Below are 288358 nucleotides of genomic sequence, written 5' to 3' on the forward strand. Positions count from 1 at the left end.
CCACCTTGGCCTCCCAAAGTGCTGGGAGTACAGGCGAGAGCCATTGCACTCACCCCAAACAAAATCATTTAAATCACAATGCACTGAAGGCCGACTAGATGTCAGGCGCCGCGCGGTCCCCTGTCCCCTGTCCCCATCTCCCTGGACAGACGCATGCTCTAGATTAGGGGACTCAGCCTCGAGGCTTTCCTGAAGGTATCAGCCGAGCACACATGCCCAGTTGCAGGGCTTCGTGGTCCAGGTTCCCAGTTCACCTGTCGGGGAGGGCGAGGTGTGTCCACCCCTTCCAGCACCTGGGCAACCAGCTCCCTTTGCTGTCCTCTTCTACTGCCTTCCCTCGCCCTGATTTTCCATTCCTTGTGAGTGGTGGTTTCGGCTGGGGGGGAGGGGGCGGGGAAGGGGCCCGGCGAGGAGGGGCGTCGGAGTGCTGTCACCCGGTGTCGCGCCGCCCTCCCCGCCCCTCCGCCGGGCGTGTGGGGACGCCGGAGGGCGGGAGTCTCCGCGAGCAGCGCGGCGCACGGAGCACGGCGGCCGCTTGAGCTCGGCGCGGAGCCGGGAGCCCGGAGCCTGCAGCCGGCCGTCGCCTGCTCCTGTGCGCTGGGCGCCAGCCCCTGCCGCCCTGCCCGGCAGCCGGAGAGCGCGCCCCGCCATGGAACCCTCGCACAAAGACGCCGAGACGGCGGCGGCGGCCGCAGCGGTGGCGGCAGCGGACCCCCGGGGGGCGTCCTCGTCCAGCGGGGTGGTGGTGCAGGTCCGCGAAAAGAAGGGCCCCCTGCGCGCAGCCATCCCCTACATGCCCTTCCCCGTGGCCGTCATCTGCCTCTTCCTCAACACTTTCGTGCCAGGACTGGGTAAGACGCTGCGGCCGCGAGCCCCGGGACCCCCGCGATCCCGGTCCCGAGGAGGGAGGGCGTGGGGGGAGGGACGGGCGCGGCGGGAGACCTCCTGGCGGTGCCGCGCGCTCCAAGTGCTGCGACCACGCGCGCCCGGCCGCTCCCGGCGTCCCCTGGCAGGTGGCAGAAGCGCGTGGAGTGGGCACCCCGGAGGGGAGGGACTGCGCTGGAGGCTCCGACCCGCAGGCGTGGTGGCGGGGCCCCAAAGAGCCAGAAACTTTGCGGCCAATGTTAGAGCCCGGGGCGGGGGCGGGAATGGCCCTCCAGGCTCCGGAGAAGGGCTCCCGTCTGGAAGCCCCGATTTCTGCTCCTTCTTTCTGTCGGGCGCATCCGTCCGTGAGCCCATTTCTCCGAGAGGAATGGGTCGGGTCAGAAGGAGCTTTAGGGCCTCGGTGGCGGGGATCAAACTCCCGGGCGTCGAAGTCAGCTGTGCGGGGGAAAGAGGGGACAAGGTGGGCTAGAGACACCTGCAGCCCCCTCTGGTTCGCTGGGTGTGGACCGTGTGGGGACAAGAACTCTAGCCAGAGTCTCCTCCGCCTCCTTCAGGGGTGCCTGCACTTCCTCCAGCACCCCGCAGGGCTCCAGGGGGATGGGGGATGATTTCATTAGTTTGGATGCATGTGGGTTTGGACTGCATCTGGCCAGAGATGAACCCATAGCCCCATCAGATCCCTTCCGTTCCTGAGAAGTAGAGTGCGCCGATGTAATTCTGTGCCGGACTCTGGCAGCCGGCGGGGGTTCTGGTGGGATCGATGTCCCACATTTTAAAGCAGAGGCCCCTTACAGAGATGGTGCTGGAGGGTGAGTGGAGGTAGGGAATGAGAAGTTTTCCTGACCCTCCCTCCCTTAACTCCACCCCCAGGTCTCTGCCTGCACGCCCCTCCCCTCCTCCAGCTTGGCACCGGCTGCTCCTGCGTGCTGGGAGGTGCCCCCTTCTTCCGTGCTCGGCCGAAGAGGCAGGCGCCCCCTTGCCCTCTCCGGGAGAAAGCCTGCTCCTGTCGGCGAGCCCGTTGCCAACGGATGGCTCCAAGTTCCCAAGAGCAGAGGCCAGCTGGAAGGGGTTTTCAGTTTGACTTTGGCCTTTCTCACGGTCTCCTTGCTCTTAGCCTGCTTAGCAGAGGCCTCTGCTGCGGTGATAGCCAAGGCCATGGCCACCCACGCAAGGACCCGTTCACTTTCCTCTTCAAGCTTGCTTGTCTTTCTACCCCAAGGGGCTGCTGCGGGCCGCAGCCTATCTGAGCAGTAAGTTAGGTGGTCTTCAGTTGGGCTTCTTCCTTCTGGGATGCCTCCAGCAGCCTGTGCCCCTGGTTGGTGTCATCAGATCAGCTCTCTTTGCACATTTAGACACTACCAGGAGGCAAGCTGTTGTTAATTTAGTTCTATCAGAGATTCCCACCTGCTGGAGTAAAAAGAGACTGCCTGCCCCTCCCTCTGGTGGCTGTGAAGATCCTCCTGAGCCGGCATGCATGCATCTTGCTTCACCTATTTTTTTTTTCTTTAAATGGCGAGGTAAATGCCACCCTATGGTCTTTTGAGGAAACAAATGCATTGGTGCCAGATGAGAGGGGCTGCACCAAGTCACTGCTGCACGAAGAAACCACCTCGTGGGAGACCAGCCCCAGGAGACAGCAGCTGCCCACCCATGCACCTGTGTGTGCTCTCCTGGGTCTCCCCTCACTAGGTGCCTTTCCCAGCCTTGGCCCTCCTGCACTGACAGCATCGGCTGCACAGCGTCCATTCTGCTGACCCCTGGCTTCTTGCCCTAGGGATCCAGCTTTTCCCTTTGTGAGATCAGAATCCTACGGGATTTTTGTAAAACAACCAACCAAAGAAATCATTATAAGAAACCAGGAGAAAATAAAGGGAAGATATGCAAACTACAAAAGTAATATAACAGGTGAGCTCTAGGTGCACAGATTCCTGAATTTTCAGTGACATAATCCTGGCTTCTTTTTTTTCCATTTTGCTTTGATTGCTATTGTACAGTTTACTGAGTGAACAGGCTCCTGCTCCTCTCCACACAGAATGAGGGATTCTTGATCCTTGGTAGTGGTTTTCATCTATAAGTCAGGCACACCTATCTCTTGGTGTTGCTGAGAGGACGAAACATGATGACGTAAAGCCCAGTGTCTGGTGCATAGGAAGCTCTCGGCGGATGGTGGGTCCGTCTTGCTCTTCTGCAGAGCTGAGCACTGCTCTCTTCTCTGGGTGGGGGTTGCTGCAGCCGGGGCAGCACTGCCCTCTGGACCACTCAGGAGCAAAGGCTCTCTGCTCCCCTCTCTACCTGCAGTGGAGTTCCAGGCAATGAAATAGCTCAGGCCAACCTTGCAGGTGGTTTTATTGCCCCCTTCTCTAGGAGTGGGTTAAATGGCCCTGGCTCTTGGAAATCCCCCACTTGGCCCAGATCCACTTCTCCAAGGCCTCCTGGCTTATCTGAAGCTCCTGGGACAACCGAATATTCATGATTGGTTCTGCCCTTTGATGAAATGCAGCTTCTTTCAATTCACTCATTCATTTGACCAACACAGGCACCTACCACATGCCAGGCACTGACTGGGGTTGTGATGATGAATAAATCAGTCAGGATATCATAGGCTGTTGAGGAAAATTGAAGCCAACTTGGTCTGAATTTGATAAGTGCTCAGATGGCAGCAGGAACAGAGTGTTGTAGCAGAAATTGATTCTTCCTGGGGGTGAGGGAAGGGGGGCGGTCAGAGAAAGCCTCCCGGAGGGAGTAGTGTTAGGTTAGACCTTGCCGAGAAAATCTATCACGTGGCCTAAGCACTTGCCATCCACACTATACTCCCACTCTGGAAACTGCTCAGACCACTGGCCCAAAGATCTCTTTTTTTCTGGAAATTTCCTTCCCTGCAAGTCCTCTTCTTGATTGCAGATTGGATGAGAGGGCAGTCCTTGCTGAATGAAGGCTGTTTTTTATTTTTTCCTCTCCGATGTAGGTGCCTCAGGTCCATCCAGTTTGCAGGACCTGCCGTGGAGAAGCTGCATCCTTAAAATTGTCGAGTGCCTTCTCCACCCAAGCAACAGTGCTCTCAGGATAACACTCATATCATGAACGGGATGTGCCCTCTCCTGGGGAGTGGCTAGAAAGGAGAAGTGACTTACGATCACTGCGACTCCTCACTGAAACAATGAAAAACAATTTTTACAAATGGACTTTAGTAAAGAGAGTCACCTCTAGTCCCATTCAGTGAAACTCTACTAATAAAGACCACCACTGGCACCTTTGTGTTCCAGCGAGTAGGGTGTTTATAAGTACATACACAATTATTCATACATGTAATGAAAGTTCATTGTTATGCCCCCAAATGGCCAGAGAGTTTGTCTAGTGTTCAGGGGTATCATTATACTTTTATATTTAAAAATTATATCTATCTTGATTTGGTGAAACAAAAATGTTGATATCTCAGTGACAGGTCAAGTTGAATGGAGGAGGGCCTCCATTGACCTTTAGCCACTCCTTTGGACTCAGGACATCAGACAGGGACAATCTATCCCTAACACACTGCCTACCCTCTGATGCTGCTAAAGTCTTGCTTCCCCGGTAAGAGCACCACAGGCTGGCTCAGCTTCTTCTCTCTCTCTTTACTCGAGACCCCAGACTCGAACGGATGATTAATCACGTCCTACCTCCTGGCTTCTTCTGTATCATAGATTTTTTGTTGCTGTTTTGAGACTTTATTCTTTGTCTGTCTAAGTAGATCTTAAATTCCTTGGGAGCAGCAACTATCTTAAATGTCTTTTTGAAAGAGTATGCTATCCATGAACACATATAGACTAGAATTATACTCCTGGAATAGGCATTAGAGATCATCTGGTCCAGTGCCTTTATTCAATATAAAAGCGAAGTAGGTCTGAGGATGCAAGGACCAAGGAAGTTTACATCCCACTAAATCTTTTGAAGGAAGTTGCTGAAGATGTTTTTCAACAGAGTAAGGGAGAAAACCAAGAAAGGAGATTTGAGATTCAGGAAACAATGCATCCTCTACAGAGTAGCCATGAAAAACAAATGAAATGTTCAGCAGGACAAGAGAGTAATCACTTTTCATTAGAGTGGAAAGAAAGAGGTGTCTGAAGGTGACATGGGAGAAGGACATTCTACAAAGTAGACAGTATTATTAGGACACTGCAAAAAAAAAAAAAAAGGTTGTAATGAAAAGCAGAAAGCAAGCCAAAAAACCACACAAACAAAGCAGAAGGCAATTAGTAATTGCAGTAAAGACAAAAGCCATGCAAAAACATTAAGATCCAAAAATGAAGCAGCTTGCCCAATCAGGTCGGAAGGTCATCAGGCTTCAAAAGAAGAAAAGAGTCTACACAATAAATGAAGTGGGAAGGAATTTGGAGGATATGAGGGATATGATGTAGAAGGCAAATGTTTCTTCTATCAAAAAGAAAAAAGAAACATAATCGGAAACTTCTGGAAAAACAAAACATTTCTTGTAAAAGAGATAGACTAAATATGAAGCAGTCCAAAAATGTGGCCTGGTTTTGAGCATGTGGTGGAATGTAAGAAAGGCTCTAAGCACACGGGGTCTGTCGTTGGAACAGTGGTGCATGATATGGGCTCTTTGGCTCTGCAGTAAAGAATATTTGTTTAGTCATAATAATGTAAGTGCTGCTTAGTGGCTTTCAGCTTCTAAAATCAACAATGAAGCACTGAAGACTACTCGTAGCTCTAAAGGAGTATGTAAAGAGTTTCTGGCTTGACAACATAAAAGAAGTTGGAGAGTAGAAGAAGAGAGAAGAGGAACTGTGATAGATTGAATTATTGTTCCCAATTATTCACTGTTCTCTCTGAAAGAGGATTTCACACCCCCACCTGATGCCATATGGCTTGTCTGCCTGCCCTTGTAGGAGAATCTTCCTCCCCTGCCCACTGATATCCGGTTTGGCCACATGACTCACTTTGGCCAATTGAATGTGATTGGAAGTGACATATGCCAAGCCGAACAGACACGTTAAGAGGCGGTGTGAGGTTCTGCCATTGTTCTTTTTCCTCTCTCATGAAAACGGCAGGTCTCAGATAGGGGATGTCCTTCAACTAGTTCTCAGAATAAACGGCACATCAGAAGAAGCCCATGGCACGGCATGTGAACGAGAAATAAGCCTGAGTTGCTGAGATTTTGTGATCGTTGGTCTTGTTATTGTCCCAGCATGACATATGCAAAGTTGACTAACAAGCAGATGGTAGGGTAGAAGCATGAATATCCTCATCATAGAAAATGGGGAGTCAAGAGATACTGTCTGTAGTTAATAGACCAAGAAATAAAAGGTGACCAATAGATGAACTGAAATGGTGACACGTTGGGACAGTGAGATGATAGTGATCTGCTGGAATAATGTGGGAACAAGAGTCCAGTGCAATGAGGAGTGATATAAGCAAGCTGGCTTGTATGTATTACAGCAGAAAGCGGACAGGTGATGTCTAAAGTTGATAACACATGAAAAAGCCACATAAGCGTACTCTTTGGAGATTGGGAAAACATCAGAATTCCCAGTCTTTCTGGCATCATCAATTTTTCTGTCTACTGGCTCATTCTCAGCAGCACTCATCCATGCTGAAATTGCCTTCGTCTACTGGCTCATTCTCAGCAGCACTCATCCATGCTGAAATTGCCTTCATCTTTTAAAAATAGCCTCTCCTGATTCAACATCCCCTCTGACCTGTGCCTGTTCCTTTGCTCCCTTTTACAGCAAAATTCCCTGAAAGAGCTGTCTGTATTTGTTGTCTCCAATCCCGCCTCTCTCGTTTTCTTGTGAACTCACTTGAATCATGTTTTTGTCTCTGTCACTCACTCACACTGCACTTGTCAGGGTCACCGGTCACCTCCGGGTTGCTAAATCCAGTGTCTTCCTCTTCCTGGGCCTATCTATCAGCAGCGCGGCCACAGTGGCTCACTCCCTCCTCCTGAAATGCTTTCCTTACTTGACTTCTAAAGCACCACTCCCTCCTAGTCTTCTTTGTACCTCGAGGCTCCTTCTCTGCTTCCTTTGCTCCCGTGGCAGCCTCTAAACTGTAGCGCTCCCCAGTGCACTTGGTCTTCTTGACCTTGATCTTCTCTTCCTGCCTGTATTCACTCCCTCGGTGATCTTGCCCAGTCTCTGCTTTCAGCAGCATCTTTCTGATGATGACGCCCCAGTTTAGATCGCCAGCTCAGGCCTCTGCCCTGAACTCCAGAGTCATATATCCACTGCCTTCTCAGTGTCACCACTTGGACACCAAAAGGCATCCTAGACATAACGTATCCAAAACCAAACTCCTGGTCTTCTTCCTCAAACCTGCTTCTCCCTCCTCTTTCCCCATCTCGGCAAATGGCGGCCTCCCAGTGGCCCCAGCCAAAACCTGAGACAACCTTGACTCCTTTTTTTTTTTAACACCCTGTTCTCAATCTGTCAGGAAGTCCTCTTGGTCTGCTTTCTAAGCCTGATCAGTATCTGACCACCTCTTACCGCTCTCTGGTCCAAGCCTCCGCCTTCTCCTGTGTTACCACAGTAGCTTCCTACATGGTGTGCTTGTTACACTCAAGTCCTTTACAGTCTGTCCACAACATGGAAACCAGAGCGGTACTTTCTAAACACAAGTGAGTCACATTGTGTCACTTTTGAGCTCAGAACCTTCTAATGGCTCCCGTATCACTCAGAGTAAAGGCTCGAGTCCTTATTATGACCTGTGAGGACCTAAGCTAGAACTTTCCAACAGAAATAGGAGTCACATATAGAATTTAAAATTTTTCTAGTACATTATAAAGAGTAAAAAGGAATAGATAAAGCTAGCCTTCATAATATGTTGCATTTAACCCAGTATATTCAAAATATTATCAACCTATAATCAATATATACATTATTCATAAGATATATTTTCCTTTTTGCGTACTAAGTTTTCAAATCTAGTGTGTATTTCACACCTATAACGCATCTCAATTTGGACCTGTCCCATTTCAAGGGTCATTTCAAGTGGCTGTGTTAACAGCATCCACGTTCCTTCTGGGAAATGGCAAGGAACCTACCTGCCATGGGAGAGGAAGTGATCAGTTAACAGATGATACAGAGGAAGTGTGTGGTGTAGATAGCTTGCCAAGCAGAGGAGGGCTTACCCCTGACTGCCTTCAGCAACATTTTACTCTTAACATGCTCCCACTGTGTGCCAGGTCTATGCTCAGAGCTGAGGCACAAAGTCAAAGAAGATGCGGTCCCTGCCCTCAAGGAGCTGACAGTCTAATGGGAAGGCAGACGCTAATGAATGCAGACAGTAGTGTGTGCTTTAATGGAGGAAAGGATGGGCCACTGGGGCCCATCTCATCCAGACTGCAGTGGCGAGGCAATGCTTTCCTGGCAAACTTGGCCATCTGGGAGATGAGCAACAGGCTAAACAGAATGACCTGGACGGTCTAAATTAAGTGCCTTTTCGAGTTCAACATTAGGTTCGTGATGCCAGAGTATGAAAAGGGGGGTGAACCAGAAGCCAGGAGGCCTCAGACCTAGTTCTGGCTCCTTAGTAGCATGGAACCTTGAGCGGGTTGCTTAGCCTCTCTGCGTCTGTTTTCTCACTTGTAAAATGAAAGTAATGATCTCTGCTTGGGCATCTCACGGTCATTATGTTAACTGTAAAGCACTCCATGGTCAGAAAAGGTTATTGTTATCAATGAATATTAGCAAAATCCCCTTTGCGCTTTTAAAGTGTAAATTGGCAATTTCTAATTATATAAATTCGTGGGGTAAAAAGTGATGCTATAATTTATCAGTACAATGTAAAATAATTACGTCTAGCTAGTTAATGTATCCATCATCTCAAATACTGAACACTTTTTGTGGTGAGAACATTTGAAATTTACTCCCTTAGCAACTTTCAAATGTACAATACTCTATTATTAGCTATATTTACCACACCATGCAATAGAACTTAAGAAAGGAAAAAAGTTATACTTCTCCTGAGATTTTGTACCTTTTGACCATCATCTCCCCATTTCCTTCGCTCACCTCAGTCCCTGGCTACCGATCTACTCTCTGCTTCTATGAGTTCGATTCTTTTCGATTCCCCATGTAAGTGAGAATATGCAGTATTTGTCTTTCTGTGGCTGACTTATTTCACTTAGCATAATGTTTTCCAATTCCATTCATATTGTTGCAAATGATAAACCTTCCTTTTTTAAGGCTGAATTGACTCTATTGTGCATATATACCCCCCTTTTCTGTAACCATTCATCTGCTGGACACTTAGGTTGATTGCATAACTTAACGATTTTAAATAGTGCTACAGTAAACACAGGATGCGGACATTTCTTAGACAAACACATTTCAAATTTTTTGGATAAATACCCAGAAGTAGGATTGTGGGTCATATGGTCACTCTATTTTTAGCTTTTTGAGGAACTTTCATACTGTTTTCCATAAAGATTCCATAATTTGCATTCTCACCAATAGTGTACAAGGGTTTCCCTTTTCTTCACATCCTCACCAAAACTTGTTATTTTTCATCTTTTTAATAAAAGCCATCCTGACTTGTCCAAGAAGAGAAAATTATAGGCCCATATCCGTCATGAACATAGATGCAAAAATCCTCAACAAAATACCAGTGAGCCAAATTCTACAGTGCATTAGAAAGGTCACCATGATTAAGATTTATCCCTAGGATGCAAGAAAGGTTCCACATGTGCAAATCAAATGTGATACATCACATTAACAGAATGAAGGACAAAAACCATGTGATCATCTCATTAGATGCAGAAAAAGCATTTGACAAAATTCAACATTCTTTCATGATAAAAACGCTCATCAAATTAGGTATAGAAAAGTCATACCTCAATACAATAAAGACCATGTATGAGAAGCCCTCAGCTAACATTATACTCAGCATGAAAAGTTGAAAGCCTTTCCTCTAAGGTCTGGAACAAGACAAGGATGCCCACTTTTGCCACTTCTATTCAACATAATGGAAGTCCTTGCCAGAGCAATTGGGTGAGAGAAGGAAAGAAAAGGCATCCGAATAGGAAAGGAAGAAGTGAAATTGCCATTGCTGATGACATGATCCTATATATAGAAAACCTTACAGATTCCACCAAAAAACTGTTAGAACACGTTAGAACATGAATACAATTAAGTTGTGGAATATAAAATCAACACACAAAAATCATTAGCAAAATCCCCTTTGTTCCCAGAATCACTCTCGGGGTATTTCTCAGAGTGGCGCCTGGGGATGGAGAGGGTGACCGACAGGCACTTCCACCTTTTTTCAGCATCTCAGTTCCATGCAGCACACGGAGCTGAGACCCAGGAATTCCCACTGGGCTCCCAACCAAACCTCCCACACCTGACGTGCTGGGTTGAAGAGGAAGAGCGCACATTCTCCAGGGCTTAGTTCAACACACCAGGCAGAAGCTTTCTCCACGGTACTCCCCAAACCCTGGGCCTGTGCAAGAGATGTGTCTCTGAGGCTAACTTTACAGTTTGGGAAAAGGCTGTGGGGGACATCAAAGCGGTGACTGAGTGTGTGTGCACGCACACGTGCACCTGTATGTTTGTGTGTGCAAATGTCCCACAGACTTTACCTATAGTTATTTTATTATAAAAATTAGAGCATAGTTTAGTTTCTAGGTCTGGGTTTGAAAATCTCTGTCTGTATATCCTTGAGGCAAACACGTGGTGGTTCATAGCACACTTGAAGCCCCATAATCTGGGGTGGGGACGGGGTGGCAGGTGTGTCTTCAGCATGGGAACGTCCCAGTGGGAACTGGGTGCTGGGTCTCATTGGCCAGGCTGAGCACAAGCTAGAAGTGACATTCCTAGGGGAAAGCAGAGGCGATGGGAAGGAGACCAAATTTTTCTAATTGAAAGGCAGGACATAGGGATTCATCATACATTTATTTTATGACAGACCATAAATTACATTGATGAAGTCACTTTTCTTCAAAAGATGAAATGAGGCCAGGGCTGCCCTTGAACCTGGTATGTGTAGGGGCCATGACCAGAGCCCCCTGTTGAGCGGGGCACTCAGTCCAGGTCTGGTCTTTGTTGCCTGAGAATTTTGACCCTGAGGCCAAGAGCAATTTGCTGTTTGTGGAGAAGAACCTGTCCTGAAACTTCAACAATAAAAATGGTTCAATTTTCCTAGGGCCAAGGAATCTTAGGGCAGCTGCAACCCCTTCAATTTATAGACAAGGGAAGAAAGGAGGCCTCCTACCATGTCCAAGGCTCTGATGCACAATCTCACCATCAGTTACCCCGGCTTCGGGGCCTCCCAGCCTGTCACAGTGCCTGGCTTGTTCTGGAAGGTTAATTCATGTTTGGCCAGTTAACTGAAAACACCGTTATGAAGACTTGGTGAGGACTGCAGAGGGCAACTGCACAGCCACATGACCTGTCAGTGACCACGTCAACACCTGCCACCAGGACCCTTCTCCGCACTGCTGCACGCTTGCCCCTCCAAAACAGCGTTATTGAGATATATTTCTAAACTACACAAGTCACTTTTTCAAAGTGTATGATTCAGGCCAGGCGTGATGGCTCATGCCTGTAATCCTAGCACTTTGGGAGGCCGAGGCAGGTGGATCACTTGAGGTCAGGAGTTCAAAACCAGCCTGGCCAACATGGTGAAACCCCATCTCTACTAAAAATACAAAACAATTAGCTGGACGTAATGGTGGGCACCTGTAATCCCAGCTACTCAGGAGGCTGAGGCAGAAGAATCACTTGAACCCAGGAGGTGGAGGTTGCAGTGAGCTGAGATCACGCCACCGCACTCCAGCCTGGGCAACAGAGTGAGACCCTTTCTCAAACAAACAAAAAGCAAAACAAAGAAACACACAAAGTGTTACGATTCGATGGCTTTTAGGAACTCTATAGTCTTTTCTTCCTTCCTCAGCCTGTCTTCCAACCTCACTACTTGACCGCTTTTCTTCCAGAACCTTGGAAGCTTAATGCAACAAGAACACCTTAATCCAGGTGCTTTGAGGAGGGCGATTGTGTGGAACCTTTCTGCTGTTGCTGTCTCTGATTTCTGCCAGTGCAGGAATCTGTGTCTCAGAAGACAAAGCTCATATTAGCGTTCCGGGTTGACAAGATGCAAGCAGCCTCGAGGCTATGGCACATTGTTTGGGAGGTTGTCATCTTTTATTTTCTGTTTTGTTTGACAAAGAAGCAAGTCACCAAGCAGAAAACATCCGCAGTGAAAATGGAATAGCACAGAGCCAGTGGCACAGGCTGAAATGTGGGGCATGTTTGTGATGGAGTGAGCCCCTCTCTCTGGGACAGATGTGTCCTGGCCCTGGTTGGGGGTGTTGCATTGGTCTCAGAAATGTCACTCTTAGGCCAAGCTGCAGAAAGGAGCACTGACAGCAGATCAGATGGAAATGGGTCCCCTGGGTCACATTTCAGAGTGGCTGTGGTATAATGCTCCCATTTCAATTTTCTCTGTTAGCAGATTAAGCACATTTCTAATTCAGCTCTGATCATTGCATTCTCCTCCCCTGAAATTCTTCAGGAGCCTCCATTATCCATGGAACCCCGTTTACATTCCACATTGGACCCACAAGGGTCTAGTGAGTTTCATCCATTCTTTCCCTCACTTTATGTAGTCCTTTATTTGGGAGCATCATTGCTTCTGCTGTACCCTCTGCCTGGTACACCTTCCTCCATCATCACTGTCTAACTCCCACCCAGACTTCAAAACCCATTTCAAATGCCCTCCTCCAAAAATCTTTCCTGACCATGCCAGTGAGGTGGGCTCTTCCTTCTTCAGACCGGTCAGGTCACTTAGAACATTCCTCTTGCTCTCCTTGAGGTTCTGTTTCTTTGGTTGTTGTCTTAATCTTTTTCTGTGAAATCATCTCCTGAGAATAGGGACTATGCTTTACTTACCTTCTATTTCCAATCGCAACTAGCACCTTTCTAGTAGGTGCTTGCTGAAGTGAACGTATGTTTGCATATTAACTACTCATTGGAAAGGTGGAACCAAGAGCAGGTCCTTGTTCTTTTAACCTAGTGGACCCCTCTCCAAGGGACGCGGGCTTTCCTGTCACTTCTTGGCCTTCCTAGCTCAGAGTTCTCAGGGCTTCATGCAGGATGAGGGCAGACGTGTTGTCCAGCATGTGTGTCCCCGAGGAGTCCTTGGTCCCCGACCGCTCGGGGAGGAACTGGAGCAGAGGAGAAATGTTCCTGGGACAGATGGCCTGGTCTGTGGGGACTCGTTGGAGCAGTTATGACGTTACTGAGAAGAGCGGGGCCACCATCTCTAATTACCCCGTGAACTTTCAAGTTGTGTAGCTAACCACTGACAAGTGTCGCAGGAGTAGTGGAAGGGATCGGTCTTAGTAAGCCTTGTTAGTAAAGATTGGTTTGGTCAATAACCATCGAATCTAAACCTAGGGGATGCTGGATGAGGAGCAGGATATTTCTTTGCATGATTGTGAAGTGTCTCCCCTCGGAATGCTTCTAACTTACACGGGGGAACATCACAGCATGGAGAAAACAGACAGCATCTTGACTGTGTGACCGCAATTAACATCATCTGAACCCTGAAAAGGTTGTGCTAGGGAAAGACTCCAGTCACAAAAGGCCACGCATTGTGTGATACGACTGATATGAAATTTCCACAGTGGGCAAATCCATAGAAACAGACAGTATGTGGGGTGGGGGACGAGGTTGGGGGGAAATGGAGAGTGACTGCTAATGGGTACGAGGTTTCTTTTGGGGGTGATGAAAATGTTCTAAATGTTCTAAAATTGATTGTGGTGATGGTTCTACAAAGCTGTGAATACACTAAAAGCCACTGAATTATTAAGTGGGTAAATTTTATGATATGAAAATTGTATCTCTGGCCTGGTGCAGTGGCTCACTCCTGTAATCCCAGCACTTTGGGAGGCCAAGGTGTGCGGATCACGTGAGGTCAGGAGTTTGAGACCAGCCTGGCCAACATGATGAAACCCCGTCTCTATTAAAAATACAAAAATTAACCAGGCATGGTGGTGCATGTATGTAATCCCAGCTACTCGGGAGGCTGAGGCAGGAGAATTGCTTGAACCCAGGAGGAAGAGGTTGCAATGAACCGGGATTGCACCACTGCACACCCTCCAGCCTTGGCGACAGAGCAAGACTCCGCCTCAAAAAAAGAAAATAAGAAAATAAAATTGTATCTCAATAGAGCTGTTAAAAATGAACATCATCAAGGGACAGACATCATGCACCTCCTGAGGGAAACACAATATCACTTTTGTAGTCTTCTAGCCAGGGATTCACAAACTGGATCTGCTACTGGAGAAACATCAGACAAACCCAAATTGAGGGGTGTCTATCAGCTACTGGCCTGTATTCGTCAAAAGAATCATTGTCATAAAATATTAAGGGAGTCTGAAATGACAGCTACATACAAAATATAATTTTGGATTGTATCCTGTACTGGAAGAAAAAAAGAATCGTAATAGGACATTATTGAGACAATTGACACAAATTGGAATACAGATTGCGGATTAGATGAAATATTGTATCGATATTAAGCTTCCTAACTTTATGCTATGAATATATAAGAGAATATCTTTGTTCTTTGGAAACACACTGGACCAGTAAGAAATAAAGAGCCATGATGTTGTCAACTTATTCACAAACAGTTCAGAAAGAAAGAAAGGAGAATGTGGAGACAGAGAGAGAATGGCAAGACAAATGGAGTGAAATGTTAAAAGTTGGGAATCTGGGTAAATGCTAGACTAGAGTTCTTTGTATTATTCTTGCAACTTTCCTGCCAGTTTGAAACTATTTTAAAACAAAAAGTTAAAATATTTGGCAAAAAGCCAAACACACTCATTCAGTTCAGACGTAGCAATTGCACTGAAATCCAAACCATTCTTCTCTAAGTCGGTGACGGCCCCTCTCTTATCACTTCCGTAAGGTCTACCAGCCATAAGTAAGTGGGGGGGCTATCGGGGGACCACGCGAAAAAAGTCAGGGCACAAGGTGGCATTGATTTGCAAGGCCCCCAAAGGAGATTTTTCCAGATACCCCTACCATTAAAATCCTAAGGGCACACAAAAGTTTATTGCAGCCGTTTGGGAGTACGAGGTGTTCCTCCGCTCCATCAGCATAGGCTTGATTCACAGCTCAGTTAAAGTGAGTTTCCCAGGAGGCTGGGGTCACTGTGCACAACCCGATTCCCTTCAGTGGCCCATGGATCTAAACAGGCTGCCTTTGCAGGCTTCCTTTGGGGCTGATCAGGAATCTGAATGCTTCAGCCAGAGCTGGAGTAGATCCCAATACCGCAGAGCTATTTTGGAGAAGTCTTCATTTTCCTCCTTATTCCTCTTTTTGCCTTCTCAGTGTGGAGTCCAGGAGTTGTCCATGGACCTCAAAGAAACCACCTCAAATCAACAACCAGGGAATGGCCCAAGAGAACATGGGAGAACTGCCCCTTTGCCTTGGCTGCTCTGAGAGGTTACGTGGGTTGACTGTGCAAGTGGAATCCTTCCAGGAATTGTCCTGTGGCCTGACTCAGAAGGGAAAAAAGTAAACATTACCATCTTAGGCCCAAACAGCTGGGGTTCCGAGGCTCAAGGCAGAAAGGGTGGGGAGCTCTGATGCACCCTCGCTCACAGGTCGGGCTTGGCCAAAAGGCTCGGGTGGTCTTGGGTCTGACTGCCTAGGGCTGGACTCTGAGTCTGATACATCCTGAGAACAAGGGCCTCAGTGCTTGGGAACTGATTTGGCCTAAAGGGAAAGAACTCAGGAAAGTCTTGAGTCTGGCGAGATACCCAATTACTTGGCCCACTCTTGGGTGGGACCACTGTGTGGTTTATTTTTCCTTCTACTTTCCCTTCTGAGCCCCGTACAATTCATGCCCCAGGATGCCCTAGCTCTCTCTGTGTGAGTTTCCCCAAGGACTTAGGAGCTAGGTCTACCCTGTTTCAAGATGTAGGTCCTCAGGAAATGCTTGGAGGTCAAGCAAAGCACTTCTTGAAGGAGAACTCCGGGAAGGGAAGTGGGTGAGTGGCTGTGTCTCCCAGGCCTGTTTCTATTCCATTGTTTTCTGTCTTCCTGGGGTTCCCTGCCCAGCATCATGGAACTGGCACTGCCACCACTCATGGGGGGAAATGAGTGTGATTCTTAACGTGCATCCGAAGAGTCAGCACTGCCTGGGGTTGGTGGTTGGGTGCTGGGTAGAATATGCATTAGAACCAGGCGTCTAGTAGCTGTGGATTATCTGGTCTGCCTGCCACCCTAATTTTGAGTTTTCCAACTTAGCATGTGGGTTAGTCTTATCTCTTTGACCATACCTTTTTTGTGTGACTTCCTCTAGTGGGGAGCCCACTGCAGGGCACCCAGCACCCAATAGAATTCCAGCCCTACTTGCTGAGTGACAATGAGCTGGGAAATGTGCCCCTTCCTCCAGGAGAGAGTGGCTTCTGCTGGGCTGAGATCTGGAATCCCTGCTCCTCATTCCAGCTCGTGCTGTTGATGGGGAGCCTCGGCGCTCAGCCTGTTGCATCTCATGTTTTCAGGTTCTGAATGAATAAGAAGTCTTGCCCTTGCAGAGGTGAGCAGGGGAGGAGGCTTGACAGGTGGGCCGGTGGCTCCCACTCCCCTGCCCTCCCCCATGCTTTCTCTATCCTGCTTTGGACCCGAGGAGGCCGACCTTTATGGCCTGCATCACCAGGTAGGGACAGAGGAAGGGAGGGAGAGTTCGGGGTATTAGTTTCCCATTACGATTTCCATTCCACAGCCCCTTCCACTACCCCAGCCTCTCCACTCAACAATACCTTCCCTCTCCCTGTCCCCCAGGCCCAAGGGTGGGATCGGCCCCTACTGCTGCTGGGCACCAGCATTTCAGCCTCCTGTCCTGCCCAGACCTGTCTATAGTCCCTTCATGAAGACCCTGGGGGTGAGAGCCTTTGATTCCTACTGGTACACACAGATGTTTGCTTTTAGCACCCCTGACTAGATTGTGGGGTCCTGAACCGCCAGCCTTGGCACTACCACTGCTCCCCTACCCTCACTCCCCGTCCCCACCCACCTCCACCTGGTATTCCTAACAATGTTGGTTTCTAACACAATCTTCCTCCTAGAAGCTCTTGAGCAGCCAGTACATGGAGCCAGAGCTTCCTGCTGTCTGTAAAGTGTGGGTGTCCAGCTTGCAAATGGCTCTGGTGCTAGGAGATGCCTCAGTGTGGGGAGGGGTGGAGGCTTGAGAAGGTGCTAGGCGTGACTCCCTGCCTGGCTCCTGCTTGGGTAGTTCTGCATACCCCCATCTTCCCCCCTCCCCACCCACGCTTGGCTCAGAGATCTCTGGGCTGCACCTCCTGCCCAGAGGATTCCCCAGCAGCAGAATCCAGGCTCTGCCTGCTCTCCTCCCAGGAAACCCAGATGGCTGGAAGCACCGCCGCCTTCCCGGAGTGTCATTTCCCTCTTTCACCTGGAGCCTTCGTTTCGAAAGGTGCAACGTCTGCCCAGCCTATTGTTTGTGCCTGGTCTTACCAGCCATTCCTCCTTACTCTTCCTGTAATAAACAGAAGATACTGAAAACAAATCACTACTCAGTCCCGTGTACTCCCCTCTCCCTGGACCCATCGTTTTGCATTTTTGTCCCCATCACCCTTTCTTCTGTTCCTGTTCCCTTGGAGAACGACACCTGCTTAGGAATGGAATCATCAGTTGCACGGGTTGATTTGTTTTCCTCCACTCACAGAAAGAACCTCCACTGTTTGAATCGTTAAAGCCCCCAATGATTCCTTGTTATGAGAAGTCATCAAAATACGCCTATTATGTTTTAAGTCTTTACAAAAGACACCAAAAATTAGTGCATCATCTACTTAAAATAATCTCTTTTGATAGCCATGCCAATTACATTTGTAAAAGGCATAAAGGTTCTAGTAAGGTACTTCTGATTTTCCCCCCTCTTGCGTGATTTATTTGCAGACTTCTGAGAAGTAGGTTTTATAATAGAGATTCAGCTGGGCTAAATCACAGCAGCAGAAGCTTATGCAACTGCTAAAAACCTATGAGTTAAAAATGGAATAGTCTTGCAAAGTGGGGAAGGTAATAATATCAGTGATGAGACAATAGTAATAAATTAGTATTTCAGCAATTCAGGTCTCTTACCCATGTTTTTTTTTTCTTGTACCAGAAGGTCTTGGTGTCATTTTTCCAGAATAAATCCCAAGTGATTTTTTTCTTAATAGAAAAAAATCAAACTTTGCTTTCACTAATTCAACCCTCTGTCCCAAAAATCCAGGATCAAGAGCCCTTTTATCTGACTTTTTGCCACCATGTCACAAAACACGTCTTGTATTTGCTGGACTCTGTTATGCTCACTAATTCCTATAAAGGAACAGATTTTAGATTTTTATAAGTGGGTTTTGTTAATTTGCTATTTTAAAAATACTTGTGAGACCTTTACAGTTGCCATGGCAATATAATTTCCATAAACATGATTTTTGTGGGGATTTTTGCACATTGAAGGCTGAGGTTGATATGCAGTGTTGGGGGAAGGTAGGTGGTGAATTTGGCAGCAACACTATTGCTGCTTCCCGCAAATGCTGCAAGTAAGATTCCAAGAACCCATGTTCTGACAGAGACCTGGATCTATAAACAACACAATTGACATTGACACAAGGGGCTTCTTGGAAGTAGATCTGGTTGAGGAGAAGGAGACCAGCCTGTTCCTAGGATGAAGCCAGTAGGGTGGTGAGTCCGGGGCACCTGCTCTGCTAATCAGTGGTCCTGTCCAAGCCAGACTGACCTGAAATCTCTTCCCAAACCTTGCTTTCAAAAAGCCTTTGAGGACCGTCCATCCTGGAGCTATCCAAGGGGTGGTGAGGGGCTTGAGGGCTCTTTTCTGGAACCAGATTGGTTCAAAAATCCCATTTACTGCACCACACTGCTGAAATGCTGAACATTTGCAGTGGAAAATAACAGAAAGTAAAAACACAACAATATTAGCTATTAAACAAAATAAGAAAACATTGAATAAGAAATAGTTTTATCTTCATCCTGAATGCCAGCGGTTGAGGGAAAGCAGATTTAATGAGAAGAGGTAGGTGGTCCCAATGGCCCCAAAGCGTCATTTTTATCGGTGACGCCAGACATTTATGATGGCTCACAAATAGGGGCTTGCCAGTACATTTTATTTCCCAGAGAATGAGCTGTGCAAAGAGATCGAGGGAGAAGTTGAACAAGTAAGACAGAGAATTTTCTGATAGCCAAACACACGTTGGAGGAGGAATGACAAGGAAAAGCCATTAAAAGTGCAACCGTGTCCGCGCGAGAGGACTCTGCCCAGGGGTCTCTAGTGAGCAGGTTGGGCACGTGGCGCCAGGCGTTGCCTAATTGAGCACCGAACACAGCCAAGGGGCTTGAATCATACAGAATTATGAATCATAAAGAATTATGAATTACTAGAAAGTCATTGTGTTGACATTATTATATATGTATTGTCTGAAATTCGAGCAGGGACACCCCAGGAGGAGGTACGAGACTGCCTGTGTGGCGGAGCACTGATCTCCATTTCTTGGAAGCCAAACCTGAGACGCCAGGGAGAGGTCATGTGCGTGCCCGGGAGCCTGCACACCGCCTCCCACGCGTGCGTAAGACAAGTGCACATCCAGGAGTTTGCACACGTCAGAAAAACTCTACCAGCCCCACTATGCACAATCTCACGCTTCACACCAGTGGGAAAGGCCAGGGAATAGTCCAGTCTGCAGACTGCGGCGACGGCCAGCAGCTGCAGCTGACTTGCGATTTGTCAAGTGCGTTTATTGAAAACGAAAACGATTTGATTTGGAGTAACGAGGCTGGGGCGGGCCTCATTCCGAGGGTGCTGTGGGCTGTGAGTCCCGCTGCGGGTTCGGGGCTGCAGTCAACCGTAGGCGGGGAGGCTTGCTCAGGGCCTATCAGCGCTGCTCCAAGGGCTTCCCAGGCGTTTTTTCTTTGCCCTGAAATAGCTCAGAGGAATTTGGCAGGACAGCTTCAGGAATGTGGTTCATCGCCCCATCCAGAGTGGGAATTGGAACCAGAACGCTGCCTGCAGCGCAGCTCCAGCCTCTTCCCTCAACACACATTTAATTTAAAAAAAAAAAAAAAAAAAAAAACTTTAAGGCATCCGTAGCAGGCAGCTTGGCTGAGGCTGGTGGGCTGCCAGGAGGAGAGGAAAGGAGCCCTCTGAGCAAAGAACGGCCGGGTCTGTTGCCTGGCTGCCTGCTGCCCCCTGTGGCAGCCACTGTCCCAGCTGTGGGGAGGAGCGGGCATGTCCCTTGTCCCTTGACTTTGGCTCTGAAAGGAGGCTCAAGGCATGAAATGCAGTGAGGAGCTTCGCCCCTTGGACGTTGCTCAGTAATGAGGGTGGCCTCTCTCATTCTCTCCAAGCAAGGATAAGCAGAAGCAGAACCGCCGCCACACTGCCCAGAGGAGGAGGGGTGGGAGGCAGAGGTCCCCGTGGGGTCCCCAGCAAAAAGGGCATTTGAAGGTGGGCAGTCAGGTCCCAGAATGCTGGCGTACTGTGTGTGTGCACATGCATGCTTCCCAAGTTTTAGTGTCCATTTTCTGCATATAACTTTTTTTTAGTTTTTTATTTTATTTATTTATTTTTTTGCTAAGAGAATATCTCCTGGATCCCATGCTATCACATGATGGCTGTATGACCTTAGGCAGGTGACTTAACCTCTCTGTGCCTCAGTTTCTTCATCTGTAAAATGGGATAATAATCGTACCCATCTCATAGAGCTCTCTTGAAGATTAAATGTTATTTCATATAAAGTCTTAGAATAGCACTTTGCACATAGTGAGGCTTACATATTGTCTTTATTATTTTTATCCTTAGAATTTGTCCTGGGCTGAAGCCAGCCCTCCCATTCCATCTGTGAGAGGCCCGGTGCTCTGTGACCCAGCAGGACCACCAGACTGTGGGCCTACTGAGCACAGGGCGAGTCTTCACTCAGCTCTGCACCTCCGAGGCTGGTTCAATACCCAGCTTGTAGCAGGTGCTCACCCTCAAATAGCCCGTCAGGGACATGGCTGATGTGTGGTCCCACACTGCAGGTCTCAGGCCTCAGATGCCCTGGGAAGCTTGGCCAAAATGGAAAACCCAAGCTTCTACCTTCAGAGATTCTGACTTGATATTAGCAGAAGTGGGGTGGGGCCAGATAACTTGCATTGTTTGAAAAGCACCCCATTTAAGAAACACTCCTGGGGAACTTCAGTGTAATGTACCCCCAAAGCCTGGGATTGGGGGACAAGAAGAAGAACCGGGAGTGGCTCCTCCCAGCCGCGGCCTGCCTGCATGGCCCTCTTCTGCCTTCAGGACTGGGAGGGGATGGCAGGATCTGCCCTGTCTGGTAGAAATACTGAAGCTGGTTAGAGCCTTGCAGGGAGAGAAGTTGGGGTTGGATTTGGTTTGAAGCATTTTTAATCTGGAGCTGCTCTGCAGGGAATGGTGAGGCCAGTGGTCCTTAGAAATACTAAAAAGGAGCCCCCAAGACAGGCCCACAGCTCACTGGTCCCCTGGAATATCTGCCACACATCAGGGTTCCTCTTGTCCTCAGCGGTGCCCCCTACCTGAGCCCCGCTCCTCCCTGGAGGCCCTCCTTCACAAGAGCCCTGCTTGATGTTTGCAAGCAGCTTGGCTGGAGTGATACCCTCCTTTCTGCTCAGGGCTGTCACCTGGAGTTCTGGTGGCTCCTCTGGTAAGCAGAACGGTCAGTGAGATTTCCTTGAGGTTCAAAATGTGGCCTTGAAAAGCAGCTGTTAGTGTAGCCCAGCAGTCCAAGAAAAGACGTCAGGAGGCATGTGCTTTTATGGGGCTGTGTGTTTAAAGATACATCTGGGCTTTGTTTCTTAGCAACAGGGATCATCCAAAGCACATTGGCAGTGTCGGAGCAGCCAGGGATGCCCGAAACGACCCTGTAAAATACAATAGAAATCTACAAAGTAGGAGGGAAGAATCTAAGCACAGTTCCTCCAACAGGTGGAGAAACTCAGAACACCGAACAGATGCAGTCGCCATTGTTTTAGACTAGAGAATATCAGGGTGAGAGAAGTTTCTATCCTGTGGAGGCCAAGCCACCTCCCTCCACCTGGCTTCCTTCTGGCCAGAGCAGCCTTTCCCTTCAACGAGCATCACACCGAGAGCTCTTCCCTCCTTGGGGTCCCCCCTTCCCCAGCACCTAGAGCACCAGCATCCAAACAAATGATCATTTATCCTTCGTATGTGAAGGGGTGAGGGCCGAACCTGGGAGGAGATATTACAGTTCTACATGCAGAGGTTCTTAACCTTGTTTTTTTTCAACTGGACCCTCAGAGTAATGTTTTGCTTTGTTTTAAGGCATTTTTTATTTTATTTTTGAAATGGAGTCTCACTCTGTTACCCAGGCTGGAGTGCCGTGGTGCTGTCTCAGCTCACTGCAAACTCCACCTCTCTGGTTCAAACAATTCCCCTGCCTCAGCCTCCTGAGTAACTGGGATTACAGGTGCACGCCACCATGCCCGGCTAATTTTTTTGTATTTCAGTAGAGACGGTGTTTCACCATGTTGGCCAGACTGGTCTCAAACTCCTGACCTCAGGCAATCTGCCTGCCTCAGCCTCCCAAAGTGCTGGGATTACAGGTGTGAGCCACCACAGCTGGCCTTAAATGCATTTTTAATGCATTTAATACATAGACTTTAAAAGTCCCAATGATGTTGAAAAAAATTTTTTAAATATTTAAAGGCAAATTTGTAGGCTGGGCGCTGTGGCTTACACCTGTAATCCCAGCACTTGTGGAGGCTGAGGTGGGAGGATCACTTGAGGCCAGGAATTTGAGACCAGCTTGGTCAATATGGTGAAACCCTGTCTCTACTAAAACTACAGAGATTAACTGGGCATGGTGGTGGGCACCTGTAATCCTAGCTACTCGGGAAGCTGAGGCAGGAGAATTGCTTCAACCTGGGAGGCAAAAGTTGTGGTGAGCTGAGATCACACCACTGCACTCCAGCCTGGGAGACAGAGTGAATAAGACTCTGTCTCAAAAGCAAAACAAAACAAAACAAAAACTATAGAAAACAATTGTATATAGAAATACTGTGCTTCTGTATTGATGTATTAAATAAGAAGATCCAAAAGAGGGTCTAAGAAGTACCGTAACTTCGTAACAGTATAAGTGCCAACGATATTTTGAGAAATCAACTTCTTGACTGCAGCAGGAGTATCTGTGGTTTCTAATTGGTGATGAAGACCAGATTGTGTTAATATTACCGTGGTTATTGTCTGCATTCATAATGAGAGGGAATGCTAAAATTTAGTTTAAGGTTAGTGAAAATTAACGCAAATTTTTTTTTCAGTTACAGTTCACGGATGCCCCAGGGTGTTTGTGGACCCCAGGGTTACCCCTTAGGCCCTTCTCCTTTTTTTATTCTCTTATTTTGTGCTTCTGAGTGTCTGGAGGCCTCCTAAGCAAAGTTGCTATAAAACCCGTGTTGTCAGAGCTGCTACACCGGCGTGGATGGGCGGTCAGAGCAGAGAGGCAGCAAGGCACTGTTGAACAAACACAGTCAATAAATAAGAATTCAAGGACATGACGATGATATAGGCTGCTGTGAGAACCTGTCACCCTTGTCATCACCTTGCCATCACCGTCCTCTACCAAGGGGCATTCACAGCACAGGTGTCCTGGGTCAAGATCATTGAACTGTAACTTGACCTTGGAAAGATGAGAGCCCTTGACTCTCATCTCAGGGCTTTTTTTTCAGTCTGTTTTTCTAATACCTACTATGTTCGTTTAACAACTTTCAACAAGTATGCATTGTTGAAAGTAGGCACTTGGCCAAATCCTGGGTCTGTGGTGGTACTGTCGTGAAGCTGGGCTTCAGTGGAAATCAGGAAACCTGAGGTGGGAGGGGCTCGCAGTCCTGTGCAGCTAGATGCCTGGGGAGATGAAAGGTAGAAAGTGGAGCTGGTCGTGTTTAACCACGAGCAGACCTGCCGGAGGTGAGCGTGCCCCCAGAGGGCAGGGCCTCCTGGTGGATTAGGCAGGCCTGGGAAGCCTCTTGAGTTCCCCAAGTTTCTGAGTTGGCCTCTGGGCAGCATTCCTGGGACTCAGGCACCTGGCTGCTCTGCCTCAGAGAAAGTGCCCCCACCTCTGGGGAAATGCCTGGATGCCCCTCAACTGGTCCTGCCCTGGTATTGAGCAAGAAAGTTGAGCTGGAATTGAATTGGGCCTGGAATGGAATCTCATTGGCCCAGCTTGAAATCTACTCTCCTAGTGAATTTCCCGTGTACTCGTTCTGCTGGAATGGCTTCCTTCTGTTTCACAGGACCAGGCTCACAAAAAGTTAGAGCTGGAAGGGTCCTTGAAGAACACACACTCCAAGCCTCTCATTTTACAGACATGGTCACGGAGGCTCAGAGGCAAGAGGGACTCTCCCAGGTCACATGGTGGCAGAGCCAGAGCTAGAACCTAAGCCTCCTGACCTCGAACCCCAGATGAAGGTCACATGGGAAGCAGCAGGACGAAGATCATGTCTGAGTCCTGGGCCTGTTGCATGTTTGGGGTTTGGCTTTAATCCAACTTTCTGGAGCTAGTCCAGCACCGGCAGTAGTGTTATCTGAGCACCTGGATCGCTGCACAGATTGGTTACCACATACAGCAGATTTTCCAAAGTGGTGCATCAGTCCCGCCATTCCTGACTGGCCCTTTCTGACCTTCACCAGGTCAATTAAGCATTTTGTGCTTCATCTTTGATGAACCTGATGTTAGTAATACCTATTTCACAGCCTTGTTGCTGTAAGTGAGTTAATGCACATAAAGATTTTGTAACAGATGGTGGCGGGTTAGTCACGACTCTTTCAGTTAAAAGTGTTAGAAAACCAACTCAAGCTGGTTCAAACAGAAGATGGGATTTATCAGTTCACAGAATAGTCAAGTCCAAGGGATAGTGGATTTCAGGCTTTGCTGGATCCAGGTGCTCAAAGATGTCCTCAAGCCTCCGTTTTTCTTTCCAACTCTTGGCCCAACTTCCATTCCTCTATATTGTTTGATTTTTAAGCATTTTTACATGGTGACTCATAGTGATCCACAGTGACAATGTCTTTTAAACTAGTAATTCTAGTAAAAACAGGGGTTTTGTATATTTTTAACTTTTAGAATAAAAATTGTTTATACTGAAGGTATACAGCATGATGTTTTGATATAGTAGTGAAATGACTACAGTCAAGCGAATGAACATATCCATCTCCTCACCTAGTTCCCTTTTTGTGTATGTGTGTGGTAAGAGCACATGAAATATACTCTCTTAGTACATTTCCAGTGTACAATACACTTTTTATTTATTTTTTTTTGAGACAGAGTCTTACTCAGTAACCAGGCTGGAGTACAGTGGTGTGATCTCAGCTCACTGCAACCTCCACCTCCTGGGTTCAAGCAATTCTCCTACCTCAGCCTCCTGAGTAGCTGGAATTACATCCATGCACCACCATGCACCAGTAATATTTTGTATTTTTAGTAGAGATGGGATTTTACTATGTTGGTCAGGCTGGTCTCAAACTCCTGACCTCAAATGTTCCTCCAGCCTCGGCCTCCCAAAGTGCTGGGATTACAGGCGTGAGCCACGGCCCCAAGCCTACGATACACCTTTAATTATAGTCTGGATGCCATGTATTAGATCTCTAGGTTTGTTCATGCTGTGTAACTGCAACTGTGTACCCTTTGACCTCTGCCCGCTGATTTCACCACCTCCCTGACCCTGGTATCCACTGTTCTACTCTGTTTCTGTGTATTCAACTTTTTTAGATTCCACATATAAGTGAGATCATGCAGTTTTTATTCTGTATCAGGCTTATTTCACTTAGCATAATGTTTTCCAGTTTCATGCATGTAGTTGAAAATGACAGGATTTCCTTCAAAAAGAGGTCTGTTTCTCCCTAATTGTCCTGTAAAGCTCCCGGAATTGAATCTCGTTGGTCCGGCTTGAGTCACGTGCCCTTCCCTGCATAAGCACTGTGACCGGGGCAATGGGACGCTTGGATCTGCCGGGCTGGTATCATGTGCTCATCTTGGGAATTGAGGGCTAGGGTCAGTCCCACCCAAATTTCATGGGCTGAGCATGGGGAAGAGGAGGACCCCAAAGGAAGCTATGGGAACTGTTTCCAGAAGAAGAGGAACTGATGTGAAGTTGGCCAAAATAACGGGTGACCAGGCCTGTGAGAGATGTGGTGACCTCACGTCAACATGTGCACCAAAAGGCACCCAAGTGGGGGACGTTACCGTTGCCACTCTCAGAGTAGAGAGAGTTTTGCAAGAGAAGTGACAGGACTCCTGAAGCCCAGAGGGTGTGTCTCGAGGTCAGCTGGGCCCCAGGGCTGTGGGACTCACAACCCTTCAGGGAAAGGCCCATCCCAACTCTTGGGGAACAAGCAAACCGCAGGTGTGGTCCGCAGTCAGTTCCAAGCAATGCTAGGTCACATGCCTGGGCTCCCCACTGGCAGGGCTGCTGGCTCCATCCGGAGCTCTGCATGTGTGGACTCACTCGCTGCTCACAGCAGGCCTGTGAAGAGGTGCTAGCACAGCGGGAGGAGAGCCCTGGGCACAGAGAGCTTGCTGGACCTGCCCAAGTTAGGAAGGGGCAGAGCCGATGGGCTCAGGCAGCCAGGCACCAGGAGCAGTTATTTGACCACTGCCCTGCACCTCACAGGGATCTGTGAGGACCAAATCAGGCCTATCCAGACAGGCCGGCACAGCAGAAGCCCTTGATAAAGGTGAGTGCTGTCGTGCTGCCCTATTGCACAGATAGACAGTGTGGTGGGAATGCAGAAAAGTGAATTCTCAACAGAAGAGCTGAGAGTCAGCCCCCGCTGGAGGCTGAAGGTTTCCAGAAAGACAGCTTGGCCTGGCCTGACCCTCTAGCAGGCTGCTCTCCAATCCCTGCCAGCAGGCACCCAGGGTGGGTGAGGCAGGAGGCAGGTGATGTTGGCCGCCCAGGTCCCCGGACTGGAGTGCAAAGCCTGGCTGGGCTCTGGGTTGTGGAGAACAGAGTGGGGGGTGGCTAAGCGGCAACGGGGACTCTCTGGGCAGGGTTGGGAAGAAGATGGGGCAAAGGCCCAGGCCAGGGAAAATGTGAGGGCACTTCTTGGTGTTCAACAGGACACGATTTCCTAAAGTGCTGTTTCTGGGAGGACGAACATAAGCAACACCATGTCATATCTGGGCACCCATTTTTCAGCTCCTGTTAGGCGTGTGGAAGCCTGCAGTGGATAGACTGAACCATCAAAATATCGAAGGCAACTGCACTCCAATAGATATTTGGCCTTTCACATCCGCAGAGCCTTCTTGCCCTAATAGGAAATGTCTGCTGGTGACTTTCTCCCCAGAGCCTGCGTTGGCATCAGGCCAAGGGCTAAGTCCTGCCCTCCCTTTCTCAGGGGCTGCCACCCCTGTCCTTTTCCTGCTTGTTTAGACTGCTGGAAAGAGAACGTACTGCCCTAGGTGGCAAAGCCTCAGTTAAATCTCCCTGCACCTAATGAGTTCTGCTTGGAAAATCCATCAGCCTCAGATGCGGCTCTGTCTGACCCTGTGATTCTCTCCCTGGCTCAGTAATAGGACGGAGCATGACTCCTCTTCCGGCTGCTCCCTGGCAGGTGGACTGATGGTCTGTTCTTACTCCAGGTTGCAGGAGCAGCTCATTAGAGGGAGTGACACACAGTGTCCTGGAGCTGCTGGCTGGGGGGGCTGTTGGGCAAGGGGATAGGGGGACAGATCTGGTATTAGGGGCCCCGGATGGCCAGGTATTCTAGGGTTCCCAGCCAAAAGTCTCCTGCAAGGCCAGTAGCCCTAATTCATATCAGAAAAGAAAAAGAAATTCTCCCCATTCTCCAAAAGCCATGATGAAATGAAATTCATTCGTGGAGAGATTACATGATCGAGACCCCTGAGTGACTGCCGCGTGGCGTGTACGTGTCCCAGGTAAAGACCCATCTCTTGCCAAGGTTGCTGCAGTAGTGAGTTAGCGGACATCCAAAGGGCGTTATTTTTATTGTGGTAAAATGTGCATAACGTAACGTTTACCATTTCTGCCATTTTGAAGCATATGTTCCTATGGCAGTAAGTACATTCACAGTGCTGTGCAGCCACCACCAGCATCCATCTGCAGAACAGTTTCCTCTTCCCAGCGGAAGCTCTGTGCCCATTAAACACGAGCTGCCCACTCCCCTCCCCCAGCCCTGGCAACTACCAGAGTACAGGGCAGCAGGAACCCACAAACACAGCTTGTCTAGTTCCGTGGACACACAGCTATTCAGACCTTGGCTGATGCCTCTCTGGAGATCTATTTATTTAATAAATCCTTATGAAAGGCTTGCCATGTGCCAGGCATTGCATTAGTGCCTAGAATATAAAGGGGAGTAGATGCAACTCTGTTTTCTACAGCAGTAATAGCTCCGCACACGCTTTCCTGGTGACCACTGGTGCTGCCTCCTGTTCTAAGCACCTGTTACCCCCTCTAATACTCACAGCCACACACAGAGAGAGGCATTACTGCTCTCATTTTCAGGTGAAGAAACCAAGGCACAGAGAGGTCAAGTGACTGGTCCAACGTCACACAGGTAGGAAGTGGCAGAGCTGAGGCTCAAACCCAAGCAGGCTGGCTTCAGCATCAGTGTTGGTCTTAGCCTCTCAGCTGTATTACCTTGAAGGGCTCACAGCCCATGCAGGGAAGAGTGTCCCTTCTTGGGACTGCTCTCCCTCCAGGAATTGTCCCTATTGTGTCTGGGTGACATGATTCTAGTAAATAGGAAAGCAAAAAGCAAAGCAAACAAACCCAGTAAAAAAAAAAAAAAAAAAAAAAAAGCGAAGCTCTACTCAGAAATCTAGTATAGCTCGAGAGCATGGAGAAGACCGGGAATGAAGCCCTCGGGAGTCTCCAGGGCTGCGGGAGGCTAGCTGCTATCTCCCTCACCCCGCCGGCTCTTCACACGAAACGGCATCACACACACAAATACACACACACACACACACACACACACGCTTCACGCACACACACACGCCAGGGACTGATGATGAAGGTTGAAAGTCTTACCCATGGTGCCCTTAGCTGCCGGAGGGGAAACTGAGAGCCCCTCGAGCCCCAGGGCCATTGTCGTCATGGGAGTAAGGGTTGGAGGCTTTTGTCAGATTCCCACTCGGGGCTGCCCTGCAGTCTTCTCCCCAGACAGATGGGTTGTTCTGTGGGGGATGGTTGCTCTATGGGCTGAAGGAGACAGAGGCTGCACAGAGGAGACAGCAGGGTGGGGAGAGCGAGTGCAAAAACCCAAAGTGACTGCCTTGCTTCCACCACCAGCCCCGGAGGAGGGAGGGCCTGGCCTACCCTTTCCTTTGGGGGAGGTCTGCCTCTCAGACTCTTCCCCCACACGCAGCCTTCCTTTTTCATTGCAGTGAGATAGACTGCCCTCCCCATGGGCCCAGGGCGCTGGAGCTTGTTGCTGGAGGACGATGCCATCAAAAAGGCATTGCTGCTTGCCACCTTCTCAACATGTCACCATCTTGCTTCCACGTGCTTTCTCAAAATGTCCTTACACATCATCATAGTCAGGTAGTCTCTTTTAATTTTTTTCTTTACTTTTAATTTTAAAGATTTTTTTAAAAAACAAGCTAAGATCTCACTATGTTGCCCAGGCTGGTCTCCAACTCTTGGCCTCAAGTGATCGCCCTGCATTTAGTCCCTCACACCCACCTCCCCACCCCCCGGTTTTTTTTTTTTTTGAGAAAGGGCCTTGCTTTGTCACCCAGGCTGGAGTGCAGCGACTCAATCACAGGTCCCTTGCAGCCTCGATAGTCTGGGCTCAAGTGATCCTCCTCCCCCAGAGTAACTGGGACCACAGGCACTCACCACCATGCCTGGCTAAATTTTGAATAACTTGTAGAGACAAAGTCTCATGTTGCCCAGGATGGTCTTGAACTCCTGGGCTCAAGTAATCCTCCCACCTCGGACTCCCAAAGTGCTGGGATTATACGCATGAGCCACTGAGCCACTGCATCCAGCCCCAATCCCTTTTTAAAAAGGCAGCTGTGGCTGGCTTGAGTCTGACTCAGTGAAGGCCAAGTTTAAAGCCCACAGCCACCCCTACAGCAGCTGCTTCCCTGGGCAGAGACAGTGAATGCAGCCGGGCTTTGGAAGGCTCTCCCCTCCCATTCCTGAGTCTTACTCAGCTGCCCCTCATACCTCAGGGTTTTCTCTTGCTGATTTCTCTCTCAAGCAATGAAATTTTAAAAAGTCACACTGAAGTATTAGGGACTTAATGAAGATACATTTGCATTTTGAAGGAGAATCTTGGGGAACTAAAACTTCATAATGGCGAGAAGTGAGAGCTGCAGCTGGAATTCCTGTTGCAGTGGGGCCCACACCTCGGTGTGAGGAATCTTCTGGGCATCCCTAAGTTTGATCAGGCTTGTGATGCACTTTCCCTTTATGGATGGTGGGTTCTCACCTGGCCCATACCAATGCCTTTTCTTAGGCTCTGCAGCTGTGAAGCCTGCTATGAGCATTCATTCTTTGAGAGAAGCGTGGTGTCCTAATCTCACACTGTCCCTTTGGCAAATGGTAGAAAGAAACCATCTTATCTTGGCAGCATGGTAGAGAGAAGCCATGTGAGGCATGAGCTTAGTGATGGGGGAGGGATGGGGTATGGGGATGCCAGGCCATCACAATAAGGAATGCCAGCTCCCAACACGTGAGTGCAGCCTTCATTCAGTTCTGTGCCAGGCGCTGGGCTGCGTGCTGGGAATACAGTGGTATCAGCAAATGTACTTGGTCCCCATCCATGTGGTGCTTCCTGTCTCTTAGAGGAGACAGACATTACATCAGATAATCCCACCCGCAAGTGTAAGATGAGGAGGTCTGTGAAGGAGAGGCATTCAGAGCTAGGAGAGTGATGGGCCATGGGGGCCTCCCAAGGAAGCCTCACTGGCCAAGAGAGAGTGCAGCGAAAGGCAAGGCTGGGGCAGGGTAGATCAGGGAGACCAACTTGGGAAGACCATATATATATATATATATATATATATATTTTTTTTTTTGAGGCAGGGTCTTTGCCGCCCAGGCTGGTGTACAGTGGTGACATCATAGTTCACTGCAGCCTCAAACTCCTGGGCTCAAGCCATCCTCCCATCCATCCTCCCTAGTAGGTGGAACTACAGGCACATGCCACTGCGCCCAGATGATTTAAAAAAATTTTTATAGAGATGGAGTCTGCCTGTGTTGCCTGGGCGAGCCTCCAGCCTTGGCCTCCCAAAGTGTTGGGATTACAGGTGTGAGCCACCGGGTCCTGCTCCTTGTTTTTATTCTATGAACAATCAGAGCTGCTGAAGGATAATGATATCTGCATGTGAAAACATCCCTGCAGCTGCTGTAGGCAGCACAGCTGTGGGAGACCTGTTAGGAGGCGGCAGTCCAGGCAAGAGTTGATGGGAACTTGAACTAGGAGGCAGCATTAGCAGAGACAAAGTGGGTGGATGTAAGAGACATTTAGAAGTAAAAACGGCAGATTTGGTCTCAGATGGGCTGTGGGGGAGGAGGAGCCCTGGTGAATCCTGGGTTCTGGCTGGTGCAGGTGATGGGCAGGGTGTAGATCTCTGAGATAGGGAGGGCCAGGCTCAGTGCGGGACAGGTCAGGAATTTGTTCTGGTACTCGTTTTTGAGAGGGTTTTGAAGTATCCCAGAAGAGGTGTCAAGTAAGCCGTTGTCAGTGGTCTGGAGCTCAGAGGCCAGGTCTGTCCTGCAGAATGAAGTCTTCAGTCAGGTGCCGTGGGTGGAGGGGAGAGGATCTTAGGAGAAGCTGTGTGCTGCGGAGAGGAGAGGTCTAGGGCTGAGCCTGAGGGCTTCGACATTTCATGGTTGATGAGGGGGAGGGCAGAGGGGAACAAGTCACACCTTGAGTGTGCCCCACTTTCCCTGGCATATACCCCATCTTTTCTACTTGGAACATTCTTCCCCCTTCCTAGACTCCCCACTCACCTGAGCCCTCTCCTTCGTCTCGGAAGCCCTCCTGTCCTCTTACGTCTGGGTCAAGGGCTGCTCTTGCCCCACTGCTCCCCATGCTGCCCCCTCACAGCCTTTATCACATTGACCAGAAATACCCAGCTGTGTGTCTGGATCCACCACTAATCTAAGCATTCTATGTCTGGGTCACCATTGTGCCCCCAGCACCAAGTATGGTGTCTGGTTGGTCTGTAGTTAGAGGCTCAGCTGCTATAACAAAGAGACCAGAAACACAGTGGCTTAAACCATCAGAAGCCCTTTCTTTCAGATCAAGCTATCAGGCTGTGCCAACCTGGCAGGGAAGCTCTTCTAAGAGGTCATTCATTGGAATCATCTTGGTGAATAGTCTTCTGCCAAGGCCCAGGATGCAGCTCTGTGCGGCTCTAGTTCTCAAGGTTGAAGTTGGGTTACCGCCATGTCTTCTTTCCAGCCTGTAGGAAGGAAAAGGGCAAAGTCTGGAGAAAGCAGCTGGAATTAATTTGGGGATGACCCAGAAGTTTCACACATGTATCACTTTTGCTCATAGCTCATTGTCCCAAACTTAGTCTCATGTCCCCTCCAGGTTGTGGAGGAGGCTTGGACACGAAGACTTTAGATGAATGGCTAAGTGCCCAAGAGTCAAAGAGAAGGGATTTGGGGGACAGCTAGCAATCTTCCTACTCAGTTGGTTTGTTGCTGTCTTAGTCCATTTTCTGCTGCTATAACGGAATACCACCGACTGGAAAATTCATAACAGAAAGAAGTTTGTTTAGCTCACAGTTCTGGAGGCTGAAAAGTCCAAGCGTATGGTGCCAGCATCTGGCGAGGGCCTTCTTGCTGCGTCATTCATGGCAGAGGGCGTCACGTGAGAGGGTGAGAGTGGATGAGCTTAGCTCTGTCTTCCTCTTCTTACGGAGTCAGCAGTCTTATCTGGTCCTAGTAATGGCTGTCTAGTAGAGGCTTGGAGGGTGCTCAGAGGTGAACACATGTGAAGTGTCTCTTAAGGTTGCCTGGTTGTCTGCAAATAAACAGTTAAATTTGTATTTCAGATAAACAAATGCAAATATTGAATGAAATTTGAACTTGACTTTCAAATAAGGCTCTTTTTGTGTGTTTTCTTCTTGTTGTTTGCTTGCTCGTTTTAGTATAAGTATGTCCCATACACTATTTGGGACATACTTATACTAAAAAATTATTTCCCTGTCTGTCTGAATTGAAATTCAACTGGTTGTCCTGTATTTTATGTGCCATCCTACTCATTCTATGCCTGGTATTTATTAGGTGCTCAGTAAATCTCGATTTTCTTTTCTTCCCCAAACGAGCCTCTCTCTGGTTGCAAAGAGCTATATACAGTATACTCATATATCTATTCGTGTACTTCATGAGAGAAGCACCTAAGATGTGCGTTCACATTTATTTTCCTTCTTTGTGATGATTTCTCTGTATTATTGGAAAAATGCATGCTGCTTCTCTGTACCTTGGTTAGGGATGAAAATAATGTCGCATTTAGCAACACAATGTCTTGTGAAAGGTCATGTTGGGAGCCAGTGCTTTGGCTTTTCTGACCAACATGACCCATTTGGTATTCTGTCAGCATTCCCCAGACCACGTCATGCTGACAGCTTTTTTTGTTTTTCCTGAAGATACTTATTCTTCACCAGGTAGTGACCAGTGCATGATCAAAAACTAGGAGATGCATTTGTTCATCTAATATCTATTAAGACTTACTATTCAGGTTCATTAGATAGCTGTACTCCATGAGTACCTTCTATGTGCCCATCATACTTCTAGGTGCTGTAGGGGCTTCAAAGATGAATCAGACAAGGCCAGGACCCCCAAAGGCATTGCACTGTGGTGAGAGCAGATATAAGTGCAGATAATAAAAAAGGGGGCCCCCTAAGGTGTTTGGGGAGCTCTAGGTGCAGTGGGGGCTGCATGTGGAGCTCAGTGGGCAGGAGTGCACACGGAGATGATGGTGGGGGAGGACAGACAGCCAGGTAGTGGGTGGGGACAAGAACTGGAAACCAGCAAAATGAGCTGAAAAGAGGCAGTGGATGGGAAGATGGGCCCATCTGGGAGGCACCGGTGCTGAGGGACCCACCACTTGCTTAGTGGGTTTCTTCCTGAGCCAGGCCTGGTGTAGCCAGCTGGTGTCACTCAGATGCTCTCATCCTTCAGGCAGACCCATTCTAGGGACTTCCTGCGCCTGTCCCTGTGGAGCGTTGGAAGTCCTCTCTGCAGCTGCTACAGTCTCTCTGGGATTTGATGAAAATCTTCCTTTCTTCTGTTTCTTAACTGCAGCCTCTGCCCCGACCCTCGTTCACATATCTGCCAGTCAGATATCACAGCTTATGCGTCCCCTCCTCCCAGATCCCACTCACTTAGTCACACTGCAGCCTTGTTCCCAGTCTCCTCCTGGAAGCACTGGTCCCAGGGGTCCTGCCCACAACTCCACTTATGTGGAGGCAGACACTCCCGCTGCTGTGCCAGCCCCCACCCCAGGAAAGGTCAACACCATCCTTCACTATTGGGATGACTTGTTTTAATCCTTGGTTCTTTCCTGAAATCAGTTTCCTCTTAAAAAGTAGGTTTCTCAAATCCATTTGGCTCTTTGTTCTTTTAAGACATCAGTATAGGCCAGGTGCGGTGGCTCAAGCCTGTAACTCCAGCTACTGGGGAGGCTGAGGCAGAAGTGTTTGAATCCGGGAGGCAGAGGTTGCAGTGAGCCAAGATCGCACCCTTGTACTCCACCCTGGGCAACAAGAGAGAAACTCCATCTCACACACACACACACACACACACACACACACGCACACACACAATTCAGTATGAGGATCCTGAAGGGTCGCCCCAAAGTCAGTCTCGTCTGAGAGCCCATGCACGGGAAGCCAGGCCACTTTTGTTTGGCTCTCATATCCTGAAAAGGTTTTCCACAGTCCCAGGGTAGGCTGTCTCCTGAAGCCCCAGTACCTCCTACCCCTCTTGATCTCTGATGGAGCTGAGGGGCCACAGACCTCAGGCCTCTCCCTCTTCTTTCCTGGTAGCCAACAGGTTTGTGAAAACAGGCACGGGGTGTCTCAGTTAGCTTTTGCTGCATAACAAACCTCCCCAAAACTTAGTGACTTAAAACAACAGCTGTTTAAGGAGTTCACAGTTCTGTGGGCTGGGCTCAGGAGGCCATTTCTTTGGTCAAGCTGGGCTTGGCTATTCTTAGCTGGGATGGCTAGATGGCTGGGGCCATCCCCATGTGGTATCTCATTGTCCAACAGGCTAACCAAGGCTTCTCCATGGAGTGACTGTGCAGAGCTCTGTGCATGTGGCCTCAGCTCGGGACTGACACAATGCCAGTTCTTCCCACATTACATTGGCCAAGGAAAGTCCCAGGGCCAGGCTGGATTCAAAGGATGGGGAAGGAGATTCTACTTCTTAATGGGAGGAGCAGCAAGGTCACATTGCAAAGACCATGGATACAGGAAGTGGAGAATTGGGGCCATTTCTGAAATCTGCTGCAGTTGGTTAATGTACCACTCATTCTAGGCCTGTTCTTGTCATTAAATGAGAATAAAGACTTGAGATTGTTGTAGAAATCAAGAGAGGTAATGTGGTGAAATGCTAATCTCTAATGAGTGCGTTACAGGTTGATTATAATGATAATGGTTATACCTTTGCCATTTGGAAGGCCAGGAAGGTACCTTTTGCTAGTCAAGCAGGCACACATGTCTATCCTATAGGACAGCATAAAGCAATTGTTTTTCCTCCCCAGTGGCTTATTAGTCTATTCCTGTCCACCTAGAAAGGTCCTGAGGGAGCTCTTCCTCACTCTTCCTTTTTCTTTCCCCACAGCTGAGTGTTCACTAGAGTCCTCCTCTTCGTCTCTGGCTCAGCCTCTCATCTTCTGATGGAATGGGGGGTTGGGAGAAGAGGTAAGAGAGCATCAGGTTCTGTGCAGAGGGGGCGCAGAAGTCAGAGCAACCCAGCTACAGGACATTGAGCCTCTCTTTTCCCAGGCCTGCTGCCTCCAGTTGTGTGGACCCCAGGTCGTGTCGGACAAGGCCCAGCAGTCCAGTCTTTTGATCATCTTACAGACTTCCTATAGCATGGCTGCAGTGCGGTGTTATTTTAACAGACTCTCTGACTCTTGTCAGTTGTCCTGGCGTGGTGGGGCAGGGCTCTGGGAGGGGGGATGGGAGTAAGTGCCTTTCTGCCCAAAAGCCAAGCAGTATAGGCCTTTAGGGGTCTAGAGGCTAAATGATTGCTGTAAGAATCCTGGCCCACTTCTTCTACCCTTCTTCCCCCTCCATTAACATGTTGCCCAGTGACACTCCTGTTCTAACTATCTATTGTTGTATAGAAAACAATCTCAAAATTTAGTGGTGTAAAAAAACACACTGTATTATGCTCATCATTTCTGTGGGTAGGAATTTAGACAGGAGGGCACATTAGGGAATCTTGTCTGTGCTCCATGATGTGTGGGGCCTCAGCTAGCAAGACTCCAAACCGGCGTGACTTGCTGGTTGGGGACTGGAATCATCTGGAGGCATCTTTACTCGCGTGTCTGGTAGCTGAAACTGGCCGTCAGCTGGAATCTCACCTGAGCTGGTGGCTGGACCATCTACACAAGGTTTCTCCATGGAGTTTGTCATGTGAGCTAGTTTGGACTTTTTTACAGCATGGTGGCTGGGTTCGAGAGTATACAGCTGAAGATGCAGGAAGTGAAATCCATCAGTTTGTTAAGGCCTGAGCCTGGCACAGTGCCGCTTCTGTTGTATGATGTTAGTTCTTAGAGAGCTCGGTTTTAAGAGGAAAGTATATGGGTCTACCTCTTGATGACAGTGTCAAAGAATTTGGATGCCATGTTTTAAAGCCACCACACCCCCATTTGGAAAAAGATGGTTCAGTTTATCATTTCTCTGGTTGATTTAGTAATGCAGTTATCCCATTAGTGAACATTACTGATCACTTACCCAGTATCATTTTACCTTCTTCCTACTTCCCAATGAAATCCGGGCTTATACTCAGGAGTTCATGTCTCCTTTATGCCACCTGGGCTTTGTAGGGAAAGCTACCTCTATTTCCTTTGCCAAATCATTGATTCAAGAGTGGGCCAGTGAACTAAATAGTCCTATCTGGAATTCTGAGACAGGAATGTTCTGTTTCCTCTGAAAATGTGGTATATGAATGTGAAACCTGGAACTGCTGCAATTATTTTGTCAGCATGGGAGAAATTGGCCTTGTGATGAAGCTCACACCATGAAAGACAGAGCAGAGAGATGGAAGACATTGGGTCCCTGATGAATTATTGAGCCAAAGAATTAAACCAACCCTGAATTCCTGTTAATAATAAAAATAGCAAACAGATATTAGATACTTTTTATGTTCTAGGCATTTTAAACACAAAATCGCTATGAGGCCTCACACAAAGCCCTGGATATGGATACTAGTATAACCCACATTTTACAGATGAGGAAATTGGGCTGAAAAGGTTTGATGAGATAGACCTCCAGAGGTAGAATAACTTGCCTAATTTTCACTCAACCAGTAAATGGTAAAGTCACGAATAACAATGAGCAGTCTGGCCCTAGAGCCCATCTTCCTAACATGATCCCACAGTGCTCTTCTAGTATTTTTGCTTGTTTGTTTTCTCGTTTGTGAACCAATAAATCCCTTTGTTTTTGTTTTTTGTTTTTTTCTGGGTTTTTTTAGACAGAGTCTTGCTCCGTCACCTAGGCTATAGTGCAGTGGCACAATCTCAGCTCACTGCAACCTCCGCCTCCCGGGTTCAAGTGGTTCCCCTGCCTCAACCTCCCAAGTAGCTGGGATTACAGGGGCATACCACCACGCCCAGCTATTTTTTTTTTTTATTTTTAGTAGAAATGGGGTTTTATCATGTTGGCCAGGCTGGTCTCAAACTTCTGACCTCAGGTGATCTGACCACCTCAGCCTCCCAAAATGCTGGGATTACAGGTGTCAATAAATCCTTTGTAATTTAAGGCTGTTTGAGTTGGTTACTTCCAGATTAAAGACCACAAGGGACAACCCCTCCCTGCAAGTATGGTGTGTCCCCATGGCATGAGCAGCAACGTCACCCCCCCATGGAGAAAGCCATCTTGAGCTGATTTCATGTGCCCCAGGCAAAGTTGTCTCTAGCACCAGGGCATACACATGGGCCACCAGGCAGGGCACAGTTCCAGGAAGGGGCAGGTGTGTCTGCCAGGCCCGTGGGGGTCACCAGTCAGACCGGGAGCACCTGAGCAAGAGCCCCACACAGGGCTCCCTCCCCCTCCTCTCCTTCCTCCCTGGTCCTCCTAGAGCCTGGGTGCCAGCTCAGTCAAGCCACTTCCTTTTCTGCTGTTGTGTTGTGGCGCCTGAGTCCACAGTGGCTCCGGAAGCTCTCTTGGGACTGGAGTCCTTTCCTGGCTTCCAACTCTCATCTCATCTCTAGCCGGTGAGCCCAAGCCTGCTGAGAGCCCCACTCTGCCTGGTTAACTGGGAACAACACCGTAGGATTGGGAGCTGCATTCCAGGGGCGTTCCTGGAAATTCAGGGTCTTCTGTCACAGCCCTGCAGAGTCCCATGGCATCATTTAATGTCCCGTGTTAGATGGCTGTGTGCATCTGTCCCTTCTCTGTAGCCAACGAGGAGCTATCTGGTGGACATCCTTGAAGAGTTAGACCTCAACACGTCGCCTAAAACTTTGTTTTAACTGAAATGAGAATTTGTTTTTGAAAAAAGAGAAAAAGGCACCTATAATTCTGCCATGGCAAAATCATAACATTTTAATACACTCCAGTCTTTGTCCATGTACATGAATAATTTAAAATAGTCCCCCCCCCCACAATATACATTCTATTCGTGTAATGTCACTCGAAGCACCTGCCCATCTTGCTGTGTAGTCATCTCAATTATAGTTTTTACAGGCTGTGTCACACTGGCGTAGGGATGAGTGCCTAGCCTCAGGCTTCAGGAGGCTGACATGGTGAACTTAACAATTATAATAATTTTTTTAAAAGGTGGAGTGAATACTAGTGCCCATGGCCACAAGTCAATGTGAGAGCAGGATTCATTGAGATCTTCAGTTTCGTTTTCCTTTTCATAATTAATAACTCCTTTTCTGCCAATATTCTGCTCCAGCCCCGCCTCCTCAGAGGGCAGTCCCCATCATCCTTCCTACTCTGTGGGGGGCCCTCCTCACACCCCAGCTAGGCCTTATTGGTTTCATGCTGTGTTCTAAGTACTTTACATGCATTAATTTAATCCTCACGTCTACCCTTGGCTACTATCATTATGTGCATTTCATAGATGGGAAAATGAGAAGTGCTGTCATCTAGAGATGAGGTCTTGAGATGTGCCATCACGTCAAGGTCGCACAGCTTATCTGCGATGTGGCCAGGATTCGGACCCTGGCGTTCTGATGCCAGAGCCCACCTCCGTATACACAGTGTTATTCTGCCTGCCCTGCCTCAGCCCCCACTCAGAGGACTGGCCACACGGCGTTGTGTTCTGTGGGTTACTTGTCTCTCTCATCACCCCGTGGGATTCTTGAGGGCCAGGACACTGAAACACTCAGCAGCTGCTTCATAAATGCTTGCTGAACACATGGAAAACTGAATGGATGAAATGAACTGGGTATGATTTTAAAGGGGTGGCGTGTCTTAGTTCAGGCTGCTTTAACAAGAATACCATAGACAGGGTGGCTTAAACAGCAGATATTTATTTCTTGCAGTTTTGGAAGCTAGGGAAACTGGGACGAGTGTGCCAGCGTGGCTGGGTTCTGGGAAGGGCCCTCTTCCTGGTTTTCTCACATGACAGAGAGGGAGAGAGAGAAAGCGCTTGGGTTTCTTCATTCCTTTATAAGGGCATCAGTTGCATCACGGAGATTCCAACTCCGTGACTTTATCCAAACCTGTTACCTCCCAAAGGCCCCACATCCAAATACCATACATTGGGAACCAAGGCTTCAACATACGAATTGGGCTGGGGGTACTTGCATGATGGAATGCAGTCCTCAGGCCTGTGATTGGAGATGCTGCTACCCGTTATGTCAGAGTCCCACTGAGGGCTCAGGGGGCACTGTTCTCCTGTATGCCCAGTGTGTGTGGTCACAGCTCAGTGCACCTGGGCAGCTCTCCCTAGCACTCCCAGGGGTCACCCATGCCTGGCTATGAGCTCCCACTGGTGCCTGGCACACTTGCGCTTACACTCACTGGGCTGCTGAGCACCCAGGGCAGTCTTGCTCCCAGGCTTGCGTTTGGTAAGGAGCTTTAACCAGCTCCATGCTGGGCACTCGGAAGGCACTACATCCATGTTATTTGTTATTTGGGCAATCAGATGAGGTCTGGGCATGAGCCTGGATGTCTTAGCCTAGGGCCTGTGGTTTAATGGCACCATCATGGCAAGGAGTCAGCTCGGGGATCCCTGTTCTCAGAGTCTGCGGCATCCACAAATGAGCTGCCTTCGGGTCTCATCATGTTGTAGGCTCTAACTGCCTGTGATCTCAGAGAGGCTGCCTGGCCACTGCAGCCTTGGGCAGAACCCCTCTCTGTTTTTAATCTTTGTGTCTACCCATCCATGGAAATGTCATCTTGTCAGGTTGCAAATTCTCAGGAGATGGGAGCTGTATCGTCTCCCATAACAAATGTCACCACTGCTGCCTTCATCCTTCTTTCCACCAGACTGGCCACCTTTAACACCAACCTGCTGGAAGATAGGAAGGACGAGGCTAAGCCCTCAAGGGCCTCTGCATGGTCCTAGGCTCCCCTGCCCTGGCCATTACACAACCACCCTTCCCCGTCCTATCCATGTCTCCTCAGCTCAGCCTCTGGCACTGAAGCCTAGAATCTGTCATGGCAAGGCTCAGCGTTAGGTAACTGAGAAATTCCATGTGGTAAAATTTCTGCTGCAGCTTAACATCCTAGGAAGACCCCGGAAGAGACCTAAGGTGTCCAGTCCTGTAGCGCAGCTCCCCAGCACCCCACAGTCTGCCCAGGCTGGGAGCACATCAGAGGTCTAGGAGGGGGCAGGCTGAGGGCAGAGGAGGTTTGCTAATAAGCACAGAGAAGCTGATGCAATGCCCGGCACCACTAAAATGAATGATTAGCTCCAGCCACCCTCCCCCCAGCAGGATGAGAACTGATGTCACGGTGGGGGCACCGAGGGGGATGGAGGAGGGAGCTGGTCTCATTTTCCTTCTGTCCTCGGAAGGAAGGACACCAGATGGATGTGTGGCAGCCAGGAAGGCTCCTGTCTTCTTTCCTTCATGCCAGTTGGAAAATCAAAGGCACACACTAACAGCTGCAGCCCACCTGGTGCTGCAATACACCTGGAGACTGTGACTTACCAGGGTCTCATCTGCACAGCCCTTGTCTGCCTGAAGACTCTCACCCCACCGTGTTCCCCCGACCTCCTCAATTCTCACAATCCTAACACCTCAATCCTCACAATCCCGACACCTCAATCCTCACAATCCCAATGCATTTACCCAAGACCCCTGAGTATTTACCCGAGCCCCTGGGGGGAATGAAGAGGATTTGTCCCAAGCTGGCACTTTCTGACCGGGGAGAGAACAGAGGGGCTCTGGATGTGGGGTAGCAGCTGAGGCTAAGGGAGAAGTGGTTCAAGATGCCATACACCTTCTCTCTGCGGGGGACAGAAGGTCACCTGTCCACTCTTCCTCATTCTCTTCCATGAAACCCATGCATGGAAACCCTTAGGTCATAATAAATTCACTGTCCCATCTCTAGTTGATCAAAGGTGAGTTATTGGCCACTGGGAGCTGCTGATGCAGGAAAGCACCCCCGCCCCCGTTACTGCACGAAGATGACAGGATCCCAACCAAATGCTGGCAAGGTAGGCTTTCTGGTGGGTGGTGTGACCTCACTAGGGTATCTGTGCTTTCTCTAATGTTGAAAGCCACTCATGGACCCTTTACTGCTCCAGAACGGAGGCATCAAAGACACTGGCAGATTCATTCGGAAAAAGTGTGTGGATGGTCAGGATGATGAGCGTGCTAGAACTGTTCATGTTTACCCTGCACTATTCTAGCTCGGCTTTATGTTCTGAGTCCTCCTTGCAAGTTCCTTGCTGGCCAGGACATGAGACTACAGACAGTGCTGGGTCTACAACACAGTTTCTAGGTGAATGACTTGGTGCAATTCCAGGGGAAGACACGGCCCCTCCACAGATCCGAGCAGCCTCGAACCCGCGCAGATGTGCCCTTTGGTTGACACCTTCCTCTCCCACCTAGTGTGGCCTTCTTGTGCTCTGTTCTGGAGTGACTGAGCTGAAAGGATGACACTTCTTCCCTTAGCACATATGAGCACATGATATCTCAAATCTTCTGCTCCATTTCTTGAGAAAACAGAACCCAGAAGAGTTGGCACAAAGAGCTTCTGAGTGCCCCAGGACCCTGGGCTTGCTTTCTGCAGCCTCGTCTGGTTTACTTAGGCCATGGCCGTTAGGCCACCTTCACGTTCAAGGCTACGCTGATCTGTGTTCCTGAGACTTTTATCCAGAAGTATTTGTGAACTCTTAGTCAGGTCTCTTTCCTTTCCTTTTCTTTTTGGTTGAAATAATTGCACAACGAGGCAAAGACGATGGCTAGACCTCCTGAATCAGAATCTTGGGGTGGTGGGGCCCAGGAAGACATATTTTCAGCAGTCTCTGATCTTGACCCTGAACAGAATCTCCCATTTAGCTTATTCTGGCCCTGAACTGGGCAGCCCTTGGCAATGGGTCCTATTTTTTAGGGTGCGAAGAACCTGTTTCTTTGGCTTTCAAAATCAGCTGTGCATTTCCTTCCTGACCCCCAAAGCTCATATTCAGGGTAAGGCCTGGAACAAGGCCATGCTCAGCCAGCCCTCCCTGGAGGAGTGAGGCAGGGTGTCCAGGTGTAAGTCACAGCCACTGACGAGCAGCACATCTTAATGACTGCAGAGCCAGCTGCAGGTGACATCTGGGATCAGACGACTTGCTGGCCTAGGTCCCGGGGGCACTTTTTACTCTGAAGCCGCTGCTTCAGAAGACAGCACTGCCCTTCTCCACCAAGTTCCAAGAGGCTTTAAGATCCCCTCTCCAAACCCAGTGCCTCCCAAAGCTCCCATGTGAGTCATGAGAAAAGCTGAACCCAGTGAGAAATCAAAGGACATTTCCAGCTCCCAGGCTCTATCTCATGGGAGCAAAGCCGCCCGTCTCCTGGTGGGAGGCTGTACCAGCCCACTTCTGGCTGCTTCTCTTTTCGTGTCTGACAGCCAAGCTCCAGGAACTCTCCCCTGAGGACAAGCCCAGAGAAGCTCTTTGGGGCTTCTAGGACGGAAGTGGAGGGACCCTTTCCCTCCCCATTGCCTTGTCTCGGGGCCTGAGCCCTGAGCTCCTCGGGGAAGTTGCAAGCACAGAGACCCCAGCGAAGGCAGCTGGTCGGGGGTGGGGAGGGCTGTGCTTACAAAGCTCGGCTCTACTTGTGTTTTTGCTGCAACTCTCCATGGGAGGACTTCCCCAGGTCTCTGCTGCCTGCCTTTCTTCCCAGGATCACGGTAGGACGTGCAAAACACATGTCTGTACCCAGGTTCTGGGTGTCATACAACACATTGATTTGGGTGGTTGACAATACAGTCCATTACCATCATTTTCCCCGGGGCCAGTTAGTGTTGGCTGGGACCTCTGGGAACAGCATGACCAGGGCCAGCCTCAGCCTCCCTGTCCCTGCTGCAGAGGACCGTCTCCCCCTCCAGCCCTGAGTCATGTGGGGGAAGCCATTGGACAGAGTGAAAGGCCAGAATCGTGGACTCGTTTCTGACGAGGTTGTGTGATTTTCTCTTTCTATATCTGCGAGGCTAATTCCTCCATCCATCAGAGCAAGGATTGGTATCAGCTGGGGGAATGTTTATTTTTTTTAACAAGCAACTCTAGACCCATCCCTATGTCTGTGGAAGTCTAGAGGTGGGGCCTTAGAATCTGTGTTTTTATGAACCTCAGTCTGAGGCGTTTGATGCACAAACTGGTTTGGAAAACTTTGCTTTGGATCACCTCCCCCGACCATCCACTTCGCATTTTGCCGAGAACCTTGATGTCCACTTATACCTACCTGGTTATGTCTTCACCTGTCCCCCGCCCCCTCCTGGCAGCTTCTCCTCAGCAGATAAACAAGCTTAAGTTTCTCCCACTTAAGGAAGAGTGGGCCTCACCCACGCCCTGGAATCCACACCTCCGTTCTCTCCAAGCCCCTGACCTCCTGCTCTGAGCCCTGACATTCTCCCAACTCCCTGTGGAGCCACTCTTGGCCTAAGCGAGTCTGTGATTGCACGTGTCCCTCTCATTGAACCTTGCTGAAGCAGGTGACCTGCCCCAGCACCTCTTCCTCCAGACACTTCTCTCCTGTTTCTGGGACGTCCTCTCCCAGCCACTCTGACTGGGCCTCCCCTGTCCCCTTTGTGGTCTTCCTTTCCCTTGCTTATCCCTAAAATCTTGGTGTCCCCAAGGGTCTTTCCTGGAATTTCATGCCCTTCTGGGGTGACCTCTTTTACTTCCAACCACTACTTGAAATTGATGCCTCCAAAGTCCTTGTCTCCGACTCGGCTCTTTTCCATCGGTGGGCACGAAGTGCTCTGGGTTTCCCACCCTGGTCAATGGCTCCATCCTCACCCTGTAGTGTAGAAAACCAGAACCCCGACCCCATCTCGTGCTCCGGTTCCTCCTCTACCCCAACATCCAGCAGGCCATGACCCCATCCTGTGCTCCGGTTCCTCCTCTACCCCAACATCCAGCAGGCCACGACCCCATCCCGTGCTCCGGTTCCTCCTCTACCCCAACATCCAGCAGGCCACGACCCCATCCCGTGCTCCGGTTCCTCCCCTACCCCAACATCCAGCAGGCCACTCAGTTGAGGATGCTGCCTCCCTGTCCTCTGCAGGTCCTGTCTCTCCCACTGCTCTCCCCTCCCTTCTCACTGGGGATTTCACCAGGCCTCCTCTCCCTGCCTTCCACCTCACCACTTCCGACCCGTCCTTCCTTAGGGGTCACGTGTTTGTTCTCAAATTCAAACTGGACCCAATAGTCCCCTGTTCAACCCCTTCCCAGGGCTGCCCATTGCCTGGAAGAGGAAGGTGGATTCCAGAGCCAGGCCCTCAGGCCCTCTCCGGTCTGATCCCTGCCCGCTCCAGCCTCACTTGTTTAATTTCTGAAATTTTTACAGAAGTCTGAGCCAGCTTCGTTTTTCATCACTCCCCTATACACGCGTCCTGAGTCCAGCCTGTGCACTGCTGAGCTCCGGACCGCCAGGCCAGCCTGTCTGCAGATGCTCTTCCCCTTCTCCTTCCCTCCGTGAGTCCCCATCAGCTTCCCAGCTCCTTGCTCCATTGCCTGCTCTCCTGTGAAGTCTTTCCTGCTATGGTCAAACAGAATTGAATTCATCACTGTTCCTGGTGTGACCCAGTGTCCCTGCCAGAGTGTGAGCTCTCGGGCGGGGGTGGCAACTTCCCATCACCTGTCTGGGTTCCCATTCCCAGGGCTCAACACTGGCATATGGCTGGCGCTCAATAGAATAAATTAGAACCAACACATTGCTGTTGGGTAGAGCGTTTTATTTAACTGGTAAGACTCATTTAAAACAATTAACACCTCTTCATAGGAAAATGTGCTAAAATCATTTTTTTAATTTACTGCTGAAGAGATTAAAACAATGTTTTTATATCATAAATCCATTCACTTAATCTCTACCTTTTATGGCATACACTACCTTATACGACAAAAGGGACCTGTTATAATTTCCCAACTAGTGAAATCTGAGTTAACGCAGCTGGACAACGTGCGTGCATGTGGTTGAAGTCAGGATGTGTAAAATGTTATATTCTTACGTGTCTTAGAGTTATGAGTGTGTCAACGTGAGTAAAGGAGGAGCAGAGACCAGAATCCCTCCCACACCATGCACATGCAAAGGTCGTCTCCTCCATTAAATAGTGTGGGCCAGCCCAGCTTTTCCTAACACAGACGAAGCCTTTGCTAAGGATCATCATGTTGCACAGCCCTGCTCATCTGCAGATCACTGGGCTCCAGGCCTTCCCCGCTCCACAGGGAGCAGGTAGCTGCTCAGCCCACTGGCCTCTAATCACTTTGGCAATTCCAGTGAGATTCCCTCTTTTGACAGGATGAACTAGACAACCTTCCTACGAATCTGAGTTCAAGGACAAAGTTTCCTTATGTTCAAAACTTTCATATACACATTAGACTTTTATTATTCAGCTGTTCTTAACCTGCAGAAGTGCCAGTTTCATATGGTTCAACCTAAGAAAAACAGGAAAGAACATGGACCACTGTTCCCATTTTCTAGGCCGGAAGAGTGAGGTGGGGCCACAGAGTCTCACAGAGAGGGTCACTGGGTTTCAGTCAGCTCCCACTGAGTTAGGGAATCAGGGCATCGCTGCAGCCCTGAGATCAGAACACCGTCTAATTTAGGGCCTCCCATAAAGGACATGGGGAGGGGAAGAAGTGGGTTCAAGGATATTTGAAAACCATTAAGGATGAAGGTTCTTTCTTTATTATTATTATTTTTTTTAGATGGAGTCTTGCTCTGTCACCCAGGCTGGAGTGCAGGGGAGTGTTCTCATCTCACTGCAACCTCCATCTCCCAGGTTCAAGCAATCCTCCTGCCTCAGCCTCCTGAGTAGCTGGGACTATAGGCATGTGCCACCATGCCCAGCTAATTTTTGTATTTTTGGTAGAGATAGGGTTTCATTATGTTGGCCAGGCTGGTCTCGAACTTCTAACCTCAGGTGATCCACCAGCCTCAGCCTCCGGGAGTGTTGGGATTACAGGCCTGAGCTGCCACGCCTGGCCTCTTTCCTTATTTTTTAATGTAAAGATGTAGCACCCTAGACTGAAAAGAACTCAGTCTTCTACACTAGACAGATTGGCTTTAAGTCTGGGCTCTGCTGTGTGATGCACTGGCAGAAGCAAAGGATGGTGGCACACACTTCCTAATAATCCCTAAGTCCCCTGCGTCCTCCTGTGTCCACTACCAAGCCCTGAGCCCACATCCCCCCCATTTCTCAGCTGCTGCCTTCTCCTCCCAGTTCATCTTTCCCATCTCAGACATCTTAAATCCACCTGCCAGCCAGGCACAGTGGCTCATGCCTGTAATCCCAGCACTTTGGGAGGCCGAGGCAGGTGGATCAATTGAGGTCAGGAGTTCAAGACCAACCTGGCCAACATGGGAAAACCCTGTCTCTACTAAAAATGCAAAAATTAGCCGGGCCTGTTGGCGCATTCCTGTAATCCCAGCTACTTGGGAGGCTAAAGCAGGAGAATCGCTTGAACCTGGGAGGTGAAAGTTGCAATGAGCTGAGATTGCGCCACTGCACTCTAGCCTGGGGGATAGAGCAAGACTCTGTCTCAAAAAAAAAGAAAAAAAAAAATCCACCCTGCCGATGAATTAATTTTCTTAAATCCCTGCTTCCATTACATCGTTCGTTCTCCTGCTCAAAACTCTTTGTGAGAGCTCCATTTCCTGCAGGTGGGGGACAAACTCATACCCAGGCATTCAAAGCCTTCTACTAATGGCCAGAGTCAGTCCTCCCTCTTCATCCCCATCACCTTCCCCTTGTCACCACCCTGCCCCCTGCACCATCCTCTCCCTTCTCCTTCCAGCAGGAAGAGTCTGGATGTGCAGTCCCAGCCCCATCACTTTTACCCCTACAAACCTGGCCAGCCCTCAGCCTCCTTCTCCTCTGTCAGGTGCGGTGATGAGTTTGTCCAGTACACTGTGAGCTCTTGAGGGCAAGGGTCCAGTTAGGTTCCTGAATGAATCTCTACAGAGACTCCAGAGTTGCACCCCAGCCTCATCCCCGAGAAAGGAGGCTCCAGCCCACACTCTGTGCCCCTGGCTGGCTGTCCACCTGGCGAGAGCAGAGCAGCTTTGCCTCTCGGGTCTCCCACAGGGCCTCTGGGGCTGTGGCAGGAACACAGAGAGGGTAGTTATCGAGTTGCCTGATCCGAATCCCTGGTTTTCACTTTCGTGAGCATTATCATTCCTTGGAGGGCAGCAGGGGAAGCTTGTGGAGAAATGCAGATGTGGGGTCTCTTAGATATTCGGTAGATCAGGTGAGATCCGGGCACTTGCGTTTTTAACAAATGCCACAGGTGATGAGGCAGGTGGTCGGAAGAGACATTTGGTGTTGGGTGTACTTCTTTGAATGCCACAGGCCACCTACTGTGTACAAGGCACTGTGCAAGGGGCTGGAGGGATGAAGGTGAATGAAATGCGTCTGGGACCTCATATCGGTGGCAGTGGTTACGATGAGGAGGAGGAAAACTAGGCAGGGTCAGTTTCAGAAATCAGCACGTGGACTCAGGCTTCAGCCTTGGATCTGAAGCACAAAGGTGTGAGCGAGAGCAAAGGCCACACCTGGAAACTGCAGGAGCCAGTGAGTTGGGCAGGGAAGGGCCAGAATGAGATGCGCCTGGGATCTCACGTCGGTGGCAGTGGTTACGATCAGGAGGAGGAAAGCGAGACAGGGTAGGTTCAGAAATCAGCACGTGGACTTAGTTCAGAGGGGGAGGCAAAATAAAAAACAAGGCAGCCTCAAAGAGCGGGAACTGAGAGAATGAGGAACGTGAGAATGGTCACCAGTCTTTTGGCCAATTTCCCAAATGCCCTGCTTACTGGTCTGGGCCTGCTTTTAACAAACCATCTACACCTGGGAGGCAGTGCAGAGGGGCGTGGTGTTGGCATCAGACTCTGCTGGGTTCAATGCCGGCCTGTAATTGTGACCTTGGACAAGATGCTTAGTTCCTGGGAGTATCATTCAGGGTTATCCTGAGAGACAGAACAAGTAGGATATATAGAAGGGTTTTTTTTTGTTTGTTTGTTTTTTGTTTTTTTTTTTTTTGAGATGGAGTTTCACTCTTGTTGCCCAGGCTGGAGTGCAATGGCACGATCTTGGCTCACTGCAACCTCCACCTCCTGGGTTCAAGTGATTCTCCTGCCTCAGCCTCCTAAGAAGCTAGGATTACAGGCGCCCACCACCACATCCTGCTAATTGTTGTATTTTTTAGTAGAGACAGGGTTTCACCATGTTGGCCAGGCTGGTCTCGAACATTAACCTCAGATGATCTGTCTGCCTCTGCCTCCCAAAGTGCTGGGATTACGGCGTGAGCCACTGCACCCAGCCCGGGAATGGGATTTATGAGGGAAGTTGGCTTACATGATCACAGAGATGGAGAAGTCCCACGATAGGCTGACTGCGAGCTGCAGAGCCAGAGAAGCTGGTAGCTGGCTCAGCCCATGTCTGAAACCTCAGAACCAGGACAGTGCAGCCCCAGTCAGTCCCGAGAGGCCCCCAAGAGGCCGCTGGTGCAAGTTCCGGAGTTCAAAAGCTGAAGAACCTGCAGTGTGATGTCTAAAGGCAGAAGAAGAAAAAGCGTCTCGCTCTGCAAGGGGGAAAGGAGGCAGAGAGGACATTCCCCTTCCACTGTCTGTTTATTCCAGCTTAGCCCCCGGCTGATTGGATGGCACACACCCGCATTGAGGGCAAGTCTTCCTCTCTCAGTCCACGGGCTCACATGCAGTCTCCTCTGGAAACAGTCTCACAGATACACTCAGAAACAGTGCTCCACCAGCCATCTAGAAACCCCTCAATCTAGCCAAGTTGACACCTAAAATTAACCATCACACCGAGTCTCTCTCTCCCTCTGTGTAAGAGTGTGGTAAGCCAAACAGTGGCCCCTAAAGATGTCCACATCCATATTCCCAAGCCTTCGAATATGCTACTTGATGTAGTAAAATGCACTTTGCAGATGTGATTAAATTAAATGAGATGGGGAAAGCATCCTGGATCACCCAGGTGGGTCCTGAATGCCATCACAGGGTCCTTGCCGATGGAGGCAGTAAGAATATATGAAGACAGAAGCAGAGGTCAGGGAGAAGGTGCTGCATTGCTGCCGGTGGTGATGGAGGAAGGGGTCACGAGCCAAGGAATGTAGGTGGCCTCTAGAAGCTGGAAAAAGCAAGGAAGTGGATTTTCGCCTGGTGCCTCCAGAAGGACTCATCCCTGAGGACCCACTGCAGACTCTTCTCACCTCCAGAACTATAAAAGAATAAATTTGTGTTGCTTTAAACCATGAGGTTTGGGTAACTTGTTCCAAAGCCATAAGAAACTACAACAGATATGGAGAATGCTAATTCTCTGCACGATTGTTGTCAGGAGGGCTCAGAGCCCATGTAGGAAAGGGGCCTGACTTGGTAAAGGTAGTGATGTTACCCGTAGGGGCCGTGTCTTAGACAAGGTGAAGGATGTGACCGCACCCACCACATTGCCTGGCACCCTGTGGATGCTCAACAGAGCTTAGACTTCTGGTCCCTTCCCTTACAGGTTGGGGTGCCTGTGGGAACCCTGTCAGGGAGAGGCTCTAGAACACCTGTCCTGGTCTGTGACTGTGCAGGCACCCAGGCTGTTGGCTCCTGTCCCCTAGCCAGCAGCGTGTGTGCTGGGCGGTCGTTTCATGGCCCTTCACCTCTCCTGAGTTTCCCTCTGAGGTTGCTTCTGTGTTAACTCAGACACACCAGCTCCCACCTTGGGACTCTTTGGCTCTTGGAATCTTTGCCACATACAGTCACCCTTTCCAGCTGCCTATTGTCACTGCAGGTGGCTTCCCCGTTGCTCCTTCCCAGAAGGGACTGCTTGTCATGTGACTTCCTTGTCTCTCCCAAAAGTTCCAAGACTGTGTGAGGCCCCTGGAAGCCCCATGCCATACCTCCTCCAAGTGGCCCACTGACCTCTCCAGTATGGAGATGCGAGGTGGCAAGGGTCTGGGCAGGGGTGCCACTCAGAGGACAGGGTGCCAGATACTGGGGGCTCCTCTCTGGGCTCTCGGAGGGTAGACAGCTGGGCCCCAGGCCAGCGGTGAGCACTCAGAGCCCTTTGTCTCCCAGCACCCTCAGAAGGCTGTCCCCTCTGCCTTCTCACAGGGACATTCGTCTCGGCCTTCACCGTGCTGTGCGGGGCCCGCACCGACCTCCCGGACAGGCATGTGTGCTGCGTCTTCTGGCTGAACATCGCGGCAGCCCTCATCCAAGTGCTCACGGCCATCGTCATGGTGGGCTGGGTCATGAGCATCTTCTGGGGCATGGACATGGTCATCCTCGCCAGTGAGTAGCTGCTGGTGCTGCACCTCCTGATGGGGGCGGGGGGCAGGGACAGGATGGACTTGGGAGGCCCTCATGGCTGGCCAAGGTCCTACTCACCCGCTAAGGACAGGCTCTGGAGAGGGCCTGCCTGTGCCCTCTTCAGTACTGCCCGGGCTGCTTGGCACAGGGGGCCTTCCCCACCGGGCCTGGCCCAACACCTGCAGGTAGTTATGAGCGCATGGCAGGCAGGGTTCCATCATTTAGTGCAAACTTGATTCAGACACAGAATAGCTTTGTGAAAGGGTTTAGAGTTACAAAATCAAGTTTACCAAAAACAACTCAGTTACCCTTTCTAAAATAACCTAGCAAAATCTTAAAACAGGCACCACCCATTTTAAGCAGCTGTGCATGTCTCTCTTACCACCACGCATGTTTCCTGCATTTTTGCACACCCATCTACCTGTGAGGCCACAGTTCCTCGGTAATTGGCCTCATCTCTGAGGCACTTTGCCTTCATTCCATACCCCATGCCCCTCATTGTGTCCTATATCCTCCAAAACCATTCAGAGCTCAGATCATCAGTGCTGGAGGTCAGCTGAGCCAGGTAAGGGTGGCAGAGGCAAGAGGGGAAACGCAGGGTTCTAGGGCCCTAGATTGATGTAGTGATCTATCGTCGACTCAGCCTGAATTCAGGATCCTGTGACTATCCAAGACCCAGGGCACACACAAATGCCAGGACCAGGGTCAGTGACCAGTTAGGCCGCCAGGCCAGAGAAAATGAAGGTAGCAGAGCCCGAGGGAGGTCCAGTGGAGTGTGGTCAGACAGGCTGCCCAGAAGCGGCTTTTCCAGCAGCAGAGATCAGGGGAGGAAGTGGGTCAGCTGCATGCCCAGGGTCTCCCAGCATCAGAGCAAACCAGGCCGACACTGGCAACCAGGGGCAGCCAGAGCCAGGCCAGCGGCTGAGCAGCGAGCTGCCCCAGGGAGGGATGAGTGGGAAGCAGTAGGGAAGCTGCTCCTTCCTCCTGAGCGGGGTGTGCTCAGGGCAGGGCTGCCCCATCAGAGGAATATTGTGAGGTAAGCCCAGCAGGCAGGCCCTTGGGTCTCCTTCAAGGGATCTCGCCCCCTGGGGCCACTTTCATTTGTCTGGCGAGGTGAAGAGCATGACGGATAGAGGTGCTGCCAGCTCTTGGGTGACTCCTAAAAAGTAGTCCGACAATCCCACAGAGGAGATTTGCTGCTTCCCCAGGGCCTGTGGGATGCATGCTCCCGACCCTGTTCCCAGCTGGAACCTGGGAGGTCCTTCTGCCCTGGGAAGGTTGAAGGCTGCCCAGTTTGTGCCAGATGAGCCTCTCTTACTGGCTCATCTTCTCTCAAACCAAGCATCTGTCCAGGCACTGGGGACCTGAGTAAGGAGCCTCTGCATTAAAGCGGAACATGACTGTATCACAGGGTAGGTCTCAGTCATGTGTGTTGATGCCTCATCTGATCTCTAGAGCTTTCTGGTACACGTGTCTTTGATCTCCTTAATACCTAGGAGCCAAGAGGTAGGAACCTTAGAGACGACTTAAAGAGCTCCCTTCATCGTGCCCTAGATGCAGCATTGAGGCTCCAGGAAGTGCAGATGGGACCCAGTCACTTCCTCACTCTCCATTGCCCCAGGCTGTTGACTTGGCCAGAAACTCCTCTGCTGCGGCTGGTGTGGGGTGGTAACTTGGCTGCAGGATAAACCAGTGCAAGAAGCTGCAGCCCCCACCTTCACCACGTAGCCTTCACTGGGCGTCAGCGTCGGCCCCTTGGAGGTCTGCACGCTGTTTCCAGGGATCTTTGCATCAAACTTTTGCATCAAAACTTTTGAGAATGCTTTTTTTGCATCAAACTTTTGAGAATGCTATCTTTGCATCAAACGTTTGAGAATGCTTTTAGGGGGTGTGTTTTCACACTGCTAATAAAGACATACCCAAGATTGGGGGAAAAAAGAGGTTTAATGCACTTACAGTTCCACCTGGCTGGGGAGGCCTCACCATCATGGTGGAAGGCAAGGAGGAGCAAGTCACGGCTTCTGTACGTGGCAGCAGGCAAAGAGAGAGAGTTTGTGCAGGGAAACTCCCATTTTTAAAACCATCAGATCTCATGAGACTCATCCACTATCAAGAGAACGGTGCAGGAAAGACCCATCCCCATAATTCAATTATCTCCCACCAGGTTCCTCCCATGATACAGGGGAATTGTGGAGTTTCAGTTCAAGATGAGGTTTGGATGGGGATATAACCAAACCATATGGGGGATAGACTTGCGGGCTGCATACAAAGACCAGCCACGCTTCACTCTTACCACGGCCTGGCTGCCAGGCTCATTCACCTGTCTCAGCAAGGGATGCCTTTGCATTTTTTTTCCCACCGCTAAACCCACCCCCAAAGGGTGAATAGTTGCCACTCATGAGATGAGATGGTGCTGCAGTGGGATTACTCCCAGCAACCACGGAACGTGTGTGTCCCAGAGTGACTCCTTTAGAAGACAGCTGGATAAGGGACTGTTCTTTCTGGTGTCACTCCAGCCTTTTGCTGTAAAAATGGGGGAAACTTTCCCGTTGTTAACAATACACTTTAGTTTTTCACATGGCATTGCCTGTGGTGTCATCAGCAAACACACCATCATGAAAAACTCCTAAGAGGGGAGTCAGAGAAATCTGGATAAAAGTGGGAGTTACAATCAGGAGATTGCAAGCACGTTGCCTGATTTATGCGAATGACGACGAATAACAACCAACAATAGCCTGTCTTGGTCATGGGTCAGTAAATACGTGGCAGCTCTATGGTGGGCTCTTTACCACCATCCCCATGGCAGACATTGCTAATCAACCATGACACTTTCTGCTGAACAGTCTCACACGTTCTCAGCACAGGGCTTCAGGCAGTCACTACTGATTGATCCAAGAGGTCTGCAAGATAAAACCTGTTTGCCTCCCTCTGGCTTGGATCTTCCCCAAAGAATTTTTTTTATATGTGGCTCCTCTCCATAGAAACAGACATAGCTCAGATAGAGCCAGGCTGGGGCCAGGATGGGGCACATCAGCATCTTTAGATTGCTGTAGTCAAAGCTCTAGCTGTCCAGGAGCTGCCGCTCCTCAGGTTCATCTGGAATTTATCTTGAGGAAGGCATGAGGTGAGGATGAAAAAAAGGGGGGGATCTGGGTGCTGTGGCTCATGCCTGTATCTCAGCATGTTGGGAGGCTGAGGCAGGAGGATCACTTGAGTCCAGGAGATCACTTGAGGCAGTGAGACATGATCACACCACTGTACTCCAATCTGGGCAACAGAGTGAGATTCTGCCTCAAAAGAAGACAAGAATAAAGAATGACGGGCAGCAGTGTGGGCATGGCCAGGATATAGAGGGCTGGGAAGGCAGTGGGCAGAACTCCCTGGCAGAGTGAGACCCCCTCGCTGTGTCCCCAGCCACGCCCACACACCGGGTGGGCAGACCGCTGGCCACAGTGGCTGTCACCATGAGCACTGAGCACCCGCTGCCTGGGGACTGGCATCTGAGAAGCCGCTGGCATGGCCCCTGTCCCATCCCCCAGGCCTCACCATCGATTCGCTTTGCTTCATGTCCCAAGCACTCCCTGCGGCTCTGTTTTCAGTCTGTGTTTTCTCTTCTCTCTCTCCTCTTCCTCCTGCTGCCTCCCGCTCTGTGCTGCTGCAGTTTCCCAAGGTGAGTCTGCAGACGGATGCGCAGGCCTTGTGCTGCAGCTGGGGCCCTCTCCTCCCCTGAGACCCCCACTCCTGAACACGAACACCCCTCCCAGTCTCCCCATTGCTCAATGGGCTTTTATGTTTAGCTTTAGCTTTTTGTTTGGAAAATGCTTAAACACAGACAAAAAGAGAGGTCCTAGTAGAATGAGGTCCTAAATGCCCATACCAGCTTCAACTGCTGTCCATTCACAGCCAGCCTCCTTTCTCTGCCATTCCCGACATCCCCCTGACCCCCAGCATGGGTTTACTGGCACCCAAAATTGAGAAATACTCTGCTGAATGAAGAGAAAAAGCAGCTCAATCCACCGAAGCTCCTCTTCAGACTAAGTTCACTGGCTAATAGAATAAGTGCTTAGCAAATTTCACTCATGTAATAGAGCTGGGAATATTTCAGTAGGTATCTTTTTATTTTTTTGAGACGGAGTCTCACTCTATCATCCATGCTGAAGTGCAGTGGTGTGATCTTGGCTCACTGCAGCCTCCACCTCCCGAGTTCAAGTGATTCTCCTGCCTCAGCCTCCCAAGTAGCTGGGACTACAGGCACTATTTTTTTTTGTATTTTTAGTAGAGACAGGGTTTCACTGTGTTAGCCAGGATGGTCTCACTCTGCTGACATGGTGATCCACATGCCTCAGCCACCCAAAGGGTATCTTCTTAAAAAAACAAAAAAACACAGTACCCTTTCGCACCCAAATAAAGCAGTGACGATTCCTTACTTTTTCCCGAAGGACTCATGATGATCAACATTTTAAAGGTTCAGCCTTCAGGCGCCTTTTCCTGCCGTAACCGTCCAGCAGGCTGGACACACACAGGGATGGCTGCTCCCCTCTGTATGCCATCTTCCTCCTTTCTTCCTCCTCTCTATCCACCCATACCAGATGCCCAACCCTTGGGGAAGCCTGCCTGGCACCTGCTCCCAAGGCTCTGCATTAGGAAATGACACCAAGCCAGCCTGTGAGTGGCTTCCAGGTGTGGGTTCAGGAGCACATCGATAGCCTTTTAGCCCCCACCCCAAATGCCCACCTGTCATACATTCCCAGTAAACCCAGCACTCCACACTTCCTGATTCATTCTTTTGTTTCCCATTAAAAAGCCAAAGCCCTAGGGAAAAGTTGTGCTCTGATGGTAGCAGTCATTTACACTTTAGTATAAAAAAGGTCTCCTGCGTGTATTCTGGGTTAGGGGCACCTCCTGGAGAAATCCTGAAAAAAGCAGGTGTCTAACGATCTCTTCTTTGCTTCTTCTCCACAGGCTACAAGGAGCAGGGCATCCCACAGCAGCTGTGAGCCCACGGGAACTGCTGGGGAGATCCAGGGGGCCCAGTGAGGGCTGCACAAAGCAGCTTTGGGCACACGGACCATTACATGTTCTCTTCTGCCATTTTCTGGACTGGGGGTGGAAAGGGGGTATTTTTAAAAATATTATTTATTTTGAAAACGCATCTGCTTTTCTCAGCAGGTTGTGAGGGCTGCCAGTCCCTCCTGCTCCAGAAAGCACTGTGGGCGCAGGCACCAGAGCACCAGAGAGTGGGGTGGAGATGAGAACGCCCACAGGGAAGCTGGATGCTCCAGCAGGCTCCAACCCGCCTTGCCATGCCCACTGTCCACTGCAAGGGCATGCCACAGCTGCTGGGCCGGGCCACACCGGGCCCTGTCTCACAAAGGGCTCAGGACTGTGGTAGACCCGTCCTCTGGAACCCCACCCACCTCAAAATCTAGCGCCTCAAGTATTTACTGTGTGGCCTCCTGAGGGCAGCACCAGGGTGGGGGTGAGGATGGCCAGGCTCCACCCTAGTGTGGAAAGGCCCACTATGCCCACAGCTGGCCTGAGGCCTTGGGGAGAGGACCAGTCTCACAGATGTCTCCTCGGCCTGCCTCCCTGACCGCACCCCCGCCTCCTTGCCACTGAAATCGAAGGGCTAGGTGTGTTGTGACCTGTGTTTTCCTGGGAAGGTGAGGAGTGGATCCTTCCCTGGGGTGAAACTGCCAGAATTGCCAGACGTTTATACACGAAATTATTAGACTGAAGTGGGAGTGGGCAGACTAGCAGCCTTTTACCCTATACTTAACTGCATTTCTGGCCCACACTCCTTTTTCTGAAGTCGTTGGGGCCAGATGTGCCTCCGAGTTGAGAAATTTTAGATTTGAGAAAGGCAATGTGATCTGTTTATCGTAACACTTTCTAACCTTCCAGCAGAGTGTGGATCATCCCGCCTACCATCAGGCACGTGACTATTTCTGCAGAGAAACATGTGACTAATCCCATCAATTGGGACCTATACAAACTGTAAATAGCCTCAGCTCAGTTCAGTCTAATTTTGCTGCTAAGTAACTTAGGGAAAACTTACCATTCGAGAGCTTTTGGGGTTTCAGAATCGCAAAAAACAGTGGTATGGGGTTGTGGACCTGGATTGAAAATCCTACTTGCCGACGGCTGCATTAGAGGGTGACGTTGTCAGCATTACACCGGGACTCCTTCAGTTGCTGAGGGACCCCGGGCCTCTTTAAGAAGCCCCTCTGGAAGTGACTGAAACAGGGCTAGATGCCTGATGGGGAGGGGGTTGGGGAGGGGGGTGGGAAGAATCGAGCAGAAGTTGTCTGGGCTACTGTGGATCAAGTATCACTCTGAAGTTAAGAGAAAGGAGAACCCAAAATTATACCAAGAGGATGGAAATTTACACATCTGTTTCATTCCATTTTCATTCGAACACAGGAAACGCTAACAAGTGGAGCTGGCCCAAAGTCCAGCTTCTGACTCCACTTGACGTGAGGGCCATTGGGCATGTCCATCTTTGAAGGGCTTGTTTGTCTATCAGAGACTCCATCAGAACTCCATGAGGGTAGGATAAGGGATTTTGCTGAATGGAAGTGCTTGGGAAGTAGTGGCCACCGTGCTGGGGGTCCCAGCCCACCTACCCCATCCACTGGCTTTCTAATCACAGTCCTGCCTGAGCAGCAGGGCTGGAGCACCCTGCAGACTGGACAGCTCCCGACATCCCTAGAGAAAGAGAACCCCCTGCAGCTACTCACCCACCCCGTCCCGACTTGACTCTCGGCCTGTCCTGCCCTGCGGCTCACCCCTTAGCATGGATCCCTCTTCCATCGCTGCCTGGGGCTCGGCTGCCGTGTTTGAACACCTGACAGTGTCTGTCGCATCCTGTCCTTTCTTCTTACCAACCCAAATCCAGGCCTTTTGCCTTCCTCTTTCCTGTCTGGAAGTCTGTGTCTTCAAGGTGTGGGATCAGATTTGGTTTTCTCTAAAAGGCTAGAACCTTCTGCTGTGTGCAGCAGGCATCCTCCAGGCTGGCTGCTTGCTGCTCTCGAGGAAGCTGCATGAGAGCGGAGCCGCCCCTCTACTCAGATAAAATAGCTTCAGCTGCAGGAAGCCGCCCCCTCCCATGCCCGCCAGCCCACAGCCCTTCACCCTACACAGCCCCCAGAGTTTGCCCGACTCCCCCTGAGTGATGACAGGTCTCGGGGGGGCCGCCCCCACACATAGGAAGGAGAAGCTTAGTTTCCCCGGCTTGGGCTGGGGGTGGCTGCTGAGGGGGTGGAGCAGAGATAGCAATTTATGTTGCATGTTTAGTGACACAATCCAGACGCAGGTGGGACTTTCTTGAGTGGCAGGTGTCACCCTGAGTCCTGTGTGGGATGGCTTAATAGAGGGGTTTGTGTGTTTGTGTGCACGGAGGGCCACTGCAGCCCCAGATCCTCCTCTCCCCTGAGGGCTGCGTCTCTAAACCTGGGAACACATCAGCCTCAGGAGGAGGCCCTTTTCCGGGTGACTGATGTGTGGGAGAAGCCAAGAGTCCCCTGCCTGTCTCCTGAATGAGGCTGTGAGGGTTGCCACGTGGGTGGGACCAGTTCAAAATATCGCCCCCACCCCTCTAAATTAGACCGCGGTCTCAGCACGACCATCTTCAGTAGATAAGGGACGGTGGCTGATTTACTCCAAGTAGTTCCAGCTGACTCCTCAGACCAGGGCCAGAGTTAGTGTCTCAAACAGCAGCCGGCTGAAAATTGGGGTTCTCGTGCTGGCAAGTGCTTGGCTGATGCACAACCGTTTGGTGACGAAGCTGGGCTTTGCCTCAGTAGTGTAGACAAGGCCGTTGACTCAGAGGTTGCAGGGCAGGTTCGCCATTGGAATTCATTAGGATGCGCCCTGGCTGTGTGTATTTTGGGCAGGAATCCCAGGTGTGCAGAGAACGTCAGAGGCAATGAGATGCTCCCAGGACCCAACTGTGACACTGGGATCAGGGTGGCCATTCCCTTGGGCCAGAGTGAGCCGTGGGTGTCCTGGGCATGTCCCACGGATGGCGGGAGACTGTCGATTTGATTGTTGAGCTCCGAGTCAGTTTTAGAACCGAGGACCTCAGGCGGGGAGGGCTAGGGCCCCATGGGAGCAGCAGGAGTCTGATGGCTCCTGGCTGTGGCCCCCGCCTGCCTGCCTGCCTAGCCTAGTACCGGGGCTGCAGGGCAGAAGCTCTGCTGCTGGGGTGCTCCCCAATCTGCCATGCCGCTGGCCTTCCCAAGGTAAGGAGGAGGCAGGCAGCATGGTCCCCACCCTCCGCTGCCCCAGTCCCACACATCCAGCCCTGGGGCTTTTTAGCTCCTGGGAGGGGAGATACCTTTGTGAGTTTCAGATGTCAGACCTGAAGCTCAGAGAGAGAGTAAGCCATGTGCCCCTAAACACTCTGCTCCTAAGTGGCAGGATGGGCAAGTGGCCAGGTTGGGGCACCCCTACAGCCTGTGCCATCGACACACTCATTACAGCACCTCCAGAAGAAGGGGACTTGCAGGCACCCCAGAGCACGCCCTGGGGAGGGGACCTCACCCCTCAGGAGTAAGAGGGTGATTATGTCACATGTTTAGTGACACAATCCCACCTGCGTCTGGATTGTGTCACTAAACATGTGACATTGATTGCCATCTCTCTCCAACCCCTCAGCAGTCACCCCCAGCCCAAGTCGGGAAAATAAGCTTCTCCCTCCCATGTGTGGGGGCGGTCCCCTCCTGAGACCTGTCATCACTCAGGGGGTGTCTGGCAAAGCCGCCTGGGAAGGACCTGGATGCCTCCACCCTGCCCCACAAGGCTCTGGGCTCCCACCTGCCTGGGCAGCCCTTACATCCATGCTCCCTCCTTTAGGCAGGCCCAGAAGAGTACCCCTTCCTGAGGGTGTCAGGGGATGGTGGCAGAGAGATAGCAGGAATTAGGAGAGCCGGGACTGGCGCTTCCCCATCCTGATGTGCAGGACCAAGTCACTGCCCTCCCAGCCCAGGGCTCCAGCCATGCTGAGAGCAGTAATGAGGACGCTGCAGAAAGAAAAAGAGCCACATGATTAACTTTTCTCCTGGAGGGCAAAGGTCCCGATTCTCAAAAAGAAAAGCCAGGCACAGACCCCAACACCACGTGTAAGGCAGCGCAAAGCGGGGCTGAAACCCCAGGACCGGGGCAAAGGCCTTCCGAAGGCCCAAGGCTCTCGAGGGGGAAGGGAAGCTGAGAGGCCCCCGGTCCTTCCCCTTCCCTGCCCAGACGCCTGCGATTCCGAGAATTCCTTTCAGTTTTGCCAGGACCCAGCCACTCTCGGAGAGTGGAAAGCTGGGCCCCTCAGGGTCCCATCCAGGCTCCCGGGCCCACTTTAGGCTTTAATTGCATTGGCTGTTTCCTATGGTGAAAGTGATTTAGGCAAAGAAAGCCCGGAGCATTGCATAAATGCTTGGGGGCGTGTCATTTAAATGGAAGTTCTCCAGTTAGTGGCTGAAGGCAGAGAACTGTTATTATTCCTCCCTCTTTCTGGATTTGTTGGAGGGCTTTTATCAGAGGGACTGGAGGTGGGAGAGCACTTTTAGAGCCCACCCGTCCCCCACCCCACCCCGTGCCCCAGCTGCACCTAAGCTCCACAGAGACCGGGACCTTGCATGCGGCTGGTGGCCTCAGGCTTGGGGAGCAGCCTGAAGCCTTCAAGGCTAACTCCCCCAGGACAGAAGCTGGGCCCCAGGCTGAGGAGACAGGGCTTCCTCTCAGGAGGGCTCACTGAGCAGCTAGGTAGTGGCCTCGGGCAGTCCTCACCAGGGGACAGCTCCCTGTTTTGCATTCATTCACACAGTCAGCACTCAGGGAGAGCTGAAGTGGGCCCAGAGGTCCTGTGCTTGGAAACGGATGCTCTCACCTCCACACTCCTGCCGTCCCAGCCTCCACAGGTGAAGCTGCAGGGTGAGCAGAGGCAGGCGTGGGGTGCACTCTTCAAGGATGGGGCTGGCCCTTCTTCCTCCATAGAGCTCGGTGCACTGGGTTTGGGGATGAGGTGCTAGCCTGGTCAGGGGAGGTGACTGTGGTCCTTCTGACCGGCTTGGATCTTTAAAATAATCACAGAAAAGCTCAGCCTGAGCAGGAGGGTGCGAGGCTCAGGGGCCTGTGTTTTTCATGTTTTCTTCCCGCAAGATTCTTAGAGCTGGATGTTCACAGGATCACAGGGGCATGGAAATGGTTAGGCTCAGTCATGCACCCACTCTAAATTACAGGCCAGGCAGAGATAGGAAGAATCCCAACCAGAGGGACCCCAAATGTTCCCCTGTGGCCTGGGAGTGAGTTCCGGCCCAAGTGCTGTGATGACTGCCGGTATCTCTCTGACTGCCTCTGCCTCAGTTTAAGCATCTCTAGGTTGGGAGCAAAGGCGGGCTTAGGCAGCCATTGCTTCCCCACGTTTGCCCAGGGCTTGCAGGGCCAGCACCATCTGGGCAAGGACTGTCCTCTCCTACCCAGGCCTTGCCTCCTTGCTGTGGGTGGCGATCCTGGAGCCAAGATTCTTTCTAGTAGAACAGAAACACCGGCCCCAATTCCCCTCTCCCTTCCTGATGCTACTGCCGAGGGCAGAGAGGTACCCTGTAGCCCACCCTTGTGTGTTCTGAATTTCCAGTGCAAGTCATCTGGATTTGCATTTGGCTGGGGAATCTTGGCCCCTAACCCCTCTCCCTCCCTGTCTGAATTTGTCAAAATGCCAACTATCCAGGCAGGTGTGGATGCCACAGTCCATCCCCCTACGTGGACAGAGACACACACTCACAGCCCACAACCCCTTTGGCTGCTGGGGGAAGCGGGCCTGGGTCTGCCTGGAGCCTCAGGATTGGGACTTATCTCCAAAGGAGCCCACACCCACTCTTCCGGGATGGGCACTGGCTGGCTGTGAGCACCTTTTGCCCTCACCACACCCCACCCCTGCCCAGCCCACATGCACCTGTTTCCTCTGTCTCCAGGGCCCCTGCCCTGTGGATCTCTTCCATGCATTCCTAGGGTGCATGGGCTCAGCACCAAACCCGGCTGTGCCCATTCTCCACGGCCCCAGCTTGGCGTCCTGTGGGAAGGGGAAGGTGGACCTGCCCAGAGGAGAGGGGGTAGTGTGCCCACCCATCTGCCCCAGCACAGGAACCAGGGAGGAAAGAATGGGGAGGGAGGTCCCCATTCACCGTTTTCTGGATTAGCACTTGATTGGATGCTTCAAGCAGGGGACAAGGTGATGGTGGCTGTAGTAGGCTCCTCGTGGGCACTGTCACCCTGGAAGGCCTGAGCACCCATGAGAACCTGTGGCCAGCCCTTTTCATTGGCTAAGTTCCCTGCTGTTGGGTGTGGTGACAGTTTTATAAAAAACAACATATATACATACATAAAAACAAAACAACTGGTTCTGTATCAACTGAATTTACATACGAACGAGTGTTGTGTTGTGATTTGCAGTGTTTTGACACCGTGATTGGCTTGTTTGGGTCTCTCTTCTTTCGTTAAATTAATTGCTGTGCGTTTCCACTGTTCCTTTTTTTTGAGATGGCGTTTCACTCTGTCACCCAGGCTGGAGTGCAATGGTGCAATCTCAGCTCACTGCAATCTCCACCTCCCCGGTTCAAGCGATTCTCTCGCCTCAGCCTCTAGAGTAGCTGGGATTGCAGGCATGCACCACCACGCCCAGCTAATTTTGTATTTTTAGTAAAGACAGAGTTTCTCCATATTTGTCAGGCTGGTCTCAAACTCCTGACCTCAGGTGATCCACCCCCTCAGCCTTCCAAAGTGCTGGGATTACAGGCGAGAGCCACCACGCCCGGCCTCACTGCTCTTAAAGAAGACTCTTAGCTCCTGGGTATTTCTTGTCTCACTTCTACCCAGACCTGCTGAGAGCCCACCCCACTGCAGTCCAGCCAAGAGAGTATTTCCAGGCTATTCCAATGACTGGAACCCTTCTTGGAAGAAAATGTCTAATGTCGGGGACCTAGGGACAAAATATCTAATGTTGGGGACCTAGGGATGCTTCCAGACTTGCCCTGGCCAGAATCCTGCAGCCTAGGCCCAGTCCCGTCCACAGCTCAGCTTTCCCCGGCAGCCTCAGGACCCAGCCCCGCAGATCTTCCCTGGGAGCTGCTCAGGGGTCTCCACTGCGCCCTCTAGTGGCAGAGCAGGGTTCCAGTTTCTCCAGCCTTCTGCCAGCTTTAAAACCATTCAAGCAGCATTACTGTACATGCAATGAAAAATACCATATGTGACAATCGAAACCTGTGTACATATCTCCATGTACATATTTATACATACACACACCCTCCTATTATAAATATATAAAGCATGGCATCTCTTTGGCATTCCAAGTTCGTGTTTTTTTTAATCCTTGGAAATACAGCTTTAGAAACCTTTTTCTTCCTTTCCCTCTTTTCTATGTTGTAATAAACATTCATGTGACCTTTCTGGTAGTTTCTCAAATCCCTGTGTCCTCCCATGTTCCTAATCGGACGGATCTCTGACTGGGACAACACGCCTTCCTCCCCAGCTCTGCAGCCTTTGCTATTGGTTTGCTCTCTGTTGTAAGGCTGCCCTCCTCCAAGGCAGGTCTTGCCCTCTTTTAGACCTTCTTTCTGAATTCCCCTTCGTCTGAAAGGCACAGCCTCATCTTTGATAATCCGGTCCCTTTGCAACCAGGAATTCGCTTGCTAAATCAAGCATCAGGCCCCAGATTGGGTTTACCAAGAATAAGTGTACAGATGCAGCTCATTTCCTTCTCTTAATTGTTAGACTAGCTGATGAGGGAAATGCGGGCAACATACATATTTGACAAAGGCTTCTGAATAAATGAGAGTCTGGGTAAGAGTGGTTAGGAGAATGTTTATACCTGTTCAGCTATAACTAAGGACGGGATGCACCTTGGAGAGAATTGCATCTGCAACGCAGCCAACACCTTCACTCATAGTGGGATGAAGACCTAGAGAACTTATCAAATTTGTGGATAAGGAGAAATAAGTGTATTAGATGAATAAATCAGAATCCCAAAAGCTCCTGACAATCTAACAGGATGAAATCTAATAGCGTTCAGTGAAAGAGTTGTGCTGGGCATTGAGAAAGCTCCGTGCTTTCCTTCATCCCTGGGGAGATACTCAACAGGCAGCTCAGTATTCATCACAGCATGCCGGGGCTGACAACACAGGCCGTCTGGTTTCAGATGCCTGAGCAGCCGCAGGCTGGGATCTGGAATGAAACCGCATCTGCAGTGTCACATTCAGTGCTGGGTGCCATGGTGGGTGGGGGGCAAGTCCTCTGATGAGTGTCCAGGCATCATTCCTGTCACTTACGCCCAAGGGAAAGGCCCCGTCTCCTGCCATTTCTTCAGGCCCGCCCAGCACCCTAGGGGTCCACTTACCTGGGGAGAGGCTGCAGTCTCGATGGTCTCAATGCTGCTGTTGTCTAAATGAGTGAATCAGCGTCAAGGCACAACCTTTGGTGAGACTTCAAGCTCTACTGCAACGGCCCCTCCAAAGCCCCAGAAATGGCATCTGTGCCTAAGGTTGACTTCAGTCCCTGCCAAGTCCAACACCTAAAGCCCACGGCAGCACAATGAAGGCACTCAGGGTCCCCCAGATGCTCTAGGGAGCATTTCGTGATCATCTGCATTGTCCAAATACTCAACGTGCTCAGATTAAGCCAAAGGCTCCTGGCTGGAGGATTCTTCTGCAGTCATTCAGCTTCAGAGGGGCCCATCGGAAGGCACAATGGGAGATAAAGTTAGCTCCCCTTGCAGGTGAAGGGAAGAAACCCCTCGAATGTACTAACATCCCCTCTCTTCTCCCAGCACCAAGTGACCAGTCACAGGAAGGGACGCATGAGGCTGTTCAGGGACAAAGGGCTGGAGGAGGTGGGAGGGCAGTGCCGGGGTTTGAGGATGGGGTTGCCGATGCCTTCCTCAGAGGAGGAGTGGAGCCCAAACCTGGTGAAGTGAAAGTCCCAGGTGGGGGACCCGGGGGGCAGATCAGTGCAGGCTGTGTGTTGCGCCACTGAACCTAGAATACGGGTCTTCATTCCCAAAAAACATGTCAGGAACAACTTGGGGTGATAATGTTGCAGGACTTTGATAGTTCTGCTAAAGATGGGGTTCTTTGTCCCATGGCTACGAAAATTCAGGCTTGTGGACAATTTAAATGGTGAGTGAGACAGGGTTTTATTGGGTGAAAAGGAAGAAAAGGGGGAAACAGGAAGTTTCGCTGGCCAGAGTCCCTGCTAGAGTGCTTCCCCCGACAGCTGGAATCTCAGGATCCACCCAGGAAGGGGAGGGCCAGGCTCCTCCCTGCTGCAAACGTTCTGATCTTCCCGAGGCTCCACCTCACTGTGCAGGCCAGTTGGAGTTTCTGCGGGAACCCCCTCCCACCTAGCTGTCTCATTGCCCCATCTAAAGAAGTACGTCTAACTGCTGTTAGATTAAGGGTAAGGACAAAAACCGATCTTAACTGCTTCCTGCTGACAGGGGGTCCTCTTTTGGGGAAATGGCAGCCAGAGCTCCCTCAGAGGCCTGTCTAAGGGTTCTCAGCAGAAGGGGCCATCATCCGAGGTTCCAGCTGCATGACTGGAGTCTGATGGCCTGAAGGCAAGAACAGACAAACAGCGTTATCATAAAACATGTAGCAAAACGAAACAGGCCGGGCGCCGTGGCTCACACCCATAATCCCAGCACTTTGGGAGGCCGAGGCGGGTGGATTACCTGAGGTCAGGAGTTCCAGATCAGCCTGACCAACATGGCAAAACCCCGTCTGTACTAAAAAATACAAAAGTTAGCTGGATGTGGTGGCGGGTGGCGGGTGCCTGTAGTCCCAGCTACTCGGGAGACTGAGGCAGGAGACTCCCTTGAACCTGGAGGCAGAGGTTGCAGTGAGCCGAGACTGTGCCACTGCACTCCAGCCTGGACAAATAAGAGCAAAACTCCATCTCAAAAACCACAAAAGACAAAACGAAACAAGGGGAGGGGTAAGGACATCTAGACAATTCTGAGGCCTTTTACCAGTTTGCACAGGGAGAGAGAGGCCAAAGGCCCCACTGGCAAGAAACTTCACCCTCTTGCCAGCATGTTGGGCTTCTGGGTTCCCTTCCCCTGGTCCAGATCTGAAGCCAACCAGCTTAAGGTTTGGGAAATTAACTCTTTCCAGTTTGGAGGATGCATCTGAGGGAGCGTCCCATAGTACAAGGACGATTACCTGTCAGTGAAGAGAGAACAGAGGAGAAGAAAGGAAAACAAGAGAACACCTTTTAAAGGCATCCCAAGGGTTCAGGATGCATTTGAAAGGGGTTTCAGACTGCAGATGAATGGCTACCCATCTGGAAAGAGGGGAGCAGGTGTCCCTGGTTCCCTTCTCTTCTCTTCCTAGCGGATACCTCGGGGTATCTGAGGGAGAGAGGAAAGAGCGCCCCCTTTCCTTCTTCCGTCTTTGCATCCCTGAGACCCGGTGATCTTGGCAGGTGCCGCCATGAAGCAGGGAGGGCCTAGAGAACAGAAATTATCTGCTCTCACCTATGCCTCTATCCCCACTACCGTCAGTAGCCTTGGAGTTCTCTAGACCTCATTTATGCCATGGATACTAACATGCCCTTTATCCATGAAACAGGAAGCTTGGGGTTGGCTTAATTGGCAGGAAGCAGCCGCGCTCATCTGCGCTGTGCCTTTTAACCTCTGTTGTCATTTGCCTCGGGATTCCTCAGATCCAGTTTTCCTTCCTAGGGCTTTGATCCAAAGCTTGGAATTGAGTTTGGGACAAAAATGTGTCTCGGGGGGTTGCATGGACTCCTTATCATAGCTGAATGCTGAGGCAAAGCTGTGGAATTCAGTCCTCCTCCAACAAGGCAGAGAAAAGGATGCCTTGTGACACAACCAGATAACTGGTGGTTATAGTTATGCTTGCAAGGGTTGGGGTGCATAGTGCTTGGCTTTGGTTAGCTTTCTCGGTCTTACTTTTCCAAAAAGGAAACCTCCAGTAGATGGGCATCTGATTTATCCCATCACCTGGCAGGACATGCAGGGTAATTGCTCAGAACCAGAATATTGATCCAGATTTTTACATGACCCATTCCTTTTTTTCTCTCTGAACTGCAGCTGGAGATTGCTGGTTGGTTCACAGCAGCAAGCAGGGTCAGTCTAAAACGTAGGTGAAAACTTAAAAACAACGAATGAGTTTAGAATTTAATGACAAATGTGTAAGTGCTGAAACATGATTTCTCTCTCTCCAGTCCTCATTTTTGTTAAAGGAAAAAAAATCATCATAGGACTGAATGGTTTGCAAGTAGACTTTAGTCTTACCCTTGGGCTGATTAATTGCATGAAGTGCAGCAAGAATAGTTATTTCTACATAGGCCTTTTGCATTGGCTTTGATGGAAGTTTGTTTCATAAGTAATTTCAGATAAGACCTTTTAAAGCTGAGCCCAACCATGGGTTTGTATCCTCAAATGCCTGTGAGTTTATCTTAAGGTCCCAAGATAAACTTGGAGCTCCTGGACCTGTTAGAAAGTGACATTCGTTACCTGTACACTGTAAAGAACCCTGCACAGGGACTGCATAGGCAAGGGTGTGAGACCAGTTTCTCCCACAGGGCTTTTATTGGCTCTGCAAGTCAAGATTGACTCCCTAAAGGGAAGCATACCCTTCCAGTCAAAACCTTGGTTAACTAACTACTTTCTCCAATTGTGTTCTGTTGGAAAAGAAAAATGATTCTTAATGCACTGATGAAAACAACTATATTACCATAAGAATACTCACAGATAGTTTCCAACTTCTAGAGGAACCAGGCAGAGAGAAACAAACATGCTCCAAGATTTTGTTCATGGAAGTAAATCTTAATTATTAAAGGCTGTAAATCATTCAAAATACATTTCCTTAACTATGAAAAACAAAACAAGGAACAGCAATATTCTGACCAAAAGTCTAAAATGTTGCTTCAGCTTTCTGAGCTCGGTCCATTTAGTTAATTCTTCTGTTTGATATTTGTGAACATTTCAGCTCTTCATGAGTCCTGTCCTGTACATTTTCCTTTATTCTAATCTACAATCTCCAAAGTTGTCAGAAGTTTGTATTTGAGAGTATCTGTTAAAGTTGTATAGTTTATTATAAACCATCTTCTGAAAAGGATCAAAACAAGACAACAATTGTCTGTGAATAAAAAATGTCCAGGGTACTTACAGTAAGAAACACAACTGACAAAAAAGTTTGCTTATCTCTGTCAGGTCTCCATGTGCAAGCCCAGACCCAGAAAGTCTGAGTCCTGTCTGCCTCGGCTGATCACCCCCCAACCATGCATCCCCATCCCCACCCTGCCCCCAGTTCACCATTATCCCTGAGCTTCCCACGGTTAAGATGGCTCACCCCACCCTGCCATCTTAACTGTTATTACAATAATGTGAATACTTCTCACCCCACCCTGCCATCTTAACTACTCTTTTTTTTTTTTTTTTTTTTTTGAGACAGAGTCTCGCTCAGTCACCAGGTGCCAGGCTGGAGTGCAGTGGCACGATCTCAGCTCACTGCAACCTCTGCCTCCCGGATTCAAGCAATTCTCCTGCCTCAGCCTCCTGAGTAGCTGGGACTATAGGCGCACACCACCACGCCTGGCTAATTTTTGTAATTTTAGTAGAGAGTGGGTTTCACCATGTTGACCAGGATGGTCTCGATCTCTCGACCTCATGATCCACCTGCCTCGGCCTTCCAAAGTGCTGGGATTACAGGCGTGAGCCACTGTGCCCGGCCCCATCTTAACTACTCTTAACCCACCCGCCATTGTAACTAAACTTATGGTAACGTATACTCCTTGCCCCTACCCCCCACCACGGTAACTGATCTTACTTTGTAACTTTCCATTGCCCACCCCAAACCTATAAAACCAACTCCTAACCCACCGCCCTTCACTAACACCCTTTTTGGCCTTAGCCCACCTGCACCGAGGTAAATAAATAGCCATGTTGCTCACACAAAGCCTGTTTGTGGGGGGTCTCTTTTTTCAAAGCTGCGTTTTAACAGTCTCCATGGTTTACAATAACTTAACATACCAAACTTGATTATGATTGATAGCATATACTCAGACATTGGAATTTTAGAAATTCCATACAATTTTGGAACTTATATTAGTATTCACAAAAGGACAACGTAAAGAAGACTGCAGATCATTTTGGCAATTCTGTGTACCTAAAGGTGCCAAATAATCCCGTTTACCTCTTTTTTCTGGATATTTCAGGGGCCTTCTAAAACATCTGAAAAGCCAGATGTCAGGAAAGACAATTTGGAAACTTGTTTGATTTTGAGAATTTTGATTTTTAAAATATGTTTCAAGCACCTGATGCTATGAAATAGCGTTCCAGGTTACCACAAACTTTATTTTCTCAAAATGATGACTCATAAATTTTGAAGAAGTAAAAACCTTTTATAACCTTTTTAAATTTAGTTAATATGTTCACAGAGAACCTCTTCTGCAAGATTAATTTCCACAACTTTTCCACCACTTGTTTGAAGCTTCAGCTTCCCCTATCTAACTCAAAAGTATCCTTCAACCCTAGGCAAAAGTTTACAGTTTCATGCCTTCTTATAACCTTTTACATAAAAACACATTTTACTTTTACACCCCTTGCATGTAAATCTATTTTCCATAGTTTCAATTACATGTTATAGTCATAACTCCCAGCAGTTTGTAACTTTAAGGTAAAACTTGGTAAGTTGCTTTCATTGTGTGCTAACTGCAGCCCAGGTTTGCCTTCTTAGTTAAGGGCCTGTTTAGTTCCGTATGTCCCCAAGCCTTCCCAGTAGTGAAGCCAGCAAGTCAAACAGTTCTCAAAACCCAAAAGCAATTTGTAACCTGAAAACACTTAGCAAACTCTGCATCTGACCTGCATTTTACCTATAATCTTTAAGGCTGTTTTTATTTCTCAAAGATTGAAGTCACATGAACTGAAAGGTACCACGGATTTTATATTCCCTTTAAAAAATATTTGATCCAAGCACTTGTTTTTCTTTAGGCCAAATTAATTAGATCTCTTTTTACTGACATCACATACAGTACATATAAAAAGAGGCAAAAGAAAACCCAGTTCCTGGATAGGGCCCTTTAAGAGGCAGGGCTAGGAAAACATGCAGATATCCAACCAGATAGGGCTCATCCCCTAAGGCAGGATTGCTAAACGAAGCCTTGCCAAGCAGATACTGGCCACGCCAAGCAGATACTGGCCACGCCCCCAGGACGTAAAACAAGATGGAGGCTTGCAGCTCCCACGACGCAGACACGCAAAGCATACCAGATTGGCCACAGCCCAAGACTAGCTCTACAAATCCTTTTTCACAATTAAAGCTTTACAGAGACTACAAACAGGGATTCTTATCATTCCTAGCCTGGCAAAACGTCTTCTAGAAAGAAAGAAAAAAAAAAAAGTGCTTAAACCTAACTGCTGACGGGGTGGAGAAGAGGAAAGAAAAAAAAAGTTTAAAAATCTCTGGAGAAGAAGCCCTTATTCTTATTCTTATGCAAGTGGTTCCTCCACCAGGGAGAAAAGTTCACTGTCGGCTGAAGCTGAACCCCTTGTCTGGGGGAGGGACAGGCTGCTGTGGTGGTGCGTGGCTGGGAACAAGCCAGCCGGCTGTGCGGGAGCCTTGGCCCATGCATCCCAGCTGCCACATGGAGGGATTGAATGGGGAGCAAGGAGCCCCCGCTGGCGTGTCCTTCCCCGAAAAGGAAGGAAAGGACCTTTCTCTCTACCCCAGGGAGCCCCCAGGTTTGGGGACATGTTTTGCCCACCCTCAAAAGTTTGAAGATTAAAATGCTTAGGAGCGACAGTGAGAGGTTTTGAGACCCCATTTCACTCACCATTTCTTGAGCCACCAGCTGGAGTGCCAGAAATTTTGCAGGACTTTTGCTTAGTTCAGCTAACGATGGGGTTCTTTGTCCCGTGGCTGGGAACATTCAGGCTCACAGACAATTCGAATGGTGAGTGAGACAGGGTTTTATTGGGTGAAAAGGAAGAAAAGGGTTTCCCCCTTTTCTTAAGAGTCTCACTGGGCCACAGTCCCTGCTAGAGTGCTTCCCACCGCAGCTGGAATCTCAGCTTCCACCCAGGAAGGTGGGGGACAGGCTCCTCCCTGATGCAAACGTCCTGAACTTCCCAAGGCCCCACCTCACTGTGCAGTCTGGTTGGAGTTTCTGCAGAGACGCCCTCCTACATGGCCGTCTCAATAATAATAATGCCCATTGCCATTTGTGTCATGGCATATGTTTACAAAACACTTTCCTCCTTAAGAAGAGATTCCAACTGAGCCTGCATTTATTGTCTATCATATGCCAGGAATGTTCACCTGTGCTATTTTATCTTCACGAATAGGCAAGATGGTTGAGATTTGTTTCATTAATATCTGAAGACACAAGCTAAGAGAAGTTAAGCAACTTGTCCAGAGACTCGCAGCTGGGTAGTGGTGGAGCCGCAACTCCAAAGCCACGCCTGAGCCTTGGCAGCCTGTCTCTTAACGTCCCATGGGGCCTCAGACAGGGACTCTTCCTCCCCTCCTTTCTTGAAAGACACCTTGAATCCCTGACCAAAGATGCTTCCAGAAATGGTAGTTGAGGTTTGTTGACCCCCCGCGAGGATAGGATTAGGCGGCCCTTTCACCTGGAGCATCCCCTGCTGCCCTGAGTACCTGCTCTGGGCAGTAGACGGAACTGCTGGGGTGATAGGGTGATGGCAGGAGTGAAAACCACCCACATTCGCTGAGCCATGGAGCCTGGCTATTCCCTCAGGCCCATGATCAAGGACCAGAGAAGGGACAAGAGGAGCTGGACTCTCTCCACGCAGGCACAGCTGGGGACCTAGGACAGGAGTGCCACCCCAGCCCAGCCCTCTCACTTCCTCACTGCCTGCTAGAGAAACACAGAGCCGAAAGTGTCCATTCAGACACCGCAGTGCCACTCAACCAAAAGCAATGGTGAGCTTTTGCCGAGGAAGCAGCAGGCTGGGCTGTTCCTTGGGCAGGGTGGGTGTGTTTCCTGCCTGGGGCTCCCCTCCCCAGGCCCCAGGACCCAGCCCAAAGCCCCCAGCCAGCAGGCAACCCCTGAGGTGCTGGGATGGAACACCGCCCAGGGGAGGGTGGCTGTCAGCTGGGCCACGCTCATCTTCTCACACAGTAGCTGCTGGGGGCTGAATTCTGCCCCCTCCCCAAATTCATATGTTGAAGTCCTAATTCCCAGGACTTCAGAATGTGGCTATATTTGTAGACTGGCTCTCTAAAGAGATAATTTAGTTAAAATAAGTTCATTAGGATATGGCCCTAATCCAGCATGACTGGTCCTTATAGGAAGAGGAGACGATACTTGAGAGGCTGAAGCAGGAGAATCACTTGAGTCCAGGAGTTTGAGTCCAGGCTGGTCAACATAACAAGATGCTGTCTCTGAAAAAAAAGAAAGAAAAGGATATTGGGACACAGACATACACAGTGCACAGATAAAAGACCAGGCCAGGTGCAGTGGCTCACACCTATAATTCTAGCACTTTGGGAGACTGAGGCAGGAAGATTGCTTGAGGCCAGGAGTTTGAGACCAGCCTGGGCAACATAGCAAGATGCCATCTCTAAAATTTTTTTTAAAAATTAGTCAGGCGTGATGGCACACACCTGTAAGTTCCCAACTACTTGGGAGGCTGAGGTGGGAGGATCTCTTGAGCCCAGGAGTTCGAGGCTGCAGTGAGCCATGATCACACCATTGCACTCCAGCCTGGGTGTCAGAGAGAGTGAGACTCTGTCTTTAAAAACAAACAAACAAAAACAAAAAAAACAGAGAAACACAAAACCATGCGGAGACAGAGAGAGAAGCAGCCATCTACAAGCCAAGGAGAGAGGCTTCAGAAGGAACCAACTCTGCCTACAGCTTGATCTCGGACTTTGGCCTCCAGAGCTGTGACAAGATAAACTGCTATTGTTTAAGCCACCCGGCCTGTGATTCCATGATGCGGCAGCCCCGGCTAACTCACGCAATGACGTGAAACAGGGATTGCTGAGACGGTCACTTGGCAGGCAGCAGGAGGAGAGAGGATCCCAAAGCAAGAAAATACACAGCATGGCAGGTCACCTGAACGTGGTGGCGCTTTCATGGCTCGGGGCAACAGCATCTCCTGTGCCCAGGGCTGCCTCAGGTACTTCTGGTGCCCATCTGCTTCCCTGTTTCTCTGAGGCATGGCTGGGCAGCTGCTCCTGGGACCTCACCCCCGCCAGAGTCCTTGGGATAACCTGGAGACCCAGGTGGCCAGGGGAGGCGTCGTCCTCACTGGGATGTGACTGGCTTGTGAATAGCCCCTGGGGCTAGTGCCTCCTGTGCCTGCTGGACCTGGAGTTCAGGGCCCCCAAAAGGGACTCGGTCTGGGAGAGTTCTCAGAGGAGGAGGAGGAGGAGGAGGCCTGTCTGTGCACAGAGCAGGAGCCTACAGCTGTCTCGCAGTCAGAGGGATGGATATTTATATTTTCATCAAAAATAGCTGTGCTAAAACAAACAAAAAAAAACTCTAGAAAGCAAAGAAATTTCTCAAACTAAGAATGCCATTAGTAGAGGAAATAAGCACTTTTCAAACTCCCAGAAGCTTCCCCATCTTCTGAGGTTCCAAACCAGGAGGGCAGCCCTGGCAGGCAGGGCACAGGGGATCCTCCTCTGCTGTTGGGCTCTGGGAAATCTCCAAACACATCCAGAATCCTTTGAAAAAGCTGAGGTGGTGACGTATGGAATGTATCACAAAGAAATCCGTGTTGTTGCTTTGCGCACCTGGCCCTCAAGTGTGACGGTGTCCCCACAGTCTGCACCTGCTGTCCCTGCGTGGGACACAGCCCTTCACACTTCCCCACCCAAAACTTGCCCGGCTTCCAGGCCCAGCCCGAGAACCACGTCCACCGGCCTGAGACAAGGCTAGTCTCTGCCCTCCACCCCATGATCCAGGAGCCAGTCCCTCCCTCATGAGCCCCACAGGGTTCTTGGGGAGGCTGCCGATCTCAGAGCCCACCCTTCCCTGAGCACCCTGAAGGAGGGAGCCCCCTGCACCTTCTGGGTCGGCAGCCCTGGAATCCCGCAGGGCCTCCCCACACAGCCACAAAAGCCTTCCTGTGCACGGCCGCCCCTGGAGCCCGCAGCCTCGGCCTCTGGGTCTCACTCCTCAGCCTGGATCACCCCAGGAACCACCTGGAGCATCCAGGCCGTGGCCCAGGGGCGAGCTAAGGGAACACACAGGACCTGGGTCCCCGGGAAGCGAGAGGCCAGTATCCGCGAACCGATCGGAGGCGAGAGGGACTGAAAACAGAGGAGTGCGGAGGGCAGGGAGGGGTGAGGGGTTCTGGGGCCTGCAGGCTGAGGGCTGGCCCTGGAAGGCGAGGGAGGGCCCAGCCGCTCGACGGGAATTCTTTTGGAGCCCCTAAACAGAGCGAGGGACACTCCTTCACATTCTCCGAAAGCTGCCTGGAACACCCCCCCACCCATGCCCTTCCCACTCAGGCTTCCTGCACCTGCTGGGCCCGGGGGCTTGCAGCTCTCCTGCTGCTGGTGTGGGGCCTCGCGGTTCCCAGGCCCAGCTCACTCGGACTTGTGCCACCAAACCCTGGTGTCACTGAGAACAGCATTTGTAATTTGAGATTGTGGGGTCTACTTAGGTGTTAGTTTCCAAGGCCTGCGCCTCAGTCGGGGCTGGGGCTCAGGCCTGGGGTGGCCTGGGTGGTGGAGGAGGGGATCAGGTAGGCACTCATACGCTCAGAGGACCGGTGAAACCACAGCACACTGTCACAGATGCGTGTGTCGCTGAGTCACTTCACTCCTTGCTGGGGAAGGTCCCTGTGCCCCCTGGGAGCCTTGTCAATGATCCTGAGTGACCTCTCTGTGCTTTCTTTGCATCCAAATCCCTTCCCCTCTCCCCTCCCCCATGAGATAAACATCCCAGTACTGGGGTTGGGGAGGGTGGGGAGAGCTTGGATGTTGCCTGTTTTTGCACCCTGCTTGCCAGGAAGGGGTTGAGGGAGAGACAATAATCGAACCCCTGATCTGAGGGTGGGGGACCCCAAAGACAACGGGTCCATCGTGACTGCTGCCAGCTGGAGTGCCAGTCACCAGTGGCCCCACTGATGTCTGCTGTATGGCTGGGATAAAGAAATAGAGCAGGCAGGGCATTGGGGGCATGGGGCAGTCCCAGGTCCACCTGGGGCTGAGGAGTCGCCAGCCCTACTCAGGTCTATGAAAAAACTCCAGAAGGAAAGAACAGGAGCAAAGGTGAGAATGAGCCACGGGTCCTATGGTCTGGATGAGGGGTCACTCCACAGAGGGTGCTGGGTGGACCCTCTTGACTAGAACAGACCATTATGGGCCCAAGGACTGCAGAGGTCAGTTCCTTCTTGCAGGAGGCAAGTGTTTCCTCCTTTTGTATTTGTAGGAAGAATTTGTGATGAAATTGTGTTAATTATTCTTTAAATGAAGCTGTTAGGACTAAATATAACAAAAGGAGTGCAAAACTTACCTTTGAAAACTATACAACATTATTGAAAGAAAGTAAGGAAGACCTAAATAATGAAAAGATATCCCATGTTCATGGATTGGAAGACATAATATTGTTAGAAAATGGCAATATATGTCAAATAGACTTACAAATCTGATATAATCTCTATCAAAATCCCAGATGGCTTCACTGTAGAAATTGACAAACTGTTTCTAAAATTCACATGGAAACAAAAAGACCCAGAATGGCCAAGACAATCTTGAAAGGAGAACAAAATTGGAGGGCTTACATTTCCTGAGTTCAAAACTTCCTACGAAGCTGCAGTAATCAACTGGTACTGGCATAAGAATGTACATATAGACCAATGTCTATCCTTATGGGATAGAATTGAGGATCCAGAAATAATTCCTCACATTTATGTTCAATTGATTTTTGACAAGGATACCAAGATAATTCAATGTGTTGGCCAGGATGTGGAATACTTGGAACTATTTACACTGCTGGTGGGAATATGAAGTGGTGCAGTCACTTTGGAAAACAGTCTTGCAGTTCCTCAACAGGTTAAACACAGAATTACCATGTGATCCAGCAAGTCTACTGTTAGATATATACCCAAGAGAAATGAAAATGTATGTTCACAGAAAAACTTGTATACAAATGTTCCTAGCAGCATTATTCATAATAGCCAAAAAGTAAAAACAACCCAAATATCTGACAGTTAATGAATGGATAGATGAAACTGGTATATGCATACAATTGAACATTGCCTGGGAATTATAAGAAATGAAATGTTGATACATCCCACAATATGGATGACTTAGAACACATTTTGCTAGAGAAAGAAGCCAGACACAACAGACCACATGTTTTATGATTCCATTTGTATTAAATGTCCAGAATAAGCAAATCCATAGAGGCAGAAAGCAGATTAGTGGTTGCCTAGGCCTGGAGCATTGATTACGGTGACTATCAATAAGAATAGCAGTGCAACCCTAAAAAGGATGATAAAGATATGTTAGACACAATTTTATGCTCACAAGTTTAACAATTCAGATAAAATGGACACCTGTAATCCCAACATTTTGAGAGGCTAAGGGGAGAGGATCACTTGAAGCCAGGACTTGGACACCAGCCTGGGCAACATAGTGACACCCCATCTCAACAGAAAATAATTTTTAAAAAATAGCCGGGCATGGTGGCTCACACCTATAGTACCAGCTATTGTGAGGCTGAAGTTGGAGAACAGTTTGAGCCTGGGAGGTTGAGGCTGCAGTGAGCCGTGATTGCACCAGTACACTCCAGCCTGGACAGAAACAAACAAACAAACAAACAAACAAACACAACAGACAGTTGTGCTGCTGCTAGAGAAGGAGAGAGAGGTTACTTCTTTTTTTTTTTGAGACAGAGTCTCTCTGTTGCCCAGTCCGGGGTGCAGTGGCACAATCATGGCTCACTGCAGCCTCGACCTCCCAGTTCAAGCAATCCCCTCACCTCAGCCTCCCAGGTAGCTAGGACTACAGGCTCACCACTGAGCTCAGATATTTTTAATTTCTTTAGAGATAAGGCTCTCACTACTTGTCCTGGCTGGTCTTGAACTACTGACTTCAAATTATCTTCCACCTTGGCCTGCTTTGGCCTCCCAAAGGTTACTCCTTCCAAGCAGAACTGTGTTTGAAAGGGGAAAACATACTGTTGGTATTCAGTGGCTTACTATACATCTTTGGCTATAGCCTGTGATAAATTGTGTCTCACTAATATTTATCTTACTCTTTTAATTTTTTCATATAGTCAGTACCTAGAGGTTTGGTACAAAGCTAAAAGTAACCAAAGGACCCGCTGTGGTGGGAGGAACTACACCTCCCTCCTCCCCAATTCACTGACGAGTCTCCTTTCAGAAGCAAGGATCCTTACTAGAGAATTCCATGCCATCACAAATGTTACCAGCCTAGCTTTTTTCCAGTTAACAGTACAACCTGGGGTGTGCTCCTTCTCAGTACTGACAGCTGCTTCATTCATTTGAAAGAGCTGCACAACGTGGATATGTTTAACCAGCCCCCACAATGACGCAGAGGTCATCTTCAATCTTTGACTGTCCCAGAAAGAAACATTCTTGTACCAATGTCGTTTGACATGTGGGCCATAGTATCTGTAAATAAAAACCTAGAGAGTTTTGCTGGGCTAACGAGTATGTGCTTAATAAATTTGGGATGCTGGCCGGGAGCAGTGGCTCATGCCTGTAATCCCAGCGCTTTTGGAGGTTGAGGCGAGTATATCACCTGAGGTCAGGAGTTTGAGACCAGCCTGACCAACATGGTGAAACCCCGTCTCCACTAAAAATACAAAAAAATTAGCCAGGCGCGGTGGCGAGTGCCTGTAGTCCCAGCTACTCCGGAGGCTGAGTCAGGAGACTCGCTTGAACCCAAGAGGCAGAGGTTTCAGTGAGCTGAGATCGCCCCACTGCACTCCAGCCTGGGCAACAAGAGTGAAATTCTGTCTCAAAAAAAAAAAAAAAAAATTGAATGCTTCTTGCCAAATTGTCTCTTACAAAAGTAGCATAGCTTTTGAACAAGCTCATTGATGTATGTGTTGCTATGTTCTTCATTATTGCTCCTTATTTCATGAGTTTTGGCATTTACAAATAGTTAGATTTACTTTTTTATAAGCAGATTTTACTAAGAATTTGTGAGCTCCATAAACAGCAAGTCACTGTCGCTGCCCAAGCCCAGATGCTGTTCTTATCCTGACGAGGGCACTGTCATGGATCCTGGGTGGTGGGGCATGGGGGTGGTCCCAAGGTCTCACCTGCTCACTGCCATACATAGACTGTGGTAGGCCCTCCAAGTTCTATTTCTCTATTCATTCGACGAACGTTTTCCAAGCTGCTGCTATGTGACAGGCCCCAGGCTGCAGCTGCGGATAAGACAACTCACAGTGTGGAATAAGGGCTGAAAGAGAAGGGTTCGGGGACACGGAAGGGGAACTCACTTCTGTCAGGAGGATTCCAGATGATTTAGTCACAGAGCAGTAACTAGAACAAAATCCTTATACACGTACATACTTCTGATTATGCTTGCTGGGAAATTTCTGACTAAGCAAAAAACTGCACTGTAGAAAAGAAAACCCTTTGGGAGGCCGAGGCAGGTGGATCACGGGAGATCAGGAGTTCAAGACCAGCCTGACCAACATGATGAAACTCCGTCTCTAATAAAAATACAAGAAATTAGCTGGGAGTGGTGGCGAGGGCCTTAATCCCAGCTATTTGGGAGGCTGAGGAAGGAGAATCGCTTGAACCTACAAGGTGGAGGTTGCATTGAGCCAAGATTGCGCCACTGCACTCCAGCATGAGTGACAAGAGCAAAACTCTGTCTCCAAAAAAAAAAAAAAAAAAAAAAAAAAGAAAAGAAAAGAAGAAGAGAAATGCTCATGGTCCCATCACTCAAACAATTCTCTGTTATTAATCTGATTTTTTCTTTTAACTCTAAAACTTTGGGACTCACTGGCACATCCACTTCTGAACTCTGCGTTTCTCACTGGGCATAGGAGTATGAGTATTTGCCTGCCTCCTGCACCGCAGCAAGCCTCTGATCCTATCTCCACGACTCCTGCCCAGGTCGAACTCCTGAACCCCATGTTCACCTGTAACTGGATGTGTCCAAACTAAATCATTCCCCACTCTGCTGCCCCCCAATCCTGTCTCTCCTCCCATGCTCCCGGCTTGGAGAGGGCCATCCGCATGCTCCCAGTGTACCAGTTAGTCATTCTCAGGCACCCAGGGCTGCCCGATCACAGCCACAGTGGAAGGGCATCCAAGTGACCTCATCGGCATCTGTCCTGCTCATGGCCTTGATCTCACTTCAGGACCCAACATCTCTCCTCTGCTTCACCTGACCTCCTCCAAATGAATCTCCTGGTATTGTCTTCCTTTCTTCTAAGCCACAGGCAGCCAGAGTGACCCCATCACATGCCAAATGTGATCTAATCATGCCCCTGCTTGATAGCCTCCAAGGACACCTGCTTGTCACTGCAGGAAAGTCCACGCACCTCACTCTGGCTCCCCAGGGCGGTGATCCAACCCTGACCCCTTCACCAGCCCCACAAGGGTCCTCTGCTTCCACTGCCTGGAGTGACTCCAGACAAAGCACGCTCTGGAGGTGTCTCCGTGACTTTTGTGTTCTGTTCCAACCCCCAACCTCCTGGCTAATTCTCACTCAGCCTCTAAACTGACCTTGGTGCCACATCCTCTACAAAGCCTCTCTTGAGTGACCCTCCTGTCCCTCTCCTGGGTCAGGCCTCCTGTGTGCTCTGTGGAGCCCCAGGACCACTATCAGGCCATACCCTACACCTGGGTTCTGATCCTGGCTCTGGCATTCACTAGCCATGCAACCTTGGTCAAATCATTCCATCTCTCTGAGCATGTTTCCTGATTTATACACCTGTTGATGATAACACTAACAGCACTACCCTTAACTGGCTGTTGCACGGATGAAGCAAAGCAACTTGTGTACGGTGTGCACCACGCTGCCCAGCACACAGGACGCCCTCCCTAACCCTTGGTTTTGGTGATTCCTTCATCATTGCCATGGTCACTGCCTTTCTGCCAGGACAAAGATGTAGGCTGGGAGAAGCCGTGAATGAAAGAGAACTGTCTCTTCCCAGGGCATTCCTGCGGGGACAGGATTGGACGTCGCTGACCCGTCTTCCTTTTCTTCTGGCACCTTGTAATGCACGCGATCGTCCAGAAGGGGGCAGCCTCCGCTGGCGGCGCCAGGGTACTTCAGCCGCCTCTGTAGGCAGCCACCTTGATCTCACTCCAGCACGTGTTTGCAGAAAGCATGACTAAAATTGGGGCATTTTTTTCCATTGAAATAAAAAGAAGGCTGCTGTCGACAGCAAACTGCCTCTGTCAGATACTGTTTGTCCATAATTTGCAGAAGCTATTTTTAAAATAACCCAAACACGTGTTGCCACATTGAAAGCCACAGAAATTAGCATTTCACTTTTTCCCAAAAAACTGCTTTACTCATTCACAAGTTTGAAAAGGTACAGGTTGGAAGTTCGAAACCATCCAGGATGTTAGCTAGCAACAGATGCAGTGTTATGGACCGAATGTTTGTGTCTGCCCCCAACCCCACATTCAAATGTTGAAGCCCTAACTCCTCCTGTGGATTTGGATACAGGCCTGTGAGGAGGTGGTAGAGGTTGAATGGGTCGTGAGGGTGAGGCCCTAACCCAACAGGACTAGTTGCCTTACAAACAGAGGAGTGTGCTCTCTGCAGTGTGAGGACACAGTGAGAAGGTGGCTGTCTGCAAGCCAGGAAAAGAGCCCTCAGAAACTGAACCAGCCGGGCTTTGAGCCTGGACTTTCCACCCTCCAGAACTGTGAGAAAATACATTTCAGTTAAGCCAGGCAGCGTGTGCTGTGTTGTTATGGCAGTCCACGCAGACTGAGACAGGTGTCTATTCAGGGACAGCACTTTGGGCCTCTCTTATGTTATTGTTGTCATTATTACATCAACTAGCTATTTTTTTTGTTTTAAAAATGCCTGCAAGCCCTCACATCTTGCTAGAGCATAAAATCCATCTTCTCACTCCTGATTTGCCATTCCCTTTCTCACTCATCTGTTGTATTTGTCATCTCAGGCCTGTGTGTGGTACTGGAAATGCCAAGAGCGGGCCACAGTTGTCGCAGTAAAACAGCGAGAAAAATGCCTCACCCACTGTTTCAAGGTGTTTGTGGGAACTAGGATGCATATTCTGTGTTTCTGTGGGAGGGCATGGAGCCAGCCTGTGAGCTAAAGAGTACACTTGGTTCTGCAAAGTCAGTCTGCTGCCAGGAGAGAGAACTGGGGTGTTGGGGGTGCCGAGGCTGTGCTCCCTGAAGGGTTACAGAGAGCCCAGAACAAACAGTGCCTCCTTAGAGAGACCCAGGGTCCCGACCTGCATTAGTTCATTTCACACTGCTGTAAAGAACTACCTGAGACTGGGTAATTTATGAAGAAAAAAAGATTTCATTGACTCATAGTTCTGCATGGCTGGGGAGGCCTCAGGAAACTTACAATCATGGTAGAAGGCAAAGAGGAAGCAAGGCACATCTTACATGGTTGCAGGAGAGAGCGAGGGGGAAGCTGCCAGACACTTTCAAACCATCCGAACTTGGGGGAACTCACTTATTATCATGAGCACAGCATGGAGGAGACCACACCTATGATCCAATCACCTCCCACCAAGTCCCTCCCTTGACATGTGGTGATTACAATTTGAGATGAGATTGGGGTGAGGACACAGAGCCAGACCATACCCTCCCCCCCACTCCCCCTGCCACTCCCCCAGTCGTGCTGGAGAGCAGGGCCTGCCAGTTGACCTTGGGGGCTAGCGCCAAGGATTGCTGCAGCTCAGCTGTGCATACGCCGCAGGGCCTGGCCAGGTTGGTAGCTCCCCAACCCGGGACTCAGCCAGACAACGGCTGTCCCAGTAATTCCAGGTTAGTGCCGGGTGCCGGGCAAGCCCTGCTGCTGGGGAGACCTGCTGGACTGCTCATGAATAGGGTGCAGAGTCATGGAAAGATTTCGAACTTTGTTTCAAATCCTACATCTGTTGCCTACCAGCTGTGTGACCTTAGACGAGTTACTCATCTTCTCTGTGTCTCTGCTTCTTACATACAAAATGGGGTCGACAAAGCTCATCTCATAGAATTTTTTATAAGGATTCAACTACTTAGCCTTAATCACCTGGTGTGGTGCCTGGCACAAAGCAATGCTTAATTGCTACTGGTCGCCATCATTCTCAGGCAGGAGTTGGCAAGTTTTCTCTGCGTAGAGCCGGATAGTAAGTATTTTAGGCTCTGCAGCCGCGCGGTGTCTGTGACAACTACTCAGCTCTGCTCTGCTATTATAGTAGTAAAGCAGCTGCGGGCCAAGCATGAACTCACAGCATGGGTGCTCTCAATAGGCTATTCAGGAAATCGGGTGGGCCATATTTCTAAGGTGACACCTGTTCAGAAGGCTGGACGGTTAAGGGAGTGGAAAAGAGGGGGCTGGGGCCAGGCAGGTCTCTGATGCACCGAGATGTCACACACTAGAGGGAGCAGGGGAAGTCTATGGTGTTTCACTGGGCAGGTTTATTACGAGCCGTGGCCCATACATCATAGGGCATTTACCAATGGGCTTTGCAGTGGGGGGTGTCCGTGGGCCCCTGAATTTGCATATCATTTGTGTATATGCATATGGGCATTTTTCTGAAGAGAAGGTTTACAGCTTCCTCTAAATTATCTAAGGGGTATGTGACCCGAAAGGTGAAGAACCACCATATTAACACAAGCGACTGTCTGGACCTCAGTGAAGACCTCCCAGCGACTGTGGTGCCCTGGCAGATATGGGAGGCGGGGTCACAGGGCTGACCCAGCCCACAGCTGCTTAGAAGCAGGCATCTCTCGGTGCCTCTCCCAGGGTCTTCCCCTAATCGCCAGTTCTCAGATGGGTTGGAGGAGTGTTGTTCTGGGGGGCCTGGTGCGGAGGCGGCCTCGGGTCGCCACCCCGCTGAGCACCCCTGGCCAACCGACTACGGCGCCCCTGCGGCTCCTTCATTCTCAGTTTCCCCTTCCCAGGCCCGAATTGGGGGGCAGTCCCATGTGACCTCAGCCTCCTGCCCAATCAAGTAAAAGGGTGGAACCCTCAGCCAAAGACATACAAGGGGCAGAGAGGACTGGCAGGGGCTGGGGGCTGGATGGACGCTGCCCTCCTGGTGTTTGCTGGAAAGGTCCCATCCAAACTTGGTTTACACAACGGGCCAGACTACAGCCACCTAGCCGTGGCTGGAACGGTGTCTGGAGTCTTGGAACTACATTGCCAATGCCGCCACCCCCACACGGATACACTAAGGGGATGCGGCACCTGTGCACAGGCTCGGGGGCCCCGTGGTTACTGGAGAGGCTGGCGGTCCCACCCCAGAAAGCACACCCTCCAGAAAGACTAACCAGTGGGAGACAGAGCCAGCGGGAGCTGGCACAGATATTTCTATCCCTGACGCCCCCAGGAGGACTGTCCCCAGACATGGCAGTTCATCCAGGAAAACATCCCATGAGACTAAGAAGTCTGTCACACTTGCTGCCAAGCACTGGCCACGGTGACCTGTTTCTAGGGGTCCCAGGCTAAGGCAGTTGGTGCCAGCAGCAGTCCTGGAAAGCAACTGGTGACTGACCACCAGGTTTGCAAGGACACAAACTGACAGCTGGTCTCCTTAGAAAGCAGATCGCAGGGTGGAATTCTGCAGTGGATGGACCGCCCATCTGAAGGCAATAAAGGGCTCCATGGCTGGACGTTGCTTGGAACCTGCAGAGCTGGTTACTGTGGCACCACCAACAATACAGGTGAAGGCACAAAAGTCTGAAAGGAGCATAGTCACTGCAGGTCAACCTGGGGACAGCAGGTGCAAGGGCCCTGTGGCTTTCATCGTCTGTACTCCCAGCCTATTGCTTCTCAAAGTGATGATAAAGAAAGGATGCAGCTGGGCACGGTGGCTCACACCTATAATCCTGGCACTTTGGGAGGCTGATGTGGGAGGACTGCTTGAGGCCAGGAGTTTGAGGCCAGCTTAGGCAACATGGTGAAACCCCATCTCTACAAAAAATACAAAAAAATTAGCTGGGTGTGGTGGTGCGTGCCTGTGGTCCCAGCTACTCAGGAGGCTGAGGTGGGAGGGTCACATGAGCCCAGGCGGTGGAGGCTGTAGCGAGCTGTGATCATGCCACTGTACTCCAGCCTGGGTAACAGAGGAAGACTCTGTTAAAAAAAAAAAGAAAAGAAAAGAAAAGAAAGAAGAGAGAGAGGAAAGAAAGAAAGAAACGAAGGAAGGAAGGAAGGAGAAAGAAAAAGAAAGGGAGGGAGGGGAGGAGGAAGGAAGGAAGGAAGGAAAAAAAGGAAAGGAGAAAAAGGAAGGACACTTACCTCCAAACAAAGAATTCTGAGTTCTGCAAATGGAGCCCCCAGCGATCCAGAGCTAGGGAGCGGCCTGAGGGGACGTGCATGGTAGCCAGTGGTGAAGCCATGACGTGTGGGAGGGCTTCGTTCCCAAGGGTCAGCTCTGGATGCCCCAGCCAAGCAGCCGTGAACTAGCTCTCCAGACCCTCCCTGGGCTGCTATTGTGTGCCAAGTCAGGGGCTTAGAGCCTGAGCTTTGGGACAAAGATAAGACATGCTCTCCGCCCTCCAGACATCCCCCCCGGTTAGGAGGACGACAGAATTGGTTTTGAATCCAGACACATTCTAGATTCCCTGCTCCCCACTCAGGTCAAGTTGCTTGATCTAAACCTCAGTTTCCTCATCTGTAAAACAGAGGCTATAAATCTTTGTTCAGGAAATGGATCTGGGTAAAACGGCAACTCCGATGGGCACGTTCAGCCCCAGTCTAGCATAGAGTAAGGCTCCAGAAGCAACTGCTGCACAGAGACCCCCTGCTTCCCACTTGGGGACAGTGCTTCTGGTTGATGCTCTAGTCTCTGAGCTACTATTTCAAAGTTTCGTGAGGGTTGAAAAGACGCACTTCGAAGAGTGGTTTATATTCTTTACCACTTAAAATGTTACCCAATCTGATACTCACTCTCCTAACAGCCCCCGTGTGGGTCCTCTAGCTTCCTCAGACCCCCAGCCTGCCCCTCAAGTCAAGTCTCGAGGGCTCGTGGCCGGAAGGATCACACCACAGACAGCGCTGGTCTCCAAGGCTTTATTCAGGAAGGTTTGCATCTGTTTGACAGGCACTGTGCAGGGGGTTTGTAACAGTTCAGTTTTCTAGAAGGTCCCTTGGGGAGAGGGGTGAAGAAGAGAGCCTCTCTGGGGGATCTTCTCCTCCAGAACAAAAGGCACTGACGGGGTCCACACCCCAGAGCCAGCAGCTGGGTTATATACACACGGGGTGGACGGATGCAGAGAAACTCAAAGCCAAATGCGACCGGAGGAGGAAAGAGTCCATCTGATGGGCCCAGGCCTGCTTCTGGGCTCTTTCCACCAAGTGCAAAAGAAGCTCAAAACAAAGGCAAAGCTTTCACGGAGAAACAGGAGTCCAGCCTTTCGGTCTTAGTGTTCTGTGCAATTTTAAAACCCAACAAAATAAATATAACTTAAAAATGTCTTACATGACACTAAAGGCAAGCCTGGGAAAAGCAAGCAGTTGAGGGAACCTTCCAAAAATGCTGAGCAGTGCTGGACGCCGAGAACTCCCAGGAGGCCCTGGGAGGACAGGGCAAGAGGGCCCAGTGCCCACTCACCTGGGCACAGGTACACAGAGCTTGTCCTGCCTGCTGGCACCTGTGCTGCCAGGACCCAAGGAATCCCTGCGGGGATGAGTGCTGGGCAGGCACGGTCTTCCAGGCTGCCAGGGCAGGAGTTCTGGCCATTCCAGGATCCATCTATCCCACTGAGACAAGGGGAAGGGCCGGATGGCAGGGAAGTGGGTGGCAGAATGGCTTGAGAGGCAGAGTAGGTGCGGAAGAGGAGAAATAGCAAGGTAAATACAAACAAAAAACAAAAAACCAAAACCCAGAACAAAACAAAAACCCTAAGTAACAGAATAACCCTACAATGATGCTATTTTATACTACTTTCACATATTTAATGTAACCCACAGCAAAGTACTGCCAATAAGAGGCCCACAGGCCTCCTTTAATAAGCACGTCGTTTGCATATTAGCACATTGTTTGCAAACAACTGGTGTCTGCCTAAAGTGCTTGGAACGTTTTGTTCTCTTAAAACAAGTCCCCCGTAATTTTCGTTCATATCATGAATTTGCTTTAGCAAACTTATTTCACAGATGGAACGAGGATAACTTTTGGCCAGTCCATAGTCATAGAATCTTTACGTCTGAATCGATGTCCCTGCCCTGCAAATGGCTGAAACACAGACCAGCAGGGTCCCGTCTAGCCCAAAAGTCACTAGAGCTCCAGAGACCCGGAGCTAACTTTGGCTCCCTGACACCCCCAGCCTGCCTGCCTTCCAGATCACATGCTGTCACGAGGTCTCTCGTGCTCCACCGGGCGCAGTGTGACCTTTAGCAAGTCGGCCCACACAGAAGCTCACCACTGTTTCCAACAAGAGCCAGGAAGCTTAAGTGATTTCCTTTTTAAAAATCTGTACTTATACATCCCCATGTGTCCCACCCTCCGCCCCCGCCAAGTGTCACTCACACTTCCAGCACAAAAGGGGAAATGTAGTCCCGTGGGCAGGTTGGCAGTTCCCCCAGAGACCCCAGGGTGGCGGGGTGGGCAGTGGCTCCTCCAAAGACACACACCTGGGTCCACACTGTCTCCCGCTGTGTCCCGCCTCTCCCAGCTCCTGTACCTCTGACGGCAAAGGAGCGGGTGGCAAGCCCCAAGGAGCCTGGGGTCACAGCTCCATAGAGCTGGGGGTTTTGTTCTTAGGAAGTCATAAAAATTTTACATTCCCCTCAAAAACAAAATCACTGGCTTTCAGTTAAAATTGGGCTTAAATAGGATCTCCATGAATCTTGAAATGCAGAGACTTCAGGAAGAGATGCCTGGAGCATGCCCTGGCATCCACCACATACCCTGCAAATGCCCACACGACACTGGAGAAGCAGGAATCTAAGCCCTTCAGGCAGTAAGACTTATTTCAGAGGCAGCAACAAGTGATGCCAGGAGGCCACACGCATCTCTGGAAGCCAGAAGCCTGCCTTCTTCCTGCCTGGTGCAGGCCTGAGCTCTGCCCCTGTCTCTGTATCTGCAAGGGACTGTGGGCCTCATGACAGAAGCCCATGTATGCAGGCAGGGTTGACCAACTAGCACCAGGTAGGTGAGGGTCAAGAAAAGCATGTCCCTCCCTGGGACCAGGGACCAGAGACTCTGTAGGTCCCGCCTTCCCTGGTAGCACCCCTGGAGCTCAGAATGGCAGAGTGTAGCTTCTCAACTCGGATTGCGATTCCAAATGTAAGAGCACAGCCTCTGCTCACCTCCTCTGGGAAGGCCTCGTTCAAAGAACACAGCCAAGCTGGCTTCAGCCTTCTCCTGGCTGCTGGGTCTGGCCTGGAGCCGGCAGGTTTCCTTACCAGATGGGTGGGGGACCTTGCCTGAGCAGCCCCGGGGAGGCCACCAAGGCATCCCTGGGGCTGCTAATAGGAAGGTATTTTGCTCACAGTCAACATGTGGCTCCCCAATGTTTTTTTTGCCCCAACTACCAGAAAGCCCTGCTTCCCAGCCAGGCACTAGGGACCCAACCGGCCCCCTGGGCTCTCCGTTGGGGAGGCCCTGGCAGAAACAAGGCTGTGCTTGACAGTGCGCTAACAGCACTGGCCTCCAGGGGGCAGCAGGCATCTGCAGGTGGTCGGCCCAGGCCAGCGCTTCCTAGGGGACTCCCAGAGGCAGGGCTCATCTGGTAGGGTCCCCTCAGCAGTCAGGGACCCCCTCCAGCTCTACACCTGACCCGCCTCTCAGACTGGGCATTTCTCTTCTAGTAGGTGACCCTCTCTACAAAGAGCAGTGCAAATGCCACCTCCAAGCCCTGAAGTTAGGAAAATGACTAGAAACTCTCCTCTTCTACAAAGTGTCTTGTAGTGCAGCTCGGGAGGGTCAGTTCCGGGCTTGAGCCCAGGTGGAAGTGAAGGAAAAGTCAGGAACAAGAAAGGAAACACAGAGGGAGGAAAGAAGGCCCAGGCGGGGGCCAGGGAGGGCGCGGGCCGCTCAGGCGAGGGGGGCGTCCTGGGACATTTCGGTCAGGATGTCGATGAGGTTGTTCAGCCCCGAGAGGTAGCCATCCTCCCGGTTCCCCTCCTGCCAGGGCACGTCGTGCTGCAGGGTCTGGCCCTCGGGCAGGGGCGTGGTTTTCCCAAAGTCGATCATCCACACTTTGGCCTGTTCCTTCTTGTCGTGGATGAAGAGGAGGGAGCTGCCAATGACCTGAGGGGAACAGGGGGGTGAGGGGTGAGCTGGAGCCCCCGCCCTGCCCTCCCCACTGTGGTCTGGGTAACCCAGGGGGAGGCTCGCTCAGGCCAGGCAGCCTGGAGCCTGCAATTCCAATCCCCATTCTCAGACAGGCAGCAGAGTCTGCCCAAGAGTGGCCATGCTGGGGCAGAGGGCATTGGGTTCTGGGATCGGTGACCACCGTTCTGTGTGGGCAGCAGCAGGCACCCCTTCACCCCCTGACTCTGGCCTGCTCCCCTGCCCTCCCCTCCCCTTCCCTTCCCTTCCTCTCCGTGATGTAGGATTGATGATTGTGTGATCTGTGAATGTGTGTGTGAATGTGTGTGGTGTAAGGTTGAGTCATCTGTGAATGTGTGTGAATGTGTGTGGTGTAGAGTTGAGTGTATGATCTGTGAGTGTGTGTGTGAATGTGTCATGTGGCTGGGGACCTAGATTCCCCCTCCAGGGAACCTGCCGACACCTCCCAGAGCCTCTCTCAGGTGTCTCAGTTCCCTGCCTGCTGCCAGCTGCCCCTGCCAACCAACGTCTGCAGAGGTGGGAGCAGGTGAGGGGTTCCAGCTGTGCCCGAGTGGCACCTGAAGACCTGCTTGCCCTCCTGAGTCTCATCTGAAGATGTAGGTGATGGTCAGGGGGTGCCCAGCTACTCTAGCACCTCAGAGAGCTTCTGCCCTGAGACCATGGGGCATGGGGGATAGAAATCCTGCCACCACCGCCCAGAATGGACAAGACTCTGGAGCTGGAGGGACGAGGGAGGAGAAAGGGGGTGATAGCCAGGGCTCCCAGGCAGGACAGCCTGTGTGGTCACCCCAGGGAGCATTAAGACAAAGGGGGCTGGTCCCTGATGGCCTGCCTCTGGCTGCTCCACCCTAAAAACAGCCGACCCCCCAGGCTTCTGGAAGAAGAAGGCCTGACAGCACGTGCAGCTCTCTGCTCAAGAGGGCAAAAACCCGGTATCTACCTCGTGGCACTTGAAGAAGGGAGAAACTTCTAGAGTGGTTCGAATGGCCTTCAGCCGGTCCCGATAGGCGATCTGAGAACAGAAAGATGAACAGATTTTCAGCACTGCGTGGGGAAGGGTGGATTTCAGCCCATTTAGCTCATTGGCGTCACTGACTGTAGAAGTGGCAGTGCCCTTACCCCTGATCACTATTTCAACCTCTTTATCTACAGTGAAGAAACTGCAGCCCAGAGGAGGCGGTGCGGCTGGGCTCCGCTCCCGCCCCTTCTCCTGCCACCCTTTCTCCAGGCGCAGGAGGCGCAGGAAGCGCAGGAAGCGCAGCTCCAGAACAGCCCCGCGGCCTCTAGCGGTTCCTCCTGGGAGTGCAGTTGACCCTGAATGCCGGACATCCAGAGGCAGTTTCCTGAGAGCAGGGCTGCCACGGCGTCTTTCTCAGCATAAATGTCAGCGCCCTTGACTTTTGAAAGGACAAAGAGGGAGAACCACAAATATCTCTGCCAGTGGCCTCTCCATGGAGCCCTGTAAACTCGTGTCAAGCTCTCTCCTGGCCTTGGGGGTACCCCGTGCTCCCCAGAAGCCAGCTCTGTGGGTCTCACCCCCCAGGCTGCCTTGGGAAGCCCATCATACACAAATACACAGAGTTCCTCAATGCCTGCTGGAAAGCAGTGACAGCCGGCAGAGCCAGCCGACCGGCTCCCTGGAGAGTGCAGTAGCAGGAACAAACCCCTCTCAGTCCCAGGCCTAGAAGGCACGTTCCGTGACACCACTGCTCAGGGGCTGAGACCCTCCCTTGAGGGGGACTCAGGAATGGAGGGCATGGGATATAAAAAATCAGGTGCATCCCCCATGCCTGCAGCCTCAGAGCTTGCCAGGGGCCCAGGTAACCCTCCCCAGCTCAAAAAGGAAGGTTTCCCAGCTCCAGCCAGTACTGAGTCACCTTGCAGAAAAGGCTGCCTGGTCCGTCCCTACTTGCTCTGCAGCTGCTGTGGCCTGTTCAAAAGGTGCCTCTCACGGGGCCTCCAGGGCCCATGTCCCAGATGTGCCTGGATCTCTGACTGTCCCAGGGAGCGGTGCACTTGGGGCGCCGTGGCACCACACTCCCTAACTCAGCAGGGAGGGTCAGCACTCTGGTCCCAGCGGGCAGGGCATCTATCCAGCCTGCCAGCCACTACAGCAGCAACACACAAGACATCAGTTTGTCATGAACTTGTACGAGCCACACCCCCGGACTCAGAGACAGCTGGCCAGCTCTGGCTGGCAGGGGGCAGTGTGACCCTGGACACACAAGATGGGGACAAGCAGGTCCACCCACACCAGAGGGCTGCTGTGAGGATTTGCCGTGCACTTGCCGTGACACCTGGCAGGCGGCGGGCTCTGTGGAAACCCAGCGGTTCTCTCTCTCAGGGGATGGAAATTGCTCTCTGGAGCCGTGGGGCTGATGGCTAAGGGAGAGTCGGTGAGTGTCCACCACACTTCCCCACCTACCCGGCGCATGTCAGAGACAAGCACATTGCCTTCCTCTTCACCTTCCAAGCAGAAGCTTGGCACCAGGGTGGATAGAAACTTTCCTGGGCACAGACTTCAGTGCCCTTGACTTTTTATTTTTATTTTTATTTTTTGAGACAGAGTTTCACTCTTGCTGCCCAAGCTGGAGAGCAGTCATGCAATCTCAGCTCACTGCAACTGCCGCCTCCCAGGTAAAGCGATTCTCCTGCCTCAATCTCCCAAGTACCTGGAATTACAGGTATGTGCCACCATGTCCGGCTAATTTTTGTGTTTTTAGTAGAGATGAGATTTCACTATGTTGGCTAGGATGGTCTCGAATTCCTGATCTCAAGTGATCTGCCTGCCTCAGCCTCCCAAAGTGCTGGGATTACAGGTGTGAGCCATCGTGCCTGGCATGCTCTCGACTTTTGAAAGGGCAGAGTGACAGAGTCACAAAAGTCTCTGCCAGCGGCCTCTCCACAGAGCCCTACAAACTGGGGCTGAGGTGCGCTGTCCCTGGCGGTGCCTTGTCCTCCCCATAGGCACCTCCAGAGCAGACTCGGTTGTCCCTCCCTGGCTGGCTGGAGAGACCCTCTCTGGAGGCACCAGACTCACCAGGATGTTACAGTTTCCTTTAGTGAACTCTCTGAAGGCCTCGGTGACCTGCTCCCGCGTTTTGGTCTTCTTGAAGTCCCGGTTCACGGTGCCATCTTCTTTCTGAGAAAGAGAACGACACCCCACCAAGGAGGGGGTCAGCAGGGACCCTCGGGCAGACTGTTCTCATCCACCCAACGCCACAGAGCAGGCCAGCCCCCTCCGGACCCAGGGCAGGGCCAGCAGAGGCACCCAGGTGTCCGGGTAGGGGGCAGGGAGGCGGCGTGCACAGTAGAGGGGAGTCACCCTGGGCGCAGACACAGGAGAACACAGATGGTGGCACTGGCATCCCTGGCAGAGTGAACAGTGGTGGGAACAGCCCGGAGGTATGAGGGGCGTCTGGGCTGAGGATGGAGGAGCATGGGGGGGCGCTGGCCAGTCCTGAGAGCAACAGCAGGGCCAAGAGAGAGGGTCGGCCTCGACTTCCTGCTCCGGGGTCGGCGGGTCCCTGTCCTCCAGAGGCACCTTTGCCAGCACAGGCAGGAGAGAAGCGCTCCCACCCCGAGCTCAGCTCAACTTCCTTCATTATAATCTACAGTCTCTTCTTTCAAGTTTTCCGAAAGCCGGGATCTGACGCAGCCTGCCCGCCTCTGCTCCCTCCCCACCCCACTCCATTTTCTTGGCCCAGGCAATGTCTCTGCTCAGGCTGCCCTGGTCCCACCTGGGGGGCTTTGCTGACCTATGAGGAAATCTGTTCTTTAGGGACAAAGGATGGGAAGGAGTGCCCCCAGGAGTCCCAGCAGTGGGCTGTGCCTGCCCTCAGGCTGGAGACTGCTTCAGCTGCGTCCTCACTGTGGCTGCCTTCCACAGGACCGGCGGGACCGGGCTGAGGGAGCAGCCCTGGGTGCTGAGAGCCGGGCAGAGGGAGGCGCACCCCAGGCAGAGCCTCTCGGCTGACACCGAGGTGGGCTGGTGACGGTGAAGACAGCTGGCTTCTCTCAGAGCGGGAAGACAGGCTGTCGGCTGTTCTGACTGCTGGACAATACACAGAGACCAGGAGCACATCCTGCTTGAGAGGGAGAGGTGAAGGGAAAGTGCATTGTTTCCAACAAATAAAAAGAAAGTGAATGTTAAGAGAAGGAGGAGGGGCACAGAATTTTCATCCAGTCTCAGAGCTGGATGCAAAAAAGACGGAAGGGCTGGTTTCAAAAGACAAAGAAGGGGGCAAAAGTCTTTCTCAGTCCAGAGCTCGCAAAGCAGCTGTCCTGAGGGAAGGTAGAAACTTGTCCCACACGCCAGCGTGGGCAGCGAGCCATCAGCAACCGCGGAAGCGTACATGTAAATGCCATCTGAAAGGAGGCTGAGGGGAGCCTCCCGTCAGGACCATCGGCTGCCAACCTGACTCCAGGCTGGACACCACAGTTGACGCAGGCCACTGGACAGAGAATGGGACACCCAATAACCGCACAGGGACCGCCACCTGCTCGAGAAGGACGGTTGTCTGAGACCCTGTGGGGCCCGCACCCCAAAGCCCTGCTTTTGCAAATTTAACGGCAAAGATGTACGCAGGGGCCCAGGGACAGGGTGGTCACTGTAGGCAGTGCCGTGATCAGTCCAGACAGTCGGCAATCCAGACAGGGCCAATCCCCCAATTTATTCTGGGGAAAGTAAATAAACATTTGAACATAATCATGTATACGAAGTTTCTGTGTGTCCATAGCCAGAGCTAAGAACTTTTCTGCCGGATACACACAGGCACAAAGGGACAGAAGGGACAGAGCCGTCGTTTTGTAAACACGCACACAAATATATCAATTAGGGGAAAATTACATTTTACTTACAAAATTTGTCATGTTGTTTCTTTGGGGCTTATGTTGCTATTTCTGTTCCAATAAATATTTTGAACTTTCAAAGAAAAAAAAGGCGATCGAAGAGCAAAGAGGAGATAATGCGGTTTCTGGGGGACCCTGGCTCCAACACCAAAGGTGGCCAGCGTGCTCCTCCCTTCCCCGAATTGTCTGCCAGTCCCGGTGTGCAGCCGGAGCAGAACGAACCAGCTCCCCTGTGGACGTCTGGCAGGCGGCTCTCGCCTGGCTCTCGGTGCCAGGCACCGTCTGGGCTAAGTGGAGAGTCCTCAGCAGAGGGCTGACAGCTGGCAGGGCTAGAAGCCACTCTGCTCCGAGGCCGAGCCCGCTACACAGCCACCCCGCCTGTATCTCAGACTGAGGACAGGCTGATGTCTGCAGAGTGGGGTGGCCTCCCACACTCTGAGCCTGTGCCTGGAGAAGCTGACAGCTTCCAAAGGGCCCTGAGAGTAGCCAGGCCCCTGAGGTGGGCACGGGTGGGGCCCGAGGCCACCCTCACTCCAGCACGCGGAGGCCGCTGCACCTCGCCAGCCTCACCTTGATTCCCTCGATCCTGAACCCCAGGGTGGCGGTGGAGCTGATGGTCTCCCGCCACTGCATGTACCGCGGCTTGGTCACAGCACGCTGTGCTTTCTCCTCCTCGGTGGGGGCCTCGGGGTCCACCTCGATCATCTTCTGGTACATGTCCTTCCGCAGGCTGGGCTTCTTCCGAGCCTTCGTGAGCTCCTCCTCCAGGTAGGTCCTGCGTGGGACGGGAGGCGACATGAGGGCCACGGGCTGGGGTAGGGCTCAGCAGCAGCTCCTCTCCCGCCTGGTGGATAAAGGTTCGGGGTGTGCCTTGCCCAACGGCCGCAGTCAGCTTAGCGCCCCGAGTCAAGGCACGTCCTTCCAAGGAGGTGGCACACTCTGCTCCAGCTGGGGCTGGCTCTAATTTTTTTTTCTTTTTTTTAAAAACAATTTTTTTTAGTAGATAGGGAAGTCTCATTATGTTGCCCAGGTTAGTCTCAAACTTCTAGCCTCAAACGATCCTCCCACCTCGGCCTCCCAAAGTGCTGGGGTTACAGGTGTGCACCACCACCCAGCCTGGGGCAGGCTCTTGATCCAAGAGAAAAGGGGTGGCCTTGCTAAATCAGAAGGCCTTCACTCCAAGCCCATCGGATGGCCTCACAAAGCCCAAGGAGCTCCTCCTGGGGAGACCCCACAGGAACTGGCAGAAGAAGGAAGATGGAGGCAGGGCAGCTGGGGGCTTATCCTGCTCCTACTGCTACGGTGGAGCTGAGAGAGGGGACTGGGGGCAAGGCAGGGCCTGCTCAGGGCCCACTGTACCCCCTTTGGCTGCCTGGACTCTTCCATAAAGCCAGGGCTTCCAAAGCCAGAACCTGCCTTGGTGGGAGAAGCCGTTCTGCCCTCCTCAAGCCTCCATCTATCTCCGCTGTTCTCAGGCAGCCTGAAGGCTGAGCCTGCCCATCAATGTCCCTGGCTCTTTCCAAAGAGGAGGAACCTGGAGCACAAGGTTCAGGTCGGAAGGTGGCCTTGGAAGGGGCCCCACTGCGGATGGAGAAGTGTGGGAGGAGGACGGTAGGGGGCTCCTCAGCCTCTGCTCGTCCCGGAGACATGCCTGGCACCCCCCGCCCCATCAATACCAGGTCTCCTCATACCTGGGCCCCCAGCCCCAAGCGCCTGAGAAAATGCTTCCAACTCAGTTGCCTCATGGCTCTGGCCTCCACACCAGCAGTTCCAGCTGAACTGGCGGGGACCACCTAGACACTGGGGGAGGTAACCGGGCCAAGGGCCGCAGGGGACTTGAGCAGCCCGGGCTGAATCACTGGCCCTGAGCTGCCGGGATACACCCCGTTCCCCAGCACACATCTCTGTGCTTCTGCCTTCTGCAGACCAGAGGTGGGTGAGTCATCCCACCCCTCTCCCCTGCTCTCCTTTTAAAGCCCCAGTCTCCCTACACAACAGGCTCAGAGGCTGCCCGCAGCCCTTGAGGAGGCAGAAATCAGCAGTGTCAGTGGCAGGATGGGGAAGTGTTCTCCCCTTTGCCCTGTGTGGGCGGGAGCTGCCCACAGAGGCCCCGCCCACTTGCCCTCCACTCTCCCGCATCTGTCTCCCGGCCTTGCTCCGACACTGCCCACCACGCCTTCTCCAAGTTGCCGGTTTGGGACCCAGAACAGACTAAACAAAAATCACAGCGTCTTAAAAATGACAGGCTCTCAGAAACCAGTGTATTAATTGAAATTTGCACTGAAAAAAAAGAGAAGAAAAAAATAAATCCTTGGGTATGAACTTAGGCCTGGCTGGTTAGGACCTGCCAGGAGGTGATGAGGGCTGGAGGGGGAGGTCAGTAGCTCTGGGTTGGGCCCTTGTGTGCACACACACACACGTGCTCATGCACACACATGCATATACACATGTACTCCGGTGCACCACTGCACACACACAGGTGCACACATGCCGGACGTGCACACAGCACACCCTTCACATGCAGAGCCAGGTCAGTGGGGACCAGAGCGCCGAGGCAGGGGCTGCGTGTGCATCTGTGTGTGTACTGTGGAGAAAAGGGGCAGCCAGCCTGGGCAAGGGACTTCAGAGTGTGCTGTAGGGCCCACACGGTGGGTGGGTGGTTGGCTGCGCTTCTGCAAAGAGCTCTCAGTAACTCCTTAAACAGGAAGCAGACCTCAATGTCAAATCCCTTTTCACATGGCCTTTCTCCAAACAGGGCCACCACGGCTCAAAGCGGGCAGTCACTCAATGCCCAGGAGAGGGAAGGGGTTGGGGGGAGATGCCCACGGGGCTGCCAGCTGGATGGTGGTGCAGGAGGCCCACAGGGAGGTGAGGCTGAGCATCTCCCCACACTCCCCTGCCTGCCTGAGGCAAAGTCAAAGCTCTAAGCCATGCAAGGAAGCAGAGACCTGCTCGCCCACTCACAGGACGCTGGGGGAGGAGGAGATCAAGGCCGGGTGGAGGAAGTGCTCCTTTGAGAAAGGCCAGCCTGGGGAGTCAACAAGAGGCGGGCGAAAGCCACCCAGAGCTCCTAAAGGGCAGAGGTGCTAGGGACGGGCTTTTGTCTGCAGTCCCCAGGTTGCTGGTCCCGATGTCAGGAAGACAGTCAGTGCTGACTCTCCAGGACAAGTCACATGCCTCAGAGCATGCCCCAGAGCCACTGAGCACGTGTCCATGGGAGCCAGGATCCCAAGAAGCTCCGAGGTGCAGACACTACCAGCAACTGCACCACATTCTCCTTAGTACCACCCCTCTGCCCCCGCCAGAGCCAGTGCTGTTTGGTGACCAGCTCTTCCCTTTCTCTGTGACATATCTCACCCCCTTTTGCCCTGGGACTCGGCATTTGAGATAACCCTGGGCTCCAGCCTCCTCCCTCTGCCATGAAGAGGCCACACTCCGGAGGTGACCATGGGCAGCCAGTCTTGGGAGAGGCTCTGTGGCCAAGCGTTCTGGATGAACGCACTTGGGAGAAGGTCACAGTCCACAGCCCGGATGGAGCTAGCTCGGCACACCAGGTAAACACCATGGATGCTGAGTCCCATACAGCCCCCTTTGGAAGGACTGGGCTGCAACCGGGGGCCTGATTTGCAGTCAGGCAAGCCTGGTGCAGAACTGTACCAAGCTGCTGCCTGGCTGGGTGGCCCCGATGAGCCACAGAATCCTCCTGCTCACACTGGAACATGACCCATCTCCCAGAATGGCGGTGAGAACACAACGGGATAAATAATGGAAGCAGCTGGCGCAGCCCTTGGAACAAGAAGGGTCCTTAGGATTGTGTGCAGAAAAGATGGGGCTGGGTGCATCCTGGTTCTGGGGAGACCTCCCTCTTCTCTTCCACACATACCCATCTCTCATCCTGCTCCCCTGCCTGCCAAGATGGGGTTACATGTGCTCCAGGCTTGGTCACTCTAGGTCTCTCCTGAGAGCGATAGGGTGCAGAGAGAAGCCGCAGAAGTCAAGGGGCTGCGTGGGGGCAGCCCGGAGGCAGGAGTGGGGCTCCTGTCCCCAGCAGGAGCAGGCAGGTTCTGGGGCAGCCTGGCCCTGCACTTGGCTGGCTGTGTCCTTCAAACAGCCAGCTTCCAGAAATGCCCAGCCAGATGTTCTTCACACAGGGCGTATTTTTTGGCCAGATCTGAGTGGACACCAGTTGGATTACTCTCCATGTGGTTGTCTGTGACCTGTGCCTGCTCCCCTGCTGGCAGGCAGGCCTGCTGCCGTCTGGGTTGGAAGGAAGGGCCGGGTCTCCCCTGAGGGGACACATTCTGGTGCGCCAGGGGATACCATCCTGGGACAGAAATCAGACTCGGGAAAAGCAATGGCCTCGGGCTGGCTGGGGGCATGTTCTGCCTCCTCCCTGCCCTATCCCAGGTCCCTGTGAGCTAGAGTCAGTAAGGACCTTGGCTGGTGGGAGGGAGGCAGCCACGGATGGTGTGAGAACAGAGCTGGGCTGTGCTTCTCCACCCTCCATGCCTTCCCTGCGGGCGAGGTCGAGAGAACACAACAGTCAGGGGCAGGGTCCAATCTTAGGACAGAACTCCCAGGAGGAGAGAGAAGGAAGGAAAGAAAAACTGGCTGGCTTAGCCCACTTCTCTCCTGGTCTCTGTCTCTCTTTCTCTCACACCCATCTTTCCCAGTCTCCTCTTAGGAGAAATAAACCGGTTAAACCATTCGCAGCGGACACAGCCTTCTGCTCTGAGCTGTGTCTCCGTGCCTGGCCTCCCAGCGAGCCCTGCAAGGCAGCATGGAGGAGCCCAGCCTCTGGCCGTCCAGTCTGAGTGCTACAGCCAGGGCTAGCCCCACAGCCTGAGCACCGCACGCTGGACACTGTGTGGACTGAGGGCCTTAGGGAGGCTCACCAAACCCGCACTGGGGAAAAGGAGCCGTGCTGTGGATGACTTGGGGTGGAAAGGCTGCAGTTTGAGAGGTCATGAGAAAACCCAGTGGCAAAACCAACCCCAAGATCAGGGCGGCCAGCCTCAGGCATCCCCGTCTGCTCTCTGCCCAGCCTCCTCATGCCCACTCTTCCTTTCTCCTCTTCCCTGGAGTCCTCTCCAGGCTTATCCCCTGGGCAGGTGTCAGTGAGCCTGAGCCCCCATCAGGAACCTGGGGGTGGGAGCCAGTCCTGCACACATGCCCAGTGACCACTCCAGGCCCACCTTGGGCCCCTGCAGCACCCTGCCATGCAGGCTTCTTGAGCTCCGTCGGGCGCTTCCTCCTGCTCTGAGGCAGGCGCAGGTCTTTTATCGTAAGCCAACATGTTCCACTAGCCACTCTTCCCATTCACAAGGGCTGGGGAGACGGAAAGACCTTGATTTCCATCTCCGTCGGCAACTCACACAGCAGGAAGTCACCATCCTGCTACGTCCCTACCTGGTGCTCTCCCTACCCCCAGCGATCCCACCTGAACCAAGGGCGGCTCTCTCTTCCCTCTCTGGGGGGCTCAGAACCCAGCCAGGGCCCCTCTTCTGAATCCTCCAGCCCCTGGCTTCTGCTCACTGAAGGAAAGGGGCCATCATGGGCAAAGCCTAGGTCCCTGCACCCTCTGCACATAATGGGAGATGCCTGGGGATGAGGAGGCTCTAATTGGTCAAACAGCCTCCTCAGCCTGCCCTTGCACCTGTGAGGCCTCCTGGAAGCCCTGAGTGCCGTGCTGTGCACCTGCCATGTGGCTTGGCACGGAGGCAGGCATGTGGAGCCTGGCTCACCTGATGCCCATCTTGCAGTCCATCACACAGGGAGAGTCGAAGTCGGCCAGCAGGTCATCCATCTGGTTGTAGCGCTCCCCGTCCTTCACCACGTCCCCATGATAGGCAGGCACGAAGGGCCTCAGCACATCCGCCATCAGCCGGTCCAGGCAGCGCTGCTCGGACTCACAGTGCTTCTTCAGGATCCTGCCGTTGGCGGCCGCCTTGAAACTCCCTGCAGAGCAAGTGTAGAAGGCCCTTGGTCCCCGGCTGCAGGCAGCTGGCAGAGGCGCCCTCCCTGGCACAGGGCCTGGGCCTCCCTGGGGATGGCTAAGCCTGGGGCTGAAGATGTGCCTATGTACTGGTGTGGACTGAGCACCTTAAGGAAAGGGGGTTCAAGACCCAGTCCCCCACTTACTGACTGTAATTCTGGGCTGGTTCCCCAGCTTCCTTGACCCCCGACTCCTCCTCACCAGTGTTGCCTGCTGTAGGGGTACAGAGCTAGGTGAGAGACTGAGGCAACAAGACCTAGCCCCTCCCCTACTTTCAATCTCAGCCTCCTTCATCAACCCTGCTTCTCAGGGTTGATGAGATCCTGGCCTCAGTAGAGAAACCCTGATAGGACAGGATTCAGAGCCAGAATGGGGAGCTGCGCAGGCTGACAAGTGGGGGTCTACGGCCCGGCCCACCTGGGTCGCGCTTCTGAGCCAGACCCAGCTAAGCATTCACACAGCTGTCCATCATGTGCCTTGGGCTGGGCCAATGTGGTCCAGGAGGTAAGAGAAATGCTGGACCCTGTGCTGGCCCAAAAAGGACCCACAGGCTGGTGAAGTCATGAAGGCCAAGTGACCGCACTGCCTGCGGTCCCTGAAATGTCCCCAGATGACAGTGCGTCCAGAGGCCCCATGTATGGGCTAGATGGCTCTGGGGGCCTTGGCTCCAGATGTCCTCCCTCCCCGGCACTGCCTGGACTCAGCTTCTGGCCACCTCCCACCCCAGCACTGCACACCGCCCTGCGGCTATGGGGTGACTTGGCCGCATCTTCCACCACCAGCAGGCTCTCTTGGGGCAGACACTACAACTCCATTAATGCTGCAACCCCCAGGACCATGGCGATTCAGGCACACAGTGGGTGTTCAATTAAAGCGTTAGCTTTGCCTCTGTGTCCAGGGTGACAAATGGCAGATACACTATAAAGATTGATGGCTTCATCTGTCTTATTGAGCACAATTGGAAGAGAGACAGAGAGAGACTGGAAGAGCCAGAGGGAGGGGAGGATTCGTGTTTTGGCGGAAGGGGGTGACACAGACTCCAGAGAGGTCGGTTGTCTATGGCATTTACAAGGTATTGTTAAGGCCGCAGCCTGCAAGTGCGGCTTCGATTTCAGACTAGAAAGTCTCTCGGAGGGAACCCGCACCGGAGCTTTGATCCCAGAGCACAGCGCCCAGGGCTGGGCTCTCCCCTCCCAGAGTTGCCGGGCACCTCCCAGAGGGCTGAGCATCCTGCCGGGACGTCCGGGAGAGCTGCGTCTACCTGCGTGTCCTGCCAGCTGGATCCAGGGGTACTTCTTCTTGAAGGACATGACAAAGGGAGACCAGTGCACCATGTTTTTTATTTTCCTCCATGATTTGCTCTAGAAACAAGCAAACAAAAAGCTCTACATTAGAAAGACAACCACTGATTTCTAGTTAAGACAAATTCAAAGCAAGGGCCCTCACTGCCTGTGGCCACAGGATGGGAAGGGCCCTTGGTGGGCTCCGAGGACCTTGCCACCACCATCATCTATGTGGCACATGGTGGGAGGTGGCTTTACCCATTTAACAACAGCCTGAGCAAAATGCTCAGGGGACCTCCCCTCGTCCCAAGAGCAACGATCCCTCCAAGGAAGGCTGGAGAGGTCACTACCACACAGCCGCACCACGTTAGTTCACATTCCATGCGGCGGCAATAGAGGCAGCTCTTGCCTGTGAGTGGTTTGAAGAGAGACTTGAAAGGAATTCCTCAGAACAGAACCTGCACCGATGGCTTCAGGTCACACAGGAGGGAGCAGCTCTCTCCTCTGCACCGCGCTCCTCCCTCTCAGGAGGTTTCTTCAGTGAAAACAGCCAGGACTGGCGGTGTGCATGCGTGTGCATGTACATATGTGCGTATGTGTGCACATGTGCACATACGTGTGCACACGTGTGCATGTGCATGAGGGTGCACATGTATGTGCATGAGTATGTGTGCACATGTGTGTGCACATGTGTGTGTGTGTGCGTGTGTGTGCGTGCGTGTGTATGTGTTCGGGGAGAACAGGCCCTTTGGGCAGAAAGGAGGACTAAGGTATATTGAGCACCTTCTTATTTTATTTCCTCAATGAGCATGCAAGTCAATTCTTTCTATTTCCATCTGGTGGAGCCTGTGCTTCAAAGAGGTAAAGGGTAAAGCTGGGATTTAAACATTCTCTATACAACTATTTGAAGATAAACAAAATTTTTTCCTTCCCAGAAAAAAAAATATGTATTTTTAGAAAAAAATACCCTTCAGTGAACTTCAGTAAGAACAAGCTGCGGAGATAAAGATCAAGTGTCCCCAAAACACACCGGCCCTGAAGGGAGCTGTGAGAGCCTGAATGCAAAGCATTCTGAGTTCCTGAGAAAGTGGGTCCCGCACCAGCAGAACCACGAGAGCAGAAGCCATGAGGCTTGCAGAGGAGACAAGGGTGGTCCCGCCTGACAGGGGGACACACTAGAGATGAGGTTCCCACTCCTTGCCCCGAAGTGCCCAGCTGCAGCCCTCAGGGGACAGTGGCAGCTACTAGGTCCCCTAGGTGAAGTCAAGGTGAAATCAGCCTCTCTTGTTTTTTCTCTCTTTGCTGAGACTCAGCTGCTTCTGTCATCACGTTTTCAAGTTAAAATCTATTTAAGGAGAGGAATTCTTCCTTACTAAACCTGGTAATTTTTATCCCCGTCCCAGAAACCCTCACTCCACCGCCAAGGCAAATTCTATTCTTAAGAGAGGGCAGTACCCCACGAGGCCATGTGACAAATCGGCCGAGGCTTTACTGAGAAGCGTGTTTTTCCTAGATCCTTCTGATGGAGATGGCCAAAGAAGGCTAAAGGCAGTGGAGGCATTTCTTATCTAAGCACCCAGAAGCCTGCATAAACAATCAGGGCACACAATGCATGAGGGCAACAATGGAAAAACCGCATTACACAAGATGAGCCCAGCAGCGGCTCGTGAGGACGCCCCTGCTCACGGGGAAGCCATTAAGGTGGGTCCAGAGAGAACGTGCACAGCCGGTCACCACCTGCGGGTCACATCCCCGCAGCAGAGCTCAGAGAGGACAGGAGCTGACAGGCTTCGGGGGTGGCGTGGGAGGAGGGGAGACCAGAGTGGTCTCAATCCAGGGCTTGCCCCATCCCATGCCACGTCCCCATCAGGGGAGAACCCACACCGCACTGCTTCACAGCCCCTCTTGGGGCCTCAGTTTCCTGTGTCCAGTGAGGGACAGACCGCTGGTATACCAGGCTCCTTGGACGGATGGACACTCTAGGGCCCTGGAAAGTGACCTTCCCTCATCCCAGCAGCAGTGGCCCCTCCGAGGAAGACTAGAGAGGCCACTCTCCCAGCTGCAGGGTGTCAGTTCATATTTTATACATACAGGCGAAGGCAAATAAGCACGCCTGAAGGAAGGGTCCCGGGACCCTGGAGGGGCCATGCAGAGACAGCTCACTGCCGGAAAGTGGGGAGCTTATGGAGACTGCAGCCACCAGAGACAGTTGGGGGCCAGACTCAACAGAGAGAAAGAGATGACTACAGCTGGCAGCAGGGGTGTGAGGACAAAGGCCTGGGGCTGGGACCTGGACCAGTTGGGAACCAAACCTGCTGGCATGGGGGCTGCAGGCAGAGGGGCCCGGCGAGCAGGCAGGGCTGGCTGTGGCTTCGGGGCAGTGAGGCCTGGACCTGGGAGAGTATGGGGCAGGGAGGCAGGCCAACCTGGGCCCGAGTCCCGGCTCCCCTTTTTCTCCCCAGTGACTGATCTTGAACAAGTTCCTAGTCCTGTTTGGGGCCCCATTTTCTTGTTTGTAAAATGAGAGTAACACATGGATTCCGTTCTCCCAGGAGAGCAGGAGAGAAAGCTGTCAGATATGGGTACAGGGTTGTCTGTGGAAGGGTCTTTAGCCTTCTGTGTTCAAGGCGGGGACCCAGGTGTCTCTAAAGTTACTCCATGAATGGTCATTCTGGTGCCAGGCAGAGTTGCCGCCTAGGTTCTGAACAATAAAGACCTCGGAGCCTGGGGTGCAGCTCCCTGGAGACCCACCAGACACAGTGAGCAGGGGGCCTGTGACCCAGGAAGGTGAACGGATGCTGGGCAGGACAGTGTGGTTTAGCTTTTGCAAGGCCATTTGAAGCTAAGAAACTTCTAGTTCTTGGACTTCTCCCAGAGGCTAAAGACCCGGGGCCCAGAAAGGAGGGTCTTCTGACAGTTCCTGGTATCCACAAGCCTCCCGCAGCGCTGAGCTCTGACACAGCCGGGCACTTCGCGTTTGACTCCCCTTTGCCACACCTCCTCCGTTTCTTCACCATGAAAATGGTTCCCACATGGCCACAGCCCTGAGAGTCCCCCATCCCAAGGCTACCCTGCCCGGATGAGGGCCGTGGAGCATTCCACTTGTGAGAATGCCATGCACTTGCACGAGAGCCTTCTTTTCTCTCTGCCAGTAGCAGCACATGGGGTTTCCCTGTGGTTTTTAAATAGCAGCACCCAGGGAGTGCCTCATGTCACTGCCAAGCAGTAAACAGAAAAAGCTCTTTCCAGGTCCAGGTCGGGGGAAGGGAGGCTGCAGGGTGACCCCAGCCGCCCCATCCCAGCCCCTAGGAGCAGAGATAAAACTAAAAGATGGGAGGAGATTCCAGAGAATCAATGACCTGTGATGGCTGGGGAGGCCACAGCGGCTGCCTCAGGAACCAAACCCACTCCAGGCACACGCCGCTTTCCAGGAGCATCAGTCCTCGTCCCCCAGCTAAGACAGGTAACAAGACAAGAAAGGAGGATAATCCAGAAGAATCTCACCCAGAGGGGTTTATCCCCCGCCACCACGCCCCTCCTCTGGGGACATATTTAAGAGTGAGAGCTCAATGGAGCTTCTGTCTCTTCTCTGTCTGAAATCAGACCCTGCCCCAGGCCCCAGCCTCTCAAGCTGAGCTCTAGGAAATACAAAAGCAACCTTCAAATGTCTTGAACGTGGTGTGGCAAAGGGTACCTGGACCCCTGCCCAGGGCAGAGCTGGCCACCTGCTCCTGTGTCACCTCAGGGGAATCGGGACATCCCTTGTGGACCCCTCCGGAGTGTTCCCAAAGCTCCCTATGTGTGGCAGGTCCCTGCTGGCCTCCCAGGGCTGTGGGCTGCTCCTTGGTGGACCCGGGGCAGGTGGCCAGCTGACTGCGGGCCGCTCTGCTGTGACCCTTACTTCCTCACACGCAGATGTGGGGCCGGCCTAGCCGGTGGATGTGCTGGGTTTCTTCCTGAGCTGACTGAGTACTACAGTGCAGGGGGACTTGCTGCTGGCTGGCACTGCTTTTGTCATCTCTCGGGGAAATGGAAGGGCCCATTTCTGCAGACACGCCCCAGCACCACGGCATGGCGTGCGCACTCAACCCGTTACCTCTGATGGGGCTGTTGCTCTGTGACAGGCCCTGGGCTAGTGCATTATGGCCTTGTTCCTATGTTCCAGTTAGGAGTGTTTTCTCCATTTTACAGATCAAAGAGCCTGAGACTCAGCAAGTTACTTCCCCAAAGTCATCCGATTCTATGCCCTGCCTGTAGGTACCTTGCACATGGGGAGCCTCCAGCCAGTTTTTTCCATGCCTATCAGAGAGCGAGGGCCCACCCCCAGTGCCTCTTCAGCATCGAGACAGCAGGATGAAGGGACAGGAGGCAGAAGACTGGGCAGGGGGGGTCCCCTGGGCAGCCAGGGTGCCAGCCCGGGAGAGTTTTCTCTCTGCTCCTTTAGCAGAGGAGCCCAGGGCCTCTGGTGCCCCTAAAGCTGCCACCAAAACCCCAGATACGTCCATATCTGGGGCTGCTCAGGTGCCACCTCTGGTGCAGCTGTCAGATGACACAAGGTTTAAGCTCTCCCACGTGTCAGATCAGAGCAGCCAGACACTTTAGACTCTGTGGATGGGATTCTGCACTTGTGATGTTCTTGGGGGCACTCTGGTGGAAAAGAAAGCACCAGGATGCTGGGGTGCCCCGGGGCAGGTCAAGGGCACCCGCACTCCAGGGCTGGAGACACACAGCTTTTACTTTGATTCTGGGCGGGGTGGTTAAACCCAGTGAGGCCAGGCCTGAGGTCTTTCGGGTAACCCCCGGCTTCACAGGCTTGGATGTGAACTGGGGGCACTCCCTGGGTGGCTGCGTCCCGGGTTAAAGGAGCACTGGACTGGGCTTGGCTTCGTTGCTCCTCTGCAGGCAGGGCGGGCAGTGCCTTCTGCTGATATTCGTCACCCCTGCCTGCTGCAACCTGGACCTCGCTCTGTAAGAGGGTCTTGTGCTAAACTCCAGAAGCACAGGGAGAGACAGAGCTTCAGTTTTCTCAGAGGAATTTGGAAGGAATGGATCAGAAAACAGCCAGACCAGGGTGAGGGAGGGGTGGTGGAGAGGGAAGCGGGAGAGATTCTTTAATATTCAGAGAGGCCTGGAGACCTCTGGTGTGGTCTTGTCCCTTGCACCTGACTTGAAGGAGCCAAAATATTCAGAGAATGTGGAGAGAGATTTGTAGTGGGAGGGAAAAAATCTGACAACAAAATCCTAACCCTTTTCACACTGGAGGAGACAGAAGTCAGATGAAGGGAGCTTGAGGCGTGGCAGCCGCATTCCCCGCAACAGAGAGAGGCCTGGCCCAGGGCTCCGACTGACTCCGCTCCCCACATTACCTGGGAGTTGGAAGCCCTCGCCTTTGGGAAGCTCAGGGCATGCCACGTCCTGTCTCCCTTTTCCTCTTTCCCTTTTCCCAGAAGTTCCTGGTCTGAAGAGCAGATGGGAGTCTGCTCCCTGGAGGCAAGGCCTACACAGAATGAGCTCCTCCTGCTCAACACACAGAGCGTAAAACAGGCCCAGCATTCTGTGCCGGGTGCGGAGTGGAGCCTTCCTGGGCAAGCGGTTCCTCCTCCCCACCTCTGGCCCATCCTTGGAGGTGCCCTGAGCCAGCAGGGCTGCCTGGGCAGGGTCTCTGATTCTGAGTGTTTTTCTGGATCAAGTTCCAAGTCTCCCGTAATGCTAACGGTTCCTGGGGGACACCATCCTCCCCGGATCCTCCCCATCAGGCATTCTCAGTCAGGCTGCAGGGAAACACTGCCTTCAACAAATCAAAGGGCAAAGGGGCATAACCTCCAGGTCTAGCCTTTGTCATTCATAAGGCAGGGGAAAAAGGACTGCTGGGGGCGGGGGAGGAGGAGGAACAGGAGGAAGAGAAGAGGAGGAGAGTGAAGACTGAAGACGGGGAGAAGAAAGAGGAGGGAGGAGGGAGGAAGAAGAGGAGGGAGGAGGAAGAGGAGGGAGGAGGGAGGAAGAAGAGGAGGGAGGAGAGAGGAAGGAAGAAGAGGAGGGAGGAAGAAGAGGAGGGAGGAGGGAGGAAGAAGAGGAGGGAGGAGGAAGAGGAGGGAGGAGGAAGAGGAGGGAGGAGGGAGGAAGAAGAGGAGGGAGGAGGAAGAGGAGGGAGGAGGGAGGAAGAAGAGGAGGAGGAAGAGGAGGGAGGAGGGAGGAAGAAGAGGAGGGAGGAGGGAGGAAGAAGAGGAGGGAGGAGGAAGAGGAGGGAGGGAGGAAGAAGAGGAGGGAGGAGGGAGAGGAGGGAGGAGGGAGAGGAGGGAGGAGGGAGAGGAGGGAGGAGGGAGGAAGAAAAAGAGGGAGGAGGGAGGAAGAAGAGGAGGGAGGAAGAAGAGGAGGGAGGAAGAAGAGGAAGGAGAAGGGAGGAAGAAGAGGAGGGAGGAGGGGAGAGGAGGAGGTGGATGGAGGAAGAAGAGGTAGGGAGGAGGGAGGATGAAGAGGAGGGAGGATGAAGAGGAGGGAGGATGAAGAGGAGGGAGAAGGGAGGAAGAAGAGGAGGCAGGAGGGAGAGGAGGAGGTGGGGTGGAGGAAGAAGAGGTAGGGAGAAGGAGGGGAGGAGGAAAAGGAGGAAGAGAGAGGAATAGGAGGAGGTGGGGAGAAGGGGAAGAGGAGGGGAGGAGGAGAGGAAAGAGAAGGAACGAGGGACACAGGTTTCCCCGACTCTAGGCTGTGAGGATGTGTGGGCCTCTGGCCACCCTCCTTACAAAATGCTTTAGCTCTCATCAGAATCAGCTGCATAACACGCGAAATGAAAGTGAGAGGCCCCTTGTCCAAAACTCAGTAAGAATGTCATGATGGGGAAGGTAAAGCTTCACCAAGCTCGAGGCCCTTCTCGGGCCCTGCGACTGCTCAGCCGGGAAATGGGCCCTGCCTCCTGCGGAGGAAATGGCCCCGCGATTGGGAGACAGCAAGTGACCCCAGGCCTGCAGGCTTCTCTGGCAGGCTCACGGCCAATGACCAGAGGCTCCTCAATCCTAGGGCAGGGGAGGGCTCAAGGCTGCAGGCACCTGGGACTCTCCTTTTGGGGCTCAGAGAAGACCCCTGGAAAGGCCTGTCAGGAGAGGTGAGGATGGCAACCAGACCTCAGCCTTCTGCATGTTTTTCAGAATCTGGCCTTGCTCCCTGTCCCCGCAGTGCTGTCTGAGCCGGTCAGCGGCCACTTGCCCAGCCCAGCCTTCCCCACAGGAGGCCAAGCCACCCAGGGCCAGCACCATCCGATCCCCAGCTCAGCCCACATGCCCCCTGGGGTCTGCTTCCTGTCTTCCTTCCAGCCACTTCCTGCCCCTCCAAACCAATGTTATGTTTCTCAATGCAATTTAGGGTGGGTGGGAGAAGAAAGGGTTGTGACGCTGGGGGCAAACGCTTCTGTGTCATGAGGACCGAAGGTCACTGGCAGCCCTGGTGACCCCTACCCCCCACCGCAGCCCACCTGGGCTCACATTCTCTCGGGCCTGTGGAGTTCTGCAGGCAACTTCTTGCTCCACACACCTGTCCCCATGCCATCTTAGACACGCAAGGGTGTCAGCTTCTGCTATTAGGGACTTTGCAGAAGAATGGCTGTGGATGCACGGGACTTAGCTAACTCCTGTGTGGATTTTCAAATGCAACCCAGATAGCCTCTTCCCAGGAAGCCTTCCCACTGCCCTCCTGGGTGCTTCCAAAGAGCCCTGGGTATGCCTCCATCCCAGATCATCTCTGTGTTTGCTGGTTTCTGGGTGACACAAGAAAGGGATGCTAGTTTACCCTGGTGGGCCCTCAGGGACCCCCAGCAGGTTTGCTGAGTGCCTGGCTGGGCAGGTGCCAAGCCTCACAGCATCCAGGAGGAGGGAGATAAACTCAGCAGGTGTGGGGGCTGCACTTGCTCCTCGGAAGCAGAGGCTCCTGAAGAAAGTTCACATTCTGGGCAGGTGTGGGCTCCACTCCATTTTCTTATCAGGACCCTGACGTTCCTCTCCCGGAAGCCACAGCTGTGCTGGGACAACTTCAGAAAAGCAGGGAGGACTTCAGGAAGGCAGCTCCTTCCAGTCCCAGCGTACCCCTTCCTCCAGCCACCCTTCCTCCAGCTGCCGTTCTTGCTGATTTTGCCAGGCCCACAGTGGTTTCACCACCTTGCAAATTAAGGGCTGAAGCAACATACATACTCCTCTCTCCCTCCATCAGGATCCTACAGCCTCCACCTCTGAGGTGGAAAGGCAGCTCATCAAGCTGGATGTTGTTCCCAAGGGCAGGACGATGACACAGAGCGCAATTCAGGCTTCGAGGTTGGAACAAGTCTTTGTTCTGCCACCTTCCAGCTGGGGCATGGGCAAACCTCAGTGTACACTGGGCACGGCAGGTATCAATGCACACACCCTGCCCTCCCCATGTAGTCACCGTGAGAGCCTACGCAGGTGACGGGCACAAACAGCTGCTCTGTAGACTGTCATGGCCAGGCAAACCTTCCAGGCTCACTTTGGTTTTTTGCTTCTATTTTCTTAAATTGGAGTAATTTTTTCCTTCAAGGCACAGCAGACTGGCAAGCATCCAACCAGGCACTTTCAGAGGGCCTGACCGTGGCTGGTGGCGATCAGATGAGCTAACTGTGTGATTAATTGCTTACAAAGCTTCCCGTCCCATGCCCACAGCAGCTCTGGGAACTCATGGGGCAGTTCCGCAGGCCCCCATGAGTCCTCATGTATGACTTGGAAAGAGTCAGAGCCCAGGTGAGTCAATATCAGTTTCTGGTTCAAGTCACTGACATTGCAAAAAGAAGAAAGAATGATTTCCCAAACCATCTTATTTCACATATGTGGAATTCTGCTAGCCACCGCCAAAGAAGGATATTTTCGAGGTGAATAATAAGATTAAAAATGTCATTTTCTAAAGGGGGTTTACATCCTCTTCTTAGCCTCCTTCGCACCCGACTTGTTCCCCCAATTCGGTACGTTTTCCTCCAGCACTTCGCTTTTTATTTAAATAGTTTGATCACTTGGCTATTATTTTTAGATATCATAAAGAGTATCCATGTGTCGTTTTTGGTTTGTTTGTTTGTTTGTTTTTTGTAAAAGAGATGAGGAGAAATCTCTAAAATATCAGAAATGGGAAGTGTTCTCTGGACTCTCTAACACTCCCAAGGCAGTATTGCCAGTCTAACTCTGCTGCATGTGTGCAAAGAGATCACATTACACGTCTAACATATTCTTAGATACTGTGCCAATAGCTCAGGCAACTCTCACAACACTGATATAGTTGTCTCCATTTGGCAAATGATGAAACATGTTCAGAGAGGTTTAGTAACTTGCAAAAGGTCACACAGCTTCCAGGTTTGTGCCACTTAATTCCAAGGATTTTGTTTTAGCCAACAGGATTACTGGGCCCCCATCATCCTGCTTGGACCTGGGACTATCTGCTTCTCCCCTAGTTATAAAATAGCCTCACATAAACAGCAAGGGCTTTGTCAGAAGAGTGACCTTTCAGATGCGGGAGGCCTGAACAAAGGCCTACTCTCCCCTCCCTCCTTCTGTTCCCAGAACGTCCTCACTAACACACACTCAGGGAAGACGCATTTGGTGCTGAAAGTGGATGAAGAACGCCCCTGCCCAGGGAGAATTCTTTCTGTGTCAAAGCCTTGGTTCTGCTCTTGCAAAAGTCTGAGTGAGAGTCATTGAGTTTTCCATGTTTGGAAAAAATGGTTTTTTTCTTCCTTCTTCATTTGGTCTTTCTAAAAAAGCAGTTAGGGTTTCCCTAGTGATCATTATTTCCTTCACTGGGGAAAAGCCTGGTGCTTCTCCTAGGCTGCAGAGTCGGGGCGGCGGCCAACTTTGTTCATTGTATTCCCCCTGGCAGGGCCCAGCTGGGTTGACGGCAGCTGGGTACAAGCCCAGGCAGGTAGGGGCCCCTGGCTCAATAGCTCCCTCCTGTAGCCCTGGTTAGAAACCTGACTGGGGCCAAAAGCGAAACCCGCCCCTGCCAAAAAGGAGCTGGGAGGGGAGGAGGGGAAGGGTTTTCAAAACCAAGACACCAAGGATCGGAAAAATTAAGCCCAAGGACTTGGCAGGACAGGTAGCTCCAGCTAAAAATAAAAGTCTGGATTTAAGACTAACTGCCTTTCCCCCTTTCACAAACAAGAAAATCCCCCTAAATGCCAAGTGCAAAAGCACTTTCAGAAAAGAGCCGAGTAAGGCTTTATTTCATCCCCCGCCCCCACCCCTGGTGTGATGTTCCCAAATGCTGGACGGGACAGAACATCCTCCGCGGGCACGAGCTTCTCCCCTGCCCTTTACGGAACCCGTGAGTGCAGGGTGGGGATCAGCCTGAGGGCTGTCGGGTGGGTGAAGGGCCTCCTTCAGAAGCAATTGCTGGGTCTGGAAAGGAGACCGAGGATGGTGGGTCCTTACCAGCCCCTGCAGGCAGGAGCAGCACGACCGGGCTCAGTGTGTTCTCCAGGTGAGCGCTCTGTCCTCCCCACTCCCAATCAGGCTGCAAGGGCTGCCGGGCCCCTGGCTTGCAGCGTGTAGAGCTGCTCAGTCTGAAGGCTGGAGCTTGCAGGCAACGTTCAAGCCCTGGCTGACCCTTTCTGAGGGACGCCGCCATGCTCCATCGACCCCTAGCAGCACATTCTGGCCAAAACCAGGAAAACCCTGAGTGACTGCCCAGCTGTCTCCTCCTGATTAGCTGCCTTCTTCCTGTTGCAACTAGAGGCCCAGTTTCTAGGCCAAGGGCAGCACCCAGACTGGCACCCAGGGGGCCTCCATCGCGGCCACTCTTCCTCTTCCACCATAAGCCCTCTGCCGAAAGGCCCAGCCGGCAAGGACAGGGCTCCAGGAGCAGCCCAGGGCCTCACCAAGGCTCCCTGACCATGCTTAAGAGGGAGCAGGGTCCCCCTGGGATACAGAGCCACCACCATATACTGCCCCACACTCACTCTCTGGCGTGCCCACTCCAATCCATCAGGGCAAGCCATCCCATACCTGCCCCACATCCAGGTCTGCTGTGCAGGAGCTCTGCCCAGAAAGCTCTCCCTCCTCCCTTCTGTGTATCCACATCCTACCTCCCTGTCCCTGGAACTTGCTAGCTGGCCCTACCTTCTCCCTGAAGTTCTCGGGCCACTTCAGCCCCACGCCCCTCCTGGAATCCTCCCTGAAGCTGGAGGGAGATGCAGGATGTGGATACGCAGAAGGGCAGAGGGAGAGCTTCCTGGCAGGGCACCTGCACAGCAGACCTGCAGGTGGGGCAGGGAAGTGACAGGAAGCTGGAGTGTTTCATGATTCTTGTGTGCCGTAACATGTCTCCCAGTGGCAGGAAGGCTCCGGGGAACTGGGGATCTGTCCTAACTCTCTGTATGTCCCCCTAGGCTGGATATCCAGTGGGGGTCCAATACTCCCAGCACCTGGCTGATAAGAGGATCCTGTGGGCCCAGCACATGGTAGGGGCCAGGCCTGGAGGATAAAGCACATCTACACCAAGGCTCACACTGCCTTCCATTCATGCTCACACCTGGACTTTTCAGACTTCTCCAAGTAGCAGGAGGGGGCATATTTGTGGGAATTTCCTATTTGGTCTGCCTGGGTTTCTCTCCAGGACCCCACAGCTGGCAGCCTGGCTGGTCCCGGGCCCCCGAGGCCTTTTCACTTAGCACTCGAGCGTTTGGAGGGCCACCGTTCACTCAGGTTAGCCACTGTTTGCTCACTCTCCCATCCCTCAATCTGGGATGCCTTTGCTGGCAGGCAGGGGACACCTCTTCATGGGTGTCCCCAGTGTCCTGCAGGAGCCAGGGACACTGGAGACATCAGCAAAGAATGCTCTTCCATTAGCGACTCTGTCTCAGGTCCGCACTCCTTCCCTCATCCACACTGTACAGGAGCTGGCATCAAAGGGGCCCGCAAACTTGCCAAAGCAGTCTTTTTTTGGTTACTCAAGAATCGAGGTGTCCTTCACCCAAAATGGAAATGTTCCTAACCCTCCCTCTTGGTCAGGGCCCAGCAAATGCTCCATCTCTGGTGAGAAGGTCATTAACTTCTCTCCTCCTCCCTCCTGGATTCTAACCTCTTAAGAACTAAAAATAATGAAGGGCTAGAGGAGAGAGGCGAGAGAGGAAGAAGGCATAGGAAACACTGTGCTGAACACGGAGGCCTTGCAGAGCTCACACCAGGGGCCTCTCCAGGCCTTAAAGGCTGCTGGGCCCGGAGGTCAGGAGGCGAGCAACAATAGGAGGAAACAGGGAGTGGCCAAGGGGGGGCTGGGGAAGAGACTGAGGCGGGTGGGCAGCCTTTCGAGGCTGACTTCCTCATGGATAAAGCTCAGAGGACAGAAGGGCTCAGCCTGTCCTCTGGGAAAGGGCGCCCGGGCTCTGCCCAGCCGGTTAAGGGCCGCGGCTGCAACACGCAGCACATCCCCTCCCACCCTGCGCTCATCCACTCCTCCCCAGAGATTTTATTTTTACTTTGGTAAATGCAAAACAAGGCCAAGTTAGGGTGGAAATTTACCAAAGGGCTTCACTGATCGGCAGACAACTGGCACTGAAGTTCTGGAACCTCCGAGCACCCAGAGTCCATCTTGGGCCACTCTCTCAGAGGGGCCAGCCAGGGGACTCAGCCCCATCTCCACCCCCAACACACCTCCTCAGGAACAGCTCCCCGGTCTGGGGAGCTAGAGTTGCTTAATCCTTCCTTTATAGCCCACAGAGAGGTACGGCAGGGCGGAGTGGCTTGGAGCCCACAGAATGCCAGCTGTTCTAGTGTCGGTAAGAAACAGCTCATGTGCTTACTGGAGCCAGACACAGGGCTGAGTATTTGCTATGTGTGTGTGTAAAAGTCTCTCAACCTGTCACAGAGGTGCTGTCACTGTCCCACCTTACAGGTGGGAACACTGAGGCACAGAGTGATGAGACAACTTGCCCAGGGTTCTGTAGACGTGTAGTGAGGCAGGCTGGCTGCAGGCTCCAAGCTCTTCATCGCTCTGCTGGGTGGCCTCATTTCCTGTCACGCACAACAGGTAACATTATAGCCAGATAAATTCAGGTTTAGCTTCTGCCACTCCTGGCTGGTGGCATCAGCAAGTTACCAAACTGAGCTTCAGTTTCCTCATCTGTAAAACAGGAATACCAAGTATCCTAAAGGGTTGTTTTCAGGATTCAATTCAATTCTCTGTGTGCAGTGCCTGGTACATACACAGAGCACTCAACAGAGGCAGACACACATGGCATACCTCTCACATACACTGTCTGGTCTGAGCCCCTCAAGGTCAAGAGCCTGAGAATCAGATGAACTGTATGGCAGGCAGCTCTGTATGGGCCTGGCAGATGTTAGCGGTAGGGTCTGACCACCTCCTCCTCTATCCCTTATCCCAGCCTTGATTCCCACTTTTCCACAAGGCAAGGGCGAAGGCAAAGGTCAGAGTCAGTAGTAAGTGGATCCCCAACGAAAAGTCCTATTCCCTGCCAGAAATGGAGTCTTTCTGGAACTCCAAAATGCCCAGGAGCCACTTTCTAGGCAGGTGTGAGAGGAAGTGTGTGAACGATGAGGCAGCCTGGCACAGTAGCCACCAGAGGCGCTCATATTTCCTGAAAATCCCCCCACCCAAACCTCCCCCAGGGACCTGGGATCTAAACTAAGTAACTCTGCTTGTTCCCCAGGAGACTGAGCCGGGCAACAGGGACGCAGGCAGCTCTGCCAGGTGGCCACACGTGGAAACAGACTTCATCCCATGCCAGGGGATGACATTTACAATGCCAGGAATCTGAAAGGAAGTTTTCTGCAGAAAGTTCAAGAATCTAAAATGCCATCTTCTCTACCCCAAGCTCTCCCAGGCACAGCCCTGCTGAAGGAAACACACTTCTGGGTGAGCAGCTCTTCAGTCACCCCTGGTATTTTTTCAGAGATTCCTGAGATTGAAAAATCTTCAGGTTATGCATTTAAAAACCTTAGAATACTACTGGATGCAGTAGAAGGGACAAGGTTTCCTCAACCTCCAATCGCTAAATGTTTACCTCTCTAGGCTAAGAACTTAAATGGACAGAAACTGCCTTTTAGGTAGTTTCAGGGAAGGCAAAAAAAAAAAAAAAGTCTTGTAAGAGATTTGGTTAAGGGGGTAACCCTGCTCTAACTCCAAAGCCAGATTTTTGAGGAATTCCCATTTAAGTTATTAAGGAAACTTTTGAGGAAGGACCTGAATACCACATAGTGGCTTGTAAGCAGTTATCAAAAATTTAGCTATATTTAGAAAATATTTTCAAGCAAGATACGTTGGTCCAATTCATATTTCTGACCAATTATGCTGATTTGCCTGTGGCTACACGGCACTCAGCGAGCGAGAATGCAGACTTACAGAGACAGCCAGAAACCCCAAGCTGCTTTCCGAAGAATCGTGTGCAGCCCTGCCCCGGCCGCGGCCAATGTGCAGCTCTGAATTCTGCTATGAGTCACCCAGCTTCCCTCTCCTGACCAGAGCTGTTCAGGGCAGAGGTCCCTTCTCAGTTCAGCAGTCATGCATCTGTTCACGTGCAGACCTCTGGAAGCACAGGAAACGGGGTGCCAAAAAGGGACACCAGTGAACCCCCAAGTATGAGCAAGACCCATCAGCTCTCAGAGCTCAGCTGTCCCCCGGGTCATCTTGACGGTATGTGTGACGACATACGCGTGATTTTCATGAACAGATTGACTCATCGCCCTTCCCGGTGCATCACTGTCAACCAGCTCTGCTAGTGGCAGTGGGTGCTTACTTAGCATTTTCCCCATGTGGCAGGTGCCTCCCAGGGCCCCTGAGGGGCAGGTACCAGTCTCGACTCCCATTCCCAGAGCAGCAAACAGGGGCAAAGGCGTGCCCCAGGTTTGTGTCCCAATCCGGGCAGACCTGGGGTCTTGCTCAAACTCCGACCCTGGAAGCCTTCACGCCCTACTGCGGCCAGGTTCTCCCACCCGCCAAGAGCAGAAATACTCCGAGACTGCTTCCTTTACTTCTCACTTTAGGCTATAATTACTCAATATTTCTTTTCTTTTTCTTTCTTTCTTTTCCTTTTTTTTGAAACAGGGTCTCATTCTGTCACCCAGGCTGCAGTGAAGTGCAGTGGCACAATCATGGCTCCGTACAACCTTAACTTCCTGGCTCAAGCAAACCAGCAATCCTCCTGCCTCAGCCTCCCTAGTGGCTTGGACTGTATGTATATACTACCATGCCTGGCAAATTTTTTAGAGATGGAGTTTTGCCATGTTGCCCAGGCTGGTCTTAAACTCCTGCACTCAAGCGATCCACCCGCCTCGGCCTCCCACAGTGCTGGGATTACAGGTGTGAGCCACCACAACCAGGTTAACATTTATTTTATATTGAGATCTTTTGCAGCAGCTTTTGGGATCATCACAGACAGCATGGGTTTTCACAAAACTGAGGTGAGGATCTCCTACAAGAGAGGGGCAAAGAAGGGCTGCAGCCCAGATCCTCCCTGTCTTCTCCCCCAGATTTACAGAGAAGCAAAACCAAGAAACAGAGCCTCAACATCCGTAGAGGCTCATACAGTTTTTCTCCTAAGGGATCTGAAAGCCTGCCCTACAAAGTCTCTCCTGCCTGCACAGCTTACAGAAGGCTCCTGGTTCTCTTGTACTTGTTTCATCTCCTTCCTACTGAGTTAGAGGAAATGAAACATTATTGAGGGAATGCAAGTGGCTTATCTGAAAAATGTATTCTGGAATGACAGAGGCTGAAGAACGGGCTTAAAACAACCCCTGGGAGTCCTTCCAGTCAGTGAGCCCAAACACGGGAATGAGAGAGGCACTTGGAGGAATGGTCTGCTTTGTGCAGTCAGGGTTTAGGTCTCATCAAGCTTGAGGCCTCCAGGCTCAGGAGGCAGGAGCTGAACGAGAGCCTCTGACCATCTCCAAAGACAGCAAACCTCCATTGAGACATCCATCTGCCGCGTGCCAGGCAGTACACGTGTGCTGGTGGGATGAGGGGAGAGCCTCGGGGACTCTGTCCCAGGGAGAAGGACTCCAGACCCTCACGGTGACCATGGCCCTCTTGCAGGCTCAGCCCCTCCAAGGTCTCCAGGGAGAGCTCACATTTAGGAACTGTAACCTCATTTCTAGGGAACAGAACCAGCCGGCTAACTTACTCCCCTTAACTTTCAATGCTATTATTAGGGCACATCTGTCTTGGAGTGAAGTCACCAAGGAAAAACCCAACTGAAGAAAATATTTTCAGGCAGTCGTCATTTGAATCTTCGGAAAAGGAAGCAAGCCGATAAACTGCCAAAGAGCCCTGGGATTTAAGGCGACTGAAGAGGTGCATGGAAAGTATTTGCCTTGGGAATGTGGGCAGCTGAGCGATTTACACAGTGTGTGGCCAGCACGACACGAATGGACCAGAGGCTCCTTGAACTATTTCCTCTTCCCTTTCCTCTTCTCCTTTCCCTCAACAGGAAAGCCAGCCAGCAGAGGCTCCCCGTAAGCCCGAGTCAGGAGGAAAGGCTGTGGGTGAGTGACCAGCAGCCAGGTGATGTAGGGCAGAGGCCAGCAGACTTACTTTGTTCGGCTACATGTTTTTTCTAAATTAGCTGCCAACATTTAGAAATCAGATTGGACACAAAAATCCAAATTTCCAACTTCTCTTTGAAATCCTGTGTGTGCAATCCTGGACAGTGTCCCCCGCCTGGGGCTGAGCAGCAGCCGTTTGAGATGGAGCCTGCTCTTCCCCTGTCACTGGGCCCTGCTGACACATGTCACCTGCCCGGCCCCTGGTGGCATTTGAGTTTGAGCAGCTGGATTTAGAGACAAAGGGGAAAGTGCTGAGGAAAGCCGACCTCAGCTGTAGTCTACTCACTGGCCATGTCGACGCAGGCAAGTCACCTACTTTGCTGAGCTGCTGTTTCTCCCTCTGCAAACAGAGATGAAAATGCACAGCAAGGCCTCATCTCCAAAACTGTAGGAGGACTATGTAGGAAAACAAGGGATGTGCTTGAAAACCTGAACACACACCATGCAAGGTAAGATGTGGCCCTTCAGGTCTGAAAGACAAAATAGAACAGCAAGACCAAACGGGCCTCTCTGATGAGGACACATAAGAGCTACCTCGGTGGTCACCTGCGGGGGCCAAGATTGGGGCCAGGATTTCTAAACCACCCAGCCCCACCAACCTGGCCCCGCCTGCTGTATCACCTCCTCCCCCGGAGAACATCGCTGGGGTCATGGTTGAGCAGTACCTGACTCTGACCAACCTCCACTTCTGATTAGTTAGAACACAATGTAGAACCAGGGGTGGCTGGCGTCTGGGGCTTCCAGTCATGGCCCAGCCCAGGTGAGGTGAGGAGACACTCATGGAAGCATCTGCGGTGGGGCCAGGAGGAAGCCTAGCATCTTGGCAATGAAGCTCAACACTCAAAATGCTAGGAGCACATCACAAGGCACTGTGGCCTCTGATGATTCCACAGTGTGGTGGCCAACTGCATTTTGAGGGGTGACCCAAAAGCTCCTGGCCATCTGCAGTTCTTCCCCATGAGCCTGCCTAAAACAGAAAGAAACAACAGACATGACCGCAGAGGGCTAGCTACCAGTGGGCTTCTCAGAGGATAAGGAGAGGCTTAATGATAAAGGCATCAGTCCCATAATTGCCCCAAAGCCCTCCCTAAAGCCACATGTGGAGAGTAAGCAACTGTGATACCAGAAGGGAACACAGGGCACAGTGGGATCTGGTGCCCGTGGCAGCAGTGACTCAGACCACCCAATCAGGGCATGACTCGGCCAGCTCTGCCAGCTCCCATCAAGCCAGAGGAGCTGAGAGGGAGAAGCTGTAAGTGCTTGCTGCTCTCAGGAGCATGAGGTCATCTTGCTTCTTACCAGCTCTCTACCAAAGCATCATACATGATGGACATGGTTCCCTGGTGGCCAGGGGCTCCAGGGTTTCTGGGCAGATAGAGCATGTGCGGAGTCGTGCCCCAGTACCCAGACCCCGCGGGTCTAATGGGACCATGCTGAGCATATGAGGATCACAAATTCGATGGGAGACCCTAAGATGTCCTCTCAGGGACAGCTAAGGAGACCCTGGAACAGGGCTGCCAAAACATCTCATCAATCACCAAAATCCCTAATTTACCACCCTGACAACTCTGTGTGGCCAGCACCCCTTGCTCTTCCTATCTCTCCAGGACCACAACAGCCTGCCCTGCCTTGGATGTGCCTTCCTGCAACCCACCCTCTACTCGTCAGCCTTGCAGATCTTTCTAGAACATCAATCTGACCATCCCAATTCCATCATGTCCCTCCCCTGCTTTAAACCTTCCATGGCTTCCCTAAAGCCTGCAGGACAAAGACCAAACTCCCGCACATGGACTCCCAAGGGCTCTCACTCTCTCCCACCACCGCGCCCCTTCACTCCCTGGGCTGCTGCAAAACTGACCTGGTTGTGTTTGCGGACACACAACACACTGCTTCATGCTCCTGATCTTTTTGTGCTGGCCCCTCTGGCTGGAAGACCCTTCCCCTAACCTACCACCCAGAGAACTCTTCTTCATCCTTTACCGTGCGCAATTATCACCTCCTATTTGCACTCTTTGCCCAACGCACTCGAAAAGGCTAATCACTTCTCCCCTATGCCTCACACATGCATCTGCTGCTCTGCTGAGAGCACATTCACATGAGCTGGTGACACCACGAATGTCACCCCCACTAGAGTGAGCATTCTCGGAGGGCTGGAAATGGCCAGTTCATTGCTGAACCCCACGCCCTACCTGGCACACTGCTTTCCCAGGGTTGGGAATCAATAAACGTAGGTTAACATAAATGTGTGGGACCTCTGCCAAGACCCAAGAGTCTGGCTGAGAAGGTGGAAGAATGCTCAGAATGCCCAGCCCTTATTGCGGGGTCTGGCATAAGGCTGGGGTTTCTGAAGCAGAAAGGTAAGGTAAGAAAGGGTTGCCTCATACCCAGAGGCCGAGAACCAGAGGCAGCAGCCTCCAGGCTCAGCAAGGTCCCATCACCAGGGCCAGCCCATCAGGGAGAGAGGCGAACGAGGAGAGCTCCGGAACCAGCACCCAGGCAGGTAACCTGGGCTGGCTCCCAGGCTCCCTCGCCCAATCAGACCACCCACACTTTCTGACATCGGTGCTATCCCTGGATGCACTGGACATGGCTGGGAGCTCTTTCTCCTGCAGATCTGGGATAGGGCTACAGGAATTCAGAAGAGGAAGCTATTACTTTGAGAGAAGAGGGGAATAAATTAAGGAAGCTTCATGGAAAAGGTGACATTTAAGCTAAGTCTTAAAAGATGAGGAAAATGAGGGGAGAGAGAGAGAGTGTGTGTATGTGTGTGTGAAGTGGAGGTTGGTATTTCAGGATTGAAAAAAGCATGAGCAAAAGCCTAGAAGCAAAAAAGCACCAACAGCACAGCCAACAGCTCGTCTCAGCTCAGCACCAAGGGCCTGGCACAGAGCAGTTTGCCTCAGAGGGAGGCAATAAGAGGGAAAATTGCTGTAGGGAATTTTAAAACAATACCCAAACTGATGGCCTTTTTATCATCACCATGAGTTGGCAATTCTGATTTAAACATAATCCAGCACCCACCCCCAACAACCTTTTGTCTAATTCTAAACAATTGCTGCATTATTCTTGACTTTTAATAATATATGTAAGCTTCCAATTCACACAGATTTATTAACTACCTTTTAATAAATATTACATTCTCTATGGAAGTTAATTCAAATACCTCATATTAATAGTTGCAAAGCCAGCCCGACACCCCTTGACTCAGCTACCCATGTTTCAAGAGCAAGTTCACAGGATTCGGTATCATTGGCACTCATCACTTTGGGGTGGCGTGTCCCCCAAGTCCTGTGGTACAATGTGTACCTAAGCTTGAAGACCAGACCAAAAATAAAGGCTGGAAGCACGGTCATTGCAAAAACAAATAAATAGAACCTGGGCTATTCCACCCTCTCATTCTACCAGATCACGTGGGAGTTTTCGTTTATGTTTCTAACTTTTCAACAAGGAGATCTTAATCAATCCTGAAGAATTGAAGAAGAGGACTTTGTTGCAATGTCTAGAATTTACTGTGAAATGGAATTGTTGTGAATTTCTGCCAAATTTTATGTTTAAGGTTTATCCTATTTGTATCTCTGCTGTTTTAACCAAAAGAAACATCAAAATTAACAGGAATAAAAAGTGCTCTGCGACCAGCTTTGAGGGAAGATAGACCAACAAATTTGGCTTCGTCTATTGATCATGATGAATAGGCAAAGGTGAGTTTTTACGAAGTCCGATCAATTTACAGAAGACTCAAAACCAGAAACTATAGGGTTTTTATTCATAACTGCTACTGACCACTATGAAAGTGTAACATTTCTTTTTTTTTTTTCAAAATAAGCATTAGCATCATTAAATTCATTACTCCCCACCACCCCCCCCAACTTTTTTTATTGCTGGCATGATCATATACACAAAATTCAATAATAGAAATGTTTAAATGTCTGAAATTCTTTTCTGGCCATCATCATCATTATTACTTATTGCTTAATTAATTACTGAAATAATTCTGTTATTATAGAAGAGAAGAGTATTTTTAAAAATCTACTCCTGGGCCGGTCATGGTGGCTCATGCCTGTAATTCCAGAACTTTGGGAGGCAGATGCGGGCAGATCACCTGAGGTCAATCAGGAGTTCAAGACCAGCCTGGCCAACATAACAAAACCTCATCTCTACTAAAAAATACAAAAATTAGCTGGGTGTGGTGGTGGGCGCCTGTTATCCCAACTACTTGGGAAGCTAAAGCTAGAGAATCGCTTGAACCCAGGAGGTGGAGGTTCCAGTGAGCAGAGATTGCGCCATTGCACTGGGCGACAAGAGTGAAACTCCATCTCAAAAAAAAAATCTACTCCTAGTGTCAAATATGCTAGATGCACCACTGACTCAGCTTCCTAACAAGAAGGTCTTAAGCGAACAGAAGGTGAGAATTCTGGAATGACAAAGCCAGCGTCACCACAGGCCTCAACTGCCAGGCTAATGAACTTGGACTACAGTCTCTAGGTAAATAACAGAGAAAATTACCAAGAACTTTGACTATCCAAAACATAAAACCTCGAAGTATCAAAAGCAAAGACACCTGCAAACCAAAGCAAAAGTCAAAAAAACTGGAGAAAATATTTTACAAAATAAAGTATGATTGAAGGGTTAAGTTTTATATACAAAGAACTCAAACAAATGGGTAAAAACAATCTCAGGTGCCAATAGATAACCTGGCAACATACATATAATGAAAATAACAATATACTGTTTGCCTATAGCAAAACAAAAATATATATGTATTTTTTGAGATGGAGTCTTGCTCTGTCGCCCAGGCTGGAATGCAGTGACACGATCCCGGCTCACTGCAACCTCTGCTTCCCAGGGTCAAGCGATTCTCCTGCCTCAATCTCCTTGAGTAGCTGGGACTAGAAGATGTATGCCACCACACCTGGCTAATTTTTGTATTTTTAGTAGAGAGGGGGTTTCACTATTTGGTCCAGCTGGTCTCGAACCTCTGACCTCAAGTGATCTCCCCACCTCGGTCTAGCAAAATGCTGGGATTATAGGCATGAGCCACCAGGCTCAGCCACACAAAAAAATTTCTCTTTTTTTAAATAGTGAATCCTGGTGCTGGTAAGGAGGACAATAAGGTGTGACACACTCCAACTCACCGCTGGGAGGCATCCCCAAGACACATGACCTTTTGGGAAAGCAGCCCAGGAATATGCTGCAAGGGCCATAAAAATGTTTCAACCTTCCAGTTAGTTATTTTACCTCTGGAAATCTACTTAAGGAAATACTCCAAAATACGGAAAAAGTTACATACACAAAGATGTTAATTATACCATTGTTTTTAATAACAATAGTAGTGAAAATAGCCCAACTTCCAACAATAGAGAAATGATTAAATAAATTAGGGGCACATCCTTGGGATTGATCATTCAGTCCTTAACTGCAAGGGTTAAGAAAGAAGGATGGAAAATTTTGCTATAATATTGTGTGTGTGGGGGAGGAAACAGAACACCCACTTAAGCTAAGAAGAAACATACCAATTTATAAGAGTAGTTGTATTTGTATGCATTTCTGCACGTTAACTTTATACTGGCTGGGATAAACAATCTGACCCTTTGCTCTAATTTCTCAGTTATTATATTCTATTGCACTATATGCATATTTGTAAGTATTCACAATCTTTTGAATAAGGTAGAATAAAAATTAACCAATTAATAATTTACAGAATCAAGCTGCTTCATTATGATGATAGGATTATGATGATATGCTTTCTTTTTCTTTATTTTTGAAATTTCTGTAGCCTGGTTAATTTGCTTTTACAATGTAAAAAATATACAACCACCAAATAAACAAATACCATAAAGAAACTGCTGCCATATCTTACACCTTCAGTGCTCCTTCCTATATTTGATCTGAGAACACAGCACTCTCCAAAATGTCACTTCAGCAAAGGGAGAAATAGGGCTTTCTTTCTCTCTGTGTGGGTTCTGTGAGGTCAGGACTGAAAACTGTTCCCTGAATGGGGTGACTGTTCCGTGAAGACCCCAGGCAACTCTAGAAGCCAAGGAACATTAGTGAAGGACCATTTTGATGACAGACAGCAACTAGACTCCTATGGTGAAGGGGCCTTCCCAATATTCAAACAGCATGGGTAAAACAGGATTAGAAAGGAGACTGATGTGGGAAACCCTTCCACAAAGAACAGATCAAAGGAGTGAGCCCCCTGAGAGCAGGGGCCATGGTATCCATCTTTGTACTCTTTGCTACAAACGTGATGCCTAATAAAGGAACCCAATGAATGCTGTTGCTAATGGATTCATGCATATGTGCACACATGCATTCATTGCTGGACAAATATTTACAGATGTGCCACTGTTCTAGCTGCAGGTGATTTAGTAGTGAACACAAGGAAGCCCCTACCCTTAAAGCAGCTTACATTCTAAGTGGGGAAAGGCAGATAATAAACAAATAAAAACATATTGCATCAGGCAGCTATGAGCATCTTGAAGATGAGCCAGGTAGGGGAAAAGGGAGAGCCCCGTATTGGCTTAGCTGGCTACGGCCTTTCTGCAGGAAGTGAGAGGCTGAGCCATACACAGGTAGAGGGGAGGGCACTGCAGGCAGAGGGAGCGGCCAAGTGCACAGGCTTTGAAACAGGTGTGTGGGCAGCTTCAAAGGCCAGCAGAAACAGCAAAGTGGCTGGAACAGAGTAAACAAACAGGAGAATATATCACATACTCATATTCAGATAGGATGAAATGAGGTCAGTTCTTGCAGAGTTTTTTAGGCCGTTTGGAGGACTTTGGACTTTACGTCAGTGAGATGGGAAGATGCTGGAGGGTTTTGGGTGAGGAGTGTCATAATCTGGCTTATGTTCTAAAGACTCGTTCTGCTTGTGTATAGAGTATGCCTGGGGAACAGAAAGCAGGTAAGAAAGGGTGAAAACAAGAAAGATCAATTTTGAGGCTGCTGTAATTGTCCAAGTGAGAGAGAAAGATGAACTTTTAAAAAAAAAAAAAACTCTCCACTTTAGACTGAGAAAAACTTTTTTTGAGTATTCAAGCTCTCTTTAATTATCAGACCCAGAGAGGCACTGAAATGTGACAGCATGTGACAGCTATCACATTTCACTCCCGCCTGAGCTACATAATCACCTCATGAAGCTACTTGCTATGCGGGCTCTACACTAACTGATGCTAAGTAGCCGTAAAATGACATATGCTGGACACCATCGCTCATACCCTATAGTTCAACAGTGTAGAGCAATCACTACCCAATGTTATCTCTGTAAGCCAGTGAAGATTCCTGTCAAACAACTGTATCAGCCCATTTCCTTGTTCCTTTTGCCTTGGAAAACCTGCTTGTAACAAAGGCCAAACAGAGCACTCCCCAAGGCAACTTGGAAGTGTGTTCCGGGCAGCCGTCCTCAACCTTGGCTCAGATATTAGGTGGACAAGACCATGGCTGTCTTTTGGTGTGAAGGGCATGGCTTCTTCCCACTCCCACTCTAATCTGGAGCTGCAATCCCTGTTGAAAGAAGTGCCCTTTAAAGACCTAAGGATCTCAGCAACAGGGAAGTGGGAGGAAGCTTCAAGCCAGTGATAAAGAGCTGGTCCATGGGCATGGGTCGGGACCACTGAGGTGGGGTGAAGAAATCTATCTCCTGGGAGGTGTTATCACTACATAAATCCCAGACTTGATTAGGCAATGTAGCCATCTCAGTCTCTCAGGCTGCAGCTTCTAAGACAGGTGTGAACTGGGCAGACAAACAGGAAGAAAGTCTCAGATGGAGAGTCTGCATTTGGTTTCTGTACCCCAATTCCAGTAATTAACAAAACAGAGCAAAAACCTGCAACACTCAGAATGATGGCCCTTCCCAACCAGAATCCTGTTTCTGACAAGTGGTGAAGATACTTTAAACGGCACTGACTTTATGACAAGGACAATCTTCTAGATATTCCCATTTAAACAGGGATGGGCTGGATGCAGTAGCTCACGACTGTAATCCCAACACTTTGGGAGGCTGAGGCAGGAAGAGTGCTTGAGGCCAGGAGTTCAAGACTGGCCTGGGCAACATGGTGAGACCCCCATATCTACAAAACACACACACACACACACACACACACGCACACAAATTAATCAGGTGTGGTGGTGCACCCCTGTGGTCCCAGCTGCTTGGGAGGCTGAGGCAAGAGGACTGCTTGAACACAGGAGTAGAGGGTGCCATGTTCGTGCCACTGCACTCCAGCCTGGGTGACAGAGCATGACCCAGTCTCAAAAAATAAAATAAAACAAAACAGGGGTGACCTGGAGAAACTGTGGCGGTATAGGTGCTGTCTTGCTTAGGGGTGGGGATGATTTAAGGAAGGCTAACACAAGGGCCTCTGTTAGTCTAAAGATAATCACAGCAACCAGGTGGTAGTACCAGGAACTAGTTCTACCAAATCCCAACCTGCAGCCAGAGTCTCAACTCTCACCTAAAAAGACATCCTCCTAAATTCTCTAGATGTATGGAAATCTTTGACAGGTCTTCTGAAGCCTATAGTCATAGTATAGATAGAGATAAATAGTGTAGCTACTGTATAGCTATAGATTGATATGTACATACACATCACATACATTAGATATATGCTATATATTTACATTTCTTGGCCTTTCAGCTTTGTTGTCTAGCTCCACAAAGTAGAACATAAGACTAGCTTGTTTCCCACTTAAGTTTTTCTATCTGGACTGTTTTGCAAATCCACCAGAGTTGCAGGACATTCCTGCTATGGCGAGATTTCTGCCAGCCAGGCTCAGAGACCTGATCTGTTACTGTTCTATTAAATAGTGCATGCACACAAACACACAAATGGGGGCCTTTCTTTCCCCTGACTTTCACGGCATGGCTGGGAGCAGAGCTGGGAGGTTTTCACAGCCCATATATCCTCAAACTGCTCCATTTCCCCCTTGATCTCAGTTGCCATCCCACTAATTCTGGGGTGATCAGCTCCATACCACAATCATCTTCTGGTTATAGAGTTCCATGGATTTTAAAGCTGTAAGAAAAACTGAGACAGATTCAGAAGAGATTCTTGTAACCCAAAACCAGCAATTAAAAGTATTTTTTAAGTATTCATATTTTTTTTGAGACGGAGTCTCGCCGTTGCCCAGGCTGAAGTGCAGGGCACCGTCTCAGCTCACTGCAACCTCCACCTCCCGGGTTCAAGCCATACTCATGCCTCAGTCTCCCAAATAGCTGGGATTACAGGTGCCTGCCACCACGCCCAGCTTATTTTGTTTTTTTTGAGACAGAGTCTCATTCTGTCGCCCCGGCTGGAGTGCAGTGGCAAGATCTCAGCTCACTGCAACCTCCGCCTCCCGGGTTCAAGCGATCCTCCTGTCTCTGCCGCGCGAGAAGCTGGGATTAAGGCGCCCGCCACCGCGCCTAGCTACTTTCTGTAGTTTTAGTAGAGAAGGGGTTTCACCATCTTGGCCAGGCTGGTCTTGAACTCCTGACCTCGTGATCCACCCACCTCTGCCTCCCAAAATGCTGGGATTACAGGCCTGAGCCACGGCACCCAGCCGCAAGTATTCATATGTTTTTAAGTATCTAAAATTAACACCTCTCTTTAAACCGTTTACTCACTCTTTCCTGACCCCTTCCTTGTATCCCCCATACCCTTTCGATTTCTTCACCATCCCTATTTGCCTCCTTTTCCTCAGTACCTACCCACAAGTCCTGCTCTGCTGCCATCCCACTTCAGATTTTCGGGTCTATTCTATATCACCCTTACTGACGCACTGAGGCCGTGAGCTTCCTGTTTGCCCACAAGTGTTCAGTGGATCCAGCGATCCTACCAAGGCTTAACGACGCTGTAGTCCTACTGCGCTGCCTGCAATCCAGTTCCTTCCAAAACGAAGCAGGATAACAAGAGGACGCCATGAGAAGTGCGTTTGCCCTCTGTACCAAGGCCACAGCAGGGTACTCTGAAAACTCTTAAGCCAGAAGGAAAGGAGACCTAGCCTTCAGAACCCTGTGTGTATGTGTTTAAAGGTGGAAGAAAAAAAAAGGAACCAATGAGGCTGTCAGAAGGGGATACTCTGCTGTAACTGGTGTTTACCACGACCCACCGGGTGCTGAGGAGGAAGTGGTTGCTCTAACCCCAAGGGGGAAACGCTTGCTTGAAACAGGAAAATGGAACTCTTACTACTTTCCATTAGCAGCGTTCAAGAGCCCGGCCACACTGGGAAACACTTGCGCAAGCACTCCCCAGAGTCCCTGAGACGAATGTCAAGATAGTCCAATCACGAAGCACAGATCAGGACACAGATACACATCCATGTTTTTTCCAGAAACGTCTCAGCACTGGAAAAACTCTCATGATCACTTCCCTTACCTCCAGCAGGCTCAACTTGCCAGGAGCCCCCGGGGACCTGTGGGGAGGAGGAAGGAAGGAAGGAGGAAAAGGTAGGATGGCGTATTGGAAAGAATGCTGGGCCCACTGAGGGACAGAAGACCTGGGCTTTAGCCCCAGCTCTGCCATTTACTAGTGGTGGAACTTTGGGCAAATTACCCAACCTTCTTGCTTCTCAATTTCTACTTCCTTTATAAAATGGGGATATCGTTCACTGCTCTGCTCACATCCTCGGGCTGCTGTGAGAATCCTGTGGAATCCTTCATAGGATGAAACTTGTATGTGCTATGCAAATGCTTGCTGTCACTGTAAGATTCCAGTCTGCATAAAGCTTTCTTGAGTCCCAATCTCTTGCTCTCCAAACGCATCTTTTCGGTTACACTTCCACCTGAGCACTTCCTCAACCCACCTTACTGGTAATTCTGCCCACACTTCTGAGCATCTCGGTAGAAGATCCCATAGTCTGGTCAGAGGAGTATAAGCAACTTTAAATAATAAAAGTTGGGGGGACTAAGCTAAAGCACCTGAATCTGGGCTCCATGCTCCCACATTCTCTCCTCTCCAGAGGTGAACACTTCATCCTCAATGGCTAATTTGCCTGCTTGGAGGCTCAGATTGGCTCATGTTCTGAGTCATATTTTCCATTTAGTAAAATGAACATCTGGCTGCTGCATGATGCCTTTTGTGTACTGTCACCTACGCCACAATTATCTGCAAGGTAATTCATATCACTACAGCACAGTGCAAAATCAGGGTTGGTTTGGGATGGTGAATGTCAGCCATCTTGGTTTCAATCTTACATGCAAATTCTCATGAAGAAAAGCCACTACCAACAGGTCCACACATACTCATAAAGAACTCACAAATTCTTTCAATCCAAGCATTCAAAGGGATCTTGGGTCCCAGGAACCATCCTGCTGTTTCATCTCAGTGAGAGGCAAGATGGTTAAGGACAGTCAGCTCTAGTTTCCTCCATCCCCCCAATCCCCCTACCGGTGTGACCCTGTCCAGGCCACCCAACCTTCTAAAAACCTTGGCTTCCTCATCTGCAAAACAGAGATAATAATAAGACACGTCTTCCCTGGCTCCCAGGGTTATTATGGCAACCAAGTGAGAAAACAGATGTGAAAGTGCTTTGTAAACCATAAAACAGCATCCAAGTGTGCGTTATTGTTATCTAGCAAAAGCGTCTTGAGAATAACACAGAAATCTGGAGGTATTTTAATTCGTTAGTGGACTTATACCACACCTTGGCTTATAAAGGACTTAGGGTAACTGCCTAGAGGAATTCTGAAATACCTTCTAAAGAAGTTTATTCAAGCAAGTTGCCAAAGCAGCCAGCTGAACTGGGTGGCAGGCTTTCAGACAATGGGAAAACTGCAGATCTCTGTTCTTCCTTCATTCTTATTTCACCTTTTGAGCTCTGAAAAGAACTGGTAGGACCATATTGTACTGCCTTTTAGGCAAGAATTAAACAGTCTCTTTGCACCCGCTACTCCCTCCCTGTTCTCACTTCCATCCCCTCAGCACCTGGGAAGCAGCTTCTTCTCCAAACCTGCAAACCCTCTTCCCAGATCCCAGGCTGGCTTGGAAGCCTGGAACTATTTGAAACACTGTCCTAAGATCTTGAGGCCAAAGGCATCCCCAGCATTCTTCCAAGAGGGTGTTACCCCCAGGGACAGCAGGAGTTTCCAGGACACACAAAGGCTTATTCTGCTCACAAGGATATTTACCAAATCAGCCCTGCAAGGATTTGCCAGGACCAGGGCAAAAGAACAGAGCTGGGACAGTCTTCTGATTCACTGCCTGGCAGATTCACCCTTCTCTATTATTAGCAACCCAGGCACGATGCCACAGGGGCTGGGGAGAGACCTTGGTGTCAAGGCAGAGAAGGCAGGAAGAGGTGTGTGTGCATGGGGGAAGCAGGCAGAGCTGCCTAAGGTTTCCTCCAGAGAGAGAGAGCAGAGGGGTGAGTTAAAGCAGTCTCCCCTTCCTCCTTAGTTCTCTAACCTCATGTGAATCTCAGACAAGCCCAGACCCAGGATCAGAAGCCCTGGAACACAGACCTACCCTGAATGTTGCTGGAGGCGCTCCCCCTCCCCTTCTGGGCCCAGCTCAGAGCTGCACAGCACTGCCTCTGATGGATGCCACCAGACTCTGGGCTGTGCCAGAGGCTGCAAGATGGGGAAGTCTAGAGAAACCGAGTGGGAAAGGTGGAGAACCTCTTTCCATGACAAAAATGCAACTTACTGCAGCCCTAACACACGTATGTTCCCTCCGCATAACAATGACCACCACTGAAAGGGCACCCATGACATAAATCACAGGGCATTAGCCTCCTGTAACAGACAGGAAAACAACCTTGCGGAGGCTTGATAGGCTGCCCTGGAGGAGAACGTGGCTAACACTGATTGAGAGGGGCAGGACTGAAGGAGGAGGTGAGTCGCTTCACCTTCATGCATCTTGTATTATTTCACTTGTACAGGTATTCCACGTGCATTACTTAACATCTGTATCAAGCTTGTACAGGCATTACTTGAATACACTGAAAAACATGAAATGAAGGAATTTTTAAAAAGAAAGAAACGTTGTCAGTCAATGGTAGAGATACAGACAGATTTGTCCAACTCCAGAATATACTCTCCGGCCACACCTCCACAATTTGTCCAAATACCAAACCAGGACATGGATGCTAACGAAGACTATTTTTCTAATATTATTCATAGGAAGAATTTTATGAAATAACCAATAACCAAATAACATTTGGTTATTAAATGTGATAAATGTGGCCTATGGAAAATAAAATAAAATGACACAAAATGAAAACTGGCTGCCATGTAAACTTAGGAGGTTACAGGAGCCAAGGTGACCCCAGACGCACTTTCACTGAAAGGGGAGGAAAATCAAATCCCTTGCAGATGGCTGCAGACCTCGAATAGCGTGCTGCCACAGGGGGCAGAGGCCGAGCCCCTGGGAGCAGGCTGACTAGTCTAGTCTATTGGTTAGGAACATGGTCTCTGGAGCCAGGATAAGCGTGATTTCTGGCTCTGCATTTCAAAGCTGTGACTTCAGGCAAGCTTATTTGTGCCCCAATGGCTTCCTTACCTGTGAAATGAGTTTGGGACACTGTGAGGATTAAAATGTAAAGTGTCTAGCACTACACACTACTTAAGTATTCATTATTATTATTATCATTATCAGTCCTGGCCAGAGATAAAAATGGTGAATTATCTATTCCAAAAAGAGCCAGAACTGGGATAAGGGTTTAGTGAGCTTTTTACATGGTCTTGACAATGGTGTTCATGATAGGCTTATTCTAGGCTGCTCTCTGCTCTCAGGAAGGAGATTTCCTGTGTGAAGAGAAGGCCTCCCAGGAAGTGACAGTAGAGGTATCAATACTCCCAGTAAGAGAACCACAGGTCCAGAGTGGATGTCAGAAGGAGGGGCATCTCAGGGGGCATGCCTCAGCAGAGGGCTGCTAATGAAGAAGAGCGCACAGTGGTTGCCAAGAGAGCAGACCTGCGGGGAAACACAATGACGCCAGCACTCAGGCTAGGGGAGTCCCGGGGTCAGCTTCTGCAGAGATTGGCGCTCATGTCCCAAAGAACTGGGTGCCTCTCTAAGATATAGCTCCCAGCCTCCCGATATCTCTTCCTGCTGGTGTTTTGTTCCAACGGCTGACAGTGTCTATTCGGAATTTTTAAAAATGTCACTTTGTTTCCATTTGTAAAAAGGAATTAAAATGTACCAAAATTCCAAAGAAAATTACCCCTTTTCAAATATGGCTACCTATCTCCCCTCTTCCCTTTCCTGCTTCTGATCTCATTTAAAATCTCCGACCTAAAGGCGAGCTGTGATATTCCATGCTTTCTGGGAGGACACTGACTTCAGAAGCAGAATTCCTTAGTTTTTCTGGTCCCAGCTCTGCAGTTAATTTAGCAACCCCAAGAAAGTCGTGTCACTTCTGTCTCAGTACAGAAAATGGAAAGATTAAACACATCAACTCAAAAATACTATCTGGCTCTGAAATTCTGGATTGTGGGGACTAACCTTAGTTGACATTCTACTTCCCTTTTGAACTGGTGTTTAAAGGAGAAAGAAGATAAGACAATGTTTTCCTCATCAGTCATTTCAAAGACTATACTTAAAATTACATCTTGCAGAAATAAAAGCAACAGTTATAATGTTTAGAAAAAAGTCTAAAAGGGTGACTACACGTGATTTTCATTTCTTTATAGTTTTCTGTATTTACCCAATTATCTGCAATGGACAGTTTAAAACTAAACTTAAAGGTTATTGCTTTAAATTCGATTTTGCTGGGGAAAGGCTTTGGAGTCTGGCTTCTGAAAGCGGCCTTTTCACCAGGGAAACTGCCCTCACTCCCAACCCTGCAGCAAGCCTGGGAAGAGTTAAAGCGCAGGCCAAGCAGAGGAGGCGGGAAGAAAAGGGAACTGCAAAAACCCTCAACACCCAGTAGACTTCCTTCTGCTGCTGACGCATTGGTCCAGCGTCTGCGCCTCTGACCTGTTTACGGAGACCAAACACCTCGAGCCTCACACATCACCTGTGAGTGCCGGGTCAACTCTCAGGCGACCTCAGATGGCCTCAAACTAAGTTCGGGGCGGAGACTTCAACCCTGAAGGCGGAAAAGGGAGCCTCCAGGCAGCGCGGCCCCGCCTCCCCCGCCTTTCCATGACGTGACTGCCCGGCGGGGAGGGGGCCGGAGCACACCCAGCTGCCCAAATCAGCGCGACCCCAAAAGAGCAAGCGAGTTCCTGAAATTCCTTGAGGTTTGAAAGACAGCTTAGAGATTCTAAGTCCCTTTTGGCAGAGAGGTGGGAGGCAGGAAAGCCTGAGGGCATCCCAGAACCAGCAGGAAGAACAGAAATGTGTCAGCTCTTTCCCAAGAGAGTCAATGCTGAATGTGTTAGAATGTGTTAGGGTCCTTTTCTGGGACCAGCTGGTGAACCGGTGCATGGAGAGTCGGTTCTAACATGATTACTTGTATTAAGTTATCCACGATTCTTATGAAAAAGGAAAGCAAATATCCCACAGTATAGGAAGGAAACAAAAGGGGCTTCAGGCTTTTCAGCAAGGGCTTTTGGAAAGAGATGGATACTAGTGATAGGGACTTTTCAGAGACCAGGCTCAGCCCATTTGGAATGCAACTCAGGAAAAGTCAGATCAAGGGAACTAAACCAAGGTACTGTTGGCGAAGAGACATTTTAAACGCTTTTTCTCACCAGGATTCATGAAGCACTTTCACCTTGAAGCCCATAAGGCACAGACAGTAGCCTGCCCCTGGGACAAACGGGAAAATGTTCAACTCCATCCTGGGTGAATGCAAGATCTCTGCCACCCCCAACACCCTTGTGACTACCCTAAGTGGATGTGTTCTTTCACAATGCTAAGAAAAAGTCCGCAGCTATGAAGTGGTCAGCCTCTGAGGTCAAGTCATTGCCCTGACAAGGCTTTGAGATGCATGCTCTCTGAAATTTTCCTCCCCTTACCTGGCAAAAATTATTCACGCCATCTCTGATAGCCTTTCAGCTGAGTGCCTTGGTCAGAAAATTAATCACCTGCCTCTTTTTACCATGTCAAACCCAGTGGTCTAATGAGAAGACGTTACATAGGGTGCTTCTCAGTCCACAGACAGTGTTGCTTGTCCCAGAGAGAGGCCAGATTGTTCCTTTTGTCCCAGCCTGTGAAAAACCCTCCCACCTAGAACCAGCCTTTCTGCTCTTGAGGGGTTACACTTGATTTAACCAGAAAGTTTACCATTGCAGACACCTCCATCTGTAAAATTAGGCAGAGAAGGCAGGGAAAGCAATTAAGATGTGTTGAGTGTGTTCTCTGAGCCTACCATTTATTCTGTAAGCTGGGCTTCACAACCACCCGGGCAAGGGCACAGAGTTGGTAAGTGTAGAAAATTTGATAAATCCAGAGCCCAGATCCAACCCAGGCCTTCCCTGTCAGGCTGCTTTCCTGCAATTGCCTGGGGCATACAGAAAAATACCTACATTGAGGTAAAAGGTTTGATTTAAAAATTAAATATAATTATTTTCTTTTAAAGCCCAATTTGCATATTTTTGCATTGTGCAGATTTTGATCTGTGCTTCTTCCTCTCCCACCTGCAACATTTAAATGCCTCAGCCTTGGCACTAAAAAAAAAAAGGAGCAAATGCAGGTCTACTAGCTAGCCGTGTTTTTTGCAACCCTGCAGAACAAAATTTCCAACTCTCCAGATGATACCCCACCTCCTCCTTCAAAACAAATGCCTATACTCCAGCATCTGTCACTCAGAAGTCCAAGCTGGGAGTTCAGATGCCGCTTATAAGCTCATAGGCTGCTTGAGGGAATTAAATAAAAAGTCTCAGAGCTATGTGGAAATAGTGTAGGAGCGATGTGGCAATCCACCTAAAGGCCTAGCTGAAGAACTTCTAGGCTCCTAAAGAATTCCCAGGCAGCTGCCACCATCTCATCTCCAGTAGTCAAAGGACCACCACTAGTTGAAGGCTGGGAAGGCAACGCAGTGGTCCTTTACCTTGGCTGCATGTCAGCATCACCTGGGAGTTTTACAGCCATTGTCGCCTGCCCCCCGCAACCCCGAGATTCTGGCTTAGTTGGTGTGTAGTGTAGTCTAGCACAGGGATTTATTTATTAAGCTCCCACATGTTTCCAAAGTGCAGTCTTGGCAAGAACCACTGGGCTAGTGTTTGGTCAAAGTGGCCCACAAGAGCCAGGAAAATGTAAATAACATTCAGCAGGCCATTCAGGGTTCTTGAGAACGGAGAATGACCAAAGGGACTTCTGTGTACTGGCAGTGAAAGGTGAAGTAGCAAGGTAGAGCAAAGGGTTTGGAGCAAAGCAAGCAGAAATCTGAGTCCTAGCTCCAGCATTTTGCCCACCCTGTGACCTGCGTCAAGCCATTCCTATGTTTTAAGCCTTAGTTACCTCACCTGTGAAATGAGGCTGCTTCTCTTGCTGGGCTATGTTGAGAATTAGCTGCGCTAGGGCATTGCCTGGCACATACGAGGTCCTCCGTAAATGACACTTATGGTTGTTAATAAACAAACTGCACCTGGAATTGACTTGTGTTTTGTATGAAGTGATGCTGTGGGCTGACGGTACCCTTCAGAGGGGACTCCCTTAGCGAACAAGATTCATACTTCCTTGGGGAGGAGCTGTGGAAGATAAAAGAAGCTAAAACTGGTATAGGAGGCAGGCAGGGCAGCCACTCCAGCATCCGGGCCACCTACAGCCTTTGTTCTCCACCCCTGCTCCCTTTTTCTCTACAAATTGAGCCTCAGGAGGAGGTGTATATTTACAGGGAGTCCAGCTGTATTTGGCTACGGTTCTACCTACCAAAGTGGGTGGCAATCAGACTGGATTGTGTCACCCTGGATTGTGTCATCCCAAGCAGCTCTGCCCAAGACAGGTCTGTCTGCCCACAGACCCACACCTACCTTCTCCCTCCTACCTTATGCCACCATGCTCTGAGGGAAGCCAGGCCCTAGTGGGGCAGCCAGACTGCAACCTGTCACCTGTGCTGTCCAGGCTTGCATAAACTTGGGCGGAAGACACAGATCCTGGGAATGTGTGACAGCTGTCCCAAGGCAGAGAGGGCTGGGGAATTCCAACTCTACAACACTTCTCCCTTCGTGCTTTGAGCAGCTTAGCATAAAGACACCCACTGCCTACATGATTCTTTCTCCTTTTCCTTTTCTCTCCTTTCTCCCTTAACACCTGTAGAGTTGATGGAGCTCTTTCTCATCCATTATTTCTTATGATGCTCAAAACAGCCCCATGAGACAGCTGATCGCAGGGACTAAGATTACCTGGATTCACCAGTAAGAAAACAGGCTCACGCAGATGCTATGACTTGCTCCCGGTCACAGGACTCATCAGAAACAGGATCAGAACCCATGTCTATGTACCAAGAACCCATTCTTTTCCACCATTGCTATGCCCCATGACCCCCTACCCATGTCAAAGGCCCTCCTGTTTGCTGTGTAACATAAGCCCTCTGTGAAGTGGAGACGGTGGCAGAGAAAAGGTGAGTGTAGACATGCAACTCATCTAAGCTCTAGCTGAACTCAGAGTCCCCGTGACTTGATGCTCCATTCTAAAGCTGAGTTTGAGCAAACGCATCATTCCCTGTTTTCTATACCTCTGTCCTTTCTTCATCCGAGAAAATGGCAAAGCCAGCTGCCCAAGCACAGGCTGGAAGAGGCTTAAAATCAACCACCAAACATCTTTCCACATCTGTGCCTCAGAACACAGCTTTCATCTTACCAAACTTCACTTTAAAGACATGTAGGTACCACAAAGTACCTTCATTGCAAAGAGATTTTGTTCAATTGCTGGGCTCAAGTGGGAAATGTTAAATTCCAGTCAAAGAAGGCACGGATATCCTACTAATTCCCTGAGGCATGTTCCATATTGACAAACCATCTGGTTTTCTGAGTGTCAGGGAAATCTCCAATCTAAACAGTAAATGAACTTGAGTAAGCAGAAAAATAGCCTCTTCACAGCACCCAATTCTCACCCACCAAGAATTCTCTCACTTTTCACATGCAGCACTGATGTTGCGGCCATTAGGAACAAAACGAAAGGGAAGGAAATGGCACCAGTCCAGGTGTTACCAGAAGGGTACGTGAAAGCAAGTGTAGAATCACCCCCAAGGAACTCAAAGCAGGAGAAACACTTGCTCATCTGTTACCAGATACTTACTCTCCAGTCAGCATGCTTCCAGAAGGAGACCAGCACCGGCCAGGGAGCAGAGCAATCAACCTGTGCACCCCACCATCCTCCCTCAAAAGCCTGCATGGAAGGCCTCCATTTGGATACACAGAGCTGCGATTCTTTCAATGAGCAGAGCAGAGCAGGACAGAGCAAAGTTTTTTTTTCTTTAACCAGGGAAGGGGACCCATAGAGGCAGTACCTACAAACCTGAAATAAGACTTGTCCCAGAACTGGGGTCTCTAAGAGTCCTTCTTCTCAGGGACAGGGTCCTTTCCATAATAGAGAATGCTGGTGAACTAGCCCTGGGAAAGGTCAGCTACAGAAATGCAGATGAATGCATGCAAAGATCTCAGGCCTTGTGATTTTCAAATGATATTCTCCTATGTTCTTTCATTTGCTCTGCATGGAGACTCCAGAAGGTAAGCGGTCAATCACGTGTAACTTACAGGTAATAAAACCGAAGCACAGAGGACCCCAAAGACATTCCTGGAGGTACACAGGTGGGACCAGAGTCCAGATCTGCCAAGGCCACTAGACTACTCTGCCCATCGTGGAGGGCCCCTGCCTCCCGCCCTCCACCATTCACACCCGAGTCAGCATTCCCTGGGTGGCAGATGCTGAACCCACAATCTGCTGACTCACAGGTCCTACACAGGGAGAGTGGAATGGGGTCAGGGAAAACCATTGCTTTCCTTTTCCCTCTGAATGCCTGAATAGACACTGAAGCCAAGGTGGGGAACGTAGGAGGTGGCCTTCTCTGCCCCAAGAGGGAAAGAGCCCTTTAACTGGAACAATGCAGTAAGAGATTAATCCACAAATCCCTGTCATGAGAGCTACCTCCCTACACCTCCATCTGTGGACACCTCTTTCAAAACTCGACCTGTCCTCTTGCCATCCACAGGATATTTTAATTTCCTTAGAATGTGGCACTTCCAAATTCAGCTCATGCTGTGCTCAGTGTTCAGCATCCTGGCTCCACACATGCCCGCTCTGCCCCACCCCTGCCCCTAAGTCCTGGCAACACTGGCCTACTCACCATTTCCCGGACCCGCCACATTCTCTCAGGTCTCTTGGCCATTGCTCACGTAGATCTTCAACTTGGAACTGTCTTTCCCTCCCTGTCCAGCCACTGCAGTCCAACTCAACAGTAAAGATGTTACTGACTGTCCCCTCTCCCACAGAGCGTTCACAGATGAGCTCTGGGCCTCCCAGCAAGCCCCAGGGCAGCAGCTGTTCCTCCCTGTCTGTGTCCACACAGCATGGCCCTGCCCTCACAGGTCTCCCTGCAGCCTCTACCCCACAACTTTGTGATCTGATTCCATGTCTCTATGACTAGTAACACCTCCAGGTCTTCAAGGACAGGCACCAGGGCTTGCTAGGCTGGAATGTTTAGCATGTTAACAGGTGTTTAGTTCATTGTTTATAAAATAGACACATGACTTAACTAAAAGCTCCACAACACTGTGCAAGGAAAAAAAAATTCCACTTTCTCATCCATAAAGCTCTGGAGCTGAGAAAGTGAAACAGCTTGTTGTGGACACTACGGCAAGTTGTGGGGCAGCACGAGTAAGTTTCTGAGCCAATGAACGTGTGACAAGACAAGGAACTGATGATGGGGGAGGACAGAAAAAAGAGTGAGGCTGAAGAGGAGGGGGATGATGAAGATACCAACCTGAGACATTATTGCAGAAGGCCACCCAGGCTAACAAGGCAAGGTGCTAAACAAAAGGGAATGGCAGATAAAGCCCCCACCTCCCACCGCTCCCTGTCCTTAAGGGCTTACCAGGGCACTTCAGAAGACCCCAAAGGAAAGCCATGTGGGTCAGCAGGCTTCCAAACCAGTTTTGTCTGCTCTAATGAGGCCAAAGGGGTGGATGGGCAGGGGGCAAGTCACAGAAACATCTGCCCTCGAATCAACAGTGAGGCTCTGGCTGGCTGAAGAATGTCTCCAACTCCCTAGTCACCCAGTGGGCCTAATTTCATTCCTGGACATGGACATGTCGAGTATAGATTGAAAGGGAATAGTCAGGTTCAAAAGGAAGTGGAAAAATTCCCTGGGGTTCACTGAGATACCATGATTAGACTGGGGTTCCCGGAAGCATTTCTTGGTGTCAAGTCCAGAGCTTGGCCTTTGGGGAAATGGGGGAAATTCAAAAGGATCAAACCTCCCAAACCCCCTTTAGCTCAGTGGGAAAAACCCAAAGCTCCTGAGCTGCCTCTCTGCGTCCTCTGGGGCCCTAAACCTGTGCCAGCCTGCGGTGTAACGTGCCCTCCACCGCAGCACAGACATAACACAACATAAAACTCATTAAAGACCAGAGGACTCCGTACTTATCTGGTGCTAAAAGGAGATCTCCTGCCACATGTCTCCCATCTAGGATTCTTTTGTGAAAGATCACGTGTAGCTGTGGACAATGTAGAAAAAGGACATCCCAAAGGGTTTGGGTGTGTGTCCATTTTTCCTCAGGGTTGTCCTGGGGTGCCAAGTGTGCACTTGCCACCGTGTCCTAGGGGATACATGTGGCTGGCTTATCTGGCAATAGGAGGGGATAGCACAGAACTAGAGGTAGAGAAAAACATGCAGGGAAAGTGAGTTACTGCCAAGAGGATTTGACGGTGCTGTGACAACGAAAGTCCCCTGGGTCTTCAACCCTCAGGCTGAGATAATGTAACTTGGAACTTCCAGGGAGTGACATCACCATGTGCTGGCAGGGACCATCGCCCTGCCTCACTGATGTGGCACAAGTCATTTTCTGCCTTGTGTCTCTAGTACTGTGTATTTGCAGTCAGTGAGCAAAAAGCAATATTTAAAAAAGGAATCTTTCTATAGCATCATTTACACTTGGGCCAAAATAAGATCAGAGTGGAAGAAAATAAACTCTGGTCAAGAGAAGGCAGAAATAGTGCAGAATGCTGCCAAATATTTCCACCATGAGATATAGAACTGTAAATTATTCATAAGAGAGCTCTTTGGAGTCATGAGTCTATGGCTTCTATCCTCAAATGAAAACAAAAATCTCACCCACCGTCCACAATGAAATAACCAAAAGTGGGCCTCAAAAGGGGATACTAGGGTTTGGAGTCTTCTATGCCATCTGCCATGGTTCCACATCACACCCTGATCCCTTGTTTCCAGCCTCCAGCTCAGAGGCCAGCATAGGGACAGCCTCTACCCTCTGTCCCTGGGTAGAGCTTTCTCCAGTGAGACCAAGGGTGCTGCCCTCAGTAAAGGAACATGAGTGAGCTCGGAAACCAGATCTGCTTCTGTTCTTGTCAACTTGAGGCTGGCAAAACTGACGGGTTCCATGAAACTGCAGCCCCAGCAGTTCCAGCACTGTAGGGAGCACTTATCTAGAGACACAGTGCCCTCCTGCCCTCCCGTGGCCTTGCCTGGCACAGAGGGGGCCACACAGATACCAGCTGTGGGCAGCATCTCTAGGTGGGCAGCATCACCATTGCTCCTCATTGTCAAGGGGCCTTTTGTGTGTGGCTCTCTGCTCAAGATCACAGGGTTGGAGGTAAAAAAATACTGCTTCCAAGTTTCCTCCAGGAGCTTACCGACTCCCACAGGCATCTGGGGAGGAGCAAAGAGCAGCTCCTACCACCTCAAGAGTCTTTGCCAGGACCAGCCAAGGGAGTCTGTGTAACAACTATTTTTTAAAAGAAACAGGAGAAAGCTCCCATTGCCCTAAGTTTTCCTTAGGATAAATACACCCAAAGCAGAAGCTATACCAAGTCTCAGGCCCAAGCCTCTGGCAAGAAAAAACAAATGGGCTTAGTACTTCTGATAGGGTTTACACTTCTGATAGGGTTCAACGATGATTAAGCCCCTATGAAATGGCAAATAGTGACATTATCATACAAGAGATCCCTGCAGCCCTTCAGAGTTCCAGAAAAGAGCATGGCCTTTTAAACTGCAGCCCCCCATATGTGACAGGTACCATGCTGGCACTGGAAATGCAAAGACGAATTAGACAACATCCCTTGGGGAACTGTTTGGCAGAGCTGTTCCTGGAAACTCAGAATGTAACCACTACCACCCCACCATCAGGATTGTCTCATTTGTTCAGGGTCCCACAGCACCCAAGCCAAGAGTCAACCCCACTCTGCTATCTTTGGCATTAGATAGTCATGAGGGCCAAGAGGAGAGGAGAGGAAAAGAGGTCCTCCACCATCTGCAAAGCAACCCTTGACAGCAGCAGCCTGGCTGCTCTGGCCACTGCCCAAAATGCTAATGAAGCCAGTCCCAATTAGCAGGCTGCTCAGGGGCTGCCCAGACCACAGAGCTGCTGCCACAGTCAGCTGTGCCAGAGCTGCCTGCTGGGTCCCAGGCAGAGCTTTTATGCTAGAACTTTCTCCTTCCCCTTTCACCTGGCATTTGTAATCCCACCAACAATCTCTGTACCCTTCTGTCTGCCTGAGCCACAAAACTACCCAAGGACACTGGTAGGACTCTCACTGATGAAGCCAAAGACAGATGGGTAGGGATGGGGATGGGGGTTGGGAGGGTCCAGAAAAAGTGATGTGGAGTCTTTTTGCTCTCATTACCAACCCCTCCATTTTCCCCCCAGCAAACAAGTGCTTTCCCACTTTACTGACATCTGGATTCCACTGGCTACTTCCACTAGCTTGGGAGCAAGTTTGCTCTCTGACCTCTTTAGGGTATTCAGCAGATGATGATCAACACAGCCTTCTCCAAGGAGAGACATTTAGCTTTATGAAAACGGCTCAAGAAAGCCACTGGGATATGTTTTTGTGCCAAGACATCTGACAACTGGCCTATTTTTAAAGTTCCAACCAATAATCTCTCAAAAGCACTCTACCCACAGACAAATGGGCAATGACAAAAAAAGCAATGAGGGCAGTATTAGGGTTTTGTTTTTCAAACAAGCCAGAATTTACCCATCCAAATAAATAATATTCTCTTCAAAGCCAGCCCCCTTAGGAGGCTCTGTGCTTATTCCACTGGGGCTGTGTTTGCTCAGAACATTTTTGGAAAGTCCTGTTGTGGAACAGCCTTTGTTTCCCAGAGATTGTCCAGGTAAAGTTAATAAGCATCCAACCAGCAACTGCTACTACAGGTCAGGTGCTGTGGTAGGCCCAGGGAAGGAGAATCCTAGAGGTAAATACAGCAAGGTCTCTCCCTGGCAAAATGCTCACTATCTGGGTGGGGAAAGGAGGAGATGGTTTTTGTGGGTTTTTTTTTCCTTTGTGGGAAGATTTTATTTTATTTGTGTGTGTGTGTGTGTGTGTGCGCGCGCGCGTGCGCGCACATGCAAGCATATGCATGTGTGTGTGTACTTTTGAGTTCAGAGGTACATGTACAGGTTACATAGGTAAACTTGTGTCATGGGGTTTTTTTTTACAGATTATTTCATCACACAGTTATTAAGCTTAGTACCCATTAGTTATTTTTCCTGATCCTCTCCCTCCTCCCACCCTCCACCCTCCAAAAGGCGTCAGTACCTATTGTTCCCCTCTATGTGTCCATGTGTTCTCATAATTTAGCTCCCACTTATAAGAACATGCAGTATTTGATTCTCTGTTCCTGTGTTGGTTTGCTGAGGATAATGACCTCCAGCTCCATTCATATGCCTGCAAAGGACATGATCTCATTCTTTTTCATGGCTGCATAGTATTCCATGGTGTATATATACCACATTTTCTTTATAGGGTCTACCATTGATGGGCATTTGATTCTCTGTTCCTGTGTTGGTTTGCTGAGGATAATGACCTCCAGCTCCATCCATATGCCTGCAAAGGACATGATCTCATTCTTTTTCATGGCTGCATAGTATTCCATGGTGTATATATACCACATTTTCTTTATAGGGTCTACCATTGATGGGCATTTGGGTTGATTCCATGTCTTAGCCATTGTGGAATAGTGCTGCAGTGGACATATGCATGCATGTGTCTTTATAACAGAATGATTCCTATTCTTTTGGGTATATACACAGTACTGAGATTGCTAGATTATATGATATTTTTGTCTTTAGGTCTCTGAGGAATCACCACATTGTCTTCTACAATGGTTGAACTAATTTGCACTCCCACCAACAGCGTATAAGCATTCATTTAAGGAAAAAAGGTGTTTTGAACACATACCATAAGCCAGGCCCCGGGCAACAGCTTTTGACATGTTACATTTTATATGGACCCCAAAATCCTCATCGATGTAGACAACCAGGCTGAGAAAGGTTAAAGTGACTTAGCCAAAGTCACACAACCAAAAAATTCTGAGACTGGTCCTGGTCTGGGGCTGTAAGGCTCCCAAACTGGTCCTCTCATCCCCACAGCACCCTGCAGTAAACACACTCTCCAGGCAGGAGGCTGAGGCAGGAGAGCTCACTCCTCCTACGTCAAGTACTCGCCTCCTGTTTACTCTTTCATCAAGAGGCTCTGACAAGCCAGTGGGCAGGGAGAGTTTCTTCAGATATAAAACAGGACTTTTCATAACCCTACTATTTACGTCAACTGAGAGGACAGACACTCAGACACAGTCGCACACACTTCACTCACACAGAGGACCGTAGATTCAACGTGTCCACCTACCTCACAAGCAGGCAGGGAATTCAGGCCTGCATCTCAACACATCAAAACTAGTTTCCTGCAATAGCCAAAAGGTGGAAGTGACCCAAGTGCCACTGGCAGATGACTGGATGAACAAAATATGATAGAGACACACAATGGACTAATATTCAGCCTTAAAAGGGAAGGAAACTCTTACACACGCTACAACAGGGATGACCCTTGAACATATTATGCTACATGAAATAAGCCAGATATAAAAGGACCAATGTTGTGTGATTCCACTTATCCAAAGTACCAAGAATAGACAAATTCACAAGGACAGAAAGGTAGATTGGTGGTGGCAGGGCTAAGGAGAGAGGGGAGAGGGGAGTTATTTTTTAATGGGTAGAGTTTCAGTTTGAGAAAATGAAAAAGTTCTGAAGATGGCCGCGTGACAGTGTGAATGGACATAATGCCACTAAACCAACTGTACACTTAAAATGGTTAAAATGGTGAATTTTACGTTATGTACACTTTGCCACATTTTAAAAAAACAAACTTGTTTTTTCTCTTTGGAGATATGGATATATAATCTCTTCCTCAAACAAACCCTAGGCACATGCATATGACCAGTGTCTTCTATTCTCTTCCCAGCCTCAGGTCATGAGGCTTCAGATGACAGAGGCAGGAGCCATGCTGGGGTGGGGCCTGGCTGGGGGGACTCTGCACGCACAGTAAGCAGGCATTCTAAAATCAGCCCCAGAAAATTCCCCAAATGCAGCTCAGAACACCTTAGCCTGGGCCTGAATCAACAGCAGGAAGGGGAGGACCCAGAATGAGCAGACACATCCCCTCCCCTGAAATTTGCAAAACAGTATTTTGGCTAGTGCATTCGGCCCCATGTAGAACAGAGCAAAAAATTTTTATGGAGGAACAATGAAAAGAAACTGCTAGTCCTAAGAATGATGTCTTTAGGAAAACTTCATGCTCTGATTAATTTCAACTTTCCCTAATAAATAACAATGCTGTAATGCCAAGCAGACCATCATGGCACCTCAGCTGTGCTCTGCTCCCAAATGCTCTGTTTATGTCTCCCTATCATGCCATTGTGATGGGTTCAATTTTAAACTACCCCAAGCTAATAGCAAATCCCCCAGAGCTCTGGAAGCAGCTCTGTGTTGCATGGGCCCTAATCATGAAGGTGGATTCAGTGGTCACCCAGGGCCCACCTGGAGTCTGTAGCACTCTTTTTCCTCTGGGCTCCCAGGTACCTGCTAGACTCCAAATGGGTGCCTACCAAGAGTCAGTGAAGAAAAGTTAAGACCCCCAGAAAAGCAAAGATAAAATGCCTGGGAGGAAATCAGTATTTGTCAAGGGCCTACTACATGCAAGGTGCCATATATTTATTTTTCTGGATCCTTAGAAACCCCCTAACTTTCAAATTTTATACACGAGGAAATGGAAGAAATTCGGTAGTATGTCCGAGGAGCAGAGCTAGGATTCAACTCGGAGTCGCCACCTGACTCCAAAGTTATCACTCTTTCCATTACACTAGGCTGCCTCTCAGAATGATGTGGGGTTTCCCCCCGCCTGGTTTTTGTTTTTTATAATCCTGCTTGCCTGACTTCTAAACTTCTCTAGCTTTTCCATAGGCCCTAAGCCCAACCCAACTTTCCATTTGGGTAAAAGGAACATCATCCCAGCTGCGATGTCCCAAGTCACATGAAATGACGGGAAGAGATTCCATAAACACAAGTTCAAAAGCCTCTTTAAATAGATAAGAAAGTGGAAATTATTTTTAGGGGGTAAGCTTCTAAAGAAAGCAATCCCTATCAGCAGCCCTGGACTTCTGAACAAAAACCACCAGGTCCAATTCTCACCCTACACTGCCACAGAACAGCTGAGGCTGAACTTGGGCTCCAAAGCCTCTGTCTTCCTCCAGAGAGCCTGGCAGTCTGTGTAATAAGTGTGCTGCTATTTCTGAACTGGCCACTATAAGGGAAAGCTACCTCCAAATCACCACTCAGCTTAGTCCCAAGAAAGAGAGCTGAAGGTAGCATGTCACTCGGGGGATTTATTCTTCAAATGTAGAATCATTAGTGCCGCAAATATAAATACTCAGGTTTGAAGAACATACCAACTTCTTAAAAAAAAAAGAAAAGGGCAAAAAAACTCCCCATGCAATTGTGAATAATAGTCTCATTTCTCCTTTTTCTCCTTTCCTGACAAGAGTCAACAATCAGCAGACAACAAAATCTCGACATCTGTCTCCTAAGTCTACAGCTTTCAGCTTTTTCCTGGGCCTGGGAACTCTGGCCTCAAACTGAAATCCCTGATGACCTGTTTTAAGTGTGATGGTAATAAGTTTTGCTGATCAGGGAGCAAGGCAGGCATGTGAGTGCTGGCTTGGGTGCTGGTGTCCTCCAGGGTGATTCAGAAACCCTTGAAGGTATAGCACATTACAAGAGCCACTTCTGGTCAACTGTGGTGAGCAGGCAGCACCCATCTTTGCTTTCTCAGGAGCAGGACTACAGTTTCTGTTGGGAATGATGACAGCGAAAAGCCCAGAAGCAGAACACACAAGACACTGAGCTGAGATTTCTTCAGGCTTCTGGAAGCAGTCAGACCCTCCACCATCCCCTTCCTTTCCCTGGCTGGTCTAAACTGACTGCTGTCAAGCGATGCTGGCCAGCTCTTTGCACACAGATATTAGGAAAACCGGTGTCTAGGAGTCATTGCTTTAGAATTTAATTTCTAGACTTTAGAACCACTTCCTGTTGGGTCTGCAGAGATCACTGCCTGTCCTCCACCAACAAGTTTTATTGTAAGCAATCTAATTTAGGGTGTGCTCAGTGTATTCGTCATATACACAGACATATACAACTGAAAACAAAAGTTTCACACAACAGTACTTACCACTGCTTTGTGCAATGAATTCTGATATTTTCTATTCTGCTCTATCATACTGTTTCATTAAAACATATTTGTTGTAGCCGTCTAAATTGATTCCCATTTGAAGATAACAATCTGTAGTTTTAAAACTGTGTCACAGGAGCCAGTCCCAAATTTTTGAATTAAAGGCCTGTGCTGACACCATGGGTCAGAGAGAAGGTCGATTTGTACCTTATTCCCCTTACCTGGATAACTCAAGTTTACTCAAAAAGCTCCACATTGATGCTTTTAAAAGAGAATTCAAATGATCCATGCAGCCCCACCCACAATGGGTTCTCACAGCACACCTTGTCTTCAAGGATAGCTCTGAAAGAACTCAACTCTGTGTTCACAGAACCATTGCTAATAACCTTTAAGAGGTGTCAGAGGACTAAAGATGGGTAACTATTTGCCCAAGATTTTGCCAAATTAGATTCTGGAAGCTTCAGACTGGCAAACATAGAGCTGGATTACAGAACAAGTGATTTGTTACCATTTATAGGGAAAGGTAGAAATTACTAAAAATCCATATAGGTTCACTAAGAAAAAGTCTCAACAAACCAATCTCATTTCTTCTTTTGATGCAGGCTACAAAATCAGGAAGAATGCCATAGAGAATGTATTCAGATTTCATCAAGTTGCATGAAAAGACAGGAAAATAAAATCTGTGTCAAAGTATGGTTGAACAGTTTTGAAGCTGTTTGAACAACTATACCCCTAGAGGCCATTGATAAGACATTGGAAATTGCTTTATTAGGACCCTAGGAGGTTCTTTCCTGAGTCTGATCCTAGTCAACCTTTATGACTTCTTTAATTTGTGATAGCAACATTACCAATTGGTATGGTGTGTCCTCAGTAATAACTGATCAGCTGATGAACTGGGCACCCACAGAGCACTTCAAAGTCTTATCAGGTACTTTTATACATCTTAACTCATGTGAGCCTGAAAGTCAGGGAGCCAGGTATTATTATATTCATTTTACATAAAGAAACTCAGGCTCAGCCATCAGTGTTTCTCAACTTCGGCAATATGAACATTTTGGACTAGGTAATTCTCTGCTGTCCTGTGCACTGAAGGATATCGACAGCATCCCTAGCCTCTACCCACTATGTGCCAGGAGCACCACCCTTATAGTTGTGGCAACCAAAAAATATTTCCAGACATTGCCAAACATCCCCTAATGGCCAAAATCACTCCTGGTTGAAAACCACTGGGTAAATCAAACCTTGATCTGGCTGAACAAGGTTCCAAATTAAAAAGTTACCAGGGTTAGTATCTGAATTTAGGGTCTCCTCATTCTACTAACTCTTTCAAAAATCTGGGAGGGGCTGGGCACGGTGGCTCACGCCTATAATCCCAGCACTCTGGGAGGCCAAAATGAACAGATCACTTGGGGTCAGGAGTTTGAGACAAGTCTGGGCAACATGGTGAAACCCTATCTCCCAACAAAAAAATACAAAAATTAGCCAGGCATGATCACGCATGCCTGTAGTCCTAGCTACTTGGGAGGCTGAGGCAGGAGAATCACTTGAACCCAGGAGGAGGAAGTTGCAGTGAGCTGAGATTGTGCCACTGCACTCCAACCTGGGCAACAGAGGAAGACTATCTCAATAAATAAATAAACAAACAAACAAACAAACAAATAAAAGCTGGGAGGGACAGTGAACAGGATAAATTACAGAAATCAAGAGTCAAAATTATCTTGATTGACATGCTAGGCCAAAATCAACAATAAAATACTATGAAGGTCCATATTTTGGTTTTAAATAAATCAATTGCGCAAAGTGAGGTTGGCACTCACAGCATTTCATGGCAGTTAATGTATGGAAGGTTGGGGAAGGGCCTTGGTTAACCCTCAGCCCAGAGAGCAGCAGTCCTGTGTGACTCTACAGATGCCAACAAAGTCTTGGCTGCACTAACAGAGCAAGCACTCCAGGCATCTCCCACACTTCTACCCATGCCAGGTGCCTGAGCATTGCTCCTGCCATCCTCTCTCTCTTTTCATGCCTGCAGCAGACCTGACACTACCTGTGGGGCCTCCCACATCCCCTACAGAATGTGGCTCTGCCCCATCCTCACTCTGTCCTCTGGCAGCAGCAGCAAGAGATGGTGTGCAGCAGAATTGGAAGACGATGGCGAGAGGGAAGAGGGGAAGGACGGGAGAAGGGGGACACGGGGAAGAAGAGAAGGGAAGTGGAGAAATTATGGCAGGGCCCACAATGCCACTGTGAGCCACCCAAACCCAGGAAGCAAGACAGTAGGATGACGGAAAAGAGAGGGAAGAGGGGAGGGCAGAGAGGAAATGGATGCAGGGTCAGCGAAGGGAAGAGGGGAAGAAAAAAGCAGAGCAGAGGGAAAAGACTAACCACTCCCAGCCCTCCAATATTCACTTTCAAGCTTCTTCTTCCATTCAGCTCCTTCCTGCTCCTTGCCCGGGGCACCAAGCTTGGCCCGTTACCCACCCATTAATGCTCCTACCTGGAAATCTCTGGAATTCACTATGCTGGATTAAAACCCTGGCTCTACCAGTCACTAGCTGGGTGAATTTGAACTAATTACTTAATCTTGCTAAGCCTTTGTTTCCATATCTGTGAAATGGGGATAACAATATCTATCTCATAGTTTTGGTATGGGATTGAGACTTAATTTTAGATATGTATACATATATATACACACATACAGATATACGTGTGTGTGTGTGTGTGTATTTCTCTCAACACAGACGTTTGGCACATAAAAGGTGTTCCCTAGTAGCTAGTTTTAGTTATAATGTACATCCCTGGCAGGTAGATAGCAACCTATTTTACTATCTTGGACACCAGCTTCTACCTCTGACAAGACCAAAGCTTAGAGAGGAAATGGCACAGGCCCAGCCCCTGTATTTTCTACTGTTTCCTGAGAACACCATTTCTAGTTGGAGCATTACTTACTAGCTTGGAGCATTATTAGCTGCTGCTATTTCTCTGGGTCCCATTGGAGACCAAGCAGCCACCAAGATGGCTGGCTTTCTCCATAGAACTCAGAGGTAGCACTAGCAATGAGGAAATACACACACACACACACACACACACAATATCTTTACATCTGGTTAGGGCTCCGAATATTTCCTAAGTGTCTTGTTACACTTATTAAGGTCTGAGAATCTCAGAGCTGAGACACTGCAGAGGTGATGTAGCCCAAGCCTTCCCCTGAGGCCTGAGTGTCCTCTGCAGCACCCGATTAAGGGGCAGGGGGGTTAGCACAACCTGTCCCCATTCCCAGGAAAAAACCCAGGGAACGGATCATGCTCAATGTTGTCAGCTTCCTACAGGAAGGACAGGTACAGTATCACTAATTAAAAAGAGGTCATAACCACAAAGTTCATTCATCCAAGCCTCTCGGGAACAAATTATACCAGCAACCACCAAACAAATGGAGTCATGTTAATCTGCAGGTGTTCTTATCTGAGAGCGATAGAACATAGTTCGCCAAAGCAGAAACCTGGGCAAGCGTTAACTAAATGTTGGTAGGTCCAGGAAGAAATCCACTGATTCAGGCAAAGTGCCTGTTGCAACTTGGTGAACCTTTCTGAATCTGTTCCCTTGTCTGAAAGATGAAGGTAATAACAGTTGTTGTGAGGAGTGATTAAGGTATGATGTATTTAGAGGCACAGTATAGTGTCTGGCAAAGATTTAAGAAACTTTAGGCTCTTTCCCCTTTCTGCACCAATAAGCAAATCTGAAAAGATCACAAAAACACAGTGCTGCACACATGAGAAATAGAATTTCCCCCTTTTAGACAAAAGAGCACTGTGATGCAGAAACAGCCCTGGCATCAGCAAGAAAGGCACCTAGTTCCCCTTCTCATCATCCCTGGAGAGATGGGTATCCGGAGGTCAGGTAGGGCAATCTCTTTGTGCTTGATTCTCCAACTCTGCAAACAATGGGTGGCCATTTCATCTGAGGAATAAGTTGAAATCAAACATACCTGACAGGTGAACTGGGCTTTATGCAGTCCCAAGCACTCTGATCAGCATGGAAGTCCTCACCACGACTGTGGGAGCTAGAGAGGGGAGGTAATTAGTGGTGAAGACACTGGAGACCTGCCCCAGGTGGCATTAGTGAAAGAGACAATTCTCCAGGGTCCTCTGCACCAACCTAGAACTCTCCACATAAGAGCTGCCCTAGGAATGCCACAGTTATGTGGCCTACCCTGGCAGATGTGCCCTCACATCTGGGTGATAAGGGGTCCCCAAGAGGAGCCAAACCCTCTTGGGGCAGCTCTGGTTACAGCCACAACTGGCTGCCCACAGACTGGGAGCCACGCGACTCAGAGGCAGGGTCCCATGCACTGCGTTCTCCAGACAGATGGAAGGACACTGCCTCCGAGGCAAAACAATATTGTAGACTGAAGGGCAGCTTTGACTTCGTCTGCCCAACCGGCTCAAATCTTGTTTTCTGTCCCCTAAATGTCACCACTGTAACTGTCAAGGGACCAAGGAGAATCACTCAAATTGGACAGCGCCTTAAGGGCAGCAGCTCTGTTTGGTTTATCTTTTGTTTCCACAGCACCTAGCCCAGTGCCTGGTAGAGTGGCTATTCAGGAAATTTCTGTCCATGTGAAAGATGAGAAAGGTCACAGATTCCTTAAGATCCCTAAAGCAGCTGTGACAGCTCATTTTTGGACTGAGCAGAGCTGACCTTACAGGCCAGAAGGGCAGGGCTAGGGATGTCGACTGCTCAGGTGATGAGAAACCTCTCTTAAATCAGAATATGGAGGCACTGAGCCAATTAGAGGAGGACCAACCTTTCAGAATCATAAGACTGGAAAGTGTGTGCCTTCATGTTTCATTTTGCCTCTCCCCAGACTAAACCAACTAAACCATCTCTGAAAAGACAGAGGCCAGGGTGACATGTATTGTTCACTTATATATGAATGGGGCATTACTAAGTCATCAGAGGCTGGAGAAAAATGGAAGACTCTTTCCTCAGGTTGCCAACCTCAAAGTTTGGTAGCTATTAGCAGAAGTCACACTAGGAAGAAGACAGGCACGATCTGTAGGAGGTTATGGAAAGCAGCATCCCAGATGAGGCAGCCCTCCCTGCTCCAGGCCACTGGGCTAGAGCTCGGCTCTGGATCTGGCCTCTCATCCCGTCCTGCTGACTGCATACTCACAGATCTGCTGATGGTCTCCAGGTAGAGTCAGCTCTGCTACCCTGCTTATATCTCAAGCTACTACCCTCTCCAACCTGCTGCATCTATTTGCTTAAAATTAAGAGGGCTGAGCTAAGCAGTGCAAGAAAGAGCTAAAAGCCAGTCTCATCTGGAAACTCTGAGAAGGACACAGGGAAGAGCTGACAGGCAAGGAACAATGCCTTAAGTTTTTCCGGGGTTCTTTGAACTCTCCATGGCCCTGTGGCCTCCTCTCACCCCCACTACCTCTCGTAAGGAAGCAGTCCTGGCTTTCTAATATGCTGATAATAAGGTCCTATCAGGCCAACTGGGAAAAGTCTCCACCAGAAGGAAAGAACTCAGTGGGCCATCTGTTCTGTAGGAAGGCTGAAGGCAATGCCTCCTGGTCACAGCAGCAATGCTATAGAGAAAGGAAAGGTGCATGGGCAGGACAGAGACTGCTCCAGATGCACACCTGGAGGATGATCTCTGGGGGTCTCTGCACACCAAGCAGCTGCTGATGACACTGTCAGATTCCCCAGTGCATTAGCCTATACTACAGCAGTGTAGACTACAGCAGTTAAGAGCCCAGACTGTGCAGCCAGGCATGTGCACGTACTGTGTTCACATAGTAGAATTTTCTCAGACAACTGAGAAGTCATTTAACACCTCTGGGTCTGTTTCTTCACCTGCAAAATAGATAAATTAATAGCACTTAACTCACAGGGTTATTAGGAGGATTAAATAAGCCAAAATATTCAAAGCACTCAGAACAATGCCTGGAGCATATTAAGCATTCAAAGAACATTAGTCAGTATCATCTTTACTGTCAGTTTTTTGAGAATAGTCCTTTCTGGTATATTCTCCATAGCATCCAGTACAGCAGAGCTTCATTAATTAAAAAAAAAAAAGAAAAACAAACACTAAGCTATTGTATTAGTTGGAGTTCTCTAGAGGGACAGAACTAATAAGATATATACATATACATGTATATAAAGGGGAGTTTATTAAATATTAACTCACATGATCACAAGGTCCCACAATAGGTTGTCTGCAAGCTGAGGAGCAAGGAGAGCTAGTCCAAGTCCCCAAACTGAAGAACCTGGAGTCTGATGTTCAAGGGCAGGAAGCATCCAGCATGGGAGAAAGATGTGTAGGCTGGGAGGCTAGGCCAGTCTAGTCTTTTCATGTTTTTCTACCTGCTTTATTTTCTAATCCTGCTGGCAGCTGATTAGATGGTGCCCATCCAGATTAAGGGTGGGTCTGCCTTTCCTAGCCCACGGACTCAAAGGTTAATCTCCTTTGGCAACACCCTCACAGACATACCCAGGATCAATACTTTGCAACCTTCAATCCAATCAAGTTGACACTCAATATTAACCATCATAGCTATTATTACAATTTACCATATATGCAAGGCACTTCACCCACATCGCTCAGTTCCCACATAAACCCAGTGCTGAAGGTGTCTTCACAGAAAATAACTATCTTGCCTAAAATGATATTAGCGATTGGCCAGGCTAGGATTGAAATTCAGCCTCTGACTCCACAGCCTGCTTCTTCTTCCCACAGGCTACACTGCCTGCCTGCGGAGCACCGCCTTCTGAGTCCCTCTACCCTTAGAATGAGAAGGGACTGGGGGCCCAAACAAAATTCAAGCAAGAGAGGAAGAGAATACAAAATGAGATGCTGGGAAGCTCAGAAGAAATTCACCACCTAGTCAAGGTCTGTGTCTTTTTCTGGATCTGGGTTTGCCATTATTCGAAGCTTTTGCGTTGACTCTGGATGTCAGATTACACAGAGCGCTACATGGAGCACATGGTGCCTTCAATGAGAAACCAGCAAGTAGTCAGTCTGAAACTGTTTCTACAGATACTGACACGACTTCTCACAATGTCCCAGCTACCCGATGACACTGATTCTTCATGCTAACACACCTCTAGGAACTTCAAATGCTTTTGGCGCTATGACCAGAAGCCAGCAAAGGATCTGTGTGAGCCGCAGCGAGGCTCCCTGCTATATAAGCCCAGAACTCCTGCTTTTGGAAGAAGTATCATTTCAGCAGAATAGAAAGTGACACCCCAACAGAATTCTTGCAAGCACTAAGTGTGCTAACATCTTGCTAACAACAGTCCTACTTAAAAACTTCGATTTACCCATTTTCTCCAAGGACTTAATCTCTTAAGCTCCAGAGATCCATGGAGACACACAGAGTAAACTGTAAGCACCACAGGGAGTAGGAGGGGTGGGACAGTCTTCCCGAATTCTGCTGCTGACTGCACCTGAAAAGAGCACACACACTTTAAGTGCACTCACTAACCGCCCAGTTGTGACTGCAGATGTCATGATGACTGAATCTTTCTAACTCCTCATTAGCATCAGCACTCCCTAATTCTGCAGTATAATCGGTACCTGAATAGCCATTTCCTGCTCACCCAGGGCTCCCATAACAGAAAACTCCCTCCTCCTTCTTCCTCCCCTAAGTCCCATGCACACACAAAGGGGGGATCAGAAAAGGCAGGAAATGCTTGCCTAAGACCAGAGACAATGCCAGGGAAGAGAAAGGGACAAGAACATTCCACTAGGTCTATGTTGAGCATGGAAATGATTCCCCCAAGAGAAAGTTCAACTTGACAGTTACCCCTATTTCATCATGCTGAGGTACGGAAAAAGAATTCCCTTCTGCAGGGATGCCTATACGCTTCTGAGGGCCTCACTGTGGCTAACTGGTTACAAAGCCAGACAACAACTGGCACTAGGCCTAGAGAGAGATGACCAAAGTTGACTACGCTCGCACAATAAGGGACTACTAGATTTAATCCAACCATCTCAATTAATCCAATCATTCAGCTCCAAGAAATGCACGAAATACAACTACTAGTAGTCTCTTTACTGGGCAGATGGTAATGAAGCCCCACTGGGAGGGCGCCTTTCCGTTTTGTCTGCCCAGGACCCGAGTGGAGTCCCAACTGGGAAACCTGCAGCAGTGTGCGCACCAGTAGCAAACAGATACTGCATTCCAACAGCGGCTTCTTGGGCCCCTGGCATTTTTTGTGCTTACCTTTAACTGTTCTTTGCCTAAGCTCCCTCCAACCTCAAGGAGCTAAGAGTTAAACTTGTATTCCTTTCTAATTAAACATTTTTTCCTCCAATAGATAATCCACACTAACTCTATCGAGGAAAAATCTGAGCTGGTGTAACTGCAGGAGGTGGTTTATTTTCATAACAGTAAAATATCTAAACCAAATATGCCCTGCGTTTCAGCAGCTTAAACTCTGAGCTCTGACAAGAACTCGAGGTTCTACTTCGCCTGCCAAGGGCTATGTATGCTGAAGCAAGAGAAAGTGATTATAAGGAAAAATGGGGAATGTCTGAGTGGGTGAAGGAAAAAACAAAGTGCATGATATTACCAGAAAAATCCGATTGCACACACAGTCCTATCCCCTATGCAGGAGAAAGACCGAGTACCAGCACCCTGGGTGTGAGGGCCTGCACCAGGGAGCCGGGGCCCAGGCTTGCCTCCATTTCTCGCCGGACTTGTTTACTGTGAATAGACGGCGCCGCAGTCCCTCAGCCCTCAGCCCAGGCCCAGTTTCTACAGCCCAACGCTCGCTGGCCCGGGCGGGGGCGCCGCGCGGGGATTTCGGGCATGGCGGTGGAGCAGCACCAGCTCTAGATGGGGGCTTTTCCTCGCCGCGGTTTCTCCCCTTGCCCCAGCCCAGCCCCCATCTCCTCTAACGGGCCTCTAGCCCGCCGCCCACGCGCGGAAGCCCGCGGCCGAGGAGGGGGCGTCGCCTCCCAGCATGCTCTGCAGCGCCGCCGGTCACGTGACGGGGAGATGGCCGCCCCGACCGGTTTCGCCACGCCTGCGGCCCTGCGGTCCAGGCAGCAGCGGGGCTCGAATGCTGTCTCGCAAGCCTGGCTTGCGCCCCCAGAAGCGGAAAAGACGAGGCGCTGCTGCTGCTGCGGCTTACGGAAAGAATCTCGGCGCTGCTGACCGCCAGCTCTGGGCTTGGGAGAATGGATGTGTTTAAGTCTGGGTTTCCTTGTTTGTAAAATGGGTTATACTCTTTGTAGGGCTAAACTTGTAGGTCAGCAGACTCCCAAATCCTGTCCTCCTTACTCCGTCCTCCTCACCCACAAGAGTAACAACAATTATTTAATTTTGTTCAAGGGCCAATTAAAAAAAAAAAAATCTTAAGTTCTCTGGATGACACTGTTTGGAACTCCACGGACAGCCTGCAGAAGGTATCGGTTCTGCCCAAAACCCATCCGCCCAAGGCTCGTGTTTTCCTAGATCTCAAACACTGAGAGGGTCGGACTCTAAATACTATTTGTTTAGACCACTGAAAATGTTTGATGATTCAATCTTAAGCTGAATTCCATTTACCTTTACAGTATGAAAAAAAGGTGACTACGAAACTAATAGAGTGTAAGCATTGAGTGTAAGCAGAAAAATGTTTAGCATGCCATAAAATTCCAATTACAAAGCGTTGTTAACGCTCAATAATTAGATCTCCGATGTAATTATGCATGACCAAGAAAGTAGTAACACTACTTTTTTTTTTTTTGGATGGAGTCTCGCTCCGTCGCCCAGGCTGGAGTGCAGTGGCACGATCTCAGCTCACCAAAACCTCTGCCTCCTGGGTTCAAGCAATTCTCCTGCCTCAGCCTCCTAACTGGGATTACAGGTGCTCGCCACCATGCCTGGCTAATTGTTGTATTTTTAGTAGAGACAGGGTTTCACCTTGTTGGCCAGGCTGGTCTCAATCTCCTGACCTGGTGATCCACCTGCCTTGCCCTCCCAAAGTGCTAGGATTACAGGTGTGAGCCACCGAGCCCAGCCAACATTACTTATCTTTAAAAACGTTAATATAACCAAGGCTATCCACACTCCAACAGGCATCATAACTGGTCAACATGAGAATTTCCTGTAAAAAAAACTTCTTGTGTGTGCTAATGAAGATGTGTGAGAATGGAGAAGAACCCAGCTAGTTTATTTCCTTGGTATTTACAAAAAACTGAATTGAGTGGGCAGCAATGAAAATTGTCATTCTGGGGAATGCCACATTTTTCCACTCTGGGGAAATGAGCAAAAAGAGATGACAAAAGCAATGGAGATAAAAATGACACCGGGAAAGACAGTTTACAGAGGCTTGAAACAAACCAGTACATCATTCTGGCAACTTTACAGCCAAGCTTTTTTTCAGAGATCATTGGCTACTTAAATAGTAAGTAATGGATGTTCAACAATGCTGTGCCCAGTCTAAAACTGAGAGGCTTTTTATCTCTGCGGATGATATGGGAAAACCTGTGACTTCACACAGTCTCAACTTCATTTGAAATCTTGAGCTGGAATGACATTTCTTAAAGTCAGCGGCTCCTTTGCACAGTGGAACAACCTCCTCATAAAATTTAGAATTTGAAAGAAGTACTGGCAAAAGCTTGTACTTTTTAAAAGAATCACAGCATTGCTCTTGCTTGGCCAAATGTATTAAATGTTCAGAGATGAGTTCCAGAATAGGCAGGAGATAAGAAGAGCATCAGTAACTGGGATAAAACCAGAAGGGTCTAAGAAAAGTTAAAGGTCAGTTATTCAAAGACGCCCCACATTCAGGCCACTCTCCCACACAGCAAAATCATCCTAACATTTTGTAATCCCTCATCTCATATTTTCCAGAAACATTCTGATGGCCAGAGGAAGAGAGGAGATTGCAGAAACGAAAAACTGATGTTGGCCTGGCACAGTGGTTCACGCCTGTAATCACAGCACTTTGGGAGGCCGAGCCAGGCAGATCACCTGAGGTGACCAACATGGAGAAACCCATCTCCGCTAAAAATACAAAATTAGCAGGGCGTGGTGGCGCATGCCTCTAATCCCAGCTACTCAAGAGGCTGAGGCAGAAGAATCTCTTGAACCCGGGAGGCAGAGGTTGCAGTAAGCTGAGATCGCTCCATTGCACTCCAACCTGGGCAACAAGAGTGAAACTCCTTCTCAAAACAAAACAAAAAACTGATGTCAAAGCTTCTGATTTTCTCCCTCCTTCCCCAGGCTTCCTGGGTCAAATCCAAATATGCAGAAGTGCCTATGGGCACATACAAGCCTGAATACCTTCAACTTCCCACCAAGCGGACTTGTATCTGTGACTGCCTCCACCCCATTCCAGGAGACTAGGCTGGCCTCCACAGCTGGAGGTTGCAGGTATCCCCGCTCCAGCTATATCAGCTTACATTGCACGTTTTCTCCTGACCTCTGAGGACAAATCTTTGAGGCTGGAATCATTCCTTAGGACTCCCTGTCAAGCAGGTCATTTGAGGAATTAGAAACTCTTAAGTCCCTGGGAACTGAAGCAAAGCCTCTTAACCACGCAAGCCCAGAGTGCTGGGAGAGCACTTGGAGAGCCATCAGAAGGGATTCCCCTGCATCTTCCAACTCCCAAGCACCCATCTGTTCACATAAACACCAGCCCAACCAGTTTGCTGTCTCTTGTTCCAAGCTGTTAAAGGGCTTGGAGAGGAGGCTGAGGGTCAGCAGCCAGAGGCTAATATCTGCTGGGAATTGCCAGAAAGGTGATCCCTCTTCCTGTGAGGTGAAGATCAAAGCCACTTGAAGCCCATGCCTGGAAGAGTTCAATTGTTTCAATCAAAGGCAGTACAACATTTAAAAAGATTAAGATGACAGGAAAGTACATGGTACCACAAAGTTGAACTCAATCCTGGAAAATAATAAATGGTAAAACAATAAATAAAAATGCCTGACAGTGAAACTCACTGGGCTGGACAGTAGTTTCCTCCAAGTTAAGTACAAGAGACTCCCTTTTACCATTTCCATACCTAGGGTCCTTGACAGAAAACTTTCTAGAATGTGGGTTTTCTGAGCTGAGAGGGACATCAGAGATCAGCAAGTCTTTGGGTTCTAAACCTGAAGACTGTGGGCTAGGCTCTAGACAGGTTTCTTGTTATCAATGTCCCAAAAGGGCACAATGGCCTGTGAAACGTGCCTCTCTCTGTGAAGAGAGTGTGTGGGTTTCTACCACTTTCCAAAATGGTCCAAAATCCAAAAGGGATCCAAAAACCCCTAATCTGGTCCAGCTCTTGGATTTCACAGATAAGGCCCAGAAAACTCAATTGAGTGCTCCAGGTGACAGGGCAAATTATATGTCACCTTCTAACGCTGGTTGGGGCCTGTGGGAGGAGGAGGATACCACTCAAGCTAACAGGTCTTTTTCACTTCTAATTACAAGTATTCCATGAAGTTTCCAGCCGCCAGTCTGTCTGGCTTTCTGGGCCTGGGTGTGTCGGTTGCCACTCTGTTGCCAAGGTGTACAGATGGCCAGGGTACTGGGGTGGCCGGATATGGTCAGCAGCCAGCTGGCTAGCATCCAGGCATCGGCTCTCAGCCAAATTTCTTCCTGGGGGCTCAAAAAGGGGTTTCCAAAAAGCACAGTCCACAGAATGAGGCTCAGTTCAGTCCTCTAAGGACTCATCACTAAGGGTGGTTGCGTAAGAAAAATTATTAAAACCCATCACCTTCCAGTACCACATGGGCCCTATTTCCAGGTTAGGGCAATTGAGAACAATTTTACAAGGGAAAAAACGGGACCTATTAGAATAATTCAGAATAAAAACAGCATTGCAAAATAAAGTACAATTTTAAGAGAAAAACATGGAATGGAAAAATATTTGTACATGAAGTAACTGATAGCTTTCTATATAAAAATGCCATCAACATGTTCAGTCAGTGGTGGCTCAATGGGGATAAATAGACAGTTTACACATGAGTAATAAAACGCCATCATCACAAGGAAACATGTAGAGTCCCTCTTGAAAACTAAAGAATGACGAATTACAACTTTAAGGGACAGTAAGACAATATCAAACAATAAACAAAACCCAATGGCAGTAGGGAAACTGCGACACTTAGACTTTGCAGATGACCCCGTAATTGGCTCAGTCTTTCCAGAGAGTAGTGTGGAAGATGAAATATGCTATACATCGTTCTTGGTATTGGACATTGACCCACCAATACCACCGAGGGGAACACTTCCCAAGGAAGTCACTAAAGGGAGAAGGAAAGAGGTCATTTTAACAAAAATGTTCATGGCCGCATATGGCAATAACTAAAACAAAAAATGGAAACTACCCACCCAAAGGTGGAAGATGATGTAAATGATGTAGTGGCTGAAAGTTCACACTCAGGAATCAGACCACACAGTTCATTACTAGATACTCTGTGCCTCAGTTCCTCATCTGAAAATGGATCGCCATGAGGATTAAATGAAATAGTCAATGTGAGACACTTGGAAAGGTGCCTGGCACATGATGCGGACTTGATAAAAGTTAGCTGCGATTATTCATTTCAAATGGCAAGCAGGTGACCTATGTCAATGTATGAAAATGAAAATATGAAATGACGTTAAAATGATAAAAGATAAAACTTGTACAATCAGATGGAAATTGCGTAAAATAAAATTAGGCAATTGGTCGATTTACGAGGACTGCAAATACTTAGAATGAGTGAAATCGTTCATTAGTTGTGGTTATCATTATTTAGTCGCGGTTATCATTAGCTTCTTTCTCTGTAATGTTTAAGTTTTTGTTAAAAAGAACAAAGAAAAAATAAATCAAACCTGCCTCAAACCCTTGGTAGAATGAGGTAGGGAACAGTTTAGGGAACCTAATTTCATTTGGGAGTCATCTCGCCACAAGAGACCCACCAAAATGGATGCTCCTTGGAGCTACTCCCAGAGTCAATACTAATTGTTATAAGCCACTCACTCCCATGCCAGAGGCTGACTTAGGCACGAGTATGTGACACATTCTGGTTAATGAGACATAGGGGATGTCTGCTGGGAGCCTTCTGAGAAAGATGTCTCGGCCTTAGACACCATGAAGAGCATCCCCTCTTGTTCCTCCACAGGATGTTATCACGTCCACACAGGACACGAGGACCTGCAGCACCCATCGAGCAACCACGAGGAAAGATGAATCAACACGTTGTGGGACAGGGCAGAGAGATGCAGAGGACAGAGGTCTTTCAGTAACTCTGCTGTGCTATGAATCAGCCAGTGCTAGAACTGCCTATGCTGGGACTTATTAAGGTGAAATGATGTGTTTTCTTTATTGTTCAACCCTACTGGGTTGCAGTTTTCTGATACTTGCAGCTGACAGCATCTTAACTAATGAGGCAGGGAGACTGAGCAGCTTTCTGATGGAGGCCTGGCAGGCCATGCAGCCCGGGGCCAGGATTCTGCCAGGACCCTCACTGTATTCCATCCTAGGGGAGAGCCTAAGGGAGGTGGAAGAAGACACTGGTATCTCCATCTCCACTGAACAAGAGCTATACCCAGGCCTCAGAACAATGCCAGATGGTACAGCAAGCAGGTGGCAGCACTGGGCAGCAGAGCCCCAGATGTCTGGCCCCTTAGTAAGGGACCTCCAGAGGCCTCTGGGCCACCAGCTGTCTTCTTTCTGGATTCACTCACTTCACAAAGCCTGTGACAAAACTGTCCTCTGGGTTAGGGCTGCCAGAAAAATACAAGATGCCCAGTTAAGTTTGGATTTTAGATAAATGACGAGTGACTTCTTAACATGATGAGTATGTTCCATGCCTTCGTTCTGGCTGTTCCCCCTCCCTGGTGAGGCACCAGGCTAGACACATCCAAAAACAGAGATGGCCTCTGTGCCTGGGCTGCCTGTCTGGGCTGCTGTGGGTGTATCTGGCCCAGTGGTAGGAGGATGTCCAGTGTCTGGCCTCTCCAGGTCTCTAATGGGTCTAGGAATGTCTGTTGTGCATTTTATAGTAACAGACAAGAAGTGGCTCACACTTAAAATGTATGGGTGGGTTGGGTGTCACTGTGGTCCTGTGACACTTGGAAGCTATTCAGCGGGCTGTGGAGGGGACTAGGGTAGAGGCAGGCACAGTGGCTCCTGACATCCAACGTCCCCCCAACAAGAACTTCCTAGATAAAGCAGAAGACGTGGTATTTCCATGACTAGTGACTAACGATAAGAAGCGGCAGTGGGCAGGGCCTAGCCTTCACCCGTCCCTGTCTACAGGCCCACCTGATCTGCCATGAGGTTTCCTCACTGTCTTTCTCCCTTGGGCCATGTCCTATGGCACGACACTCCTGCTCAAGGACAGTGCCTAACTTGCTTAATGCAGCACTGTCTCCCCACTTGCACACAGTCCCTTATTAAAGCTTGCTGATGAGAACAGAGCCTCATTGCTTGGAACCCTGCTTTATGGTTCCTTGTCTAGTATCTTGACAGCATCCTGCCCAGGGCCAGCACTAGCCCAGAACTGCCTGGGAAGAAATCACTCCCCAGCGGGAAGATTCATGACCTACCAGTCACAAAATTCAGCCACATCCCACCAACAGATAAATCTGTCTTCCCTGCCTCTGTCTCCTCTCCCAACTGACGGCTTCCTCCAAAAGGTGCCAGGCTACCAGGTAGCACTGGAAAAGAAGCCTGGGGTGGGGTGGCTGGTGATGGGCTGGTGATCATGTTCATCAGAAGAACAGAAGGGGGAAGACAAATGGAAGCACTTGTGTTCATGGTGAGCCCTTTTAACTTGTTATTTATTTTTTTAAATGGGAGACAGAAACTAAACAGAAACTGCAGGTAGCAATGAAGTAAGCAAGTAGGGCCAGCGACCTGTTTCAGGGCCCAGTGCAGAGTAAAACTGCAGCGGCCTTGTTCAAAAACCGGGAGAAAAAGCGCCATAAAAGGTACTAAAATAAACTGTTTCCTTCCTTTCTTCTACAGGGTTTCTCTCAACTTGATACAGTGTTTCTGTGAGGTTTGTTCTTGCCGGGTTTAAAAAGGAAGAAACTGAGGCCAACACAAGAAGATCCAATATGAAAGGAATTTATTCAGGCTCCCAGGCGAGGTTCTGCGGTCCGACAGGAGGGGCCGGAGAAGTCGCACCAACTCCTTTCAGACATGGGGTTTTATAGGGAGTGGAAGAGCTCGATTGGTTGTGGGAGATCAGGACTACTATTGGGTAAGGTTACAAGCCTTTGTTTGCATACAGGACTTGGCTGCTATTGGTTAGAATTACTCAGCTGCTATTGGCTAGAAAGACTCAGCTGCTATTGGCTAGAAAGACTTGGCTGCTACTGGCTAGAATCACAAGACCCTGCTTGCATACTGGGTTCTTTAAGGGAAAGCCAGGCTGTGCGAGAAAGGGAGAAGGAAACATGCCCGAGCTTGTCCAAGTTTTCCGGGGGGGAAAAAAGGGGGTGGGGGTGTGCGTCCGAGCTCCCAGTGAAGCAATCGGCCTTACAGTTTCTTATTTGCTATTTAATGAGTGCAGAGCCTCACAAGACCCAGGGATCCTGCCCCTTGACTCAGGCCACTCACACTGTCTACTGCGTTCCTCTACCAGGTGCCAGGCCAGGAACAGAGAGGCCTCCTCTTCCCACACACCTGCCTGGTCTGACCCAAAGTGATTGCATGCTTCGTGCTGGGACATGCTTGGTATTTGGATCTGGAATGAGCTGGAGTCTCGTGGAGTTGCCCACTTTTTGGCCCTACCAGCCTGGGGTGGGGATGGCCACCACACCTTACCTTGGGACACCAGTGACGCCAACCCTATCCCTTCCTGAACCTTCACCCAGGCTCCTGATGGGATCAGAAGAGTCAGCAGTTGCCAGAGGTGGGGAGAAGGAAGCCAGGTGGGGCTGGAGCCCAGGGAATTCATACTTCATTGTCCCACTGGACTTCACTTACAAAACACCAACTCAAAGAATAATTATGAATTTCAAGGCAGCGACAGCCACACATTCAACCTCAAAGGCGGGGCCCTTCTGAGCATGCATTCAAGAAGCCAGCCCCACCCACAGGTAAGACTGCTTATTAAGAGACATCTTATTAAGACATTCTTATTAAGAGTAAGAACAAAATCAAACAATGCAAAAGATTCTCCAATTAACTGAGAGTGCTCAGTTAATTGGGTGCTTATAAATAGGACAAAAAAATGAAACTTTAGGCTGGGTGCCTGTAATCTCACGCCTGTAATCCCAGCACTTTGGGAGGCTGAAGTGGGCCAATCACCTGAGGTCAGGAGTTCAAGACCAGCCTGACCAATATGGTGAAACCCTGTCTCAACTAAAAACAGAAAAATTAGCCAGGCGTGGTGGTGGGCACCTATAGTCCCAGCTACTCGGGAGGCTGAGACAGGAGAATTGCTTGAACCCGGGAGGTGGAGGCTTCGGTGAGCTGAGATCGTGCCACTGCACTCCAGCCTGGATGACACAGCGAGACTCCATCTCAAAAGAAAAGAAAAGAAACTTTCTCACTTAAAAAAAAATTGGGCCAACACCCTGTCCAAGCTGACAGGACATTTCTCAGCCTAACATCCTCTACCTCCTTCCTACTCCACCTCCCCAAAATCCTTTGATTGCAGCTTGATATCCTCTTGAGATGTTGCCAAGGTAAATTTCTTGCAGTGGTTCCTAACCAGATGCAGTACCTGCCTCCAGCTCTAGAGGGTGTTTGAGAGAGAGAGAGAGAGAGAGTTGCACAATGGCAAATAGTGCCAGATGCTCAGTGACCTTCAGTGTGTTGGACAGTCCTAAACAATGGGAATTGTCCTACCCAAAATGACAATCCTGGGCTGTTTGGAAAAATTGTCCAGGAAAATTGCAAGGAACCAATACTTAAATGGAAACCTCCCAACCTGGACCTCCCCTCATCTGTCATGGCGATGACCAGTGCCAAACAGAAGTTCCTCAGGAGTGTTCCCAATCCCCACCCCCTCTGGAGTTTGAGCAGAACCCACTAGGGTGTCTGCCCATACTTAGCATCCCTCACCACCACGTCCATCCCTGACTCAAAGACTCCATGTTAAAAGGCAACAGAGGGAAGATGAGGGACTTCCCTGTAGGCTGGTAGCATGTTGGTCCCCAACTCAGCTAGTGGGAAGCTTACTAGGGTGAGGTTGGGCATTTTCCTGGACATCTTTATTCTCCTCCCACTTCTCTAGCAAGTTCTGCAAAAGGCCTCCCAGAGGGGAAGATTTCCTTTCTCTCAGAAGGCGTCCCCCTGCCTGGCCCCAGAGCTCCGGGAGAAGGGCTTCAGGAAATGTTCTCCCCGGTGGTGTACAGTAAGCCGTGAGGGTGGAAACTTAGCAAGAGTGAGATAATAGTCTTAGTTTTATATATAGCACCTGTGTCTTCCGGAGACCTCAGAGCACAGGGTAAGGGCAGGGTTTCAGCCACCTTCCCACTGCACTAGAGATGGGCAGGGGTCACTGCGAGGCAACCCTCTCTCCGAGTCCTGCTGCTGCCCACCATCCTGGCAGCCCAAACCCCCTTCCTGGGAACTGGCAGGCCCTCATGAGGTCCATAGCCATCTGGCTCCCCCGGCTTCGTGGTCCCTGCAGGCACAGTCCTGATCCTAGGATACGTGAAGGGTAAGCGAGTGTTCACGGCTACCCCCACTGAATGGACAACTGACAAAGAAGGTGCAGAAAGCCGAGGCTGTGTGTACCACCCACAAAGAGCCTCCTTTACTCAAAGAAATTCCCAGAGCCTGGGCACTTGCAAACACTTTCTACATAGCTGTAAGTGACATGCCCATTTTACAGCCAGGAAAACAAGGTATTGAAGGGAAGTTAGCCACTGTGAAAGGAGCGCTTGGCTGGGAGGAAGTGAGCAGGTATTGCCCTGGCCCTGCACTCCTGGCCGGCCCACAACCTTGCTCAGACCCCTCTGTCTGTTCTGGCCCTGAGCATTCAGGCTCTTATATTATCTGGTCCTGTGTGTCCTGCTTAAGCATCCAGAAGGGCAATGTTGCCCACTGAGAGAGAACAGAACAATACAGGTTGCAGGTGTGAAAATATTAGCGTTCTGGTGCATCACGGAGTGCCCTGAAGTGTCTGCTGTGGAGGGAGGAAACACACAACCCAGATTAGGCAGCTATCAGCAAACCACAGGACGGTCAGTGACGCTCTCGCAGCTGCACACAACTTCCACCGCACTCCTCCCGTGGGTGCATGCGTGTGCACACCCACACATATCTACACACTCACATCTACACATACGTACATGCATGCATGCACATAAACATACACTGCACACTTACATACACACCCACGTACACACATACATAAACACATGCATACACACAAATACATATACATACGTATACACAAGCATACACTCATGCTCTAAGACACCAGAGGCGAGGAGACTCTGGAGCCAGCTGGCTGTTCAGCCTCTTCACATGTCTAGAATGCCCCTGCCCCCCGTTCCCAGATGGATACTCATTCTGCCTTCCTTTGAGTTGCTGCCTTCGTCCCCTTCCTTCCACTCCCACGCTTACCCTGGCTCCCTACACACCACAGGGAGAAACAGTTCAGAAACAGAGTGGAAACCAGGTTTGGAGAGAACACTTTATTGGGGAGGGAAGTGGCAAACGACTGCTATTTTTATTTCTGTTTCTCTAAGGCCTCTGTGCCCCCTCTGTCAAGGGGTGACAAGGATGGCATCCTCCCCACAGGTTTCCGGTGCCATCCCGTTTTAGATCCACTGCAGCCAGGCACTCTCTCTATCTCCTCACCCCAGGACCAGGGCCAGCGTCATGGTCTGGAGGAGTTTATAACAGGGAGACTGCTCCTTGGTATATAAGGAATTGGTTCGGGGTTTCTAAAATCATCCAGAATGTTCTCAGTTGCTACTGTTGGTTTCTCTTCGTTTTCAGACACAGCCCCATAAATTCAGAGTTCAAAAAGGACACCTTCCTGCTGCTTGACACTTGGCTCAGGCTTTAAAACTCTTCTTTTTTTTTTTTTTTTTTTGAGACGGAGTTTCGCTCTTGTTGCCCAGGCTGAAGTGCAATGGCACGATCTCGGGTCACCACAACCTCCGCCTCCCGGGTTCAAGCGATTCTCCTGCCTCAGCCTTCCGAATAGATGGGATTACAAGCAAGCGTGCGCCACCACACCCAACTAATTTTGTATTTTTAGTAGAGACAGGGTTTTTCCATGTTGGTCAGGCTGGTCTCGAACTCCTGACCTTAGGTGATCTGCCCGCCTCGGCCTCCCAAAGTGCTGGGATTACAGGCATGAGCCACCACACCTGGCCTAAAACTGTTCTTTTAACTACAGTGACAGCCAAAGAAAGCATCCTGAGTGTTCAGATAATGATCAGTGTCCTGAACAACTGCCCCTCCTCGTAAAACAATCTACCACATCCAGGCTATATTTACTTCAATTAGTTTTCCCACTCCCACCCCAACATCCTGATTCTTAAAACTGAGGGCCTGTGACCTGGTCCCACAAGGACTTTCTTTGACTTATTCAGATAGATAATTGATATTTTTAAAAATCTTGAGCATCTATGGCAAAGGGCCCTTCTTGAAAGCTAAGCTAGGAGGCTCTCAGAGAGAAGACAGTGGGTTGTGTGTGCTTGAACATTTCAGGTATGGGCCTCTGACATCTATGGTACAACTTAGTGCTGTCCCCAGATATTTCCAGGTCTCCTGGGCACATGGTAGGACTCTACTCCCTTGCCCCCTTAAAATTAGGTGAGGACAGGAGACTTTCCTGGCCAATTAAATGTGAGCAGACGTGGTAAGTGTTACTTGTCTGAAATGCAGCTTTACAAGTCAGTATGTGATTCGCCGTGTTCTCATTCCTTCTGCACAGTAACCAGCACCATAAGACCACAGCTGACACAGATCAGGTATGTGGCATGAGCAAGAAATAAACCTTTGTTGTTTTCTGCTGCCAATTCTGGGGCTGTTTGTTACTGCAACGTAACTTAGCTCATCCTGACTAACACAGCACCTTTGATTTGAAGTAAGAATGAAATAGAGAGCTGCTGTGACCCTGGCTTGCTGCTTGAACAGAGGAGACAAGAGAACAGCACTGGAGAGGGAAATAAATGGTCCACTGCAAACGACCTGTCACCCTGCAAGGTTGCCCTGCTTCCTCCTGCTGTGTGCTTTGTGTGTTTGCATCCCTCTACTCCAGATAGTCTTCCTCTTTCTCTGACTATGTGAATCCCTTCAAAAGTCATCTCCAATGGCATTACATCTGAGAATACTTCTCTTCTCCACTACCATAGATAGTGTTGGCATCTGTCCTCTGCTGCCAGCAGGAATTGGGACTTCACACTGTAAACACACTTATTCTCTCGCACAGCACTTACTCATCTGGGAACAGTATAGAGTGGTGGGCACAAGGGCAGGCTCTAGAGCAGTGCTTTTCAATCAGGGGCCGTTGTCCCCACAGGGGACATTTGGCAATGTCTGGAGACATCTGGTTGTCACAAATGTCGGAGAGGTGCCACTGACCAGAGAAGCTGAACATCCTACGGTACACAGCCCCACACAACCAAAAGGTATCTGTCCCTAAATGCCAACCATTAGAAACCCTGTTTTACAATAAAAATGACTGGGTTCATTGCATGACTCTTCTATTACTAGGATTTTAGACATGTCACATAACTTCTCCTTCAATGCCTACCACATAATAAATGCATAATAGATACTAGGTATTGCAATCTGCCTCCTCTACTAAACTGCAACTCTCTAGAAGGTAGGAGTTAAGTTATGCTTACATATGTATCGCTACTGCCAGTACACCACAGACATTTGCGAACTCCATGAGTAAAGCATTAGTTCATTCTTTCCTGAAAGCTAGTCAGTCACAAATGGTAGATAAAACCCTCTATGTTGTACCAAAAAGACAAAGTCTCTGTGTGCACTCTCTTTAGCAAAACCCCTGCTTGTTTTAATACAAAGTATGTATTCTAGTTCACTGCGAAGCACAAATGCAGGTATAGTAACTCTCACCCAAAATATTTAAGAAACCAGAAAATCAACACACACAATCATCCTGGAAGAATGTTAAGTTCATGGGAATTAAATTTTATAACAATGATGCTATCTGGAGAAGTAACTTGAATAAAAACAAACTACTCACCAATGACCATAATATATTTTAGGTATTTGAACAAACCAAACACAAACATCAGATTTTAATTTGGGTCAGGAATGTAACAAGAGGTTTTTTGATAGCAATATTTTGTTTTATTTTTCTCATTCAACATCAATTTTCTAGGTATTACAAGTTTTCTTTATTTATTAAACCAAGTCATTTGAAACCTTCAAAACGTGCAAGACTTCCTGATTCACATTGTAATACTCCATTGCTTTTATTTTTAATTATTCATTTTATTTATTTATTTTTGAGATGGAGTCTCACTCTTTCACCCAGGTTGGAGTGCAGTGGCAAAATCTCGGCTCACTGCAACCTCCACCTCCCAGGTTCAAATGATTCTCCTGCCTCAGCCTCCTGAGTAGCTGGGATTACAGCCATCTGCCACACTACTTGGCTAATTTTTGGATTTTTACTAAAGACAGGGTTTCATCAAGTTGGCCAGGCTGGTCTGGAACTCCTGACCTCAGGCCATCCGCCCACCTCAGCCTCCCAAAGTGCTGGCATTACAGGCGTGAGCCACTGCACCTGGCCCTCTATTGCTTTTACATGCCATTTTCCCAGCTTATAACATGTTCATACACTTCTAATCAGCTGACTTAAAGTAGTGTGGTTGATGTGAAAAATATTAAGAAATCCCAAGTGTGGCATGCAGTAAAAATGCATAAGAATAGTTTTATATATCTCATATAAACCCAAATCATCTTCTGTCAAAAATTGCTCTACCCAAAGTATTTCTATTCTTCCCATATTCTTAAGAAGAGATTCAGTGGCTCTAAAATCTTTTTCTTCTTTTTGCTAAAAATCTCTTTTTATTCTCTTTTCAAATTTTTTAATTTTATTTTAAGTTCCAGGATACATGTGAAGGATGTGCAGGTTTGTTACATAGGTAAACACGTTCCATGGTGGTTTGCTGTACCTATCAGCCTATCACCTAAGTATTAAGCCCCACATGCATTAGTTATTTATCCTGTTGCCATCCCTACCCCTAACCCCAACGGGCCCCAGTCTGTGTTGTACCAAAAGTTTTTTTAAAACATCTATTAAACAACTGCACCAGCATCAAACCTAGGTTTTCAAAATGTACCAAAACGAAAAAATACTCTGAACCAAACCATCATTTGGTTCATTTCCAACTTTGGTCTTGAGCCCAATCAGATAACCACTGAAACGTGCTCAACAATTCTAGTGGGCCACGGGGACTGGGTGGAAAGCCTGTGGTCATCTGTCTCCGTGAGATGATTTCCATTCCCTAGGCTCAGGAAATACATGGGAAAATCCTCTACCCGTTTTCCAAAAATCCTTTAAGCCCACATAGAAAACAATACTTTCTTTGTGACAGATTGTTTATACAAATTACCAAAGGAGATTTTGCAAATATTATATAGACTTCATCACAGTGAGGAAGAAACAACCATGCCTTTTAATTTCTTATGATTCACTGAAATGAGGACTAAGATGGTTTATTTCACACACTACCGGACTCGTGTGTATCACTGGGCAGAAAAGTAAACAGAAATACATTCTTAAGCAGATGACATCTTCCCGTTTCCCGGTGGAGACCAAACCCTCCAGCAGGTACTCAAACTGGTAGCAATCCCAGTAACTCTCAACACCACTTTCTGCTGCCCCCTCCTGAGACAGGAGGTAAAAAATGACAAGGACATGGCCCAGTGGCATCCAGTAAGAGGTGAAATCCAGGCCAGCTTTAAGGAGAAAAATTCCTTCTATCACTGTGGTTATTAGTAGTTCTAAATTACATACCCAATTTGTCTTTTCTGGTTTAATTACAATAAAAAGGGGAAGCATTTCTGGGACCTTCAGCATGACCGGGTTGCAAAACTAAACCCGAAGCACAGGCCCAGGCTGCAGAAAGACAAAGGGAAGCACCAGGGGCGGAAAGGAAGCCTCGCCCAGAGCGGGGCCTGGTCCTCAGCCACCATGTCGGAGGCGCCCAGAGGGAGGTGGTGAGGACACACTCTGCATCTGCTTCTTTGTTTTTCTTTTTCTTTCCAGGCCCAACAATCAATAAACAACTTTCCTTAAATAATACAGCACCTGTGAGTCAGCCTGGGTAAACTACTGCGGAGATGGGGCTGGGAGGTGATGTTGTGTGGGCAGGGGCCACCGTCCTGGTCTCTTATATAGCACAGCTCCCGCCAGGGCCGCCTGCCAAGGGGCATGACTGTATCGTGGAGTCAGAGAACACCAGGGACAGGAAGGGAGGTCAGAGATGACCAAGCACCTTCACCTGAAGCCCTGAGAGGCAAAGCCCACACAGGAGGCCAAGGCTTTTGACACCCTGCCTGTTTGTATAGCACCTCTGTGGAATTTTTCTTTTTCTAAGCCAGACCATTCCACAGAAGGAGAAGGTAAATAAGCACATGAAACATTAACATCACTAGTCATTAGCGAAAAGCAAGTTGGCCAGGCACGGTGGTGGCTCACACCTGTAATCACAGCACTTTGGGAGGCCAACGTGGGTGGATCATGAGGTCAGAAGTTCGAGACCAGCCTGGCCAACATAGTGAAACCTCATCTCTACTAAAAATACAAAAATTAGTCGGGCATGGTGGTGGGCTCCTGTAGTCCCAGCTACTCGAGATGCTGAGTTATGAGAATCGCTTGAACCGGGAGGCAGAGGTTGCAGTGAGCCGAGATCTTGCCATTGAACTTCAACCTGGCTGACAGAGTGAGACTCTGTCTCAAAAAAAAAGAAAGAAAACCAACTTACAGCTACAATGAAGGCTGGGATGGTGGCTCACTCCCATAATCCCAGCACTTTAGGAGGCCAGGAGTTTGAGAGCAGCCTTGGCAACATAGTGAGACCCCATCTCTACAAAATAATTTAAAAATTAGACGGTCATGGTGCTGCACACCTGTGGTCCTTTTTTTTTTTTTTTTTAATAAAGACAGGGTTTCACCATGTTGGCCAGGCTGGTCTTGAACTCCTGACCTCAGGTGATCCACCCACCTTGGCCTCCCAAAGTGCTGAGATTACAGGCATGAGCCACCACACCCGGCCACCTGTGGTCCTATAAATAGCTGCTTGGGAGGCTAAGGCGGGAGAATATCTTGAGCCTAGGAAGTCAAGGCTGCAGTGAGCTATGATCACCCACTGCACTCCAATCCGGGCAAGCTACAGAACAAGACCCTGTCTCAAAAAAAAAAAAAAAAAAAACACCCAAAAACACCTACAATGAGATGGCCCTGCATAGCTGCATACCTACCAGAGTGGCTAAAATAAAAGTGGGTACTAAATAAAATGCTGGCAAGGGTGTGGAGGAACTGCGGCACTCATACACTACTGTGGGATGTAAAACGGTGCAGCCACTGTGGGGAGCAGTGTGGCAGTTTCGTAAAAAATGAAATAAATATGCAACTAGCGTACAACCCAGCAACTGCACTCCTGAGCATTTATCACAAAGAAATGAAAGGTTACATCACACAAAAATGTGTACACAAATGTTCACAGCTGCTTTATTCAAAATAGCCAGACACTGGAAACAACACAGATGTCCCTTCCTAAAAAGTAAATCAGGGGCCGGGCGCGATGGCTCACCCGTTATCTCAGCATTTGGGAGGCCTAGGCAGGCAGATCACTTGAGGCCAGGCGTTTGAGACCAGCCTGGCCAACATGGTGAAACCCTGTCTCTACTAAAAAATACAAAAAAAGTAGCCAGGTATGGTGGCGCATGCCTGTAATCCCAGCTACTCGGGAGGTGGAGGCACTAGAATCACTTGAACCCAGGAGGCAGAGGTTGCAGTGAGCGGAGATCGCGCCACTGCACTCCATCCTGGGCGACAGAGCAAGACAAAACAAAACAAACAAAACAAAAAATTGAATCAGAATCTCTGAGGGTAGCATAGCAGAGGCTGAGGAATCCAACATCAGTAAGGAATCCTGGTGGTCGCTCCCCACTGACTGTGCCCCATGGTCAGTCACTCGCCACCCCACGTGGCCTTCACCATGCTCACGTGGAGGCCACAGCTTCACCTGGTGACCACAGCTGTGCTTCTTTTTAGGGAGGTACCACAGCATGGCCAGGGTTCACACCCTTCAGTCCCACCTCTATCACCTATGGAAACTATCACCTATTGAAAGCCTGGGCCTTCTCTCTACTGGCCCCTTTAGGCCATCACCCATGTCTCCTAATTTAAATGAGGCCTGCAGGCAGGTAACCCAACTTGACTGCATTCAGTTCCAATTTAGGTGCTGATGTTATAAGCCCACAGCTGACTTGTACCTGTTGGACTCGTGCCTGGGCCGATGCTTCACAGTATAACGGTACCTAGCAAGCCCCGTGCAGTAAAGAGTCCCACGAGGCTCTCTCTGGGTGGTCTGAGGCAACTGGACATGGGCAAATCCGTGCTCTGTACCTGCTGAAACCCTCTGTCCTGTGGGAAGCTCTGCCCTTCTCCCTGTGGGAGGCAGGCTGAGTCCCTGGGGACCCAGATTCAGGGGCTTATTGTCCTGCTAGGTCTGTAGCAATGAGGAGCTTTAACCTTTCCTGCCCTTTAGGGTTAAGAGTTCTCTTCCTGTCTACCAACCTAAGGAGGCAGCTCCAGGGTCTCACTTTTGCTGCAGCTGCATGTACTATATCCCTGTTTTTAAACAAAGGCCCATTCATTTATAAGGAAAAGAATCCTCTCTTAGTTCCACCTCCTCAAACAGAAAATTGATCTTTAACCCAACTAAAACGCTATTCCAGGGGACCTATGTGAACCCCCTCCCCACCCCGCCTCCAATATTTCCATGGCAACAACCAATCCTAATTCCCTCAGCAACTTCCCAGGGCTGTGGTTCAGAACCCCCATCACTCTACCCATCCACCTGTGCATCCAGTTCAGTTTGTCCCCAGTCCCTCTAAAGCACAAGGCCCAGAGCTAAATTCAGAGCCACCTTCCTCTGTTCTTCAGGCAACAGCTGATGTGTGGCAGACAGCATGGGGCAGGAACTCAGGAGATTCAGATGAGTTAAAATCCTAGCCCTGCCGTTGATCAGCTCTGAGCTTGGACTAACTGTGTCTCATCCTCATCCGTAAGAGGAGGAAAGTAATGCATACCTTGCAAAAATTACATAAAGTAGTTGATGGAACATGCCTGGCACGTAATAGGCACTTTTGAAATCATTGCTCCTATTATTTTTATTATTATTGTGCAGCCTAAGACTGCTTAGCATTTTTATCAGCCGACCACCTGTTAATTCATATTGAACTAGTAGTAAAATTGTAACTCCCAGTGAATTTCATAAGAAATATTGATGAGCCAGGACTCCTCCATCCTATCCTTTGTGCAACTGACTTTTGAATACCTTTATTAGGAACTCATGTTTGAGCCGGAGTTTCACTTTTGTTGCCCACGCTGGAGTGCAATGGGGCAACTCAGCTCACTGCAACCTCCGCCTCCCAGGTTCAAGAAATTCTTCTGCCCTAGCCTCCCAAATAGTTGGGATCACAGGCATATGCCACTACACCCAGCTAATTTTCTGTATTTAGTAGAGACCGGGTTTTACCGTGTTGGTCAGGCTGGTCTGGAACTCCTGGCCTCAGGTGATCCACCCACCTCCGCCTCCCAAAGTGCTGGGATTACAGACATGAGCCACTGCACCCGGCCTTTTTTTTTTTTTTTTTTTTTTTTGAGATAGGAGTTTCACTCTTGTCACCCAGGCTGGAGTGCAGTGGCACAATCTGAGCTCACTGCAACCTCTGCCTCCCAGGTTCAAGTGATTCTCCTGCCTCAGCCTGCAGAGTAGCTGGGATTGCAGGTGCCCGCTACCACACCCAGCTAATTTTGTATTTTTAGTAGAGACAGGGTTTCACCATATTGACCAGGCTGGTCTAAACTTCTGACCTCAGGTAATCCACCCACCTCGGCCTCCCAAAGTACTGGGATAAACTCCAGCCATAAACTATTTTCTGAAGCTGCTCAAATCTTCTTTCCAAAGTCAGTGTTCCCAAACTATAGTCAGAGGCCAGGCTCGTGGTCCCTAGCAACCTGCCACCTGGCACATTCAGGGCACGCCCCTCTTCAGGTACAACATGGATCCTTGGGGCTCCTTGCCACTCTAACTCCTAGGAAACTCTCCTGCCTTCCCCCGGGAATGTGGTATTTGAGGCCAGTGGTGACAGACCAGAAAATCTAGGCCAGTTCAAAATGCCAAACACAGGATGCCAGGAAGGACCCCAGGACCTGCAGGGCTCTGTTCAGCTTCACCGTGTTAACCAGCAGTCTGCAGAGGCAGGAGACAGCTCGGCTCTCAGAAGAGAGCAGTTGATTTTTAATGTACAGTGTAATACCGCAAGGTAAACAGCATCCCAGACGCTGTTCCATATGGCTTTAGCCTGAGATCAAAACTAATTACCATCCTGTGTATATTTCCAGGTTGGGGCAATAAGGGAGTTACTGTCCAGCACATTCGCCATCAGACCACCTCTGAGGTCAACACTGCCACATGCTAACAAGCTCCTTTCGTGGTTTCAATCCTCCCAGACGTCAACCCCTTCATTCTGCAAAGGGCAGAAAGAAACTGGGCCTTGAGGAGGTGTTAGAGCAGGCTGAGCTTGAGACACATATATCTAGAAAGGGGCATTGCCCCAGAACTGCACGTTCAGAGCCTGGAAGCTCTCTACAGACGCCTAATGGGCCCTGGGGTCAGAAAAGGCTTGAGTAGATCACCCCTGGACAGAAAAGAGGTAAACCCCCAGGGTCGACCCTGCAGGCGGCCTGCCCCCATTACAGCCAAAAGGAAGGAGAGAGTTCCACATCACACATCCAGTGTGTAGCAGAGTAGAGACCAGGGTTTGGCAGGCAGGGATGCCCAGGGCTGTGGTGATGCAAATCTGTGCTGCTCGGATGGAACGTGTCACCATTCAGCCCTGGATCCTGCACGGACTCCAGTAGGCCCTCCTGGGACTCAGAAGTGAGCTGGTGTGCTGGGGTTCGTCAGCTCCATCCAGTCACCTGACTGGCTTTTCCTTCTACTCCACCATCCCAACCCAGATGACAAGGGCACAGCATGGCCTTGTGACTTGGGTAGTGCTGGGCAGGCTCTCTGTGGCTCACTTCAGAGAGGAGGTTGGGGTGCTTCAGAGGCCCCAGAGCCGCCTGGACCTCAGAGTCCCTGTGAATGGATGCGTGACAAACCTCACTGGGTGTGCAGTAAAATAAAGCCTCTCCTTAATCTCAGAAAGAGCCTGTGTTAATAAGCACGTGCCTGGCTTAGCCACCAGATGCGGCACAGGGAAGAGATGAAGGCTAATTAAATAACACGTCCAGAGACCTCCCTAGTAAGAAAAACCACAGTGATACACGGTAGTGTTGTTATACGCACAAACACACACAATTAGCATTTGTAACAGCTGTACCACCTGTTAATTCATATTGAACTGGTAGTAAAATTGTAACTCTCAGTGAATTTTATAAGAAATATTCATGAGCCAGGACTCCTCCATCCTATCCTTTGTGCAAACGACTTTTAAATAACTTTGTGTGTGTGTGTGTGTGTGTGTGTGTGTGTGTGTGTGTGTGAGACTGTGTGTATTTCATTGGCTCTCTTATGAGCTACAGTGACTCTAAAAGATGCACCAAGGAAGCAGAGGAACAAGGGGAAGGGAGGGAAAGGACAGAGGTTTTCACGCCCCCACAATGCTGGGTGTTTTGTGTCTGGATGACTTCAGCCAGTTTCCACCTACAAAACAGAATAAAAAGAGGCTGGTCCCCAGGGTATGTAACCCGACACCTCTTGCCAGCAGCTGAATACAGGGGATTGTTTTTTAAACTTCAAGTTCCAAGCCCTAGTAACAAAGTGAGGCCTCTCCTGCAACTGATGAACCTCGTTGGAAAAATAAATCCTGCTGCCTGTTTTGTCATCATCTTCGACAATTAGCTGTACTTGGGATGACGTGACTGGAGCCACTTGGTGAAGGTGATTAGGGTATCCACTTAAAAACACTCTTCACAACTGAAGGAGGGGCGTCCTCTCTTCCACGCCTGTTCTGCACCCGGTACTTGAGCCTTATTATCTCTTTTCACAGCAGCTTCTGACGGAGGCTCATTATCTTCATGTTAGAGATGAGGAAACTGAGGCTCAGAGGGGCTCAGCCCCCTCCAAGGTCTAGGACAGAGTGAGGGTATGGGTTCAGGTCTGGCTGGCTCAGGCTCCACACTCCCCAGCAGATCATCTTGCTTCTGTGTTAAGCAGAGCAAGCCTTCTCCAGCATACACTTCCTGCAAACCTCAATGTCAAAGAGCTCCCAGACCCCATGACTTCTCCTCTTCCATGGGCAGAAGTTGGCAATACTGCCTTGGGCACCCTGATTCACTCTCCCCCAACCAAAGAGAATGGTGGAGGTAGCAGGTCCAGTATAAAATGCTGACGAATGACACCGCAGCTGCCTCTGAGGTCCATGCTATTGTACTGAGCATTTAGTATGTCCAGATACTGTACTAGGCATTTCCCATGTTACCTTGTTTAAGGAGCACACCCTTAAGGTGGGTATTGTCAGTCACATTTCACAGATGATGAAACTGAGGGGCAGAAAGCTTTCTCTAGGGTCATGCAGTTAGGAAGAGGCAGAGTTTAGACTCAGCCCAGGACTACCACATCAGGGCTCTCCCCCTCCCGCTAGGGCGCTTCCATAGTTAAGGCTCCATAATGTGTCCTAAGCAGAAAAACCCCTGCAGAGCTCTTCTGACCCGTCCTTCTGGTCAGTCAGAGTCCTCCCGAGAGCACAGCAACAGTGCAGCTGTCTGGGCTCTGCATCGTGCATCAGCTGAGCATCAATTTGTGCAGAATCCAATGCTCCAAATCAAGTCCTGGGCAGGGGTGCCCTCTTTCATTCCAGTCTCCAAGAGCCTCTGGATCCAGGACAGTCTCTTGACCGACCACTTCTAACAGAGGGAGCAAATTCCTTAACGGCTTTACTCCAGACTCCTTCCCTAGAGGCTGTTGCCCAACTCCAATTCCTCTACTCCCTGTTCCACAACACGCACTGAGGCTTTCTGCCTTTTGCATGCCAGCACCAATTCATTATTTAACTCAGATTTAATAAACACGCTTGCCCAATGGCCATACAACTTGTTCTGACTTTCTCAACTCTCCAGTATGGCTGTCGGCATTAACTTTGTCTTAGAAGGCAGATCCCCCAGGAGAGAGACAGCATCAGTTAAGCCGTTCTCTTCAGCACAGGCGAATGCAGACAAGGGTATTAAATAAACGCCTAGTATGTGGGCCACCACTGGGTACAAAGTGCACTTCTCAATGTTGGCAGCCATCCGAAGGGAGGTCCATAAGAAAGAAGGCAGTGGTTTCCAGACCTAACCCAGGGCCTGGCCATTCAGAAGAGGCACCCAGTATAATTTGCTGAATGTAATATCTGCTTTAAAAACAAGACTTTGCTGAATTCCCCTCTTTCACTTTCCATGACACAGAAGAGAAAACCACTACCTGGTACTGGAAAAGTCCATGCCCTCATTAAGTATCCTCAGACTCTAGAGTGCAGTGCAGTCTCCCTGTCGTGATTCAGCGCTGGTGGCTCTGTTCCGGGAGCATCAGACCCTGCTTTGAGGGCCCCTCTTTGCTCCCTCCAGCCTTCCCTGGTGTCAGTCACATCTGCATGCCCACTGACGAGTGGGCAAACCACAGCCGGAGGAGGCTGCGTCCACGGCCCACGATGGCCGAGACGGTCACGTAGGCGGGAGGGGGCAATGCTGCAGCTGAAGTGAAACTGGGGCGCTATCCAGAATGTCTGCTCACCCCAACCCCGACCTGCACTGCTCCGTCCACCTCAGAACTGGCTCTGCCATGGACACAAAGATTCTTTTTGACATAGTCCTTATCGATTTCTCTTTAAGCCACAAGGTCAGAATACTCTTCATGAGTGAGTGCTTGTCCTTGTCCATCCTCTTTTTGGACAAACTTAAAAAGCAAAGTCATCGTACTTATAATTAAAAACTCATTTAGGCAGGAAATAATTCATTCTCCTCAAATGACTCTGTATACACTGTCTCATTTGGACTCACAAAGACCACATGAGGTAGGAAGACTATCAACATACCCATTTTACAGACTGGGGATACCAAAGTCCAAAGAGACCCAATGAGGTCAAGTGCTGAATCTGAGAGTTACAAGTCTTTCAAGCAGGTTGCACTTGTAAAGCACAATAAAATTCTCAGAGGAGGCCTTGAGTCTATTAAATTACTTGCAATTACCCAGATGGTCAATATTAATCAGTGTTTAATGTTGTGATGACTATGATGATGATGAAGGAGAAAGGTTAAGAAAAAAGGCCAGGCTCAGTGGCTCACAGCTGTAATCCCAACACTTTGGTAGGCCAAGGCGGAAGGATCGCTTAAGCTCAGGTATTTGAGACCAGCATGGGCACATAGTAAGAGATGTCTCTACTAAAAAATAAAAAACTAGTCGGGCGTGATGGTATGACCCTGTAGTCCCAGCTACTCAAGAGTTTGAGGTGGGAGGATCTCCTGAGCTAGAAAGATCGAGGCTCCCGTGAGCTGTGATCACACAACTGCACTCCAGCCTGGGCGACAGAGTGAGACTCTGTCTCAAATTAAATAAATAAGTAATTTTTTTTTTTAAAGAAAGAAAAAGGGAAAATGGTTTCAGCAGCCTCATATAGACTAAAATATCAACTAAGACACATTCAAAATGTCCCCTACACTGGCAGCGAGTTTTTAATCTGTAAGGATTCTTTAGCAGTTTCTCAAACAGTGACCTTCTCACTTCCCAGCTGTAACACATAGCAACCAATTTTCCTACCCTTGGCTCAGCAATCTGGGTCTCAGAATTATTTGTCCCCAACAAAATCTCTTAGCCATTTCTTAAGCTACTGGCAGGCAGTTAGATTTTCCACTTGACATTGTTAAGAGATTAAAACTGTTTATCTCATTGTCATACACAGGCCTTTTCAGTTTCCTGCTAATAGATTCAGGTTAGATAAGGATTACAGAAGTGATACTCCCAAGTTCCCCTCTATACCAGCCGGCATCCTTTCCCCATAAGGTTATTAGGTATATTTTATTAAATCTGCCATTCAGATAGCTAACATGTAAGAAGAAAAACATTATACCTCATGCATAAGCAGAGGCTTAGACAAATACCAGCTCCTATTCAACTGGGGAAGAAGCACTTCACAGGAGATCCTGCTGAATTACACAGTCGGTCATCAATTGCCATAGAGAAGATGAAAACAAATTGTGTTGAGCCTGGAAAGAATGTCAGTGACACTGGAAAAAACACTTGCTGGGAACTGCCTGGGGTGCAGTGACCTCCTCTGTAATTGCCCAGGTCCCACCAACTCACAGCATACCAAGAGAGATTGCAGATTGAGCTGGGTAGATGGTCAGTCACCAGGGAACCAAATCCGCCCATAGCAGCTGAACACTCCCCTTAGTGCATGAAAATATCAAGCACTGGTAATATAAAATGTGCTACAGTGTCTTCTTGGAAAACAGTAAAATCAGTGTATTCGTAATGATTTAACGGATGGGGGCGAGGAGGGGGACAGAATGAAAAGAACCCTTTAGAAGGGTCAAGAAAGAAAACTGTCATTGCCCCAAAAGCCAGAGTTTTAGCACCTCATTTGCACCCTCCCCGCTCAATGCCCTGATACCAACTTTATAAATGTGAGCTAATGGCCCACTCCTTTAGAAGAGTTCTCCTTGGCCAAGGCCTGGCCCTTACTCATTAATACATAACATCATCTCTGGGTAGGCAAATCCTAATCCTGGTCACCAGGTCAACAGAAACAATCTTGATGCCTATGTTTGAGATGCTATATCATTTTCCCTTTCCACCAAGAGTCTTACCACAAAAGTAAATTACCAGATTAACAGGGTAACAGTGAGCTTCACGAGGGAGGATTCTCTTTAGCTGAAAATTCACCACCACCACTTCAGGTTGTGTGAGATGTTTTTTAATTTATTCAAAGATGGGGAAATAAAAACATATCCTTCCCCACTCCAAATGAAATCATACATAAATATGAATTTCAGAGGTTCATTCTGCTTCCTTACTGTCTATAGCTCCTAATTTTCAGTTACTTATAAAACTTACCTGCTGGTGTGGGGCAAAATACAAGTAAAAGTCTCAGGATATAAAAAATGCTGCATTGACTAGTGGCCTGAAAAGATATATTTTGTTGATTAGGTTTCCTTAATTAAGTGAAATCAAATCAATAAAATGCCCAAGTAAAGCTCAATAGAGGAGAAAAGATCAGATTTCTAACAGTGAATTCTTACTGGGATTGTTGAGAAACACGCTAGACAAGTTAGTCAAAAGCCTGAGTGCTGGCTCGCCTATGAAATGATTGTCACAAGTCATTCCTTATCAGACAAAGTTGGAAGGCTCTGCCTTTAAGTAAGAATCATCAGAGTGGTCTTCCCTGCACAAACACTTTGCAAACGTGTCACGGTTGACCTTGTCCCTTGAGGCTGGTGTACACAGTGCACTTCTGCTGATTAAGCGATTCACTCCTATCTCTTTGAGTCTAAGCCTTAAAGTAATCCCTACCCTGCCACTGAACAAAAGGAAACTACTATTACTACACCCCTACTGTGTGCCAAGTGCAGTGCCAGGCACTTTTACAAACATTACATCATTGAACGTTCACCACTCCATGAGGTCACACCTACTCTTCCTATTTTTCAGAGCGCTTGCTGGCCATGTGTAGACTGGAATTTCACCCAAGTCTCCTAAAACCAAGCCTAGCACCCTTATCCCTGTGGCAGCGAAGTCACAGGGATAAGCAACAAACTTGCATTCCCAGGGCTTGATTCCCTTTCTTCCTTCTTCACCTTCCAGATGGTTCTGCATTCCTTTTACGGGTAGATAATGCAGCAGGGATTTTTTCTCTCCTTCATTCATTCACTCATTCCTTTAACAAATGCTTTAAAAGCGTGTACTGTGTTCAAAGCCAAGGTGGATCTGCAAAGGCGAGTAAAGCGCTTACCCACTGAGGAAGTCTGTTAGGTGAAAAGAAGGATGTAAGCATGGGTCCTGTGACGGTATTGACTATTTTCCAGGCTTGCTTTCCTCCTTTGTAAAATGTGGATATTAAAGGAAATGAGCTCTAAAGCCTGTCCCAGACCCAGATTTCAATACTGTTAATTATAGAAGCTATAGAAAAGTTTTTTGTTTTGTTTTTTTTGAGACAAAGTCTTGCTCTATTGCCCAGGCTGGAGTGCAGTGGCACGATCTCGGCTCACTGCAACCTCCGCCTCCTGGGTTCAAGTGATTCTCCTCTCTCAGCCTCCCAAGTAGCTGAGATTATAGGTTCATGCCACCATGCCTAGCTGTTTTTGTATTTTTAGTAGATTTAGTATTTTTAATAGACAGAGTTTCACCATGTTGGCCAGGCTGGTTTCGATCTCCTGACCTCAGGTGATCCACCCACCTCAGCCTCCCAAAGTGCTGAGATTACAGGTGTGAGCCACCGCAGCCAGCCTAGTTTTTGTTATTTTTTAATAGCAAGCACAGAGGCCTAACTTCCTAATGAGATCATATATATTTATGGTATCTTTCAACCACAGAGACTTGAACTGTATTTAAAATAATAGTTTACTCCTGGAAAAATGGATCCGGGCTGCTGTCTTCACCAGGAAGTTGGGGTGAATGAAGGGGGCCCAGCGAGAAAATGAAGAGCTGGCTGGCAGAACTTCACCAAGTCAAATTTGACTACAAGGTCATGGGACCAGGACCAGCAGATTCTTCCAGATCACCAATGTGACCCTCCACGGTCAGATAGACCGGACCCATGAGTCTGAAAAAGATGCTGATTGTTTCTGCTCCATGTTGTTTGGGACTGCCGATAGCACCATCATCACTTGGTTCGATAAGTTAACACAGGAAGGGCAACTGTCTTAGGAGAACTGGTCATACAAAATCCCAAACAGGCAGCTGCCACTCCACTTTTCTCCTGTTACCAAAGAGTTCATAGTTGGGTTTGGTGTGATTTTTGTTAACAATGAGCTCCCCTGATTGCTGAAAAATACATCCTTCACAATGCCAATTCTACCTGCTGAAGAAAATTCACGGCAAGGCCTTCTTGTCAGGAGTTGAGAGTACCATGTGCATAAACCTATGAACCCAAGGTCTCCTCTCCCACCAAAATCCATAGAACCCTCCACACCGATGCTGCTACCACAACACGCTTTAGAAGAGTTCCTAGGTTAATTCCGAATCACCTCCTGATTATCCAAAGTCTGCAGAGTTTTTTTCCAAAAAGATATCAAATTCTTTCCATTAAATACCTTAAAATTCCACCTTTAGATAACTAGATTGAAACCTGACAAAATAAAATAAGCCTAAACAATGTTATCAATACTCCTAGGAATATAAATAAACTAGCCAGTACTAATCTAATCTGTAACTGCATTTAGCAGGTATGTGCCAACAAAATCAGAAAAGTGACTCCGTAGTGATTCAGCACTTAAAAACACAAATTCTGAACATGACTTATGTAACACCTGAAACATATTTCTCTAAAAACACTAACTGACTGATTTAATGTTTTCTTGTAGTGCCTAAAAGCGGGTAAATCTTGAGCTGTGTGTTTTGCAAAGTCTAAGCATTTGCATGATAAGTAACAATGCTCAGAATCAATCTCTCTTTTTCTGTATACCTGACCTTTACTTGAAAGGTTCTAAACTGGCTGAATACTTTTATCTTTGATAAGACAAGGTCTTTGAAGTGATGTTTTGGCTCTGTGTGGGCAAGGCCTTAATTTCTAGACTTCAGTAACTGAGGGGGTACAAAGCCTTGCTTTTTGTTTTTAAACAGAATGAATCTTTTACTGTTCAGGTTAATGTTCTGGCATTCTACCAGGAGTCTCTAGCACCAGTCTAATTATTAATGATAATCTTAGGTATTTTACTGATGATTTATTCTGATGATGGTTTTTCAAAGAGCCATTCTTATGGCAAAGAGATAGAAGAGAGGCAGATCAATTAATTGGTCTCAAGCAAAATCACAAAAAAAAGTAAAAGGTGCCCAGTTCTGGCCTCAGTGCCGGATACCCACACCAAAGAAATCTTGTCACATTTCCCAATACCCTAATGCAAACACTAGGTTTTGAATCAGATGTCTTCAATTACGTAGTCACAGACCGTTAGAACTAGATGACCCCATGAGATAATCCTCGTGCAATACCCACATTTCCAGAGGAGAAAACTAAGCTAGAGAAGCAGAGCCCATAAGTATGTCCTTGGGTCCCTTTGACTTTCTTAAGTATTGGTTTCCTCATCCCCAAACAGATCAGAGTCATACCCAGAATCCAACATAAATGACTCCGGGCCTCCTAGATCTCAAAGCTGCTGAGGCCTTGCCAAAAAGATCCTCTCCATGTACCTGACAAAGAAGAAGGGTACCCCATCTTCAGAAAACAGCATCTGCAACCTGAGCTCATAACCCCACAAATCTGAGCTTTCAACTTTCTCATCTAGAAAATAATTTTCCACTTAAAAGTATTCACCAACAGATGCATTTTTTAAAGTGCCCCTCTAAGACTTTCAAGTTTTAGTTTGGTTTACCCCAAACTAGAATTTTTATACACTTTTCAAAACCACAAAAAACCATGTTAAACTGTTTGGATTTTTTACTTCGTGTATAAGTTAGTTTTCACTTAGGAAAAAAAGACAACAAAACTAGTCAATATCAAAAACAAAAAAAGCTAAGGAAACAAAATGCCAATGGCCCTTAAAAAATAGCACGCTGAAGCCAAGGGTTTTGTATTACACTTCTTTATACACCCCCCGGGTAATTAGGCCAGTGTTTTCTTTTGTTTTTCTTTTTTGTTTTCTTCTGAGACGGAGTCTCACTCTGTTGCCCAGACTGGAGTGCAATGGTGCAATCTCGGCTCACTGCAACCTCCACCTCCTGGGCTCAAGCAATTCTCCTGCCTCAGCCTCCCAAGTAGCTGGGATTACAGGTGCCTGCCACCATACAGAGTAATTATGGTATTTTTAGTAGAGATGGGGTTTCACCATGTTGGCCAGGCTGGTCTCAAACTCCTGACCTTAAGTGATCTACCCATCTCAGCCTCCCAAAGTGCTGGGATTACAGGCATGTGCCACCTCGCCTGGCCTTTTTTTTTTTTTTTTTGATACATATAATCAATAGTACAATTTTGAAATAATAAAAATCTATTTTTAAAGTAAGGTACTTTCATATCTTAATACAACACTTTAACCCTGGTGTCTCAATGGTCCAGATTCTCGTAAACTGAATTATATAGGGAAGTAAACAACTGCTAGTTAATTTTTAGCTGTTGGAAAGAACAAATTGCACTATCCTTGCTCAGTGCAATTTGATTTTGTTCAGATCTCAGAGAACAGTAAGCATGAATGTGCCTGAATTTAAGCCACTGCACACTGGGTGTAAAAGCAACTACTTCCGAGCAAATTTCAAGTGTCTGATCCCTACTAAGCAGATACGCTGTCACCCCCTGCCTGCACACCACACCATATACACTCATTCCACAGCAAGGAGGAAGAAAGCGAGAGCTACAGGAGGCCCGAAACGTTTAACTCTGTGGGAAGGTAGGGCAGCACAAAAAAATTCTCAGTGTTTAGTGTGGGTCTGAAGGCCAGGGGTTGGTTATGTGATTGGAACACTGAACATGTCGTTTCAGACCTGTGTGTGAGGGAGGATGAGAAAGTGGGAGCCTGTGTGAGCATATGAGGGTGAGTGTCAGCATGTGTGAGGGTGAGTGTAAGCAAGTGTGAGCAAGCGTGAGAGTGTGCAGCTGTAGCGTTGTGCAGTAGCTGGACAGACGCAGCAAAGTCCAGAAAAGAGAATGCTGTATCAGGGTGGTAGAACCTCAGACAGAACTGGCTGGGCTTTTATCTATCAAACACAGAAAAGCCCAGCCAAAAGGCTCACTCCATCAAGATGTCTGGCCCTCTGTAGACAAAATATCAATCGCAGGTAATCAAGTGATTTTTGACCCAGTGAGCTTATATTTGGGTGTCATAGATAAGTCTCCAGCGTAATAATCTGTACAAGAAGAAAACTGTATCATACAAGCACTCAACCAAAGTTCAAAAGTCCCTAGGATCCCATAAATTCCAGTTGGCTACCCATCCTTACCCCGCTAACACACACACACACACACACACACACACACACACACCACTTACTTCCCACCAGTCTCATGTGATTCAGAGAGCAAAGCAGGGAGGGGATTTTTTCTTGGCTCTGCTCTGCAGGTGTCCGAAAATCTATTTAAAGGTGAGAAGTAGACTGGACAACAGGCTGGCCTCATTTCTACCTCTAGATATGTTCACTAACTTTTAAAACACCACTTAACCCTTTGGTTTCTCAACTGGCATCCTTCTGGCAAATGAAAAAAAAAAATCACCTGTCCTTATTGATCTCCTCGTTAATTCTCTTCTAGACAAGAGCCCTTTTCAAACATCGGGACACAAACTGTTTTGACAACCAGCCAATAGAAGTTGCTAATCTACCACTAGAAAGGGTGAATGGACAATCAGGGAACAAGTTAAAGTGACTTTGGCTGTTCCAGCTATGCTTCAGGAGCTCAAAAGCAACTGGGAGGAGTGGGACAGGGGACCATCTCTTATTCAGTAGGCCTCTAACTGCTGAGCAGGAACACAGAGAATTCTGGGCATGCCTTCGGAAAGCAGCATTTCTCACCTGCCCTTGACCACCATTCCCTTTCAGGTGAACCGTTTCCCCTTCTAAAGGTGGTATGCCTATGCCTAACAGCAGGTGCATAATGCCCAGGGCCTGTGCCCTAGCCACAAAATGCTAGGCTGATTGGGCGACTTTGCATACACATTTGCCTCCAGATCATCAGCAGAAAGCAGAGTTTCATGAAAAGGAATGCCTGGTCTTCAAAAATCCAGACTGTGATTTGGGAATTGGGAATCAGAGAGGAGTATGTTTTGTGGTCCAAAATACCTTAGTGAAGAATGCAGAATAGAAACATAAAGCTCTCAGTCATGGTGAAGAAAGTTATTGAGGTACAATGGAGTATTTGATATTCAAGATGAAATCAGAAGGCTACCTACTACAATAAAATGCAGAGTTTCCCCCAACATAACACAACCACCCCTAGCACACCGAACTAGGAAATTGCCCATGCTCTCTGGAAAAGCTAAGACAAAGTCCAGACCTTTTCAGAAGTGCTAGCTTCAACTCCTATGTCTTCCATAAGGTACTCTGATCCTCCTAAGAGCAAAAATAGCCTACAACTTTGATTAACCATGTAATAGAAATAAACTCCTGTTGACTGCCATAACCAGAACAAGATGTCAGTGTGATGAACCAAACCAGAGGCATGGAAAAACATACCCAAAATGTCAACCTGTACCATCTGACATGCACATCCATTAGGAGGTGTCTACCCCGGAGATACCACCCAGGTGCCTATGATATTGAAGAAACCATCTGCTTAGCTCAAAGTATGGTTTTCACTTTAATTCATACATCAAACTGCACCTTGGTTACGCTGACCACACAAATATTGCAGTGGCCTGGCTTAACTTACTGAGGCTCGGTGATTCCTCACCCAGTTGACTGGCCACAACCACATCTACAGGTTTCAGGGTCCTGTCATAGATTCACATCACTCATTTTCCTGGCTTATTAGTGGAGGCTAACTTAATTTCATGATAACCTTGTCAATTTTCCTTGGCCTGAATGAATCACAAAGTGTTTCACCTGATCAGACAAAAGCTGCACTCAGTAGCTTGGTCCACTATCTTTAAGGATTAGTCCAGAAGTTTTTGGTGACACTTAGGATTATTATCTTCACAAGAAGCATGGTGACCTACAGGAAATACCTTTAAAACGTGTTTTTTAAGATGTGCATGGAAATAGTAGAAGTGACTCTGAGTCACTGTCCAAGCTACAAAGAGCATGGTCACCGCCTCTGCTTCCACCTCAGCAAACACACCTGGACAGAATTATTCACTGTGACTGTCCCAGGACCCTGGTCTGAGTTTTCATGACTCTGTAGAAAGTAAGAAAAAGGGGATGCATGGGGCATCAAGTTTGCTGAAATCAGCACAAGTTCTGGGCAAATCTCAGAGCAAGACTTACCACTCTAGGTTTCTGCTGGTCCAGGGTATGCAGGAAGGCTGAGTTGGGGTCCAGGGTGCGCTCGGGGTCACTGGAGATGTCCTCCTCTGAGTCTTCATAGGATGAGGAGAAGCCCGTGGAGGAGGCCGAGGAAGAGGACAGTTTCCTCAGGGGCAGGGTGCTGCGAGGGCTTCCCTGCATCTCCTCCAAGCCCCCGTCCTCCTGGGTGCCCATGTCTGTAATGATGACGGCAGGTATGTTGCTGGGGCTGCAGGCCTCTCTCAGGAAAGGCTTGTCCTGATCCGGGGGCAGCAGCTCTGGACTTGGGTGGGCATCTCTGTCCTGACGCTGGCTTTCCCAAGTCCCCTCTGATTGCACCCCTGTGCCACGCGTCCAAGCCAAACCGCCTTCCTCCATGGTGCCCTGCCAAACCCTGGAGCTCCCAGGCTGCACACCCACCCTGTCCCCAGGAAGGTACTGAGGTTCTTTCACATCTTTCGCAGCTTCCCAACAGGGCAAAGCCTCCAGCATTCTGCCAGAAGGAATTCCCGCCTCCACCTCCCGGATCCCTGGCTGGGCCGAGGGGCTGCCCCCAAGCAAGCCCAGAGTTGGGGACCCTCCCTCCACTCTGTCGGAGAGCTGCCAACGCCCCCCACCCACGGGGGCCCCACTTAGGGCCTCTTCAGGGCCTACGGAGGCCAGGGCTTTGGGCGGCCTGGACCAGCTCAGGGCATCAGAGGACTCTGCGCTTTGCACGCTGACAGTCGTCTCCTCTGGCCTTTCGCCCACTTCAGGCGCCCTAGATCCCGGCAAGCCACAGGGCAGATTTCCTTTCCCCATCTTCCCAGGGGGTTCTCCATCGTGGGGCCCGCCCCTTTCTGGGGCTGGGCTTGTCTCACTGCCCAGAAACTGCCCCTGCCTCTCCACCAGGGCCTCTCGGGGCTGCGGATCCTCAAGCTCACGGGCTCTCTCAGATGGCTCAGTGAGGGCAAGATCCTGTGGATGGTGTGGCCCCGTGGATGTAGCTCTCGCTGCCACTTCTGTGGCCACGGTTAAGCTGGCTCCGGTCAGCCCCAGCGAGGGAGCTAGGCAGCTACGAGTTCCCGGGGGAGGAGAGACCCTTTTGTCAATTTCCATAGCAGTGGGTGAGCCACAGCAGGGACTGGCAGGGACGCCCTTCTCCATCCTCACAAAAGCAGATGGACCCCGGGCCTCTGATCCTGTAGGGGCAGCCCGGCTGGGAAGAGGTGGCATTCCTTCCTTCACCTGCGCGGGGCATAGGCTGGGCCCTCCTTTCCTCCCGGAGTTGGCTCCTGAAGTCTCTGGACATTGCTCCCCCCAGGACTTTGTCCTCCGTTCCTCGCTCCGGGCGCCCTGAACAAGGACCCTTCCAGGGGGCTGGCTGCTGCTGCGGAAGGGGCACGGGGAGGGCGAGCGAGCCCTGCCCAAACGCGGGCTGCGGGGCGCTTGAATGTCGGAGCTCTGCGCCTGAATGTGCGCCTCAAACATGCCCACTTTCTGGTTCACCTGCACGTTCTGCAACTCGCGCTGCAGGATCCGCAGCTTCCTCTTGGCCTCCTCCGGCTCTGGCGGGGAGACGCTACCGGCCGCCACCACCTGCTGCCGGTCCCCTCGTAGGCGACCAACCCAACTTGGGCTGCCCACGCTGCTACTGCTGCTGCTGCTGCCGCTGCTGCCGCTGCTACTATTCAGCCTGCGCCGGCCGCTCCGCCAGCCCCCGGGGCTCTTGGGCTCTTCGGGCGACAGCGACTCGGCTGGGGGGAAGAGGAAAGAGGCGCCTCTCCCGGGGCTGAAAACGCTGCTGGGGCTCAGCACGGCCCTCCCAGGGGGAGGGGGCGTCTCGCTGCCGCTGGGCCCGGGGCCGCCGCCGCTCTTCACCTCGTTGGCGCTATTCATGATCACCAGGCTATTGAGCGCATAGCAGTACACAGCCATAGTACTGGGTCCGCCGCGCTGCCCGCTGCCGCGGCTCCAGCTCCTGCTCCGCCGCCGGCGCCTCCTCCTCCCGGCGCTCCCAGCTCAGCCCCGGAGGCCCGGCAGCCGCGGCTCCGCGCGCAGGTGGGGCGGCATGGCCTGGGCGGCGGGCTAGGGGCACGACCGCGGGCTCAGCCCTTGCCCAAATCTCCATAAACCACCGTGCCGCTGTGGAGATACAAGGAGAAAAGTCAGGACTCTCGAGGGTGCTGAGGGGTTGGGGGTCGTCTGTAGATCCCACAGGGAGCCCTGGGGACCCAATCTGTCCGGGACCCAGCGCTACCGGCATCTCAGCAACCGGGACGGCAAGGCTCGGCGAGGGCATGCCCCGGCTGCCTGGGTCGTCAGAGCGGTTACGGGTGTGCTTCCCCGCCCCCCCATCCCGCCCCAGGCTGCGATGCGCTTTGAGGTCCCCTCAAATCCCAATCCTAACATTCGTCTCCGGAGCCACGCGGACCGGCGAGCAGTGAGGTCCAACTCTTTGGTTCCTAAGTGTGCTGTGTGCTGGGCGCGGCTGACTCCCAGCTCTCCAGGGCTGAGGACACCCCCGCCACCGTCACCGGGTCTCCCCTGCCTGAGCAAACATTGGCTATCCAGGGCAACCCGGCAGCCCTCGCCCTGGGCTTCAGGGTCTCCCTGCTCCACCCTTTCGGGGTATCAGAGACCGGCTCGGAGGGAACCTGAGCTGGACCTGCCTTCTCCGAACCGCTGCCAGCGCCCGGATCTGGGAGGGCGCCTGCTTGCCCGCCGTTTACCTTCCTGACCCTGGCCTTGGGTCTGTGTCTCTCGGCCTACGAAGGCCTGGGCGGGCGGCGGGGCAGCAGCCGAAGCATTTCTCAGCACTGGCCCTGTCGCTTATCCCTAGACAAGTGTTTTGTGAGTGTGGGCGCGCCTGCGCGCGTCGGGGGCCCATGTTTCTACACGTCCCCTGTACCGGAACCAGTACTCGCTGCCCCCCTGCCGTTGTCCCCTAGGGAGGGGTGTGTGTGAGTGTGAGTGTGTGTGCACGCGTGTGTGTATACGCGCGCGGAGCGAGTCCGCTCTCCGCGCGCACTGGTGCCGAGGACGCGGCTGCCCCTGCGGGTTCCCGGACCCGCGCCCACTCGGAGGAACTTAGGGGTGTGCTTGGCCGCAGCCAGGCAGCAGCCCTGGGTGCACAGAGCCTCAGGCTCTGGAAACGGACCTGGAGCCCGCGCTGTAACACCCAGGGCAGCGCCGCGGAGTGCAGGGTTTCTCCGCATCCCGGGCAACCTCGCCCGGCGCCGGCAGAGCCGCCCTGAGACTCCAGCCTGGGGACTCTTGGAGCGCGCAGGAACAGGCGGCGCAGAGTGAGCGGCCCGGAAGGCGGGTTGGTGAAATGCGGAGACCTCGTCTCTCCCTACTCTCTCCCCACCGCCACTCCATGTCACCCTCCAAAATCAAACCCCCTTCCCTGCCTCCCCAGCCCACCCCTTTGCCCTGTTTCGGAACCAGGAACGACGAGTTTCGCTCCAGAGCAGAAAGGGAGGGCAAAGAGGGTTGTTCCAAGGCGAGAGCCATTAAAAGGCCGCCAAACTTACCTGCAATTTCTCAGATTCCAGGTCCTGTGTAGACTACATGCCCAGAGGCGCAGACCTCGTAGAGACGAGATGGCTTTAAAAGTAAAAATGTTCAGAAATCATTTTCTCACAAGCTATGGAAGACAAAAAAGAGTGCGAAAGAGTGGGGAGAGCTCTTCGGTTCAGGGGCCCGGCGATCCCGGCAGTGGCGACGCCAAGCCGGCCCTGCACGCCCTTTTCGGCCGCGGAGATACTGCCCCTGTCAGTGTCTGCTCCGGGCAACTTCAGTGTTTGTTCAATGTACGATTAAAAAAAAAAAAAAGAAAGAAAGAAAAGTTGGGGGGGTGGAGGAGGGAGGAGGGAGAAAGGCGGAGGCTTGGGGGAGGAAAGCAGGAAGGAAGTTGTGAGCCTGTCTGGGGTTGAACTCAGCGGAACAAGTTTTTCTTTTCTTCTTTTTTTTTTTTTTCTATTGCTTGGCAAGACGAGGGAGGGAAACACTTAAAAAAAAAAAGTTTCCATTGTTAGCTAACAACAAAAAAAAAGCCTTTTAACTTCTGCGGTTTAAAGATATACAATTCATTTTCCACCCCTCGATGGAGGCTTGCTGATGTGCCTAGCTTTATGAAACTAGTTTTGAAAAATGTTTTTAATAAAGATTTGAGTATACGTCTTAAACAAAGCAAATCATGGGGACCTTTTTAGCATTTAAAAAAGGCTAAAATCCTATGTGAACGGTTTGTGTTCTTGTTCACAATTCTGCAAATTCAAAGGTACATTGAGGTCGCCTTCCTGCAAAGTTGCAGATTTTAAGTGCATCACAGTAGTATTTTGGAAGACTGGTTGGTCTATGAGCTGGGGATGGTTTTGCAGTGCAATTGGTAGATGTATAAATACACCTTTACATATCACATTTATTTATAACTGCACACAGCACATGTGACATTCGCATATTTTTGCACTTAATTCTCAGAATTATTTTAAGAAAAAGCATAGTCCTGGAACTAAGAAGGCTTGGGTAATGTCTGAAACCCCCCTTGCTTCTGTGGACCTTTGTAGACTGTCTCCTGTAGACTGGATCATTTTCCAGAACCTTTCTCCCTTACTATCAGCAAAAAAGGGAGAAGGAACATCAGCCAACATTACTGGGCAGGGGATCCTACCCCTTTCAAGCCCCAGCACTCACTGCCAGGGTGTTTTACATGATGCTCTAAATCTTAAACTACAGCATTTAGTGGAAAGAGGGAACACACAGCTGCAAGGCTCAGGAGACTGAAACATCCAAAGCCTGAATTGGTCCTTATGTCGTGATTAGCTGAAATTCAGATGGAAATTTTGACTTTGCTTGTAGCACACAGATCTCTTGCTTGTTTATGTAACAATACTGTTCAGTGAGCAAAGGAACCTGCTGCTCAATCAGGAAAAGGTTCATGCTAAATCTGAAATAAAGAGATCTCCTAACCAAGAATTCCTGAGAATCGCACACTGTTGAAAACTTTCTAATTTTTAAAAACATGCCATGGAAGAATTGAACCTAATTCCCCTCCTACTCTCGATGGGACTTTAAAAAAAGAACCCAGAGTTATCCATGGATCTGAGCAGTTATTCAGGACCTGAGCGATTCCTAAGAAAGAGAAGCCAGCCCTCTTCTTGACCCTAATTTTGTTCCCTAGGTGCAAAAAAGAGGAGTTGCCGGTTGTCAGAAGACCCAATCATTGGAATTTACGTCTGAGGGGCCTTTGTTCTAGGAGAGGCCAATACCCATGTCAGGTGTCATGGTGGAAGCAACGGAAGTACCTAGCAATGCATACATTAAAGACAGACACATAGCTTCCCAATCCCTGGGAAACCTCACTGTCACCTCACAGCTGACATCATCAGCCTTCCGTAGTTGAGAAACTCAGACTTCTTGAATGTGCAGTCAACCTGAAGAATTATTGGTCAGAAGGCAGCCAGCAGCTGTCAGGTGTGACATGCAGAAGAGATTTCTGCCTTGGGCTTGAGGTAAGGCTAGCTGATGATTCTACCAGTCTAAAATTTGAACTGTGCCACCAAGAGCAGCAGGGATTGGGGAATAGATGGAATAAAACCCATTTCTGGAAGCTAGCATAACGGGCTTGCATCCTGAAAGAGAATCTAGTTGCCTTCCGTGATTGTAAATGAACATGAGAAGAGTACTTTACATAGCACTTATTTGTGAGACATTGTTCTAGACACATTATAAATATTTATACATTTTTATCCTCATAACAACCCTATGAGGCAGGCATCATTATTGTCCTTATTCTATAGATGAAAAAATGAAAGTACAAATAAGTGAGTAGTTTGTCCCCAAATCCCCATTGCTGGTAAGAGGCAAAACCAGGATTTGAACCTGTGTAGTCTGGGTCTAGAATCCGTGCCTGTCATTACTTCTCCATATTGTATAGTTATTATCTATAACCATAGGGAAGGCTTGCCTAACTTTTCAGTTGTTCTCTATAACTGTAGGGAAGTTTTGTCTGTCTATTCAGAGTACCCATTTGCCTGCTTATGAAATTGAAGTTTATAAATCAAAGCTATGAAACTAAGAATAAAAGGAAACTTCCTCAACTAATAAAGAGCATCTGTGAAAAACCTAAAGTTAATATCATACTTAATGATTAAGTACTAAACACTTAGCACTAAAATTAGGAACCATGGCCAGGGACAGTGGCTCACACTTGTAATCCCAGCAGTTTGGGAGGCTGAGGCGGGCAGATCACTTGAGGTCAGGAGTTCAAGACCAGCCTGGCCAACATGGTGAAACCCTGTCTCTACTAAAAATACAAAAATTAGGCCAGGTGTGGTGGCTCACACCTGCAGTCCCAGCTACTTGGGAAGCTGAGGCAGAAGGATTGCTTAAATCTGGGAGGTGGAGGTTTCAGTGAGCCGAGATCATGCCACTGCACTCCAGCCTGATGACAGAGCGAGACTCCATCTCAAAAAACAAACAAACAAACAAAAATACCAAAATTAGCCAGTCATAGTGGCACATACCTGTAGTCCCAGCTACTCAGGAGGCTGAAGCAGGAGAATCACTTGAACCTGGGATGCTGAGGTTGCAGTGAGCCAAGATAGCACCACTGCATTCCAGCCTGGGCAGCAGAGTGAGACTTCATCTCAAAAAATAATAATAAAATAAAACAAAATTAGGAATAAGGTTAGCATGTCTGCTCTCACCATTTTTATTTAACACTGTAATTAATTGAAGTCCTAGACAGTGCAATCAGACAAGGGAAAGGAATAAAAAGGCATCAAATTGGAAAGGAAGAAGTAAAACTATATTTATTTAGATTATGTAATTGTCTATGTGGAAAATCCTGGGTCTATAAAAAAGCTATTAGAACTAATAAGTGAGTTTAGTAAATGTATTAGTTTGCCAGGGCTGCCGTAAGAAAGTACCTCAGGCTGGTTGACTTACAAGAGAAATTCTGTTTACAACAGAGATTTATCTTCTCACAATTCTGGTGACTAGTAGTCAGATCAAGGTGTTGCAGGGCCAGTTTCTTCTGAGGCCTCTCCTTGGCTTACAGATAAATCTTGTCTATGTATCTTTACATGGTCTTCTCTCTGTATAGGTCTATGTCCTAATCTCCTCCTCCTATAAGGACATCAGTCATATTGGATTATGGCCTATCCTAATGACCTCATTTAGCCTTAATTACCTTTTTAAAGACCTTATCTTCAAACAGTCATATTTTGAGACATTGTGGGTTAGGACTTCAACATATAAATTTGGGGGGAAACACAATTCGGCCCATAACAGCAAGTCTGCAGAATACAGATTAATATACCAAAATAAATTTTATTTCTACATACTACCAATAAATAATCAGAAATTTTAAAAAATTATATAATAATAATAATACCTTTACAATAAACTCAAAAACTATGAAACATTTAGAGATAAATATGACAAAACTGTGAAGATCCATAGTGAGAAAATCATAAATCACTACTGGTTAAAAAAAAAAAAAGACCTAAGTAAATGAAGAGATACATCAGGTTCATGAATTAGAGGACTCAATATTGTTAAGACGCCGATTCTTCCTCAACTTTATCTGTAGGTTCAATGCAATCACAATCAGTATTTCAGCAGGTTTTTGTTTTTTATTTTGTTTTTATTTTCTAAACTTTATAGGTAAATACAAAAGATCTAGAATGGCCAAAACAACTTTGAAAAAGAACACAGCAGAAGGACTAACACTATCTCGTGTCAAGACTTACTATAAAGCTATGGTAATCAAGACAATGTGGTATTGGCATAAAGTTAAAAAAATAGATCAGTAGGACAAAATAGTTCAGAAATAGACCCACATATATATGGACCATTGATTTTTAACACAAATGCAGAGAAAGTGAAGAAGTCTTTTTTTTTTTTTTTTTTTTTTTTGAGACGGAGTCTCACTGTGTCACCCAGGCTGGAGTGCAGTGGCACGATCTTGGCTCACTGCAACCTCTGCCTCCTAGGTTCAAGTGATTCTCCTGCCTCAGCCTCCCAAGTAGCTGAGACTACAGGCACGTGCCACCATGCCTGGCTAATTTCTTGTATTTTTAGTAGAAACAGGGTTTCACCATGTTAGCCGGGATGGTCTCAATCTCCTGACCTCGTGATTCGTCCACCTTGGCCTCCCAAAGTGCTGGGATTACAGGCATGAGCCACCGCACCTGGCCAGTGGAGAGAAGCCTTTTAACAAATAGTGCCATAACAATTCAACATCCATATCTAAAAAGAGGGAATTCAAAGAATATCTTACACCATATTGTACAAAAATTAACTCAAAATGACTCACAGCTCTTAATGTAAAGCCTAAAACCAAGAAATTTTTATAAGAAAACGTAAGAGAGAATCTCTGGGAACTTGGGTTCCCATTTCTTAGATATGACACCAAAATTAATTGGACGACATCAACATTTAAAACTTCTCTTCAAGGCCAGGCACAGTGGTGCACACCTGTAATCCCAGCACTTTGGGAGACTGAGGCAGGCAGATGACTTGAGCTCAGGAGTTTGAGACCAGCCTGGGCAACATGGCAAAACCCTGTCTCTACAAAAAATAAAACAAAAGTTAGGCTGGGCGTAGTGGCTGATGTCTGTAATCCCAGCACTTTAGGAGGCTGAGGCAGGTGGATCACCAGAGGTCAGGAGATTGAGATTGGCCTGGCCAACATGGTAAGACCACGTCTCTACCAAAAATACAAAAATTAGCTGGGCATGGTGGTGCATGCCTGTAGTCCCAGCTACTTGGGAGGCTGAGGCAGACAAATTGCTTGAACCCGGGAGGCAGAGGTTGCAGTGAGCAGAGAACGCACCACTGCACTCCAGCCTGGGCAACAGAGCAAGACTCCATCTCAAAAAAAAAAAAAAAAAATTAGCTGGGCATGGTGGCACATCCCTGTAGTCCCAGCTACTCAGGAGGATGAGGTGGGAGGATCAGTTGAGCCCAGGGGGTTGAGGCTATAGTGAGCCATGATTGCGCCACTGCACTCCAGCCTGGGTGACAGAGTGAGACCTTATCACCACACAAAAAAAAAAAGCAAACAAAAAAAACCCCACTTCTCTTAAAAAGATACTGAAAAGAATGAAAAGACAATGCATAGACTGGGAGAACATATATGCAAAGCATACTGTTCATAGCAGCTTTATTAGAATTAGCCAGAAATTGGAAACAACTCAGAAGTCCGTCAGAGGTGAATGGATAGACAAATTGTTGTATAAGGTGGAATATTATTCATTAATAAAAAAGAAATGAATGTTGATGTACATGCAATATGGATGAATCTCAAAAGAATTATTCTATGTGAGAGAAATCAGACAAAAGAGTGTATCTACTCTATGATTCCAAATATGGAAAATTCTAGAAAACACAAACTCATCTATAGTAACAGAAAGTAGATTGGGTGGCTGCCTGAACATGGAGGCTGTGGAGAGGAGCAGGAAGTAGGAAAGATGAAGGACCAGTGTTCTGACATCTCAGACTCTCTTGGGTTTCTTTGGCTTGAGTTGGTCTCCTGGAGTCCAAGTTAATGGGGGAAACCAAGGAGTCATGGTTATGTATAACCATGTATATGTTTAAACATATACATACACAAACACATTGTTGCTACCCTCTGCCACTACTCATAAGGCACACAGTCTGGAAGAGTAAAATGAAAAGAGCAAATGTTATGATTCTAGGTTGATATGGAAAAGGGAAGGTCCATTTTTACATTCCCTATACACCTGAGCTTTAGCCCTAGTTTGATGGCTTCCTGGGTATACTTCGCTATTATAATAGCTTATTCTTCAGGTATTCATTCATTCATCAAATGCTTACTAAACCCTTCCCTCCTTCCATGCTCTTTTGTAATGTGCTACATTTTGTCTCCTCCTCTTCGAGGACTTATTCCCATTTGCATCTGCAATGTCTGGTGTAGGGAAGGTATTTGATCAAATTTATTGAACGGTCATTGTCCCCAACCTAGGCAAGAGCAACAGCAGAAGTTTTTTCTGCCTTGCCTAAATCCAGAAGCTGCTTTGTGGTAGTACTGGAAAGAGAAAAACAAGCTGATTGGGATGATTTCTGCAGCAAAGCATAAGGTACTTACAGGTATACTCCATTTACGTGGGGACACTGAAACAATTATGTAGTTTCAAACTGACTTTTCCAGCCGTCTAAACAACAGATTGGGTTGGCTCTGTTGCAAATCTATTAATAACTTATGCATGGAGACTCAAAATCCATAGAATAGCCATGATCTGAGCCAGTGATATAAATAGATGTATTTACTCAGCATCAAAAATCTACATACACATTTTTTTCATTGTCTGTAAACAACCATGAACTGATAAGAGATGGACTGAAAAAATGCAATCCTGCTTTTCCTATCTAAATGTGACTTAGCTAACAAACACTCATGTTGAAATGTGGTGTCAAGCCCAGGTGCAGTGGATCAGCACTTGGGTAGGCCAAATTAGGAGGTTTGCTTGAGGCCAGGAGTTCAAGACCAGCCTGGGCAACATAGCAAGACCCTGATTCTACAAAATTTTAAGAATTAGCCAGGCATGATGGTACACATCTGTAGTACTAGTTACTTGGGAGGCTGAGGCAGGAGGATCTCTTGAGCCCAGAAGCTGAGGCTGCAATGAGCCATGATTGCACCATTACACTCTAGTCTGGGTAATAGAGTGAGACCCTATAATGAAAGAAAGAAAAGAAAAGAAAAGAAAGAAGGAAAGAAGGAAGGGAGGGAGGTAAAGAAAGAGAAAAAGAAAGAAAGAAAAAAAGAAAGAAAGAGAAAGAAAGAAAAGGAAAGGAAAAGCCAAGTCATTTGCTGTCAGTTTAAGATGCTGACTCTATATGGCTTTGCACTAAACCTCTTCTCCAGGGATCCTGTCCTACACACTGAAAAGGCTGCCTTTGCTTTAAATCCTAAAGAGTGAAGAGTGAGAAGTGGCCTCACCCTTCTCTGGATAACTAGATTTGTGTGATATCTGTGGACCCTTAGGACAAAAATAATTGGTGAGGAAGAGCATTGAAAATTTGCAAGTTATAGGAAATTCACAAAATGTTTCCTCTGAGGTTTTGATACAGTGGGCCTTGTGTTTGAATAGCCTCCATTAGGAAGTTTAGGAGAGCCAGAGAAGTTCTTTGAGTCAATCTTGATCCATCATTTAAGCTTTTAGGAATGAGGCCAGGCGCAGTGGCTCACTCCTGTAATCCCAGCACTTCAGGAGGCTGAGGTGAGCAGATCACAAGATCAGGAGTTGTGATTGACCAGCCTGGCCAATATGGTGAAACCCCATCTCTACTAATAATACAAAAATTAGCTGGGTGTGGTGGTGGGCGCCTGTAGTCCCAGCTACTTGGGAAGCTGAGACAGGAGAATCGCTTGAACCTGGGAGGCAGAGGTTGCAATGAGGTGAGATCATGCCACTGCACTCCAGCCTGGGCAACAGAGTGAGACTCCATTAAAAAAAAAAAAAGATTTTAGGAATGAAAAGCAAGTGTTAAGTGTAAGGTTTGTTCTTGCCGAGTTTAAAAGGAAGAAACCGAGGACAACACAAGAAGATCCAATATAAAGGGTTTATTCAGGTTCCTGGGTGAGATTCTGTGGTCTGACAGGAGGGGCCGGAGAAGTCGCACGGACTCCTCTCAGACGTGGGGTTTTATAGGGAATGAAGGAGCTCGATTGGTTGTGGGAGAGCAGGACTACTATTGGGTAAGGTTACAAGCCTTTGTTTGCATACAGGACTTGGCTGCTATTAGTTAGAATTACTCGGCTGCTATTGGCTAGAAAGACTCGACTGCCATTGGCTAGAAAGACTTGGCTGCTATTGGCTAGTCACAAGACCCCGCTTGCATACTGGGTTCTTTAAGGGAAAGCCAGGCTGTGAAAGGGAGAAGGGAACATGCCCAAGGATGTCCAAGCTTTCGGAAGAAAGAGGAGGAGGGTGTGCATCCGAGCTCCCAGTGAGGCCTTACATTAAGTTTACATGCTTGGCATGTAAAAACAATCCCAGAAAATGTCACCATATAGTGTTCTAACACAAAATCGACACTGTCTTTGGTAGAAAAGGGGTTTCTCATGCTTCCCATTTCTCCCTTCCCTTACAACAAAGGGACAGCACCAGCAACAAGAGAGTACATCTATACTGCTTGCAAAGCACACTTAGTCCATGCTTCGGGAGTCTTCAGAGCTTCGGCTGGTACCCACTAACACAGCCTACCTTGCTGTTGTGTAGCCCATGAGCATTTCATTTCAGCTTTGGGTATCGTTGATGCCATTCATTTACTCTTTAAACCGTGACTGGGTTTTCTAGGCAGGAGGAGAGGAAAGAGAAGGATATGAAGAGGGGTTGTACTTGTCTTTAGAGAACTCACAGACTAGAAGGGGAACCAAGGGTTAAAATGGGTATAATTCTTTTTATTTTTATGTGATATATGGTATAATAGCACTCTAATTACCAAGTGAGAACGGTGGTAGGGCTGACCTTGGGCTAGAGGAGGAGATGGGAACGCTTCAGGAAAGGGTGATCTTTTGGTGGACTGTAAAGGATAAGTAGGAGTTCGCCAGGAAAAGAAGAAAGTGGCACAGCACACGAAAGTGCCTTGACCCATGTAAGAGCAGATTTGAGGAGTGGTGAATCCATGTGGCCTGCGTATATGGTGGCAGTGGGTGGGGGGCTACAGGGAGGGGAGAAGAGCCTGAAATAACGGTTTAGGGACAGGTGGTGAAGTTCCTTAATTACTCTCTAATTAGCTTGGATTTTCATTAAAAATGATAGGCAGCTGCTGAGGAGTTTCAGGCAGAGAGTGATACAACTAAATTAGCATTTTAAAAAGATATCTCTGAGGCAATATGGAGGATATATTGGAGGGGAAATAAAGACCAGGTTCAATGGGGGCACAGACCTTACAGAGCTCCCGTGCTGGGCCCCGAGCCCTCAGATATGAAGAAACCGGTACTGCAACACAGCCCTGCCTTTCAGGAGCTCGCAAGGGCATAAAGGAGCATGTGAATCACCTGTTGCCATCCCAAATGACCAGAAACTTAGCAGCTTGAAACAACATATATTTATGTTCTCAAAGTTTCTGTAAGATCCAGTGTGGTGTAGCTGGTCCACGACTTCAGGCTACACTTAAGGTGTTGGCCAGGACTGGGCTTCATCTGATCCTCACTGGGGAAGGAGCTGCTTCTAAGCTTACACTGTTGTTGGTGTGATTCAGCCACTTGCTGGCTTTGGCCAGAAGCTTCTCCAGTCCTTTGCCGTGTGAACCTCCTCAACACAGCTACTTGCTTCATCAAAGCTTAGAAGGCAACAAAGAGCATCTGCTAACAAGACAGAAGTTGTAATCTTATGTAACATAATCACCTCCATTGCTTAGAAGATAATACTCCTATCACCGCTACTGCTTCAAAGCAAATCGCTGAGCCCACTCACACACAGGGCCACGAATGCCTGCAGGCAGAAATACTTCAACCCATCTTAGAGTCTGTCTCTAAGGAGACTGATTTTGAACTATCCCAGAATAACAAGGGAAAAATAAGGTAGCTGTATTCTCCAGGAGCTATACAATCAAAGAGAGGTCGTCTGGACTGATCTGGTGATTAAGGGAATACATCCTCAAGGGGCTCAAATAGAATGCCATTACTGTGGTCCTGGAATAAGATGTTGAAGACCTGAACTTTCCCTATTCATCAGTTAATTCTTATTATCCATCAGGTCCTTTGGTTAAAAAGTTCATAGTGGACACGGGTTTATTTATTGATTTATTTATTTGAGATAGAGTCTCGCTGTGACAACCAGGCTGGAGTGCAGTAGTGCCATCTCAGCTCACTGCAACTTCCGCCTCCTCGGTTCAAGGGATTCTCCTGCCTCAGCCTCCCAAGTAGCTGGGACTACAGGCGCCCACTGCCATGCCCGGCTAATTTTTGTATTTTTTAGTAGAGACGGGGTTCCACCACGTTGTCCAAGCTCATCTCAAACTCCTGACCTCAGGTGATCCACCCTCCTTGGTCTCCCAAAGTGCCGGAATTACAAGTGTGAGCCACCATGACTGGCCTGGACCCAGGTTTAAATCCCAGCTCTGCCACCTACAGCTGTGTGAACTTGGAAGTTAGGTAGCCTCTCTTCACATCACTTTCCTAATCTGCAAGATGGGGATATTGCTGCTTACCCCATAGGGGTCTTGAAAGATGAAATAACATGGTGTAAATGAAAGAGCCTAGCATGGGCCCTGCCACGTTGGAACTTAGCCAGTTACTTAGGCCACATCCTAACCAAGGCTAACAAGTACAGAAGGACCTTAAAGCCTGGTTTGAAGTCACAGGCAAAGTCGACTGTGAAAGAGCCTGGTCCTCAGGCTTCTCCTTAGAGGGCGGCCAAGACTGCCACAGACATGTCCCACATCAAGGCCCCCTCAGTGGTAAAAAAGAGAGGACCTTGCATCTCCATGTTGTGGACACTCCTTTTATTTGGTGACCACCAGATAAACAATTGCTGACCCCACCCTCCAGGACTAAGGTTCCAGGCTACATCACCCATCTCTAGCAGCTCTCTGGGGCCCTGAAAAGGGGATGTTTTCTCCCCTTCTGAGGTCGCCTCCAGCATCCATCCAATGGTTTAGCACTTGATTGCAAAAAAAAAAAAACAAAAAACAAAAAAACAAAAAACCCAGGATCTTGCTTTGTGGCCCAGCCTGGAGTACAGTAGTGTGATCATGGCTCAGTATCCTTGAATTCCTGGGCTCCAGTGATTCTGCTGCCTCAGCCTCCTGAGTAGCTGGGACTACAGGCATGCACCACCATGCCCAGATAATTTTTTCACTTTTTTGTAGAGGTGGGGTCTCCCTATGTTGCCCAGACTGGTCTCAAACTCCTGGACTCAAGTGATCCTCCCACTTCAGCCTCCCAAAATGCTGGGATTAGAGGCATGAGCCACTCTGCACAGCCTAAACTGCTTTTAAAGATATTTATTATGTGCCCATCTCTGTGCTAAACTAAAACACCTGACTGGGATGGAAAGCTGAGATAAACAGAAGCAGGGGTGAGGGAAGGAGCTCATCTTGGGCTGGGGCTTTGCTTTTCTGTCTTAGAGGCCATGTGCTTCCTGCTAAGGTGGAGCTGAGAAGCTGGGAATAGGCTGGGATGCTCTCCTTTACCTGGTCTCCTGAGTACAGCTTCTGTGCTTGTTGTTACATGATTCTATTAAAATGCAACTAGAAAAATCGCAACTAGAAATGCAACTGGAAATGCAACTAGAAAAATCGCTCCCAAAGGAACACTGAGGGATGAATGCACAGGTTGAAAGCTTCTCATCTAAACTGTGTCTCCAAGCAGTGACAATGCCAACCCAACTCACATCGTTACTGGTGACAATGCCAACCCAACTCACTCACATCGTGTGCAGGATTCCCAAATGCCCAGTACCTTCAAAAATAGATATCTTCTCCAAAGAGAAAACATGGTGAAAAGCACAAAGATGAATGACTTCGAATTGTGAGATGCAAAGAATGCCAACTTGCTCACATTGAGGTAGGGTATAATAGGTTGTAGGAGGTTAGGAAGGCGTCTATGAGGCCACTGCTTTTCTAGTGGTCCCTGCATGCCCCCACTCTGCTGGGCTTACTGCCATAAATCATCACAGAGCACAGCCTGACAGTGGTCAGGGTGCTCAATGGCAGGCAACAGAAACTGTATATTGCTTCTATAAGCACAAGATAAAGTTATAACGAAGATATGGGGAGCTCATAAAATCATCAAGAATGCCAGAAAATCAAGGAGAGATGGGGCAGGAACTGGGGAGGCTCCCCAGGTCAAATCACTCCTGAGAGTTTGTCCAGTGCCACATAAGGTGTTGTCAACACAGCTCCTGTTGCAGCTCTGATACTCCTGGACATGGCCATGCTGCTGCCACCATAACTACAATAACCACCAAGATGGCTTCTCCATGGCCCTGCTTCTTCATGTTAATGTCCAGTGGGTGTGTCTGATGGGCTGAGCCATGTATCCTAACCACCCTCCGAGGCTGGGAAAGCAGGCATTGCGGGCGCAGAGGCTGCACACCTAAAGAGCCCAGGGGGTCCACTGGAGCCCCAGGGATGACTTCCAGGCAAACGAGCAAGTGAGTCCTCACAGCGTCTCTTTCTTTCTTTCCTTCTTTCTTTCTTGTCTCTCAGGGTCACCTCTCCAGGACAGCTCTTCACTCCTTTGAACTCTGCATCCCGGGGTGTGATATGACTGCATGCACTCCTGCAGAGCCCCCGTTACTCATCACTGTCAATATCAGGGGTATAGTCAAGGACCCCGTGGGCAGCTCCCTGCAGCAAACAGAGGCAGGTGAAAGAACCAGGATGGGATGGGCTGGGCTGGAGGAAGGGATGGAAGAGTCCAGAACCTGCTCTTTCTCACAACCCATGTCATCTTCATGGACCCACAGGCAACTGTCACCAGAGCCCTGACCCATGCTCATGGGTTATCCTCAGGCTACCTTTGAAAAACATTCATATTTATTAGATACTAGGAGGCAGGTCATTGTAGTAGTTCAGATCACTGATTTTGATATAAAGCATTCATTCAACAAATATTTATTTAAATGAATGTCTGGCATGTGCCAGGCCTGCATCTCAGCATCTAAGAATATATCCATAAATAAAACAGATTAAAGTTCTGTCTTTCTAAAAAAGGCATTATATTGCCCAGGCTGGTCTCGAATTCCTGGGCTCAAGGGACCCTCATCCATCAGCCTCCTGAGTAGCAGAGATTTTGGGTGTATACCACCATGCCCAGCTCAAAATCTGTCCGCTTGAAGTTTGCATTCTAGATGGGGAAGAGTGCAGTAAAGAAGAAACATAATTTGAAGCTCAGTTATTTTAGGGATAAAAAAAGAATAAATGTAATAAATAAGTAAAATATATAGTCTATTAGAAAGTGGTAAGGGATGTTGATGTGGAAAAAGAAAAGCAATGGTAATTCCCCGTACAGGGAGATGAGGGCCGGTTAGAAAAAAGCTTATTGTTTGTAATGGTGTGGTCAGTGCAGGCCTCCACAACATTTGATTCATAGTTATTCTATTTCATAGCTCTATGACACTGGGCAATTTACTTACTTGTTTTTGTTTTGTTTTGTTTGAGACAGAATTTTGCTCTTGTTGCCCAGAGATTATAAAACATTGGCCAGGCACAGTGGCTCACGCCTGTAATACCAGCACTTTGGGAGGCCGAGGTCAGGAGTTCGAGACCAGCCTGGTCAACATGGTGAAAACCCATTAGCCAGGCATGGTGGCGCGTGCCTGTAATCCCAGCTACTAGTTGGGGCTGAGGCAGGAGGATCGCTTGAACCTGGGAGGCAGAGGTTGCAGTGGGCTGAGATCATGCCACTGTACTCCAGCCTGGGCAACAGAGAGAGACTCCATCTCAAAAAAAAAATTAGTATTAATTTAGCAGTAATTATCCATTCTTGCTATTAGCAATTATCATTTTAGTTTTGTGACAATTGGCAGTAAACCTCATTCCAAAGTCTCAACTAGTTGACTGAAGAAGGATGAAAATTTGTAGAAACACAAACTCCTACCTGTCTGAGGGAGGCATTCTGTTTTCCTGGCTGAGACCTGCATGTGGCAATTCGGTAACTGAAGTCCCTTGGAATCCAAGGTAACTCCACTTCAACCTAAATTCTCCAGTGTTCTTTCTTTTTTTCTTGTTTTTGAGATAGGATCTCACTCTGTCATCTAGGCTAGAGTACAGTGGTGCAATCATGGCTCACTGCAACCTTGAACTCCTAGGCTCAAGGAGTTCCTTCCTGCCTCAGCCTCCCGAATGACTGAGATTATAGGCATGCACCACCACGCTCGGCTAATTTTTAAAAAATTTTTTGGCTGGGCATGGTGGCTCATGCCTGTAATCTCAGCACTTTGGGAGGCGGGGGTGGGTGGATCACGAGGTCAGGAGATCCAGACCATCCTGGCCAACATGGTGAAACCCTGTCTCTACTAAAAATACAAAAATTAGCTGGGCATGGTGACGTGCGCCTGTAGTCCCAGCTACTTAGGAGGCTGAGGCAGCAGAATCACTGGAGACTCCTTCTAAAAAAAAATTTTGTAGAGACAGGGTCTTACACTGTTGTTCAGGCTAGAATCAAACTTCTGGCCTCAAGCAATCCTCCACCTCAGCCTCCCACAGCATTGGATTGCAGGCGTGGGCCACTGAAGCTGGCCCTTAATTAATTCCTGTAATGATGCCCAGGGATTGTGGTAGTCAGTGCACCCTTAGACAATCAACTTGGAGATTCTGAATGAAATCACCACCCCAGCCCCCAGTAAGTCCAAGGATGTCAGATAGAGGGGGTGTAGGTAAGGAGAGGGGTACAAAGGGAGACCATGGAATATTTCCCCAGCCCGAGATCTCCCCTCCTAACCAAGAAGAGAGTCAACACAATCTCAGATCTCATGATTGATGTTGATGGCATTGTTTCCAGACCCTGTGTTATCACGGAGGGTAGCCCTTCCCAGGCTCTTCCCTCGTCCTGTTGTGCGACACTCAGCATCTCCTGCTGGTGTTTGTCCATCCTATCCTCCTTGACTCCACTGTTGAGGTACTAAAATGCCTAGTTTCTGCTGAATTTTCAGAACTTTACATGACTTAATCCATGCACTTCGCGGAATGAAAAGAGAAGTAAACCATTCCCATTGCTAAAGGCAGTTGTCTTTACACTTTTTGAGATCATATAAATCTGCATTTTCTCTTTGCAACTTTGCAAATAAACATCTGATGGGGGAGTAATAAGGGTAAGGGCAGGATGCGGAAGAAGGTGGAACAGAAGTTACATTGGGCACGAATGCAATATTATACATCTGCATAGCTTTTTAAAATTTATTTCTAAAAAAGTTCTCTGGGACCTGGAGCCTCATGGGATCAGACTTCTTTGCCTGTGACCCTTCCCCAACTTTAAATACGGATCAGTGCCTCACTTTTCAGCCCCATTCTCTTTTCTTCTCTACTCTTCTAATTCATTGCTTCAACCTCTACCTTTGCTGATGCCTCCCCAAACTGCCCAGCTCTGTTCTCTCCTGAACACCAGCCTCGTGTTTAAAGCAGCCAAATGATATCAAAGTCAGCAAGTCCAAATTAAACCAGTATGATTGGCCCCTTTGGTGTTTCCATTCTCAGTGAAGAAACTAACCACAATACCTGTTCATCAAGCTACAAACCCCAGAGTCTTCATTTATCTTAAGAGATTGGCTTTCCTTCTTACTCACCGTTTCTCCCTCTACCTGAGTTAGCAAGCTCTCTCTATTCTACTCCAACTTCCAGTATGCCTCAAAGCCACCCCCTCCTCTCCACTGCCGCCCCACTGCCCAGGCCCACACTGCCCCTGCCTGAACTATGGTAAAAGCCTCCTCATCAATTTCTTTGCTTCTTCATCCATCCATCCATCCATCCTTCACATACTTATTGAGGACCTACAATATGCCAAGTACTGTTTTAGCATCCAGAGACACAAGGATAAAACAAACCAACAAGACCCCTGCACTCATGAAATTTACATTCTAGTGGGGTAGTCAGCTAACACACAATAAATAAAGGACTTCTTGACTAGGTGGCAGTTTGAAATTTTCTCATAGAATTCGATCCAAAATCTTGTGTTAAAATATAATTTCCAATGTTGGAGGTGGGGCCTCGTGGAGTTGACTACATCATGGGGGTGATTTCTAATGGTTTAGCACAATCCCCCAAGTCCTGTCTTGTGATAGCGTTCTCACGAGATCTGGTTTTTGAAAGTGTGTAGCATCTCTGTCTTTGCTTTCTCTCTCTCCTGCAGCCATGTGAAGACATGCTTGCTTCTCCTTTACCTTCGGCCATGCTTGTAAGTTTCCTGAGGCTTCCCCAACCATGCCTCCTATATAGGCTGTGGAACTGTGAGTCAATTAAACCTCTTTTTTTAGGTAGTTTCAGGTAGTACTTTATAGCAGTGTGCAAATGGACTAATACAGAGTTTTGCTCTGCCAATACCTCAAAAATAGCCAAAAGAAGTAAAAATAAACAAGCCTGGGCGCAGTGGCTCATGACTGTAATCCCAGCACTTTGGGAGGCCAAGGCAGGTGAATCACTTGAAGTAAGGAGTTTGAGACCAGCCTGGCCAACATGGTGGAATCTCGTCTCTACTGAAAATACAAAAATTAGCCAGATGTGGTGGTGGGTGCCTGTAATCCCAGCTACTTGGGAGGCTGAGGCAGGAGAATTGCTTGAACCTGAGAGGCAGAGATTACGGCACTGCACTCCAGCCTGGGTGACAGAGCAAGACTCCATCTCAAAAAAAAAAAAAAAAAAGTAAAAATAAACAAGAGAAATTCACTAACAGAAATCAAATAAGGAAAGAAGTAATAAACTTTGAAAATTGTTAACCATGAAAATAAGCTAGATTCTGGAGCAGAGTGGAGAGGCCTAACAGGACCCGGCTCCTCACCTGGTCCCCACGGCCCCGGAAGCTGCAGGGAAGAACCAATGAAATCCTGACAGTTCTCACAAACACCCACAATGCTGAGAGAAGCCAAGCACAAAGGATTATTTATCCATTTCCTTCTCTGACTGTAAAGCAGTAGAAATGCCTACTGGGGAGATACAGGTAAACTGGAGGAAGTGAACAACTTGGCTGATTCTGACCACAGTGAAGGCTCCAGGGCTACAAACTGATTTTCAGCAACGATGCAAAGCCTAAGGTTCTACCCTCCACGGGACTGGTGTATACTACACAGCTCGGAGGAGTAGCTCCTGACTCATCTCCTAAATCTTGCAGGGGGCAGAGCGGAGCCCAGACATGCTAGCTCCTGACACTCTGCCTTCCAAGCCTTCTCTCCTCCCCCCACCTGGTTCCCTCAACTCTCCCAATGAAACTGACAGAAGAAAACATAGAAGAGGAAGAGCATCAAGAAGTCACCCACACGTTATCAGAACAAATAAAATGAACGGCTGAAGTTCCCCAAACATGAGCAAATGAAAAGAAAAAGCATAGCAATGATAAAACCATCCTGCAGGGTGGAAAAAGGCAACAGATGATGAAAATTACCAGAAACCCAAATGAGAGGAAACCTGCCTCAAGCAACCAAAGGCAATCCCTCCCAATTCTGCAGGCTCCACCGCTTAGTTAGAAAGTGAATTTGGTGAAACAGGAACTCAAAGAAGAGATGGTATAATCAAAATGAGACGAAAAGAGACATTTCAGATACAGGGAGACAAACAGGGCAGAAGTATTATAGAATTAAAATATAAACTAGAAATAAGGAACAAAATACTTGTGAAATTTGAATTATGATTTAGAGGAAAGGCTTAAGACAATCGCAGTGAATATAAATGATAAAGAAATGGGTGTGAAAGAGAGGAAAACATGACTAAATATAAGGATAATTGGTGTCCCTTAAGTAGAGAGTCCAGCACATGGTACGAAAGATGTATTCAAATGTATAATCAAGTGAATTTCCGTGAAATGAAGGATTGAATATACAAATTAATGGAATAGACAGTATTCCAAGAAAAATGTGATACAGAATGTTAAATATTAAAGCGTACTCTAGGCTGGGCACATGGCTCACACCCGTAATCCTGGTGCTTTGGGAGACCAAGGTGGGCAGATGACTTGAGCCCAGAAATTTGAGACCAGCTTGGGCAACATGGTGAACTCCACATCTACAAAAAAATACAAGAACTAGCCAGGTGTAGTGGTGCAAACTTTCAAACCCAGCTACTCCAGCGGCTGATGTGGGAAGATTGCTTGAGCCCAAAAGATTGAGGCTGAAGTGAGCAGTGATCATGCCACTGCACTCCAGCCTGGGCAAGAGAGTGAGACCCTCTCAAAAACAAAAATAAAATGTGTTCTAATTAAATTAGTGAACTTTGGTGTTAAAAAATTATTCAAGTATCTTAGGAGAAAAAGCGAACCATGCCAGGGGTGTAAAACCCAGGGAGGATTCAGCCTTCTTTACAGCAACACTCAAGAGCAGGACACAGTGAAGACAAAGCGCAGCCAGGTAAACTCACGCCCCGGCAACGGGAGTTACATTTGTTTAACAACTCTAGAAAAATACTTGGCATTAGTTTGTAAAGCTGACCATGTACATATCCTACAACCCCAGCAATTTTACCTGTGGATACATATCCTACAAAAGTTACTGCTGCATATACTAGGAGACAAGCACAGGTATGTTCATGACAGCATTGCTTATGATAAGAAAAACCTGGAAACAGCTGTCATTGACAGGAGAATGCATAAATGCATTATAATATATTCATAAAATTGAAATACTCAGCTGCACTGGAAATAAATGAACTACAGCTATATAGAGCAAGGTGACTGACTCTTAGGAACATACTGCATTTACCATGTTTAAAAACAATAAAAATTAAATAAACATTCAACAATTAAATCATATATTATTTAATAAAAACATTGGCTGGGTGAGGTGGCTCACACCTGTAATCTCAGCACTTTGGAAGGCTGAGGCAGGTGGATCACCTGAGGTCAGGAGTTCGAGACCAGCCTGGCCAACATGGCAAAACCCCATCTCTACTAAAAATACAAAAAAATTAGCCTGGCATGGTGGCACGTGCCTGTGATCCCAGCTGCTCAATAGGCTGAGGCAGGAGAATCGCTTGAATCTGGTAGGCAGAGGTTGCAGTGAGCTGAGATTGAGCTACTGTACTCCAGCCTAGGCAACAGAGTGAGACTCTGCCTCAAAAAAAAAAAAGAAAAGAAAAGAAAAGAAAAAATTAATGATAATTCTACAAAGAAGCCAGGATAATGATTCTCTCTGAGGGTAGGGGTGGGAGAGGGCTTGGGCAGGAGCACAGGGAGCTGTGGTGGCAACATTCTGGTTCTAAAGCAGGCAGTGAACTCTTGTTCATTTTATTTTGATGATGTACAATATGTTGATTCTACATGTGTGTTGTAGGTATCAGTATTTCATAAAAAAGGAAACAAAATTCTAAACGTTTTTCGTGTGTGTGTGTGCATGTTTTGAGACAGGGTCTTACTCTGTTGCCTAGGCTGGAGTGCAGTGGCTCAATCATAGCTCACTACAGCCTCCACCTCCCAAGCTCAAGGACTTCTTCTGCCTCAATCTCCTGAGTATCTGGGACCAGAGATGTGCACCACCACATCTGTTTTTGTTTTTTTTTTAATATAGATATGGGGTCCCACCATGTTGCCTAGGCTGGTCTCAAACTCCTGGGCTCAAGTGATTCTCACACCTCAACTGCCCAAAGAGCTGGGATTACAGGCATGAGCCATCACATTCACCCTAAACATTCTTTTAAATATTGTTATCACTAGGAAATAATTAAGGAAGACAATAGCACATTGTCTGTTAAAATAAAATATGACTGAGAAAATGAGACACAGACAAGAAGCTATCTCAGTATAAAGACCAAGGCACAATCCCAAACATGAAAACACCACAAGGAATGTAACTCCTGTGAGTGCTTCTTGGGAGGAAAAAAACCTGCTTGTTTTAAAATCTAACCTATAAGGAGAATGAATCACATGAAAAACGCAACAATGGAGAGAGCACTGTAGAAGACTTAGAACACTGAATCCACTTAAATGTAGAATTATGGCATTAAAGAGAGAAAAGAGTAGAATCGTGACTCCAAAACAAAGTATACGTGTTATAAACTCGAACAGCAGTCTCATGATCACAACATGTTTTTAATGAAAAATAAGAGATGGACTTTCATATCTGGCCATGTGGGAGCAACAGATATTAAACAGGTACTTGCCTGCTTTAAAAAACTGTGAAAATAGGCAAAATAGACAAGACAACTGTTTCCAAGAATTAGACCCCAAGGGACACAGGGCTGTGATCCTTGAGACGAGGGAAACCCACAGGTGACCCCACATCCACCCCTGGGGGCACTCTCTGGACCACAGTACAGAGATGAAGAGATGTGGTTTAGCTGAGCTGAGAAGGAAGAGCTCAGAGATGATTGGGGCTCCTGAAGTCACTGGATTTTATGGGGCAGGGAACTGGAGAGGAGAAGCTGCCTGGAAGAGGGAGCCAGGAGTGTGAGTGTGGGGGTCCCTGCGGGAGGGCTGGACAGAGGCCAAGACTCAGAAGGCCCAGCAGTGAGCAGCGCTGTGCGGTTGACAGTTGCCTGGACACCGCAGGGGCCTGGCGGGGCTGAGAGATGCTGGCCTTCCCATGAGCTGGACGGGTCTTGCTGAACCCGAGGATTCTCCAGCTCAACCCTAGCAGGGAAGAAACCTAAAGAGAAGATAAGGTGGGCATGGGACACTGAGATAGGAAATCAGGAACAGTCTAAAGTCTGAACTAGCAACGCCTGTATCGATTCCAGGGCAAAACCAAAATCAGGGCAAGGAGACGACGGTTTCATCATTAAATAGGAAACCAGCTTAGAGGAAGCAACATGTACCCTAATGCCCAGCTTGAAGATGCTCTCAGACGCGCACTGTTAATTCAACCTGTGTCAACACAAAATGAAAGGCGTTTTTCTCCCTCTACAGTATCTCTCGTGAAACAAAAACCAGGATTATTGTGTAGGGCAATTCATGCTGTGTTTAAACATTTCCTTTAACAATAATGTTTTATTATTTGAGAAAGTATCTTTAAACTTTTAATGACTTTTACTTGGTGTTTATTTGGTGTTAATCTTCTCTTCTAGTGTTTTCTGTTACCAAATATCTTTATCATATAGAGATTATTTTTATGTTACTGAAATAATCTACAAACATCATACATTTTCTCATAACAATAATAAATTATGCATTTATTATATCTTTTTTTAAATGGAAAGCTTTTGAAACATTTATGATAATCCTGCCACAGGAACATAATTCATTGTTTCTTTTTTTTTTTTTTTTTTGAGACAGTTTTACTCTTGTCGCCCAGGCTTGAATGCAGTGGCGCAATCTTGGTTGACTGCAACTTCCACCTCCCAGGTTCAAGCAATTCTCCTGCCTTGACCTCTCAAGTAGCTGGGGTTACAGACGTGTGCCACCACACCTGGATACTTTTTGTATTTTTAGTAGAGACAGGGTTTCACCAAGTTGGCCAGACTGGTCTCGAACTCATGACCTCAGGTGATCCACCCCCCTTAGCCTCCCAAAGTGCTGGGATTACAGGCATGAGCCACCGCCCCCAGCCTCATTAGTTCTTATTATGGTCATTCCATTATCATTTAAAAACATGTAAATTGTTGGGTTTTTGTTGTTGTTGTTGTTGTTGTTTTTGAGACAGAATCTTGCACTGTCTCCCAGGCTGAAGAAATCATGGTGATGAAATCATAGCTCGCTGCAGCCTGGATCTCCTGGGCTCAAGCCTTCCTCCTACCTCAGCCTCCTGAGTAGCTGGGACTACAGGTGCACATCACTACACTTGGCTAATTCTTTGACTTTTAGTAGAGACAAAGTCTCAATATGTTGCCCAGGCTGGTCTTGAACTCCTCCCACCTCAGCCTCCCAAAGTGCTGGGATTACAGGTGTGAGCCACTGTACCCAGCATAATAGTATTATAAAAATACAGAACAATTTTTGAGTTTTGAGACATCCCAAGAAATCCTGGGAAGCATGATTTGTTCCTGAATCCCAAAGATTAATATATAACTTGTTTGGCTGGTGAGCATGTTCTTTAAACTCTAGCTCACATGTCCTCTCTTCTTTAAAACTTTCTGTGTTTAAAAAAATACAACTTTCTGTATTAGCCAAGGCTGACTGGTGCAAATGCCAGAAGTCTCATACAGTTTAACTTGGGCAAAGGGGTACTTTATTGATTAATGTAACTGGGAGTGGCTGTAGCTTCAGGCACAAGAGGACCCAGAAGTTCAGAGTGTCATGACTTCTCTCTCCCTCTCTCTCTCTCCAGTTTTTCCTCTGACTTAAATTTCGTTTTCCTCCACCTAAAGTTAAAGATAGTCACACTGGGAGCTCCAGACCTGTGTTATCCTTAAATCTCACGAGCCCCAAAAAAGAGAGAGTGAACGCTTCTCTAACAGGTTTGGTGAAAGTCCCCAGGAGCTTTCGGATTGCCCCAGCGTGTGCCCCGTGAGCATCCCTCAGCCCTCAGCCAATGATCGCCAGCAGGAAGATAGAATACCCTGTTGGCCAACCTTGCGCTACCTCCCCTCCTCTGGGATCAGTCCTATGTGACTCCATGGAATAGATCGCCCACAGGAAAGATGGATTCTATGTGAAGAAGGCAGGGCTGTGAGGCTGGGTGTGGGGTAGGGACAGATGTCCCCCTCTCCCTCCATTGCTTCTCCTTCCTCAAAGAATCAGGACCTCCCTCACCTGTACTCCCATGGCTTTGGATTCTTCCTGTGTTGTGTTTCTTCTAGCACACTCTTGTTGTGGGCACATCCATCTCACCTCTCTGAGCTCCTCCAGGAGCTGGTCTTGCTCCTCTGGCGTTCTAGCACCTACCCGCTGCTAGAATGCAGTCACATGCAGTCGCCCTCCGTAGTGAACATTTATTGGAATTTATTACATGTCAGGCCCTGTTCAAAGTTGTATATGAACAAGTTTACTCTCCACAGCAATACGATGAGGTAGATATTATTGTTCCTCATTAAATATTTATTGACTATGTTAATGAAAATAAGCCATGATTTAAAGCTACCAAATGAATCCCATGATAGAGTTCAGGGGCTGCCTACCATAGCTGAAAGGATTTCTCTCTATCAAAGGGAGTATTGTCCTGTGACTACTTCCCTGAAGGTAGCATGTCTGACCACATAACAAGGGTGGGATGACCTGCACCAAAGGGGCTGGGCCAATGCCAATGACGCGGGCTGGAGGCAGAGGGCACCAGCCACCGGGCACTCCCTGCCACCCCCAAAGCAGGGACATCATAAAATGTCTGGGTTTCCCTGGAGGCCAGCAAACAAAGGAACAACTGCCTTTTGGAGTAAGTAATCCTGATACTGGACGTAGTCCAAGGCACACAGAAGGAATCCCTCTGGCAGAGAAACTGTAGAGTTGCACAGCAAGAGGGACCTTACAAATGATCTAAGACCGTGCTTTTGTTTTCAAGATGAGGAAACAGAGGCCTGTAAAGGTGAAAGGAATTGTCCAAGGTCCCGCAGTTAGTGCAGAAACTAGAAGGCGGAAGTAGAACCCAGATCATTTTCTGAGTCCCCTGAGGCTTTGCATATGCTGAACAATTATAAATGATTATAAAGAAATCTTCGTTTGTTTTTTGAGACTGAATCTTGCTCTGTAGCCCAGGCTGGAGGACAGTATCATGACCTCAGCTCACCGTAACCTCTACCTCCTGGACAAGAGACATCCTCCTGCCTCAGCCTCCCAAGTAGCTGGGACTACAGCCATGTGCCACCATGCACAGCTAATTTTTGTATTTTTAGTAGAGACGAGATTTCACCATGTTGGCCAGGCTGGTCTTGAACTCCTGGACTCAAGTGATCTGCCAGCCTCAGCCTCCCACAGTGCTGGGATTACAGCCATGAGCCACTGTGCTCGGCCAAAAATAAATCTTAAAATCTGATTGAAGGACCCAACTTTGGTACTTGGAGGTGATGTCGTTAACCTGAGAGGGTGGGCTCCACCTTTTATCTTTAGCTTTCTATAAATATGCTCTAGAGAAGCTTTGGTTTGGAGGTAGTCAGAGGTGGAGGCCTCAGGACAGACCCAGCTTCTATTGCCTGGAACTCTCCATGCTCAGGATGGTGCCCGGGACCTGGACGAGTCCCATTGAAGAGGCCCACTGTATTTCCTCCAGAGCAGGACAGCAAAATGAGTTGATTTCATGTTCTATTCATCAGAACAAGCAGCCCTTTGAGCCCATCAGCTTCTCAAGGATTCTCTCCCTGCAGTGGTCGTCACAGCCACTGTGCATGTTCTGAATTTCTCCACTTCCAGCCACCAGCCTGCTAGGGTGGCCTTTCCAACCCCATGACAATGTTTAGCACTATTATTGGAGAATTTCTAACTGACTTGATGCTGTGGCCATCTGTTCTTCTGCAATTTGGGGCTAGACCCAGTCAGAATGTCAGAATATCTGCTAAGCTGGGCTGCTGCTTTTCTGGGATACAGACCCCAGAATACTGCCTATACCCTCAATCTTCACAGAGGCAGGTCCACCAAGATGTGGATGGGCCCCAGCGCAAGGGCATGAGTGGAGCTCCACACTCCGTGTGTCTAAATATCAAGAGGTAATACATCAAGCCAATAAACATAAGGAGCCAGGAGTGGTAGCTCACACCTATAATCCCAGCACTTTGGAAGGCCAAGACGGGTGGATCACTTGAGGTCAGGAGTTCAAGACCAGCCTAGCCAATGTGGTGAAACCCCATTTCTACTAAAAATACAAAAAATGGCCGGGCACAGTGGTTCATGCCTATAATCCCAGCACTTTGGGAAGCCAAGACAGGCGGATCATGAGATCAAGAGATCGAGAGACCATCCTGGCCAAACATGGTGAAACCCGATCTCTACTAAAAATACAAAAATTAGCTGGATGTGGTGGCGCGTGCCAGTAGTCCCAGCTACTCGGGAGGCTGAGGCAGGAGAGTTGCTTGAACCCAGGAGGCGGAGGTTGCAGTGAGCTGAGATCGCACCACTGTACTCCAGCCTGGTGACAGAGTGAGACTCCGTCTCAAACAAACAAACAAACAAACAAAAAATTAGCTGGGTGTGGTGGTTGGCACCTTTAATCCCAACTACTCAGGAGGCTGAGGCTGGAGAATTGCTTGAACCTGGGAAGTGAAGGTTGCAATGAGGTGAGATCACACCACTGCACGCCAGCCTGGGCGACACAGTGAGACTCCATCTCAAAACAACAACAACAAACAAACTGTTAAATAAAACGTGTTCTATCTTCTACCTTGATACATTTATCTTTGTAACAACAAAAATTTTAAATATGTATAAGCTCTGACTTTTATATGACTGCAGGTCATCAAACTATTAAAGACGTTTGAATTTTATTATTTTATTTACTTATTTATTATTTTTTGAGATAGTCTTGCTCTGTTGCCCAGGCTGGAGTGCAGTGGCGTGATCTCAGCTCACTGCAACCTCTGCCTCCCAGGCTCAAGCGATTCTCCTCCCTCAGTCTCCCAAGTAGCTGGGACTACAGGCACACGCCACCATGCCCAACTAATTTTTGTATTTTTAGGCACTTCATTATGTTGGCCATGCTGGTTTCAAACCCCAGGGCTCAAACAATCCACTCACCAATCGTGGCCTCCCAAAATACTGAGATCACAGGTGTGAGCCCTGCACCTGGCCTTGATTTTATGATTATAAGACATGTCTGGTCTCCTGATGGGCTGGCAAGATCTAGCTGAGCAACAAAATAAAGATGTACATAATTCATATGTTATCACAGCCTTTATTCTATAAAACTAATTTTCTTGCGTTGATTTTAGCAACATTATTAATTATATTATTCTAATAAAATATTCACTTAATTTGTTTTCCATTAACAGTAATGTTATAAACAATTAATGAAAGCATAATCTGTCATGAGGTTGGAGTTAAAAAAAAAGCAAATATATTTAAAATACACAAAATTTTAATAGATTTTCACAAAAATATAAGGAAATGTAAAAAAATAAGTGTTTTTGAATTTCTTCTAAAATATTTGTTTCTCTATTAAAAGTAAAAGCCAAATTATGTTATAACTAGTGAATAAGAACATTTTAGACCAAAATTATTCAAAAAAGATGAAATTTTTCTTTTGTTTATTGAAAATATAATGAAATCTGATTATATCTTTTTATTTTAAAAAGCTATGTACAATTTTAGTGTTCCAGTCCCAACCAGTTATTGTATATAAAAAGTTAGTATCATTCCACACAAGTTGCATCAAGATCCACACACTGTTGATCTTCAGTATTCACAGATTCCATATTTATGAATTATCTTCCTTGCTAAAATTTCTTTGCCACCTCATAATCAGTACTCAGTGCTTTGGAGGCCATTTGCTGGCCTTGTGCAGAGCAATGAAAAAGGGGTTACCCTACCGAACATTCCTAAGCTGAGGTCAAACAAGGTGACGCTCTGACCTCTTGCTTCAGCGTTGCTCTGTAAAGTGTCTTTCCTCAGTCTATTTAGCGTCATGATTTTTGAGTTTTTGTATTTTTTCAGTGATTGCACTGTTTGAAATGGCTCCCAGATGTAGTGCTGAAGTGCTACGTAGTGTCATTAAGTGCAAGAGGCTTTCATGTGCTTTACTGAGAAAACACGGGTGTTAGATATGCTTCATTCAGGCGTGAGTTACAGTACTATCGGCTGTGAACTCACTGTTCATGGATTGATAATATATTTACTTTATTTTTATTTGTTTTAAGTTTTATTTTATTTATTTTTTAGAGATAAGGTCTTGCTCTGTCCCCCAGGCTGGAGTGCAGTGACATGATCATGGCTCACTGTAGCCTTGACCTCCTAGGCTCAAGTGATCCTCCTGCCTCAGCCTCCCAAGTAGCTGGGACTACAGGTGCACACCACCAAGGCTGGCCAATTTTTAATTTTTATGTAGAGACGGGGTATCCCTATGTTGCACAGCCTGGTCTCAAACTCCTGGCCTCGAGCAATCCTCCTACCTCAGCCTCCCAAAGTGATGGAAGTACAAGTGTGAGTCACTGTGCCTGGCCTATTTCATTTTTAATTGGCACATAATTGTACATATGTATGGGGCACAATATGATGTTTCAGTACATATACACATCGTGTAATTATCTTATCAGGCTAAATAGTAAATCCAGAACTTCAAACATTTATCATTTATTTGTGGTGAGAATATTGAAATTCCTGTCTTCTACCTGTTTTAAAATATACAATATAATAATATATATTTTAAAAGGTGTCTAAATAGAAACATACATAAAGTGAGGTTATGTGTTGATAGGTTGATAAAATGTGACCAGAGGCTTGCAGGAACCTAGACCTGCATTTCCGCTAAGAGCAATGGTTCAGTGTTTGCTAATTCAGTGTTCCCAGTGACTTTTTTTAGAATATAACTACCTTGAATAATGAGAATTGATGGTATGTACAAATTGAAGAGCGATATTTATACTGAAGAACAATCCAAGACTGACATGTGCAACAGTAGCAAGTACCACACCACAGAGGGCCACTGGAGCCACATGTGGGTACCACACCACAGAGGGCCACTGGAGCCACACGCGGGCACCACACCACAGAGGGCCACTGGAGCCACACGCGGGTACCACATCACAGAGGGCCACTGGAGCCACACGCGGGTACCACATCACAGAGGGCCACTGGAGCCACACGCGGGTACCACATCACAGAGGGCCACTGGAGCCACACGCGGGTACCACACCACAGAGGGCCACTGGAGCCACACGGGGGTACCACACCACAGAGGGCCTCTGGAGCCACACGCGGGAATCCAAGAAGAAGTAAGAAAATGGATGCTTGACAGTACTGGGAATGGTGCTTCATTGTACAAGAATCCACTGCATTCATGCTGAAAATAAGAACTTAAGCTAACTGATTTGTCTTTTGTCTAACTTCTTCCACTACTCAGATCTCCCTGTACTCTAAAAGCAGTGTCCATCCCAGTTTGGCAGTGATACAACCCACAAACCGTGGCTTTCAGATACAGTCACTTTTTGTTTTGAAAATAAGGGCAAGAGATACGGAGAAACATTTCTCTGGGTCCTGACTAGTGTTAGTCAATAGAACAGATGTTTAGGGCTACAAGCTGGGCTATGCCAGCGCTGAGCACCAATTTGACATGTGCATTTTTGTATGCATATGTTTAAGATATAGAACTCTCCAAAGCACAGGCCCAGGGTGGAATAGAGCAATGCCTAAGCGTTGCGTTCCATGGCGGCCTGCAGTTCAGCAACCCTGAGTTCTGCCCAGGAGGCCTCCAAACCAAATCCTCTATTAATATGGTTCTTCCTCAACTCCTATCACAATCCAGCTCCAGCATCGCTGAAGTTCCAGGAGGATAGCGAAATCTTGTGTGTGCTTTTCCAGAATAGTGTGTTTGTATTAAATTGTTATTGCAGGCTGGGTGCAGTGGCTCATGCCTGTAATTCCAGCACTTTGGGAGGCAGAGGCGGGGGAATCACTTGAGTCCAGGAATTTGAGACCAACCTGGGCAACATGGCCAAACCCCGTCTCTACAAAAAAAAAAAATACAAAACTTAGCTGGGCGTGGTAGTGCATGCCTGTAGTCCCCACTACTCAGGAGGCTGAGCAGGGAGGATCACTTGAGGCCAGGGGGAGGATGTTGCAGTGAACTGAGATTGCACCACTGCACTTCAGCCTGGGTGACAGAGTGAGACCTTGTCTCAAAAAGAATTGTAAAAATGTTATTGGTGTCCCCTTTTCATAAGAGACAATTTGCCTATTGTTTTGGAGGAAAGACAACAGATAGTTCTCTTCAGTCACCCAGTCATTATATTAAAAAACCCACAGTATTTTTAAAACTATTATCATAAAATGTACTTTTTTGGCATGCAATCTTTTGCACGGCCTCTTTGCTCCAGATTCTAAATCAGGATTGTTAGGCAATCCCAGACTTTTTTCCAGGGCTCATTACTCTGCCTCTCTATAACATTATCCTCCTTCTTCTCAACTTCTCTTCCCTTGTGTTTTTCTTCCTTCAAGGGTTAGCATCCAAGACTGCCATTGCCAGGCACGTGACCTTGGGAAAGTCCCTCGGTGCCTCCATTTCCCTGTTGACAGACAGGGCATGACTGTGCCAAGCACATGGAATTGTTGTGACAGCAAATGAACTCGTCTCTGACGTGTGGAAGGCTGAGCTAGCGCAGGGTGAGGGCTCGCTGCACATTCCTGGTCATTGTTGTTATTGTGGCAGGAGGATTTCATGGAGTTTGCAGCCCTTCCCAGGGTAACAAGGCAAAGAGTCATTCTCTACATTTGTGAAAAAAGCACTCTGGGTCCATATGTAAAACAGAGCCAGGGGCTAGCCTTAGTTAATTATAGCAGTCATATGGATCTAGCCACCTTTCTGGCGGTGATGACCCACTCATGAGAACACACGTCTTGCAAAGGCTCTCCCACATCCCTTTCCAGAAGAGGAGAAGAGGCAACAGAAGAAGTGCCTGGTGCAGAGCCCAGTTCCCACTTCATAGATGTGAAATGCCCAGGATGCTGTAAAATCGCCACTGTTGTTAGCCACGTGCAAATAGTTTTGTGTGTTGGCTGCTCCACTGTCCTCTGCCATCCCACAGGAGGAGAAGCAAGACTTCCAGAAGCCTGATCCTTCAGGAGGAAGCAACCCTGGACACACTCTCCTCTAGACGAATGCGAAACCATCCCCATAAACACATCTCCCATATAAACAAAACACACGTACTGGCTGCCTGGAGTCCTTTCAGGCATAACCTTGTATTAGTTTCCTGTGGCTGCTGTAACAAATTACAACAAATGTAGTGGCTTAAAACAACACAGATTTATTCCCAGACAGTTCTAGAAGTCAGAAGTCCAAATCCAATTTCTGTGCTAAAGTCGCCAAGGCTGGTCCCTCGTGGAGGCTCTGAGGAGAGAGGCCCCTTTCTTACCTTATGCAATTTCTAGTGGCCGCCTGCATTTCTTGGCTTGTGGCCCCTTCCTCCATCTTCAAAGTACATCACTTCAATCTCTGTTGCTGTCACCACATCACTTTCTCCTCTGACTCGGACTTCCCCTGTTTCCCTTCTTTGAGAAGTGCTGTGATTATATCAGGCCCAAGCCAACAATCCAGGTCAGTGCCTGCCTCTCAAGATCCTCAGTCACATCCACACAAAGTCTCCATTGCCATGGAAAGTGACATTCACAGATTCTGGGGGTGAGAATGTGGATGTCCCTGGGAGCCATGATTCTGTCTACCAGACTTTGCTTCCAGTTCCTGGTGCAGCGTGCACACTAACATTGATGTTGGGTAAGACATACACAAGTCTTGCAGGACTGTGGACAGTTCTCTGCCATGGGGGATGCTCCACACATTGCAGAACGTCTAACATTCCTGACTGTAGACTAAACGCCAGTAACGTTCCCAGTCACCGTGACAAACAGAAGAACCCCTCATATTTCCAAAATGTCCCAAGGGACAGTACTATCTTCCTATCCCCACTCCCAAATTGAGAGCCATGTTTCCAGAGGAATCGGGCAGCCTTCAGGCATGGCTTGATCAGGACTTCGGACCTATTTTATGATTTTCTGGGCTCAGCCTTCCTCTGTGTGTCAGCTCCATCCTCAGTTTTTCTTGCTGAGGCAAATTGGCTGCAGCTGTTTCAGAAGAAAATCCACATGCTGCGCAGGTCAAAGGAAGAAAGAGCAACAGAGCACTCTCCCCATAGTTCCCGCAAGATTCCTGAGAGCCACCCTGACTGGGTCAAATGAAGTCATATATCTGCCCCGAGTTGTGGTGGTTTACCTGAGATATTGAGGGTTTTCTTTTTTTTTTTTTTTTTTGCCACCTGTGGTCCAGACTGGAGCAAGAGCTGGGAGTGAAATCAGCGCCCCTGAAGCTCATGGTGTGTGTGCATATGATGCCGGGAGAAAAAGTTGAGTTTGTTAGGAGAGGAAAGAATGCTGGGTGGGGACCCAACAAATGTGCACAATAGAGAATGTGGCACATTCACAGAAAAGCTGCTTGGTGCGATTATGGTGTGAGGAACAGGAGAATCCCGGGAGATGGATGAAAGGAGTAAGCAGATAATAGACCATTTATTTAATCAATTTAATCGGTCTCCCTTGTTCCTTAGCCAAGCTTCCCACATACTCACCCATTGACTTGGAATGTCCTGACTAGGGAAGGGAGACTCTGGTCCTCTGAGTGACTCGGTTTCTTGCTTTGAATCAGTGACTGGGCACTCTGGTTTATACATCAGTCTCTATGAGCCAGGTTAATGTTAATTGGACCCTGAAAAAAATGGGCACCCTCATGGTGTGTGACATCAGATTCCTGAGCCTGCATGACTACAACCAACCTGTGACAAATCTGCCAAGTAAACTGTGGCCCTGAGAGGCTTCCTGCCAGCCAGCAAGCCAGTCTCTCCCTAGCCCCTCTCCACACTGCCATGTTCATTAACCATCTACCTCCTACAGTGAGTTGCTTTTTGTTTCTGTTTTTGTTTCTTGAGACAAGGTCTTGCTCTGTCACTGAGGACGGGAACAGTGGTGTGATCATAGCTCACTGCAACCTCAAACTCCCAGGCTCAAGCAATCCTCCCGCCTCCAGCTCCCAAGTAGCTGGGACTGTGAGTGCATGCCACCTCACCCGGCTCACCTAATTTTGTTGTTGTTGTTTTGTTTGTAGAGACGGGGTCTTTCTGTGTTGCCCAGGCTGGTCTCAAATTCCCGGCCTCAAGTGATCCTCCTGACCTGGCCTTCCAAAGCACTGGGATTACAAGCGTCTGCCCGGTGTCCTATCATGTTCTTAGTCTGATTTTGCAAGTGAAGAAACTGAGGCTCAAAGAGATTAAATGATGGAGCACACAGCCAATAGGTCGGGGAGCCAACAGTTGAACCCAAGTTTGTCTGACCACAAAGTTTCCCATTATTACCATCCTGTCTCTTTTGATATTAGCAATATCTAATAGGATAAACAGGCTCCAAAAGCCCTTTCTTATCAAAGCAATAGCCAACTACATTCACACAAGCTTCTGTGCTTAATCACACAAGAACAGAGATCAACACACACGTACTCATCCCACGCCTTTGCGTTACTGTTTGAGTCTTTTGTGTCCTGGTCCACAGCCTCCTCTTGTCCTTCTCTCCTCTGTGTGCCCAGTACAGTAGGAGCACTATGAATCAGCAGGGAAGAGCCCTTTTCCAAAGCTAAATAAGGGACTGAGCCCTAAAACCAGCAGTAAACCGCACGAGACTTTATTAATTCAAACAAACTGTAATCCGTAGTAGAGGGGATTTCTAGGGGCACAAACAGGAGTGAAGATGACTCCCAAAGGAAAAAGAAAGGGAAAGCCAAGCTGCCCACCTGTTTATTGGGAGCAGTTGTTCCTCCAGCCCAAACCACATCTCCTTAATAGGGAAGAGGAGTGCAGCCCTATCAGGGAGTTTTTATTCTTAGGTCAGGAAAAGAGCAAAAGATGTTTCTTTCGCGTGCAACATGTCAGCCTCCAATTTCTCATTTCCCTCTCCTCTCTTCTCCCTCCACCCCACCCCCAAGCCCTGGTGTTTGTGGCCTTTTGCTTGCATGAAAATTTATTTCCCATCTGACACTGTTGAAATAATCCATAGCACCTTCTTAGGGATGAGATGAACAGGAAGGTGCGGAAAATGCAATCAAAATTTCCATGGTGTCTCCGCAGCTGAGCTTCTGGAAAACGAAATGAAGTCGTCTGGACCTTGCCTTGTGGGCCCACAAGGTCTAAGGGGGGCTCTGATGTCGGGGGTGAGTCCTCAGCGTCGCAGGAGCCCTAATCATGATAAAGAGGTGAAGCTGTCTTGCTGCTGGCCATGGAGAAGGAAGCCTTCTTGGGCCACTGCCCTGTCAGGGAGTGGGAGATTAAAAAAGTGGTTTTCCATCTGAGAGCCTCCAAATTATGAAGATAGCCATCGATGGGTTTCATTTGGCCAGTTTTTTCTCTCCATAAAACTTCCTGGTGTCATTTTAAGTACCCAGGAACGAGCTCTTGCTGCAAGTGGCTGTGACGTCGACGAATGCCATTTAAGGGCTGGCTTGCTCCTAGGGAGTCAGGGCTTGGGCTTGCTCCATGGTTTTTCATGGGTACCTAGACAAAGGTGAGGTCCCATTTGTTACTAGGGACCCACTCCAAAGGGATATAATGGATGGTGGTGGTGGTATGTGTGTGTCTCTGTGTGTGTGTGTGTGTGTGTGTGTATGTGTGTGTTTTAGGGGCCATTGGTATCCTCCCTGAAGTCAGGTTGAAAGGTCAATCCCTGTGTTAGAAACTTTTCTAAAAACTCCACATATTTGTTGCCCACTATGTGAAGCTGAGCATCTTGTCTTAAATTTATTAATACCTTTTTTTTCAAATGTCAGAGGAAGAAGACCCTGTAGAGATTGAGTGTTCGTTGTACACAGGCCATCTGTGTTTGATCTCATCAGTCTCACTGGTTTTCCCTCTGCCCTTCATCTTTCCAGACCGAGGGGTCCTTCTTCCCAAGCAAAAGCCTATGCTCATCTTTACCCTTCAAAGTTGACTTCCTTCCATGGGGAGGTGGACAGGCCAGGAAAAACGCCAGCTAAATAGAGAGGCCCTTCTATCTGGGCATGGATGTGAACTTTCTATGCTACCTTCTAAAAATAAACTGCAAGCATGTAGGTGGTGAGGGAGACGCAAAATCAATTCTCCCTTTCTCCCAGGGTGCAGGGGTAGACAACAGTGTCCTGCCTTTGCTGCAGTAATAGTAGTATGGGTGTGTCACAAAGTTCTTGCCAATAGAACATGAGCAGAAACAACATGCATAACTCTTAGCCGACGTTAAAAGAATGAGCATTCCTCATTCCTCCTTCATGCTTTTATGCTTCTGCTCTCTTTCCTCCAGCTGGACAGTTGGAACCTGCAGCAACCAAGGTTTTTTTTTTTTTTTTCTTCCTGAGATGGAGTCTTGCTCTGTTGCCCAGGCTGGAGTGCAATGGTGCAATCTCGGCTCACTGCAACCTCTGCCTCCTGGGTTCAAGTTATTTTCCTACCTAAGCCTCCCGAGTAGCTGGGATTACATGCACCTACCATCACACCTGGCTAATTTTTGTATTTTTAGTAGAGATGGGGTTTTGCCATGTTGGCCAGGCTGGTCTCGAACTCCTGACCTCAGGTGATCCATCCGCCTTGGCCTGCCAAGCGCTTGGATTACAGGCATGAGCCACCACGCCTAGCTGCAATGAAGCTTTGACATGCAGGTGACAACGGTGTCACAGAGCAGTGGCTTGGAAGGAAGCAGGGTCTCAGAATGACCGGACAGAGCAGAGCTTCACACCAGCCTGGAATGCTCGCCTGGAACTACCCATGAGAGAGACTGAAACTGTTTGTTCTAAGTCACTGACATGTTGGGGCTTCTTTGGTACAGCAGGATAGCCTCACCCTAACTAATGCACATAAGAAAGTTCTGTTCCTCTTCCTCCCTGGAGGAGGGGAAAAGGCACAGATGTTGAACTACTGATGGCCACTGTTTGGTAGAGATTTTTGCTTTTGTTTTCAATGCAAAGGTTTCAAAAGTGCTTTGAGCCATCTTCATTCATTCATTCAGTCCACAGGATTGCCCAAGTACCTCTATGTGTAGGGAGACAGTATGTTGCCCGCCTCCCATACCAAACATTCTCTGCCCACCCTACACCCACCATGTCCAAGAAAGCCACCTTCCCAGGTTTTCAGGAAATAGGATTCATAGAGATGAAATGCAAATTGCTGGTCAAATGCCTTGCTGTGTGGGCAGTAGATGGAGAACAATGAGTATGGAGCGTTTAGGTCAAGAAAAGCCTTCTCTGTCTTTGGGTACAAGTCCCATTCCTGCTGTCACAGACTTGCAATTGTTCACTTCCATTTATTCACCACTAAATGTATTCCTGACACACAAATCTCCCTCCTACCCGAGCCTGTGTCTTTCACTGCAGTTGTTGTCAATGATAACTGTTTAAAGGAGGCAGGGGCTATGTTTGGTCAGAAGGCTTAGGGGCATGCCCTGACTCTTTTTCTTTTCTTTTTTTTTTTTTAGACGGAGTCTCGCTCTGTCACCAGGCTGGAGTGCAGGAGCTGAATCTCAGCTCACCGCAACCTCTGCCTCCCAGGTTCAAGTGATTCTCCTGCCTCAGCCTTCCAAGTAGCTGGGATTACAGGTGCATGCCGCCACGCCAGGCTAATTTTTTTGTATTTTAGTAGAGGCAGGGTTTCACCATGTTGCCCAGGCTGGTCTTGAACTCCTGAGTTCAGGCAATCCACCTGCCTCGGCCTCCCAAAGTGCTGGGATTACAGGCGTGAGCCACTGCACCTGGCCCAGCCCGGTGTGCCCTGACTCTTAACACTTCCCAGCCAGGGCATTTAACTTCTAGTCTCTAGAATTCGGCTTTCTCATCTATCAAACGGGACAATTTCTTCTGTCCTGATGGTCTCACATAGTTGTTTTAAAGTTGAGATGCAAATATGGAGTTTATGAGTTTTTCTGAGTCCCATCATTTGTAGCCCCATGGACACTTGAGTGCACTAGACACCCCAAAATTGAGGGTGATACAACCTGACATGGTGATCTCCAAATGAACCACTGCCCCCTATTTATGAGGCCCAGCCTATACATTTCCAGATCCGCAAATATTTTCTTTTACAGAGGCCTTAGTGAGAGTAAAGGGACCGCCTAGACGTCCATCAATAGATAAAAGAATAAAAAAATTGTGTTATAAACACACGATGGAATATATTTCAGCCGTAAAATGGAGGTACTAACACACACTGCGATGCGGGTGAACCGTGAAGGCATTGTGCTACGTGAAAGAAGCCAGACACAAAAGGTCGCATATTGTTTGGTTCCATGTACCTGAAATATTTAGAATAGCTAAATCCATAGAGACGTAAGACAGGCTGGGGTTGCCAGAGGATGCAGCAGAGAGGGGGAAATGAGGAGAAACTGCTGATGGGTATGGAATTTTATTTTGGAGGGGTGGAAATATTTTGGAACTAGTTAGAGGAGGAGGTGGCATAGCATTGTGAATTAGTAAATGCCACTGAATTGTTCACTTTAAAATGCTTAATGTTATGTTATCAGAATGTCACCTCAATAATTATTTTATATAAAAGAAGCCAATTAAATGATAGTGTTTCACAATGGAACCTCAGGAGTGGCTGCCTGTGAACTGTGTGATGAGTTATTCTCTGAGCTCTCTGAAGAGATTCTCCTCCATTCTCTCCACTCAGAACCCTTCCTCACACAATGTCGTTTCATTCAATGTTGTGTTACAACAGTGATGAGAGAAAAAATAGATTCCCAGCTGTGGTAACTATCTGTGTGAGTCTGCATATTCTCCCCATGTCTGCATGGGTTTTCTTCAGGTACTCTGGATTCCTTCCCCATCCCAAAGAGGTTCACTGGCGTGTCTACATGGTCCCAGTGTGAGTGAGTGTGGGTGTGTGATTGTGCCAGCAAAGGAATGGCGTCCTGTCCAGGGTTGATTTCTGCCTTGTGCCCTGAGCTCCTGGGATGGACTCTGGCAACCCCTGACCCTGAAATGGAATAAGCAGGCTGGAAAATGAATGAAGAATCAATACAAATTTTGTCCAATAAAAATCTGTAAAGTAGACAATAATCATAAAAATGCAAGACAATAAAAAACATGGTACCAAAATGCTCCACAAGCCACCATATTGGTTACTGTTTCTTTCTGAACTTCATGGTGGTCAGAGATGGTCCAGATGGTTTTCCCTTTGCAAACATTTCTTCATTGGTGTAACCAACCATGACCACTGTCACTCACTGATTACTTATTTTCCAAAATTGGGTAAATATCTTACTTGTTTTGATTAATTTTTCATATGCATATACATATATGCCTCATATTTATTTCATGTGTTTAATAGTAGAAGTGTTTTGGGTCTCTACTTACAAGTTTGGTGATATTTTTGTGACAAGAAATATGCTAGAGGAACTTTACTCTTGTTTATATCAATTAGCCTATGGCAAAACTGCTTTCATTATACATCATTTCACTGAAAGTTGTAGTTCCTGAGGACCCATCTACGACATTCAGTGGGGACCTACAAACCTGTAAAGTACTAAAAAACTTGGAGTTACCATGTCTTTGATGTAACAAGGGCTGAATCAGGACTTGATTAATTTCACCAACTGGCTGCCTTAGCTTCTGGGTTCTTGCTTGACCAGCTTGAGTCGGGACACTCTGAAATTTTTATATATATATATAAATATATATATATATATTATTGTAGTGAATATATATATATTCACTACATCCTACAAATATTGGAACAGCCATTTCAGAGAAATTAGGGAGATCCAGGTTTCCAGGACAGAATTTTAAGAGTGAAAACCAGGCTGGGCATGATGGCTCACACCTGTAATCCCAGCACTTTGGGAGGCCCAGGCAGGCAGATCACTTGAGGTCAGGAGTTCAAGACCAGCTTAGCCAACATGATAAAACCTAGTCTCTACCAAAAATATGAAAAATTAGGCCGAGGTGGGCAGATCACAAGGTCAGGAGTTCGAGACCAGCCTGGCCAAGATGGTGAAACCCCATCTCTACTAAAAAACATACAAAAAAATTAGCCGGGCGTGGTGGCATGTGCCTGTAGTCCCAGCTACTCGGGAGGCTAAGGCAGAAGAATTGCTTGAACCTGGGAGGCAGAGGTTGCAGTGAGCTGAGATTGTGCCATTGCACTCCAGCCTGGGGAACAGAGTGAGACTCTGTCTCAAAAAAAAAAAAAAAAAGTGAAAACTATCTGTGTGACTGGGTGACTGGGAGGATATGCAGTAGTATCTGTGGATGCTGAAAAGATTAAGGATGCAGGCTTTAACTCCCGTTTTTATGTTTACCTAAGTATTTTAGAACCATTCTACAATAAACAGGATTTGTTTGTGTAATTTTAAGGAAAATATAGACAGGAATAGTTTGTTTAAAGCTGTAGTATATGCACTTATCAGAATTGATATTCATTCATCAGACCTTTATTTATTTATTATTTATGAGAGGGAGTCTTGCTCTGTCACCCAGGCTGGAGTGTAATGGCACGATCTCGGCTCACTGCAACCTCCACCTCCCAGGATCAAGTGATTCTCTTGCCTCAGTTCCCTGAGTACCTGGGATTACGGCATATGCCACCATGCCCAGCTAATTCTTGTATTTTAGTAGAGATGGGGTTTCACCATGTTGGCCAGGCTGGTCTTGAACTCCTGACCTCAAGTGATCCGCCTGCCTCGGCCTCCCAAAGTGCTGGCGTTACAGGCATGAGCCACTGTGCCTAGCCTCATCAGATCTTTAGAAGTCCACTTAACAAATGTTTCTGGAGCCCTGGTAGGTATGAGGCTTATAAAAATGAGAATGTCTCTCTATAAGACAGTTCGTGGTCATCACCCTCCTGTATTATGTGTGACATTAGAAGCATTCAGAAAGCAATGTGGAAACACCGTGGGGAAGATGAAGTAACTCTACCCAGAGGAGGCAGGAAGAACTTTACAGATTTCCGTCCCAGCCAACTGGTCTACCCACGTCCTTCATTTCTCTACTCTTCATTGCTGCCTTTCCTCTTTTGCTTTTATCTTACCCTGTCCTTCCTCCACCTCTGAATTACGTATCACTTGCTGATTGCGTCCTGCCTAAACATGTTGTGTGCTGCTTATCTTTTCATGCACATATTGCCCCAACAAATAATAATATCTTTTAGGACAGAAGCTGCTATTTTCTACCTTTCAGTAACTACAGTGTCCTTTAAAAAGGTGTGCTACTGATGGTTATTGTATCACACATATATTCTGAATCCATCAGTAATATAATAGGACTGTGCATGGTGGCTCACACCCGTCATCCCAGCACTTTGGGAGGCTGAGGTTGGAGGGTTACTTGAGCCTAGGAGTTCGAGACCAGCCTGGACAACATAGCAAGACCTCGTCTCTACAGAAATAAAACAATTAACCGGGCATGATGGCTGAAGAGGGAGACTGAGGTGGGGGGATCCTTGATCCCAGGAGGTGGAGGCTGCAGGGAGCTCAGATCGCACCCCTGCACTCCACTGGGTGGCAGAGCTGGACCCTATCTCAAAATGATAATAATAATAATAATAATAATAATAATAATAATAATAATATAATTGGCATGCCAGAATAATCTTTACTATTTGGTTTGTAAAATTCTTAAGATGCATTTTTAAAAGAATCACTGTCATAAATTAAGAGCTGGTGGGTACCAAGCCAGGCTACTCATAACGTTCTCTGTCTTTAAGGCGGACGGAAGCAGACTGAAGAAGCGGCTGAAAATGTGAGAGTTTCATAAAGCCATTAAATTCATTAGTTGTACCAAAAATGGAAACTCTGAATAAAACGTGTTCCCACACAATTCACTTTTGTTTAAATGCTTACTACAAGGTAAGGCATGAAAAGAATCATTGTCTAGGTCGGAAATGATTCTTTCTCTAGAATGAGAAATGATTTCTGAAAACTCTTTAGATAAACAAGACCCTTTTCAATGTATCTTCAGAAAGGCTTGTTGCATTCCTTTTGTTTCAGCCTGACAGTAAGTAACAGTGAAGCCCAAAGTAACAGTAGCTAAAGTGAAATAGGAGTTTATTTCCTTCTTAGATTTAAGAAATCTGGAGGTAGCCTGTCCAGGGCTGGTGCAGCCCTCCAGGGTGTCAGGGAACCAGGACTTGCAGCTTGTTGCAGCCACGCTTTCTACTGTGAAAAGCTCAAGTCCAAAGGCATTTCATCGTTTGATTATGAAGTAGAAGGATGAGCCTTTCCAAAGCTCTCCAAGGCCTTGGGAAAGCCCTAGGGCAGAGAGAGAAGGGTAGGAGGCTGGCTCCTTGGTATCCTTGAAAAATAGGGCAGCTGGGACAGAGGCCTGAGGAATCCTCATCCTTGAAGTCTTATCTACCCCTGGGAGTGTCAGAGTCCTGGAGAGTCCTATGCCAACAAGCTGATCAGGGGAGCCTCTTCCTGCGTGTTTTTTTTTTCCAGCTTCATTGTGGTTTTTTCCCTATATTTTAGAGCATGTTTTATTCTCATGATCAGAAACTGCAAGAAAAAGAAAGAAAATATATCCCAGAGGAATACCACTCTTTTTTCCTAAAGTGGTATTTACTATTATTCTACCTTTGAAATCCGAGAGAAAGAGAAAAGCAAAGTGTGTCGTTTCAGCCAGCAAGAGAGTGGGAACTGGAAACTGGAAGGAAATATAAAACCCCTTCATCAAAATACTCAGTATGGTGACTGGTCATTTATTCACTCATGCATTCATTCTGTCTTTCTTTCCATCATTTGCTTAATAATCATTTATAGAGAAGCTACTATGCGCTTAGGATACAAGAAAACAAATTAGATACAACCCCTGGCTTCATAAGTATTGTCTGCTGGCAGGGTGTGGGGGGATGAGGGTGGAGTGGGCAGGGGACAGGCATTTATCAGACACCACACATAAGGATGTTAAATTACAACTGGGCTAAGTATTGTACCACAAAGGTGTGCCTGGGATGGAGGGAAGAGGTAACCTCATTGTCATTCCCAGCTCTGGGCTGTCTCCATCATCACTGCATTGGCTGCGGGCTATAGCAGAGCCTCCTTCCTGCCGCTCCCTCTCCAGTCCATCTTGCAGCTCCTTTTACTGCCGACCTTCCCACAGTTCTGCTTTCTGTACACACGGTTGCTCCGTATTGTCCATTGTCTTTTTCTTTCTTTTCTTGAGACAGGGTCTGGCTGTGTCATCTAGTCTGGAATGCAGTGACATGATCATAGCTCACTGCATCCTCGAACTCTTGAACTTAAGTGATCCTCCCACCTCTAACGCCTGAGTAGCTAGGACTATAGGCACACCACCATGCCCAGCTACGTTTTGTTTTTTGTTTTTAATTTTTGTAGAGACAGGGTCTTTCTATGTTGCCCAGGCTGGTCTCAAGTTCCTAGGCTCAAGCAGTCCTTCTGCCTCAGCCTCCTAAAGTGCTAGGATTATAGGCCTGAGCCATCATGCCCAGCTCCTCCTGCTGATCATCTTAGCGTTAAAGAACTCTGTCTGGCTTGGCCCTCTGGGGGATCTCACCTCTCCCAGCATCTCCACTAGCCCATATGGCACCTTTGATGCAGATTTTTAAAAGGTGGCTCTTCCAGCCTTTGACCAAGGCACACAGCTTGGGGACCCACACTCGAGTTGAATTTGAGTCCCTAATTCTCTGCTTTCCTGTTTTACCTCCGCAGGTAGACAACATCCCTCTTGAGCAGAAATTTTCATCTTTTTTGTGCTTAAAATTCTCACAGCCATCAACTAAGCACTGGACACATGGCACAATATCTTCTTGGGGATAGATATGACCAACTGACTGAATCTGACTCATTTTTGGTTTTTTTTCTGAGACAGAGTCTGACTCTGTTGCCCAGGCTGGAGTGCAGTAGCACGATCTCGGCTCACTGCAACCTCTGCACCCTAGATTCAAGCAATTCTCCTGCCTCAGCTTCCCTGGTGGCTGGGACTAACAGGCGTGCACCATTATGCCTGGCTAATTTTTGTATTGTTAGTACAGACTGGGTTTCACCGTATTGGCTAGGCTGGTCTTGAACTCCTGACCTCAGGCGATTCACCTGCCTCGGCTTCCCAAAGTCCTGGGATTACAGGCATGAGCCACCATTCCCGGCCTGATTCTTAAATGACAGCAGCTTTCGGTAGAATCCTGCTCAGCCTCCACATGTGCTCTTGGAAAATATTCACCCAACCCGAACACCACAAGAGGCCTTGGATTTTCCAGGGCAGTCCTGATTGTGAATCTTTGAATCTCACCGCCTAACCGTGATCATGGAAAACTTTGTCACTTCCTTAAGGCCTCTGTTTCTCCATCTGCAAAGCAAGAGGAATAGCCAGGCACTTTATGTACACAGAGAGCCGGGAATAGAGGACAAATCAGGGCTTTGAAACCTTCAGTGGCTGAAGGGACACCGGAGGAAGGGGTGTGGTGGAGAGAAGGAGGAGGTAATGGGTCCTGTCTCCCCTGATCTTCACAAGTGAACCGAGCTCACCACAGGAACTGAGAAGCAGTTGGGGTCCACTGCTCTGGGGAGAGCGCCTTCAGCAGTGCGGCCCTTATCTGCTTGCAAGAGCCATCTCCTTCCTGGGCCCCAGCCACCTGTGGTTGACTGAAGCTCTCAAACAAAGTTTGACCCAACCACACAACACCAACCTGAACACCACAATAGGTCTTGGATTTTCCAGGGCAGTCCTGATTTTGAATCTTTGTCTCACTGTCTAAACATGGTATGTGCCAGTTCAGGGCCCAAAAACCTGATCAGCTGCAGACTGGGGGTCCTGGGTGGGAGGCTAAAGTGGAGACCTTGCCTTGTTTCTCACTGGCACCCCAAGCTCCCCACTCTGACCTGTGCCACATGGGGCCACCCTCCTGCTGCTCCTCTGTTTCCTGAGCCCGGCCCCTGCCCTCCCACTGTCCCAGGACTCTCATCTGACCGCCTTGCCAATGGCGGGCTCACTGGGGCCTCGCTGTCTAATTCACCAGGGACTAGCAGTGGGATGTGGGTTGGGGATGTTTTGGGGTGGACGGGTCTTTTGATGGATGGCACTCAGATCCTATCAGAACAGGGGCTGAAAGCAGGTAGAGGCAGGAGAAGCCCCACTTCCCTCGGCATCCTGCATGGGTGAACAGAAACAGGAAGCAGAGGAGTGTGACGGGCTTGGAGACACCAGAACACAGCGTGATGTGATGGCTGCTGTGTCGCCTGTGAATACCGAATCTTCCAAGGGGGCCATTTCCTCATCTATACAAAGGGCCTGTAGCTGGACAGGATGTGTGCTGAGTGGCCGCCCAGCCGTGGCTCCTCTCTGAGAACAGCAGCTCCTGGCAGTTTCCTGAGCGCAGTGACCCCGCTGCGGACCTGTGAGCCCACCCCTGACGGGGGCCGGGAGCCTCCTCTGTCTGAGGCGGCCCTGTAGGAGCTGGCAGGAGGAGCCCCACATGGAGGGGACTCCTGCGGCTGAGGGACAGCCAGGAGAAGGGCGGTGGGGAAACTCGTGAGTGAGCAGAAGCCATGAGGCAGGGCAAAAGCGCGTGAAGACGGAGCGGCGGGGGCACGAGGAGCAGCCGCAGAGGCTGCAGAGTCCCTGGGAGACTGAGTCACGCCTTGGGCAGGGCACTCGGTGGGGCACAGCACAGGCACTGCTTCTGAGGGCGCACCTGCTGCTGTGGAATCCTGAACAACACTCCAATTCTCCTAAAAATCCGATTGTCTTGATGCCAAATTGCTTTGATTTCCAGTGTTGCTTTACTTCCAGTTTATCCCTACAATTGCGCGCCCTGGCCCGTGGGGACCAGCACTGGTCCCTGTTCCTTGCAAACTGAGATAGTCAACAACTGGTGTCGGTGGTTCATCTCAATCCACTTTACAGAGGAGAAAACAGAGTCACAGAGGTTAAGTACCCTGCCCAAGGCTGTGGCTGGTAAGTGCTAGAGCCAGGACTGGAACTCGGAGCTGCTTGATTCCAACTTCTGTCCCACCATGCCCAGGTATTATTGCTGAAAAAAAGAGAAACCTTGAATGTTATACCTACAACCAGGCCGGAGTTCCAGCCGTGTCCTGGTTCTCATCCTGCAGACACGCTTTGAACCTGAAGGTGGAAAGTGGAAAATATTTTGTTCTCTGCCTCATCATTAGAAGAAAGGAAAGGGGTGTGTGTCTCATTTTTCTTAACAAAAGCAACACAGGAAGAAAATCATTTATTAAACCAGGCACAGTGGCTCAGGCCTGTAATCCGAGCACCAGCACTTTGGAGGCCAACGTGGGTGGATCACTTGAGCCCAGGAGTTTCGGGATCAGAGAGGGCAACATGGAGAAACTCCATCTCTCCAGAAAAATTTAAAAGTTACCTTTTAAAGGTACATGTGTGCCTGTGGTCCCAAGCTACTCGAGAGGCTGAGGTGGGAGGATTATTTTGCCCAGGAGGTTGAGGCTGCAGTGAGCTATGATCACACCACTGCATTCCAGCCTGGGCGACAGAGAGAGACTCTGTCTCAAAAAAAAAAGAAATAAAAGAAAAAAGAAAAAAAGAAAAAGAAAGACACTGCATACTTTAGCAAGTAAGCAAAGATGCAGAGACACTCATTTTGGTTCTTAAGAAATCTTTGCAAAAGAAGAAGAAAAAAAAGTCAATATAATTTTTTTTTTCTAAGAAATCTGAAATGGTTTAGGTGACTCCAGGGCATGTTTGGGAGATTTTGTTTTACTTAAGATCATATTGATTGCATATAATATGCTGTCAGCTTATTCTACCTGTACCCCCCTGCCTAAGGAGAGGTCTGAGCATATAGTAGGTACATAATAAGTGCTCAGTGAATAAACCTGCTGCCTGATTACCCACCAGGCTCTAACAGCTTGCAGATATAATAAGGTCCACAAATAATCAAACCCAATGTCTGGTAACCTAGCAGCCCCCTTGAAGGTTACCAGTCCTGGAAAACACTTGGCCTAGAATGCTCTTTAACACAGGCCTCGGGGCCAGCCGCCGTGGCTCACACCTGTAATCCTAACACTTTGGGAGGCCGAGGCCAGTGGATCACTTTAAGCTCAGGAGTTCCAGACCAGCCTGGGCAACATAGTGAAACCCCGTCTCTACTGAAAATACAAAAATCAGCTGGGCATGGTGGCATGTGCCTGTAGTCCCAGCTACTTGGGAGGCTGAGGCACAAGAATCGCTTGAACCCAGTAGGCAGAGGTTACAGTGAGCCAAGATTGCACCATTGCACTCCAGCCTGGGTGACAGAGTGAGACTCTGTGTCAAAATGTGTGTGTGTGTGTGTGTGTGTGTGTATTTTTTTAAGTGGCCAGTCAGGAAGGAAGTGAACATTGTTGGTCTTTCAAGGCTTCTAGGAACCGTGTCTGATCTCCCACTGGCTCCATTCTTGCCAACCTCTCCTAAACACTCTGACCTAGAGAACCTAGCTCAGTTGTTAGATGTCAAAGTGAGAGGCATATCTGTTCTCACTCATCTTTCAAAATTGAGTTCCACTGCCTTCTCCTCCAGGAAGCCTTCCTTGATTCTCTGACTCATTCCTGCTGCTCTTCACATTCAGGATTAAATCCTCTCCTCTGTGTCCCCAACTTTTTCTGTGCAGTAGTGCCTCTCTCTGTCCTGGTATTCATCAAACCAGATTACGATAATTAGCTCACACTGTCAGGCCCTCAGGGTAAGGGCAAGTCTTTAACTTCATACTATCGGTACTTAGCCAAGGGCCTAGCATGTAGTAGATGCTCAATACATTTTGCTGAATGAATAAAAGGAAAGAAAGGAAGCAGGGAGGACATTTTGAGAAATATGAATTTTTTTTTGAGATTTGTCTCAAAAATATGTGTCTAGTACCTGTCCACAGATGGCAATTAAAGTCAGGATTCTATTTTCTGCAGATGACTGAGTTTCTTCACTCCCAGTTGTATCTTGGGCACCTAAGGCAGGAGGAACTTGGGGTAGATTTAGAGGGATTTGGGAACAGTGTGTCTGAGGAGTATGTGTGTATCCTAACACATTTCTGAACTAAATAGATGTCTCTGAACCACATGCAAAAGGCAAACATGCCACGTTTTGTCTCCCTGGAACTTAGTAACTTAGCAATTTCACCTTTCAGACCACAGCCACCCACTAGCATTCAAATCGCTTAGTGCAGAAGGGAGCTGGTTCTCTTGTTCACTATTGCCTCAAGCCCAGAAAAGGCCTTAGCAAGAGGTGGGTCCTCAATAAAGATTTGTTGAATGATTAAATAAGTGAGAAGAGGACCTGAGAGCAGCTTAGATGCCACAAAATTTCTGCCATAAATATCTTGAACTTCACTCCCAGGAGAACCCTCACATTCTCACTCAAGACAGTTTACAAACAGTTCTGTCAGATTTCATTATCTCATTCTATATTCACTGGAGACAGAAAAAATTGGAAGAAAGGAAAAGAGTTTTTACTCCACCTATAGAAATACGTTTTCTTTATTATCTAGGAAGAAAGAAAAGTAGATACAAGACTTCAAAACACACAGTAGACAAGGGCTAATTGTGGCAGCTATAAGCAGCTCTCAGTAATGCTGTGGTTCCTGGGAGCATGCCAATATCATAACGCACAGCATTAACTGACATGCAAAATCATAACCCAGTCATGAAAGGCGGAAAACGTTCATTTTGACATAATTGTCTAAGAAGACAGGCAAGTCAATAAAACACTCTTTTTTTTTTTTTTTTTTCTCTAGACAGGTCTTACTCTGTCACTCAGGCTGGAGAGTGACAATCAACACCTGGCTAATTTTTAAGTTTTTTGTAGAGATGAGGTTTTGCCATGTTGCCCAGACTGGTCTCTAACTCCCAGGCTCAAGCGATCTGCCTGCTTCAACCTCCCAAAGTCTGGGATTATGGGCCTGAGCCACCACGCCTGGCCCAATAAAACATTTCTGAAAGTTCTCTATTAATGATAAGTAAAATTGAATAAAGTGAGGTGCTTACAGAATTAATCCAAAAGCGTTTCTATTAGCTGGGGTATTGTGGTATCTTCGGGTATTTCTGATGATCAGATTTATTGCTAATTACCCCTCTGTGGATGCCTTGGGGTCCTGTTCATGGGGGAGGTGGGAAGATGTGGTCCCTGGGAGCGCCCCTGTGGGCACCCTGGAGTCGGAACCCATGGTCTGAACCAGTCCTTATGGACTTACTTCTGATCTTCTTAGCCCATGAGAAAGGGCTTCTCTAGGAATTGTGGAATACGATGCTGGTTGAACACAATTGTAGTTAAGCTTAGGGTTAGTGGCAGCTGGGGAGAGAAGAAGGTAGAGAGAGCCACCCAGGGCCAAGTGGGGAGGGAAGGGCCTTGGATACCTTCCCCCTGCCCCGTCAGTGAGGGGGGCTGATGTGTAGGCGGCGAGCATATGTGGGGAGTGGCAATCACTACCCCCACCTCCAGGCACTGGATAAGAGAACCCCTTTGCTGGGGTCTGAACGTTTGCCTCCCCCCACAGTCCCCATGTTGAAACCCTCACCCCTACAATGTGTATTAGGAGGTGAGGCCTTTGGGAAGTGATTCAGTCAAGAGGGTGGAGCCCTCATGAATGGGAACTGTGCCCTTAGAAAAGAGACCCCAGAGAGCATGGTGTCCTTTCTACCATGTGAGGATGCAATGAGAAAATGGTCTATGAACCAAGAAATGGACCTCACCAGACGCCAAATCTTCTGGCACTTCGATTTCAGACTTCTTGGCCTCCAGGGCTGTGAGAAATACATGTGTGCTGTTTATAAGCCACCCAGTTTAAGGCACTTCATTAAGTCAGCATGAAGAGACCCTTCTTCCTCCAGACCTCAGTCGGCAGAGCAAGTGACTGCCGTGGAAGTGAGGCTGGACCAAGAGGAACTCAAGGAAAAGGTGCTGCCATGTGGCTTGGACAGGGTGGCCTGGAGGTGGTCAGGGGCGGCAAATGTACTCCCTCTGCCAAGCACAGGGAAGAGTCACTCAGCTCGAGCATACTTTATTTATTTATTTATTTATTATTTGAGTCAGGTTCTCACTTTGTTGCCCAGCCTGGAGTGCAGTGGCACAATCACGGCTCACTGCAGCCTCAACCTCCTGGGCTCAAGTGATCCTCCCACCTCAGCCTCCCAAGTAGCTGAGACCACTGGCACAAGCCACCAAGCCCAGCTAACTTTTGTATTTTTGTAGAGATGGCATTTTGCTGTGTTGCCCAGGCTGGTCTTGAACTCCTGAATTCAAGCAATCCATCTGCCTCCCTCTCTTAAAGTGCTGGGATTATAGGTGTGAGCCACCACACCCAGCCTTGAGGAGACTTTAAAACATCTCCATCAACCCTCTTTGCGAATCCACCCCACACCCAGTGGATGTTCAGTGGCCTCCGTGATCCCACCTTCAACAATCTTGATGTTTGGTGCTCTGACAGCTCCTGGACAGTCACTGTGGAAGGCTCCCCAGAGGGAGGAGCGGAGCTGCACCATCCCTCTGACACCCGCCCGGGGCTGGTAACCACATAAAATCCAGCTGGTGGTCTCACCCAGTAGGTAGACTTTGACCATTAGAAGCAGCACAACAAAACAAAAGCTGCCAGCATCTGTTAGTTGAGAAGAAGGCCTGTCCTGAAGCAGCCTTCGCTTTCTTCTTAAAGGTAAATATAAGGCTGGGTGCGGTGGCTCAGCCTGTAATCTCAGCGCTTTAGAAGTCCAAGGTGGGAGGATTGCTTGAGCCCAGGGGTTCCCGATTAGCCTGGGCAACATAGCAAGACCCTGTCTCTACAAAATATATACATTTATATTTTAGATAATGTATATATTTTTGTAGATATATATAGATATATACATATATCCAGGGATTATGGTGCACACCTGTAGTCCCAGCTACTTGGGAGGCTAAGGTGGTACAGGGTTTGGAACCAGGTCTGTCCCTCTGCAGGGCTGCTTCTCACCTGTGTCAGGGGTACCAGCATATAGCCAGGCCCAGCCTCTCATCTGGGACCTCAGGAACAAACCCAGCTGCTCCTCCCAGAGATCCAAAGTGGCCTAGGTAGCCTTGGGGAGGGGTACCAGAGTCAACTGACCATCCCATGCCCATCAGAGGTGAGTGCCAATGGGCTTCAGCCCTTCCAGGTGGCACTTCCTGCTGAAAGCAGCAGCTGCTGGCCACCTGCTCTGTCTAGGGGAGCCGAGTCCCACCCCTGGCATCCCCACAGGAAGTGGACGGGACTCCAGGGGCCTGGGCTGGGGTCTCTTTCTCATCCTTGATTGCGTAAGTGTCTAGGTCATCCAGACCGGACCTTGAACACTCAACAGAGCCACTGTTGAAGTATTCTGGGAAAATAAATGTGGTGGCAAAATCTTGCTTCCTTCTGTTTTATGTATGACATTTCCCTTAAAGGGGAAAAAAAAGTTGGAATGACTAGTATCATTATTCTTTCCTCGCTTTTATTTTCCACCCCAGAACCATCTGTCATCAAAAAATAGTTTACTTTACACCTCTCGGGTTGAGTTCCACATTCACAGGGGATTGGTTGGAGGACAATGGTGACCTCTGGACGCCCGGCTTCATGGGGGCTGGGAGAGGTGGGAGGGGAGTGGGGTCACCCCCCGAGAGTGCTCAGGAGAGAGCTGAACTGCGCATCTGCAGAAGACAGACAAGAGCAGTCCCGCAGCTGTGTCCACGCTGTGCATGGGCCAGTGAGGCATTTAAGGCAGGCAGATGGAAATCCATGTCCCCTCTCTCTTCTTGCCATGTGGGGGTAAGGGCACCCAGTTGGGTGGAAATGCAGCTGAAGCTCTGCCTTTGTGGGTGACAGATCTCATCTGTGGCATGGTAGGCAGGGAGCACATATGGTGACAGCTAGGACAAAAATGCTTTAAATTGAGATTTTTTTTTTTTCATCCTAAAGAATATGGGGCCCCTATGGGACCAGCGAGACCAAGGCCGGAGCTGATAACTATTCATTATCAGATGTCAACCTTCTCATAGCTTCATGTGGGAGGAGTTAAATCGAGACTCTAGGCTGAGGTTGCCGCTGCAGACTGCAAAGGTACAGATGGAAATGGGAAAATGCATCAATTGTCTAAATATTTTGCTTACACCTGGTCTGATATCCAGCCATTGAAAGACGGGTATTACACATTTGGGTTTCAGGGTTGATGCTGAGCTGAGGCATCTGAGATTCAGTCTTCATGTGAGCTTAAATAAACTTTACCACAATTTTTTGAGTGACATTTTCAGACGACTCAGATTGAGGAAATGTCAGTCGTGGCAACCAGAAGTGACACTCTCTTCACACTGTCCCCTCCACCAGAAGGTCTGGGCTCTTACCCGGCGCGGGCATGCTAATCAGAACTTTATTTTGTAACCAGTAAGAGTCTACTCAGAATTTGAGGGGCAGGATCACCTGGTCGGATGTATGCTTTTACAAAGATTACCGTAGGTGTGTGGGCAGTGGGTTCTGGGGGGAAGCTGGCCTTGCCGACGCCAGTGGAAAACCAGTGGCGTAACCTGGACAGAAGGTGGTGACAAAAGCCTGCAATTTTTTTTTTTTTCCAGACAGGGTCTTGCTTTGTCACCCAGGGTGGAGTGCAGTGGTGCAATCTCAGCTCACTGCAGCCACCACCTTCCAAGTTCAAGCGATTCTCCTCCCTCAGCCTCCCCAGTAGCTGGGATTACAGGCACATGTCACCACACCCAGCTCATTTTGTATTTTTAGTAGAGAAGGGGTTTCACTATGTTGGCCAGGATGGTCTTGATCTCTTGACCTCGTGATCTGCCCACCTCGGCCTCCCAAAGTACTGGGATTAGGTGTGAGCCACTGCACCTGGCCTAATTTTTGTATTTTTTTTTTTAAGTGGACACAGGGTTTCATCATATTGGCTAGGCTGATCTCAAACTCCTGACCTCAAGTGATCTGCCCACCTCAGCTTCCCAAAGTGCTGGAATTACAGACATGAGGCACTGAGCCTGGAAAGGCCTGCAATTCTGCAGCTGTATAAGGGATGGAGAGGTCAGGGTGCCAGTGGGCCTCAGTCCTGTTACGAGGTTATCACATAGAGAACACAAAATGTCTAATCCTGCCTCAGCCAACCACCTGCCTACCCACAAAACTCCTCAGGAAATATCCAGGGAACAGAGGCAGAGCAAGGAAAAGAAAATGCTGCTTTTATTCAGTTGTCCTATGAATTCCCCTCTCCTGGTGTTTCCTTCCAGGTGTAGGGATATCAAGGGGTGCAATACCCTGGTCTCCCTCCACGCCTCCACAGACTCCCAGGGCCGACAGCAGGTCCATGCTTCCAGTTCTACGGGAGCTGGCATCTCCCAGTTTCCCAGTCCAGAGGCTGCCCTGGTCCAGAGCTGACTGTGGGAGGAAATCTGCTTGCTCCCAGTGTAAGCCACATTTTCTAACACCAGCTTTTTTATTAGCAAAAGTGACAATCTGATATCCATATGCCTTATTTCTCCTTTTTTGTCCCTTAACTGGTTCAGAAGTTGGATGATTAAAAACAAGCATTTCCTTTATTATGCCCCGTCACACCCTAAATTTAACACTATTTGGTGCTTCGGCCCCAAACTCCAACCTCTATTAAACTGAGTTGAACCATGTGCAATGGCCTAGGCTTGAGATTAATGCATTTTATTGCCCCTAAGTCCAACTCCCAAATTAAAGGGGTAAGCTTCAACCCGAGGAAAGGCCTCAGTGCAGCCTCAGTAGGTGGAGCGTAGGCAAAACCCCTTGTCTCATTAGAGCCCACAAGGAATGGTAGCCGGGAAACCAACCTATCTGACCACCATCCTTGCTCTTTGAGAGGAAGTGAGGAGAGGGAGAATCATTTGGGGGAGGAACAGAGAAGGACTTGAGGCCCACAGCCAGAACAGGAAAAATAAGAGAGGCCTGTTGAAGAGGTACAACCGGCTGGGCACAGTGAGTGAATTCACCATGTGGGAGGAGTCCTGATACTCCTAGCTTGGGAACCTGAGTGGATGGAGATTCCATTCACTGGGTTGGGAGATGCAGCAGTGCAGAAGGAGGAAGGAGTTGTTATGTCTGGGTAAAAGAGAAAGTAATTCTGCAAGGCTCTAGAAGCAGGTATGGCTCAAGCCTTGTGGGACACCCCTTCATTCCAGAGGCCCAAAGGATCACTGACGTTTGCCACTTACAAGAGACCAATAAAGCTGGGTTAATAGAAGCTATTAAAAGCCTGAAGTTTGATTTGTTTGACAAATATTTAGTGAGCACCACTGTATGTCAGACGTTGTGCCCAGATCTGGGAATATACATGGGGTGAGCAAAACAGTTTTAACTCTGCCCTTGGAAGTTTAGGAAGGGTTCTCCAGCTTCATCTTGTTTGTTGATCCCTGTAGGGGCTGGGGAGTCGAATAAACTCATGATGCCAGGAACGGAAATTCCAAGCAGTGTCCTTTCCATCTCCCTTTGCTCAATTAAAAAATTTATCATTATGTACATATTATGTAGATCTCCGTAAGACTGTGGATAAGCGGGGTGTGTCCAGGGCCCAACTCCTAGTGAGTACTAAATAAATGTCACTCTGTCCATTTCCTCTCTCCCCACCTGAGCGCTCCAATGCCCATAGGAGACATCAGACCCACACAACTGCACTGAAAGGGTCTCGTTTGGGGATTTGCCTTGTTTGGAAAGAAAAGCCCCTGGCTGCTCCCACCACTAAAGACTTGAGTGGCCACAAGACCTCTCACCTCCCTTGGCCTATTTCCATACCTAGAATAGATGGGGCTGGCCTAGGTCAGGAGCTCCGCCCCTGGCTGTACATACGCATCACCTGGGGAGTGCTGAGAAACCCAGACGCTGGGTTACACGTGTGGAGATTCTGCTTCATGAAGTCTGGGCTCAGAGATGGAGGTCTGTGTTATCAACAGCCTTTCCCCTGTAGGGATTCTGGCACAGCCTGGAATCCAGACCAACCCAGGCAAAAATAGCCCAGCCAAGCCCCTGGATGACCTGGGCTTGTCAAGTGAGGCTGAGGACTCGGCTGTGGTTTTCGACAGGGGCATCAGGATGGCTGTGCGGCTTTCAACCTTGGAGAAAGCCCAGCGGGCAGGCAAACACCTGAGAGAGAACAGGAGTAAGATAATGGGAAGCACCAGCTTCCTGCTTCTGGGGTCTGAGGAAATAAGTCAGGCCTGTCCATGAAGATGCTCCCGGACCACACTCCCGAAGAGCCCCAGGACGCATCAGACCCAGCTCCCCGGGGAAAGAGTCTGCCGCTGGGGATTCCCTTGTCTAGAGCCTTGGCAGACAGCTCAGGGTAAAGTTTTAGGACAGTGGTCACTCCAGAGGGCTTCTAAGAAAGAGTTCTTCTCCCTGCCAGCTGCCCCTTGTGGTGGCTGGGAGCAAGGTGCTGCCTTCAGCTTCCTAAGGAGACACTTGTGTCCTTTCTGCAGGTTCTTCCTGTCCCTCTGGACTCTGCCCTCGCAGAGCCTGGGTCCGGGGTCTGGGTCCTTTGCATGATCCTCAGGAGGCTCTGGACGTTCAGAGCCCCTCTGCTGGCCCTCCAGTGCCATAGAGCTGTGTGTGGCTGCCCCTGTGCAGCACTTGAGGGTCCTCTATGGGGAGATGGGGTGCAGCCAGCACATGCTGTGTGAGCAGCAGTCTAGCTGCGTGCCTATGGGCTTCCACAGGGCTCCAGAGGCTGATGCCCTCCCATAGGTGGGGAAGAGTCAGAATCACAAACAATCAGGAAAAGCCCACCCTGGCTCTCCAGATGGTGCAGGCGAGGAAGGGTGCTGGGAAGGCCTCTATGGGGACTCAGGAGAGAGACTGAGATGTGTTCTGAAGCCCATGGGTGAGTGGCCCTTGGGAACAGAGTCCCGCTTAAGCATGATCAGTTCCAGTAAACAGGGAACCATTGTAGGGATATCTCATGGGAATCCAAGCACAGGAAGATCTGCATAGCTCAGCTTCAAAAAGACAGAACTCCATCTAGACCACACTACCCTCTCTCTGTCTCTCTCTCTCTCTCTCTCTCTCTCTCTCTCTCTCTCTGTCTGTCTCTCTCTCTGTGTCTCTCTCTGTCTCTCTCTCTCTCTCTCTCTCTCTCTCTCTCTCTCTCTCTGTCTCTCTCTCTCTCCCCACCCCCCCGCCGCCCCCCTCAAGTTCTTGCAATCACTTCTTGGAACCTCTGCCTCTCCCCGCCCATCTGCCCTGTTCTCTCTCCAGCCAGCTTGCTTTTCCCATACTTTCTATTCCCTCTTAACTGATCCTCTGCTTTGGCAATACCATCTTTTGGTCCCTCAGTTTCCCCATTCAGAATGAACCAAGAGAGAAATATAATCAGCCTTTCTCACACCAACAGTCAATGGCCTCAGGTATATTCATTTAGGAGGGGTTTGGGGCAGATTTCCTTAGCAGGGCAGTGGGCACGGCAGCAGTGATTGGCAGCTCTAAAGCGGTCTCTGCAGCCTGTTTCAGCGAGCTGGGAACTGAGGAAAGCAATACACCAAATATTCAGAATTTCCACCATGGACATTCTTATGAGGTGACCTGAGACTTCCCTTGTGCTTTAAGGTAGGTTCCTAGTGTTGGCATCATGCCCAGCACGGGGTGCAGGCATATGGCCACCAGGAGCAGTGGTGGTGTGTTAGAGTTCAGAGGATGCTTGTACTCACCCTGGAACTCCACCAGCTCCTGCCATGGCCTCCACTGGTCCATCAGCAGCTCCAGCTGCAGCATTCATGCTTGGCAAGCGGTGCTGCTGCCCCTGGAATGCAACCCAGGACCAGCTCAGGGTGCAGGGAGGCTCCCAAGTGCTGTTTGACTTGGACACAGTAGTCTCTGCAAGGAAGTCACGGGAAGGAGCGTGAAATGATTCTGGATTCCTGATTTTCTATGGTATGTTGGGAGTGTTTCTCTGGGCCTCCTCTGATTCTCCTGGCCAGATTCCCTGGTTGGTTTTACTTCTTCGGGTCATCTTTGAAGGGCCCTTGGCCAAAGCAGCTCAGAGGGGTCATGAGGCTGAACTAACAAAAGCTCTCCAAGATGCGGGGGCTGAGCTCTCTCCTGCTTACACAAATGGAAAAACGGGGAGGTCATTTGACTCCCATAAAATATCCCTCCAAGCAGACTGCTGATTTCCAGCTAACCACTAAAGACTGGAGAATGCATTCCAAGCCGGCTTTAGCAGTCGCCACAGAAATTGCCTGGTAACTGGTGGCAGCAGCTTGGTGGTATGACGTTGTGCTGAACACCACGCATGTGAATAGCTTACTGAGTAGCCGAAAAGGGCAGTGACCTTGAGTCACTTTGCTCGTAATTTCAGGTGGCTTTAAGATGAACCCCATGCAAAGTGGAGGACAGTGTGAGGAATGCAGACTATGATAAGGTCACCTGGGTGGGTATCAGTTTCCTGTCGACTGACCAGTTCCCCGTCACCCCTCTCCAAGCAGCCCAGGGTCACTGGGCTCCATCTCCAGCGCAGGGAAAGGTCAGTGCAGCTGTGCAGGCTGTTGCTGGAAATTTCATAATGTAAAGTGGAAATGGGGCCCAGGCCTGCAGGCGGTGGGCTCTTCCCTCACTTGCCCTCTGGGCATCTGACGTGATCTGGGTCTGTGTCCCTTCCCGTATCTCATGTCAAATTGTAATCCCCAATATTGGAGGTGGGGCCTGGTGGAAGGTGATTGGATCATTGGGGTGATTTCCCCTTGGGTGCTGTTCTCATGGTAGGTGAATTCTCATGAGATCTGGTCATTTAAAATTGTGTGGCACTCAAAAAAAAAAAGTAATACAAAAATTAGCTGGGCATGGTGGCACATGCCTGTAATCCCAGCTACTCAGGAGGCTGAGGCAGGAGAATCGCTTGAACCCGGGAGGTGAAGTTTGCAGTGAGCCAAGATTGCGCCACTGTACTCCAGCCTGGGCGACACAGTGGGACTCTGTCTCAAAAAAAAAAAAGTGTCCTCCGGCCATGTGCCTGCTCCCTCTTTGCTGTCCACCGTAACTGGACGCTCCCTGAAGCCCTCCCCAAAGCAGAAGCCGCCATGCTTCCTGGATAGCCTGCAGAACCATGAACCAATTCAACTTCTTTTCTTTATAAATTACTCATTCTCACGTATTTCTTTATAGCAGTGTGCAAAGGAACTAATACAGCATCCCAGAGACCCCAGTCGATCCCAGGAGCTCCAGCGCCCCATCTCTCCAGGTGCCCCAGGCTGTAGGGATCAGCCTGAAGCCTTCCCTGACCCAGGCCCAGGCCCCACAAGAAGCCTGTGACAGGCTATGGCCTCCCTGGCCTCTTCAGCTTCCATTGGGATCAACTTAGCTGTCAGGAGGCTGGAACTTTCCCCCACTCTGTTAGTTACTTGAAGGAAACCCACCAGCATAGACAATGGCTGCACGCTGGAAAGGAGTGGGTTTACCATAATTTATACAATTGTTCCCCTACTTTTTGTTTTTTTGAATTTTCACAATTAATAGCCTCATGATAAACCCTATGGGCTCACGGTAGCTTTTCCTTAAGACGGAATCCCCAAAGTGAAAAAAATTGGTCAAAGATATAAGAATTTTTTTTTCTTTTTTGAGATAGAGTCTTGCTCTGTTGCCCAGCTGGAGTGCTGCGGTGTGATCTCGGCTCACTGCAACCTCCGCTTCCTGGGTTCAAGCGATTCTCCTGCCTCAGCCTCCGGAGTAGTTGGGATTACAGGCACCCATCACCATGTCTGGTTAATTTTTTGTATTTTTAGTAGAGATAAGATTTCACCGTGTTAGCCAGGATGGTCTCCATCTCCTGACCTCGTGATCTGCCTGCCTTGGCCTCCCAAAGCGCTGGGATTACAGGTGTGAGCCACCACACCAGATCAAGAATGTTTATGATTCTCGCCAAATTACCTTCTCAACTATTTGCACCACTGTGCAATGTCACCATCAACATGTGGGAGCACCAGTTTCACCCTGGCTCTGCTAGTGTTATTATTTTTTGAGTATTTGTATAAGGAGTCTGTAGGGCATGGAGGGCCAGAGCACGGCTTGGGAGACAGACAGTTCCAGTACAAAGCAGGGCTCTACCACTTACTGTGGGATCTGGGCAGGTTACTTAACATCTCTGTGCCTCAATTTACTCAGCTTTAAAAAGGAGAATAATAATGCCATCTCCATAAGGTTGGAAGATACATTAGATAACGTGGTCAAAGTACTTAAAAATAGAGACTGTTTATAATATTCAGTAAAGGTCAAACTCGTTCAGTGTTTCTTTATGATTTTGACTCTGTGGTTTCAGGGCTTAGAAGTCATTCTCTTCTTTTCATTAAACCCTAATTAATGTTAAGTTTTATTTTATTTTGATTTTATGGTAAACTTTTAAAAAATGTTTACCCTTTAGTTTGGAACTTCTTTTGGAGTATTAAATCAAGTGAACTTCTAAATTATATTGGCACAATTTGTTGAATAATCTTTCCCATTTGTTATGTTTTATCACAAATTTAGGGTTTTTTTTTTTTTTCTTGAGATGGAGTCTCAATCTGTCACCAGGCTGGAGTGCAGCGGTGCAATCTCGGCTCACTGCAATCTCCAACTCCCTGGTTCAAGTAATCCTCCTGCCTCAGCCTTCCAAGTAGCTGGGATTGCAGGAACGCGCCACCACACCCGGACAATTTTTCTGTATTTTTAATGGAGATGGGGTTTCACCATGTTGGCCAGGATGGTCTTTATCTCCTGACCTTGTGATCCACCCGCGTCGGCCTCCCAAAAGTGCTGGGATTACAGGTGTGAGTCACTGAGCCCGGCCTACAAATTTAGTTTTTATATATTAATATAAAAGTGTTTTTTTCTAGCTTTGAAATCTGTCTCCTCACCTCTCCCAGGTTGGGACTACACTGTTAGGCTGAACAGGACAATGATATCTACACTGTTATGCTGAGCAATCCTTGTAAGTCAATCCTAACAAGGCTGACTAGTTCTCGGTTTTGAGCATCAGGCCCAGCCTTGCCCAAGTCGTGGAGGAGCCTCACATTCTCTGCCCACAGGTGCAGAAATGCGACATCTCTGTGACATGTGCATTTGTTCTGGTTCCAGCCCCTCACAAGACTACTGACTCTTTCTGTCGTTGGGTTCCTTGAGACACTAGCACATCCTGATATAAATGTCCCTTTTTACCGGAGCCAATTTAAACAGGTTTCTGTATCTTGCGACTAGAAGAGTCCAAAGGTAAACTTCACCTTTATAATGATTGAAGGAATCTTCCCAGCCAAAAAGGCTGCATTCTGACATACCACAGAGATTCAAATACTGTCCCTAACACGTCGTCAGAAAGTGTCTGCCAACACAGGAGAACTGCTTGAGCCTGAGAGGCAGAGATTGCAGTGAGCTCAGATTGCACCACTGTACTCCAGCCTGGGTGGCAGAGCAAGACTCTGTCTCAAAAAAAAAAAACAACTATTTGCCAACAGGGTCAGCAAAACCCAAGAAAGCCTTCAAGACCCCTGCATGGCAGGACCGACACGCCCACCCTGCCACTGCCTTGATGGTGGTGACTGCTCCGATGCTGGGCTTACAGATTCAGACATATCCAAGAAGACAGCTGTCCTGGATGTGTTCAAGACTCTGCCAGCTCAACAGGCTGTGGAAAAACCAAAGAAATAATGCATGTAAAAGCACCTGAAATCAACACAAGAATTTTTTATTATTATTATATTGCCTCGTTTCTGTCCAGAAAGGATGTGAACTGGCATAAACAGTAGATATTAATAAAATTGAACAAGAATTTTAAAAATATGTGTCAAGATCTGTATTTTGAAGTTATCATTAAGAATGTCAATATCATTTAGTACAAAATTACTACAAGTAGGGATTTCTTTGTAACTGCCCTGATCCTTCTCCTTATTTTGTCTAAAAAGTTAGCTGGGTGTGGTGGCTGTGTGCCTATAGTCCCAGCTACTTAGAAGGCTGTCAGGAGAGTCACTTGAGTCCAGGAGTTTAAGACTACAGTAAACTATGATCAAGCCACTGCACTCCAACCTGGATGACAGAGTAAGATCCTGTCTCTATAAAAGAAAAAAAAAATCCTTGAGAGTAGCTTGGTTTTGCGGAATGCAGCTGCTTCTTGCTTTTGGGGGTGTTTGTTTGCCATTTGACTGTCTTTTTCTTAGACCTATGTTTATAAGGGAAAGCCTCTTACAGTAAGTGTGTTTAGGGTTCTAGTTACAATTAGTTTGCAGTCCTGGAGAAGGCAAGAGGGCCAAGGGGAGGGAAAAGAAGGGCTGGTAAGACAGTGCGAGCAGAGAGCTTGTGACTTCACTCCCCCAGGCAGAGGGAAGAGTGACTAAGCCGGACGCTCCATCCAGGCAGGAAAGCCGTCCAAGCTTGCGCATTTCCCATCAGCCTCGCACCTGCTGGGATCTCCTGGCTGGCATGGACTCTGTACAGTCACCTGGTGTCCCCAGCACAGAACACCCTGGGGACTTTTTCCTACTCAGTCAGATGCCAGAGGGTGTGGCCATCATCCAGTTACAGACGGAGCAAATAACAAAGTCACTCCGCTTTTCATGTGTACAGCACTTCAAGCATTTCTAAATGCTTGCACGCCACTAAGAGATCTTGCATAAGCACAGGGTCAAGTCCTTTTGATTTATTCAATAAGACACAAACCAATTTAGAAAGTGAAAACTCTGACTTTTTGACACGCACGTGGCACTGCTTCACATTTACTGCAGGCCTGTCCCTGCCCCTCCTTGTCTTTTGTCACTTAGCTGTGGCCCTTCTTGGAGGAAGACTTCTGGGGTTGTCATAACCCCACCTGTTTCCCCTTCCTCTGTTTTCTGCAGGTGACGCTAAGGAAACCCACCTCAATGCATGCACAGGGAACAATGAAGATGCAGAGGATATGCTATGACCATTGCAAGCATTGAAAAATGAAGCTGGAGGTGGGGCATGGTGGCTCATGCCTGTAATCCCATCACTTTGGGAAGCTGAGGTGAGCGAATTACTTGAAGTCAGGAGTTCAAGACCAGCCAACATGGTGAAACCCTGTCTCTACTAAAAATACAAAAGTTAGCCAGGCACACTGGTGCACACTTGTACTCCCAGCTACTCAGAAGGCTGACTCTGGAGAATCACTTGAACCTGGGAGGCAGGAGTTGCAGTGAGCCAAGATCGCACCACTGCATTCCAGCCTGGGTGACATGTGTCTCCGAAAAAATACAAAGAAAAATTAAGCTGGGGGTGCAGAAGCATCCTTCAGGCCCAGATCCAGAAAAATCCTCCTGTCCTCATCTTCCTCCCTCTGAGGGGCTCACCAATTACTGGATAATTCAGGTGAGATAGAGGTGAAGTCATGTTGCTCTTGTTACCGTATCCAATTCAAAACAGCCTCTGTGAGCAGCAGACTGCCTGTGTTTATCAGGAAATGCTGGTTCCCTTGCTTTACCACCTGGTTATTCAAACATCTAGAGCAACGATTTTCATACACCCCATTAGGAGTCCTCCTCAATTCAAATGAGCTGCTGCTAGAGATCTTTTTCCATGACCTGGAGGTTTGGTTGAAGAAAACAAAGGGCAAGTGATGATGGCCTTATACGAATGTCCCAGACTTGCTCCCACTCTGTGGTTAAACGCTAGGTGAAGGATAAGTCTACAACAGGCTAAATAATTCATCTTGAAATGAAGGTTTCTATGGCTCTCTCCAGTCTGCAGAGTGCGTGATGATCCAGGAACCGTCAAAGTGAATTGCTCATGCTGGGGTGGACACCTCAGCACCAATCTTGGATTCCTTAAATCTAATTAGCCTGTAGAATATCCAGATAACTCAAGCAAAAATTTATTGACTTAACAAACACTTTTGTGAGTAGCTATTACAGGCCACAAATTGTGCCAGCCTTTGATCATGGGAATTCCTGAATTGTTTCTTATCTGGGTCTTCCTAAGGAGATTTGGCTCTAAGAAGCTCTTGATTTCTTAAATCATCCTAGGTCTCCCTAGGGACTCAAATTTTTCAGCTACGACTCCTCCCACCTGGGTGAGAACCTCCTTCTGAAAGCCACAAAGAGAAAGAGAAGGAGGAGGACCTAGAGTCCCTTTCTCCCTTGAGCCAACTCCCCACACTGAGTTCCTGAGAGCCCCCAAAGGAACCTCTCTTGGCTGTGACTACATCCTGGGTTCTGCTTCCTTTGGGAGGAGCTGGTTTAATAACCTGCCTCTGGGACTTCACAATGGAGCAGACACTGCTTCACGGTGTTATGGAGGCTGCATGTTCTTTCCCTCTGCTGACATTGTTTTAGGTGTTTCTAGGAGGGCGTTACCCTCCATTAGCGTTCCCAATGGCTTCCGTTATCTATTGCTGTATAACAAACTACCCCAAAACTCAGTGGCTTAAAGCAAAGATTTATTATTTCTCACAATTCTGGGGATTGGCTGGGCTCAGCGGAGCAGTTCTTCTGCTCTGTACTGAGTTGCCCAAGGTCACTCATGTGGCTGCATTTAGTTGGGAGCTTGACTGGGGCTGGAATGCCCAAGATGGCTTCACTTACATGTCTGGCACCTCAGCTGGGGTGGCTTGAGGAGCAGGGAGCTAGCTGAGTTCTCCCTCTCCGCAGAGTCTCTCATCATTTAGCAGTCTGGCTTGAGCTTACTTACATGGTGGCTGAATCCCAATAGGCCAAATAGACATTCTCAAGCTTTGTAAAGTCTGAGTCTGGAACTGGTAGAGCATCACTTCATTTTTTTTCTTTTCTTCCCTTTTTTTTTTTTTTTTTTGAGATGGGGTCTCATTCTGTCACCCAGGCTGGAGTGCAGTGGTGCTATCGTGGCTCACTACAACCTCCACCTCTTAGATTCAAGTGATTCTCATACCTCAGGGTACAACAGGTGCGGGCCATAATGCCCAGCTAATTTTTGTTTTGAGGGTTTTGCTTTGTTTTGTTTTGTAAAGACAGGGTTTTGCCATGAACTCCCAGGTTCAAGTGATTCACCCACCTCAGCCTCTCATTTTGATTACAGGCATAAGCCACCACGTCCAGCCTTTCTTCTCATTCTTTCAGTCAAATCAAGTCACAAAATCACTCCCAGCTCAAAGAAAGGAGAGATAGACGGCACCTTTTGATGGGAGAAGTGGCATGTGGTCATAAAGAGGGAGGAATTGTTGGTGCCATCTTTGAAAACAATTTACTACATTAATGAAAGAAAAGAATTCAGCAAGCGATCAAAGTTGTGTGGCTCAGATGACATACAAATTACTATGTTTTTAACGTTAACATTGTCTCATGTGGGTTCTTGCAGGGTGTCAAGCAGAAGCAGGTAGAACTCCATTTTATTGACCACAGTATAGCTCCTTAAAATTAAAACCCATCAAAATGAAGCTGAGGATGGAGAGGATGGTTGACGGCAAAGAGGCATGAGAGAACTTTTTTGGGGTGACAGAAACATTCTATATCTTGAATACGGTGGTGGTTACACAGGCATATATGTTTGTCAAAATTCACTGAACTGTACACTTAAAACAGTCCTCAGTGCTCTCATTTGTTTGTGGGATCTAAAAATCAAAACGATTGAACTCATGCGCATAGAGCAGAAGGACAGTGACCAGAGGCTGGGCAGGGTGGTGGGTGAGGTGGGGAGAGCTGGGGATGGTAAATGGGTACCAAAAAAAATAGAAGGAATGAATTCAAACCTAGTGTCTGTGCAAAAGTAATCACGAAATTTAATTTAAAAAAAGAAAAAAAACCCTAGTATCTGATAGCACAACAGGGGACTACAGTCAATAATAAGTTCAAAAATAACTAAAAGAATATAATCAGATTGTTTGTAACAAAGAGCATAAATACTGAGGTGATGGACACCCAATTTTCCACGGTGTGATGATTATGCATTGCATGCCAGTACCAAAATAGCTTGTGTATCCCATAAATATATACACCGACTACGTACCCACAAAATGTTTAAAAATAAAAAATAAAACAGTGCTCTGAGCCTGACTCTACCAGTCTAATTTATTGTATGTAAATTCTACCTCAATGAAATTGTTTCAAAAAAAGTAAAATCTACCTAGTATGAATGTTCAGAAAGGCTAAGTTTGAAGTGCAGCTAAATAAAGCTGGTGTTAGGGGTATGCTATATTTACAAACAATAGCGAATTCCTTCGGGGAGGGAAAGGAAGCGAAGAGCTAAAGGGGATGTTTTGTTAGTTCCAAAGCAGGATGCGAGTTACTGTGACCAGGTCCCCCTGCTGCAATTGTACTTACAAAACGTTTGCCATCATTTTCAGAATGTTGAGTAGATGATTCTTGGTATTTTAGAGATCATTGAAGAGTGGCTACATCCTGCTTCCTGGGGTGTGGGAAGAGCTGGGGTCACCTCAAAGCAGACACAAATAACAAAATGTGTGGGTCACTTGTGCTAGACCATTTGAAATTAAACTAGAGCCAGCACAGAAGAAAACTAATTGGTGACCTTTACAGATGTCTCCAGGGATTCCCTAGCTTCAGGAGTCAAGATCCTGCAGAGCAGGTAACAAGTCTGTACATTATGTGGGATCTGAACAGTGTCAAGAAGTGTCAAGCAGCTGAGCGTTGTGGCTCACGCCTGTAATCCCAGCACTTTGGGAGGCTGAGGCGGGCAGATCACCTGAGGTCAGGAGTTCGAGACCAGCCTGGCCAACATGGTGAAAACCCTGTCTGTACTAAAAATACAAAAATTAGCTGGGTGTGGTGGCAGGCACCTGTAATTCCAGCTACTCAAGAGGCTGAGGCAGGAGAATCACTTAAACCCCAGAGGTGGAGGTTGCAGTGAGCCAAGATTACGTGGCTACACTCCAGCCTGGGCAACAAGAGCAAAACTCCATCTCAAAAAAACAAACAGAAAAGTGTCAAGGAGTGGGGTGCATAGAAGGGGGAGTGCAGCTCTATCTGGACTCATGGGGACAGTGCCAGGGATTACCAAGCTCTGAAATTCACTTCTAGGGAAAGAAACTGCCTTGGGAAGGCAGGAGAGAATAATATTTAGATTTTCTTGAGAAGTACAGAAGCTGGCCAAGAATGTCCATGTTGGGAAAGCAATATACTTGCTCCAGAAATGGGAAGGAACAGGGATCTTCCCACATGAGAGAAGAGTGGCTGTGGGGACAAGAGGGCATCACCTAGGGAGCCCTCAGTTGAGAAGGACAGCCTTGGTCTCCTGTGTTCACTATGTACACCAAGTTGTTGGACCTGGAGCTGAAGATCTTCTTTAAAGACTCTATTTTAAATGAACATGCACTTGCAAACAAGCATTAAACAGAAATGACTATCCAGTTAGAACTCACTGTATCCACATCAGCAATGATTTCAATTTATTGCAGCCATATCAGCAAGCATGATTAACACAGGTCACTGGTTTTGTATTACATTGGGTAGTAATCTTAGTTTCTATCAGAATTCGACTTGAACTCTCAATTGATAGAGTCATGCTCAGAGCAAACCCTCTGAGCATGTGGAAGCTACATTTTCCAGTGTAATAGATAAAACATACACACCATCAAGGAAGGAAGGAGGGGTCCTTGACGTGACCGCTTTCCAGCTTTCCTCAGCAAAGGACTCCCTGTGAATGGTCAGTTTCTCCCTAATGTAATTTCCTCATCAATGAATATTCTTATCCCTCTCCCCCATAAAAACATAACTATGGACACACTCTCCTGAAGGGAGGTTGGAAAGAATCCAATTGAATACTAATATATTGATTACTACTAGATTATGAATTATTGACAAAGTCTTAACCTTTCCTTTTCTGAAGACTTTTGGATTAGGATATTTTAGCATTAAGCCAAAGGAATAAAAATGTCTAAGGGTAGAGTTCGGCAATGGTAATCAGAAAACCCCTCCTCAACAAAACTGTGGAAGGAAAAGTCCTCATAGGATTAGCATTCTTCAAAGGAAGCTGTATGTGAGACCATGCGACCTACTTGCCCCTTGTAAGATCCGAGAAAACGCATAAACAGCATCCCCCAGAGGGTGTGGGAGCACTTAGAAGGCATGGATTTGATTTTATAGTAGCTACAACCCCTATGGCCTCCTGAACACATTCATTACCAATGTGTTTCTCCTTCTTTTATGCATCTTAATTCTCAAAATCCTCAAAATAACATTCAGTTTTCTGGTTAATGTTCTTGGTTCAGGGTCTGAAGAGCATCCTCAAAAGTAAAGGCCCAGGATAAAAATCTCATCTGCAGAGACATTCACACGATACTTCTGGTTTCCAAAGTGCTTATAAACTATCAAGTGACTCAGAAATACCAAGGGCTAATCCTGATAGAGTCCAGAGGGAAAGGATGACTTCATCTGAAGCTGACCCAAGGAAGAAGGCACATCTGTCATCTTGACAGTGTTCTAGGCTGAGCATGAGCTCCTGGAAGCAGCTGTGTGTAAAGGCTCTGCTCACATCTGGCTCCTCATCCATGAGCTTTCTTGGCCCAGACTCCTGCAGGGAGGGGACGGGAAGGGAGGGAAGGAGAGGAAAGCCAGGAAGACTTCAGGCACCTCTCCCAAACTGAAATAGGAACTGGCCATCCCTGGAGAAAGTGACTCTGAGAGAGTGCTCCCAGCACCTCCCTCACCTGCATTTGAGGAAACTTTTCCAGCCATCCCTCACCTCTCCTAGATGAGCCCTCTGCAGCCCACCTGAAAACCCCATAGTCACTTATTTCTCACTTATTCTCTGGACATGGTCCCCCTGGCCACTCCAGGATTAAAAAGCACCAGCTGTTCTGTGGTTGCCGGGATGCTCTGCAGCTGTAATTAGGAACTAATGTGCACTTTGGCTTCCATTTCCTGATCTTGCTGAATGATTCTGGCTGTCTGGAAAAGAAAAATGCTTCACCTTCCAGCACTAACACTGACAGCCATGCCGTAAGGTATGCATCAGTCAGAGTTCTTAGTGGCAAGTGAAAGACTCCACAGTACAAAACTAAGTAGCACACTGATTCATTGAAGGGTTCTGTGTGGCTCATAGAATCTCCAGGAAGGCCAGAAAGTCAGGCCTGGAGGCTCTACAGCCTGGAACAATCCTCAGATCATCCTCCCACCACTGCTGGGTGCAGGTATGTTAGGATACTGAGACAGGACACCATGGCCAGGACCTCTGCCTCTACTGCCCCTGAGATCTCAGTGACTGCTCCATGGAGCCTGTAGGAGAGGAATCCTCTAGGGGCCTTCTCACTAAGGTGCATCCATCTGACTGGGTGGGGAGGGGAGATGGGGGGTGGCCAGGTCAAATCCTTGTGTCCTAGCTGCAAGAGATCCTGGGAAATGCAGTCTGGCTTGAAAGTGCCTAAAAACACAAAAGGAATTTATTCAAAAGATATTAAGCATTCACAAATATGACACATCTGCATTCTACATGGCTCCCTCATTTTAGTTACTGTGGTCTAAAAATAGGCATATATATATACTATATTATATATAGTATAATAGGCATATATATATTTAATCTGCTACTTGTTTTTTAAAAATGTGAGATGGTACAGCTGGAGTGTGTATTAGCTTCCTACTGCTGATATAACAACTTACCACCAACTCAGTAGCTTAAAACAGCACAAATTAATTCTCTTTTAGAGAGACGTCTGGAGGTCAGAATTTTAAAATCAGCTTTGCTAGGCCAAATCCAAGGTGTTGGCAAGCTGCCATTCCTTCTGGAGGCTCTAGGAGAATGTTTCCTTGTCTTTTTCATCTCCAGGGGCCAGCTGCATTCCTTGGCTCCTGGCCCTTTCCTTGCATGGCCCCTCTTGTTTTGGTCATCACATCTCCTATTACTCTCCAGGATCCTCCTGCCACCCTCTTATAAGGACCATTGAGATTACATTGGCCCACCTAGATAATCCAGGATGAGCCTTTGACTCGATCACACCTGCACAGTCCCTTTTATGGTAACATGGTCACAGGTTCCATAGATTCCAGGTGCGGACATATTTGGGGCCATTATTCAACCTGCCCTGGTGTGTCTCTAAAGAAGGCCAGCTGGCTGTCTACACAAAGGCCCTGAGAACAGAGTTCCTTTGGTGAGTTTACCAGAGTCCAGACTTCATCCTTGCCAGTATCTCAGACTTGGAGATGTTGGCTTGGAACTATTAGATACCTGTGATATTGTTGGATAAACTAGAATTCCAATGAATTCATTTATTCCTTTTTATCAGGCACTATTCCTTTCCAGAGGGACCTGCCTGGTATTTGAACGCCTATGTGGCCAAATTAACCATCAGAAGGCTGTTTGGTGAACATGAACTAAAGCAGATGGTGGTGGGTGTTGCCAAGGGTGTGTCACCCAGGCAGCAGGGAGGCCAGTGAGCCATCCCGACAGACCACAGAGCTCACCTTTCTACTGGCTAGATTTTGCATTTTTCCCTAAGCACAGCTGGATACAACTCCTAACCGCTAGCTTTTTCCCTCTTGTCACATGAGCCAGGATGCTAGAATCATCCTCAACTCCTCCCTCACACTCCACATTCAATCCAACACCAAATGCCATCCCTTCTTCTTAAGTATCTTCCATATTTAACCACAGTTTAAAATCTCTCACACACCCTAGTCCAAGCCATGTCACTGGATCGCTGTAACAGCCTAATAGGCCTTCCTGCCCCATTTTTGTTCCTTCTGTCAAATTCCCTGCCCAGCAGCCAGACTGAGCTTTTCATGTAATCTAATCATGTCACATCCTCATTTAAAGCCCTTCAGTGGCTTTACAGTATCATTAGGGTAAAGCCTCCTGTGTTAGTTCAGATCCTCCCAGAAGCAGACACAAAGTTAAGGATTAAACATGCAAGGGTTTTATCTGGGGAAACTGTGACAGAAACGTGGAAGGGAGCTGCAGGAGTCTGGGAGACCCGTCCAGTGTGATGTGAGTCTGGCCCCACAGGAAGGGGAAGGTGAGAATGGAGGGAAGACGTAGTCTACCAACCCTGAAGTCTAAGGAGAGTTCAGCAAACCACCATGGAATCCTTGAGCCAAAGCTGGCGACAGAGGATTTCTGTCCCTGGGGGAAGCCTGGCTTTGGGGTGAGCAGCAGGAGCCCCTGGTCAATTTTGCTACCCAGAGGTCTACAGGGTGCGTTCACCTGGCTGCCATGCCCCAAGACCTCATTGCATCTCCGGCCCACCTCTTCCGCTCCTGCTTCGCCAACCCAACTTACTCTTTCCCATATGTGAGTCTCTGCAAAGGCTGTTTGCTCTGCCCAAATTACTCATCTTCTCACCTCCCCTGTCCCCTTTCCCTTTCCCCACCTAACTGACATCTCAGCTGAAACATCTCTTCCTCCAAGAGACCACCCCATCCCTCTCCCATGTGCTCCCACAGCCTGGATCCTTCTCCATCCACACTCCTCATCTCCTGTGTTTAATGCCTGACTCCTTCCTCAGATGTTAAGACTCCAGCAGGCAGGAACTGTGACTATTTTATCCTCTGCCATATTCCCAAAGCCTGGCATATAATAGGTGCTCAGTAAAATATTCATTGTTGAGCCAGCAAGGTCACCTGAGTCTGGTAGATGCAAGGAAAGAATGTCACAGTTTAGAGAGTAGTCAACCATAAAGGCTCAGAAAAGAGAAGCATGGAGGCAAACTGGCAGAGTCCGTGCAGGCATCAGTGGTGGGTTGAACTCAACATCATGAACACTCATTTATGCTGCTGACTACTATGTGCTAGGTGCCGGTAGTTAACCAATGAGTAGCGCCTCTTAAGTGTAATATGGCATGGGTACAACTAGCTGGGGCCATGGTCTTAGGCGGTAAAGGAATTTACTAAGACAGTTGAAGGTAAAGAAAGGCAGATTATTAGAGGAAGTGTGAAAATACCTGCAAGGTTTCGATGGGCAGCACAGCAGAGAAGTGTCTGTCTGACAGGAGGTGGGGGCTGCAGGGAAGGTTTATAGGGCCGTCTGGAGGGGGCTATGTGCTGAATGAGGTCATTGTGCCCCTAGAACAGGCCATTGTTTGTGATTCTGATTTGCGCTTCTCAGAACGATTGTTCATTGTTCTTCCCCACCCGGGGCCCCTTTCTCTTGTTGCTTACTTATCTAATCAGGACTCCACATAATGAATTGTGTATAGTCAGTCTAGGGGACAGACAGCGCTGTCAGCCGACTAGAAACGCCGCCTTTCCAGCAGGTGTATGTGCACCTACTGTTAAAGGTGATGGCCATCATATGTAACTGATATTACAGCAGTTGGTGTGATGTGGCACAGACACTCATCAATTTGAACAGATGCCAACCATTAATAACTGGTGTAGTCACGGAGAAGATTCCAGCTGAATATTGGCTGGCTGAATCCAAGCAGAGAGCCATGCCATTTACACTGGAATCCACCTCTTGCCATACTTGTTCTGAGCATGACCACCAGGGAAAGCCCCCTGCGCCCTGCCCCCACCTGTTGGGTTGGTCATGAGGACACAAATATCTGATCTTATTTCTCATTTTAAGTGACGGCTTTATGCATTAGTCTCTTGTGATCTTCCTGAGTCCCCACACCACTGGGCCATGGACAAAATAGAGTTTCTTGGCATGTGAGACTGAGGTCTGGAACCTGGGTCATGGTGCCTACCTTCTTTAGGGCCAGGCCAACTTGTGAGCCCCCTTCCTACAACTCTGGACCTCTCTGTGCTGACAGTCTTTTTAATGGCTGCCATTCACGCTGAGGAATTGATACTTGAGTGGGGGCAGGTGGGGTGGCCGCTCAGACTACAGGCTCAGGTGTAGCCCTTCAAAGAGGTTGATCCTGATAGTTGAGTCGGGGGTGGGGGCTCAACTTACAAACTGGTGACAGAATGGATGTGAGAGCTCAATAGCAGACCTAAGACAGATAGCAAGGGGCTGCTAACCAGAGACTTAGTAATTAGTATGTAAATTGAGCAAGAAGGTGACCAAAGCTGGGAAGCGGAGGAAATGGGAAATCAGATGTCCGTGCTTCTGCGTGCATTCTCATACATGCTGAAGACGCGCGGTTTGTGCAGCTGTGTGTCTTAAAGGCACCATTTGCGTCAGTCTCACAGGTGCCAGGAACCGCTCTCCCAATTACCTGTCGTCTCTGCACCAAGTCCTCCAAAGTGGAATTTTTGTTCAATATGTTCTATTCCCAGTTGTCCTAGACATGGGTGAAGTTAATGACTGATTCATAAATTTGTTGACCTCAGCTTTCCTTTTTTTTTTTTTTTTTTTTTTTTGACACAGGGTTTCCCTCTGTTGCCCAGGCTAGAGTACAGTGGTGCAATCACATCTCACTGTAGCCTCAACCTCCTGGGCTCAAGCCATTCTCTCGACTCAGCCTCCTGAATAGCTGGATCTACAGGCCGTAGGCCGTACCACCATGCCGGGCTAAATTATGTATTTATTGTATAGAGATGGAGTCTTCCTATGTTGCTCAGGCTGATCTCAAACCCCTGGGCTCAAGTGCTGAGATTTACAGGCATGAGCCGCCCTGCCCGGTGACCTCAGCTTTTACCCAGCACCAGCAAAGCAGGAGGCACCGCACAAAGCCTGAACATTAACTGTTGTCTGACTGCCGGGGAACAACCACAGTTGTTACAGCTACACAACGTGTGGATGTTTGTGAGTTTGGAGTTGGAGTTGAGTGACACCCTTGAAAGTAGGGAAACAGAGGGAAAGCCAGAGTCTCACTTGAGGGCTTCTATCGCAGGAGGGAAGATTTCTTCCAAGAGCTCAGTGCAATAAATGAAAGAAATTTAGAAGGCTGCCAGGCACAGGGCAGCCCCGAGCATCAGAAGTAGGAGGCTGAGGGCCGGGAAACGGGAGCAGGGGTTAGAATCGAGGTGGGGGTTGCTGAAGACACCACCACGCTTCAGAACTCAGGATAGGGCTTGCCTAAGGACTCACACTTATAGAGGAGAAAAAGGAACTTAACACATTAACACGTGTGGAATTCCTGCACAGAGGCTTCCTCCTGGGAGTGTAAAGTTTCTGTGAGAACCGTAAGAAGTAAGCGAACAGCATCAGAGAGGACACGGGTCCAGTGGAAAGTGCCTCAAAGGGCGGTTTGAGGATTACCCGCCTGAGGTTCCAAGGAGGTGTTTGCCGAAAAGGCAGAGTCTTGGGCCACGCCTGGCTCTGCGGAGGGGAAGCGCCGAGGGTGGGCGCGGCGCCCGCTGTCAGAACTGGTGCCTCGAACGCTTGCAGAGTCCAAACGCTGCCCCGAGGTCGCGCCAGCAAGTGAGGAGGCAGAAAGAATGGCTTCCTGCGCCTCCTACACAATTTTCAACTTTTCAGGAAGTACACTAGGAGAAGGCAATGTAGATGAATGCTTTTCTTTGGCCCCTAGCAATTTTCTTTTAAAATTTTATTTTACTTTTTTGAAAAAGAATGTGAGAGCAAAGTGTGAGAACGAATCTCAAAACATGAGAAAAAGGCCTTCCCCCCACACGCCGCGTGGGCCTTGGTGCTCTGTGAACAGTGACCCCACACTTACAGGGACCCTGACTCCTGAGGGGTCACCACCCACATCCTGTGAGGGACTGTGCTCTCCCCGCTGATTCAGCGGGGTCTCCAGGTCTGAACGCCCAAGGCCAACAAGAAGGCCTAAAAATAGAGCCCAGGAGGCCCAGTCAAACCGGAAGAGAACCAGAGGCCTCCCTGGAGTCCCAAAGACGATCTGAACCAAGGAGCCCAGCGCCCTCTAGCGGGAGAGAAGCTGCTTCGCGGCCCTGATCCCGGGCCAGAGGGCTGGGGCTGAGCCCACTTCCAGGCGGGAACCAAACGGTGAGCCCCTGGGGACACCTCCTCCTCCTCAAGACCTTTGTTTATTTCAATACAGAAATAAAGGAAAAATTGTGCCACTTGTGTTTTACGAACTTCAACGTAATTTTAGGATATATTGCTGTAATGTATAATGTTGTGATAATGATTACCTTTTATAATCACCGGCTTCATTTATTTATTTATCGAGATGGGATCTCGCTCTGTCGCCCAGGCTGGAGTGCAATGGCACAATCTCGGCTCACTGCAACCTCTGCCTACTGGGTTCAAGCGATTCTCCTGCCTCAGCCTCCTGAGTAGATGGGACTACAGGCACCCGCTAAATTTTGTATTTTTAGTATAGACGGGGTTTCACCATGTTGAACAGGCTGGTCTCAAACTCCTGACCTCAGGTGATCCACCCACCTCGGCCTCCCAAAGTGCTGGGATTACGGGCGTGAGCCACAGCCCCTGTCCTATAATTACAGACTTCAGACCCTTCTCATTACTTCTCAGTGATGCCAAAGTCCCTACCACCAAATTCACATGCACATAACATAAAACCTGAAAGGATGCCCGAGCACCTCCGACAGCTGCACCAAGATTCCACCTGGGAAGGCTGTTCTCTGTCAACTTCGGGACAGGTGCTCAGGAGCCTTAAAAGCGACAAAGGACCCCTTGTAAGTCAGGAAATTTGGCTGAATCATTCCAGGCACTCTCTGAGGAGACAGATGTCTCAGCTGGCTAATCATTGCCCCACCTAAAAATGTCAACTCCGTTACCTCTAAGTCAGAGAAGAAACACACTCCTATTGTACATATTTCGAGAGAGGAAATATACAGCTTAACACTGAAGTGCCCACTTAGGCTTTGAAAGAAAAGGATTGTGGCCAAAAGACACCAGGGTTTTAATGAAAGTTTAAAAAGCAGAAGTGTGTACTGCCTCATACCCATGAGGATGGCAACTATCAAAAAACTGAAGAAAGAATAGATGGGCGCGGTGTAATCCTAGTACTTGGGAGGTCAAGGCAGGTGGATCATGAGGTCAGGTGTTAGAGACCAGCCTGACCAACATGGTGAAACCCGGTTTCTACTTAAAATACAAAAATTTTCCAGGCATAGTGGCATGCAATTCCAGCTATTCAGGAGGCTGAGGCAGAAGAATCACTTGAACTGGGAAGGTGGAGGTTGCAGTGAGCCAAGATCACGCCACTGCACTCCAGTCTAGGGGACAGAGTGCGGCTCTGTCTCAGGAAAAAAAAAGAAAAAAAAACCTACAGAAAGAAAGAAAGAAAGAAAATAAGTGTGGGTGAGGATGGGGAAATTGGAACTCTTGTCACTGTTAATGGAAACAGAATGGTACAGCTGCTGTAAAAAGCACTATGCCAGTTCTTCAAAAAATTTAAAATGGAATGACCAGTCAGTTCGGCAATTCCACTTCTTTTTTTTTTGAGATGGAGTTTCACTCTGTTGCCCAGGCTGGAGTGCAGTGGCGCTGTCTTGGCTCACTGCAAACTCCATCTACCAGGTTCAAGTGTTTCTCCCTGCCTCAGCCTCCCAAGTAGCTGGGATTACAGGCGTCCACCATCACACCCAGCTAATTTTTTGTATTTTTAGTAGAGACGGGGTTCCACCATGTTGAGCAAGCTGGTCTCGAACTCCTGACCTCAGGGGATCCACCCACCTCAGCCTCCCAAAATTCTGGGATTATAGACATGAATCACGACGCCTGGCCTTTTTTTTTGAGATGGAGTCTCGCTCTGTCATCCAGGCTGGAGTGCAGTGGCACAATCTTGGCTCACTGCAACCTCTGCCTCCCGGGTTCAAGTGATTCTCCTGCCTCAGCCTCCTGAGTAGCTGGGATTACAGGCACCCACCACCATGCCCGGCTAATTTTTGTATTTTAGTAGAGACAGGATTTCACCATGTTGGCCAGGCTGGTCTCACACTCCTGATCTCAGGGGTGATCTGCCGGCCTCAGCCGCTGAGCCACCGTGCCCATCCTAAAGTGGTTATTTTTCTAGTCTTGGAAATTGTGGTGAAAGAAGCTATGAGATAAATGTGTTGTTTTTTCCACTCCTAAACTGTTCTTAGAACAGTTTCACCACCACTCATCCTTGAAACCATCATTTACAGCCAGGAGAGGACAACAAATTTGGAAAAAGAATATGGAAATGGAGACACGGGCTTTTCATCGTGTGTTTTTCACTTTCCAGGAGCAGGGAAATCTGTGAGTGACGTTCACATCTAGTGTCCAGTGCCTTGCGTGGTTCCAGTCACAAACCCCTAGCTCATGGGCAGCGGGGCCATGAACCAGGGAGGCCATGGTGATGACAGCCTGCAGGACCCCTATGTCCAAACAAGAGGCGACCCTCAAAGCAACCTCCACAGGCAGTGCTGCTGTCAAGGAAATGCCAGAGCCGGGTGGTAGTTACCGTGGCAAAAAGAGACTTCATTCAGGACCATTGCGGTAGGGGAAAGGGGCCCACAGCATAGAAGTGGGCTCAAGTCAGAATACAGCATGAGCAAGTGGGACTCGATAGGCAGAGTGAGGTGAGGCTGGGCGGGTGGAAAATTGCATCAGGGATAAGGGGTCCTAGTTCAACCAACTCTGAGAATAGAGAAATAAACAAACTCAGTTTCTCCCAATAAAGCCTCACAACACACTTCTGACACCAGATGTGGGGAGGATTTTCCCCACACCTCGAGCGAACAATCAGTTCTGCAGTGGACCCCCACTTGGTCCTCCAACTGGGTGTTCTCCAATTAAATTCTGACATAATCCACCTGGGATAGCGTCAGATCCTGCAGGGTGAGGGCTCAGTCTCCATGACTGCCCCCCACTTCCAAAGCCAATCTAAAAATTGAGGTTCCCATGGTCCCATCTTCAGGTTCCACTAATTTGCTGGAGCAGCTCACTGAATTCAGGGAAACATTATACTTACATTTATGGGTTTATTAAAAAGGACACTGATGGAAGCAGTGCATGGGGTAAGGGATGTCAGAGGGCATGAGCTTCCATGCCATCCCTGGGTGTGCCAACCTCCGGGAACCTCCACATGTTCAGTTATCCAGAAACTCACCCAGCTCTGTCCTTCTGGGGTTTTATGGCAGCATCATTACATAGGCATGATTGATTATATCATTGGCCACAGGGATGGACTTCATCTTCATCCCTCCCTCTCCCAGGAGGTTGGGGAGTGGGGCTGAAAGTCCCAACCCTCTACTCCTGCCTCTTTTAGATGAGTGATCAGCCCCATCCTAAAGCTACCTGGGTGCTGCCAGTCATTAGTCAACTCATTAGCATACAAGCAGACATTTATTTTTTGGAGATTCCAAGGATTTTAGGAGGAGTATGCTAGGAAAGAGAGACAAAGACCAAATACTGTATATATTTCACAATGTTTCCCCCTCCTAACAGGATTCTGGCTGAAAACAAGCCAGGGCAATCAGACATAACCTGGTAGGTAGTGGAGGATGAAGAATCAATCCCCTTAGATATTGAGAGTGACTAGGCATGGAGGGTGGGGTCTTGGCCAAGCTGATTTAGCAGAGTTCTTGTTAAAACTAGATTCTACAAGAAGGTGCACAGATGGGCCTAGGGGAAGGTTCAGGAGCCTGACTAAAGTTTGGCCAAGCATTTATATATATATATATATATATATATATATATATATAGAGAGAGAGAGAGAGAGAGAGAGAGAGAGAGAGAGAGAGAGAGAGAGAGAGAGAGAGAGCACATTCTCTTTAATATCTTCATTAGTGGCAAATCTTTGTTCTGGGGTGGATTGGCTTTTTTGAAACAGCCAAAAGTTATTTAGAACCAACTGCTGTGAATTAAGAAAACTGAGCTGATTTCCCTCATGTGGATCATATGCTGACTCTGACAGTAATTTTAACAGAAGGAATCCAAAAGGGGTTCTAAGAAAGGCACTGGGCAGTGTCTTCCACAGTGATTAAATGGAGGACAGATCACTCAAGGTTAGGAGTTCGAGATCAGCCTGGCCAACACAGTGAAGCCCTGTCTCTACTAAAACACACACACACACAAATTAGCTGGGTGCAATGGCAAGTGCCTGTAACACTAGCTACTCAGGAGGCTGAGGCTTGAGAATCACTTGAACCCAGGAGGCAGAGGTTGCAGTGAGCAGAGATCATGCCACTGCATTCCAGACTGGGCGACGGATCGAGGCTATTTCTCAAAGAAAAAAAAGAAAGTCAAGTAGCTACATGTCAGATGTTTCAGTTAGTTTTATCTCAGTGGCACACTTTGCAGCATCTACAAAGCCCAGATAATTCTAATTTCCGAGCTCTAAACACCCTCAAGTGCAATGTAGATCTATGTAAGATTAACTGCCTGGCTGGTTTTTGTTTCATTTTTTTTTTTGAGACAGAGTTTCATTCTTGTTGCCCAGGCTGGAGTGCAATGGCGCGGTCTCAGCTCACTGCCACCTCTGCCTCCTGGGTTCAAGCGATTCTCCTGCCTCAGCCTCCTGAGTAGCTGGAATTACAGGCATGCGCCACCATGCCCAGCTAATTTTTGTATTTTTAGTAGATGAGAGGTTTCTCCATGTTGGTTAGGGGGGTCTCAAACTCCTGACCTCAGGTAATCCCCCCACTGGGCCTCCCAAAGTGTTGGGATTACAGGTGTGAGCCTCCGCCCTCCGTCCTGGCTGTGTTTGAATTTGAAGATGTTGCTGTTGCTGACAGGGCAACTTGTCATATAGGCCTGGCTTTGAAAAGACTCTGAGACACTAATATTCTCTTCAACTTGTGCCAAGGCCAGCTGTTCTTTAGCTCAAGGATAAAGCAGAGATACCACCAAGCCTGGCACTTAACCCCATAAGTCAGACACTTCATACTGCATAGATTTCCAACTACTCCCAGGTCCGCATGTCTGATATCAGAGACCAAAGCCAGTCACCAACAATCATTTCCCCCAAGATTCATACTTACTAAACGTGTAACACTCGTGGGTATCACAAGACAATTATACTATTCCAGCTAGAGCAATTTCCTGTTCTTTCAGGTGACTTTTTGCTTGACCTTCTTTTGAACATTTCAAGAACTCTACTTTTGTTTTAATTTCAAGGGAATGGGTTGGGTGCACTGGCTCATGCTTGTAATCTCAGTGCTTTAGGAATCTGAGGCAGGAGGATCACTTGAGGCATAGGAGTTCCAGACTTGGTCTCTACAAAAATTTTAAAAATCAAAAAATTAGCCAGGTGTCGTGGAATGCACCTGTAGTCCTAGCTACTCAGCAGGCTGAGGTGGGAGGTGGGAGGATCGCTTGAGCCAGGAGGTTGAGGCTGCAGTGAGCTACGATTATGCTACTGCACTCCATCCTGGGCAACAGAGCCAGACCCTGTCTCAAAAAGAATTTTTTTTTTTCAAGGAAACAGGCTAATTTCAAGCTGTATTAATCTGAAAACGAGGCCACTTAGAGAAAGACAATCACGTGCAGAAAAAGGACAAGCACCCTGCTGGGGCAGATAGAGCCCCTCTCTAGCTCCCACCCAGAAGGGATGGCTCAGGCTTTGCTACCTCTTCTTTTCCCTTGGCCAGAAGAAGTCACCTGAGCAGAGGAGCTCAAGAGAGGGAACTTGGATGTGAAAAGAAAGCCTTTCCTCTGTATGACTGGAAGCAGGCCTTCTCTCCTCCAAACAAATTCTGGATGAAATAAAGAGAAATAAAGAAAAAAAAATATATATATATATGTGAAATATTTTTTTCCAAATTTCTAGCTGGACAAATCTCTTCAAGCTTAAATTACACAGAGGGAAATACCAGGGAAAAGACAACATAAACATTTTTTAAATCTTTATTATTTATTTTAAGATATTCTATATTTACAATGGGCAAGAAAAGAGGAGATAAAATACATAGTTGAATGTATCATATTTTGCTTTTCATCTTTAAGTAGAACTTTCAGTTGTTGGAATGTCCATCACATATATAAGTGTGCACCTGTATACTTATACATTATGAATAATATATAGTAAATTAAAATTTACATGCAGTGAAGCACACAGATGTATCTTGAATATACAATTCAATGGGTTTGGACAAGTGTATACACCCACATAACCACCACCCAGACAAAATATATTCTATCACCCAGAAAGTTTCCCAGTATTCCCTTTCAGTTAATCTTTATCCTCCCAGAGGAAACCGCTATTCTGATTTCTATCTCATAGATTAATTCTGCCTGTTCTTAAACTTCATATACATGAAACCATAAACTTCATATAAATGAAACAGTGGATGCTCTTTTGTGATCGTCTTTTTTATATATATTTTAAATTTTATTTATTTATTTTTGAGACAGAGTCTCACTCTGTTGCCCAGGCTGGAGTGCAGTGGCACAATCTCGGCTCACTGCATCCTCCGCCTCCCAGGTTCAAGCAATTTTCCTTTTTCAGTCTCCCAAGTAGCTGGGACTACAGGTGCCCACCACCATGCCCAGCAAATTTTTTTTTTTTTTTTTTTTTTTTGCATTTTTAGTAGAGACGAGGTTTTATCATGTTATCCAGGATGGTCTTGATCTCCTGACCATGTGATCTGCCCACCTCCGCCTCCCAAAGTGCTGAGATTACAGGCGTGAGCCACTGCGCCCAGCCTATATTTTTAATTTTTTAGAGGCATGGTCTTGCTTTGTCACCAGTGATCACAGCTCACTGTAAACTTGAAGAACTGGGCTCAAGTGATCCTACTACCTCTGTGTCCTGAGTAGCTGGGACCACAGGCGCATGCCACCACACTGGCTTAATTTTTTTCTTAATTATTATTATTTTGAAATGGAGTCTCATCCTGCTTTGTCGCCCAGGCTGGAGTGCAATGGTGCAGTTTTGGCTTACTGCAACCTCCGCTTCCTGGGTTCAAGCAATTCCCCTGCCTCAGCCTCCTGAGTAGCCGGAATTACAGGCACCTGGCACCACACCCGGCACCACACCCAGCTAATTTTTGTATTTTTAGTAGAGACGCCATTTCACCACGTTGGCCAGGCTGGTCTCAAACTCCTGACCTCAAGGGATCGGTCCTTGGGATCAGCACTTGGGAGGCCTCAAGGGATCAGCACTTGGGAGGCTGAGGCCTCCCAAAGTGCTGGGATTACAGGTGTGAGCCAGCATGCCTGGCCTACTTTTCCATTTTTAATGTATCTTTAGTGCTTTTTTTTGTGACTGCTCTGAGAAAACTTGTCCTATTTCAAAGTTATGAGAATATTCATCTAAGTTTGTTCTGAAGCTTTCTAGTGTTAGCATTTAGATTTATGAAATAGGGTACAGGTTTACTTTTTCCCATACATTGATTCAATAGTTCCACCACTATATTTGTTAATAAAACCTCCTTTCCCTATTGAATTATCTTTGTCAAAAATCAAGTGACCATCTATCTATGGACCCTCTACTCTTTTCTATCGATCCATTTGCCTATATGCCAATTCCATACTATCTTGATTACCATACCTTTGTAGTAATCTTAAAATCAGGTTCTGTGAGTCCACCAACTGTTCTGTTTCAAGACTGGTTTGGCTAATATTTTGTCCATGTTCATGAGGAATATTAGTATGTAATTTTCTTTTCTTCTGGCATCTTTGTCCTATGTTGATTTCAAGATAGTTTTTGCTGCTGTCATCAAACAAATTGGAAACTATTCCCTCCTCATTTGCTTTCTGAAAGAGTTTGTATAAGATTAACATTATTGATTTTTCCTTAAATGTTTTAAAGAATTTACCAGTGGAACCACCTGCAGTTTTATCTGTGGGAAGGTTTTAAATTAGGAAGTCAGTATATGTAATAGGCAATACTTATTAAAAGGGGCAATTTAGATTTTGTATTTACTCGTGTCAGTTTTGATGATTTGTATTTTTCAAGGAATTTTCTCATTTCATCTAGGTTAATGAATTTAATGGCATGCCATTATTTATAATATTCATTTTTTATCTTTTTAACATCTGTAGGATCTATGATATCCCCTCTTTCATTCTAATATTGATAACTGATATTTTCTCTTTTTCTTCATAATCGGTCTTACTGGAGTTTATCAATTTTATTAATCTTTTCAGAGAACTAACTTTTGGATTTGTTAATTCATCATTTGTATTGTGCTAATTTCTGTTCTTTATTATTTCCTTTCTGCTACTTATTATGGGATTAATTTGCTTTTCTAGTTCTTGAGGTGAAATTTGGATCATCATTTAAAAAATGTTCTTCTTTTGGCTGGGCGTGGTGGCTCACGCCTATAATCCCAACACTTTGGGAGGCAGAGGTGGGCAGATCACTTGAGGTTGGGAGTTCGAGACCAGTCTGACCAACATGGGGAAACCCTGTCTCTACTAAAAATACAAAATTAGCCAGGCATGGTGGTACCTGCCTGTAATCCCAGCTACTCGGGACACTGAGGCAGGAGACTCGCTTGAACCCTCGAGGCAGAGGTTGCGGTGAGCCCATATCACGCCATTGCACTCCAGCCTGGGCAACAAAAGCGAAACTCCATCTCAAAAATAAAATAAAATAAAATAAATAAAATGTTCTTCTTTTATAACACTGTATAAGCACTTAGTACTATAAATTTTACTCTAAGCACTGCTTTAGCTGCAGTACTTAAATTTGCTATGTTGGATTTTCACTCAGTTTGAAATATTTTCTAATTTCCCTTGTGGTTTCCTTCTTGTTCTATGGATGCTGTCTAATTTTCAAATATGTGGGGCTTTTCTAGTTATCCTAGTATTGATTTTATAAGAGCCAATTGTTGTCATAAGAAAACATACTCTGTAAGATTAAAATTTATTCCTGTAATCCCAGCACTTTGGGAGGTGGAACACCTGAGGTCAGGAGTTCAAGACCAGCTGGCCAACATGGTGAAAATCTATTTATACTAAAAATACAAAAATTAGCCAAGCATGGTGATGGGCACCTGTAGTCCCAACTGCTTGGGAGGCTGAGGCAGGAGAACCACTTGAACCTGGGAGGTGGAGGTTGCAGTAAGCCAAGATCGTGCCGTTACAATCTAGCCTGGGTGATAGAGGGAGACTTCATCTAAAAAAAAAAAAAAGAAAATGCCAGGTGCAGTGGCTCACATTTGTAATCCCAGGACTTTGAGAGGCCAGGACAGGTGGATCACCTGAGGTCCGGAGTTCAAGACCAGGCTGACTAACATGGTGGAACTCCGTCTCTACTAAAAATGCAAAAATTAGCCAGGCATGGTGGCACATGCCTGTAATCCCAGCTACTCAGGAGGCTGAGGCAGGAGAATCGCCTGAACCCAGGAGGCGGAGGTTGCAGTGATCTAAGATCGTGCCATTGCACTCCAGCCTGGGCAACAAGAGCGAAACTCCAATTCAAAAAAAAAAAAAAAAAAAAAAAAGAAAGAAAAGAAGAAAGAAAGCCCTCTAGAAAATGAAAATGGCAAGGAAGTACATTTTTTTCCCTAGAGCCTCCAACCTGAGCACGGCCCTGGTTTGGCCCAGTGAAACTGATTTCAGACTTCTGACCTCCAGAGCTGTAAGGGAATACATGTGTGATGTTTTGAGCCACTCAGTTTATGGTCATTTGTTATAGTCATAGGAAACTAATATACATTTTGGCATCTGGAAATGGGGTGCTGCTGTAACAAATACTTAAAAATCTGGAAGTGGGGTGCTGCTGTAAAATACCTCGAAAAGTATACCTGTAGTCCCAAGTACTTAGGAGGCTGAGGTAGGAGGCTCACTTGAGCTTGGGAGTTTGAGGCCAGCCTGGATAAGCAAGATCCCCATTTCTTAAAAAAAAATGGAAGTAGTTTTGAAATTGGGTAATAGAACTGGAAGAATTTTGAGAAGCATGATAGAAAAAGCCTAGATTGCCTTAAACAGACTGTTATTGGAAATATTGATTTGAAAGATTGTGAAGGCCAGGAGGAAGCGAGAAGCACAGTAGAGAAAGTTTGTATCACCTTAGAGAGGATCTATGTTGTCATAAACAGACTATTAGTAAACATGTGAACGTTAAAGGTGCTGCTGGTGAAGGTTCAGAGGAAATGAGGAACATGTTATTGGAATTCGGAAGAAAGAGGGTCCTTGCTATGCAGTGGCAGAAACCTTAGCTGAATTATGTCCTACAGTTTCAGGAAAATAGAACTTGTAAGGAATGAACTTGGGTATTTAGCTAAGATTTTCAAGCACAGGGTTGAAGGTATAGGCTTGGTTCTTCTTCCACCCTATAATAACCTTTGACAGGTAAGAGATAAAATGAGGGAAGAAATGGTAAGCAAAAAGGAACCAAGGCTTGATGATGGGATAGGGTGAATGCTTTTTGCCTGTGGGATGGATGTGCCAAAGGGAAGTATCTTGGGTCCCTTCAGGCTGGGAACCACTCAGGGCAAATCTGCCTCCCATTCCCTTCAAGGTCATCTGGGAAATTCTGACTCTCCAGACTGCAAAAGATGTTAAACTTCTGGAGACTCACTGTCAAGAAAGTAGGTCATCCTTCTGCTCACAGAGATAGATGCATATTCTGATTACCTCCTTTGGAAAGACTTACCAGAAATTCAAAAGAATGCAACCATTTGTGTTTCTCCTACCTGTGACCTGGAAGCCCATTCCCCACTTTGAGTCTTCCTGCCTTTGCTTCAAGTTGCCCCGCCTTTCCAGACCAAACCAATGTACTTCTTACATATATTGATTGATGTCTCATGTTTCCCTAAAATGTATAAAACCAAGCTGTGCCCCTACCACCTCAGGCACATGTCAGGACGTCCTGAGGCTGTGTCATGGGCACATCCTCAACCTTAGCAAAACAAGCTTTTTGAATTGAGACCAATCTCAGATTTTCTGGGTTTGCAGATGTGAATGTTTGAGGGCTGAGTAGAATGTGGTAGGTTGAATAATGACCCCCAAAGATATTCAGGTCCTAATCACTGGAACTTGCGAATATCACCTTATATGGCAAAAGGATCTTTGTGTGTGTGATTAAGTGAATGATCTTGACATGAGATTATCATGGGTTATCCAGGTGGGCCCTAAATATAATCACGAGTGTCTTTATAAGAGGAAGGCAGGGGGAGATTTGACTACAGAGAAGGCAGCAATGTGAAGACTAAAGCAAGATGCTACATTTCTGGTGTTGAAGGCAGAGGAAGGGACTCCAAGCCAAAGAATGTAGCTCTAGAAGCTAGAAGAAGCAAAGACGGGGATTCTCCCCTAGAGCTTCTGGAGGGAGCACTCTCCTGCTGACACCTTGATTTCATCCCAGCAGCCTCCAGGGTAGATTTCTGTTGGGTGAAGCCATGATATTTGGGGTAATTTGTTATAGCAGCTACAGGAGACTAACAGGGTATTGTTCAAATCTCTATCCTCATTTACTGTGTTGTGTGTATGTTGTGTATGTTTAGTCTTGTTTTATCAGTTCTTGAGAGAGGACTGTGAAGCTCTCTAACCACTGCTGTTGGTTTTTCAACTTCCCCTCCTCAGTTTTCAGTTTTTGTTTCTTGTGCTTGAAAGCTCTTTTATTAAGTACATAACACTTAGAATAGTTGTGTCTTCCCAGTGAATTATCTTTTGTCACTATACAATGTCCTTCTTTATCTCTGGCACAGTTCAGGGATCAGGCATGGATTTGGGGGAATTTATATGCAAATTTGAGGGGCTCGCTCTGCTGTGCTTCTTCCTTTTCCTCCTCTCCAGAATTGATTGCCTCCTTCGATTTCCAGCTACTCTGCCAGCTTCAAACTCCATCCTCTGGCACCTAAAGCCAATGTAACTTTGGCTTTGTACTTGACTTTTAGCTAACCCCCAAGCTGTCACAGACTGGTCAGGAGAAAGCCATAAAAATGATTTTACAAAGTACAGTTGCCTTCCTCAAATACTCTCTGATTGCTGCCTGCTTTTTGGTTGCTTATCGATGTCTTAAAATAATATGTTTTAAACATACTTTGTCTCAAGTTTATCATTGTCTGTGAGAGGATGAGACTGATATAAGCCACTTTGTCATTACTGGAACCAGAAATCCCCTTAATTATAATGAAAGTTTTAAAAACATCTAGAGTTCAAAAAAATTAAAATGCAAACAGCTGCCTTGGAAAGTGGAGAAGACAGAATGAAAGCAGCGGGCCCATGACTCACTTCTCCCCTGTTTACTGTGAGGGACAGTGGGAGAGAAAGAAGCGGCAGGTCTGTCTAAGCCCGCAGTAAATATGCTGCTCACTGGATATCTGCTAGGAGAGGGCTTATCAGTGGAATTCTTCCAGCACGATGTCTTAGTTTAGAATTGCTGATGACAGACAAACCTAGAATCTATGGATTTATGACTGAAGAAGATCACATGAGTTATACAACCGTTTGAGCTGTCAAATGGAGTTGTTTCACAGCCTAAATGCTCCTCACTCTGTGAGGTGACCTGCAAACCTCATTAGAGACCTCGTACACTGCTCTGAGCCAGAGGAGCTGTGTCTGATGCAGGAAGGACAGGCCTCCCGCTACGCTGCCTGTGCCTCCTGGTTATTTGTATTCATAAAATTTAATACTGGAACAATCTCTGCTTTGTGTAAATCTGGTTTAATCTGATCCTTTGTGTTAGCTCAGAAAATATTTATAGTAATATTGAAATGGGGCCAACATCTTTATCATGAAAAGTTCACATAAGTTATTAAGAAAAGCATCAAGAAACCAAAATATACACAGGTGAGGGCCACGATGGGCCTTTCACAAAGGAGAACATGAAACTGGTAACCAAACAGGAAAAATTCATACTTCCTAGTAATCAATGTAAATTAAAACAACACTGAGGCTTTTATGAATCTTTCGAATAAGCAGTTTTATGAATAATTGAAACATGCAATAATGGCCAGGATAGAGACACTCTCATACCCTCCTATAGGGAAGTAAATCTTCATTTGAGTCTTTTGAAAAGCAGTTTGCAAATATACTTCAAGAGCCCCACGTGACATAAGAAAAAATATATTGATCTCTGCCCCTAATTCCTGACACAGATCTAAAACCCTTGGAATTTCCTGGATGATAGAAAGATCTTTTGTTCTAATGAGGTGCCTCTTGGTGGGCCCCTGGGTGGGCACCTGGCACCAGGAAGACCAAGACACGCTTAGGAGCTTGGAACTTTCAGCCTTATCCCCCCATCCTCCAGGGAGGAAAGCGAGGCTGGAGACTGAATGCACAATCGATCAGGCCTCTGGACTGAAGCCTACATCAAAATCCCTAATCTACAGAGTTCCGAGAGCTTCCAGGATGCTGAACACATCCACGTAGCAGGAGGGCGGTGCACCCCAACTCCATGGGGATAGGATCTCCTGTGCTCAGGACCCTTCCAGACCTCGCCCTAGGTATCTCTTCATCAAGCTGCACATACTTTCTTCTAAACCAGGAGACATCAGTAGTGTTTCCTCTGACTTCTGTGAGCTGCTACAGCAAACTTAAACCTGAGGAGGCGGCTGTGGGAACCCCCAATTTGTAATCAAGTTGGTTAGCAGTATCAGAGGCCTGGGACTTGTGCTTGGCTCTGAAGTAGGGGCAGTCTGGGGGCCTGTCAGGTCTGCGCTAACTCCAGGTAGGTAATGTCAGAATTGAGCCGAATGCCAGGACACCCAGCTGATGTACAGAGAGTTGAAGAAATGATTAAGTGTGAGGAAAACCCCCAGACATTTGGTGTCGGAAGTGTTTTGAGTAGAAAAACAGTGTTTTTCCTAGACCCCAATACTTTTACTTTGGCAGATTTACACTAAAGAAATCTAAATACAGAAAGAGAAATCTATGGGCTAATTTTTTTTAATGGGAAATAATCTTTAATAAGCACAACAGTGAGTACATGGTTATAGTGTGGTGTATCAATTCTTTGGGATACTTTTCCACTATTTCAAATCAGATTTATGAAGGCTACACAATAATACATGCATATAATACAATGTCAAGGGGGAAAGGCAGGTTACAAAATGCTCTACATACTGTATTTTTGATAAAGATTGGAAGAAAATGTACCAAAATGTTATCATTGGTCATCTTTGGAAGATGAAACTATTATTGTCTTCTTCTTTATACTGCTTAGAATATCTAAGTTTTCTTTCTTTTTTTTTTTTTTTTTTTTGAGACAGAGTCTTGCTCTGTCGCCCAGGCTAGAGTACAGTGGTGCAATCCTGGCTCACTGCAACCTCTGCCTCCCAGGCTCAAGTGGTTGGTTCTCCTGCCCCAGCCTCCCGAGTAGCTGGGACTACGGTTGCACGCTACAACTGGCTAGTTTTGTCTACTTAGTAGAGACGAGGTTTCACCATGTTGGACAGGCTGGTCTTAAACTCCTGACCTCGGGTGATCTGCTCACCTCGGCCTCCCAAAGTGCTGGGATTACAGGCATGAGCCACTGCACCTGGCCTAGAATATCTAAGTTTTCTTTAATGAATGTGTATTGCTTTACCATAGAAATAAAATTTGTAAAGTCAGAAAAAATTATGAATGCTAATTATCATAATACAGTATTATCTTACAATCTAGATGTGGAAGCAAACAAAATGTAATGAAACTAAAAATATCGTCCAGACGTATGCATTATTTCTTTCCCTCCACTGTCAACAAAGTAATTTCTAGCTAAGTGGGAATAACCATCTGATAGCTACTACTTCCCTTCATAAATCAACATGTGTATAGCAGTACACAGAACCCAAGAAAATACAGAGAAAGCCAAGCAATTTTCAAAAGAAGAAAAGCGTTTGCCAAATTGTCTACAAAGCACGTCCTGTGAATTTCATAAATCGTTAGAATATGACAACAAAGTGGGTGTGCACATCTTTGTAATGGTTTACAGAAACAAACACCAAAACGCTAAGCCCATGCACTACAAGTCATAGAAATATGGAATGAAGGTGGAGATGTCATTAGATAAAACATCATAAATAAGCAGTTCTCAAAGTGTGGTCTGCAGACCCCCAGGGCCTGTGTGGGCAAAATGGTTTCATAATATTATTAAGACTTTGTTATTACTCATTTTCACCATGTTGATATGTGCACTGATGGAACCAAATCAGTGTTGGGTAAAACTGCTAACAGCATGAACATACTCTGTGACACCAAACAGGAGTAGTAGACATTGCATTCTTAACTGTTATGAAATTGGTGATTTTTTTGGCTGGATGCAGTGGCTCACACCCGTCATCCCAGCACTTTGGGAGGCCGAGGAGGGTGAATCACAAGGTCAGGAGTTCAAGACCAGCCAGGCCAACATGGTGAAACCCTGTCTCTACTAAAAATACAAAAAATTAGCCAGGCATAGTGGTGGGCACCTGTGATCCCAGCTACTCAGGAGGCCGAGGCAGGAGAATCACTTGAGCCCAGGAGGCAGAGGTTGCAGTGAGCTGAGACTGCGCCACTGCACTCCAGCCTGGGTGACAGAGTGAGACTCTGTCTTAGGAAAAAAGAAAAGGAAAAAAAAAAAATTGGTGATTTTTAAAAATGGCAGTCTCAATGAAGAATGTACTTAATAAAGCAGTAAAAAGTATTAATTCCGTCTAATCTCTGCCCTTGCTCATGTACTGTTTTTAATATTGTGTGTGATGACATGGGAAGTAGGCAAAAAGCATTTCTGCTACAATTTGAAGCATCTTGGTTGTCTCCAATAACACGTCATTTTATGAGGTGTAAGCTGTACTAACTGCTTTTTGCATAGAGTACCATCTTTACTTGAAAATATGATGAACAACCTAAAGTGATTCAGACTTGTGTATTTGGCTGACATTTTCTGAAAAACGAACAAAGTGAGCCTCTCACTTCAAGTAAAACAACTGATGCTATTTGTTGCCAATGATAAAATTTGAGCTTTCAAATGAAAATGACAATTCTGGAAAACTTGTATCTGCCATTTTGAGTTTAAACCTTCTCTGTATCTTTGGATAAGACTGACATTAATGCATGTAATTTTTTTAGCTTGTATAATGGAATGTGTCAACAGTTGGAAGATCTGCATAACTTAGTGAATCAATGTTTTCCAAATGACCAGTACATCATGTTTAAAATAATGCATGAGTAAAAGAGCCGTTCAAATTGCAAGACAGGCCAATGGGTATTAATGTAATAGTTATGAAAAGTTTCTTGATATGGTTTTATGTTCTACATTGCAACTAAACTTTAAAAAATTACAATTGTTAAATTTGGTATCATATCGAAGAATAATCCACAATGATCTGAAAAGGCCATTAAAATACTCCTATGGTTTTCAACTATAAATCTACATAAGGTCTAATTTTCCTCATATACTTCAACCAAAGCATCATATCACAACATATCGAATTCAGAAGCAGGTGCGAGAATCCAATGTCTTTGGTTTAGCCAGACACTAAAGAGATTTGCAAAATTATTGTATTAGTTTTTCCTTTTTTTTTGAGATAGAGTCTCACTCTGTCACTCAGGCTGGAGTGCAAAGGCGTGATCTCAGCTCACTGTAATCTCCGACTCTTGGGTTCAAGTGATTCTCCTGCCTCAGCCTCCTGAGTAGCTGGGATTGCAGGCGTGTACCACCATGCCCAACTAATTTTTGTATTTTTAGTAGAGATGGAGTTTCACCATGTTGACCAGGCTGGTCTTGAACTCCTGACCACAAGCAATCCACCCATCTCAGCCTCCAAAAGTGCTGGGTTTATAGGCGTGAGCCACCGCGCTTGGCCTTTTATTAGTTTTTCTATTGCTGCCATTAAAAATTACCACAAACCATAGTGGCTTAACAACACAAATGTATTCCCATATAGCTCTATAGGTCAGCAGTGTGACATGGGTTCTCACTGAGCTAACATCAACGTATCAGAGAGATTCCATTTTGGAGGCTCTAATGGACACTCTGTTTCTTTGCCTTCTCTAGCTTCTGGAGGTCCTGTTCATTCCTCAGCTCTTGACTCCATCCTCAATCTTCAAGGCCAGCAATAGCGCATCTCCCTCTGAGCCTTCTTCAGTAGTCATGTCTCCCTCTGACCAGTTGGAAAAGGTTTTCCATTTTTCAGGAGCTGATGATTACATTAAGCCCACCTGGATAAGGAAAGCTAATCTCTCATCTCAAAATCATTAACCCTAACCGTATCTGTAATGTCCCTTTTGCCATGTAAAGTAACATGTTTATAGGCTAGGTGTATTACAATGTGGACAGAATTGAGGGCCATAACTGCTCACCATGAATGTGAAACAGTGCCATTCTTCCCACTAACTTTGTTTGCAAAACATATTTTTCATTCGAATGTCATATATGTTAACACATAATGGGTCTGTCATTATTCCAAGTGAGTGAATTTTTAAAAAATTTATCAGTTTTGCTTTTTAATATGGTGTCTTGGTCCATTCAGTGTTGCTATAACAGAATACCTGAGGCTGGGAAATTTATAAAGAAAAGAGGTTTCTTTGGCTTATGATTCTGGAGCTGGGAAGTCCATGAAGCATGGCGCCCACATCTGCCTGGCCTCTGGTGAGTGCTTTCTGCTGCATCATAACAGTGGAGAAGCGGAAAGAAAACAGGCATGGGCAAAAAAGGGACCGAAAAAAGAAGTAGCCTCGCGTTATAACAACTCATTATTGGCCAGGCGTGGTGGCTCACGTGGTGTAATCCCAGCACTTTGGGAGGCCGAGGCAGGTGGATCACGAGGTCAGGAGTTCGAGACCAGCCTGGCCAATATGGTGAAACCCCATCTCTACTAAAAAATACAAAAATTACCTGGGCATGTTTGCATGTGCCTGTAGTCCTAGCTGCTTAGGAGGCTGAGGCAGGAGAATTGCTTGAACCTGGGAGGTGGAGTTTGCAGTGAGCCAAGATCACACTACTGCACTCCAGCCTGGGTGACAGAGTAAGACTCTGTCTCAAAAAACAAGCAAACAAACAAACCCACTATCATGGTAACTAGTCCAGTCCTGCGAAAACCAGCCCAGTCTCACAAAAAGTCCATCTTAACTACCTAATCACCTCTGATGCACCCCACCTCCCAACACAGCTACAATGGCAATTCAAGGTGAGTTTTCACAGGGACAAATCACATCCAACCCATAGCATATGGTTAAGTATTGATAGATATAACCCATATAAAGAAAAGCTTTCGGAGTCCTGAATTAGTTTTAACAGAGTAAAGAGGTTATGAAGACAAAAAGGTTGAGGACTGCTGGCTTAAATTTTTGAAATGGTAAAAGCAGACCCATCCTAAGAGTGTCTCAAAATCACGCAAACATCCTCCACAGAAAGATGAAATTATCCCATCATACAGAGAAAATGCTGGAAAAATGCAGTAGTAAGTGTCATTAGGTGAGTTGACCAGAATCTTTCAGATGAGTGGGGCCAACTCCCAGACATACTGGCAAAAGCTCTAGCAAAGAAAGAGCTGCTTTAAGGTGTCCTTCAAGCATCTCTTCTGTTCCCAGTGTCACACATGACTGGCAAACCCTGGGGATGTGTCTCTAGCTCCTATCCTATGGCTGGGTTTCATGCATGTCAGGCTGACCCTGCCCTGGAACCCTACTGGTGAGACTATTGTGACATGGAATATGGTTCTGCATGGCTCAAAAAAACCACTCCAGACTCCCTCCATGGCAATCTTATGTCAGATATTGCTAGCACTTATCTACTCTTTTTTTTTTTAGAGACAGAGGTCTCACTATGTTGCCCAGGCTGGACTCCTAAGCTCAAGTGATCCTCCCACCTCAGACTCCCAAGTAGCTGGGACTTACAGGCATGACTCACCACACTTGGCTTCATCTACTCTTCTATTTTTTTTCATGTTAAGCAAGGCTTCCAAATTTGTGAATAATAATATAGTCTATCATTGCAATGTCAAACAAAACCAAACAAAGCTCCTATCTCAAAAGAGGAGAGAAGAAAGAAGACGACTAACATTTGTTGAGTGCCTGCCATACATACTCCTGTCATTTTAACTGGTGTCTCTTTAATTCTCTCTTTAAACCTCTGAGAGATCTCATTCTATCTTTTCACAGGTGGGGAAACTGAGGTTCAGCAAGGCTAAGAAATTGTTCTGGGTCATGCAACAAATAAGTACAAGAAACAAATTCCAAACCTGGGTCCATCTGGTTCTAACATTCGCACAGGTTCCGTTTCCCCACACTCTGCTAAGCAGCGTTGGGTCCCTAGAGTGTGTTAAAAGAGAACACCACGCTCTGAGCACCAAAACCCGAAGCAGAGGCCATACCTTTCTGAACTGAGGCCAGGCCCAGGAAGGCACTTACTCATCCCTCACAAACCAGCATGTGAAAAGCATGTGAAAAGCAGCTGACGACTTCAAAAGAGAACCACAAAGGGAATGAATTTATCAAAGATCCCTCGGCCACAGCTCACGCACCGCCATGGGACCTTCGAAGTGGAGCAGAGGGGGCCGGTCACTGCATCGGGCCAGATGGACTTGACTTCGCACCTGGTTCTGCTACTCATTAACCAGGCACAATTGGGAAACAATTTTGTCTCTGTAAACCTCCACTTTCTTTCCCATTTTCCCATGTGTAAGAAAACAACACTGCTTTCCTCTTCCCAAGTTTCTCCAAGAATTAAAATAACAGAGACAAGACACTCATGGGTAGTGAGGGAGCCAAGTGAAGAAGACCCTCCTGATAACTTGCAGTAAACGCTGTGCGAAGATACGGAAGCAGAGAGAGCTGCATGGCATTGAGCATAGCCGGGCATACAGTGTAGGCGGAATGTGGCTGGAAAGGTCGTGTGTGTCAAGAAAGCTTTGGTTAAGCTTTGGTTTTGTATGTGAGGGAATCACAAAATTACAATGGCTGAAACAAGATAAAAGTGGTTTTCCCTCCATGAAACCAAGCAAGGAGTTAAGCAATGCCAAGCTAGCGGCTCCACAATTGAGGACCCAGCTCCTTCTATTTTGTGGCTTCACCATCCTCGTGGTCTTCACGGCCCAGGATGGCTACCTGAGCTCTGGCTATCATCTCTATATTCTCGAAAGGAAGCAGAATGATAAGGACATTCCTCTTCACCTTCCATCCGATTACCCGGAACTTAGTTACAGGGCCCATCTGATTACCCGGAACTTCACCTAGAACAGTCTGAGGGGATTGTTGAGTGCAGTGGTTTGCAGGCAGTTGTCCATGGAGAATTCAGGGAGAGGACTAAGCATTCCTCATGTAGCTTGCTGGTGCCAGGGATAAGCAATATGGACTTTGTTCTTAAGTAATTGTGACTGTGCATTTTGACCTACCTGGCAGTTAGCTGGCGGACTGGTGCGGAGGCTTGTCTTTGCTTCACCCCCTCAGGCTGGAGCATCTCCCCAGGTGGCATCTGTTGAAAGCATTTTTTTTTTTTTGAGACAGAGATTCGCTCTTGTCACCCAGGTTAGAGTGCAATGGCATGATCTCGGCTCACTGCAACCTCCACCTCCTGGGTTCAAGCGATTCTCCAGCCTCAGCCTCCCAAGTAGCTGGGATCACAGACACCCACCACCACGCCTGGCTAATTTTTGTAGTTTTAGTAGAGACAGGGTTTTACCATGTTAGCCAGTCTGGTCTCTATCTCCTGACCTCATGATCCACCCACCTCAGCCTTCCAAAGTGCTAGGATACAGGTATGAGCCACTGCGCCTGGCTGAAGTGTCCAGTTTTTAACAACAACAATAAAAAATTAGAAGGCATACCAAAAAAAAAAAAAAAGTACTACCCATTCACAGGAATGTAGACATTTCTCTAAAGAAGATACACAGATGGCCAACAGGCACATGAAAAGGAGAATGCTCAACAGCATTAGTTATTAGGAAAACGTAAACCAAAACCAGAATGAGGTACCCCTGCATACCTACTAGGATAACAATAAAATGGAAAATAACAAGCATTGGTGAGGATGTGGAGACACTGAAACCCTGTACATTGCTGGTAGGAATATAAAATGGTTCAGCCATCATGGAAGCCATTTGGTGGTTCCTCAAATAGTTAAACATTGAAGGCCGGGCATGGTGGCTCACAACTGTAATCCCAGCACTCTGGGAGGCTGGGGCAGGCAGATAACTTGAGGTCAGGAGTTCAAGACCAGCTTGGCCAACATGGTGAAATCTCTACTAAAAATAAAAAAAATTAGCCAGATGTGGTGGCACACACCTGTAACTCCAGCTACTTGGGAGGCTGAGGCAACAGAATTGCTCAAACCTGGGAGGCAGAGGTTGCAGTGAGCCAAGATTGTGGCCACTGCACTCCAGCCTGGGCGACAGAGCAAGACTCTGTCTCAAAAAAAAAAAAAAAGAAAACTGAATTACCATGGGATCCAAGAATTCAACCCCTATGTACGTACCCTCCCAAAATAAAAACAGGTTTTCAAACAAATACATGTACATGCATGTTCACAGCAGCATTATTCACAAAACCAAAAGGTGGAAACAGCCCAAATGTCCATAAACTGTGGTATACATAAACATACACATGCACACACATATACATACACATGCACACACAATAGAATACTACTCAGTCATAAAAAGGAATAAAGTCTGTTACACGCTACCTAAGGATGAACCTTTAAAACATTTTAAGTGAAAGAAGCCAAACACATAAGTCCACACACTGTAATTCCGTTTATATGAAACATCTACAATAAGTAAATACAGAGACAGCAGTAGACTGGTGATTGCCAGGGGTAGGGGAAGAGGGTATTGGGAAGAAACTTCTCAGTGGGTATGGGGTTTTTCTTTTGGAGTGAAGAAAATGTTTGGAATTAGTCAGAGGTGGTGGTTGCACAGCATTGTGAATTCACTAAATGCCACCGAAATGCCCACTTTAAAATGGAAAATTTTTTTATGTGAATTTCACCTTAAGTCAAAAAAAAAAAAAAAAAGTAAAGCTACTTAACGTCAAATTATTGACAATCTCAACTTACCCCACAGACCCCAAATCCTGGAACCACAACCCCCTAGGCCAATTCTCAGCTCAAGCATCAATTTCATCCCTGTTCGATTTTATCCAGAGCTCCTGGTGGCTCTGAATCGCTCTCGGAAACAGACCAGGAAAATTCTCCTGGTGTTAGCTCACATCGGGCCACTAGTGCTCCTTTAATGTGAGAACAACCGGGAGGAGGAGGGGATGTGGACCTAAAACTACAAGAGTGTCCACGAAGCATATGCCCTACCGCCCCACGCTGCTGCCAGGCCCGCAGGAAGATGACAGGCCCGGCTTCCACCCCTAAGGTCGCTGCCCAGTTCCGACGTCTGGTTGATCCTGTCATCCGCGCGACGCGAAGGGCACCCTCCCTGCGCTCCCGGGACTCCAGGGGGAGCGCCCAGTGGACAAGAGAACGCGGCGTCGCCCACGGGGCGGGGCCTGGGCGGGCGCGGGGCGGGGCCTGGGCCGGAGCCTGGGCCGGCCGGGCGCTCTGCCAGCGGCGTAAACTCCACCGGAGCGCGGCGGTGGAGCAGGTGAGCGTGTGGTACCGGGGTGCCCAGGCCGGGGCCCTGTCGCCTGCGGAGCTGAGGGCCCGGAATGGGGCTGCTCCCCGAGGGCCCGGCCCTGCTCTCCGCACGCCCCTGGCCGCGGTCCTTTCCCCGGCTATGGGGCTGTGGCCCCTTCTTGCAGCCAGCGCGGGGGCGGAGAGAAGAGAGTGCCCGGCGGGCGGCGGCTGGGCCGGCCCGGAACTGGGTCGTGGAAGGATAGCGGGAGCGGCTCTCCGGCCTCCGGCCTCACTGCGTCCCCACTTCCCCGCGCCCGCCAGCTGCCGAGCCCCAGCTGGGGGTGGGCGCGGTGCGAGCTGTTAAAGGGCCGTTGCATTTAAAGGAGCCATGCACGTGGGTCTCAAGGCGCGTAGCAGGCGGGGGCGTTTTGTTCTTTCTCTCTCGCGGGAGACCTCCGTTGTGCCGAGTCCATCCGGCCTCCAGCACCGGGCCCTCGGCATGCTTTCCCCGGGAAGGAGGCGCGCTGGGGGGTCTGCTCGCACGTGAGGGACAGGGCCGCAGGCCCAAGCCTGGAGCCGGTTTCTGTTAGCAGTGGTGTTCGGCTGTTTTATCAGGCATTTGCAGCTGTGAGGAGACAGTCAGAAGCAAGCTTTTGGAGCTGAAGGAACCTGAGACAGAAGCTAGTCCCCACCCGAATTTTACTGATGAAGAAACTGAGGCCACAGAGCTAAAGTGACTTTTCCCAAGGTCGCCCAGGTAGGATATAGCAGAGCCAGGCTTAGACCCCAGTGTCCCGGCTTCTAGATCTGCTCTCCATCCCTCTGAGCAGACCTCACCTCTTGGCTAATTAGATGAAATGTGCTTGTTTATTGGCTTAAGTATTCCCTTTGAAAGGTATGAAGGGTGTTGAGTGAAGTAACTGCATCCCTGTTGACTGATGGAGAACCTGAGAGCATCCCGTAGAGACGGTTGCAGGCTAACTTAAGTCAGAAGCGACAGTCTGGGTTGCCAAGGCTGCCTACGGAGTAACTTGATTAGGACCGACCCCAGCTTCCAGGAAGGAGGCCCCTGATGTCTCTTTAGCCAATTCTGCAGACACCTGAGCCTCCAAGGCCTTCAGCCAAGACCTTTGGTGGTAATTAAAGGCTCAGGATAAGCTGTTTCAGGTGTGTGAACCTCTGGTTCTTCTCTGCTGAATATGGTTGTGGGGAGGCGGTGACTGGCCCCAGCTCAGAGCTGCGTTCCCAGCCTCCCATCAGGCCAACAGGACGCCCAGATTGGGCCTTGGGTTCCAGGGCAGAGGCTGGAGTGAGGCCTTGAGGGGGTGGGGTGTTGCTTTGAACTGGCATGGATGTTGTCTCAGGCTTTTGGGGAAAATCTGCACCCTTTGGTGTTGAAGTGACTGTGTGCCAAGTCTTGAGTGCAGCATGTTCACGTGTGGGAAGTGAGTGGCTTGTTCCTGTCTATTTGAAAGAGCAGCGAGGAGGAGGAGGAGCAAGGGCCAGGGGCTGCTGAGGTTCTTGGAGGTATGGTGCGTAGTGTCACACCTGTCTCCCCTCCCTGGCTGCTCACTGCTCCCCCACAGGGGCTTTGCCTCTTGTCCAGTTTGACCTTTCTCTGTTATCGATGTTAATAATGACATATCTCGCTTATGAGTTGGTCATATATAATAAGCCATCTTGTACAGTAGTTATCACAGTTATCTTAAGAATTTCAATGGCACTGAAATAGTTTATTATTATCACACTTTTACAGAAGAGGAAACAGGTTCAGGGAGTTAAGTAGCTGGTCCAGTATGTGGCTTCAGTGCCTTAAGCACCAGGATTTGAACATAGCTAGCTACATCGTCTTTATCTTTTGAGTTTTTGCACAGAAGGTTTCCTCCATTCAACTCCTACCCATGTCTCTGCTGGAAAGTTTCATGGAGTCTCCATGAGCAACTTCCTGACAAACAGAAAAATTTTAAAGAAACCAAAGCAGTGTGTGTACGTCACATGCAGTGTGTCTAATGACAACATCCCTGGCAGGTTTTCAGCTGTTCCTTTGACTTTTGGACACTGTTTAGTTGGGGATTGATAAGACAGCAAATGTTTTTGCGAGTATTCCCAACTGTTCTGTTCCCAGCTGCCACAGCTGCGGAAAGGCGGGGGTGAGGCTGAGAGGCCTGCAGAGGAACATGTTTCCCTGGGCTCCAGACCTGGAGAAGGGATAACCATCATGTTAATGTCTGGAGAAGAGAATGATTTCATGCCGGGCATGGTTGTTCATGCCTGTAATCCCAGCACTTTGAGAGGCTGAGGTGGGCGGATCACTGGAGGTCAGGAGTTCGAGACCAGCCTAACCAACATGGAGAAACCCCATCTCTACTAAAAATACAAAATTTAGCCAGGCATGGTAGTGCATGCCTATAACTCCAGCTACTCTGTAGGCTGAGAGGAGAATCACTTGAACATAGGAGGTGGAGGTTGTAGTGAGCCAAGATTATGACATTGTACTCCAGTCTGGGCAACAAGAGTGAAACTCTGTCTCAAAAAAACAAAAAAGAAGAATGATTTCACATCAGTCCTCAGGAAAGACCAGATGTCAGTGAGGCAGATCATTTCTTGGTAGCCTCTTCACTGACTGGGAAGAATGGGCTACTTGTTCATCTTTGTGAAAATTCTAGAACAGGGGAAGAAAAATCCAAAGGGTACCTTTCTTCTATACCTTAACCAGAAACTTATTGGTCTGTTTTTAAAATAAAAGTAATACATGTTTATTCTAGAAATTCAGGAAATTTTTTTTTTTTTAAGACAGAGTTTCACTCTTATTGCCCAGGCTGGAGTGCAGTGGTGTGATCTCGGCTCACTGCAGCCTCTGTCTCTCAGGTTCCGGAGATTCTCCTGCCTCAGCCTCCTGGGTAGCTGGGATTGCAGGCGCACGCCACCATGCCTGGCTAATTTTTGTGTTTTTAGTAGAGATGGGTTTTCACCATGTTGTCCAGGCTGGTCTTGAACTCCTGACCTCAGGTGATCCACCCACCTCGGCCTTCCGAAGTGCTGGGATTACAGGCGTGAGGCACCGTGTCCAGCTGAGATAACCACTCTTAACGTGCATTTCCGTCCAAGCTCTGTTCACATACACATATTTATCAAAATAGTAGAGGGAGGAAACAGGTGAAATTTTCGTATCCTGTTTTTCCTGTTATGCCTTCAGAATTTTCCTTTTATTGAGTACTTCTGGAAAAGCAGATTCGATGAGTGCATAGAGCATTTGAATTATTTATCCTACCAGTCCCACAGCGGGACGCTTTCCCGCCCTCTCTTTTGGGCAAGAGTGCCCTGTGTCCTCCCCATGCCCATATGTGGGCACTCCCCCACATAGAGCCAAATCAACCTGGGCAAGTAGCAGAGGGAGAGTATAGTGAGCCCTGGGGGCAGGAGTTGGGGGGTGTGGCAGGAGAGAGACTGTTGAGAGTTTTGAGGTGACAGATGAGCTGCTGAGTGAGTGATAGGGAGCATTTCTGGACACATACCTGCCCATGGCAAAGGCACGTGCCGTGTGAGTGTGAGTGTGCTCCCAGAAAGCCCACATGGTGTGTGATGGGGCTGCCTGCAAGACCAAACCCTGCGCACTGGGTACGTGACCCTCACAAGTGCTGAATGGGCTGGGAAGAGGTCCTGAATGGGCAGTTGGAGACCTGAGTTGTAACTGTGCTTTTGGCCATGGAACATTAACTGATTACTTTTGCCCCCTAGGCTTCAGTTTCCTTAATTATAATACAGGGACCTGACTAGGGGGCATTGATGGCCTTTAAGGTCCTCGCCAACTCTGACATTGTCCTATAGATGTGCTCTTTTATTTGACAGTATGTTCACGTGGCCATAGTGCTTGGGGCCGGGCCAGGGTGGATGGAAACTTGATCTCTGGGGCCTGGCCTTTGAAGCCAGTTCTTGTGTCTGGTGGTTCAGCAGATCCATAATTTTCCAGCAGGCTTCCGTGTCCTTTCTCACTGTGTCCCTCCTCCATTTCATCTCTTTATAACTACCACTTATTGAACGCCTACTGTGTGCCAGACACTTTACAGGTTGTCTCTAGGTTTTACAATAATCTTGCAAGGTATGCCTGTTCTGCTTTTTACAGCAGAGGAAATGAGCTGTATCAGATTAGACTGAGGCCTCTCAGCCAGGGAGTATGTGGTTCAACTCACACAGGTGGGCGATCCGAACCCTGTCAGTCTCCAAAGCCTCTGCTTTTGACCACTGACTTGCTGCTGCTTGTTTAAAAATAAATGAATTTCTGGGCCCTACTCCAGAGGGGCATGCTAGGGGCTCCCTCTCCCACTTCCCCACAAACCACCCTTTCGCCTGGCTGCTTCAGGAAATGAGAGAACTCTGCC

General features: G+C 48.3%; 3 protein-coding genes and 1 long non-coding RNA gene across 9 annotated transcripts in view; 3 read left to right on the top strand and 1 right to left on the bottom strand.

The window, feature by feature from the left end:
* Positions 1 to 649: 649 nt before the first annotated feature.
* On the top strand, positions 650 to 58178 carry STUM (stum, mechanosensory transduction mediator homolog). Its single transcript, XM_064383572.1, has 3 exons — positions 650 to 851; positions 50818 to 50997; positions 55978 to 58178. The coding sequence occupies exons 1-3, from the start codon at positions 650 to 652 to the stop codon at positions 56010 to 56012; spliced, it is 417 nt and encodes a 138-aa protein (XP_064239642.1). The 3' UTR covers positions 56013 to 58178.
* Positions 58179 to 85197: 27019 nt separating this feature from the next.
* On the bottom strand, positions 85198 to 190757 carry ITPKB (inositol-trisphosphate 3-kinase B). Its single transcript, XM_012459813.3, has 8 exons — positions 190381 to 190757; positions 186848 to 188989; positions 100542 to 100641; positions 99030 to 99243; positions 93856 to 94060; positions 91475 to 91576; positions 89375 to 89446; positions 85198 to 88392 (listed from the first exon to the last, which is right to left on the bottom strand). Exons 2-8 carry the CDS (start codon positions 188780 to 188782, stop codon positions 88177 to 88179), a joined length of 2844 nt encoding a protein of 947 aa, XP_012315236.2. The 5' UTR covers positions 188783 to 188989; positions 190381 to 190757; the 3' UTR covers positions 85198 to 88176.
* On the top strand, positions 110845 to 122935 carry LOC105722329 (uncharacterized). The gene is made up of 3 exons (XR_001108547.2): positions 110845 to 111024; positions 114212 to 114417; positions 115606 to 122935. It is a non-coding gene; the product is annotated as an uncharacterized LOC105722329 (long non-coding RNA).
* Positions 190758 to 283957: 93200 nt separating the features above from the next.
* The window catches only part of PSEN2 (presenilin 2), a 26516-nt gene continuing 22115 nt past the window's right edge, over positions 283958 to 288358 (top strand). For 3 of the 6 annotated variants that reach the window (XR_010345097.1, XR_010345096.1, XM_012459818.2), the window contains exon 1: positions 284602 to 284736. The gene's annotated coding sequence lies outside the window, so the exon portion shown is untranslated. Of the gene's footprint in view, positions 284008 to 284594; positions 284737 to 288358 lie in introns of those variants that run through there. The other 3 variants (XM_012459814.3, XM_012459817.3, XM_012459815.3) reach the window with 2 other exon arrangements.

The sequence above is a fragment of the Aotus nancymaae genome, unplaced genomic scaffold (assembly GCF_030222135.1).
Source record: "Aotus nancymaae isolate 86718 unplaced genomic scaffold, 86718_ANA_hifiasm-v0.15.2.pri h1tg000032l_0, whole genome shotgun sequence".
In the NCBI taxonomy this organism is placed as follows: Eukaryota; Metazoa; Chordata; class Mammalia; order Primates; family Aotidae; genus Aotus; species Aotus nancymaae.

Bases quoted from the DNA above. Each gene is read 5' to 3' on its own strand.
- STUM (XM_064383572.1), top strand. From the start codon at position 650: ATGGAACCCTCGCACAAAGACGCCGAGACGGCGGCGGCGGCCGCAGCG. The intron at 852-50,817 runs GTAAGACGCTGC...GCCTTCTCACAG, and splicing joins CACTTTCGTGCCAGGACTGG to GGACATTCGTCTCGGCCTTC. The intron at 50,998-55,977 runs GTGAGTAGCTGC...TCTTCTCCACAG, and splicing joins GGACATGGTCATCCTCGCCA to GCTACAAGGAGCAGGGCATC.
- ITPKB (XM_012459813.3), bottom strand. From the start codon at position 188,782: ATGGCTGTGTACTGCTATGCGCTCAATAGCCTGGTGATCATGAATAGC. The intron at 91,577-93,855 runs GTGAGGCTGGCG...TCTCTTTCTCAG, and splicing joins TCAGGATCGAGGGAATCAAG to AAAGAAGATGGCACCGTGAA. The intron at 89,447-91,474 runs GTGAGTCTGGTG...TTCTGTTCTCAG, and splicing joins AAGGAAACTGTAACATCCTG to ATCGCCTATCGGGACCGGCT.